The following is a 244,365-nucleotide window of genomic DNA, read 5'->3' as shown; positions in this document are numbered from 1 at the left end:
AAAAATTTTACCCCTCCAATGCGTTATTACTAAAGAGCTCCCCGCCAACCAAATAAAGAGAAAAAGAAGAAGATACGTTGGTGATAACCTGTTCATCTAACGCCTAAGGAAATGAAGAAGCTCTTCACTCCTCGAACCAATGTTTTAAAACCCGGACCGTCAATTGAACCGGTGAGGTGAAAGGGTCGAGGTTCAACCGGTCGGACCGGTTCAACTTCGATTCAATGAATTTTTTTAAAAATAATTTATATAAATATATATATGCACAAAATAAGACATGCAATGGACTAATTTAAAACTTTATATGATGAAAAGTTCACTATTTTTGAATAATTTGGATTTTCAAAAATAAATTATTTAAATTATAAGTTAAAATAAATAAATTTCATCTCAATTTCAATTATATCTATCAAAAAAATCTTAAATCCAACCCAAAAATATCACAATATTTTGAAATTATACAAATTCACGTCTATGAGAATTTGATATTGTGAACTTAAATTTTAATTTACGTCTTTGAGATTTAAAGATTGTAATTTAAAAAAGAAAGTTTGGAGTTCGAAAGAAGTTAAGAGAATTGAAAATAGAAATGCAAACTTGATAAGAAACAAAAAATGAGATAAAAGTGAGTGGTTGTGGCATTAAATAATTTGGGTTAAAGAAAAATAATTCTTTTTTAACTTTTTCCAATTTAATGGGCAAAAACAAAATTAAAAGATAGAAGAAAACATCAATAAATTAGAACTAATGAGGTTTGATTAAAAATGGAGTGACAAAAGAAAAGATGAGGGAGAAAAGAAAGAGTTGAAGATTAAAAAGAAAGAGTCATGAGAGGATGAGATTTTGTAAGAAAAATGGAAAAATGAAATATAGATGTTTGTTTTATATAAATAAGTTATCAAAAAAAGCAAATAAGATGTGATGGTGCAATGGTTACTACATTGGTCTTCTATTACAAAGGTTTTGAGTTCGAATCTTGATAGAAGCATTTTGCAAAAAGTTTTTTTTTAAAAAAAAAAAAAAAAAAAAAAAAAAAAAAAAAAAAAAAAAAAAAAAAAAAAAAAAAAAAAAAAAAAAAAAAAAAAAAAAAAAAAAAAAAAAAAAAAAAAAAAAAAAAAAAAAAAAAGGAAAACTCAAAAACCGGTTCAACACGGTTCACCGGTTTTCCCGGTTTTTACCGGGTTTGACCGGTTCTCTGGCAAAGTCAACCAGAGCATAGAACCGGACCGGTGCCATGGCCGGTTCGCGGTTCAACCGGTCGAACCGGCCGGTCCGGTCCGGTTTTCAAAACATTGCCTCGAACTATTACTTATTTCAAACATATAGAAGGCGGGCACTAAAAATAATCGTGCGGATCGAGGGATTTGACGAAAAATTTGAAATTCCCTCGAATCCCTTCACTGATTTAAATTATTTAGAAGGTATTTAAATTTATAAATCACAAATTATTATAGTGTTTAAAATGTGATTTTATAATTGGTAATTTATAAATTTAAATGCTTAATAATTAAAGGGATTTGGGTGTATTTTGAAAGCTAAACTTGAGCTTTCTTAACGTTAGACAGACAAGGCTCTTGACGGTGGTGGGCTGTGTTTAGCTCTGTACTATTTAGTGACTCACTTTGCTGCTCTCATATAGTTGTCGGCTAACTATGAACTATGTCAGGCCCAGCCCCAGACATGGCCCCTTTAGGCACATTTTGCCTAATTATAGGGGGGCAAGAATTAATTTTGTTTTTCCTTAGACTACTTTGGTATCTACACGTATTTCTAAAATAATGCTACTTAAAAAATCACATTAGTATTCAATTGCCATCAACCCAATTAAAGCGGTTCAATCTTCCATCTCAAAGTCTTTAATCATCAAAGAAATCAATTACTCAATAAATTTCAACGAACAATTAATTTCATGTCACACAAATGATAGCTATCAGACGAAATTCAACAGTCATAATGATTTGAAACTTCCATCTAATTTTGGGTAGAGTTGACATGCAAAACAATGCATCAATTCTTGTCACAAATTGTCTTTCCCTTGCATCAAACTTTCTTGAATTCTGATTGCAACATCTCCGATTATGGGTAATGGCAGGGTCCATAAGCTGCATCAAAGCATCCATTAAACGTTCTAGTCAATAAAATAGCAAATATGTGAATTTTTTTCGACAGCATTCTTGTATTATAATTTAAAGAAAAAAAAAACCATCTCGTTTCTTTTTCACAGCTTCTTTTTTTTTTATGCCTTAAAATCTTAAGAGATGAAGAGGGCAGAAGATAGATACATGGATCAGTAACTACAGGAGTGCCAATTTCTGGACTGCAAACGCCATGAATTCTATAATAGAGATCAAGGGCATAGGATGCATGATTTCTTAATGTGTTAGGCTCGTAACATATACCACCAGCACTTATCCCACTACAGTCGAATTGGCCGCATGAATAATCCAAGAAATCCTGTAGCTTATCATCCGGAGCACTAACACTTGCAAGTTGCAATACACCACAATTCGTGATATCACTGAGTAATTAAACAGCATGAAGAATTTTCAGAACAATAATTTAGTGACAAAATAAGAGAATTGGATGAATGGCATAGCATCTATATGGACATTCGATGGGAAAATCCAAAACAAAGAAGAAGAAGAAGAATGTTTTTAATTAAAGAGGATTGAAGGAAGAAAAACTTACAGTGTTAGAGCACATAGCATGGGAGAGAATCAAACCGAGGATGTAGAGTAGTTGATCGATTCTTGCCATTGTTTGTTTGTCTATTGCAATTGTAGATTGTGTTGTCCTCCTTTCGTCCACTTTGATGGTCTTATTTTTCGTTTTCATTCCTAATTTAATGTACTTCATTAACAATGATATAATCAATCTTGTTCATTAATTGTTTTGATTCATTGCCTTAAATGATGTTAACTTTCCATCAATATTATTGTTGTAAGCAATGTAAAGATATACTAATGGTTAGCTATACTACCAATATTAATGTAATGATATTTTAGAAAAATAGTAGACTAAATTTACTTTTCCAATAAAATTAACTAATCTTTTTTAAAATTGTGCAGAAAAAACAAAACTATCAAAGTGAGATGAAAGGAGTAATTTTTTTTTTCCAGGATTGATATTCTAAATAGTGAAAAAGGGAAAAAGGAAAAGTTTGAAAATCCAAATATTAAACCTTACAGTTGCATTCATGACAAATGTAGCTTGACAAAGCCATGGAGATTTAATATTGGTTGACAATGTGAAAAGATCCAAAAATCAAAACCATTATGCAAGATTGTTGGTATATTTGTATTTTTCCGTTCTTTATTAGAGATATTTTAGGTTCTAAGATTTCAATTAATCTTTATAATATAACCCTTCAGTTTTGAATCTTCATTATAATTTTTGGATGTACTTGCAGATCATTTTGAATTTTCCATCAGTAATCGTAGTTATAATACTTGTAAGTGCACCCTTTATGTCCTTTTTTGTACTGACAATGGGGTGATACACTTCTTTCATGACACAAGTTTGAGTTTTTAATAGTTCTTTATTACCCTGACATGACAACGAGGAGATTCAAGTTCTTTCTTGACTAACACTCAAGTGGAGCAACAGTTCACTGCTAATTAGCCATAATTCTTCAATTATCTAGTTTTGTTAATCCGCAAATCTGCAGCCTGCTACTGTACTAAACGCTGTGTTGCTTTGAGTTTTCAGATGGATCATCTACAGTAAAGGCTGTGTTGCTCTCTCATCTGAAACTAGATAGAGTGCGAGCTAGGATGCCATCCACCCAACGCAAAATACCTTGACCAATTAACGCATCTTTCTTTTCTTAGGCCTTAGCTACACATGAATATCCTCAAAGAATTAACCGTCCGATTGATTCAAGTCCTCATCAAAGTCTTCCTCAGAAATAGAGAAAAAAAAAATAAATGTACAAAATAAAACAAGGAACTTTTCTGGCTTCCAGAGGATGTACAAAGCTCGGCATATATATATATATATATATATATATATATATATATATATTCTAGCTAGGGAAAGGCTAAGCAGCGGAAGGGTTGGCGATGTACTGGACAATGCCTGCCTCTTAAGAGTGCTGCCATGAAATGGTTGGCCTCAGCTTTGTTATCCACAGAATCAATACTAATGTTATTTTCAGAATCCAGCGTTTCATCAATGTAAATTTCCCACCGCTTTTTGATCAGCATCTTCTTGTCTTCACAAGTGTTCTATCTCTTCCTTGGTGGATCTCCATGGCTTTAATTAAGCCTGCTGCGCAGTAATGAAGAACTTTGACATCATTAAGGTTGATTCTTTCGGGGCGTCGCCACCACATCAGCATGAAGAAATTGCACATGCGGTGGAGGAAAGGGCTGGCGAGCCTCTCTAAAGAAGACATTCAAGAAATCCTGCGAATTCATGGGATAAAAAGCTTTAGCCATGACACATCAATTCCCTCCCTAAAAGTTTAAACACAGTGCAAGTTAACCACCCAAATATGCATCTAAGCAACACTTGCTCCCAATTCATGATTTGTATGACAATTTCCATACTTAGTGAACGTTAAAGCATATATGATGAAATTGAAGTTTGGAGTAAACTGACGCCAAATTCTTCCCTAGCAAATTGTTTGTCATTCTGATCAGGTGGATACACAGGCTAAATCTCACGGATTAAGCAATTACCTCTTTGCCAATCCCACAGAACCTTTCACGTAGTCACCATCACCAGCCAAGAATGTCACATATTAGGCAAAGCTTCAAGAACCATGGATTTGTTCCACCCTCTACATACGCTTCTTCTGGCGCTGCCCTTAGTTGTGGTGGCAACTTTGACGCTAACAATATCGTGACTCATTTGCAAACGAAGATGTCATGCAATTGCTAGAACACTATCGATGGAAGAGAAATAAACACTGTGTGGCTTTTGGAGATGAAATGATAGATTTATTAAATGGTGATTTACTTCATGAATTGAAGATATACATTAGCTTCAAGTTTAAGCATTGGGATTTTCATCCTGCAAGTAGAGTTATTGTATGACATGATATCATGTTGGTATCTTGCTTGTAAAATCTTAGGCAGCTTAGTCATCTTATTGATTTACATGGTTTATGGATGAGCCATTGCACATTTAAAATGGGGTGACTTTTAGAGATGAAATGGTTAACTATATGATTCAAGCTAATGCCCCGTGAAGAGGAAAGAAAGAGAAAAGGGTGAAAGAATAAAATACAATGGATTGAGAAAATGGTGGAAGATATTGTTCAAAGATTGTTTCAAATGTGCTCCTTTTGTCTAATTAAAAACGATAAAAATTATATAAACTCTAAAATTAGCACTTATGCTTTAAGTATAACACTATGAAGAAATTTTGTTTCTTTAGTATCAAATACACTGACCGTAGAATTAACTTGAATCTTTGCTCGCAATTGTATAGCTTTTAAAATCAATATAATCGAATATCGTTTAAAAAAAAAAGAAAAAGACTAGGGTGCAACGTCACCGACTAGACACGGTTAGCAGCTTAAGTTCATCCCAAACCCAGTACCGATAGATGGAGTGGACTGGACTGGAGTATATGTTCCACGTTGCAGATGAATACCGGGAAAAATGTCAGTTCTGACGAAGCGGTGGGATTGTTTGATAGCAGATGTCGTCTGTTTGTTCGTGGATTTGTTAAATGGGATGACTCATAAGAGCGCTTAGACAAGAAAAATCTATACATATGGTGAAAGTTTTGACAGGTATCTTATCCTGGTTTTGCTCTCAACTGTCATGGGGTACTCCTTGCCGCCCCCACCGTCGTCGGTTGACAACAAAGCTAATGTTTTTCAAGTCTTTGACTCTAGGGAATCTTTGGTAGTTTTCGGTGCACAGTAGCTCCTCGGAGAGCTTTGGAGTGATTCTTTTTTTTTGGAGGGCTACAAAAGAAGGTATACTGAATGAATTCCTTGGCATATAGACTAATAAGTCTTCACCAAAAATTCATCGACTTGAACATTGTAAAACTAAAAACTTGAATTTTGATCAACTATATATACGAAAAGGTTAATGAGCTATTATGTATCCATCATCCCTGTTTGGATTGTTATTTTTAAGATTTTTTGTAAGAAAACATATTGTATCGATTTAACGTATATGAGGTAAAAATATGATTAAAAAATATATTCAGGAGATACATAAAAAATTTTTGGCAGAAAATCACAATCCAAACAAGGCTGCATTGGAAATTAAAGCTTTAATGGTGATGCTTCTCTACACATGTTACTTTTTTGTTAGTTAAATTTTCTGAGTCAGACTATATTGAATTGTTTGGTTTTATTTTGGAATTATCTTTACCACAGAAAGGAAAAGATTATTTAGATGTTGATATATACCGCTATACCAGTCACTAAAACCAGACAGAGACAACCTCTCCCAGCGATAATTAAAGAGAAGAACTTTAGCAAACTTTAACGCTGTCAAGGTCGATGCCCTCCGGCGTTCCATGGGTGCAGTCAGAAGTCAGCAATTGCTTTTTGGTTGTACTTGTGGGGTCGCTTAGGTGTAGTTTGTGAAAATTCTTGCTAAAAGACAATTGACCTGTTGGTAAGATTTAAAGACCAGAGTGAATGAGTATTATTTAGCACTTAATAGAGGTTCCCTACTCCCTTGCCCTGAGTCCCACATCGGTTAGTTAGAGTGTGCGTGAGTTCCACTTAAGTTCCATGAGTGCAGTCAGAAGTCAACAATTGTCTTTTGAATGTATTTATGGGGTTCGCTTGGATGTAGTTTGTGAAAATTCTTGCTAAAAGGTCGATGCCCTCCGGGTGCTGCCACAACATAGCCACCAAGAAGTTGTAATGAGGGGCAATAATCTTGTATACATCCTTAGAAAACATGTTCAAAAGGTCCTACAACCGAAATAGTAATTAAAAAGAAAAAAATCCATAATTGATCGCCTCAGATTGTAGTTTGTAAATGTATTTTGTAGCAATCTACTTGATAAAATGCTGTGTATACTACTTCCTATGTGTGGATATGATTGAATCCCTATGCTTAACAAGAATTTCTGGATTCTTCATTGCTCCTTAAGTTAATTGTAGTGGACACTTTCTTTAAATCAAAAAGTTAACATATATCATGTAACAAGTTAAACCAAAAAAGAATTTTTTTTTTTTTTTGTTTACTGTCCCATACCCAAGGAGGAATCTACCTGCTCAGCAAAAGCAGTGGGAGGGGTGACTTCAAGAGTTTTGAGAAGATCAGCACAGGTGGAGAAACTGGGCTCAAAAACAAGCACCCCAGCATTGAAGTAGTAATTGGGTTCAGGCCCCAGCTGTTTAGGCCACTCAACTTTGTCCGCGCATGGCTCGAGATACATCTCACAGAAGCAGTCCTTCACAGCATATACATAGCCGTCTGGCAAGTCAAATCGGTCATCTATATTGTTAAACACATGAACGTCCGCATTCAAATACACTACTATCTTGCTATGCTCCACAAACTGCAATAAGAAAAATGAAATGACAAGATTCCCAAACCAACAACGCCTTTCCAGTAGTCTCCGTCGCCAGCCAAGAACGTTACATAGGCTTGGTTGGGCAAACTCCCTGCCTTGGCTAGCCTCTTGGCTGCCTTTGTTGCTGTTTTACTAACCATGTCTGCTGCCATTTTCTCTAGTTTGTCGAAAGCGTCTGCAATTAATTTGCAGTTCATTCAAGAAGAAATGATAACGGTTTTCAAATTGTCCCGCGTTCTGAAGTTGCATCGGATGTTTATATATACAGGCTCCGTTTGGATGCCTTGTTTTTGGAGGTGTTTTTCAAATAATTTACTGTAGCAATTTTTGAAATACAGATTATGTCGTTTGGATAAGTTGTTTTTCAAAAACAGCTAGTTTTTGAAAAACAATTACGTTTGGATTGAAATGTATTTGAAAAACAAGCATTTTTCAGTATGCTACTAGAATCATTGTCTATTAAGCTATTTCCTCGGGTTTCATAAAAGCAGTGTAGAAAGCGAATAATATGGGACTAGTACTGGCCTTCTGGGGTGGAGGAGATTTGAGAAGTTTGTTATCGAGTACATGTTTTTCAAATTTGATACCATACACGATAAGTTGCTATTTTAAGTTACAACCAAAAGACATATAATCCAAAACAACTACTTATCAGTTAATTGTCCGTGGTAACTGACAATCACACACCGAATAGATATTTTTATACAATTGCTAGTTTTGTGCAGTGAAATACATGTGAGCTGCTATTGCCCGTCGATCTTCATTCCAGTTATCTATACCCTGTTGTGACATATCTATTGGTTGGGGAACCTGCACTTGATTTAGATCTCCCTGTGCATCTGCAAAGTCTCCGAGGGCAGCTTCTTCGTTGAAGTATAGATCATTGGGTGAATTATCTCGAATGAAGTTGTGGAGAGTACAGCATGCAAGCACTATATTGTTTTGAGTTGCTATTAGGTAGTTTTGCATTGGACCTCTGAGTATTGGAAAACACCTCTTTAGAACTCCAAAACTGAGTTCAATAATATTTCTAAGCGAAGCATGTCGCCTGTTGAACAAAACTTTAGCTGCTCGCTCATGATGCGTGCCCCGAGCAGCCCTAAACGGTGCCATAAAGCCAGGCATGTTTGTGTAAGCAGCATCCACCGCATAGTATTTCCCTGGCGGCCATATTATGTGGTTCCGTTAGTCATGATAGATCTTAAATGAGATAAATAAAATCGGAAACTCTAACTAGATCTATTAAACATGTGCTAATCAGTATAACTTAGACCAAAATAATTTTATCAATTATGCCCTTGGCGAGTGACATACCTAATGGGGGCATTGGAAACCCCGAATCTGGATCCAGCAAAGTGTTTTGGAGAATTCTAGCATCGTGGGCACTGCTCTCCCAATCAACTCGAACATAAACAAAACGCATATCATGATCACAAGCTGCTAGCACATTTTGAGATAAAACACCGTACCTATTTATGTACTTCTCTCTTCTCTCTGTTGTACATCAAGCGGAGACGTGGGTGCCATCTAAGGCTCCAACACAATCCTACATTCGAGGAGGTGACACAAATAAGCTACTAAAACTATTATGGCTCGAACTTAGTTCTAGACAACAGATGATTTTATTAAATTACCTTGAACCACGGCCAAAATTGTCCATTGTGCATGATTTTGGGATGTGTGTCGTCGAAGTTTCTTGGTCTAACGAGATCACGGCCAAGTCGCACCAATCCTCGCAGAACACGACGTATATGCCGATCAATTGTTTCCGTGGAATGCTGGAACTGCTCTACTAGAACCCGATGCCGCTCATCATGGCTTAGGCACATTAACGTCAAAGCAACGGACTCATGAACGCCAACCCTCTGAGATGGATATGCGTGCCAATAACCACGATCAACCAATAAATCGCACAAATGCAGGAACAGGGGAACATCCATGCGCATGTTTTCGATAATTCGATCTTGATGATCGTTTATCAACTCAAGCACATAATCCCTGCCGAAAAGTGCACTATCTCGGACTCTTCTTCTCCTCGGGACAGGATTAATGAAGGGCTCAAAGAAAACAAAGCCAAGTAGCAGAACCGCCATAAGGACATTGTCCACGTCAATATCGTCAGCTTCTTCGTCCAAAAATCCCCCCTGAATGTGCGTTTGGTGATCCATGAGAATGTCCCCACCTTCAGTTATAAAATCCGAGCGATACCCTGAACATTTATAAGTCATCCAAAAAATAGAAAATTGTGGTCACAACTGCCAATCTTGACAAAAGGAACAACCAGTTTATACATATCAAAACTGCATAAATCTATTTTTCTGAAGTTTCTTGGAAAACTATACAATAAATGGCGATTTCTTCAAGGAGTCAACACAAAGTACCAATATATTATACTCACTCCGTCCCACTTTGATAGTCTTGGTTGTTTTTTCACACAATTTAAGAAAAAGTAGTTAACTTTGTTGGAACAATCAATTTAGATAACTATTTTTCTAAAATACCCTCACATTAATTAGAGTATAACTTTATGGGAACTTGAATTGATGGTAAAAAAAGAATCAACTCTCATTAAATGGGGTAGGTTTATAGTAACAGCAACTTACATTGAATAAGGGTATTTTAGAAAAATTAAAATATAACTACATTCTTCAATTGAAAACTGGACTACAATTTGGGACAGACAAAAAAGGAAAACAGGACTATCAAAGTGGGACGGAGGGAGTACATCATAAAGTTTAATGTTTCTCTGGTTTGAAAATTATATATTACCAACCAATAGTATTCCCAACTCTCTCGTTAATTCTATTTTCTTTTCTTTATTTTTAAATATTAAGTATATTTTCAATTCTTGATTTTAAACACTTTTGCAACTCTTTAAAATTTCATACTTTATGCAAATTTTTTATAGAGAGACGGTTGATGGAAAAAAAATTGTATATGAAGAATCTTCTTACATTTTAGCCACCACTGCAGTGGATGCACATCTCTAAATTTTCATTCTCGAAAGGTTAGTATTTTATCTGTTTCTCACATATTTTTTAAGAATTTTGATGAAAATCAGAACTTATAATTCATTTCTTTCAAAAATTAACTTTTTATGCATTGACAGTATAGTGAAAATTTCTCCAGAAAAATCGGCTTTTAGGTTATTCTTAATTTACTTTTTAATGTCGTTTACAAACCTAACCATTTTTTTTCTCCATTGTGTGGTTTTTTTTTTATCATGTAAATTATAATTACAAGATTGTTGAATTACTATTAAAAAATGAAAAGGTATAACAGCATGAAAAGTGATAATCGTACTCGTATGTACACCACTTGTTAGAGACAGAGAGTGCCATCAAAAGATATTTGGCAGTCTACTACTTTTATGCAAAGTGTGTGTGGAGCCTTCCCGGGCAATTTACAATGTACGTAGCTATAGCCACCGTGGCAATTATTTGTAGAACCACGTAGACAAAGTTTTCATACGTGCAGCTTCCTTGGGGGGTAATGGGACTCCGGTGATGACTGGTTTGACAATGTTTGGTTTTTTAAGCTTTTTCTTTATATATATATATATATAATATCGTAATTTCATTAAAATTTGTATTAATGGCAGAAGTTACATTATCAAACATACACAGATATTAAAGAATAAATCTAAAAAATGGATACTGCGATCTGAAGAACAAATAAAAATTATACTCTAAACGTCCAAAAAATACTTTAAAAAATGAGATAAAATAAGAAAAATATTATCTACACTTTCATTTTTGTTAATCACACTTTCATTATTATTTTAATTATATAGTATTTATTTATTAGATAATATGATAAAACAAATGGTGGGAGCACAATTAACAAAAAATGGAGTACAAATAAAAATTGTCTAAAATAATTGTAATCTCACGAACATTTATGCATACTTTCAATCATCAAATCTGCTGATTAACTATATCAGGTTCACATATTATAGTTAGATCCGTTGAATAGACCCAAGAAATTTGAGATTTAATAATCAAAATTTGGAAAACTCAAATCTTAGAAAAGAAAAATAAAAATACAGCCTAAAACTCTTATTAGAAATCCTTAGGAGAAGAAAAAAAAAACTCTCACTAGAAAAGTCTGTGAGAAAAGAAAACTTTCACTATGCAATTTTAGGAGACAAAAAACCCTCATTAAGACTTTATTCACATAAATGAAAGAAACTAGAGAAAGGGTTCCTCCTAATTCTCCCATAAAGAGCGTTAGAGTAAGTTTTGATTAGAGAGTTTTTTTAAAGAGAACGAAGAGGGAATTAGTTATTTTAATTTAAAATTTTAAGCTTATTTTAAAAGGAAGAAAAATCAATTGATTGACGGATATTTGAACACTGTTCGAAATAGAGGATGCTTTTCGAACCAGAGCCCTTAAGATGTAGCCATCGCATGATTGTTGTTTCATTTAAATAGTAGTATTTGTTTGCAAGGAAAGGTGTGAAAAAGTGAATTAAAGTTAGTTATTTTTTTTTCCTTTATGCATGTTTGGTTGGCAGGAATGTTGAAAAACTTTCTTGCATTTTACGTCCTGCAAAATGTGCAAGATTTTGAAGAAAAATAGTTAGTTACTCACAAAAGTTTCAAACAACTGCTACTAGCTGTCATTAACTTCGTATATTCTCTCAATATTTTTCTTAGTAATCGAACTTGCATGGAAAACTTATTTTTATTTTCATTTACCTCACTTTCACTTTCTGATATAACTTTCATCTATTTAAATAGAGCCTTACTGTTTTCATTTTGTTGAAACATTCATATAACAGTATCATTATTAGGTATGCATGTAAATTACATGTAGAAAATGTGAATTTTAAGATTTGAATAGAACTAATGTAACTTATATTTGGATCTCTTAATATAAACAAATTTTTATATAGAAAATGCAGGATAGATTAATTCAAGGTGCATTGCGTTCAAATTTTAGGATGAATGGCAATTTTAAAATTTAATGAGTATTTCATCATTTTCCTCGATGACACAAAACAAGAAAGCTTAGACTATCAGATGATATGCAAATTAATGGCCAAATGACTTAATAACAAACACAAATAATTTTACATCCCAAGAGTAATAGCATCGAATTCGGGGTAACTTCCGTGCCAGGCTTAAGTCTGTCGTCATATACATTCATTTTTGTGGAAATCTCTTCCTTTTGTCTTCCTCCTTAATTCTAATGCCTTTCTCTATGTGAAATTAATGTGAAACAAGCAAAAATGTGGAGCATTTTGGTCTGAATGCATTCATTCATCCTAGAATCTTCAAGGCAGGTATCTTCAAAAAAAAAAAGAAAAAGAAAAAGAGTAGAATCTTCAAGACACGGCTCAAATTTTGTACCACGTTCTATAGAGTGTATTACCAGTTAGTTATGGCATTTGGGATAAAATTTATACTTGGCTTTCCAAAAATCATTTGCATGGAAGGAATAGAGATTATAATTGGTGACGATGCAAATCATTTTATTAGATTTAATCATACGCATACCCTGCGGGAAGGATGTACGGGTGATATTTTCCATAGCTAGGTTGAGGGTTCGAATTTCAGTTGGGGGTGGGAAGAGTGTGGGAAAGCATGGAAGGGTTAAAAAAAAAACACCAAAAATAAATGCATCGGGTGATACAAAAAATGCAAAGCAGTGTACTATTAAAAATATTCTTTGTAACCCAGATTAGGCATGAGAGTTTTGTTTAATTATTATTAGCAAAAATTAAGAACAACCTGAAAACGTATTTCTATTTTCTAACAATTTGTTTAATTTAGGAAAATTTGCTCATTTGCTCCCTCACATTTTCAAAAAAAATTTTTTAGTCCTTCGCATTCAAAAAATATTACCACAATAGTCTCTCAGATATAAAAATTTGTCTATTTGGTCCTAAAGCTTGTTTTTGCTCACTTCTCCAACCAAAAATCGCACCCTTGCCTCATGTGCACACTTCTGTAAGCATGGCTTGCGCTTGAAATTATGAGCAAGTGAGGGAGGCGTGCAATTTTTGATCAAAGAAGTGACCGAAAATGAGCTTTGGAATCAAAAAGGTAGTCTTTCTCATAGTTGAGGGATTATTTTGGCAGACTTTCAATGTGAGGGACTACAAAAGCTTTTCTTGGAAATGTAAGGAACCAAATTGGCAAATTTTCCTTTTATTTATTTAGGAAAAGGGTGCAGACCCTCTACTTTGGGCTTCTTTCTGATGAATGGGTCTGATTTGGACCACTCAATTGGCCCATCTTGTTTGCATCTGTGGTCCATTTGTACTTGTGTCTTGCAGGCCTAGTCTCCATTTGTGCATGGTCCAAAGAAAAACACGAATGATGTTGCATATGACTACCCCAGGCCACGCGTGAGTAGTAAAATTAATTTGTAAAATTTAAAAAGTAAATAAAATGTCACATTCCTGAAAAATGTTTTCAGAATTTCAAAAAATTTAAAAAAAAAGAAAATAAAAATCATGCAAAAATACATGTATGCAACTAATGCAGCATAAAAGTTTAAAATTAGATAGTCTTGCAGAAAGTGCATGTCTAAACGTTAGTGTCATAAATACTATAAGCTATTGAAATCAACTTTCATTTTCCTAATCCAAAATAATGCTAAATAAGTAAATGTTTCCGTCACCTATAGGATTGGATAGTGTAGATATTGTCGATTAACTAAAAAAAAAAATGTTTCCATATTTTTGTCAAGAACATAAAAAACCTTTAACTTTCTATTACTCAATAAAATTCAGCTAAGAGAGGAAAAGGAAAAGGTAAAACAAATGAAGAGGGAAACATATTGTAACTTAGGCGAGGACAAGGCTCTTGCCAAGGATAATGTCATCTGTTGAGAAATCAGCCTCTTTTCTATACGTTCCCCTACCAAAGTCCAGGTTGTAAGAGTCTGCAAGACCTTCCACCAGGTCAAATTCTGGTTTCCAACCCAGCACACTTTTCGCTTTTTCGATGGAAGCAAAGAAATGCTGCATTTTCACATCAGAAATACAAGATCAATCAAGGAAAACGATCATCACTGGATCAGTGTGTGATTCTTTTGCAGTTCAGAAAATGTTATCCTGGAATTTTGCTTGATTTCTCAGGAGGTTATCAACAGTCACATTCAGCTAGCAACAATTTAGACTAGCACAGAATATCTAACTCAGCAAAATTTCAAGTAAAACCGAATCAGATTATTCCATTCCACAGAATCAATCTTCACCTCCAAGGATTTTTGTGATATTTCCTCTGAAAATCTCCTAACTCCGAAACATCGATAGAGACATGTTTTTCTTAACAATAGAGATCCTGATTTTTAGATGTCTACTTGGTACAGGGACAGGTTTCCATAAATATTGATGCACCACTGCAGAGTGACCAATCAAAAGAACGTGGTTCATTCACTGATATTACCTGATCACGGAAGGGAAATGGTTTCTTTTTGCCAAAATCAAACTCCTTGGGGTTGAAATGAATAATCTCAGGCTCGGGGAATCCAGCAGCCTGGTAGAAATTTTTGGTAATCAGCTTCCTTTAGCTGTTTTTCTGACAAAGTAAGCTCTAGAGCATTTTACCTTACAGGAATATAATGCAGAACATACCTTTGCGCATGCTTTAGCTAATCCATCAAAGGTAACGTACTTTTCGCCAGATATGTTGAATACTTCCTTGCTTGCTTTTTCATTACCAAGAACCTTAACGAAAGCAGTAGCAAGATCCTGAAAAGATCCAAGTGAACAACCAAACCTTCTTGTTACAGAGAAAGACAAAAATACAATACATTTGCAAAACCTGTTTATTTCAATAGGTTGCATTTCAAATTTTGCTAACCTTTACATGACCAAGTTGGGTTACTTGCATTCCTGAGTTGGGAATTGGGATTGGACGACCTGCTTTCAGCCTGTGGAAGAACCACTCTTCAACAGGATTGTAGTTTAATGGCCCATAGATGTAGACTGGCCTCAGAGAAGTCCAATTAACACCTCGTGCTTCCAGAAAGCTCTCAGTCTCAAGTTTTCCCTTGTGCCTACTTTTTGGATCAACTGCATCAATCTGAAAAGAATGACACATTATGAATTGATACAAACAGAATGCTTCTAACAGAAGGGGGATTCAACCTAGAAACAAATAACTCTAGGTATTGCAGTGATAGTTTGTATTATGAGCAGGAGAATTGTTGCTGAAGCCTCAAAACACAAAAAATTGGGTGGAAGAAGAGCTGCAAAAGGTTTGGATTCACTGATCAGGAACCGAAGACCTAGTTGTTGCTAGGTGGAAAATGCAAGAATAAAATAGCCTTTTTGTCATTGCAAAAACAGTCCTGATAAAATTAAGTAAAAACAGAAATGACATTGGACTCACATAATCTTTGAAAGAAACAACTACAATTTTAAAGCTGACCACGCAAATGAATTCCACAACGGAAAAATATTTTTCGTGTACTGACCTCAAAATGTGGCAGATAATCAGATTTGAGGTAAACGCCAGCTGATGAGCAGTAGATGTACCTGCAATTTTGGTGAAATTAGAAAACAAGGGTACAGGCAAACTTTCCTCTTCTAATGGATTAAAACAAAAGAAAACCAGTCATTTGTTGACTTGACTGTGAAAGTCTAAATGATAGTAAAAGACACAATCAAATGAATTTTCAGTAGAAGCTATTAATCCAAGTTGAACAAACTCCCATTAGATTTTTCTGTCAAGTCATTTGCATGACTTAGTTGGCTTATCATAGGTTTTCCTTCAATTTTGGTAAATGAGAGAGGCTGAGGTCTTAGGTGAGCCTGTATAACTTCAACAATTTTGTTCTCTCTAATTTGATTCAGGAAAGATCTCTCTTTTTACATCCCAAATTCCTCAGGATTTAAACACTACGCAGTTAGTTGTATAGCATCAGAAAAGTTTGGTTGGGAGCTTACTGTTCCAGGTTAGGTAATGCGTCTAATATAGGTTCTGCTTCAGCTGCTTCACGACCTGAGAACAAAGAGAAATGATAATAAATAGGTGTCCAGTTTTCCTATTGTCCATAGGATAAGATGCATAATGGCGTTAATACGCTGAAGATCCGAGACAGTACTGAACATACCATTTATATCATATACAACATCAAAACCTTCAGCTGCAAGACTGCTCTTCACAAATTCAAAATCTTTTCGGTCTCCCTTTAAGTGCAATATCTGTACAAGATGGATACTTTATCATTCATAAATCCAACAAAATCATAAATTTGTGGCATGAAATCCAACTGATGTACTCCATCTAAACCAAGTTGGATAATTTACTACCTTGGAGGAAAAATCAGCAAAATCTGTGTCTGATTCTCCAGGCAATTGCTGAGCGATAGGTGCCTTTCCTCTGGTGAACAGAGTTACCTACACAAATGATTTGTTGCCAAGTTCACAAATGTTATAATAATATCATCAGATTTCAGACTTCAGAGTTGTCGATGATTTAATATGATAAATGGCAAATGAATCTGAAGAATATTTGCATACCTGATGCCCTTCTTTCACTAGAAATCTGGACAAAAAGATACCAATAAATCGGGTTCCTCCCATGATAAGAATTTTTTTGGCAGCTGATGCTGAGACGTGTAGTGCTCCTCTTGGATGCAATACCTTCCTTTTGTACTAAAATCAAGGGAAAAATTACATCAATACGTCTGCACCACAAAGTTTAAACAAGCTATACATGTAAATTTTTGTGCCCACACCAAACTCGGTGTAACCAGAAGGCAAGCCCTGATTGAAGTTTGCTGGGTGGTCTGGAAATGTCATAGGTTTTTAAATGCACCTTGTCTCTTTTGTGGATAGAAATGCAGAATAAGTAGGCTAACAAGTTTTTCCCATGGCACGTAATCTGGCAGCTGTAGACCATTTTCCTGATGATGAAATGAAACAGATCATCTGAAAATACAACAATCTCGAGTGTCTTACGGGTGTAAAGAATTTTGAGCACTTTCAGTTTCAGCTTTCTGAGCAGTACAAGTCCCCAGATTACAAACTTCATAACTTGGTCATTTAATTCTTTTCTTTCTTATTTTCATTGAAAGGCCTAAACCCAAGTCAACATGAAGTAATACGACCAAACTGAGGCAACCAGTTTCAGTAGCTAGGTGACTGCAATTCAACCTATGTTCCTGACTGTCTTTACTGTAAAATTTAATTGCATGGTTATCAGAGACAGTTAAATAGCTCGTAGCGATCCAACTACACTAAAACGCAAGTTTGACGACCTCTTGATAGATTACCAGAAGCAGGCCTCTAATAAAGTTGAACGGTTCATTAATCAAAAGATGATCAGTCAAATTCCAGATTGGCAGTTCAAAAACATATTAACAACATAGTTCACTACTGTCTATAGCATAAGACTAACATACGTAGGTAAGATGCAAATTGCAATAGTACCTGAACTGAGGTGGTCAATCTGATGCCATTGAAGTCTGAAAGAGATGATGGGAGAACAGAGAAAGAAGGCTGCTTAGCCTGCACCGCCACCATGCTAGCCATGAAGGACAATTGCTTCAGATATGCCAACCCCAAACAAGGCCCCAAACCTCTTAGCACTTAGCAGTAGTGGGATGGACTTAGTTATATTTAGTGGCAAAATTTGAAGGGTCGGGATGATCTTATATGATATGCTGCCCAATCTTCTCATATTCTGCTTTTGCTGTTTTTGAGCTTCTCTCATTCTTACAATTGGGATAAGACAATGACCCCACACCTCCTCCTCACTCACAAACTCTACTTCGGTTATATCCACAATTTCCATGACAACCCAATACCCTTCTCGAACGGTGGTAAACTATAACCAGACCTCCCACAAAAATAAAAGGTATAAACAAGTAAAAGATAGAAAGAATCCAAAATAACATACTCCCTATCCTTTTCCTACACATCTTTGCAAAACCAGAATGGCTCCTTAGCCAAATCCCAAGAACCCAACAACTACCCCAAACCCTCCACCCTCCACCCGTAAAAGCAAAATGGCCAGTGTCCTCGGACAGATGCGTCCCGGATTCACAACGACGGTGGACAAGATGAAGCTGCTGAGCAGTCCCGCAAGTGGGCTTGTGATACCGCTCGGGCCTTTCTCGAGGATTAAACGTAGCCATGCCTTTGCTGTTTCTTGCAGACTATCGTCTGTAAGTCCTCTGAACCAAATTATCTGGTGCCAATTGTTCAATTCTTTTTTGGTTTTTGGGTCTTTTTTTTTCTTGTTCTAACATTTTGGAAATGAATTGTGCTTTTCTTTGCTTCTCCACATTGGTCTAGTTTGATTTCAGATTACTACCCTATCAAGAAATTGATTAAATCTCTCAATGAGGTTAAATACGTATAGTTTATTCTGAGCCGGTGTTACCCGTGTATCAGTTGGTTAATGAAAGATTTGCTCTTAAATGTAGATCAATCGTGTTCAAATATTTTGATAAAGTGATATTCGTGCTGGCAAACAGCATTCTTGATCTCAATTACCAAGAAAAGTGATCACTCATAGGAATTACCATTCATTATGATTTGAACTGAAACTATACCAATTTGCAAAAATTTTAGGAGTTTGTGTTTTTGGTTAAGTTTCATTTTCCTTGTTAAGTATTATCTAAAGCAACGCTTATGAATGTTTCCGCCCTGCACAATGATGACAATATGTATTTCTGTGGTTTCTTACAAGACATTTCTAATATATAACCAGAATAAAGATTTTGCAGTTCCAAGAAGAGGTGCAATCGCCTTTATCTTCTCAAGTTTCATCCTCTCACACCCTGATTTGCGTGATGCTGCATTTGCTCAATCTGTTGGATTCAGGGAATACGTAGATACCTTTGATGGCTATTCGTTAAAGTACCCTCAGAACTGGATTCAAGTCCGCGGTGCTGGTGCAGATATATTCTTCAGGGATCCTCTCGTTCTTGATGAGAATTTGTCAGTGGAGATCTCCTCTCCTTCATCTTCCAGATACAAGAGTGTAGAAGATTTAGGCCCACCTGAAGAAGCCGGAAAGAAAGTTCTCCGGCAATACTTGACCGAGTTTATGTCTACTAGACTTGGAGTCAGACGTGAGTCGAGGATTCTTACTACTACTTCAAGAACAGCTGATGATGGAAAGTTGTACTATCAAGTCGAGGTCAGGTCTTCAAACAAGCTTCTGTTTCGATAGCATATCTTATCAAAGCTTAGATGTTCTAATGATCGTTTCATGATACAAATGTAATATAGTTTTATGCGAGATTCTTCACTGCATTACAGGGATTTTGTATCTTTTGCGCTGATTTTTTGTGTTTTGTGCTATCAGGTGAACATCAAATCATATGCGAACAACAATGAGTTGGCAGTTATGCCACAGGACAGAGTAGCCCGTCTGGAATGGGATAGGCGGTACCTCTCAGTTCTTGGAGTTGAAAACAACCGTTTATATGAACTAAGATTACAAACACCTGAAAAGGTGTTTGCAGAAGAAGAAAATGACATTCGTGAAGTCATGGATTCCTTTAGAGTAAACAAAGTGGTGGCTTAGATCTGCCTGCCTTCAAGAGTTTTGTACTGTTTGTTAGATGATTCGGGCATCAGAATACTGTTCTATGATTCATTTCACCTTTTTGGCTTCTAATTCCGACAGGATGTTGTTAGCTTCTCCTATCAGGATGTTAGTTTGGTGTTTGTTTGTCGTTTGCTGATCAGTAACTCCAGCTGAGTACTAGCAAAATTTTCCAGCAATATTCTTTCTCATCTGAAAGTTATTGGTTTGGAAGTAAATTGTAGTAATTCTGCAATGATTTTAATTTTCTATTGAAATCAATTTCATTGTATTATGTTATCTGATGCTCTTTCAGAAGAATTACATAGTATCATTTTCTCTCTCATGCTACAGATTTAACAAGAATGGCAAATATAGTAATGCAAGATGGAAAAGAACGAACTGGAATATGTAATTTTAGGGTTGGTACCAGCTACAAGTGTGCTACAAGATGGCATTCTTCTCCTTTTTGTCATCATACGGCATTCTCAATATACAGTGTCAATGGAAAAAATGACAAAAGTAAGAAATCATCCCCCAGAAACCCCAAAAACCTCAAAAAAGAAGACAAAAATCCCACGGTGCATCATTGTTTGGAAATGAATTGGAGTTCAATCTGGTAGGTTTTAGATAGCTTGAAGCAGCCAGGACACGGAGACTCGGATTATGACCTTACCTGATATTCTCCTGCCCTAGTGAGACCTCGAAAACCTTTGTAAGGGCGTGAGGGTAGATTCTTAAAGTCCAACTTATCTATTTGTAGGCCAGAGAGGGCAGTGCCCATAACCCTGAAGCCCACTTGAAAGGTTGGGAACACAGGTAGCCGCTCCAAACCAGCCGCAAGCACCAATGTCCCAGACAGTGAAGGAGCTTTATCTTTTGGCAGTCGCCCAATTGACCAAGAGCAAGTCTGCATCAGAGAAGTCAAGAATGAATTACCAATAGGTCCAATATGAATCAGAACAGAACCTAAGAAACAATCATAAAAATGGGAGAAAAGCAATTAACTAAAGGGGTGACATACATGATCAAAGAACATTAGTACCTTATTAGCAAGGATGTTCACTGTTCCATGATTTGGTGTAAGATTAGCTGACAAAACGCAAGGAGGCAGTTGAAATTCCACTGTTATGGAATCAATAGGCTTTCGTGGATCATTTTTTATCCCAACTAAAACACTGATACGACATATTCCAGAGTCTGAGCTCAACTGGGGCTTCACATATATTGGAATATTCTTCAACTTCTTAACCCTACAAAGGTTAAATGAAAAGTTTAACCAAGCATACAAAACTCACATTGCATCACTATGTTGCAGTCGAAAATTTTTAGCCTCTCTAAGCATCCAACGTTTATTGGTGTACTCTGTTTTCCTACTTTTTGGCCGTTACATACTTTTGACTCAGGGAGTAAATGACCACAGCAGCATAAACCAAAAAATGCAAAATAATTGCAAATGAGCATTACGTTTAGAATGCATATTCACACGGATGCATACTGTTTGTACTTTTATCTCAAGGGCAGTTTAACAGTGAATGCTGAACAACATAAACTGCAAGTTTCCCATCTCCAGCTAATCATGAAGGCATCACATGGTAAAACTATTCTCCTTTCAACTACCTGTAACTCATGAGCTTAAATTGCCCATCTGGTGGGACGAATGACAAAATTTGCTGAGATTCCCATGGACGAAGTCGGACACAGGGATGAAACCTCACATCATTCAAGATGGAGGCATTTGCAAATGAGAGGGTAAGATCAGGCAGACCAGAAAGATGAGAATTAACTTGAACTTCACCATAAATCTCACATTTCACCAGAGTTCCATCCCTGGGCAGCACAAATCAAGAGAAAATCAGAAAGTGATACAACTATTGCAGCACGCTTCAAAGAAAAGATAATTAGTGTTGAACTATGACTGTTCAACTCTTTTGAAACAATGCCGCATTCCCCATCATGATCAAATCACATGGAAAAATCAACACTACAGGAAGTATCATATCTAAGAGATGTCAATGAGAAAGGCAAAGCAATTTAGTTGACTGCAAGAGAAGGAAAAGTGGCATAGAAAAAAAAAAAAAACAAAGGAAAACCAACAGGGGTAAAAAGTATGTAATGTCACTATCAGCTATATCAAGGCAAGCAAACCTTATGGTTCCAAATTCAAGAGATTCAATATTTTGGCATATAAATATTCTCTCAAACTCTCAGGAAAGTAACTTGGATGGTGCAGACTAGAAGTGGCAAAATGGATATATGGTTGATAAATGGTTTTAGTTAAATGGATAGTGGATCAAATTGATCCAATCCAATTAAAACCATTTAATAAATGGATCTAAATGGATGTCATTTAAATGGATAGTGTAAACCATGATCCATCCATTTACTCTCCCAAATCCTAAATTTAAGATCCAAATATTTTTTTCCAAAAAATACAAATCCCCAAAGTTCTATCCTTAAATCACTTAAAACCTTTTGGTAATAACAAATGGTTGTACTACTACTCTATTTCAGTTCTTCATAAAATTAGTTTAGTTCCAAGAAAATTTAACTGTTGTGGTCAATTTAACCTTTCGTCATTACTTTAAGTATCATTTTGTAAAGTAATGAACAATTAAGAACTGGGTACATTTTTATAACTTTTGAATGAATTGAATACGGCTTTACAGTGAAAAGAAGTTTACGTTTTCAATTTTTTGCACTCCTGTTCAAGAGTGATGTCTTGAATAAAAGTGGAGTTCTAATAAGAAATCTTATGTTATTTGACAAGTAAAATGTTTTCATCACATGTGCATGTAGTACCTAAAAATGTATGAAACTCCTTATTATACCATTGATATACATGCTACCTTATATTACTTAGTAAATTAGATGTCTTTTTTTTTTGGATAGTTGGGTTGGGTGATAAGGGGAGAGGGATTGCAAGTATGAGGATTTGGAAAAAAAAAAAAGGTGTCATTTACATATCTTAACCAATGTTGCGGGGACACTCATTAGAAAAATTATTTTTATAAATAAAAGAATTAAGAAAATAAAAATTATTTTGACACTGCATGATGCATTCTCGCTTTTTCTTTACTTAAGAATATAAATGTTTGCAATCATTACTACATGAGAGTTTAATTAAAAAAAAAAGAGTAGAGACTAAAATATAATTTTGAAAAGGATGAAAGAAGTTTAGGAACTAGAAGCAAATGAAATGTAATTAATGTTATTGGCAACTTGGCATGTGAGGAAGTTATGAAGGAAAGAATAAGCGGTCCCACAAAATTAATTTGACATACGAGGAAGTTATGAAGAAAAGAATAGATGGTCCCACAAGATTTTATCTCACATTTTTATAAATGTGTTTTCTATTTTTTAAGTTAAATGGATGTATATGGATAAGATGGATAATCCATTTAAATCCACCAATATAATTGGATTTAAATGGTTATCCATTTAAAACCATTGAATTTATATGGATCATCCAAATCCATTTAAGGTTGGTTTATATGGATGGATTGGTGGATATGAATCCATTTTGCCACTTCTAGTGCAGACTCACACCATTTACACGGAGTCTAAAAAAGTTGCCAACTCTGTATATGGTTATTTCCATTGGCTTCAAAAGAACATAAGGTTTAAAAATATAAAACATTGACAAAAGTCAAAAAGCCAATACCATAAAAGTTAATTGTGGGATAACATTTGTACAAGTTATAGTCGTTTCAATGAGTCTACTTTGCCTAAAATGAATAGCTTAGTTTGTCATGGTTCATGCTTTCAAAGCTTTCTTAGCTTAATTCATAACTTATTCTCATTTACATATCTTGTATATTGAGTGTTAGAAAAGGGACCACAAGGCTGGGTGACATATTAAAATAATATATTTTCCATAATCAGGTATGAGAGAGAGAGAGAGAGAACAATGGGGGTAAAAGGTTGGTCATACCTGCTTATAATTGCATCCATTTCTTCAACAAGATCAACATAAACCTCATTGCTGGTATTCTTTGGGTCCATTTTCCGCCACGGAACACAAGAGGCTGTCGCAACAGGAAGCGTATTGCTTACATTTGAGCTGGTACCAGTCACAACACTCAGCACTTTGCTAACAATATTTGGAAGTGCTATCATTTCTCGCAAAATATTAGGTTCTGTTGTAAGAGGAAAGCCATTATCAATCATCTCATCTAGAAGCTGCAAGTTGCAACCACTGATCATTAGTTTGGCCAATTTAATTTCTACCAAAGCAAAACTATTAAAGGGACTGACCCAATTTAAACAAGAAATAAAACATAAAAAACTATTTGAGGAAATAAAATTTGAAAAAGACTCCAACACAAAGTCAAAAAGAGGTATGCTCCTTATGGTTCATGCAGTGTAAGTGCTCGATTTTCGGTAAGTAATTCCAGAGAAGCATCCAGAAATCTGTAAGCTCAAGGCTTTCCTAACTAGAAAAGTCTGAAAAGAGACCCGTGCTTGATATCTATAAGAACGTCTCTTAAATTTCATCAAGTCCAGCCCACCCTCAGATAACGGAGATAGCAAAAGAAAGAAAGACTAAGGTGAGAATGCAACTGTTTTCCTAATATCTGCTTCGCTGCAAATGCCACAAGGAGAAACCAAATTTCTGCAGAATGAGTTAATGTCCACGAGACCAGATTATACATTTTTCAGATAAATTTGCAAACAAAATTAAATAACACCACACTTTTTTAAGCCTAATACTATATGTGCAAGTGAGCATGCCACAGGTTTTGATTACCTATCATATGCTCCATAATACTACAGAAGCAAGAAGTGCAGTTACAACTTACAATTAACCACAAACAGCAAATTACTCCATTATACTGCAATTTAACTTCCATTCTTGATAGCATGCACAACCAGAGAAGAAAACTTAACATCAATACCAGCATTCTGTTACAAAAATAAGGAGAAGAGGACTAAATACCTCATAAACGATAACAAAATTGTCCTTTATCAAGTCTTCATTCAGACCTCCAAGATAATCTGAAAGTACATCAGCGACTCTGCAAAGGAACTAAACATTAAATAGTCAAAGGGGTAATCTGATCCCGTTTTACAATGCATACATGACAAAACTCCAGAAAATGATCCATGCAGTAGTTTTTCTATTTGAAACATCCCTGCCAGCTCAAGTTGCAAGTATGGCAACATTTCCAGGATATATCTTCTAGCAATGAATGAATTAATCAAAACAATAGATGTAAATTTTAAAAAGCATGAGGGTGCAGTCCCTCAAAGCTCACCTCAGTTGCCATCAAAGGTGGCATTTCAACTTGGGTGCATGCCAAGAATGTGATACCTTCCCGAAAAACTTGGAAAATGTAATGCGTTGGCGAAGCAATTACAGGCATAAACTACAACATTCATCAAGAAAAGAGATCAAAGTGAGGCCTTAATTGAATCAACAAGCCCCAGGTGGGGAAAGAAGTAGGAATGATGGCGAAGATGGTGAGAATTAAACCTTTCTTCTAAGGCTAGGAACAAACATCCATAATCCATTCTCACCAATTGCACACACTAAACAGAACAATACCATTAAACTTTCAACCCATATATCAAACTGGAAAAATTCAAACTGCTGAATTGGCACATGCCAAATGGTACCCATTCATGGAACTATATAGTACTATGTAGTACTTGGACAAAGTTAAATGGGTAATGTAAGGAATAAGAATGGGTAGGTTTTGGCACATGCCGAACTTGGAACTTCCGGACTCCTTAAACTGATCATTGGACAAACATAACCCTTATCTTAAACATTTAGTGCCACTAACAATCATTTAAAAATTAAAAGATTGAGCAGCAGAAGGATGGATGGATGGATACCTTAAAAGAGTCACCTTGAGCAATTGATTGCTCCCAAAACCAAGCACATATGGACCGATCAACCCGGTGCCCAGTGAGCTGTTTCTCAAGCAATACCTCACTGGATGTAGTTACATATTTCACAGTCATTCAATGTGAAAAAGAAATTAAAAAAAAAAAAACTACTCCTTCATTTAATCAAGTGCTCGATGAATTCTCGCACCTATACGGATTTAATCTTTACATACTTAAAGAAAGCTCACTTATTTCTTAAATTTTACACAAAAGGATAAGAACCCAGATAAGAAACCATATGAGTAATCGAGCAGGGAATTGTCAATTTAAAAAACATTACAGAAATTAAAACTTGAGAATTCAATTGGGTTATAAATAAAAGATATGAAACGTACCCAGAATCCGAAAGAAGAAATATGCACTGCAACATCTCCTTTTTCTTTGGCTTTTGCTTTGTCCTTAGTGATGAGGCTTTCGGATGTAATGCTACAATTCAGCTACAAATCACAACTGCCATCCAGCGGGTCTCAACTGTCAGCCCCTTCTTGATCTTGTTTCCATTTTAACAGTGGTTAATTTAGCTTTGGTGATTAATTATTTTAGTCCCTGAATTTAATATTAATGTAATTTTGTCCCAAATTTTTCAGAAATTGTACTACAACCCGAATCTTTTTGTAAATCAAACCACTCATTTTTATAACTTGCCTGTAGTTCCCTTTCAAACCGGGATTGGAGTGAATTTTCAATTTTTTTCACGGAGAACCATGGATGACCAGCATTAAAATCAATGCATAAACATATTTCTTCATTGTGTGTTGTAACTTATGATCAATCAAGTAACTATTTAGAGTGTTATTATTTCCACTCCAGCACAAATAAAATTGATGATTACAAGGCTATTTGTACCGCTTGTTATTGGCTTAATAAAAAAATTGATAATGTTTCGGAAATGAAATTTGAAAATTTAGAGCTTATTTGTTTTGGATTGCGGTGCTTTTAGCTTTAGAAAAAGGGGTAATAAAAGCACTTTTTAAGTGTTTAGGGGACATATTGTTTTGTAATTTTAGGATTAGAACTTTTAGCTTCAAAAACACTTTTAGCATAGTTTGAAAATTAGTGTTTTTAGACTCTTTTTTTTTCAAGAGATTAAAAACAAACTTTGATAATATTATCATAAACTTTGAAATGAATAAAGAAATAGCGCATTTTTTGATAATATAATCATAAATTTTGAACTGAATAAAGCAATAAGTACATTTAAAAAATTCGAAATTACACATTATCTAATACAGTAAGTATTTATGCATAAGTGTGACCAAACAAGATGATTAAGCATTTAATTAATACTTTTATCAAAAACTCTACTAAGTGAAGTGTTATTCAACAAGTCACCATAATTCCAAACGATCACTTAGTGTGCAATTTAAAACCTTGTTTTGTATTGACACCAAAAATGCTTTGAAAGACCAAATTTGCGAGTTTTGTGTTATATTTCCACTAAAATTTTTCCTTGTAAATAAATATAATATTGCACTATTATTTGCGTTCACTTGACCTAATTACTAACATCTAGTGTAAACTTTGATTAGACGCTCTTTATTTTATTAGCTTAATCAGAAAGAGGCAAAGATTTTATTCAAAAATAAAAAAAACCTTTTTGAGGTATGAATTTTTTAAAGTTTGGAGGGAGTACTTTTAAGGCAATATTTTTTGAGAATAATATTCTATATACAAACAATGTATAAACTATCGTTATTGGATACATGACAACTTATCTAAATTTAAATTTGATATTCAAATTTTACGCACATGTCATATTTCCAACTGTAATTGTGTATACTTATCAATGTATATAAAATTTAACTATATTTTTTGGAAAGAGCTTATCAAAATTGTGAAATTTGCCATCGATCAAATCAAAATGCCATACTAATGACATTCAATTAAAAAAAAAAAAATTTCAAACTCCAGTCTTACCAAATAGGTTAATATTTCTTGTTTTTTGGTAATGTTTGTTAGCTAATAGCTATGATTTGTTTGTATTCGTCCATTTATATTCACCCCATTATTATGAGTTTCAAATGTAATCTTCTACTCTTGTACTTTTATTTTTAAAAAAGAAAGTTGAAAATGTTGAGACAACCCAACAAATTTGTTCAAAAGACCAAGACACACTTTCGGGGGCTCAATTGATATAATTATATATATCTTAAAGTACTAAACTATAATGAAAACATTTCAAAACTTCTAGCATTTTTGCATATCCCAGAGGATTAAATTCGAACTAAATGATCTGCTCATCCTCACTCGTCAGATCTGAAAAAATGCCTGAAGGACACGAGTCCAAAATTCCTAATCCATCCAATTGCATGTCTATCATATCCACATATGTTCGTTATGAGGAGAGTCAGAGGAAAGAAAGCTGGAACCAGCATAATGAAAGAACGAATCAATTGGATTTCAAAATGAAACTAGATTATCAAATCCTTTGGTATTCAACATCTACAAGGCCTTTCAAAAACAAAAAGCAATAGTAAGTTCTCTCATGTGCTCTCATATCTATGTAGAAGTGTGAAAGAAACAGATATCTAATACAGTAATGCACTATGATGCAACAAGACCAACTGTTAAGGCTTCTCAGGCATTGTATTCCTCTGTCAGTGACGAGCAAGTCAAACAACACTAAATGCCGACTGTATTGTAGATGTTACTCGAGAAGCCAGGGTCTGGGTGGCAAACGCTTCAAGCTGCTTCCTGGCATCTGAAAGATACAGGAAACACATTTGATGATCCCGCGAAAAAGGTAAACGCTTATCGACATATTTTCTGTGTGTGTGTATGTGCGTATGTTGGCATGCAGGTTTTAGCAGGGAACATGTAAAGGCATGTCAGTAGCTCAGTAGAATCTTTAAAAATTGACTTGGAAAAAATGGTGCAAAACACCAGAAAATTTTCTTAAACCCCAGAGCTACATGGCTACCAGTTACATAACCTAACCAATGGGGAGAAGAACACTTGAAATGCTCCAGCCAAAGTGTCTGGTTATTAAGATTACTAAGTTACAAAATCATGGATCTTATTATAAAAGCAATAGATTCACAATCCCATAAATGTAATGCTCATGCCAAAACATTTCAGAATGAATATAGAAATGCAGGCAGCAAACTATTCATTGGTTTAGAGACACAACTTCACGTACAGTCAGTCAAACGGTGTTTAGCAAAGACTGCCTGCCATCATCATTTGCCAAATTTCAGTTTAAGAAATTGATTCATGAACACTCGTCAATCTACCAGAGAATATTATGAAATCTTTGAGAAAACACCATTGACTCTGTCACATCAATTACATATTGGACAACATAAAATCTGTTCAGCAACGACAATGTCCTAATCTCAAGTAGAATTACAGACCTGTATACGTTGATGTCAACCGGGAAAGGACAGTAGTTTCTAAAATTCTAATATGTTCTAATCCATCAATTTCTCTTTGTTAGATGAACTTAAATTATAATTATCTTCAGATAGCATCGGTCTTCGAAATACAGATAATTGAACTTCTCCATAAGTAACTGAATCATATTAATTTACTTCAGGGCAGCACGACACACCACTAATGAAACAATTTTAATCAGTTTATGTTTTCTTGCTGAGGTAGCAACATGAATATTTGTGACAATTTCTCCAAGTAAAGTTCCTTTTCATTCCTATTTCTTTTCAGCTTGAGAATTAAAGACAAGCATACAGGGAGGTGTCAGGAGCATATTTTAAACAAGTACAGAAAATGCATACAGAGTAAACAACACATCTGATTTTCAGATAGAAAATCTTTTTCAAGGTACCAAAGTTACCTTTACGGCATCTAGTGAAGCCAACAATATTGGCAATGCTGAGAGTCAAGCAGACTCCAACGACAAGGAGATAATCAGCTTGAAACCTTATGAGGGAAAATATTCCAAGGAAGATCCAAGCAACCGCCTGCAGAAAAGAGAATGATCCTTCAGGTTTTTACACAGATTCAGCTATAAACTGCTTATGGGATCCAGTTTAAAGACTCTTGACCATTGAACTAACCTATACCTCAATCTGCCTCAAAGTCCACTGACATTCCACACATCATACTGATACGGTCTAAACTTTTTACTTTTGTAGCATGTTCCATGGTTTGTCAGTTGGTCTTACCTTTCTAATATTAAGCTAATACAAGGCATCTAGGTTTATTTGGGATACTTATAGAACTTTTCACTCCTGCAGAATGATTTATCAGAGAATGTTGCTGTCAAGGAAAAATATTTGCTTACAGTGAGATATAAGGTCCACCAGAACAGCCATGAATCCTTCTGGTTGATCCGAGCCATTGACTACAAGATATGAAAAATAAGCTGGCATGTTACACAAGCTTTGACGAATCAGTAGTCAAGAAAGTGCATAACGAGTACGTAGAAAACACACCCACCTCCTGGTCAAGGCATTCAAATCTCCAAACACTCTCACCCTCATCATTGATTTCATTCCACCACCTTAAACCTACTAGGATTCTCCCACTCACATTTTTGACCACCCAAAAATCAAGGGCACCAAGAAGTACGGTAATCACGAAAATGATGACAAAACTGTTGACAAATAAGGCTGAAAGTATGTAAAATGCCAAAGCTGCAGCCTGTCAAGTGAAAGCAACATAGAAAGGTTTATAGCTTTTCTTAAATAAGGAAACAAGATGAAGCATTATCAGATAAATAAACTCACTGTACCTTGAATAGAACATGGAAGAAGCAAATCCTTGGGTGAGCATAATTCTCCCCTGCAGGCTGATCACAGAAAATAATGAATTTCAAACAACATTTAACATCTTTTCTCAGCTTTTAGCTTTTCTTTCTTATTGTCCTTTCACTTGGGAAGAAAGTTTTTTTATTTTTTTTGGTTGGGGGGGGGGGGGGGAAGGAGGGAGGGGGAGAAGGGGAGATGATAGGTTGGTTTGGGAATAATCCCAACAATTGAGAAAATCATGCTTCTCACACTGCAATCTCCAAACTGCTTTTCGAGAACATGAGACCATATTAACTGCAGCAAAATCAGTATGACAATCTAAACTAGAAGCAAATGCTAGTAATACTCAGACTTTTGATCCGTTCATACATTGTTGCTCCAACCATCACAATTTGCCAGACATTGGTGAGAAGTAGGGATGGCAACGGGGCGGGGTTGGGGCGGGGACCCCTCCCCCGTCCCCCGCCCCGTTGCCTATTAGTTCCCCCCGTCCCCCGCCCCGTCCCCCGCCTCCCGCCCCCCCCCGCCTTGCCCCGCTTCCCCCGCGGGGCACCCGCGGGTTAATAAAATTTTATTATATAATTTTATTATAATTAAATTTTAATAAATAATCAAGTACTAAAATATCAACACATCACCAAATTATTATTCATTGTAATTTTACAATTGAAACTCATAAAAACAATCAAACAGAAGTTATTTGAATACAATCCAATATGATGAAATAAATATAACTAAAATAGTCAAATTTTCACTTTTAGTACAAATGCAATCACTAATTCATCATTGTGTTTGTGTTTTTTTTTGAGAAAAAAGTGTTATTCTATTAAGTGTAATTAGAAATTTAGTATAAATGTATTAGTAAATTTAGTATAACTAATTAATAAATTCTATTAGTAGACATGTATAATTATTCATATAATTGATAATATCAATTATATTACATAAACTAATATACATTATATAATACATCTAACTAATAATATCATTATCATAAGTTTATAACTAATTAACTTACATATAATATATAGTCATTTATATATATATATATATATATATTTTTTTTGCGGGTGGCGGGGCGGGGGATGGGGCGGGGGAGTATACCCCCGCCCCGTTTCTAAGCGGGGGGAAAAAATTCCCCCCCGCCCCCGCCCCAACCCCCGCCCCGTGAGCCCCCCGCGGGCGGGCACCCGCGGGCACCGCCCCCATTGCCATCCCTAGTGAGAAGTCTTCACTATAAAGCCCCATTAGACACATAAGCACCATCCATGACATGGGCACTAAACCTCCACCTCTTGTGCATGCAGACTCCATATGCATTGAACTTGACATACATTGCCAAGGAGCGTGTACTTTTTCTCTAATTAATTTGTCCAGGCAACTAATTCCAGTAAATGTTACAAGTAAATAAGGGGTAGATTTAAAGGTTGTACTCCATCACTCCCAAATGCAAAACATGGTATGTCAAGACAATGGCCAGTGTTCTCTCATTTAAATTAACCTCAATTTCATCTTCCTTTAGGTGACTTTTCCAGTAAGTGTTCCTCCTACCTTCTACCACAAATTGTACACCAATGAAAACACTTTGCCGTCCGTTCCTCCCACTCTCCAAAACTATTTTTCCCAGCATACTATCTAAATTGCCATGTATTCTAGAGTAAATCTGCAATTACTTAACAAAATCTAGAAACCATGCATTTCCAAGACAAAGGACAACCACATGAATCTCAAAGAATAACACACACAAACATAATATCACCAGTTAATCATTCACAAGAGCATACACTCTTCGAGAGGGGGGAGGGGGGAGACTCGGTTCTCTTGTTCAAAATTGAAATTAAGCCATAGAAAAAGCAAATGAATCTTGCTTTGAGCTAAGTAACAGGACCTACAATTGGGTTATGACTACATCAGAAAACTATACTTGCTTGCTAAGTGTCTGATAACCCATGCTAAGTGTCTGATAACCCAGATAGGCTCTATGTAAGAGATCGACATTAGCCATTAGCCAAGGATACTGAAAAATATGATTAACTACAATAACCTCGCCCAAAATGCAGTACCCAAATGTGTCATGCGTATACTGAGCAACGTGGATTTTGTAAAGAAACTCTACAAAAACCTGTCTGCATTTCATCATGAATAAGAAAAAATTCTGCAACAATTACTTTGACAAAAACGGATTTTTTCTATTTCACAATTCCTAAATTCCGTCCTACCACTTCGTCCCACCAATTGAGCCTCACTTCCCTCACTTAGGTCCAGGAACCGATAAACCCAGACTTTCGAATCGAGAAAAACAACCAAAAATTCTAATATGAAGCTAAGTCAGGTGTAATATCGGTATCAATTAGCTCAAAATTTTCAGTTCAGTTGGCAGATCTATGACAAAGAAGGCCAAAATATAAGTGATTAGCAGGAAAACAGATGACTATAGTTGTTACCATCAATCAATCATTAGGATTTCAAATAATAAATTGATGATGCTGCTCCAAATATAGCCAAACCCAGATCAGAATACATACATATGTTATTGAAATTTCATGAACAATATACAAAAAAGGATGATAAATGAGAAAGAGAAGGAAAAAATAATTAAACTTACGGGGCTTAGATCCATCTGGAGAATTTGACCTGAAAAGGGCTACTTCTTTTTCTATTTTCTCCCCCTTCTTGTCAAATTGGACGAGTATAGAGGGGTTCCATTCAAGCTGATGTCGCGAGCCTTCTGCGTGTTTTGTTGGTTGCGTTTCCTGACTTCTAAAATGTCAAAAAAAGTCCATACAAATATGAGGTATTTTGAAACGACCCCGATGTTGCTTTGCCCTTAAGATTTGAGCTTAAGATTTGAAATGCCAAGACCCCTTCTTATGTCTATTTAGGCACTCAATTAAATTTCATTTGTGGATCAATTAAGCCTTTTCAGTGGTTGGCAAAATAATTTTATTGACTACATTTTATTGTTATTTTCTTGAACTTGTAAGAGTTATTAGTTATTGGATCATTTTATTATCACTTTTTTTATTTATAATATATGTCACAGTAATATAAGGAAATGCTCCTCCGAGGTAAAAAGTATTGACAAAATAAATACATTATATTAATAATTAATATTTTATGACAAGTTAATAGTCACAAGAATGTAAGAGGTAGAGTGGCTTTGCCGTCATGATTCTTTAAGATTCAACATTTTTGTCGCTCTGATTCGTAAAATAATAATAACATCAATAATAACATTAGAACTTAGACAATCACACATGCGATAAATTTCATGTGAAGTACTCAACTGTTTGGAGTTCTCATATTTTGAAAAATAAGTTTTCAATATATAATGATCTAGTAATATACTTTCAAAAACACTTTCAAAACTAACTATTCATACACATTTCAAATACAACTAACAAAAAAATAAACAACAAATAATAAAAAATAACCTACCACCCACCTCTCTCTCTCTCTCTCTCCCTCCTTCTTCTTTCTCCCCTCCCTATCAGGCTATCACGACTTTTGCCCACAACTTTTCGGTTGCTTTGAGTTTGAGGTCACAACTTCTAGCCGTGACTAGATCTGGTTGCTATCGAGAGGTCGCGGGGAAAGTCGGGGGGGGGGGGAAGGGAAAGGGAAAAAAGAGGAGGAAAAAGGAAAAGGAGGAAGAGGAAGGAGGAATAAGGGGGAGAAAGAGAGGGGGAGGAGAGTGGAAGAGGAAAAACGAGGAAGGAGTGGGAGGAGAGAGGAGGAGGAAAGAAGAGGAGAGAAAGGGTGGTGACGGTGGTTGGTGATAGCGGTGGGTGATGGTGGTGATGATTTTTTTTTCATTTTTAGAAAATATCACAACAACATTTAAAATTGAAAAAACACCCCAATAAACAACTACAATTACAATTTTTTCATATATATATATATATTGTTATAGTATAGTTTTTGAAAAACACCCCAAAAAATATTAATCCAAACGAATGTCAATCAGCTAGTGTACCATTGGGAAAAAAAAAAAAGCTAGTGTACCAAGTTGTAGGTTATGGATTTTACTGTGCTTTTCTTCATTTGCCACTATAATAAGATATGCACATTTTCTTCATTTTTTAAATTTGGGAAAATAGTTCATGCATTTTAGAGAAAAAATTAATCTATTCTAGTTGTAACTAGGGTTGTAAACAAATCGAATCCTTAACGAACAGTTCGGACTCGATTCGTTAAGGGCTCGAATCAAATTTGATTTTCAATGAACTCAATCTCGAATTCAACAAAGAATTAAGATTCGTTTATAGTATCTAATCGAGTTCAAACTTGTAGATATTCAACTTGTTGAGGCTTAATTCGATTTGAATAATTTTTAATATTTTTTATTTAAAAAATTTATTAATGTTTTATATAGAGTTATGTATTTATTATTTTATTATATAGATATTATATATGTATTAGTGATAATTTGATATTAAAATTGAAGAATTAAATAAATTTTTGAACTCTCGAATCGAGTTCGAACCCATCAAATATTAAATTGAATTGTACTCGAGTTTAGATTTTAAACTCACATGGGATTCAAGTTCGAGTCCAAAATTTCAAATTGAGCTCTAAATGTGAGAATTTCGATTCCATTCGTTTGCCGACCTACTTGTGATAGAGTGACAATTGATGGGCATAAATAATATACCTCAAAAAGCGAAAAGAAAAACTCAGGCCAATGAGTAAAATGCCACTGCTTGGGCTTTCGCCTTTGAAGGGCCGACTTCTAGCATATATTGTGAGGCCCCCTTGACTTCATAAGTAGAGAAAGAATGGAAGTCAACAGAATGCCCCATTCCTCGAAATAGTTTGCCGCAAAAAGGCTGCACCATATTTAATTTAAAGAATTGCCACACAACAAATTTAAAGTGTTTGCTCAACATTATAAGGAGAGATTTTTTTACATGAATTCTTTGAGAACAAGAATCTTTATCAGCAGTTCAAATTAAACTGATTAAAGAAACAAAGGGTTTCATAACTGGGATTAGAATATAAACTTCCTTGTTTCAGTTATCTGCCTAAGAACAATAGGTCCAATGCGAATGAAATTTTATTCTGAGAATGAGTTTGCCAGAATTCTTTAATTTGGTGGCATCCTCCAATTTTATAAAGACTTATTTTATATATATGCTCCAGGCTTGTCTCAGGTCACAACCTTTGAGTCAAGAGTGCAAGAAGAAATTGGTATCCACAACGCAAAAATATTTGGTGATATCGTACTTCTAATCCAATTGCTTGCTCTTGGATCAATCTTCTTTCATGGAAACCCCCATCTCATGTTCTACAATCTATAAACATGGGGTGGGGCTTCTGCCATTCTCTAGACTCCATTCTACCATCAAATTTCGAATAATATGTGTCATTGGGGCACAGGCTTTCTTCGGAACATGATAATCCATGGCCAAGAAAGATGAAGGATGTGTCATTTACATCTCAGCATGAAAATTTCGGTTTTGTAAGAATAAATCCCAAGCCAGTCTTGATGAGTACCCTCTTAGGATTATGCTACAATTGGTATGGTCACGGTATTCAATTCCTTCGTCCCTAATGACCAACTTAGAGAAAAGGCTGCCCAACTCGCCAATAAACTATTTTTAGTTCACATGCATTTCCTACAAGGTTCGGGGTTTGGCCAATCTAAGGTTTCTGATCATGCTACGCTAAAGATACTTCCGAAAGAAGCACACATGAGAACTGCTAGTGGCCCCCGCAGGGGTAGCTTGACCGGCCATGTAGTCTTTCTTTAAAGTATTGACCAGTGTTCGACTCCAGTAATTACCGTGCTCGGAATGGATTGAAGCGCTTTCTCCCGAGTCGCAGGAGATTAGTCGGGCCGAAAGCCCGATACCCCCTGTGTCGTCAAAAAAAAGAGAGAGAACTACTAGTGATTTATTTTTGAATAAATACTACCGTAAACATATTATTTTCTAGGATATCCCTCATTTGTAGTCTTGATCAAAGGCGAGGTGTTAGTGGCAAATGCTTGTAATTCAAGGGCTCTTTTGTGTACGAGAACTCGTTCTTCAATTAAAGATTTTAACCTAGGGAAATTTTGTTCTTTTTTCGACTAAGGAACTCGTCGGGGGCAGAAACGCTACCGAAAATGCCTGTCCAACAGGCAAGCAAGTGGCGGAAAATTTGCGAGGAGCCGATGATGGAAAAAGTTCGTATAATGTTGAAAAACACGGAGATGTGCCGACTTATCGGTGGCGGCTTGGCAAGAATTGTCGACCATGGAAGATTCATCCGGGCATTCGATTTTAGGTTCTAGCGGTACTTTTAAGGGGCTTGTGGGTTGTACCGTCCCATGCCTTTACCAAGCATACTCTGCTGATTGCATTTGTGGATGGCAAGTAACCGTAGGCGTGAAGATTTGGTGGTCATTTTTTCGCTAAAGTCAAAGTGCAATCCATATTGTTACATAGTTAGGAAAACTTTAGGAATTCGTCCCGATTGTAGCTTGTGTTTTGAAAAATAGGAAGATTACCAATTTTCTTAACCTCTCCCCCTCCCCGGAGTTTTAGCCACATATCCACATTTGAGTGCCTTCGTTATTTTTGTATATGATCACTATAAAAACTGTTAAATGTGACGAGTAAAACTGTTAAATGAATTTTAAGTGTTATAAATGTTATAAAACTTTGACAAAAAAGAGTGTCATTATATACACGTTCACTAGGGTTTCCTTCTTTAGCTTTGCTCCTTTTACCATGTCTTGTGAAATATACAGACTTGTTAATTTAATTGAGTGAAAGTATGTTGCCCATAGTAGCTTATCTACTTAAACTTGATCACATCACACTCACAGTGTATATATAGAAACACCCCATTATCTATATGGAGGCCAAAATTTAGGGTTCTTTCTGAGATAGACGATGTATAATTTCAGCCAAAAAAATCGACTTTAATAAATGGCTAAACTAACATTAAAAAAAAAATAACATGTCAATTCGTTTGGACCATGGATGTCACCCCATATGTCTTCCGACAATTTTCTCTTTTACTCGATCAATAGCTCGTGCCAATTCCATTAAAATGAGGCCAAAAATCAAAAGTACACTTGTGGCTGTGGTCTTCTTAAACCAGTAAAATGCCGTTCATTTTGGGACCTGCCACGATGGTGCTGGATAAGAATCAAAGATGTGGATGATCAATACAAACTTTTTTCTTTTTTGTTTTTTCTTGGTGCACTTTTCCTTTCCAACGTGGCTGGCTTTGCCAGACAAAAAACGTGTAGATTTTAGATGCAGTGCGAATTGTTGAATTTGAAACCACCAAAAACGGATTAAATTCCTCTTTGAGCTGTAGATTGGAAGTTCAAATCTCACATGTAGACTGCAATGAAAAAATTTTAAAAAGAGGTATTACAACGCTTTTTTGATTTAATCGACTCTATATACTTATTAGTTCTTTATACAATTTCGTTAGATTCCACTCTCCATAAAATAATATAGATTAGATTATAAGCTATAGAATATGATAGATTAGTCTCTTATATAATTTCTTTAGTCTTCCCATCCTATAATATAGGATATATTAGGTTGTATGAATCTTATCGTCACGATGAAAAAATCGTTGAATTTGATTTTGTTTGTGTTATGACAAGTGGTGACAAATATGACAGCAAGAGAGAAAAATATAATAAAAACATTGGGAAAAAGTTCTCTATCGTCCTACGTGTTACAAAAGTGCTCTATCCACTATTTTCTTTTATTTTGTGAAGGACTCTATCCACTAATTTGCCAACCAACGTGGCTAGCGAAATTGAAAGCCTCGGGTAATTATCATCACAACCTTATCTCTTACGGCATTTATGCAAGGCGAGTTGATTGCCAAGCTGTAGAAAAGCAAGTTGGGTTTGGTTACATTTATATTTGACTATTTATATATATATATATATATGTATATTTGAAGCAACATTGAAATACATATTTTTTTTATGACTTGAAATACATGTTCTTAATACATCATGTTATCATAATCCAAAAAGAAATACTATATTAATAATGAGTAAATTTTATATATATTATCAGTATATATATTATCATGATTGGATGGATGACACGTAAGCAAATTTGTATATGTGACATATATTTAATAATGATAGTGTATACACTGATAATATATATAAGATTAATCAATTATTAATATGTAATTTGTGAAAAGTTGTATTAAAGGGCTCAAAGGGTAACTAATGAACTAATTTCTTAGGTCAACCATCCGGCTTTGGGGTTTAGACCTAACCTTTTGATTAATTTACTGGAATAGAGATGTAAATTCCGTTACTTAAGGTGAGTTCTTTATACAATGATACCAAAGCAACTTTATCTCTATTTGCAATTCGTTTCTCGTTAAAGAACCAGGAAAGTCGTAACCCCCTCCTTTTTCTTTATTGATAAGAGGAAAAAATCTGGGTAGCTCTTAAACTATTGCCGTTGTCAACTTTTGACCCCTCATCTAAAATTTGTTTCCGATTGATCCTTAAATAATTAAAAATGCATACTTTGAGGACTTCCGATGACTTTAAGCACAAATCTAACCGGAATTAAAGGAGAACTGAAGATGAAAAGAAACCATCCAAAACTACAGCAGCCATCAGCAGCAGCAGCACGAGTGCAAGTCCAGGAAAGTAGCTATTCAGGTGGGGGTGGAAGTTCAACGGGAAGTGGCAGCTATTACAGCACCATGGCGAGTTGCAGCTCTGCAGGAGGAGGAAGCCAAAGCAAAGGGAAGATGTGGGTTGATGAGTCTGACTGGCAAGATGATGAGCACACTATCAAACTTATCACTACACAAACCCCATCCTTATGCACATTGCGCGTGAACAGCAAACCATCCGTCTTGAGGCGGTTATGCCGCACCAGCCACAGGGTAAAGGAGGCACGTGTTGGTCCTTTGAATCTCCAAAATGCTTTCCAACCTTTGTCCACAGCAAACCCCGCTCCTTGCAGAAGCTGAGAGTAGACTGAGTTAATGGAAAACTCCCCTTTAGACGAGTGCTTCCACAGAAGTTTGTCTTGAGTTTCGCTGTGGCCTAAGGCCAAAATGCCGCTAGGCTTCGACAGGATTGCGTCTGGCAAATATTGCCGTAGCACCCCCAGTCCCAGTCATTGGTCTGAAGCCAGTAGTCGTGAATGCTTTTCCCCAGTTCCGCTTGATCCAAAGGACGGACCACACAGGAAGCCAAAGGAGCATCTTCGAGCCATTTATCCTTCCAAAAGGAAGCTGTCTTCCATCCCTGATTCTTCTGCAATTTCCGATGAATTTAAGCACAAATCTGCAAAACATGAACAGACAAAAATGCCCTTTGATTTCGGTCAGATTTGTGCTCAAAGTCATCGGAAGTCCTCAAAGTATGCATTTTTAATTGTTTAAGGATCAATCGGAAACAAATTTTAGATGACGGGCCAAAAGTTGACAATGATAATAGTTTAAGGGCTCCCCAGATTTTTTCCTCTATTGATGATTACACGTAACCTTCCTCTGATCCACTAGACTCGTCAGTCGTCACAACGTCGTCACAATGGTAAGCACAACTGCACAATGACAAGGTGGGGACATGCAAAAGTTGGGGGGGGACTAACCTGTGTTTTTTTCCTAAAAAATAAAAATCAGATTTCATTGATAGATTTCTCGAAATCGATTTGATTACATCACTGCTATAATGACAAATTAAACATGTTTTTATAGATTTATAGATAAATTTCAAAATTGATAAATCGTTACAGTTCCTTCCATACATGTTGCAATCGTCACATTTACTAATAAACCGCTTTAACCTCGATGATTATAATGACATTTGTCGAAATAGATCCAAAATCTAACAAAATTTTAGATCTGACAATGACAATCAGATCTAAAATAAATTCAGATCTAACAACAAAATTTAAAAAAATCATAAAAATCTCCATAGGAACCTCTGGAAGAGTAGAAAATTCTCACTAGGAATCTTTTGGAGAAATACAAAACTCTAACTTAAAAAATTTAAAAGAGACTTTATTATAAAAACAAAATAAAATGAAATTTATAAAGGGAGGTCTTTGAAAAGAGGAGAAGAAGTAGGGAGGCCTTGAGAAAAGAAGAGAAGAAGTGCAGGGCAGACTAACTAATGGTAAGAGCAATTCTTGCATTATGATTTTTTCTTACTCTTAACACTTGATCTACTCACAATTAATTTGTTGCAAAATATTTCTCATTTGAGACCAATTTTTTTGCAATATTTGTCCAAAGACTTGTCAACTGTCAAACATCATCCTTGCAAAAAACGTGTATAGTAAAAAATAACAAATAAAAATATTTTCAGGACGACTTTTAGCTAAAGGAATGACTCAACATATTCCAAATGTATGACAAGGACGCTGGAATAGTGATGAAGATCACTTTTTCCCAAGTTGTATGCCATGTTTTGGCTTGATCCGTTTGGATTGCTTATTTTTAGGCGTTTTTATAGAAAAATTACTATAATGATTTGATTTATATGAGATAAAAAGATGATTAAAAAATATGTTCACGAAAAAAGTAAGTTTTTTTTTTTTTTTTTTTTTTTGCAAAAAATCACAATATAACCAACCCTGAAAATTGCTACTAATGGAGAATGCCCGAATCCTTGAAATCTACTAGCTTTTTGGGGCTGATCTTTCCCCAACCTAAAACTTCACACATAATGGTGCACTCAACATTGATATAGAAGAGCAAAAGGTGGAGGCTTCAAAAAAGAAATTCCAATGCTCAATAGCCACAAGCCCTCTACCTATGCCAACAAAAGTGCTCCCACTCAAAGAAAAATAAAAATAAAAATCCAAAATAAATGAAAGATCTCAAATAATTAGTATACTATTTTTATTTTATAAAAAAGAGAAGGTAAAAGCTATTTTCCAAAAGCCAAAAAGATGAAATCAAAATTTCCCAAAAAAAAAGGAAAGAAAATAGAATACAATTAAAAAGCTTTTTTTTTAAAAAAAAAAAAAAATTAATTTGGCGTGATTCAAAATTTTGGATGCTTGAAAATGGCAAACTTTTGTGCCAAGACAAAGACCAGAATCCGCCACGGCAGCCAAGCGTCTTTCAGCCTGAAATAAAACTATAAAAACCGCCCCTGTCAACGAACTCAATCTCCCATTCCCCAAGAACATTTTCCACATAATTCATCGTACCATACCTCAATCTTCCCAGGAAGTTTCTGTAATTCGATCTCGAATCTTTGCACAAACAACTTTTATGCTCATATTTGTTCCTGATCAACCATTCCCTTTGCAGACCAATGAAATCGATCAACTTTATGACGATGAAACCCTGTTGTAGAGTTCTAATCTCAAGAAAGATTTCACCTTTTCTGGGCATTCCTTTGCCCAATTCTCACCAATTCTTTGCCCCAAATTCATCAGCTTTTCAATTCAACCAGAGTCTCCATACAGCCCCTAAAACTCGAATCGCGAATCTTCAGAGCATTTTGAAAGAGAACCAGCAACCATTTTTTGCCCCAAGTTCCACCCGGGGTCAATCAAGGATATTCTCAAGTTCTTGCCTTTGTGGCAAATTATCGCACAGGGGGCTATATGTGATTGCCAGGGTTGCATCTGTTAGGAATTATTCAACTTCAGTTGAAACCCGCGTTAATGATAAGAATTTCGAGAGGATTTATGTTCAAGGTGGGCTAAATGTGAAGCCTTTGGTGGTGGAAAAGATTGATTTGGATGAAAATATTGTTAGCAATGAGGAGCCTAATGTCAAGGTTGGCGAGGATAGTTTAGATGATAAGAGTTCTGATGGTTTGAGTTCTGTTGAGGCGGTGAAAAATGTAGGCAGAGAGCAGTCTGAGGTGGACAAAGAGGCTTGGAGGTTGTTAGAGAATGCAGTGGTATCGTATTGTGGCAGCCCTGTTGGGACTCTGGCTGCCAATGATCCAAATGACAAGTTGCCACTCAATTATGATCAGGTGTTTATAAGGGATTTTGTTCCATCTGCCCTTGCATTTTTACTCAAGGGAGATTCGGAAATTGTCAGGAATTTTCTCCTCCATACTCTGCAATTGCAGGTGATTGTTTATTGCTTTTGACGTTGTTGGTTTGTTATAATTGTTCAATCTTAATTGAATGTGTGCTTATTTTGTTGCCTATGTAATTTGGTTCTTTTTTTATTGAGAAAAGGGATGTTCCTTGAAGTATTGCTTTGTTTGGTTTCTTTCTAGAACGCAATTCTTCTTTTGCATATGTTGGGGATTAAATATCGAATGAAATTTATGTCTTAATGTACATAAAATAGCAAACAAACCAGAATTATACCAGTGTAAGAACAAATATGTTCATTTTAGATGATCATTGATTTTAAGCTTTTTAATTGTCTTAGAGTGCATGACCATTAGCAATTAGAATGAGTTACCTGCTTTTGTATATTGTACTTGTTGTACAATTGTCTGTAAGTGCTTGAATTATTCTCGATGCTAGAGACCGAGCTGCAACATACATGTTTTGTTTTCTTTCTTTTTGTAACTTACTGTTTCAATGTGACTAGTGGTGTAAAGTACAGTGACTATGAGATAATTAGATGGGCAATGTGAAGCGAGACTAAGATAGTTGGCATTGATCAGGGACTCACAAAAATTTTGGTGGTTTTTCATAGTTTTCAAAATTTCTTTGTACTTGTTTTGCTAAACATGTGTATGGGAATCCTTTTTTCTGGATATCTTGTTGGTAGATTTTTTCTCATTACATAATGGATGTTGGTGTTGCCGCTGCACAAAATGTTATTGCTGCTTTTGATATGACAAATATAATTTATTGGCTAGAAAAACATACATGTTCTTGATGGGGCATGTATGGAGGACTATTTCTGCTAGATGTGCTATTTCTTCTTGTTCAATTTCCCTTACATTGCCTTGTTTACTCCAGAGTTGGGAGAAAACAGTCGACTGTTATAGTCCAGGGCAGGGGTTGATGCCAGCAAGTTTTAAAGTAAGAACTGTCCCTCTTGATGAGAACAAGTCTGAAGAAGTTTTAGACCCAGATTTTGGGGAGTCAGCTATTGGCCGTGTTGCTCCTGTTGACTCTGGTTAGTGTGTTTTCAGTGGTAATTGCTGCAACTAATTTACCTTGTGTCATCTCTGAATTGAAATATGGCCTTCTACACTATCTTTCTTGAGTCAGTGTATTTTTTCATCTCATTTAAAAGAATTTAGTTTTTAAGGGTTCCTCCTTTCTTGTGAGTGGAGGGGGTGGCACTTTGGCTAGAGACTTTGGAATTTCTTGGTGTTTTGAGTTATAGTATCAAATTGATACTGAAATGTTTTTGTGCTTTCGGATTTCTTGATAGGATTGTGGTGGATTATTTTACTGAGGGCTTATGGAAAGATCACTGGTGACTATGCATTACAGGAAAGAGTGGACGTTCAGACAGGCATAAAACTGATTCTGAACTTGTGTTTGTCTGATGGGTTTGATATGTTTCCATCATTGCTAGTCACTGATGGCTCCTGTATGATTGATCGAAGGATGGGTATTCATGGCCATCCATTGGAAATTCAGGTAAGTTCATGTTCCCAATGCCTCTCGTATCTATTCTACCTATACCATAAGCATCTCATTTAGAAGGGTTGAGGACACTGCAGTGCTTTTTCCATTTGGAAGAACTATTAATGAACATGAGTTCTTTGCCTCTCCTGTGTACTAGTAAATATTCCGTGTTGGGAACTGGTTAATTTATTGTATAGATGGTCAGGTTACGAGTTAAATGTTTTGATTAATTGTTGATAATAGCATTTGGATTTGTTTGGAAAAACAAGAGCCTCTGCAGAAACTTTTTGACTTCTATTTACCACTAAAGTGTCTACTATTACTGCGATCTCTCAAACAATCTGCATGCTCTTTTGCTTTCATTGAGTAGTTGATAAAGTGGAATCGTACTGCTGTTGCATCCTACGATTACCATTATAGACTCTGTCTATGCCCTTCTGTTCACCAAAAAGGGAAAAAAGTAATAATGATGTTTGTGACGTGGTATATTATCTGTTTAAGTTTTCAAATTTTTACTTCTCTGGCTGTTTGGAATAGAAATATTTACTTCAAATTATCTACAAAGTGATTTGTATGATATTTTCTGCCTGTATTTTAACACTCATTACGAGTACTTTTATTGAGTTTTTGTCATATTTAACTACTTCCAGAGCTGATGGAATTGATAACTATTTCTTATGCTTCAGGCCTTGTTTTACTCTGCTCTTCGTTGCTCTCGTGAGATGCTTCGGGTAGATGACGGATCAAAGAATCTAATAAGGGCCATTAATAATAGACTCAGTGCATTATCATTTCATATCAGAGAATATTATTGGGTTGATATGAAGAAGATAAACGAAATTTACAGATACAAGACTGAGGAATACTCTACAGAAGCCACAAATAAGTTTAATATCTATCCTGAACAAATACCTCATTGGTTAATGGATTGGATTCCTGAGAAAGGTGGTTATCTTATTGGTAATCTACAGCCAGCTCATATGGACTTCAGATTCTTTACTCTTGGAAATCTCTGGTCCATTGTTTCGTCTTTGGGTACTCCGAAACAGAATGAGGCTATTTTGAATTTGATTGAAGCGAAGTGGGATGACCTTGTGGGTCTCATGCCTCTAAAGATATGTTACCCTGCTCTGGAGTCTGAAGAGTGGCGTATAATCACTGGTAGTGACCCAAAGAATACGTGAGTTTTCTTCCATCTCTTGTACTATCAGTTTTTAGCTATACCTAGGGTTCTATATTGAGGTGATTAGATTTTGACTTTGATGATATTGATGTTTGCAGACCTTGGTCTTATCACAATGGTGGATCATGGCCTACGCTTCTGTGGCAGGTAGTTATTTTATTAAGCTGTAGTAATACAGTTTCTGTTTTGGGGCAAATTACAAATTGCATGTGATCCGTATCACTGGTAGTTGAAGATCAACTTATTGGAGGAGGATGACCTTTTTTTATTCTTTATTTTCGTTTGAGAACAGATTCAAGAAGTAAATATGTTGAAAAAAAGAAATTACATATTTTAGGGAATATGCTAAAATATTTTTCTCCGTTTTTTGTTCTTTTAGTTCACACTGGCGTGCATGAAGATGGGGAGGATGGATCTGGCCAAGAAGGCAGTTGATTTAGCAGAAACAAGGCTTCCGGCAGATCGCTGGCCTGAATACTACGATACTAGGTATGGGAAATTTGTTGGAAAGCAAGCCCGACTGTACCAGACCTGGACAATAGCTGGATACTTAACATCTAAAATGCTTTTGGAAAATCCTGAGATGGCTTCTCTGTTATTCTGGGAAGAAGACTACGACCTTCTTGAAATTTGTGTTTGCGCTCTTAGCAAATCCGGGCGTAAGAAGTGCTCCCGAGGCGCTGCCAAGTCCCAGATTCTTGTGTAATGAGATTAGCTGAAGGTGAAACAGCTTTTGCCTGTACAGTTACTAGATTGTAGGTTATAGCAAGCAATGGGCACTTTTAAGCTCAAAGATTTAACAGTTAACACAACTAGATTCGCTCTAAGATCATTGTAAAATTGTAATAATTCATTTGTAGTCCGATTAATAGTTATAGTTGATCGGCTTAGGAAGTACAAAACTACAAATAGGTGGCTTTGTTGAGAGCCACCTTTGACTGTCCATATGAATATTATGTAGCAAGAATGTCATGTTTGTAATGATATCTCTGCTGTGGGCGGAGAGATTTACTTGTAGTTTTCCCTCGTTTTTTCCCTTTCTGCCTAAACTTTTCAGTATTACAATCACTTGGGATGTAGTAGATTATGCTTGTAAATTTATTGCTGCTGCAATTTGATGTGTTGCAGATTTGCAGTTGTAATATTAGTGCTGTAACTAATGCCTTTGCTTTTCGTTTTCTGAGATTCAGCTATTGCTGTTTACGGATAAAACATAAAAGGAATTGTGATGGGAATTACCATATGGCACCAATATATTAAGAGTTCTCGTCAATGATTCTCTCGTCTAGTGTCATCTGCTAGCGTTATATAGTAGACCTCCAATTCTATTGTGCCCTATGGGCGTAAGCTCCAACTCTAGGGAGACCTGTTATTAGGACTTGGGAGACCAGCGAAAGCAAAATCTTGCTCAGTTTTGATATCCCAATGTGCCATCCGAATGAGGGCGGTGGTAGATAGGGAAAGGTGGAAATAGAATGAAATTTTTGTCCTTGGCGGCGTTTCCTTTGTTTGAACAGAATATTTATTGCGAACTGCTGCATTTCTTAGTCCTGTTCCAGAAGAAGTTGGCGAAGAAGTCCAACTTCTTCTACACCATATGATAGTGTAAAAGTAACGTACAATAATGCATTACGGATGAGTGCAAGAAAACGGGTGTCCACCATTTTCAACCATCAAATCCCTCAGACAATCAGGAACTCGCTTCATTGGCTACAAACCGAAGCAACCCATTTGAGCCCGCCATTTTTACCGAAACCCCCTTCATATCTGGCTACCAACATCATCAAATCGTACTTTGAAAATGGCCAAATACAAGAAGCACAGATATTGTTCGATGAAATGCCGAGGAAAGATGTAGTTGCATGGACGGCCATGATTTCCGGTTATAATTCCTGTAGCTTTCACAAGCGTGCATGGAGTTTGTTTTGTGCCATGATGAGGGACTGTAGAGGCGTGGTACCTAATGAGTATACGTTTTCTAGCACGCTGAAGGCTTGTAAAGGCATGAAATCGCAGTTTTGTGGCTCTTTGGTTCATGGTTTGGCCATCAAATATGCCATGCCTGGATGCATTTACGTGGATAATGTACTTCTGGACTTGTATGCAACTTGTTGTGGGAATATGGATGCGGCAAGCGTGTTGTTTGGGGAAATTGGCACAAAGAATGCTGTGTCATGGACAACATTGATTGCTGGATACACTCATCAGGATGATGGTTATGGTGCACTTCAAGTTTTTAGGCAAATGCTACTGGTATGCACTCTCTACATCCCAATTTTGTATGGTCTCTTTCTTCATAAGAAAGAATTTCAGACTAAAATGGGAAGGAGGGGGTGTACACTTGTCATCACTGAATGTAACAAAAATCTAAATAAGACGGCTAGAATCTTAGTGGGTGGTCTATAAAACGATCAGTATACATGAAGTGAGAATGTTGTCAAGGATGTGTTCCCTATATTTGACTCAATAGAGTGGACAAATAAGAAATCAGAAGATGATCAAGTTATACAAATTAAGTGGGCAAATAAGAAATCAGAAGATGATCAAACTGTGCGTATCATTTTATATCAAAGTATCGTATTTTCTCTGAATCTTTTGCTATCCACGAACAGCAACATAAACATGCTATTACAATAACGGAATGTGATAGATGATCATGAGCCTACTCTTCTAGATTATATGCCTCAAGCTCTGGAAAGAAGTTGAATTAGTTTTTTTTGTTTTATTTGTTTGTTTGCTCGGTGTTGGTGGTTGTTGTTGTTGTTATTATTATTATTTATTTTTTGGGGGATTCCGCCTAACAGATGCAGTTGAGGGATAAGTTGTAGTGTAAGTCATGATCTGCAAATGATGTTTAAATCTTTTTTTTGTCAGTTGTTACGCAGCAAGTCTAAGTTGTCACCTTCTTTTGTGTCTTTTTGGTGGACAGGCAGGAGAGGAGCTGAATCCGTATTGCATTTCAATTGCAGCTAGGGCTTGTACCTCAATCGGCTCATATATGCACAGCAAGCAAATCCATGCAATAGTGGTCAAGAATGGGTTCGAATCCAATACACCTGTAATGAATGCCATCATGGACATGTACTGTAGATGTGGTAGTTTAGGCGAGGCAGATGTCTGTTTCCATGTAATGACTCAGAAAGATTTGATAACATGGAATACTTTAATTGCTGGATATGAGAAGTCTTATCCTAACAAGTCACTCAAAATATACTCCCGAATGGAATTAGAAGGTATTAGTCCCAACTGCTTCACATTTACCAGCATTTTGGCTGCTGTAGCTAATTTGGCAGTCTTGAGCTTTGGAGAACAGGTTCATGGATTAATTGTTAAAAGAGGCCTTGAAGGAAACTTAGAACTGGATAATGCTCTGATAGATATGTATGCAAAGTGTGGCAACATCATGGATTCTCGTAAAACTTTTGATCGGATGCCTTCTAAAAATCTTGTTTCTTGGACCTCTATGATGATAGGATACGGCAGCCATGGTTATGGAAAGGAAGCTGTTGATTTGTTTGATGAGATGGTGAAGTCTGGGATTATGCCTGATCGGATTGTTTTTATGGCAGTTGTGGGTGCTTGTAGCCATGCTGGTCTAGTAGAAGAAGGTTTAAGGTACTTTACATCAATGGTTCATGACTACAATATCAAGCCAGAGCAGGAGATTTATGGTTGTGTGGTAGATTTGCTAGGACGTGCAGGGAGGGTTGAGGAGGCTTATGAGCTAATCAAAAGTATGCCTTTTCTGCCTGATGAAACTGTTTGGGCTGTATTTCTTGGAGCTTGTAAAATGCATAAACGTCCAGAATTGGGAAAATTAGCAGTAAGTAGAGTGTTGGAACTGCGGCCAGGTATTGCAGGGACTTACATCACGTTATCAAACCTCTGTGCTGCTGATGGAAACTGGAGAGAGTTTGCAGCAGCTAGGAAATTAATGAGAAGACTGGGGAACAAGAAAGAGACAGGGAGAAGCTGGGTTGAACTGCAGAATGAAATTTATTGTTTTGTTGCTGGAGATAAGGTGGGTTCTCATATGGAATGGGTTTACAGGGTTCTAGAAAAGCTGCTACAGCATATGAAGGATGCTGGATACTTTCCTGAATTAGATTATTTTCTACATGATTTAGAAGATGGGACGTGATGGTTGCAATTTGGAAAAGCCATGGAGGATCGTGATGTAACTGTGACAAAAATCCTTTGATGAGGCATGAAATAGTAAGAGCATAGCTAAGAGAAAGCCTTAATGTTCAAGGGAAATAACTTATCAGCAGGAATCAGTTGTGATCTGACGAGCATTACAGGCAAACAGCATTTTCCCTACTCCTCAAGATATTCGAATGAAAAGAAGAATGGCCAACAGATGGAACCGTCAGTTTTCTACCGTTTGACAGACGAGAGTTGCTAAAAGCTTTACAAAAGAAGCTCCATCTTCACGGGAGATTAAATATATCAGCAGGATTCTGGAAGTTCTCACAAGGATTAATTGAAAAGGGAGATGTTTCCTACCACTCCCTGCGAAATTCTAAGAAACACAACATAATCTTAGATGGATCGATCATTGTTCTACCCCAGATGCCCGTTTGTATCATCTTCACATAACAAATTGACAATAATCACTTTTAATTATTCATCTGTACACTGGTTTATATTTCGAGATAAAAGCTTGTATTGTTCTTGGATTTCTCTCTTTTGGATAACTGTTTCTAGTTTGAGAGCACAGCGGCTTGCATAAGTGCTTATCAGAAAAGAAAAAGCTCAAATTTCTGATTCAATAAATTTACTTTTAACAGGGAATGAAACTTTGTGTATGCATAGATTTAACAGGGAATGAGACTTTCTGACCATTCAACATAATATTTCCAAATTGGAAATTGAAATGGATTCCATACTTATTGTCAATATGTTATCAAATACTGATACTGAAACTCATGAATTCTCTCCTATTCTAACTTATTGCAGAATACGCGTGGGACAATTCCTTCAGGTCTCATTGAGGCATTACTATAGAGAAGCCAGCCGCTGCACAAACGCTTTGGCTAAGCTGGGTGGAAGTCTACTGGAATCTTTTATTTTGTATCATTTATGCCCTGACTTTATACCCCTACTTTTGGATGATTTGAGGGGTGTTGCTTTTTCTAGGAAGACAGTAATTAATCCTCGTTAAACTGCTTTATTTTTTTTTTCTTAATTAAAATGCTGTTGTTTACCAAAATAAGAGGAAAAACCAAACGTCCAAATTGAGCAAAACAGCCTGCGAGACTTGCAATTGCTAGTCTGGGATTTTATATTGCCCTCTGATCATTCTCGAATTTCTGTTGGTGAGTGGGAGGGGCTAAAACCATATAGGACACTTCAAACATTCATTCCTACAACATTAGCTATTAACGAAGAGATTGAGCTAGCTGATGCAATTTGAAAAAGAACAAGCATGCCAATTCTGTCACTTTTCTTGCTAGAGGATTTGCAAATGATTCAATGCCTGTGCTTCGCTGAATGCTGCATCTGCAGGAATTTTCTGGTTATGATAATGCTGTGTAGCCTGTAGGGATAGTTTCCTACGTTTGGATTTGAAACAAGTGTCAGGATGAATGCAGTCTGTTACAGAATTCAAGAGCGTTCATCTTTCAAACCAGCCTAGATAGCCATAAGCCATGATAATCAGATACAACTACAATAAGATTTGGTAAAATATGGATGTTTTTTAATATCAAAGAATCAATATTATCAACTGTTTTGGTCTATAATCTCATAATTTCAGAGACAAGTAATTCATGTAGTTAGAAGTACCACTTTAACACAGGACATTTAGTCTCCAGATGTTCATTCTGTTAGATCTATCTCTCTCGGCGTTACACAATCATAAGTAATCCAAGAAATCAGAAGACTTTTCAGTCAACCTAATTTTTGCTCACTGATGACAAAATTAGCAACTGAAATAAACAAGAAATTTTGGACTTCCATACCTACTGCAAAGAGTCTGACCAAAATGTTCTTCAACAAGCTCCATGGAAGTCATAGTGGCTCAATGGCAACCTGCACAAGCTAAATACAAAATAATGACACTGATGGGAAAGCCCTCACAGAGGGTGAAGACAAAAGAAAACGGAACTAGTGTAGGGCAGAGAAATTAAAAAATACATGCCTTTCCATCTTTGCCAAGGCCCAACGAGCCGATCTTATGAGGACAAGAAACAGAAGATCCAAGGCACGTTCAAAGCATATGCTCGGTATAATTTACAACCCACTAGTTCTAGTTTCACTTGTGATGGTAAACCCACAAATGATTATGTTAATGCTGGCATATTCTCAGAAGCAAGGAAGACCAAGCCATTCAGTAACTTATACATAACATTTCGAGCCTACTCTCTTTAACTGATTCTCTGCATCCTGGCATATGTTACTACCAATAGTCCATGCAAGAACAAGAACCATCTCTGAAGTGGTGAAAACGATGTCGATCCCTCACCGCAATTTCACGATTAAAAGCTGTAGAAATTAGCTTTGCAGCCTCATGACAATCACTACAGATTCGCAAGTTTTTCATTATCCTTATTGGTGTTGGTGATCTAATTGCAATAAGTCCAAAGGCAATAGCAAGCTTCTCACTGTGTCTAAACAAAGTAGTTTCCTTCTCCTCCTCATCAATGTCAAAGAAAACCTCATTGACACCAGGTGCATAACCTAATATTTTCAGTCTCTTAGCCATTTTATCTAACATTATCTCAATCTCTTTCATTTGAGGGTGTGATTCGTCACCCGCCAGGAATTCATGAAGAACACCATTGGCTTCAATCATACTGCAACCAGGCACTTTAACAACACCTTGCTGCATCATTGTCCCTCTGATCTCCATAACATCATTCCAATCACCTTTCGAAGCATATATGTTGGACAATAATACATGGAAGCCATCATGATCAGGCTGAAGCTCAATAAGCTTCCTCCCCACCCTTTCTCCCATTTCATTGTCTCCGTATTTTTTACAAGCTCCAAGCAAGGCACCCCAAGTTGCAACATCTGGCACCACAGGCATACTATGAATGAGCTTCTCAGCTTCTTTCAGAAGGCCCGCACGTCCAAGAAGATCAACCATGCAGCCGTAGTGTTTAATATTAGGTTCAACATTGTATATCTTGGTCATCGACTCAAAGTAACCACGCCCGAGATCTACTAGGCCCATGTGTCGACAAGCCCCAAGAACTGCCACAAATGTTATCTCATTAGGTACTACTTCACTTATTTTCATCTGTTCAAAGATCTCAAGGGATCTTTCCACCTGACCATTCATTGCTAAGCCAAGAATTAGAGCATTCCAAGTGGAAACCCCCTTATCTTTCATGCCGGTAAAGACTTCCACTGCATTTTCCACACATCCACATTTCATGTACATGTCAATAAGGGTGGTGCCGAGAATGATATTTATATCTAGTCCATTTTTTCTTATATAAGCATGTAACCATTTCCCTTGGTCAAGGGCAGCCACATGGGTGCAAGCTGAAATCACACTAACCAGAGTTGTTTCGTCAGGCCTGACATCCTTCATCAGCATCTCTTGAAACAATTCTAAAGTCTTTGAAAATTGACCAAGCTGGACATACCCAGAGATCATTGCACCCCATGAAACAGCATCCTTTTCAGGCATATACTCAAATAAAGCTCTAGCTTTTTCCACTCTGCCACATCTCAAGTAGCCAGAAAGCATGGAGTTCCAAGAAAACTGATCCAGAAATCGACCAGCATCAAACAACTTTTCCGCGGCCACTAGATCTCCACAAGAAGAGTACATGTGAATCAAAGCATTTTGGAGATTTAGATAAGATTCAAAACCAATTCTTATAACCAGACCATGTGCCAATTCCCCTGTTTTAACAACATACAGATGTGAACAAGCAGAGAGCACACTCACCATCACAACTTCATCAGGAGCAGGCCCATTAGAACACATCTCACCAAACAACTTCAGAGCCTCTTCATACAGGCCATTTTGCTCATAACACGATATCAAAGCTGTCCAGGAGACCAAATCTTTCTCATCAATTTCCCTAAACAGTTGAAGAGCCTCACTCACCCTACCACACCTACCCAACAGCACAATCATTGAATTAGACGCAATTGTATTCCTTTTAGGCATTTGATCATATATCATCTTAGCTTCCTCAACATTCCCTATCTTAACATACCCAGCCAAGATCGAATTCCACGAAACCAAGTCTGTTACAGGACTTTCATCAAACAACTTCCTTGCATCCCTCACGTTCCCACACACTGCATACATATTAACCAAAGTATTCTGCACATAAACATCACTATCAAAACCCATTTTAATCACATGATCATGAAACTCTCTTCCCTCAAATTCTACTAACCTCAATGCACAAGCTTGGACCATTAAAGGATAAGTATAATTATCTACAATCAAATTATTTTTCAACATTAATCTATACAAAAAGATTGCCTCTTTGGGCTTATTTCTTTGAATGTAGGCTCTCATCATGGTATTCCAAATGAACCCATTTGAGTTCTCAATGTGACTAAAGATTCTGTGAGAATAATCGATATGAACAAATGAAGAATCAGTAGAAAACTTGACAATTCTGCTTGCTGCATATGTATCTCTGAAAAACCCAGTTGAGATCATCTGTGAAAGAATCTGGTTGAATTGACTTAGATTGAAACATTTGCGCAAAAGGGCATCTAAGATCGATGTATTTAAGGTTATATTTGAAGAGGTTTGTCCCTGAAAAGTTGGTTTAATAGCATTTAGCTTTGTCAAATTCATATATCCTTGTGCCTGTGTATTTCCGCGCAAATCTGATAGGTTTTTGAGACTTAAACGTGAGGCTAAAAGCTTTAAGATATGAGTTTTGTCGAGCTATAAACTGAGCTGATTAGTAGAGGTATTTGAGATGTATTTTTATTTTCTAAGATATGACCGTTTGAATTGGCGCCTCTACTCTAGAATCATGTGGCGTGCTCATGGCTTGTTTCGCGTTTCAGATTGCCTCATAGGGGATTCTTTTAACCAATATAATTCAACCCATAGTTATTAAAACCAACCCGGCAAGAGGATCGGGTTGACGGGTCAGTGGTTTAACCGACAGATCATTAGTTAAACCATCATATCACACTATATAATAAAAAAGTATATAATATAATTAAATAAATATATAAATTATAATATAAGTACAAAAATTTTTAAATGTCAACAAGTCTTAACTTATTCATATTTTATAATTCATACACACAAGCCATATCCATATGTGTTCCTTATTTATGAATTCATATTGATATTATACACAAATCTAAATGTCAAACAAAGGAAAAACCCTAATTCTCAAATCCCTTTTCAATTTTTCTCATCTAATTGTCAAAAAGATAACAATGCCCATGTTGGTGTGATTGGTTAAATTAAAAAAATTGGATAAAAAGGTAATTGCAGAAAAATTTTCAAAACTTGCCGGGTTTAGCAGGTCACCAATTCGATCGCCCAAGTCATACGATTCAAAACGAATAATCTGCAACTCCGATCCAATTAATAAACCAGCTCGATTCCATGACCGATCCACCAGTTTGACCAATTCAACCGCCGGACCGGGCTGAATCGGGGTTTAATAACTATATGATTCAACTTTCCGCCCCTTTTTCTGCTCTTTCCTTGAGCCTCAAGACTCTAAGGTGGTTTCAAAAACAAAACATAAATGTATTTCAATGTCAATCATATTCATACATAGAATTCGAGTTTCATAATTAGCTATTAAAAAGGATGATTTTATTTGTTAAACACTCAATATATTACTAAAACTTATTACTGTAAAGTTGCCATACTCTCCATGGATTTTTATTAAATTTATTGCCATTCTCTAATTTATCATATCCATAGGATAGTGATTATAGAATTTAAACAAAATGGCTTCTGAGTTTATAAGATCATATATAATCTATGTTTAACACCAATTCCTTATTAAACTTTGAATTTTTCTGATGGGTGTTTATGCGCATTAACACATCTAAATTGCGTCTGACTCTATACACTAATTTTAACTACATTTTTTCGCATTCATATATTTTCTCTAATTAAATTTATTTTTCTAAAAATTTAACACCTAAATTACATACAGATACTCGCTACACAAACCCTTCAACTTTTGTTCCACGAGCGTACCATAAATTGATGGATATTGTATATGGGTTTGTTTGAAATCACAAATCAGAAACCAAGAAAACTATGTCGAGCAAGGAAGGAAAAGAAAATTTTAGGAAATAATATTGTACTATGTTGCCCTGCAATCCAATGGAAGTTTTAATAGGCAAAATTTGTTTGTTTATTTCTGAATACGGATTTTGTAAATGGTATATGTAATGATATAATTTGAACATAACAAGGTCTATATAGAAAAATGAATAATAATAGCATGGCAGCGACGATAACTTTGAAAGTTACACACATACTATAACTTGATAAAATAACGACTGACATAGAAAAGGTAGTGAATAAAGGAAAAATAATGGATAAGAGTTCTCTAACTTCAAAAATTACAGCTTTTGTGATAGTTCTATAGAAAATATGAGTTATGTGTTGGAAGGCATAATTGTAACTGACAAATGCTTTGATCCCTGATTTATACCTCAAGTCAATTAGGAGTATTTCTTTCATTCAATTAGGAATATTAATTTTCAATCAAAGACATATTCGCTTAATGCATTAACAACACTCTAAGAAAACCATGTTGAGGTTGTGAATCACTTGAATTGTGAATAAGATCCGTGAAGATTGCCACAAATTCCTCATGCTAAAGTTGTCAATAAAAGGAGGGGTGGGAAGGATATTAAATTAAAAAAAAAAAAACATGGTCAATGAGGTGGTTGTTATCAATGAAAGGGATAATTTCAGAAACCTCCTTCAAGGTTTCTGAGAATTTTAGATAAATACCCTCTAATACTGTAAATTACACTAGCATACCCTTAAATAACATGTTTGATAACAATTTTAGCCCAAAAAAAGTGGCTTTGAAAGTGGAGCAAAGTATTGACACATAAATTTCTTCCAGATTTACGTCCCTTGTATGTATGAAAAAAATATTTAACACTTTTTTGTGAGGAAGGTGCCAATTTAACGAAAAAAGAAAAAATTGCCATTTAGGACAAAAATGGCTGTTAAGCCCAGAAAAGAGCAGTTGATAGGCAACGGATTTTTCTTGCTAACATATGTGCCAAAAAAATATTCATGCTATTTTAAATGAAGGTATTCTATAGATAAAGTCATCTGTGATTATCATCAAATAGCATAAGAGCACATTCACTAGCATAGTATTTAAAGAACAAGCATGTTTTCATCAAGTTATCACAAGAACTCAGTTTATTGAGGGACATCATTGAGGATCAAAAATAAACTATGTGACCATGGCGCAAGGTAGCAATTAGAATTTCTAAAAGCGAAAGAAATCTCAAGAGAGGTTTCAAAAATTTTTCCTTATGAAGATGTAGTTCATATTAAACACTACGTGTTCACGCTATTTTTTGGTAGCTAACAAACCAAAAACTGATATAAAAAATATCTAATTTGAGTGATATGAGGTGATGTGGGTCTATGAAAGCATCAAGAGATTGATCACCATCACAAGAGAAAACAACCCCTTGAAAGAAGTGATACTATGTGACATCCAAAAAAAAATCTAGAGGAAAAAAAACGTTCTATAAGAAGAAATATAACTCATTGAAGAATGGGGGGTGGAAAAAAAGGAAATATAACCCGTTAAAAGGAAGCATGCTATCAAATCCATGCAGCGCAACCAACATGATTTTAGATCCCAAACTGAAAAGGATTTAAAGTCGGTGACATTTTTCCTCTCAGCATTCATATCGAACAAGAAGTCTTTCTTTCCGACGCTATCATCGACAAATAGTATAAATTTGACCCTCTTTATCCACGCTTGACTACAGGTTTCCAAAATTTTCATAGTTCATCTCAAGATTAAATTCTTAACACTCCCCCTTAGGGTTCAATTTCTCAAATCTCCCAAGAATCAGCAGTTTTTTTTTTTTTTTTCCTTTGGAGGATGGCTGACAACTGTAGATGCACTGTTTACATAGGAAATCTAGACGAAAGGGTGAAGGAAAGGGTACTGTATGATATCCTCATTCAAGCAGGGCCAGTGGTGAACTTGAATATTCCTCGGCATAAAGAAACTGATAAGCTGAGAGGTTTTGCCTTTGCAGAATATGTAACAGAAGAAGCAGCTGAATATGCTGTTAAACTTTTTTCTGGCCTCGTAACTCTCTTCAACAGAACATTAAAATTCTCAATTTCTGGGCAGTACCAAGACAAGCCCTCAATCAAATCACAGCCCACGTTAACTTCCTCTCCCAATCTCAAATCGCCGAGGCTTCCGACAGTTTATTACCAAGAAAAATACTTGGGTAAATCTAGTCTTGTAAATAATAAAGTCATGCAGGTAGGGGTTTCTCCAAACCCAATGATGTTACCGACATCATGCAGGTTTCAAGAGCACCAGGTAAGTTACAATAGACCCAATTTTTGTGACACCAAGAATTATAAGCTCTCGAATGGATGTAGGCCACTTTACAATAATTTTGATTGTGGTGGAAGAGTTTACAAGGCGGCATTGCCAAAAAGTATTTCTTGCTCTAGGTTAGGTCGGTATGGTGCGGAAAAATCTTCCAGGTATTATGCCCCTTATTGATTTTTTCTCAAGATGGATACATTCCAATTGCAACCCGCCTTGTGGCGAGGTAGTTCAGGAGCCAATTACAAGGCTATTCTCGTACAGTTTCTCATCTTTCGTGTTTAATTATGTTAGTTTAAAGTATCTACGTGCGTCTAGGGTTACATGGTGTCTTAGGATTTGTTTTCACTGAAAAATAGTTTGCACTCTTCAACTCACTAGCTAGGATTAATTCTGTCAAATAAAAATCATTGATTATATTGAAGCTTGATATCGTGGAGCCGTATGCTATTAAACAGACTATTATTATCAAGATAGTTTCTGTGTTGAGATCTTTGACAAAGCAGTTGTAATCATTTAAGGGATAAATTTCTTTTTCTTTTTTGACAAGCGACTTCTTTGAGAAAGAATTCTGTTTAATTTTGTAATGATAATTCAATCTGTTTTTATTATTTTTTCCCCTTCCCCTTGTGAAAGGCAATCCCAAAATTGTTGATGCATGTATGTATACGAAGAATTCAAAGAAGAAAAAATGGAATGGCTACTAAAAAAATAGAAAAAAATCATGGGATGAACTGATTTGGATGGTTTAGCCGAGTGAGTTGAGTTGTTGAGACAACCATGCTTGCCTAAACTGACCTAGGCACTTCACCAGGTCGACCTGGGTGATGTGCGTTTGACAAGCCAGTCGTGTGATTATAAAAACCCCACAAGAAGACCAATTGTGTGATCATCAAAATCTCACGAGATAGAATATTATCATCACGACTTGTCAGGATGAGATGAACACATTGATCAACCTTGGAATCTTGATCTTGTGATCATCAGGACCCTACGAGGTAGAATATTACCACCAAGACCTATTAGAATGAGATGAACACATCAACTAACCTTTTGATCAGTTCATCATTGTGACCTATATACACTAATCAATTCATAAATATGACCTGCATACAAAGGACCATAGTTCATGAATATGACCCACATACAAAGGGGTTGTTAAAGGACCGCAGTTCATGAATATAACCTGCACACAAAAAGGGTTGTCAAAGACCGGATGGACGGAGTTGTCAAAGATCGGAGGGAAGGGGTCGTCAAGGGACTGGGGTCTAGTCCTTGTGAGGAAAGGGGTTGTTAAAGGACTAGAGTCTAATCCTTAGGATCAAGTTGGTTGTCAAAGGACTGGTGTCTAATCCCCAAGATCAAGTCAGTTTCTAAGAGAGTTAAATCAGTTTTCGAGTTATTGATAATTTTTTAAAAATAGTAATTTTAAAAAGGAAGTAAAGAGTTGATTGAGTATCAGATGATCTGGTTTGTATCTGTATTTATACGAACAAATGGATCATATGAATGAATCCTTTGATGATATCCCATGAGTTCCTAATGAAGATGACTATCTGGTCACCATCCCATGAGCATGAATGGATCATAATGAACGAACCCTTTGATGATTATTTCATGAATTCCTGATAAAGATGACTATCTGGTCATTATCCCATGAGTTCTTGATAAGAATTTGGTGATTATTTCATGTTATATATGAAGTTACTAAGGATAAATTTGATAGTTCGTTCACTTGTCAATTAATAACAACTCTCCTAATTTTGAGATAAGCCTTATCTATGGCTTCGGGCACAAACTATAGTTCAGCCATAATATGTAGTTCAGTGATGTATGACCAATGTAGTTAGAGACTACCATAGTTTGGCCATAATATGTAGTTGGGCTCTGTATGACCAATGTAGTTCTACGATATATGATCAGTTCGACCATATATGACAAATTTAGTTAGACACTAATTTTTTCAGCATCTATACCTACCTTTTGGGAAGTATGATTCTCTTTCTCCTCCTTATTCTCTCCAATTAACTTCATGATCTACAAAATCACTTGCACGGGAAGATCAAGTTCGTGAGAGGACGTTGATAATCAAGGTTTTCCTTTTTATGTACGATATGTACATATTCATGGATGGGAAATCATTTTCTTCCTACTACAAACCATATGAACTATATTTTTCTCCAAGAGATTCCACACGAAATGGCATCACACATATACAGTACGAGAGCAAGAGGATGAAAAAAAAAACTTTTCAAACATGCGTTACACTCTTTCCTCTCCTTCAAATTACTCTTCCAATGAAATATACATGTCAATTTTCTTTTTTCCAGTGTGTGTAAGCTCTATCAACTATGTCTTTTTCCATCAACTTTTACAGAAAGAGGTTAGAGACATGAAGGGGCATAGACATTAAGCAAATACAGGCAATACAAACGATCAATAGAACGATTGAGCTGGTAGCTATTAGTTATGAACACAGCTAAAACAGCAACCTAGGCAAGATAAAATTGTAAAAGGAACTCTTAATTCTCTTAAAAAATTCATCTTTTCTATCCGCATAGGAGCTGCAAAGTTCAATATGGTACCATATGACTTGACAACCAAGACTACCAAACAATTGGAGTAGGGGATCAAAGCAGGTATTTTATATACCATTTTTAAAACTGATTTTTACCCCTAAATGGATAGACTAGCATCGTCAACTGCAATTTGAAGGAGCGGAACACACTTCGAATTGTCATCCATGTATAATTTGAACTATCGGTTTACTTGAAACTACAAAAGTTTTGAACACCAAATTAATTCATGTTTTTTGCAGCTTTCATTTAGACTCAACGGAAAACAAACAAGGGATTAAGCTCTTACATTTCCAGGCCTATGAGACTTGAAATAAATGGCTAGTAGTAATGGTCATTAGCAATACAGACACAATTAGAAGAAAGGGAAATTCAGCAAACTTGTTTAGAAGTTAAAACCAGTTAGCCTGAATGGTTCGACATTTTTATTTTTTTGGGAGTTTGATTGGACCGAATTTTTTAGTTGGCTTTTTTTTTTTGTGGGGGGTGGAGGGGGTTAACGTGTAAGTCAAATCTGGAAACATCTGTTTGCATCTCTATTTTTGAGTTAGTAATATATTGTTTATTTTTTTAGCAACATCTGTTTCCTTTATTTTGTATTATCCTTCTGTTTTTACCTTGTATTCTAGTACTCTGATAGAAGCCAAAAATCCTTTTTCACAACTCTTATTATTCCAAAAAAAAAAATCCTATAATCTCATATTACAACTTTTCACTGTAAACCCTCAAATTTCAGTTCTTCCCCAAACCTAGTTTCAATCGAAAACCTCAAACATCCTCTTTACTGACTCTTGATACATACATTGACACAAAAGCATATCTACCTCCCGCCAAATTCTCACCAAAACTCCATAAACCCTAACTAAATAGCTAACGAACTTCCTCCCTTCAAATCCTCTCTTGAATAATGGATTACTTCATAAAAGGTGCCGAAGTCGAAATCAGCAGCGATGAGGACGGCTTCCGCGGCTCCTGGTTCGCCGGAACCGTTATCCGGAAGTTAAAGAATGATAAAATCTTGGTGGAGTACAAAACCCTGATGCAGGACGACTTGAGAAAAATCCCGCTGAGGGAAGAAATCGAAGTTGTGCAGCTTAGGCCGCCGGCACCTCGGGAGACTCACCGGGAGTTTAAGGTGAGCGAAGAAGTGGATGTTTATTTTAACGACGGATGGTGGGAAGGCGTGATCACGGGGGTTTCCAAAACTGGAAAGTTTGCGGTGTTCTTTAGGTCTAGTAGGGAGCTGTCGAAATTTCATCCGTCCAAGCTCCGGTTACACCGTGAATGGGTGAACGGCACGTGGGTTCCTCCGTTGGAGATTGAACCAAAAGAAGATAAGGTGTGAGTTAGGGTGCAGAATGCAGGTTCATGAGTTTCTTGATGATTCTGTGGTGTTTGTGCATATTGGTGTGTGTAAAACTGTAAATGTTGATGAATTATTTCTTGATGGCTGAGATTGTTATAGTTGGGTGCATGAGAATATTATGCATAGTACATCTGTTAATTCTGTTGTACCTTGAGATTATCGAGTACTAATTAATACCATATTGATGATTTCCGGATCAGTAGAGAATAAATCCAATTTTTAATGTCATATATGTTGCAGAATGTTTTGTAAGTATTTTGTCTATCTTAGTGTTAACTTACTAATGCATGAAGGCGTTCCTTCTGTACTGATTTGTTCAAGTAGGTTATTTAAGCACATACATTAAAACAAAAAAAAAATTCTTTCAGTATATATGTGTTTTGTTAGGTATACAGTAATAAAGATAAGTGGAATTGGATGAAAAAACTGGGGGGAACCGATTCTACAGATTATCTTGTTCTTTACTTATGGTAGAGAAATTATTTATAGCTGACCTCCTCTATGCTATTATTCCGTGAATCTACTTTTGCATTCTGCCATCAAAATTGAATTGCACCAAGGAGAAAATGGAACTGTTGTATGCAAATGCACGTATTCTTGAAGCTGCCATAATTGTATAATGATAATTACTAGTCTATCAGCCTCATTCAATAAGTTTCGCTTCATCTGATCAAATGTGGAACGCTTGACCGAATTTTAGTCATGTTGAGGAAATGCTTACATGATCAATTACCTTCATCTTTATCTGTGAATTGTTGGGGACGGGATATAAAAAAGATATATATATAGCTAAAGTCTGGTGCAACTAGATTTACATAAAGATCTAGAAAATGTGGATACATGACTTTCAGTTTTCAGCTTAATAGATAGATTGTTATCTGATCAAATAGTTAAAGGAACCTTTTGAATACATAATTATGATTCTGTCCAGCTAAAATTTCTGAAGCAAATTCCAGAATCTGTAGAGGTTACTTCACATGTTTGTTCTACATATTATGGGCAAAACAATTAGATGAACGAAATTGTCTGATTGGTGGAACAGCCAAGATCCTGCTGTATCCCCTTGGATTTGTCTGCTATATGGCTATAGAAACAATTAAAAATCATGCTTTGATTGAACAAAACTTGTTATATTCCGCGCTTTTGATTTAAGGTTGTGCAATGATTGTTTTATCTCTGTGCACGTCCACGTCCTTCCTCTGCTTGACTGTTCTAGTGCCTATGAAGGCAAAACCTCAAATAAACCAATGGTTTCCCAGAATCCAACAGTTTTTCACGTGTTGCTTCCTTGATGTTCTCCTGACTGCTTCATTGCGTTTACCACTTTTTTTTTTTTTTTGGAACAACATATATGCCAACCTCTTCCCTCTTTGCCAATATTGAACTCCAATCTTCTAACTTTTACTCCTTGCCTGCCCTTCCAGATGTCTTAACTGTCGCATGGCTACTTGTCTTTCTCTGTTTGTTTATAATCAGTCCAATTTTAGCTTAAAAATTTACTGTTTTTCGGATTGCAGAAAGTGTCCATATTACCAGCCAAACGGAAGCCTGGCAAAGAAACAGTACAGGAGAAATTTAGCCGAGGGGCAACAGTTGAAGTTCGAATAGATGAAGATGGTTTTCAAGGTGCTTGGATTCCTGCAACTGTCATCAAACGATTTGATGAGGACAAATACCTGATTCAGTATCGGAGTCTGAGAAACGAAGAAGACACAGAATTCTTGAAAGAGGAGGTTGCTAGTATAAACATACGACCACATCCACCGGAAACTGCTTTGGTCGACTGTTTCAAAGTGAATGACAAAGTAGACGCTCTTTTCAATGATTGTTGGTGGGAAGGAGTAATATCCAGAGTTCTTAGGGAGAAAAAGTATATAATCTATTTTCCGGGGACTGAAGATGCAGTGAAGTTTAAGCACTCTGACTTGAGGCAGCACCAGGAGTGGATTGATGGCAAGTGGGTCATTCCTTCCTAGGTAATTGCTTCCAGGAGAAACCTCCATTTAACTTTCTGAAGTTTTTCTATTTTTTTAACTAAAAAAGACACCCAAAAAAAAAGAAAAAAAAGAAAAGGAAGAAGTTCTCTGAAGTTGAATATCTCTCCTTGCTTTCCTTATGGTTTCCTGAAAATCTGAATTTCAAGTGCTTTGCTTTATGATTTCCTCGAATAACATCATATGTTCATTAACCAGTGAACGGGATCACATCCTTTATGTATTGACTCATTGGTTCATTTGATCATTTCACCAGGCTCTGAATTTCTGACTATCTGGCGGAGCAAGACGACATCCTGCAGCCTGTGTGATTTTTCGTCTTCAAACAAATATTGTGGATATGTATTCAGTTGCATGATTCATATATTCAGATATTCTTGCTTATTTTTACTATCCTCTGAAGTCTGAATGAGGACACTAGAGATGAAGGACCTGCCTATTTGCTTTTCTCTTCTCTGATGCATTACCTTGTGTGGTTTAACTAACTAACCCTAAGCAGAAACTTCTAAGTATATGATGCAGTGGTAACTATCTTGCTTGTGGCTTTTCATTTTTTAACTGCACGTTGCATGCAAACGATTCTGGGAGGCTTGTACAATGGTAAATAAGATAAAGAGCAGGCATGGTGAATTTACATAGGAAATTCATAAAGTGACAATAAGTGTTAACCCCAATGTTAACTCCAAACCCCTTCCTTTCCTTAACCTTTATATATAGATAACATTTGGTGTAAATTTGTATAGTTTTAACGTAAATGTGAATTTCATCACTCATATAATTGAGTTGGTACAAAATCCACGATTATACTAAAATTGTATAAATTTACACAAAAAATCGCAATACATCAACCTGATGAAATTGGATAGAATTTAACTTGAAAGGTCCTTGAGTCACATCTCAGTGCCTCTGACTGTTGTCATTGTTTGCTTGTATGAGGCTGAGGCTTAAACCACAGAGACAAGAACTCGAGCAGCAAGTTCATGAAAAAGGGGAGGAAAAAAAAAGTCACTGCCTTGTTTCTTTATGTAGGCTGTGCCTAGGGTCAGTGCAACAATACTAAGCAAAATTTTTTTTTTTTACTAAATTGCTAAGCATGGTCTTAGTGTTAATTTTGTGGTGTTAGTCCATGCCTCCTTACATACATGATGGCATTGCAAACATTTGTTTTACTGCCTCTTGTATAAATCAACCACCATGATCAGCCCTTAAATACTATCTTTGCCGCCCTCTGATAGTTCAATTCGAGCTTGTGATCGAGTTACTTGTACGTTAAATGGCTTTATGATCTAAAATTAATTTCCTTAGGCAAAGCACGAAAAACTCGTTATTTCACTGTAGTGTAAACATTTTTTTTTTTTGGTGGATGAAGTTGCAAATTTTTATTTTCAAAATAGATTCTTCTAAGAACTGATCGAGACTTGAGTGATTCGTGGTTGTCTAAAGTTGGACGAAAGTTGATGCTGATTAAGCATTAGAGGCTGGAATTCTTATATACCAACAAAGTCACAAGCCAAATAAGAGAAACATTGGTCAACTTAGGCTGCATTTGATAAAACCGAAATTTAAAAATTAAAAATTGAAATCTGAATTCTGAATTCATTAAATTATTGAATTGTTAAGTTCTATATACGATACATTTGAGTGTATATCATATCAAGTGATAAATAAATAGCTTATACTTTATTTTTGGAAGTAAGTTTGTCTAGAAAATTCTATATCATTTAATTAATTCAGATGCTCTACTTTTGATTATCAAAGAACGTGTTAAGATCTAAATTCATAAATTTAAGTGTTGAATTGGATTGTCAGACACGACCTATACTTTAGTGCATGGAAGGCAGCAAAGAGTGAGTGGTAGTTTTGCTACGCAACCCAAACGATGGATTTACCATTCAATTAATGCAATTTTATCAGAAGAAACTCTATTGCTTCATTGAGAACATAGAGTAGTATAACACCGCAATCACCCAGAGTAAACAAAGAAGTCTTCAAAACCACACAGAACAAACGCAGACTCAAAAGATTAAATCTTCATGCTCTAAAGCATGAATTAGGTGTGCACTCAAATATCTTGTAGATGACTTTAATTACCTTATGAATGTTCAAGTTGCCATATATGAATCGCAAACTTAAACCCTTGATTTCACTTCATTGTCAGTTCTATCATTCTTTGTTGACTTAACCTCTTCAGCTTCCGCCACCTCAAAAGCCGACCGCGGGAAAGTTCTTGTCAGCCCTAGAGGAGACTTGAAAGTGATCTTTCCAGTTGGAGCATCTTCAACTTCAACATCACTCACAGTAACCCACAAGAAGAGCTCCTTGGCCTTCAGTCCAGTCACGGACTTTAACTTCTTTGGTTCAGCATAGGCTGTGATTTCAGCTGCATATTGGGCAAGCTTGTCAATCTTTTCAAACTTTCGCACAATCTTTTGCTTCCGTTTAAGCCAAATAAAGCCAGTTTCTTTCACGAATCCGCATTCCTCGATGTCTTCCAATGGAAGTAGGCAATCTGGCAGCCCAACTTCTTTAAGAAACACTTTTGCTTTCACTTGGCACAACTCTTTCTCATTGTAAATTTCTGATGCACTAGCCCTTATCTCTTGTGTGACTAGAGACATTTTCATTGACCTGAATTCTTGTTTATGCTAGGCAACATAGCTATTTATAAGAGCAAAATTTGGTTCAAGTAATTAATGCTCCTTTTAACTTCAAAATTTGTTTTTAACTCTGATTCTCAAAGAGATATCATGTCAACGTCCCATGAAGATCGACTATTTGACATTTGTAGTTATGTAACTCAAGCTTTAGTTGGGTACAGTACAGCCTGAATCACTAGTAAATGCGTCTATGAAAAGTCAATTTTTAATCCAAAACCACATTGCAAAAATGAATTTGGATGAGCAGAAAGATTTGTCTTGGATATCTAAATGAATATCCAACTTAACCCATTAAAATGATGGTTTCACATCGATTTACATCCATCTGCCAAAACAAGTAATAACCTACTCAAACGAAAGAAAAATGAGATTTGCACGCGCCTATCCAACCATTTGCCTTTCTAACGTACACGAAATTGCTTCATTTATATGTAACTGACTGCAGCACCTATCCAACGTTCAAAATGGGATATGTCTTCAATGACGGACTAGAAAATATACTTTGAGGACGCATCTCAGCAACTGCATTTAACCATCCAAAACGGGCACACATTTAGCTCTTCAATTTGCTAGGTACATCTATAAGGAATTTGCTCATACGCAACTTATTCTTACAAATAAATAGGTAAATTAATTCTGATGCAAGCCAAACATAATTGAATTTGAAAACGTAGTTTGTCTAAATTAATTAACATGTATCAGAAGTTTCAGTAAGAGTCATTATCTCATAAATTGCAACTTAACTATCCCACACGGATACACATTTAGCTTTAGAATTTTTTAAATGCATCCTGCAAAGCATTTGCTCATACGCAACTTATTCTTATAAATACATGAGTATGATTTTGATGTAAGCCAAACAATGTTCGGACAGTCTATTTTTTTCAAAAAAAAAAATTTGTGGTATCATAAAAATGTTTCTCAATCAATTTTTTGTTTTTAATTTTCAATTATCTTTTCACCTAACGTACGTCATATGCCAAAAAGGTAATACAGTATTATCTTGAAAATCTTGCTCTATCCTAAATATTAAGATTTAAAGTGCTCCGCTATCAAGAAAGGCCCATATGAACACAAAGCCTGACACGGTCCGCATGTGTTCGTCCCGCAGTCGGCCAAACATGCACTACTACCTATAAAAAAAAAAATCAGGACCGATAGTAGGAGTACGGTCTATTTTAATGAACGGATAGGAGGTCATGGAGGTTAGAACCAATGCATAGAGGTTTCTTGAAACATTTTGGTAGGTTGTAACAAGCCTTAGAGGTTTCGAATTGCTCTATGCCATTCAAAAGTCTTGGAGAATAGTCTAAAGATTTTAACTGAGCTAATTATCGGTGAAGTGATAGGGAATCTAAATGGATTCTTAGCAATTTACATTATGGGTTGGGTCAGTTTTTTTGTGTTTGGTTATCCAATAAACGGCCATGTAAACTTAAAAATGGAGAGAATAATTTGTCACTTTTTGCTGTTTTGAGGTTTTATGCATATAGTTTGTCAATTTGAATATGAATGTTCTCTGATTCGTGTTCCTTGCCAATTTTTCGTGCTGAAGCGCCCCTTTAACTTGCACCATTTTTATAACAATACTTACTATGTTAACTTAACTTACTACCTTTGAGCAAAACTTACAATTCAATTATGCATTTTCGTCAAGAGAAGAAACTCCATCATTTTATTGACAACACAGGGTAGTATGGTACAATTAATATATAACCACAAATAACAAACAAAAACTCAAAAGACTAAAGCCTTCAAGCTTTAAAGCATGAACGAGGCGATTTAGTGCATGCAAATTTTTTTGGCCCTTGACCTTACTACTATATCAAGTTTTTTATCAATTGCTATTAGCGAATGCTACGAATTTTAATTTTCATATTAGCGAATGCTAATATGAATAGTTCAAAAAAAGAAAATTAACTTTTATAAACTAAAATCAATACATGTATCATCGTAAACTAATACACTATGTTGAGTCTTAGGGGATTACTCAATACATGTATCCTTAGGGGATTAGTCGGGCCCCGTAAGGATTGACCCGAACATCCTGTGTAGACAAAAAAAAAAATAATAATAATACACTATGTTGAGTCTTAAACTTGGACAAAACTGTATAACCAACATGAGAAAAATCAAACATTTTATGAAAGGTCAAGTCCACAATCTTCTATTTTTAATCACAATTGTCTCCATTTAATGCTTTCAGTTAGTTGTATATACATTGGGTCTCGACTATTGGGTTTTTTAGGATATTTTTACTAAATCCTATTGAGTTATTCGATAACTATTCGTTGATATCAAACCCTAACAAATAATCCATTGATCGTCCAGTTGAATTAATCGTTGGGTCGGGTATCCAACAGACATCAAATTTTACCTTTGCCATCTCTAAACATTCTACATTTTTTGGTGTACGTCAAATTGGTCAGCTGCCCTTGGAACTCTAGATCATGACTGGATCTAGTCATAGAGTATTGGCAGAGCCACATTGAACCCAGGGGGTGCGATTAGAAACTGTAGAATAGTCTAAAAAAATTTTTAGATATTTTACTAGAAACTTTAGAATAGTCTAAATTTTTTTTAGATATTTTATTATTGTTTTGCTTTTGTCCCATTTGAAATTTGACAGTAATGGAACCTTGAACGAAAACATATTATAGGTTACTTTTTCTATTACTTTTTTTAAAAAAATATATAGTACAGGAGAATTCAAACTCGAAACCTCTTATTTACACTCCCTCACCCAAACCACCCAACTCATTCATCTCCTTTCACTGTCTAATAAATGTTATTTATGTTATACTGAACTTTATTTAAATATTCAACTATCTTTAATTATAAGTGAATCAAACACTCATTTGAAGTTCAATTGTGTATAAATTATTCATAAATCTTGTATTCATATCTATAATTTTAATTACTATACAATTTTATTCCATCAGATGACCTGGCAACTAATAAATCCAAAGCCTCAGATTATTTGTTTTTAAAAATTTTGTAATATTGATTATTGAATAAATTAATTTTTTATAACAAATATTTAATTGTTCCAAAAATTTTTGAACCAACATATTATAAGTATAAACTTATGTTATTTCATCTCTAAACAAATGTTCTGGCTCTGCTACTGTCCAACACTCATCATGGGATGGATCTTGCTATTGGACCCTTGTGCTTCAACAGTGCAGGTATGTATTATAGGCAACGTCCTCTTTATCTCTGTCACCAAATATCTATATATATTTTATATCTATAAATAATTTATTTTACCTATATCTCTACTACAGAAACAATATCAGATGCACTGTTGTGGTTTCAACTTCAATTTTGTTCTTAATAAAATGCTATTATTTCTGATTTAATTCTTTTCGGTCATGATATCCAAAAGGTGACATAAACAGTTGTCAGTGCAATCACTCTGAAATAGTTTTGTCCATTTCAATAAAGTGTAAGTTCACTTCTTCAAGATGCAAATAACTTTAAACGCAATATAGTTATAGAATAATTTTTTTGTGGATCTCACACAAGGCATTGAAAACAATTTACATTACATGACTTGAACTTCAGAAATTATTTTTTGGGGCTAATCTACACAGTCAAACTTGGGGAACGAATGCCTACTGCAATCCTAATTCACTGATTAGGGTAGGTATGTCTCTCAATTAATTGACATGTATCTGAACTATTCAATATGTCTAGCGAACTTCAACTGCTCGTTTAATTGGCAGAACCATCCTACATGTTTCACATGTTTGGCTCTGAAATTGGGTAGATGCGTGCGACCAAGGATTTGCTCGCACTTATTATTATTGTAAGTAATGAAAGTAATATATGTAGATGCAAGTCACACATTTAATTCGATCATTAAGGTTGTTTGGAATTGATCCTTTGAATTTAGTAGCCTATGGATATGGTGATCTAAGTCGTTGGGAATTCTTGGGCAAGCATTACCGTCGTAGATCCTACTCTATAGACAAAGACATATGGGATGGGAAGTCCCCAATACCTTACCTAGTTCAAGTAGGAACATAAATTAGGTGATGAAGGTTTCTTCCCCAACTTTTGGGATGATAACATTGGTTATTTCATTAAAAAAAAAAAAAAAATTCTTTGCTTTTGCTCCTCCTTTTCGTAGAATCTTCAATGAACCAAATAATAATAATAAAAAGAGTACGTGAGAATAATATAAAGGGACAGGCTAAATTCACTTCCCTTTGACCTAAATCTGCACTCCTAATACATTAATGACTTGCACCATAAACATTGATAACGTGTATCATTAGTATTGGAAGTGGTACTCCCTAAGGGGCGTGGCTTTGATTGTTCTATCATTAATGTGCCCAACCTATTGTTTGGATCATTTTCCTCCTAAACGGATATGTATACCAAGAAAGGATCGGTATTTATGTTGAGCGATGAGGTTCCACATTGTTTAGAGGTCGATTTGCCAGAGGGATGGCGTATAGAACTGAATGGATTTTAGTGAAATTCCTTCCTGTTTATCACCTGTGTTCTACAGGGATTTGGCTAAATTAAAGTAATGAGAATTGGAGTTATTGTGTGTGCACGTGTCTGTTTACACACACACATCTATACTACATATAAAGGTCGAGGGAGGGATCTGGAATTAACATTTATCGTCACCTTATAAACTTTCATATTTGTGCTTATAAAAGCTACTTTTACTTTAACTATCTATAACTACTCATGATTATTTTTACTTTTAAATATATGTTTTCAACATAACTATTCATAAACATTATAACTATCAATATAAAACTATTTTACCAACAAATATTTAAAAGATTAAAGTTTGTCTCAGTAATAAAAATTTTATTTAAAATATATTGCCATAAATATTATAGTACATTTTTTGAGGTGTGCATTGAGCACTAGTATATATAATGTTGCTTCTCTTGTACAATAACTACAACTAAATCAAGCCTTTTAAAGTTAATTTACAAATCTATGATTTGAAAGCCAAGTATAGGATTCAAACAAAACTATCAAGCCCAAGTTGACCGCATTGTTGTCTTGGATCAAGCCTCATACATTTACGTCAAACTGGCTTCCCAAACACAAGTCTTATCATCGAACTTGTCCACCGCCCATGAATACATCAATATCACCAGGTAGCCCATCATTGGCTGGACATGTGGACACCTTTACGAACTTAATGGATCGATACAACGGAGACTTACTTTCCCAGTTCCGAGCATTAAGCTGACCACCTAATCCTTTTGGGCCTTTGGAGTCGTTCGGGCCTTAATTCCCACTTATATAACGATGGATGGATAAGAAATGATAAGAACGGAATGTTATTCGCACTCCTATTTTTGTTAATCATATCCTGATTATTATTTTTATTATATATTTTTTATTTATTAAATTATATGATAAAACAAATTGTTGCAGTATAATTAACAAAAATTGGAGTGTAAATAATATTTTCTTCTAGTCAAAATATTGTGCGGAAAAAAAGTATGAATCTACGACTATTTATTAATGCAACTCTTAATTTCCTTAATCATAATTTAAGTGGACTAATAATTACCTTATAAATATCCCGCTAGATAAATCCTTTAATATTTGGACGACAACGTTTTGCACTAAAAGAGAAGTTTGGAAGGTGTATTTAGAAGGTTTGGCGTATTCTTTATGTATCAGTTTCTTTTCTATTGTCATTTCTAGAATTTGTCTATGGAATTCGAAACATACATTTATTTATGCCCATAACAAAAAAGATAAAAGCCACAAAACGAACAAACAAGAAATTTGGTTGAAATAGACTGCCCTCCCTATATTTCAATCATACACAGTGAATACTTGCACTTCCTTCCATAAATTAAAAAATGGCAGAAAGCCTGGCACGCAACTTTGCCACTCGCCATCCACCACCTTGATTTGTTCAAGGTTTGCAAGTTTTTGACTTGTTTCTCCATTACAGCTAGCTAGTTTAGGTAAACTACATTATGGTCTATAGAAAATTATGTTGATCTCTAGATTGTTTTAGCAGTCGGTGAACAAAAGTTTAATATTTTTCATGACGTCTAAACTTGTCTACATTGATAGTGTATACTTGTATAGGCTATGAATGTACGCTATAGAATCCAATTTGGATTTAAACTCCAATTTTTGTACATGTAACATGTATTCATACCTATTAGTGTATATACAGTCAGTATATATAAAATTAATTCTTTTCATAATTACATCATATCATGGTGCTAAAATTTTCCCTATTAACTTTTAACTATTTTGAAAAAAATATATATTCAAATTATCTTCTTGCATTATCATAACCCTAGAAAATAGCCTTTATTTTGAACAAATTAAGCTGGTTGATTTGCCGAACTTTGTGACCACAAAAATAAAAAAATTTCCTAATTTTACAGTTACAAGATATAGCTAACTAGTCCTTTTTTTAATGTGATAAGATGAGAGGAATAATAAGTAGAAAGTTTTGAATTCAAAACCTCCCAAAAATTTAGATAGTCATAAACCTTAAAAGCAAGGAAGGTAGGTGTAATTTTTGAAACTTGAGAAGAGCTCTCTATAATTACTGGAAACCTCAAGGGATGTTTCTGAAATTATCCCTTTTTACATATACGCATTAATTAGTCATACAAGTATTCCTGGGCCTCTGGATTTAGATTTTTTTGGAGTACAATTAAGAATTTGTGTATCTAGGTTTTCTGGCAATTATGAGGAAGATAAGTCACTTTCTTTGCTATTCATACTCAAGCATTGCGGTTTTTACGCCAAGCAAATGCAATTCATAATGCAAGGGGATAAAATGGGCATAAATCACAGGAAAATCCGAAAAAATTTAAGCAATTCATATTGAAATTTTATTGATTGTTGCTCAGAAAAAGGTATATTTAATAACAAGCTGTGTTCTGAAACCTAATATCTTAAACGATTAGCATTTCCAATCAAGTACAGAAAGCTTAAGGGCGTACAAGTATCTTGAACTTCATGCCTGCCTCCAGCAATTTAAAGATTAGAAGTTAAAAACAATACAATAGTTTGAAGGGTTCATCAAAATAGAACAAAAGGACAAAGATACTGACTTTTTTCTGTTCTGTATTTTGATCAAAGAGAGGAAATAATTAGCAGAATTCAATTTTTCCAGGAGGATAATCTGTTGCTCCTTGCTTAACATTCTTGGGGTTAAAAAAAAGGACAATCAGATTCCCATAGTAAAATATTTGTCTGAATATTGAAATGGTACCTTCAGCACAAATGTAGAACTCTCGTTCTTTTCAGATCATGTTGGGATGCATCTCAATAATTTGAATAATGATTCTCGATATATAACAACATCAAGCAATACTATATCCATTAAATTTATAGCAAATGTGAACCACAGACATAAACATAAAACATGAACCTCATCATATCATTGATCACAGGGTACATCAAAATGGTCATTCATCCACCTTAAAACATGATAATAATTAATTCATATGAAGTTGGTTATAGCTTGAGATGATATGATCAGCAGCAATATGTCTTAGACCTCCTTCACTTGTACAGCTCCATTAGTCACTTCTTTGTTCTGTTCGTCAACTTTCTTGCCTGCAGCATCAACTCCATTTTCAATGGCAGCGGAACCAGCATCAGCAGCAACCTTCACATCTTCCTTGACACCATGTTTCTGAGTTTCCTCCACCAGAAAAGCATCAATCGGAAAATTCCTTGACAGCCCTGCAGGAGTCTTGAAATGAATCTGCCCAGTTGAGGGCTCATCCACATAAATCTCGTTAATTGTTACCCACATCAGAAGCTCCTTAGCCTTCACTCCAGTGAGTTTCTTGATCCTGTTCTGCTCAACATATGCTGTGACTTCAGGCGCATACTGAACAAGCTTGCTGATCTTCTGAAACTTGTGCTCAGTTTTTTTCTTGGACCTCAGCCAAACAAAGCCTGTGTCCTTCACATGTCCACATTCTTCCATGTCTTCCATGGGTAGAAGACCATTTGGCAATCCCACTTCTTTGAGCAAGAATTTTGATTTCTCTTGGCAAATTTCATTTCCATTGTACATCTCTGATGCACTTGCTTTGATCTCATCTGTCACCAAAGGCATGATTTCTTTTCCCCTTCTTTTTCCTACTAGCCTTTTTTTTTTCTTCTAATTGTTAGCTATACTTGGATAAAAATGGAACGGGAGATTTGACAAAGCTGCAGGGCTAAATATAGTTGTGATTCTAGCAGTTTACCCTTAGAGTTGTCTAAAACTGCCAAAACACCCCCATCGAGAATCATCAAATTTCCTCTAGAATAGTTATGCAGCAGTCAAGTCACATGCAAGCTAATAAATGTACTTAATTAGTGAATTCTGATAGTATTTTATTTCTAGGTCAAGTTCTTGAGTGAAGACCATTTCTTGTGTTATTCTATGTTTCCTCAAAATCATGCAAACCCCTACTATCAATGAAATTTACCACAAAAAGTTTATTTGTATATCAAATGTACGTTATCTATTGAATGGTCCAAGTGACTTTTCCTTGCCCTAAATTATTAAGAAATGGAATTCAATTTGCAATTCATCTTGAGTATACGTATATAGAGGAAAAGGAGCTCAAGGACATTTTGTTTCTTCAGACTAATATTTTACCACTTAAAACCTAAAGCAAGTTTAACTAAACAAGTAAACTTCAAATCTACAAAGCGATAAGTCAATTATCTGTAAGCTTAGCTTTCTATCCACCATTAAGCCACCACATAATTAAACTCTTCCAACCTAATGCAGTTGGTTTCTTAAATAACAGTACAATTAATAATGCATAATCAACATCTGCATTTTCTTGATTGCATAATCTATTTATGATTTTCACATGCTCACGTAGCTTTTTGGAGACGAAATCAAGAAATTTTGAGTAGGAGGGAAGGCTGGAAATGCAATTTGCCTGTAGCAGTGGGACAGTTTATGCATCATCCTCCCATCACAATTTATTGTTCTAGGTGGAAAGTTGAGAGGAAATTAAGAGGGAAGGAGGTGGTTGGAAGGAGCAACCAGTCATAATGTTCCATGTGTGATGTAGTTGGGAGGGTTAACCCAACTTTGTAGAGTTTCATAAACAAAACAAATGCGACCGTCATTTGATCTTTTGTGGTCTTCCTTCCTTTGAATAATAGTATGTTTCTCAAAAAGCAATTCTAATTTGGAAGCATTAATTACACATTGATTATGGTATTAACAAAAAGTACAATTTGTGAAAGCTGGAAAGACACCTCACACATCTAGGAGGATTCATGTATACATACTACTGTCTCTAAAATGTGAAACTAATATTTCATGAAATGTTTTTGATGATTGTGAGATCTTGATTAAACTTCCCAATTTTCTGTTATTCCCTTATATTTTGGAAGGATTTGGAGCCTCTTCTCGAACAAATTTTACATACTTCTCTCTGTCAACGAAAATTTTCATCAATTCCAAGAATTTAGATAATTGAATTTTTTTTTTTTTTGAATAATTTAGTGATTCAGAAAGATGCTAGTTGTATTGTTCAACAACACAACCTCACAAAGTAATAGATATATTTAATAGATAATTATTTGTCAAGGCTCCATCATTCAATAATAGATATTGGACCATGCATGGTTGACAAATGCTAGTTGTAAAAATGAGGCCACCGCAATCACAAGTTACACAAAGGCCGCACGTCTTCTTGCTGTCTATGAGAAGTTGGAAGGTGGAAACCCCGTCCATTTCTCTATTTAATTTGGCTGTCGATTTCACGTTGAATGAAAATTTTACTGACATATATCAGATACAAATCAAGGTACATTACATGTATGTGGTTATAATTATGGTGAAAGACTGAAAGTGAAACCAACCAGTTCTCTCTCTGTTGTCACTTTGAACTCTTCTGCTCCTTGCACTTCAGCTACCATTGCCGACCTTTCAATGTGGAACACAGTAATTGTTGGACCAACCAACTGACCACTCTCACAATTTGACTTGGTATCAGTTGGCTTAGGTATGTATGTAGCTGGATTATTTAGCTCTTCACAGTTTTAATGCATGCATGGCCATGGTCTTCAACCTCCACAGATATGTATGTATGTATATGTTGGCCCTCAAAGTTAACATGCTAACCATTCTTAATTTATTAAGGTTGAAGACAGCTCTTTAATCCATGGCCCCTGCTGATTGTCCAGTTTGATAGATATAGGAGCATGCTACATGGGCAGGACAACCTTCTTTAATTTTTGGGATAATTTCGGAAACCCCCTCCTGAAGTTTCTAACAATTTGACTTGGTCATCTCAAATTTTAAAAAATTTCACTTACCTCCCTTACTTTAAACTTTTCTGTATCATTTACAACGTATTTTAAATTATAATATTAAAAAATTCATTTTGGGAGAGTAAATATAATCTCATTCCAAATTCGCCCTTTTGTTGACTTATTTTTTATTACAAAAACATGAGTATATTAATAATAAACAAAAAGTATCGGACAAAATATAGTAGTGTGTTTTTTAAATTCTGAGAGTTAGTATTTGAAAGCTTATATGAAGTTTTGCAAGTTACAAGGATAATATTTTCTTTACGAAGTTCTATAAATCATTTACATTTTTTTTTTTTGAATTTTCTAAATTTTTTTGTCCAAATTGATGGTTTGAAAACTAAAGAGATAAGACATGCTAAAAATTATATATAAGTTCCTTTGCATTGTTTTCAAACTAGTGCAAAAAGGTATTATCGTAGTTGTCAACTATTGCAAGTTATTTTAAGAAAATCATATAAGTAATTTAACATTCCTCGTACGGAGCAATGACACAAAAATGATTAAAGGGTTTTTTGATCTTCATATCAACTTTTAAATTTTCATCAAAGAACTATATCGATCAATTTACAAAAATTAAGAGATAAATTTGGTGTGCTATGACAATTAAGAAATAACAAGAAACGGGAAATTTTGATTAAAAAAAAAATTGTATTCTCTCTCCCAAAATGAGTTTTTTAATATTATATTTTGAAGTGGATTTCAAATGTTGGAAAAAGCTTAAAGTAGAGAAGGCAAGTGAGAGATTTTTCAAAATTTGAGAAAGTACCAAGTGAAACTATCAGAAACCTCCTCAGAGGAGGCTTCTGAAATTATCCCTTAAATTTTTTTTCCCCCTCAATTTTCAAGGAAACCTTTTGTTTTGATAGTTTTTGTTGCAAAAGGTGTTAATTACGTACATCTATTCCTTTCTCACTGCGGTGAAACTCGTTAATTCATTTCAATGAATAGTGGTCCCTCAGTTTCGCAGTTGTTTAACAAGTTGCTCAAGGGTGAATTCCGGTCCTATCCATTCAATTCTTTGCAACCCGTTGCCAATATCTGTATGTGGAATAATGGTTCCATTTCAAATTACCGAAGGTTACTAGTCACTCTTCCCAATGATTGATAGCCACCTGCGCATACATAAAAACATACATGTATATGTGAACATGTGCACTTACACAGGAGAATTGACCAGTAGTGTATAATATGGCAAAAGGGTAGGGATCAAAATCAAATTGCAAGGACCGCAGCCCGAAGATGCATCATCATGAATTTTTTGGGCCATCACTAGACTATAAACGGTGGTTTTCTTGAGCAGGTAAGGCAAGGCAAAGTGGGAAACTTGAGGGAGGGATACTAGCATTCGTCTGCTGGAGTTTATTGCGTAACATCCTTTAGTTTCTGCAACTGTGTATGCCCAACACGCTGCTAAACATATTAGACATGCAGAGACCATGTATAGTCTAGTTTATGACTTGCAACAGAACTGTCCTTTTCGTTCATGAAGCTCTTACCTAGATCTGTACCGCAAGTCTCCCTTTCATTCATTCATCTATTGGTTTCATTTGAGTGCATTTTCATCTTTGGCAGGATGATCAAAGTTTTCTTGATACATGTAGAAGAAACAAAATTTTCATTCTAAATGAGGAAATAATTTCAGGGAACACATAGTTTTTTTTCGTTTCTGGCAAAGAAGAGTGAACTAGATATTATATGATGTCCAAAAGAGCAAAGGATAAGAGCATGGAGCCCTCCTTTGGCTTTGGGTTGACTGCATAGCCTAGTGCTCTTCATAAGCAAACTACATTGGCAGCCTCCTAACTTTTACAAACTGACGATTACTTCTGAACCATACCCTGTCCATTATGTACTAAGATTATAAATACTATTCAAACAGGAAATAAATGCAATCGAAGTAAAAGTGAGAACACGAATACTAAAAATACAAAAAAAAAAAAAAAAAAAAAAAAAAAGGAAGATGAAGGCAACCAAAAAAAAATGCAAAGAAAGGCCTAACAAGGAAGGAAAAGAATGGCCTTCTATTTTCTCTTTGAATGAAACGTTTTATACAAGAGGAGCTAGGAGGAGAATTCAGACGGTATTCTGAGATGAGGGACAAAATACCCTTAATAATCGAACTATATCCCTTATACCCGATCCTTGAATGGGATTTTCCGAGTTTCAAGCAACAGAGAAACTCTGCCTTGCAGTTTCCACTTTTGCTCCTCTCTTAGTCCATCAGATGCAAACAGCCCTCACTGTGTTATAAGCCTCCCCTTCCATTCTGTTGCCGAAATTGTTCAGCAAAGACTCGATTTGCTTTACCTCTTTTGGTAGTGATCCTGTGAGTACCTACACCCAGAGACAATGTTTTAGAACCACAGCTTACTACCAGGACAAACTGTTTTTTTTTTTAAAAAAAAAACCTCCATCTAATAACGTATGCATGCAAAAACTTTGGCCTCAGACGTAATCACACGATCTCTAGACGAAGGAGATTGCGGCATTTTTGAATATGATGTACAAGGGCAGTACCAATTTCGAAAGTTAAGAATAGCTGAGCACTTACTTCATAACCAGATTCTGTGATAAGGATTTCATCTTCAATCCTTATCCCAATGCCTCTGTACCTGCATAGGGTATTCAGAGGAGATAAAAAGTCGGTTTTCTATGACAATTTCAGCAAACAAACCAAGAGTACATCAAATAAATGCTAGAACTGATCCGACCATACTATCCTTTTTATTGTTTTTTTCTGGGAAGACATGGTGGAGGCACACCATGAGCTTGTTGCCATTTATTAGTAAATATAACACCCATACTCACAAGAAAAGAAGACCAATACATAGCCATAATTTCTTGAACATAGCCAGAGAAAAAGCAACACCTGAAAAAAAAAAATTAAGATACTAGGGAGGAGGGATATGCTTTCTAGAAGCTACTTCCCATTCATCCCGTTATTGTTAAGAGATCTTACATTTTATCACCAGGACAAAAGCACTATTTCAAACAGGAAGAAGGTACTGCTCGAAGAAAACTAAGCTGGGCATCCAGCCGAGGATTACTTGGAGGTCCTACATTTTAGGCAGTTGAATTGGGCCTAGAAAGCCTCCATCTCAATGGCAGAAGATCAGATTTGAGTGACAGGATGCCAAGTAAATGCCCTTTGAAGAGTGCAAAATATAATGATTTTCCTATAACCCAAGCTCAAAGCTGAAAGCAGTAGGTAAACCTACAATAGGAAGGGAATACAGAGAGAGGGCCCAAGATCTACCTTTACACTGATCAGCTCAAACCCACAGATAACTCCCTCCCAAGTAAACTGTCAGTTTTCAATCAAAGAGGTGGGTGATTCTGCATGTGAGTGTGAAGGGATTCAAACGTTTTTTCTTCTTAACCCACATCCATTCAACTCTGATTCTAATATCCTCACAAAATATCTTAAAAAAGAAAAATCAGGTCAGAATGGAAAACACAAGGAATTAAAGCACATCTTTTCTTCCAACAGAAAAAGAACTTGCTCTTTTAATTTGAAAAACATATGACAACTTTAATGTGAAACTACATCGATAACAAGAAAATCGAACTTCCTCATTTGCATTTTGGCAAGTTAACAGACAAAACTATTAATGGCACGAAAATTGATTTTGTCAGTCTCACCTTAGAACATCATACGGAGTAGACATTTTACAGAGAAGCAGGCATTGTTACTAATAAACCATTTTTTATCTTTACTTTTACAAAAATGTTGTTAGCTAAAGATTCATTAAAATAAATGAATAAATAACTAAATAAATAAAAATAAAATAAAAAGTCAACCAAAATCAAAGGGGTAGATTTAACTCAATTTAATGTTTAAGGTACCCAATATTGTACACTAAATGTTCACCGCCAACACGAGAACTGCAGACAAACAACTTCTATACATGCTTTCAAGCTCTAATTTCAAGTTATAAGGAAGCACTGTATGTTGTCCCCCTACTTCTTCTGTAATCTTCCATGATCCTTCATGTTGGTAATCATTATTCATTTTTTCAGAAAAAGATTCTTCAGCAATCCGAAAGAAACAATTAATGTAAATAATATCCAAGATGCAACTGTTTGAAGTTTCACACAACGCAAGCCTAAGGATGATATAACACCAGAGGATAGATCTAGAAAATAAGCTCTTTGCAAGGGAAAATGATTTGGCATGAAGTCATTAGGACATTAGTTGAGCAACATATACCTCTCTGGACAATCGAAGCTAGAAGGGATATATACTCCTGGTTCAATTGTGATCACCTGCCAATCAAAGAATATAGAGTTAGTATAGATAAACAAATCTCAAATAATTTAAACATAAAAAGGCCGTTCACTTGTTCACAGTTAACAGTATTCTTCAAAGCTAGTATGTGAAACATACGAGCAGTGTGTACATTGGTCATAATTAGGTCCGCACCTTGTTCACCTGGTGGGGACTAGTTCACCAGATGCCAAACAAGATGATAGATACTAACCCAAGATGAGTAGAAGGACATTTTAAGAGCACGGAAGTCCACTCTGTGGACTCATTTTCACCCAAATTCCACTTAAACTGCTCTGTCAGTATTTTCTCAACTGCTTTCTCGAAGTGGCTATAGAAAAGAATGCAACTTTCACCACTTTCAAGGAACAACTCTTCCACAAGTGCCTGATTCTAAATTATTTATTCAAGAGAGATAATAAATGAGATGCATTTTCCCCCCCTAAAAATTTTTATTCAATTTGATCTGCAAAGCATCAAACAGATTACCAAAGGTGCTAGAACTGCAATAATTTTTTGCTTGGAGAAGGTCACAATGACCGAAAAGTGCAAGATGAACTTTGGAATTTTCTAATATTTCTGCTGCTTCTCTTAAAATCCAAATATTTGACAAGGGCAAAGCTAGTTATATACCAAAGTAGACAAAAAGAGACATCAGTTCATTCCTTAGTGTCAAAAATCATCCTTTCAATATCTTACTGAGAAATACAATTTGAAATGCTAAGACGTCCAAATATTGCGACAAATATCCAAGACTAGTATTCAATGGGGAATATGTAGTAACACGTCCAAATAGCAAATTTATTTAAAAAGAAAAATAAAGACAGTAAAGTGGTGGAAGATTCTTTGACACTCAGGCAGAATCCAACTATGAGGCCAATTCTCTCGCTTTTCATTTTCTTTTGGAATAAAATTACAACTTAGAATGGTAGAATACAGGTTAACATATGGTTAGATTACTCCTGACAAGATTACAATTTACAAGTAATCCACAAATCCTAACATGGAGTTTGACTAAACTCACAACTTTGAGACTAGTATACAAAACCTCTTACTTCCAGTGCCAAAATGTTGGTTGTTTCATCACTAGATCAAGGCTTCATGGCAATACTACAGCTACTTATAAGAATGCTACGATCAACCATCCATGAAAATGACATAGATGAGCAGGATAATGCATCTTTCAGTTCTAAAGATAGGCCATATCAGATATCATGAAGCAGAAGATATCAATAGTTCATCAGTAAGGAAAACTACTTACAACTCCCGGCATCAGAGGACGGCTGCAGCTGATTGTAGAACAATCATGAACATCCATTCCAAGATAGTGACCTGAAAATTAAGCAAGCAGACCAAAATAGGTCATCAGCGACCTAATCAGTATAAGATCTATTACTTGTACATGCAAAAGATAAGGGTGACATTCAACTTCTATGTACTTGCTTCAAATCAGAAGGCAAAAGATGCCAAGAGTCACCTATATTGGTAGGGTTCAGCAAGTTATATCTTTGGAGATTATCATTCTTCAATATCCCAAGATGCTTGAACCCTCTTCTCAATTTATCAACCTAAAGAGACAGAATCATAACAAGCTTGTCAATGAAGGGAAGAAGATAAGGAATATCTACATGTGAAAACCAAAAAAGGCAAATGTTGCCTCAAGAATTCCATGGTTATGATCCAATTCAAAACGTGCAACTGCTTCTATTTTTTTTTTTTAAAGGCTGATCACTTAAAATCTGCAAAAAAATTAAGAGCATGTCTTTTGTTTATGTGCTTTAAAAAGCTAAAAGTTGTTCAAAGAGCACCTCAAAGGTTGATTCTCTGAATCAGCTATTTTAAGAAGAAAATGTGCAGAAGCAATAACACCTCAAAACAGCTTTTAGCTTACAAAAAAAGTTTTCGCCAGTTGATGTTAAGTAGTTTTAAGAACCCCATAATGTTCCATGATCAACAATAAAAAAACATGATAGAGAGTGGAGATAATTCAAGAATGAGGATGTTGCAGAGACATTGCTCAAGCGACCCGGTAAAAGCCAATACTGCAAAACTTTAGCAGATGCAAATCACAACATGAGAAAGGGCCAAATGAAGTAACTTTTCCTAGAAGTTTTTGCAATTATGGGAGTCTAAAAGCACACAGATGTTTTGCAATCTCAAGCAAGTTTACATATCTCACTTGGTTCTCATATTCTTACCTCCTTCAAGAAATTGTCTGCATCATCAACTTCAAAAGTATACAACAAGCATGCCTAAAGAGGTTCAATGGAAGGGAAAGAGAAAACAGTTGTTTAACTACTAAGTTTTGATCCTCAATAACTGGTTGGACAGTAAGGCATACATCAACTACAGTGACAAATCAGATGCAAAAGACATATGAGAATGCAAATGTTAAATTATTTTCAAAAAAAAAGAAGCTGTGATTAAAGCATTACCGAGAAATTGTGTATTTCCTGAATGCTTGCACCAGGTTTGCAAAGCTTTACACACTCCTTGTTAGTCTCTAATATAAGGTTATAAAGTTCTTCCTGGAGCAAAGAGATCCAACAGTGAAGTAGTAGTACACAATTTAACCCCAAAAGCCAAAACGATGATGTATCAAATTACATATGTGTGTGGGTGCACATGTAAGTGTATATTAGAATCCATAAACAGCAATATACATTTGCATGGAGATTCTCAAAAATGTTGAGTCATACTAACAACTAAGAGTATAAGAGTGGCACTCAACCTTTAAAAGAGATTATTCATTTACGTGTCATCTTTCTGTACCTGGAAGTATACATTGACCTTCTAGAAAGAACTCAACATACAAAAATCCTTTTGAGTTTTCACAGATCTCCTGACCCAAATTTAGGAAACTTATTCATAATCATGACCCTAGCTAAAATTTCTTAAACTGTTTTTTGTTAAAAAAAAATGCTAGCGGAATTTGTTTCCTTGGTTTCACCTTTTTGTATTTTATAAAGGTACTAAAGCATGCAAGGGCTGTCACATTATGGGAACACCAACTCCAGTACTTATTCTGCTCCGATGGCCTCCACATTCAGACAGCGCGCCTGTCTTCCATGGTTTCACTCCGTCAGTGGCCTCCCAAGAACATTCTGCCAAAACTAAAGTTTCTTATAATTATCCAAAATCTAATCTTAATGCCCTTGTCTTCTAATTCTAATGTTAATAGCATCTCCAACCTCCACTCAGCCAGAAACTATTCCTCTTCAAATTTTGCAAGATTAATTCCACGCCAATAAAAGAACATAAATCCTTGTTCTAAGTTGAATGCATGTGTTCAAAGAAGGATTTCAGGAAATTCAGAGTCCATTATCCGCATACCAATGATTGACAAAGAAATTTCATTGTTTTATCTGTTGACTTAAAAAAATGGGCAACTCATCACAAAAGAACCAAATTGACTAATGATATTACCAAATTTCCAGGATATCAAAATGATATAGAGTAAAGCACAACCAGTGAATAATACAACAATCTTAATTAACAAACAGACAATTCACAGTACAAATTTAAGAAACTAAAATCCAACTATAGCTTATCAAGGAATAATGAAACAAATTATCCTTGAAAACAATTAGTCATCTCAATTTGACACTGAACCAGTCAATTTGGAAGCCTAAGCTTGTCAATTTGACACTTCTTGACAGTGATCGAGCAATTTTGGAAAATGTACTATCTTGCTCTCATAAGTAAAGAATTACCACGTCCACGGCTTATTTGTGCAGAAGCAAAATCTATCCAAAAAAAAAAAATTGGACAGAAGATTTATCTAAAACACGAAGATCTTGCATTTAATAACTCAATTTGTTCTTTATATTAAACCAGGAAATCACACAGCTTTTACGAACTTGACTTTGATCATTTCTTCCAGAGTGCTTCATAAACAAAACTGAACTATAAATTACAAAAACTTAATCATGTTAAGGCCGCACAAACTGAGACAATAAGATCACATGCATACATACATGAATTGGGGAGAAATTGCCGCAAGGTGGCCATGTGCGAGTAAGATCACTAACATAACCATGCAGTTCACATCCAACATCCATTAGAACAAGGTCTGTACCTTCTATCTGCAATAATAAAATGAAATAAATTAACTTAGGACATATAGTCTCTGCACTTCATAAAAAGACAAGACTAGCTTTAGAAGCTATCTAATCCCCCAGGAAAACCGTAAATTAATTATCCTGCACATGGTTCCTATCAAAGGAGTAGAAGATAACTTACTCTCTGATCATTCCTGGAGTAATGAATGACACTGCCATTAGGCCCACCACCAACCACAGGGTTAAACCTATTGAAGAAGGAAGAATAATCCTGTAATTTACTACAATAAACTGCAAATTAACATGCAATAAACAAAGAAATTTCATATAGAAACGTACAGAACTAAAAATATAATGATTTCATATAACAACCAACAATATCAAGCAAAAACAGAAGGAAAACAGACCAAACAGTAATTTATTTAACCATCTCCCTAAAGATTTTTAAGGAAAATTCTTACGCCATTCTTTCTGCACCTCTTATTTTGCATTCATATTCAACCTTAGCTGCGAGCATGCCCTCATCAGGGCATATCCTTGAATATAGCATCGTCTTTAGAAGAGCCTATTAAAAAAAAAAAAAAAAAAGGGCATATTCATTCTCATTTGGAAAACTGGACAAAGAATAATTCTTCAAATTGAACAGATTAACTAAGAGGAGTAAAAGATTAATATGCTCATAGTCTCCAGGTAAAGATAAGTCTCACTTTAGTCATTTCTTAGATGGTGTCTAGAAGAGTAATTACCAGTACAGACACAACAATAATGTTGCTCGATTCACAGACTGTACTTCTCAAAATATAACATACTGGGAAAAACATGAACTTAACTCTTCAATCACTCACGAGAATTGTGTGAAATAAAATTAAAGGATGAAGGTTGAATACAAAGAAACCCGATGCAGAAATGTTGCATTTTACTATGAGATACTTAAATTGCTAGCAACATTAAAAGTTGGAGATTCCCAGTCCTTCATCTAGCATCAGAATTGAAAGGTAAATTCTGAACAACTGCAATTGCTTAGATTTTTTGGGTAGTGTATTAATAGGTTTGTCAAAGGTACCCACCTCCCCCTCCCAAAACACAACCAAAAAAAAAATTCTTTTGATGACTTTAGACAGACATGCTGTAACCCCCCCCCCCCCTTTTCTCTTTCTTTAACTTTTTCTTTTGATAGATCATGCAGTCTGTGACCAATAGAAACTTTCTCAAATAGCTTTTCAAACATGTTTCCAACCAGAATAAACTTATTATACAGAATACAAATATGAGAACTGCAAAGACCAATCTTCCAAACAAACACCAAGACCAAAATCCCAAAGGGAAAAAGAGCGCATATCTACACACAAAAAGAAATAAAATGATGACAAGTAACAATTTGTCTTCTGCATCAGAAAATACTTTAGAAAACAAAAGTAACCGACAAAGCATTCTATAATTTCAAAATGTTCAACACACTTGTCTTAAGCGTTCACCTAGAAGATACAACTGATAACAGCACTAGATCTAGTCTGGTAAATACGTAATTACGGGAGTTGAAGCATTCTTCTCAAAAGATGGCTTTATAAGTTTTGGATATCAAACATTGTCTGTTAGACAACTTTCTAATCAATACAAACTACATTATGCCCATCATTACTCACTAATTCAGATAAAGTATTTGTACTTTACCACAAATGGTTACAAAATAAGACCAGTACCAAATGTGAAACTGCGCTCTATGACTCCATTACCAAGCTATGAAATTTTCACTCTTCTGTAATTTCCTCCAACTTCATCTCAAGTTGTAACTAAAATCGAAGGATAAATCCACATAAGGAAATAAATGTGTGTCCCTAAGATCATTTAATCAGAGTCAACTGATCACCTGGCAACCTATTGCAGCAGCTTCTCTCATTAATTTAAGCTCCTTTGGTGATTTTACCCATCGTGCTTCATGGGTAATGCAAGAGGAATCTTTCACTTTGCTGTTGTAAGCTGCTTTCTGGAAGGCATCCAAACCTGTATAAATTGATGTGGCTGTTTTCGCATTATGGAACAACTGTGAAGAGCTTTTAATGAGTCCTGGAAGAATCTGCCACCACCAGTAAAATTTTTGAAGAAAAAAGTATGTGATGAAAAAGAAGAAAAAAAGCTGTTAGTAGCCCCCACAGAAAAAAACCACCTTTTAGGTAATTGGAAAGCAAGAAAGCACATAAAAAAACTTGAGTCGCCAAGAAACAACTAGAAAGTACCAAAAAGCTGGAGTCTTTGAGTAATTATACAGAAATTGCAATTGAAATTAGTATGGAAATATGGACTCACCTTATCCACCATTCCAATAGGATATGCTTCATCAGCCATAAATGTACTTAAAGCTGCATCTACTCCAGCAATTTCACCTTGCCACAGCACATCCTAAAAGATAATGACAAACAGTTAGTCCTATTGCAGAAACTTGCTTTGTAATTTTAGATCACAAGCATAGAGAAAGCCCAAAATTATTTTAAATACCACACAAGCAGCTACAACAGTTATAATGATTAAGGATATAAAAAATGCCCCTGCCAGGGAACTCTTAAAAGATCAAAACAGAAAGCAACAAGAAGCTAAATGTAAGCTCAAGCTCTGGGTTTGGATGTTACATGTGGACTTGCTTCTGGCATGAACATGCATAAACCACGGTCATGACTTAGTACTGCTATACCGCCAGGTTGCTGGCATCCAGTAATATACAAATAATCAGCATCTTGCCGGAAAGTATAAGGTACAACATCAGTCATCATCTTTACAGGAGCAGCCGAAATTATAGCTATGCTATTGGGAGGGAGAAGCTCCAACAACCTCTTCCTCCTTGACAAATACTCAATGCTTGTTATTCCAGGTGTAATCTCACCTTCCTTTAATAACTGCAGTAATAATAAGCGGCATCTTTAGAAATCTGAAGCAGTAAGAAAATCCTTCAACACTTTTCCAGAAAAGAAAATAATCATTGATAAACTAAACACAAGTACCTGAGGATGGGTGACAGCAGTTGGTTGCCCCACGTCCCGAACCTTCATAGTTGAATATGGTCTTGTCTTGCCAGACTGTAACACATCAAACATTAAAAGTAGATTCCACAAACAATTCAAAATAATATCATCCAATGCAGCTGTTTTTTTTTTTTTACTGCCCATTGCAGCTTTATAACTTACTCTTCATCAATTACAGCATTAAGCCAGCCTCAACTAGCATAATCTTGAAAACAGCAGGTATATCTCAAAAATTGAGATATGGAGTAGACTAGGATAATCAAGAACACACAGGACAACCAACTAGGATATTACCCGGGATTCATTTAGATGCACAACCATCAAAACTACTATCCAACACCCCCCCCCCCCACCCTTCCCCCAAATTTTCACTTTTCTTCAGCCAATTTTTCTTTGGTTTGGCATGGTAGAGGTATACATCAACATAACACGTCAAATAGTAAATAAAACTAAAATCCCAATAAATTAAAAAAAAAAAACCTTTTTGGAAGCGTATCCATGAATCCCCTCATTACCATCAACAATATACCAAATGCTGAAAGTTAGCAATAAAAAAACTTCAACTATAACTGACACTACTACACACCATGAAGGTAGATAAAATTGCCTACCAAAAACCACATAAAGCCCTTTTCTATCCCCCAAGAATATAACTTAAGCATAAATGCTATAAAATTGAATTGCACATATAAGAATGAAAAATTTTATTTAAAAAAAAAATAAAAGACATGGGAGAAATAGACTGTGGGTAGGGGAAAAAGTTGAGATTTTTAAGAGAAAGAAACTAACTTTAATCAAAAAATTAGAGGAGATTCTCTGGAGCAGATTCCTTTGAAGAATTTTCATTGCCATCTTGCCGGGATCCTCCTTCAGTTTGATGGTCAGTAGTTTTCTGTGATTATTTGTCAGTTCTTGCTCCAAATGGTTTCTGTAACTCCAGGGTTTAAGGCCCCTGTGGTTTTTAAATTTACTATTAAGGCCCTTAACTTTAGATAATTTAGTTCTTTACTCAAATGTCAATTAATCCGTTCTCGGACATTTTTATCTTATTTTGCATTATTTTGAAGCCATTACTTGGCGTACAATTGTCAATTAATCTTCACTTTTCTTCTCCTCATTGCATATTAGATAACAAAAATCTTTGATGCAAAGGCCCCTTACAATAATAAGTCAACTTTTTAAATAAATAAAAATGTATCTTAAGGGACAATAGAATATCTTTAATTGGTAATCATCCAAGTAACTAGCTCTTTCCTCTCTCCTTAAAAATTGCATATCAAAAATAATTTTTTTTGGCAAAAAGGAGAAAGGAGGAGCTATTTGCCTGTTCTTTCAATTAGGGATGTAATCGAGCCAAGTCGAGTTCGAGTATTACATCCAGCCAAGTCAAGTTCGAGTATAACAATACTCGAGCTCGACTCGACCCTTATGTAACTAGGCTCGAGTTCGATCGAGCCTAAAAAATCGTAACTCGAGGCTTGACTAGAGAAAACCCCTTTAAACTCGAGATTCGACTCGATAAGGCTCGACCTTTAGTCAAGCCTTATCAAGTCGAGTCTAATCAAGCTTTTTAACTCGACTAAAAAAATGTACAATTCTGCCATTATGGAATTTTATTATAAAGACGAGTATATTGTAAATTCAATATAAATTATACCCATAACGGTAATTTTATAATTATAATATATATATAATTTAAATTATATATATTATTTAAATATATCTCGACTCGACGAGCCACAAGCCCCAAAATACTGACTCGAAACTCGACTCGAAAGTACATTCGAGTAGCTCGAGACTCGGCTCGAACTCGATCAAACCGAGTTCAAGCCAAGCCATTGACGTCGCTCGCGAGTAGTTCGGCTCGCATACATCCCTACTTTCAATCAACTAATTTGATTTCGGAGACCTAATTTCGTAAACTAATAATCTTTTTTTTTCCTGGTTACATTTTTACTTTTAACATGGCCAAAATCTTATAAATCTAGTAAATATCTAAAAAGATATTTCAGGAAATTCTTTTTTACACAATTCAACCTTTTTCTTTAACAGTGTGTACAAAAATTTCAGTCATTGCAGATATAAGAGCTCACCATTCAGTTAAAACATCGTGAATTTGCATGAAGGTTCACAAACAAGGATTGTTAAAGATGCAGCTGACATATAGCATAAAAAAATGTGAAGCATAGTACTTGGACTTTAAATCAAGACTCGTTGATTTTCAAGGATAGCTAAGGTTCCACTTAAAATTGCATTTTTTAGGAGTATTTGTCAAAAAAAATGAAAATTACAACAACAATATAATGTATGTAAGATAAAAAAACGATTGAAAACGTGTATAGGGAAATTTTCTTTGAAAAATTTCCCAGAGGTTGACAATCCAAACAGATTCTAAAATTTCCAATCGAGCACACTACACTGAACAGATTTCGATAGTAGTTCTCAGACAAAAGGGCACAAATCATAGTTTACAAGAAGGGCAGAGACCAGCCATCAAAATCCTGCAAGGACAATTTTCAATCATAGGAAACGTTGAAGAAAATTTTTTATCCTCTCAATATGTGGTGATTGTGTAGGAATTATATGACCTAAGTCATGCTCAATGATCTCTGAGCAGCCATCTTCAAATAATGAAGCAAGGTGTCTGCTTGTTTGGCTGTTGATTTGCCTGTCTCTACCTTTGCCATTGCCAAATATATGAAGGGAAGGGAGGTTGATTGATCCTTGCTGAAACCCCTCCATGTTAATGGCAAAGCCAGAGCACAAGATCACGAATCTAAAATCTACATCACCCTTGAGCTTCCCTAGTTGACCACAAAGTAAAGCTGCCATTGCAGCCCCTTGTGAAAATCCCAAGATTCCATCAAATGGACCAGCTTGAGAAAATACAGTTCTCAAATAAGCAAGCGATGCATCAAAACCTTCTGTCTGTTGTTGGTACTGTAGCAAGTCAAATGGAACGTCAGCCATAGTCCATCCAGCATCACTTTTTCCTTGATAATCAGAGCCAACCAGCCATGCAAACTTTTTACTGCAAACTTTTGGAGGACATGGATCTTGGGATGGTGATATACCATTATGATGGTCCGCCAAACAAGGTTGGTATATAAAGGGTAATTCATGAGGTGCATTAACAAAAACAAGCTCTGCTAAAGCTTTTAGCTTCTTTGCTAGCGATCCAGATCTTCCTTTGAAACCAGAAGCATTCTGTCGAAAACCATGCAAGCACAGGATTCTCAACCTTTTTGAGGTCCTAGAACCTGCAACATAATGACCTAATGTAGTCAGATGATTGACAAAGATAACAAGAATACTAAAATCGATAAAACATGAAAACAGAAATATGCAGAAACAGTTAATTTTGATCAATAAAAATGTCAGGACTTGAAGAATCAGCCACAGAATGAAAGGTTTAGAACATCCTATATATCTACGTGGCTCTGAAATTCTACTTCTCTGTTCACTGTGGTGGCATAAAATCAGTGTAATATGCCAGCTGAAAAGGGTTTTGATGTATTAAAAGTGATACTATACAACAAATAGCAAGGATACAGACCTTACCATTCACCAATGCTGGGGAAGATGGAATTTTTCTTTGATTTGAATTGCTAACAAGTTTGATTTCTGCTGGTTCAGATGCTTCTGAATTGTCATCTTCCATTTCTGAGACTGAGTCAACACATTTACCACTCCTTTTGCACAGTTCACAGATATATGATGGACTCTTTTTCTGCACAAAACAATAAAACTAGATTCACATCATGAGAAACTGCAAGAAACAGAAATCTACAATTGAACTCATTAGATGAATTCCCATCAGATTTAAACCATGAACCCAGATACCAGCTCTCCAGATCAGCTTTGTATATTCATCTTAACAGGCGGGGAAAAATAGGTAAATCCAGCTACAACACCATTTTAAGTCAAAACATATAGTATGCATCTACACACCATGGAAAAATCAATATAAGCTCTGTAAAGAGATGTGTAACAAGATAAAACACAAAGTATTCTCCCTCAGAAATCATTCCTACAACCAGACCTAACAGACCATGAATAGATTCATGCGTATGTTTTAAAGTCCTTGTTCACGTTATTGTTTGAAGATGAGATGTAAAAGTAAATATAGGTCTTCCCGCCACTTGCATAACTTGTGCAGGAAAATATAAGGGTTAGCATACAAAAGTAAACAAGACAAACAGATCAATGGCTCCACTTTTGCTCTCCAATACACTTAACACTAACTCTATTTAGAGGAAAAGAATTGAACAAGATAACAGTCGACACTTCCAGGAATCAATTCCAACTTGAATAAGAATTCTTTTGCTGAAAATGCAGGTTAATGACTTGGATTGGCTAAGAAACTTGATACCATAATATTGAGACAAAGTCCCTCAGGAAAAAGGAAGGATTAACAAGCAGATTTTGTTTCTTTGTCAAATAAAATTTGTTTTAGGAAGAATTTAGTGTCATGAATGAAAGGAAATAATCAGAAAGCGTTTAGAATCAAATTTCAAATTCATTCAATGTATAAAACTTTTAAGTACATTTCAGAAGTGCATACCTGACATCCATCACAGACTAAGACAAGCATCCTACAATATCTGCATCGGCATCGTGAAGAGTAGTCATCATATGAAGAGCCACAAAGGAGGCAGGTGCCTAAAACATCTGAATCTAAGCTTCCAACTGATACCCTGTAAGCCCAAGCAACAAACTGTTAAGCATCCACAATTATCTTAATTAACACCTATCTTCTGGTCAAGTATCCTATTAAATGGCAAAGCCAGATCCAAACCATTTGAAGAAACTTAAAACCAAGAAATAAGGAATACTCCAAATCACTTCAAAAATAGAGATTACAATTTGTTTTTCTTCTTAGCAATTGTTCATCCGAACATGAACTGGTTACCCACTAAGTTGGCTAGGAACCTCATTAGCAATAGTTCATACAGGTTCAAACTAAATGACAACTAAGTTGGCAAGGAACATTAACACCCTAATGAACTCTAAGATTGATGTCACTTTCAAGAATGCTGTATTTTAACAGTACAAAAAGGATATAATCAGCTATCAAAAATCCTAAGTTACTTAAGTTACTCGGAACAATTTTTTACAAAACATTATCAGTAACAGTGGTATTACACTGCTTACAGCTTTAGGGTTCAGTAGGAAAGAAGTTCAGAAGAAAAGAAAAGGAAAAAGAAAAATGTCCGTCACTTCAAAAACCCTTGACCTTTTATGTCTCTCCCAAAGTTTTGTGTGACCTAAAGAAGATTTTATCTGACTATCCACACTTTATCCTAGGTCTCTGCATTCTGGTCAAAATAAAGATGGTCCTTTAGTAACAAGTGCAGCGATGACAAAGAAAATAAGTCATAGCCTTATCCGTAGAGAAAGCATACCAATATCAATACAGAGAATCATGGAAAAATGGCCATACCTGTGGTCAAAAACAAAATTCTTTCCCTTGAAGAAACCACCATCTGGAAATTGTTCCAAGTAACGCTGAATGCCACCATATAACTGCAAAAAGGTTTTCAGTTTAATAAATACATTAGCAGAATTGCCAAATGGCTCCTCAACTTCTTTAAAGGGCATCATCCAAAAAAAAAAGACATTATCCTAACAGAAAGCAAAGTACATGAAAACACAAAGAACAAAGAAGTTCAATGAAAAGACACAGAAAGAGAAAGGACACTAAATCACATCATCTCACCTGAAATACATTTTCAAAACCAACACCTTTAGACTTAATATAAGCTGAAGCCATCTCACATCTTATTCCTCCAGTGCAATACCTGTTTAGTATCAAAACCCTCTTGAAACCAGATAAAGCACATATTTTGATGCAAAGTCATTGAGTAACATAAAAAGCCACTCAAACCTCTTTGCCTATAAGTAGGACAACCCCAATGCTATATCATCCATGAATGAGCATAGATAAACTTAAATTAGGGCGAACAAAAGAAAAAGCAATTATCAAGGGGGATAACTGAAGGAAGAAATATAGTAGTAGGAGCAGCAGTGTGAAATACACGTACTACGGAAAAACTCAATAAAAGCAGAAAAAGAGAGGTCTTCTCCAGTGAGGCATAATGGACAAGAAATGAACTATCACCTTAAGTTTTTTACAAATCCATTCATTTGCCACCAAAATATTAACATTAGCACGGCCATGCACTACATTACCCATTTCATAGAGTTTTCTTTCCAGTTATTTTTTTTGCCCCACAGAAACCAAACAAATCACAAAATAGAAGAGGAAATATAACAGGTATTGTCAGCTCCTAACATCTCAAGGTAGAATAATTTCAGACCAAGGGGGACAGGAGATTCAAACAAATACTTACATAAGAATACTGTTACCTCGCAGTTGCTCTGAGTTATCATCTATCCAAGATGGAAGATCACTATATTGCCGAATTTGGGGATCCAGAGTTTTCACATTTACATTCTGGAACTTCCCAATTCTAGTCTCATACAAATTCCTTGCATCTAACAGGATTAGCCTCCTATCAGAACTTGAATTAGATTTATCTTGAATTTTTCCTGACAAAAATATTCAGAATAAGGAAAGTAGCAAAATAAAACCTCATTTTATCTCATCTGCGCGAAAATTGACAGCCAAAAAAACTATAATCTTCTGAAATAGTAATGCTAGGAGATGACAATTAGAAGCATAAGACACATGTAAATACCAGCATCTTGAAGGACAGAATGAAACTCAACTGCAGAAAGATGCCTCCCGGCATTTGAAATTTCTGGTGACTTCAATAATGGATTTGAACTTAAAGTGACGAGTTCCTGAGTACAATAAGTACACATTATCAGCAGATAAAGGTTATGCGATACCAGAAAAATAAGGCACAAACTTTTGATACCAGAGTAATTTGATCAGCCCAAAAATATAGATGAATAGATAAAACAGACGAGAAATAAAGGAAAGTTGGGAAAAACAAATAACTGCTTATAAAACAAATAACTGCTTATAAAATTTGGTGCTGAGCAAAACCTTTTTCAGCAAATACAGAACACAATCACCAAAGCCACAAGCATTTCCCTTTTTAAGATAACCAAAGCCACACATATCATGATACCGCAAACAAATGGCACAAGCATAAAGTAGTCACAACACCAGTCCTGATTGAAAAAGACCTATGCACCATTTCACATCAACTATAGAACACAAGCAATAGAATATATGAGCAACCCTAAACTAACAAAGAATTCGCACAACCTTAACAATCCGGACTGAGAGTGAAGTGAACCCGCATTCTCTGGCAACCTTGTCATTCAAAGGTTGATGACAAGATGCAAGCTTGAAATCTGTCCCTTCGAACAAACTATTAGACTTCACAGCCTCAATGTGCTTCTCTAGTGCCGACATTTTCCCACCAACCTAAACAAGTAAAACAATTCAAACAATTCCAAAACAATAAGAAACCATCCACTCCCATTTCTCAGGCAAAATTAGGAGGAAAGAAAAAGAGCAAACCAATAACAAAAAAGGTGTGCATCATGAAAATGACCAAATATATTGCAAAACAACAAGAACCCATTTATTTCCACAACCTCCTCAGATTTCATTTTGCAGCCAGACCAAAAGACATAATCAGGAAAAACAAAAGGAGCACTGAAACAAGAACAAGGCAAAAGCTAAAAAAGAAAAGGCAGATATTAATATACAAAAAAGCTACATACGGTGACGTTGACGCCGGTGGGGGAGAGGCGAACGCGGCCGAGGAGGGAGAGGGAGTTGCAGTTGGAATTGTAAAAGTCGAGGAGATGCTGGAGGTCGGGAATGGGGGTGTTGAAGTATTTGTAGTATAATAATACTCCATAATCTTCCTTTTCTTGTTGTCGTTCTTCGGCTTCTTCTGGATTTTGACTGAGGATGATGGTGCTGTGATTTGCTGCCATTACTATTGAATTGCTGAGTAGCCCAGGTTTTCTTTTCTTGCTATGTTCGGATGCTGGAAACAAATCCTCGTACAAGGAGCAGGGTACCCTAAGAAATAACAGGTGGGCACTTCGAGGAATTTATGCGAATAAAAGCGTGGAATGTCGAAGTAAGAAATCGTGGAACGTCGGCCAAAACAAGGCTTCCTTTCTTTCTCTTTTTTTTTTTTGGCCTACAAATATCTACGCTACTTGTGTCGGCTTGAAAGGTGTGTTTTTTGGATGATTGTATAAAACTTTACCGTAACTTAAGTGTGTTTGATAAAATTAAAATTTAAAATCTGAATCTACCAAGTTATTGAATTATTAAATATTAAATCAAATACATTTGAGTGTATATTACATTCACTAATAAATGAATACCTTATCATTTATTTTTTGGAGCAAGTTTTGTCTAAGAAATTCAACAGCACTAAATTTGATTCAGATATTCAATTTTTTGTTATCAAATGCGTCTGATCATATTAACATCTAAATATATTAAATTTAAGTGATGAATTGGATTATCAAACAGCACCTTAGTATAGAATCAGTAGAAAATTTTTTGTGTATTTGAGAGAGAGGGAGAAAAAAAAGAAAGGGGAAAAAAGAAAAGAGTCACTGGCGCCGGTGAAGACGGCGGCCAGCAGCCGGTCGACAGTGGAGGTGGTGGTAGACTTTGGTGTGAGGAGGAAGATGAAGAAAGAAGAGAATTTTTCTTTGTGTGTGTGTGTGTGTGTGTTTGGATTCTAACTCAGGCTGATTAATGTCCCTACCTCATTTGTACATTGACATTACGTGATGATATGTAGGATGATGAAATTTAACAAGTGATTTCATTTTTTTTTTTAAAGAATTGACAGTGATTCTCCGGGTTTGTTTGGATAGGGTATTATTTGGAATAATTACTGTAGCACTTTTTGTTATGTGATGTATGTGAGATAAAAAGATAATTGGAAAGATAAAAAGCTGTATTGGAAATTGTAATGGTGATGTCAGCAAATATATTTGACCAAATAATCTATTATCCAAACAAACCCTCCAATTGACTCATAATGATTTGAACTCGTGATTTCACTTAAATAAAGCCCTTAATTGAGGTATTAAAGTCCTTAATGTCAGATTTGAGAGTTTCTTGATCTAGATCTTGAGATTTATACCATGTAATGTAAAACTTGATTAGTATAAAAATAGACATTAAACCAACTAATAGACACTAACATAACGATATTATTTTATCATAAAGATTAGCGCTCGTAAGTAGTAACGAAAACAAAATACGGACTTGCATAAACAGACAAGTATTATACTAAAGACTAACAACTTGTATGGTTAACCATATGCTAGATAGATTCAAGTATTCAACTTTAGTTTCAGTTACTCTAATTCTTAAAGAACACAGGATTTTTTTTTTTTTTTTTTTGCGCAATGATAGAATTTCTATAATTTAATCTAGGCTAATCTAGGAGAAGGGAAAGGGGACTCGATGTGAGTACAAACTCCATCGATGATGAAGGTCAATTAAGACAGCCACAAATTGTGACAAATTTTAGTGGGAGGCAAGGATTGAACCTTCCCAAGACTTAAAATGTCTTTGGGTTACCAACAGCCCAAGAGGCTGTTGACTTAAAGACCATAGGAGTTTTCCATAAAATAATGCAACCTCGTGGAATATGGATGGAGAAAATATCTTTGGTCTGCTTCAATGGGTCAACTGTAGATGGTAATCTAATAGTAAGTGCTAATAAACGCTCTAACCTGTAATGAAATTTGGAACGGTCAAACCACGTGGAAATGCATCATATCGTCATAGACTGACAAGGAACCATATCCATTTTCACATTGAGAACCAGCAAGGGTGTTGTTCGAATGCAATTTTTAATTATTTTTTATTTTATATATATTAAATTATTATAGTATAATTTTTTCACAAAAATTTCAGAAAATAGCAATCTAAACGGGCTCTTACAAAAATTTAGGACTTGTTTGGCCAATTTATTGCTTGGCCAACCAAAACATAACTACCAGTTGAAAAAATGGAGGAAATGTTAAAAACAGGAATTCATCAAAATTGAACAACCTGTTGCTACCAAACATGTAATCCAAAATAATGAGATATTTAATTCCACATTTATTTTCCAATCCATTTAAGGGCCTTTTTCTAATAGTTGATGTGTTTCTTGGATCTTCATGTTGTTCCTTTCCAAACAAAAGGGGAAAATGAGAGAGAACTGATGAAAACTTTAATCTTAAGCTATTTATATTCATGTTAGAGGAATTAAGATCATTGGATTTAAGGCATCCAAAATGAATTTGCTGGAACTTGCAGAACAATAAACTACTATGTAGTGTAGTACACAATCGTTCAAGTAATTAAATAAACAAAAAAATATAGATATCTTCACTCTGCCAGAAAAGATCAACGAAAAATTTGTAGATTAGAACAGTATAGGTGCTATCGATTGTCAAAAAAAAAAAAAAAAAAAGCATGCACCAAAAATATTGGCTAAAACAAATCCAGAGAACAAATTAAATTAGCCAAAAAAAAACTTCAATGGTAAGTGTAAAAAATGGATATCTAAGGCTGTGTTTGTTTCGAATGAAAATTTTTTCCCTGAAAACATTTTCCATAACTGGTGAAAATATATTTTGTGGTAAAATATTTTCTCCATTGCAATGTAAAACAACTTCCTTAATTAAGTTACTGAAGTTATTTTCTGGTGGCTCAGGACTCTAGAGTCCACCAACATAAGATTTTCATTCTAGATTGCTCTTAGGACACTTGTTAGAGAAACCCTATCTCAAATTCCCCTTGATTTTCATGCTTGATTAGATTTGATTGTTAAAATTGGATCTTGAAGTCTCTAAGCTCTCTATTTAGAACTATGGTTCTACTTTTAAGAGGCGAGCAGATAGACTTCATAATTCATGAAATGGGGCATGGAGAGGTGGTGGGCTCTATAGGAAGAAAGTTCCAACATTGCAGTTCGGTTTGCGCGGGAAAAATCCACTTTTCGTCTTTAAATTTTGAACTAAGGACACATTTCATTCTCAAACTTTTAGACAAATCACATTTAGTACATGAATTAATTTTTTTTACCACATTTAGTCCAAAAACGGTAAATTGATTAATTTGGATGGAGAAAGTCACGTGTTTGGCACGTGACCGTTAAGTAAAAACAACTTTTCAGTCAAAAATCAACAGCTATGTCAGCCTTCTCCTTTCAAATTGAATATTTTACCGTTTTTGGACTAAATGTGGGTCAAATACTAAATGTGGTGCGTCTAAAAGTTTGAGGACGAAATATGTCCTTAACTCAAAGTTTAATGATAAAAAATGAATTTTTCCCGCTTGCATATGGTGTTGCTGTTTGATTCATAAAACATGTTCCCCACTAGTTAATTGGGTCTATGGACATGATGAAGACCGAAAATGAAGTAGGCGGGCCTTACGATTTTGGGGAAATTCTTTCCAAGCCATTAGCAAACCAAACACATGAAAATAAATGGAAAAATGGTTATTTCTTGGGAAAAAAAATTCATGGAAGATATTTCACACAGTACCAAACACGTCCTAAGTTTTAAATCAACCAGACTTCTAGGCAAATCATTTCGTGTTTCCGAGAGGCCTTGTTTGGATTGTGATTTTCCGTCGGAAAATTACGTTGTTTTCCGTAATAACATTTCCCTATTACCTTTTTCCCTCACATACATCAAATCGCTACAGTAATTTTTCCATGAAAAATCATGAAAAATGCAATCCAAACACTAATTAGTATTCTGCAACAGATCTTCTGTCATACTTTTTTTTATTATATTGTTATTTTTCTTTCATAACTATCATATTTTAATTCTTTTTATTTTCTTAAAATCCAATAACAATTGATTGAACAATACACAAAATTTAACAAATTCAAATACTAGTTTTTGAATCCTTCATTTTTTGGATCCTTCATTTTTTCAAAAACTAGTTTTTCAAATACTATAAAAATTTTTAAAAAGTACTCTAAAAGGTACTTTAAAAAGTAGTCTAAATTTTATTTAATGTTTAAAAAATATTTCAAAATAAATTTTAAAAACTCTACTACTCCTAAATATTTCAAAATATACTCTAAAAACTCTGCTACAGTAAAATTTTTTAAAAACACCCCAAAAAACAGCTAATCCAAACGGAGCAGAGATTTTTGAAGAATTTTCTGTTGTATTTTTTATTTTTCTATTATATATTATTTTTTGATACTATTGTATTTATTTTTTACTCAATTAATAGTTATTAGATTTTTAAAAAAATAAAAAGGAACTAAAATATGATGTTTATGAAGGAAAAATAGTAATATACTATAAAATAAAATAGAGAACAATACAGAAAATGAGACAGAAGATCCGTTGCTCCAGTAGTCTCACCGAAAAAAGGCCCAACAACATTTGCATGAGTAAATTAATTTGCTCCTAATCATACGATCGTATTTATGATTTTAATTGTCATATCAGTTTATTTGGGGAGGCTGGTGGTTACCGGTTGAATTATTAATTATTTTTCTGTGCTTGAGGAATTCAAATCATGGTTGTTTTGGAGCAGCTTGATAAGAATTGACAACGAATTACATGCTTTTCTCGTGTTTGAAAGCTCATCCCTGAAGGCATTTGCCATACATGCACATCAGCTAGTGTTGAAAAAAGAGATGCTTACACTAAAAAAAAAATTTAGTATACTGCTGAAAATATGTAATTGCTTGATTGAGTAGTGAAGTACAAGCTGGTGATCTGATCTGAAATTTTGCACAAGACCTAAACTTTTGATCGTTGACTTATGAAATGTTTTGATATTAAAGATAATTATAAAATACCATTTTTAGTAGGTAAATGAAGGATCATCCATTTGCTTTAATTAGATTAGGCACCCCAATCCCATCTTATTTGAGTGCTAACTTGCTAGTATGGCATTATTTGATAATTCAATTTAATACTTAAATTTAATGAGTTCAAATTTTAATATATTTATACGCGTTTGATAACTGAAAATAGAACATTTGAATTAATTTAGTGACACTGAATTTTCTAGGCAAAACTTACTCCAAAATATAAGTAATAAGTGAATAACTTATCATTTAATGTGATATACATTCAAATGTATTAGATCTAGTACTTAACAATTCAATAATTTAATAGAATCAAACTTCATATTTCAGTTTTCTCAAACACATCCTAAATTATATGTGTTGAGAGGAGGGATATGTTGGATGATACAAGAGGAAGGAGTGTAAATGGAAAATCTCGATTCAAAACCTCCTACTTACACGAAAAAAAAAGAAGAATATATGTGTTTTAAAAATGACATAAATTAATATCTTAACAAGAACGTAACGTGAACAAATTTTGATCGAAAAACTGACTTGTTTGGATTACACTTTTTGAGATTTTTTTTTTGGCAAAAGAATAAAAGAAGAAACTATAACTTTTTTCTTTGAAATGTAATATATATTTTCTTTTTGAAGGAAATATTCTGAAAAAAAGTCCAAATTTTCTTTTTTCAGAAAAATGCAATAGAAACAAGGCAGAGCGTAACATCAAGGGCAACATAGAGAAGCTTCCTCGTTGCTTTACTTTCCTTGTTTGTATTGAGGCCACTAATTGGCAGAATTCAGCTTCTGTCTCATCATCTCAAGGACACTTGTCCCATGTAGTTGGACACTAGTTTAGCAATCAATATACACTAAGAGCTTCTCTAACACATGGCTAACTAGCAAAGGAAACAAGAAAAAAATTCGATGGTGTAAATTAATCTGCCGTGTACCAAGATGTGCCAATATTTATGAGCTAGCTAGTGGTTTTGTTCATGTCTAATTCATACTAGGAATTGCTTTTACTATCAAGGAGGAGGAGGAGAAGAAAGTGACATGACATATATTAATTAGCCATGAGTGAGCATGAACAAAGTATTATCCAGTGCAACTTAAGGGCCAAGTTTTTTGGAAGACTAGACTGCAAATAAAGAAATGGAATTGGAAGTAATGGGATTTTGGCTTGACTTTTATTGTATGTTCATATTGCAGTATTTGATTTTTTTAATCAGAGGACCATCTTACTTTTCCAAATGGAAAAGGATGGAAACACCACTTTCTTTTTTTTTTTCTTGTCTTTCACATGTTGTTGATCACTTGCTCTTGTGATTGCCCGGCAAACATTAGTTTATGAGGGGTTGGTTACCTAGATTACATGGAGAAAAGTAAAGTAGTATCTAAATGCAAATTATTAATCCAATTTTGGAGACAATGACAACCTTTTCTTTTTGCTTTTTTTTTGTTACTATTGAGTATTGAAAATTGTATATCCTTTTAACTTGAAAAAGAATCCAAAAAAAAAATATATACAACATTTTTAGCCGAATATCTTTTTTTTCCCTTTTTCTTTTCGCAGTATCAAACACAAATTGAAATTTCAACGGACTATAACATGTCTATTAGAATTTTGAAATCCACATCTCATGAGATTTTGATCGAGTTTTCACGCTTTTGTATAGGCATCATTATAAAGATCTTTTGTATTTTTCAGATATGTTCATAATTTTTCGAATTTATTGTATCTGTAAAATATTCAACAATTTGTTAATGAAATTTGCTTTTTATATAAAAATAAATAAAAATTTTTTGTTGTCTACCTTTTCCAATCGAATATGTTCCAAATTTTGAGATTAACAAAGTGGAGAATGTCTATCTGTAATTCTTGACATAACTGGTCATAAACAGACTTCAATTTGATAATTTCTACATGAAAACCCTATCATCAAACCTATGGAAAACAATCAATCATAATCAAACTTATGCATACAAGAAAAATGCATATATGTTCAACAATAGCATTTTCCTGTCAGATGATAATAATCTGGTAAATTTTCCACATTAACTCATCATCCCCCCGTTAACTATAGTGATAGAGTTTTGATTAAGGGTTTAAGCGAATTTAATCAAATTGAAAATGGAAGACTATAGTGTTCAAACTTATTTATTTATTTCAACAAACCTAAAAAAATGTTTTCAAACTCAACCCGTTTATTCTTAAACCAAATTCAAATGAGGTTTATCAAGTCAAGTTTAAATAAGATAAATTTTTTATACATAACTTTCACATTTTAAGCTAATTGAACAAAAACTCTTGCAAAATTTGGTTCATTTATCAAACCAAAATGGATTGAAGTATTACTAATAGTTTAGTTCGTTCTTGAACCCTACTTTTGAAGACTCTGAGATTATATATATATATATATATATATATATATTAAAATACAAAATGAAATTTGCTTGGAAACAAACATCACATGCTGATAATTAAATAAATCAACCCTTCAACTTCTTATGTCAGATGCCCACTGAACCCATAGGTCCCATTCATCCCAAATTACCGCATTGAGGTCCCCCCATTCATCAATCTAAAGGACTAAACCAATCGAACGGTCCACATCACTCGCCCCTAGGCCCATCCAACAACGCAACATATTCTATCCCCACCCCATATCCTCCATTTTCAAAAATCAAAATTGCCCCCTCACAAATATAAATATAAACCCCCCCCCCCCCCCTCTTTCCCAAAAAGGTATTCTCCCACATTCCACATTTCTCTGCTCCTACTACCCTGTAGAAGCTGCAGATCTTGGGGGGAGAAAGATTCTCCATTTATTAATCATGGCCTCCGTGACGTCAGCTTTCCGGTGGTTGGATGAGAGCTTATCACTACCAACGTCGTTTATGCGATGGCCGAGGCTTTTCGCATCGTACTTGACGCCTAACTGGGGCCTCCACGGCTTCAGGTTCTCGGCTTTAGCACCTAATCGGTGGTCCCCGCGCTTCTGGATGCCGGATTTCTCGATCATTGACAATGTTCTGTGGTCCTTCGTCACCGCCTTCGAGTCCGTGGCGCTCGTCTCCATGCTCTGCTTCTTCTTCCTCTTCTGCGGCTGCACTATCTAAACTCCTATTCAGTAGACTCCCGTATGCTGGTACTTTTCATTAATTTTAATATAGATGTAGCATAACCTTCTCCTTGCGAGGAAGGCGGGACTGCCGGAAAATGAGATCTCCGGCGAGCTGCTGCTGCGGCTGCTGGGTGCGGAAATTCCGGCGTTTATTTCTGTTGAGCGTGTTTTGTTGGGCACTGCGGTGGAAGAGATGATGGCGTAGCTCATCTCACGTGGTTAGCACGTGGGAACGTGCTACGGTGCAGTATGGAATAGGCTAAGACTGTAGAGTAGAGGCGAATCAGGGTTTGCGTTGGATTCGGTCGAGGACGAGGGTAGTTTTGTCAATGAAGTGAATTTTTTTGCCCCCCCTTTTTTTTTGGCGTTATTTTTGGGTTTGAACGAGTAATGTAAGAGCAGACTAATGTGCAATTTTGATGTAGGGTTTGTTGTTAATGACCAAAATCACATGGTATATTGTAGTATAAAAATTGTGCTTTTATCCTTGTTGTAAAGTGGTGTTTTGTTTGGTGTGATTGATTTCTTAGATGCTCCTTTTTAGAAAAAGATACTATGCCAGAATGCATTTCATGTGAAATAAGCATAAAATGACCAAGAAAAGGTTGTCAAAAAAAAGAAAATGAACTAGAGCAAATGAGCATAAAAGTATGGTACTTTTGGGCAAAAAGATGTAGTGGTATCAAATACTAGCATCTCCATAAACAAACTAGGGTTCAATGATTGTGGAAAACAAATTCCTATTGCAAAATTAATGCTAGAGATTTGAAATTTTAATTGACCAATTGGCTCTAAGGGTTTAAACTTGAAAGATTTAAGTGACTTGTTTGGATTATCATTTTTTTTTTCTTTTTTATAAATATATTTTTCAATCATTTTTTTACATTACGTATATAAAAGTGTTATAGTATATTTTTTTGTATAAAAACTTCAAAAAATAGCAAAGCAAATGGACACGAACTGCATACATGCCTTGCATTCTTGTATTTGTGTGATCGTGGTTGAGGAATTCTTCATTGCTTGGGCTTGGAGCCAAAGCCTGCATCCAAGGATCGTGTGTCACATGCTCCATGCATGACATACATGGTTGGCCTTGCAATTTAGGTATTCTTCTACATGACGGGCTCAAGATTTGAACTCATTTTGTCGATGGTGAAGCTTTTTATAAGCATTAGTGGTTAAGAGCACATTCAATGTGTGTGTAATTTAAAAATGATTAAGATAAATTATTTGTATATAAATTTTGTTCGTTACATAATTAAAAAATATATAAATTTTTTATCAAACAATTTTGATTTATAAGGTTCCTCGTAATATTGCACTCCTGGGATGCATTTCAAGCTGAGTTTGGCCAAACAGTCCGGTATACATGTATTTCCTTCCCTCCAAACATGTTGGATCTTACACTCCAAATTCTTATCCTTCAAGTTTCTAATCTCTTTTTTTTTTTTTTTTTTCAATTGGAAGGTGTCCGGATCTCATCCTGACTAATCCTACCAACCCCGAGGAGAGCGGGCCGCACCGATCATCAGGAAATTACCCCAGGCACCTCAAGTTTCTAATCTGCTTGACAAGATTGAAGTGAGGACTATTGCAGTTTCCATCTCTCACCAGTAAGATGCTTGTTAGAGAATCTGATTCAAGGACCACTTTTCTACAGGCTGCTTTTTCCGACCCAATTAGCATAACTCCGCAAGTCACACATTCATGGCTCTTGCCAGGTTTATACAAAATCCTGGGTGCTATGAACAATATGCTGGAAGTCTGAAGAAGACGATGATACGAATCTATTATTTGCTTATTCTTTTTTCTTCCAATTGATGTAAAACCAATTAATAAGTAAATATTTTGAGTAACCTAAATCTTAGAAAAGGAAAAACCAATAAAATGATTAAGCGAAGAAAGTAAGATACATAAACCTTAAAAAGAACAAAAAAAAGAAAACGATTTAGGGCTCAAGAATGAATTGGCAAATACTCTACTTGGGAGGAATAGTATACAAAACCAGCAGCAGTAATTGGGATTTCGCATGAGGTGGTTGGACAAATCAACAAATTAAAAAGATACCTAATGCTCAGGCACCCATTAACTGTTCAGGACGGTCCTTCTGATGACCGTTCCTGCTCGTCTCCATACTGACTACTACACATCACAAAAGTTGTCGAGCAATTAAACTACTGCTAATGATTGCACCTTGGGATTTACACTTTTTTTTTTTTTGGCTCTAAATAATAATTAATGGTTGTTCATTTATTTGCGTTTAATCAGCCGGTGAACGGGGGGGCACTCGAAGAAGAAATTCAAATTCAGGCCGAAAAGGCATTCAAAAAGACACTAAAAAACAAACCTTGTCCTTGTCAAAGGCTGGCTTTCTCCAGCCCACCACTACCCATACAAATGGCGGGAAGGCTTCTGAATCCACTTCAAATAGCTCTATTGACATGAGATATACTACCTAATTTTTTGTCCGCACCGAATTTGAACTCACCAATTTTTCAAGAAAGCTTGCACAGGAAACGCTCTGCAAAAACAAGTGCCAAACAGTACACTGATAGTACTTAAAACAATACATATATAAGTGATCAGAAATTAGGCGTGGGGATATGTTTAAACTGTAGTACGCTTCTAATTGATTTGTAGATTTTATGTCCATTTTATGGTATTAGATATATATATATATGAATTTTTTATATTTTCTTATTATTTGAAATTTACGTGTAGAATTTATTACTCTAACAAAAAATTCTACTATTTTCGTCTGATTCCTCTATTTGAGTATGCTGAGAGGAAGGTCTCGCGTTTAGTTGTTTGTAAAAGTTTAAGTTTAAATTTGGTAGGCAAAGATTTATGCAATTTAGGGGATGGATGATAATGTTTAAACTTTATAGTTGACCCGCTAGAGCATAGAATTAAAAAAAAAAAAACTTTTCCCTCCTTCCAATTCTAAAATCAAATATTTATTACATATTTCAACTTTTAGACATCATTTGGATTGAGGGAATGGGAGGAAAAGTAAGAGAGAGGAATTAGAGGGATTTATTATTATTATTATTTATAAAATTACTTGGATTGATTTTGGATGAGGGAGAGAAAAGGATAGAGAGGAAAAGGATCTAATTACTTTGTTTTCTTTCTAAAAGTAAGCGGGAAAACAAAGGAAAAGGAACCGCATTTAGGGTCCGTTTGTTTCGGGTGAAAATGTTTTCCAGGAAAATATTTTCCTAATTTCCCGTGTTTGGTTGCACAAAAGTTACTGAAAACATTTTCCTATGTAAAATATTTTCACTCATCTTATGGAAAACAACTTCCCTTCCAAACTTACTGAAGTTGTTTTCCGAAATGCATGCATCCCGCCTGTAGTATGTTCCAAACTTACTGAAAACATCTTGTAGTATGTTCTTTTTTTTTTTTTAGTGTAAATAGGAGGACTCGAACCCAAGACCTCTTCCTTACACTCCCTCCCCCGTACCACCCAACCCAACCTCCCCCTAGTATATTCAAAATAAAAAAAAACCTCATCCTGCTCATCCTATGTTAGTAATTAATTATGTATAATAGGGACATTCTTTTCTAGAGAAACTTTCAGCAGTGAGAGTGCAAGATATATGTCACAATAAGCATTGCATGTGATTGATATTTGACACTAAATGGCCAGCAATTTGTTTATTGCTTAAGGAGATATTTTTTATTCATATATACATTTCTCCAAGATTTTTTAAAGTTAAACAATGAGATAAATTTTCTTATTTTGCATGGGAAGAAGTATGTAGTTATAATGTGTAGAAAGTAAAGATAGAGATAAAAGTGAAAATATTTCAAAAGTTAAACAAACACCAGAAAAATGAAGTAAGAAAATATTTTCAATAAGCTAACCAAACACCTGAAAATGATGAAAGGGAAATGATTTTCATGGAAAATTACTTCCACAGAAAATATTTTTCCAAGGAAAACATTTTACTTCCAACCAAACAGACCCTTAATAAAAATAATTTAAACATTTTTAATAGACTGTTTTCTTTTTCTTATTTGTTTCCAGTTAACTAACACTTGATCTTTTCCTTCCTCAGTCCAAACAAGATCAAAAGTAGAACCTGTTTCTTTCTACTCTCCTTTCTTTTTTTTTTTTTTTTTTTTTACTCGTGTCTTTCCTTTTCTTCAATCCAACCCACACCTAAAAGGTTTTGCTTTACCTTGCTTTTTTGTAGAAGCTAAATAAGTATTTTAATTTACCCCCTTTTTTGACCTTTTAGCCAAGGTCAACAGGCTGTGATTAGAATGATCTCTTGAAAACGTACATATCTAGCGGAAATTTAAACGTACGGGATGTTCCCTGTCTTTGATACATGTTCATAGGCAGGCATGACTAGGAGCAGCGTCGTCCTTGCGTGGTACATTTCAATTTTTCAAAGTTTTTTTTTTGTTTAACACAGGAAGTATTCCAACTTTGTCAGACTAATCTTCCTGCGCTTGTGCACCCTGTCCCTTAAGTATACACAAGCGATAAAGAGATGATTCGAACACACGACCTCAAGACCTAACTAAACTACCCCGAAACCATCCTAGCCAATCTAAGAAGCTAATTTTTCTAGTCTTGTTAGAGAACAGAACCGAGACATCCCTCAAGAGTTTTACACATTTAAGAGCCACTAATGATTGAACTGCAAGCTGGTCCATGAACAGCAGTTGCTTACTATTTTGGAAAAATTTAACTCTTATTTGATTATCTTGTACCCTTTTTTTTCTTTTTTTGGTAAATTTGGTTCTCCAGTGCCCTTCTGGAGCATTGAGATGGGAAAATCTTACAATCCTGTATCAGAATTAAATGAATCTTATAAAGGGGCCTTAGGAAATTCAGAAAAAACAGGATTTGGTTGAATCTGATGTTTGAGATGGGGTCCTTAGAAGTGCCAACTAAACTTCCACTGGGCCGGATGTTTAAGGTCCAAGATTGTTTTAGCCCCGAATGCTAAAAAAAAAATTTTGTGGTAGAATTCATAGGAGAAGTTCATTAACTATAAAACTAGAATTTTGCCCATGTCTCTTTTCTTATTTATTGTGAATTTATACCAATATGAATAATTTAAATATGAAAATTAACAACAATCCTATATGTTCATTCATATTAACTTTAAAAATTAATGTATTTTAAATGTTCAATTATTTACTAATTTTTAAAAATTTGTTAACATACGTTCATTATAATATGATAGTATATGTCAAATAATGTATTCCATATCAAAAACTTGGTAGATATTCATTTTTTATAAACATTCTTTTAGATAATTTAAATTTTTATAATGACCATAAACCTAGAACTATATATCCATATTTAATTAAGTAAAAAAGATCCAACAATCCAGTTTTTTCATCAATAAATATTTAGTTTCCAACAATATTAGTAAATTTGTCGGTGTAACAGTTAATTTTCTTTTTTGTACTAAGTTAATTCAAAATTAAGGGAAGAGATGATGAACAATTTGAATACTAATCAATGATATGGTGGTGAAAGGAAGTAAATTATGGAATATGTAAGATTTTAATAATTGTGATTTGAAAAAGATTTTACTATAGTTCTATGTAATAATTACATAGAAAGCATTAAGATAAGATTAGTTATTTTTTAAAGTTATTTTAGATATCATTAAGAAAAGATTAATTATTTTTAAAGTTATTTTAAAATTAGGGATAATTTTTAAACATATAATATAATATTCAATATAGGTAAAACCCAAATGACCTGTAACTCGTTAATTCTCTTCAATTTGGCATGTCACATAAGAGTGAAAAATAATTCTGATTAAAATAACTATTTTCATATATATATATATATATATATATATATATATATATATAGATTCTCCGAATATAGGTTGAGAAGCCGAAGGGAACGTGGTAAAATTATCAAGCGTTTGAACTTTTGAAAAATACAAATTTAATCTTTTTTTCCCACAATTTAACTTTAGTTTCTGGTTGTCCAAAGAAAGAAATAAAAAACAATAAGACGTTGGATCAGGAGTTCATGTGAAAGCAATGGAAAACAATCATGATGTGGAGCAAGGATTGAGATACAAAATAGTCCATTCTTGTTCATCAATTTCAAAGAGAATTCATCGATGCATATCCCATTCAAGTTTTCATCCACCACGTACAGACGTACTAGCTACTATACCATAATTGTTCCTTGGTCACCAGATGGGCTCAAATTTATGTATACACGTCTTTGCATCAAAATGCGTGTAAGTTTTAAAGTTTCTTGGTAAGTTTTCAACTTATATGTACGCAAATTTATCAAAACTTGACAAAGGCATTCTTGGTACATCGTACATGCAGCTAGAAAATCTTCTCACGCGTAGTGCTTGTTCTAGTTGCATGCATGTTATTCTCGAAAGTCTTAAAACAAGAAATGGGCGTGGGCAAGGCAACTTTGACGAAATCAAAATCTGTGTGCTGTATTAGTACATTGCATTTTGCTGCGAAGTAACTCAACTGCGGATCATTTTAATGCTGCTCAAGTCCCATTGAGGCATTGACTGAGGAATGGGGATCAGAATTATATGCCCTCTTAGTTCTGCAACTTTGAACTTGGAGAGGGTGGCGGCCGTGCAAGGTATTGTTCACGGGCTTATCAATCAGAGATAGGATAGCAGTTGTGGGGTGGGGCAGTTTTGCAGCTTCCATATCTTTCCAACTTAATGTCTAGTGCTGGCTGCATGTGAACGAATTTTCATCCATGCACATGGCGCCTCCTAACGTAGAGCATATGGTATCCTTCTGCACTCATTTAATGACGACTGGGGATTCCATCTATGGCTTCAAGAGTCTCAGTAATCCTTTGGTTCTGTAGCAATCATTTCCTGTCAAGATTCCACAAGGGAAGAAGATTATTGGATACTTAGTGGATGTGTAAGAGATTAGAATTGATTCAAACTATAACCAGGTGAGACTGGAACCTAGATTGTCCGGATTTTGAGATTTCAAACCAATATATCAAGTTTTCATTGGTAGGCAAAGAATGTTTGATCACTTCGAAATATTAATCTCTATTAATATTTGTGTATGCTATCATATACATGTCCCAAGTTAAGGATAAATTCAACTTTGGACTCACAAACTTATATAACTTTTCTACTTAATTTGCCCCTTAATTTCAATTTTGGATACATTACACCCTAAACTCTCAATTTTGGACATTTTACACCTTAAACTCTCAAGTTTATCCTATTTAAATTCAATCAATAACAACTTTTATAGAATTAGCAGCGGAGAGGACCAAACAAATCAATGACAGTGTGCCAAAAATAATCAAAAGGTGCCAATGTATCATAGCAAAAATAAAATAATACATTATCATTAATTTGTACCATCTTTTATCTCATTAATTTTGCTAACAATATTAGGAATTAATACCATATGAATAAATGACAATGTGCTAAAAATGGTCAAATAAACGAAGGGATCATAGTTGGAATAAAACAGTACATTATCATTAATATTCGCTACCTTTTATCTCGTTAATTTTATGAACATGATCATTGATCTTGGCTTAAATGGGACGCATATGAGAAATATTCAAAATTTAAGAGTTTAGCATGCAAAGTATTCAAAATTGAAATTTAGGATACAAAGTAAAAAAATGATGCAAGTTCACAAGTGCAAAGTGAAGTTAATCCCCCAAGATGTTTATAGAAGTATCTATTGGCCACAAGGAGATATAAATTCCTCTCTGGGTTGCAAGTGTGTAGTTCAATCCCTCCATTGCATGGCTTTCGCCTTTCCAAACCTTGCATGTGGCATGGTTTCTCCCTCTCCATTATACATGTTTAGTAAGAAGATAACATAGGTGTTGCCATTGTCCAAAAAAAAAACAAAAATGATAGTCAAGAAAGTTCCAAGCATTTACCAGAAACGGAAGATTTACATTTATATAGCATAGCAAATCAAAGAAACATATCATATATAAGCAACTTTTTCTTGTTTTCTACCAAATTGGAGATGTTCTCCAAATAACGCGGATAAGGACGATACATTGAGTTAGGCCATGTTGAGAGCTTTCATTGCTGTGGGACAACTTCATCGACAGGCCGCAAGTAATACAGCTTACATCGATCTCGTACTCTCGTATGGCAGTATTGGCCCTATTGGGACCTTGGCAAGCTGTTGCTTGGCTTTTAGTGGCCAGTCAACATTTCTTCCCCGGAAGATTCAAGCTGCCTCCACAAATATAGGAGCCAATATATATATATAAGGGAAGTCAAAATGGTTGAAGTTGTAATTCTGAGCTTGTTGTAATTGTTTCTCCAAATATATGTAAGATATAAACTTTGCTTTATATGGCAATTTACTGCAGAAAATTTTTTATGTTTTTTCATGAACATATTTTTCAATCATCTTTTTACCTCATATACATCAAATCGCTACAGTATATATATATATATATATATATATATATTATAAAAACTCTTAAAAATAGCAATCCAAACGGGAATGTATTGCTCATTTTGATAGGCTGTTGGCAACTACTTTTATTTATTTATTTTTGTCTATATTGGTTGACCTAAGATAAATAAGTTCAATTCAGGAAATAATAGAAAATATCTCATTACGAAAGTTTATTGTTTTGAATCTTACTATAGGATTGAATTGAAATAAGTGAGACTTTTATTTTCACAAAAATGCAGTCAGCTCATAACGAATTTCAAATAAAGCTAGTTAAGTTCATTAATACCTACTTCACGTGTAACTTTATACGTGAATCAGATCAGTCAAAGGCATTTATGAAGCAATTATATGCTAGAAATGAGGTGATGAGTTATAAATCCAGCTTGATTATGTTGATGCCAGCAAGGGGTAGGCAACATAACGGATAAATTGGATTATCAACCCATAGATCCTGGATGTGATCTGGGAAATTCATATTATGATGCTAAATTGCTCTTCCACCTAGTGCAAATTAGAAAGTTTTTTTTTTTCTTGAAAATCAAATTAGAAAGATTCAATGACGAGTAAAAGGGTCCAATCAGGTACTTAAAACCATACATTTTGTTATTTAAATCAAATTTATTATCACATTCTCTATTTTCATGTCATAAACTGTAAACTTTTTGTGACTTGCAGCAATCCAACAAGTCACAAAAAGCTAAATTTCTTGAACTCCTGATTATATGAAGTGGGAGAAGGAGGCTACTACAATTTTTCACATGACTACTTTGTATTATTCTTCAGTTTTGAAGTAATGCAAATTCATTCTTCTATTATCATTCATTCAACGCTGATAATATTTGCACTGTCAATATAAAAAAGATTAATTTTATCCGAAACCCGACTATATAGATATATATAAAATAAAGGGAAACAAATATCATTTTAATTTTTCTTTACATCTTTTCAGCAAAATAATCCTTATTCCACCGTCCTTGTCCACCCGACATCCAGCCTCTCTTCCCCGTGTTTCCCCACCACCTTCCCTCCTGCACATCCCCAGGGCCGTGTTGCGGCGGGTAGAGGTTATATATAGTGGAGTAGTATTTATGCATGTCCAATTCGTATGATCTGGTGATAATTCCTCATGATCTAAGGTTGCACCAGTTTTTTTTTTTTTGGAGTAAAAAATGGTCACAAAATTGCAATACCTTCCTTATTCTGAGTATTATTGCATAATTAACAGGGGACATAGGGAGAAATGCTATTAGAACATTGTAACAAAATCATAAACGAAGGCTCTTTTTTTTTTAATCAGTAGATTTAGTTTATTTTAATATTTGCATGGCTCAGTAATTTAGGCTACAATTTTAATTAAATGAAATTAATTTTATGCATGAAGGTGTGGTTTATAGTTGAAATTTTAATATGTTCAGATGTGTTTGATAATCAAGACGTGTTTAATATTGCAATACTTACCGGTTCACTAACTTAACAGATTAAAATTTCAGATTTCAGAGTTCGATTTTATCAAAAGCATCCTTAGTAACACTGAATTATAGGATTAGGATGTTTTTTATGTACACGAATTTTGACTTCTGTATGTGAGAATTCTTTTTATTAATTTTTTTTAACGAGTTGTAGGTGTAAACCTACATTTCAAAGAACAGAAAGGTAAGAACGTTACATTTATTCATTTGGTGCATGGATATGCGTATAAGGGTAACAATCCCCTGGCCTTTTTTTCCCCCCCTGATGGTCAGAGATTTCTATACATCAATTAATTATTTCAAATGAATATAAGCCCACTTGTCCCCAGCAATTTACAAAGGTCAACTTCCCCAGTCTTGGATTTGCTGTAATCACAACAGCTGGTGTGTTGGAAGTCGGGACTGTGGGGTGGGGGATGGAGGAAGCGGGGGAAGCAATGAGGTGGGGCAACAAAAGGGAGGAAAGGAGCAGGGCGTCTGGGGTGGTGGAACAGATAAAGCCTGAGTTTAAGAAAGAGAATGAGGAGAAAGTTAAAGAAAACAGAAAAGAAAGGAAAGGAAATAAAGATTTAGATCCTAAAAAATTAAAATTGAAAATTTTATTTGATTTTTTTTTTTTTTTTTTGGATAAAAACATCATCATTCATTAAATCTACAAGCATATACAAACAGATCGGAAGAACCAAACTAGATAAGTAAAGATATTGGATTAAACATAGGATTTGAAGTGTACAAGGAAGAAAAATTCAGGACTAAAAAGTTTGAAACTCTGATATACCTCATGATTTCCTAAATTGTTTAAGAATAGCATATCATTAGCAATACCCCATCAAAAGTTACCTTCATGAAAATTTTCCTCTTTGTGGGTTTTCCTTTCTGTAGTGATCAGGTAACATCCGTTTTGCAGTGGCAAAATGGTGGGGGTTTTGTCGTGACTACAGATTGTGACAGAACCAATGATAGTCTACTTCAATCAATTTTGTGTTTCTCAAATTTGCTTCTTTATTCACTTTCTTTCTTGGGCCTGAAAGTTGATTATATTTGTTGCAAGATGCAGTCAAGATTAACATAGACTAAGATTCTGCATCAGGTCAAGAATCCTACAATACCATGGCTGTTCAGTTAGAATGGTTGGTTTTTGGACAAAAAAATAATCATATAAGGAAAAGCTTCTTAACTTAAATCCAATTACTATATGAACAAAAATTCGAAATATGTTGTTGAATTTAAAACGATTCATCCCCTTCCGGAGCATAATCCACATAATAATTTCAGCAAAAAATGATCAACACTACCCTATGTCACACTGCTGGAGTTAAGACTTGAATCTAACAACACTACTCTTTACCTCATAAAATGATCTACTGATACATCTTTCTAACATGGATAGCAGTAGCACAGAAAATAGTGAATAATGAAGTCTCCTTTTATAGAATATAAAAAGGTAGTCAGTTCTATCTCATAGTAATATTTATATAGGTTTGAAAACATTGGAGTTACAATTGAGTTTTTTTTTTCAATAAAACATCGTAATTTTATTAAAATCTACACAAATGACAAAAGTTATATCATCAAATATTCACATATATCATAAAACAGAGCTGAAAAATAGATATTATAGATTTGAATAATAGATAAAAACTACACTGTAAAGCTCCAAAAAATATTTTAAAAATGAGATAAAATAAATGTAAGTCCACGAGCATCTCCGCATACTTAAAATTGCTGCCAGATTATCAACTGCTATAAGTTTAGATATTATAGTGAGATCTGCCAAATAGACCTTGCTCATTAATTACACAATTGTAAGTTACATAGCATAATTGTCTTACATTTGTTGTATAACGGTTAAATCAGTATTAAAATAACAGTTACAATAGTTACATATGCTACAAATTTATGGAGAAGACTTGTATAACGGAAAGAAAATCATCAAATGGTTTTTTAGTATTTCGTAGTCTATTAAAATGCTCTAACAAGGAGGATTGTACAGATTTTTTGAGTAGCTATTTCATAACCTTGTGGCCCTTTAGAAAGAAAATTCTTAGCTATGCAGCTGAGTCCTTGATGGTCGCCACTGCAGTGGAATTACTCGTAAAATTTATGGCCCCTGCTCAGAGAAGTTTACTGTTACACAACGTGAATTGCCTAGCGCAGGACAACTCCTTAAAAGAGTCTACTGGTCCCGCACATTTTATCCAAGAAATCAAGTAACAAACTCGTTGGATAAGGACATTTACTTTTACGTTTCACTGGATATGTAACCTAAATATTGGGAACCGATTCTTAGACTTTGACAAGTAAAAGCAGAAGTGTGCAAGGCGTGTGTGTGTAACTCCTTCAAAGTGATTTTAGGAATGAGGAAGGTGACCATGAAGATTACAAATTTTGGTCAAATAACTCAAATGGACAACTAAGATATAGTATGCAAAAATGAGAATAGGTCAATCTTGTCAACTTTCTTTAAGCCATTTGCAGCCCTGCAATTAATACCTGGACTTCTATATATAGTAACTTCCTCCCCATTGTAGCCAGCAAGGAGATAATGGCAGTAAACATGCTTACCCCAAAAGCTCTTTTTTCCTGCATGCTAACAATTGAAGTTCTTTTCTTTTTGTTTAAATTCCTTCTTAGAAGTCTTAGCAACGTGCATTCTTCAGTACAGAAGAGGTTATGGTTCACCCATGATTTACAACCAAAACTTCACAAGTATTCCTCATTGAGCATCAAAGCAGACTATCTTCTGAATGAAACACTGGTGTTTCATATGGAGGAGGCGCTGCTAAAATCATCTTCATTGTTTCCTTATTTCATGCTGGTTGCTTTTGAAGCTGGGGGGCTTTTAAGGGCTATCCTTCTTTTTGTAGCCTACCCTCTCTATTGCTTCTTTAGCAAGGAAATGAGAACCAAGATTATGGTCTTTATCTGTTTCTTTGGGATAAAAAGGGACAGGTTTAGGGTTGGAAGATCTGTTTTGCCAAAGTTCTTCCTGGAAGATGTTGGTTATGAAGGCTTTGAAATCATTATGAGGCATAAGAGGAAGGTTGGAGTCAGTGATTTGCCCACTGTTATGGTTGAAGGCTTTTTGAAGGATTATTTGGGAGTTGATTTTGTGATGGGAAGAGAAATGAAGGTTGCTTATGGATATTTTGTAGGTTTCATGGAGGAAAGGAAAAATAGTAATTCTTTCCTAAATGAAATTACTGGAGAGGAAAAGATCAATTCGCTTGTTGGATATCATAGCCTTGGCACAACTTTCAGCCAACACTTCTTTAGTCATTGCAAGGTTGGTATTGCAGAATCTAGATATTTGTTCTAATTTTTGCACTTTTTGTCTCTCCTTTTGTTTCCATTTGCATGGCTTAATACCAAGTTGCACCACTAATAATCTGTTTCTATTTACAACAGGAGATTTACTTGGTGACTAGAGCAGAAAAAAGAAAGTGGCATATTCTTCCAAGAGACAAATATCCAAGAAGGTTGATTTTCCATGATGGAAGACTGGCCTTCAGACCAACATTTTCAGCTGCATTTCTGATGTTTCTATGGTTTCCGTTTGGGCTTTTCCTTTGCATAATCAGAGCAACTGCTGGCTTGTTTCTGCCTTATGGAATAGCCCTCCCCATTCTGGCTTTTACTGGGATAAAAGGGACTGTGAGCATGCACTATACTCCCAGTGATAAAAAGTCTAGGGGGACGCTTTTTGTGTGTAACCACAGAACACTTCTTGATCCTATTTACGTTTCAATGGCTCTCATGAAACCTGTCACAGCAGCAACATATAGTCTAAGCAGAATATCAGAGATGCTATCACCAATCAGGACTGTACGTTTGATGAGGGATCGAGAAAATGATTTGAGGATGATGGATGAGGTGCTTTGCCAGGGTGATGTTGCAGTATGCCCTGAAGGGACAACTTGCAGGGAGCCATATTTGCTAAGATTTAGTCCGTCATTTGCTGAACTTACTGATGACATAGCTCCTGTAGCATTAGACATGCAAGTAAGCATGTTTTATGGAACAACTGCAAGTGGGCTGAAATGCTTAGATCCATTGTTTTTCCTCTTGAACCCATCTCCAACCTACATGATCAAGTTTCTCGAGAGGCTGCCAGCATCTCATACTTGTGGCAGTGGTGGTAAATCGCGGTATGAAGTTGCTAATTATGTACAGTGTGAAATAGGTAAAGCCTTGGGGTATGAATGCACCAGTTTAACAAGGAAAGACAAGTATATGATCTTGGCAGGAAATGAGGGGGTTATCTAAGCCAACCCTGCACTAACACTCAGCATCTGGCTCCTATGGTCTTTAGAATTCAGTTTTACACCATTGGATACTCTTCAGCTAAATTGTATACTAGATAAGAAATTGTATATTTGGTGATGGTAAGTGGTATATTCTTCCGCTAAATAGTTAACTAGATAAGAGTTTGCTATGATGTAACGTCACGTTCTTTTTTTTGAGAGAAAGTTTTGTTGATTGGAGTCCTTGTGACTCATTTAATTGTTTGCTGTATAGATTTGGCCGTCTTCTTCTACAAAAATCACTTTAATCTGAGAGATAACTAGCCTTAAAAATGCAGAAACCAGCTCAAACAGCCAGGTGGTCTTAACAAACATTCAATTACTGAGACTTTAAAGAGCAGGTGACAAATGTTTACAGGTGGAATACGTGGAAATTAGAATGATACTATGCTAATGCAACAGAAGAGGGGGGTTGGTGAATCTATATATGATCACTAACGATCCTTGCTAGTGATTGATGTGATGTGCAATGAAGGCTGAAAGGATTTATCTCGGTTAAAAACTCACAGCAATTGACAGCCAAGAGGTCCCAAATTAAATTTTCTGACAAAATTTTTGGAAAAATCCCTTTCAGTCACTGAGGAGAGGCAGCTTTGATCATATTCTTCGATCATTTGCCAATTGGGCTTGCAGCTATTGACTTGCCTGAAAGTTGCAGAAGATATTTCATTAGGGAAGTCCAAAGAGTTAGGTGAACATTTAGCTAGTTCATTTTGATGCAACTATCATAATTTTTTGCAAGATTCCCATTCACCTTGAAGGGGCAGTCTTTTTGAGGCTCCTTTGGAACCAGAAGTCCTCGAAATTCCTTTCCTAATACCTTCTGTTTTCAGTACCGAGCTCCACGGAACAAAGCTAGTGCTGCATACCATGGTCGTGCGGCGTATCATTCACTTGCAGCATTATGAATTTATGATAATGTGATACCCGTCTCACATTGGTAAAGTTAAGTACAATGAATTAATATATAAGCAGAGTCTGAGTACTTAAATCTAACTTAAAATATCTATTTTGAATTAACGAGGATAGAATCCACATAGTTGAATTTAGCTGCTGAGACTCGAGTTACGTCTTGAACTTGTGGGCACGGATGTTGGACTCGGAGTGTAGAAACTGCCCGCAGGACTTGAGACTTGAGAGTTGAGATTCGAGTTGCGTCTTCAACCTGTGGGCATTCTCTGTCCTGTACCGAGTCAAATCTAGCTTGAAATATCCATTTTGGACTATTTTTTGACCAGTCGACGAGGGAGTCCAAATAATTAATTGGATTTAACTGCTGAGATGCATCTTGGACCCATAGGCGCAAAGGAGTCGCCTCCTTCAGCCGTGGTTTCAAACTATTATTCTCAATACAAATTATTCCCAATACATGAAATTTCATCACATGTCAATACTTTGAAGACGTGCTTTTGGTAGTTCTAAACAAGGTTTTCAAGATCGGGATCCTACCTAGGATCGTTTTTTGGTTTGCAGGATCGCATAGTAAATCAGTAGATCCTACAAAAAATGTAATAAATTGTCATAGTTCTAATTTTTAAGTTTGCAATTCATAAATCTGGTAACAAATAATGTAATTCATGTGCAATCAATATAATTATATTGTTAATTAAGGTTAAAATTGTGCTATATAAAGTATTTGGGACAATTTGAAAAATATAGAGAAATTTGGGACTACTTATAATTATAATATATTCAAAATGTATTTTGATTAAACTAAACAACTTGTTCTTTCTTGTTGTAAATCCAAATTCAAATAAAATAGTTAAACACAATACATTTAGTTAACTATGATTTAGTGATTGATTATTACATCATTTTTTATATAATAGGATAATTAAATATTACATATATAATAAAATGTTTCAAATGTATTTTAATTGATAGAACAATTGGTATACAATAAACAAATAATTAAAGAAAATTTTGAGAATAGAATTTTGTGCTAAAAAAACGTGTATTTTGGGTTCAAATTTATAACCCACCACTTATCCACTTAGAATTAATTAGCAAAAGTATTAATTCATTTCTAAAGACTCTAAACATATTAATTTTTATAATAAAGACACAAAACACTAGCTCCATGTGATAACCTATAACAAAGATCATCTATTCATTTTAGTGAATTATATGAGTCAAATTTAAAGATTCATCAAATTTTCTAGATTTGGAATTGGGGTTAATTATTTACATGGATTTAAAGCACTCTGAATATAGTTTACAACGCAACAAACGGCACTCAATTTCGAGTTTTCTACACAAAGATATGGTTAAAATACTAAAATTGTTACTTAATTTATTGAAAATAGTAAGATCGTATCAGGATCGTAGGATCATACGATCCTACGATCCGGATCATGATCCTATTGATCTTGTTAATTAATTTAAACCTAATTTTCGATCCTACTTACGATTTGGATCGTTAACCTTGATCCGGATCGTAGGATCGCGATCCTAACAACTATGGTTCTAAATACCACATCACTCTTCCAAGTATTTGGCTTGGAAGAACCCTACATTTCTTGTAATGGTGCAAGACTCCAAGGGAACATAAGGAACTGCAGATTAAGAGCCAAATAAAGGATAGAACCAATGTTTTGAAACTCGGACCGTTAATTGAATCGATGAAGTGACTGGATCAAGGTTTAACCGGTCAGACCGGTTCAACCCTGGTTCAATGATATTATATATACATATATACATACATATATACATATATATATATATATACATACACACACACACATAAACACACATACACTTGTGCACAGAATAATTGTTTCAATTGTTCTAGACTGTTATCCCATAGACTAATTTAAGACATCACTTGATAAAAAATTATATATTTTTAAACACAAATAAAATTTTAAAATTGTAAATTCAAACAAATAAATTCATCTCAATTGTACCTACTTGGTAAATATCTTAAATCCCACACAAACCACAACCACATTCTAAAATTAAATAAAATGCATTGGAACTTTTGAAATTAAACAAAATCTAATAGAACTACACAAGAAAACAACGATATTTGAGTTTGAGGGTAAGAAATATAGAGAGTTTGGTTACTCTTTTAGAAATTAGGGTTGGGAACAAAATATTCTACTAATAAGTGTTATTATGTTTAAAACTTTAGGTTCAAAATTTTTTTAAAAAATGAGAAAAATGAAAAAATCGCGGTTCACGGTTCAACCCAGGTTGAACGGTCCGACCGATTTTTTGCGATTTTGACCGATTTTTATGAAAAGTCAACACTGGGAATGAATCGAACGGAAGACTTAACAGATTCACGGTATGACTAGTCGAACCAGCCGGTCCAATCTGGTTTTCAAAACATTGGATAGAACTGAAAATCATGCATTTTATCAATGAGCATACGTCAAACTGTAGTCTGTATCCGATTCCATAGATTAAGTATGTAAATTCCGATTGTGTCAACTGTCAAGTAAAGCACCATTTAACATTTCTTCCGCTTAAGGGGAGGAAAAAAAATCAAACTGAATCATGTGTAACAGTATAATTTCAAAATGAAGATTTTGAGAAATTTCCAAGATTGGAGTAACTTTTTTAGTAGAGACAACTGAATAAAACTACAAGAAAATTCTCATGTAATGGCATTAAAAAAGGCCACTACAAGCAGGAGTTATTTTTTTGAGTAAACAAAGCTACTAATTTAGTAGGACTGCATATTTCGAAAACAAAACAATAGGTCATAAAATTACTAGATACAATAATGTTTTTCTGTAACAATTCCCCAAAATAAATCAACTATTAACAGTTAGGAAAAAAGAAAATATATCGACTACTAATTTAGGATAGGGTGCTTAGAGTCTTCTCTAGTATCAAGTTCAGCATTCGAATTCTGTATATGATAGATGGGGTTGGGAAGAGTGTGGGGAGGGGTGAGAGGTAGAATTTTTAATGAATCGAATTATTCTCCAACATGTTCGTATTCGACTCGTTTAAGTTTGAAAAAAAGTTTGATAATTCAATAAACCAATCGAGTTCAAGCACACTATTAGGGTCTTTTAATAATCGAGCCGCACAGAATCTATTTGCGAACTATTCAAATAGTTTGTGAATACATATATAATTATTAAAATAAATAATAAAATAAAAACATAAATACATTTAATATTATCATATATGTTACTAAAAAAAGTAATTACACATAAATTAGTATTATTTAATTATTTTTAAACCACAAAACACAATTAAAACTATAATTAAATCATCTCTAAACTCAAATTTGACCTCGAGTTCAAGCTAAAATTCAGTTCGTTAGTTTAACGAGCCAAATTCAAACTTGAACTCGAATATTTGTACAAATAAATGAATTGAATTCAAGCAATCCTTATAATTCATTAATATTTGACCCAAATTTGAACCTGGTGGGCGGGTTAAAAATAAAAAAAAATCGACTACTATTCCTCAAAACCGGCGGGCCAACGACGTCGTCTAGATCGAGACTAAAAAGACGGGCAATCTCCGTGACTGAAATGCAAGGGTTTATGCTGCCAAAACCCCCAACCCGAAGCAGCAATTTATTCAAGAAAACAAAAGCTGATCAGAAGCTCAAGTCAATAAGAAAATCCTGAATATGGCATTCAGGCAATTCTTGTCCTCAAACAAAGGATCAATCTCATCAGCTTCCTATTACATTTCTGGGTTGGCTCATTTTTCCTCAAAATCCTACCCTTACATAGGTAAAAGGTCACAACTTCATGCATATCTATGCATGTGAGTTAGTTTTTCTTTTCGATTTTCCCGTGGGTTTTCATTAGGTATATGAGTTTAAAGACTGATTGCGAAGATGGGATTTTGGCATTTTCTTGCAGTGAAGGTAGGAATACCAGAGTTTCTGAACGGAGTGGGGAAAGGGGTAGAAGCCCATGTTCAAAAACTTGAAGCCGAGATTGGTGATTTACAGAAACTGCTTGTCACCCGCAGATGGAAGCTGAAGAATCTTGATATCCCTGTCAAACATGTAAAGGAATAACAGCTTGCTTTTTTACTTTCTGATTCTTGCTATTCCTCTTTTCTGTTAAAAATTTCTATTTGGGTTTCGATTTAGAATGCTGATTTTTTTTTTCTGCAAACGTTTGGCTGTTTTATCAAATTGTGGATTGTAATAAGGTTTTGGGTATGGTTTTGTTGGAGAGGAAAGATGAAGTCCTCGGTATAATGCTTCATTGGTTGATTTTGGCTTCATAAATGTTAATATTTACCATAAAACCCTGGCGGATGCTGTGAAGTTGGCTTTTCCTTTTCAGAGATCTGTTTTATGTGGAAAGTGGCAAATTATGATTTTGGAGGGTGTACATTTTAGATGACGGGTTAGAGTTAGGAGGAATCAAGTAGATGCCAAGAAGGCTTGTCACTGATTCAGCTTTAGTGGGGTTTGTTGTACATTTGCTATAGTATCAAGGGCTTGTGGTACCTGATAACCATGCCAACCGCTGTTAAGAAACATTTATCCATGCTGTTGATACATCCAGAACTAATTACTTTACATTTGTCCCTTGCTTGCTCTTCTAGCATAGACATTCTTGAATTCTACTCAGTCAGACTATCATTGATGGATCAGCTTGTTCTTCTTCTCGCTAATTAATCTTGTTTTCCAGACAAACATTAGAATGGCCTTGACCCCATAACATATATATACACATTTTTCCATCCTGAGCTTGATAAGGGTATCACATGAGTCTTGAAAATCCCTCTCATTACCTGGGAAGCTTTTGAAAGTTTGTTACTGATCCCTCAGAAGAGATTGTGGTAGGCCCCTTTGCATGTTGTCATTTAATTGTGACTTTGGAAGTTCTGGCATGATCATTCTTTCATATACTCTTCTTCTTCTTCTTCTTTTTGAATCCTCTTCGTTTTGTTTGAAGAGATGGAATATAACGTTCCAAGGTCTTGAGAGCTTTGATTTGTGTGTTTTTCCTTTGATTGATGGATTGATCTAGTTCCCTAAGAGTAAATCCATGGCTTGAGTTTGTTTTGGAGACTACTGCAAACAACTACTTCCCATTTCAGGAATTCATTTTCAAAATGTCTCTTGAATGAGAAAAAGATGATGAAAATATGCCTTTTGTCCTCGTTTTTCAGAGTTGTAACACACACCCCCAAAACAAGGGGGAGAGAAGATACTAGCACTTGTTGTAACAGCCTGTTGGTCACTATGCTGTGACCTATGAAGTTAATGTTCAGAGGTATTAGATTTTGCTTGTTAAAAATGGTCATACAATTACACGTCTCAAATGATTCTTTGCTGTTAGCTGAATCTATGGTCTTAGTTAGTGTCTTGGTGATTTTCACTAGGATTAGTTTGGATTTCTGTTTAACTGTCTCCTTTAGAGCATTAGAATCCCATCAACTTGAGTCTCAAATGGGGTAACTGAAAAGTGGGAAAACCATATGCTAAAAGAACTGCAGATAAATCACTGAACCTTTCTCCTTTAGGTTCCAAGAATGGCTAGGAATGACCTGCCACATAGTGGATCCAGATGAGATGTTTGCCTTGAAGAAACATCTCTTGGCTTTCATTTTTCTGATTTGTATATTAACTGAAATGCATCTCTATTGGTCCCCTATCTGGCATACTTGATTCTCCTTTGGTGGCTTATCTTAAACCTTGAAAACTGAGTATTTACTTGAAAGCGGTTTTGCTTCTTTCCTGCCAGTTTGAGAGGGAAAAAACACTGTTGAGGCAGTTGAACTCATTTTTGCTGCTAATATGGCAGCTACATTTTGCTAAAAATGGATTGCCCTGAATAAACTCTTCTTGTTGATTGGATTTGACCTGCCGTCATAAGCTAGCCACACCCTTTCCCCTCACTCATTTCCCTCCTCAGCCAGCTTCCTTTGACATTCATGAATTTTTATTAGCAGAGGTTAATGGGAGGTTTTACAAATCCACTTAATGTTTTTGATGAACTCATTAATGCTGTTTATTTTTTCTTATTATATTTGTCCTGTTCTCTACTTGGGAGTTGGTTGTCTTATTTTATGGCTTGGAATCGTGTTTTTGGAGTTATATCTTCTATTCTGCAAGGTATTGTCCTGATTTTTCTTTTGGCCGGAAATTTGGTAGTTTTCTGAAATGTGAGTTTTAAGTTATGATGATTATAGCTGATCAGATCAAGTCATGTTTGATAATAATACTAAAAAGTCATACGGTTTAGTAGCACCATCTTTGTCTGGTCATTACATTGATAACTTGTGCAAAAAATGACTAATTACTCCCGGGATTTTTTCAAATGCAGAGGAAGCTGATATTCAACTATGCCCACAAGTATAGGCTGGGACTTTGGAGACCTAGAGCTCAGCCAGCAAAGTCTAAGTGACTTCTGGAATAGCTGTTCTTTTATGCAACTTGCTTAATTTCTTGTAGAACACATAAAAATCTGTATTTTGTGTTTTGAAATCCTGTCGAAGTCTCTAGGCAGCAGTTAGGCGTTTGTGATGCTTGATTTCTGATTGCATTCCCTATTGAATAGCTGGCTAGCTGCTAAGCAGTAACTTGTGTTCTTTATTTATAAACCTAAAGCATCACTGTACAAAATCGGCTTGCCAATAGGCTTTTTTTTGCCTTTATTGTTGCTACTACTCTCGCGTTTCTTCAGCCAATTCAAGTTCACAAGGCCACATTGACATTTTGGTTATAAAATGTAATGAAGTACTAGAATGGTCAGACCTTAGTTATGGAAACATTTAGCAGCTAGCAGCTGAAGCCTTCTGCTTAAAAAAGAAGATAAGTGTCTACGCGTTCCTTGAGTTGCTTTTAGGGGTTGCAAGATTCACAGTTTTCATGGTTCCCGTATCTGTTTGCTTTGTTAAAAGGGGCTCTTGATGACATCTGCTACTCCAGTGTTTTCTAACCCTGCTGTCCATGCAGAATGAATTGGCACGCACATTTTTTTATTCTCTTAGAAAATTGATGGACCTACTGCTACTTTCCAGGGCTTCATATCCCTCCATCACCATAGGTTGTGATTAATCTCTCTATTTGCAGCGCGTCCGATCCTTCTTTTCTTTCTGGTCATGATATAATTCCAACTCAATCGAGCTGCCAAAAACACAAGCATACAGACCGACATAGAGAGAGAGAGAGAGAGAGAGAGAGAGATATGGATAAAGAAAATGAGTAACATTAGGACTTTCATCAGAGTTGACAAATGGTAGGTTTTATCGTTGCCACTTTTCTCATTCCAGCGATTGTCAAGACTACAAATGCAAACTCTTAGGAAGTTCTTGCCAGAATGCTCCTCTTCCCGGCTGCTTCTACCTACAAGTCTGAGAACGTGTAAACCCTTTCCTGTGTCAAAACGAGGCTCCAAAATCCAGGAAGAACCCAACAACTGCATCCTGGAACTCCTTTCCTACGTTAAACGGATTGTACAACTCAAGCATACCGTCAGCAACAGTTTCTAACACAATTATCTATAGTCAGCAAAAAGTAATATTTCCTGATCCCAGTGCTGCACCTCAAAATTCAACATGTACTGAGTTCATCTACTACTATACAAAAACAGCACTTGCTCATCCCATCCTCTCTACTTCCTCATAGCTATTCCTGAACCTGGCAAAATCAGAAGACAAGAATAACTCAATAAGGGCCCTATCAAAAGGCTAAAAAAGCTCTATAAATTTTAAATCTGCATGTCCCTTGCCAATGCTTGATAATTGATATCTAATGTAACTAGATTTCAAATAAATCTCAAAGACCACGTGTTTTGAAGTTTCTACAGATATAGATACATAAATTCATGCTTTAAGTTTCCAATACTTGCTGACTTAGAGTAACTAAAAAATCAGACAGCAGGTGGCATTGTGTATTTCGTAACAGGATAAATCTGCTTCAGCAACATCACATCAAAGGCAATATGTATTCCATTCATGAATAAGAGGATTGGAAATAAGTTGTATAGAAGTATACTTGGAATATTGGCGACGCAATACATGTCAGATGCGTGATCCTAGGAGACCTGAAAGTTGATGATAAAGTTTAGTTTTCATTTTACGTACTTTGTACAGAAGCATTATGGATGAACAAAAGAAAAAACAACTAGGGGGGCTCCTGAAGAAAAGATCGTCGGTTCTTATCTTCTTATGATGCATAAGCACATAAATGGCCTCAAACTTTATTGGTCAAGCTAAGCCTAAGACTACAGAGTGACTTGTTGAAAGCCTCTGAAAAGAAGGTGCTCTCGGATAGTCCAGCAAATCATTGTCGAGCAAGCTATGCTTCAGATCAAGCTCTTATCAGAAGCTTAATATTAAGGAGACCGATGGTGATTCATAATTGACAATTAACAAAAACTATTAAACCAACATTACAAGCACCTATTGCACCCCCTTTTCCCAACAAGGAAAGACCAAAATTACGACAATATAATTGTACCAACTAAAAATACAATATAATTTCAACCTTCCGCTTGTCATGTTTTGAGCAGATTAATATACTTTCTACTTAGCTTTGATAAGGCACAATACCTTCTTGGTTGTGCCCAGCCACATATCAAGCATTCACACATACATGAGCTTCTATAATGCTTTTGATAAAATTAGACAGGATTGAAGTCAACCCAGTAATGCATGTGACGGGCATCATATGCAGGACACTATCCCTTATAAATGGGCCACTAACTGATCCTAATTGAGTTTTGAAATGTTCTATGTGGAACTTCAGAAATATTTGCAAGAAAACAGATGTTTCCTCTATATAAGCATTCTGCTTTTCATCTAATTGCATCAAAACCTAGGCTAAAGATACAAAATTCTCCTTGATCTTTTTACTTAAAAGCCTTTGTCTTCCCATGGAAGATGAATTGCGCTAATGATAAATCCACATAGATTTCCAATTGTTGTATTTGATCAATGTCCTCGTTTGATGCTGCAGAGGTCCCTTTTGCTCATGCCCAATACTTATTGCAGAAAACATTTCATTCTGAACATGGTACAGGATGGTGAAGGTAATGAAAACCAAATACTGTGAGTCTGATTTACCATGGTTTCTGAAACAGCAGTGCTACCTTAATGGTAAATTAGAGTACAGTATACTTTTATCAAATATTAAGAGTCCCACAATTAATAAAAGTCATTCTGTCAATTCTCTTCAACATATTCTCATCAAGTCAATAATTTTCTTTTAGGTCAGAGAATAATCCGTCAATAAATCATTTTTCAAGGGAGACATCAAATGGAGGGCCACAACTTTACATTGCAGCAGTAAAATCCTATGTCAGATGGTAGAAAAAAAAAGGTTTAGCATGATAATGGAAGTCATAAAGCGAACCAGCATTAAGCTATCATAAACCTAGAATCATGAGCAAACAAATATAGATATACAGTTACATTATCAAATACTATTAAGTGACTTCAATGAATATTATGAACCAAAAGAATGCAAATGTATATCCACTCAATACTAAATAAAAAAGACAGGCCAGATTAGCAGAAGGAAAAGAAAATGAAAAGTTCAAAGTCTGCTAGCTGGACATGCGTACCTTGGAAAATGATCACAAAGATAAAGAGTGCAGTGACCACCATGGCGAACAAACTACTGCTTTTTGAATATGTCTTCTCCTTTCTCATTTTCTGCAAGGCCTTCCTTCGCTCGGTCCTTTTACGTTTCAAGATTGCAAGCTCAGAAATTTCCTTGATCAACTTCATATCAGCAGAATCCAGTGAGGGACCTCCCGGAGGTCGGGGCGGTTTTGGAGGCCTTTTGGAGTTCGGCATCTTTGGCTTTTCCACAGCTCTTTTCTCTTTCGAAAAATTTGTAAATTCTTCCTCAAACTTTTCTGGCCATCTATCCGCATTCTTAACCAATATTTCATCATAACTCAACAACTTGCCAAGTGAATGTGCACTCTTTTCACCCTTTGCAGATGCATCTGCTGATTCCTGTCCCACAAGCTCACTCCACACCCTATGCAATCCTTTCTTTGAATTTCTACTACTCAAATCAAGATGTTCACCCCCATCATCATCAGTTGCATTGCCCCCACTCTCCAAATCAATTTCTGAATCACTTCCTTTTAGATCTAAATGATCCATCACATTCTCAATTCTCCTCTCATAAGCCTCCAGACCCTCTCAATTTCACAATCTAAAACTTCAAAATCCCATCAGTCAACCGACGAAATCTTTTCAGTTAAACCATCACCTTCCCAAAATTCTGCCTTTTTCTTACCTCAAATTCAACTTCCCACAGTAATGCAACTAAAACAATGCCCACATCGGCCATCCAAAATGAACAAGTAATGCAGCTGAGATTATACTCATTAAAAAAAAAAAGAAAATTTCAAGCTTTATTAGTCACTTGGCATTAAACAATGAAAAACCTCTGCAATTTCCTTTAAACAAGCAACCTTTTTACCATATTTCACCAATAACTGACGCTAAGTGGGATTCAACCAGTTAGAATACTGACCAAATTTATCCTAAACAAGAAAAAGCTGCTACTTTATGTATTAATAACCCCTTCTCTAACATCCCACTTTCTCCGAACCCCACATGACATTCACAGCACAATCATCGGCTCCCTGCTTCACAACATAAAAAGTACTGTACATGAGAAAAAAAATGTGAAAGAGCAGAATCCCACCAGGAAATCCAAAAAAACTAAAACATATATTCTCAAGAATTTCTGCTAGAATAAAGCAAACAGAACCATCAAGTGAACCTACAATGGGCCATACTGCAACTCAAAAAAAAAAAAGATATAAAATGAAAAATTAAATAAAAAGGAAAATTCGCGGAGTTCTTCAGCCAAGAATGTCATAACTGACTAATAGGGGTTTTCCATTTACATTTTTTCAGGCTCTTCAAACATCTACCTGTTGCAGATTGTTATAAAACCAACGCCACCAAATATTTCTTGAATGCATCAGAAAAAAAAAGGGAAAAGGATGGACTTACATTTTGATTTTTCTCTTGATCAGCAGGAAAATTTTGCCAGCTAAAACAAAAAAAATGGAGGAAAATTTTGAAGTATAATAACATATAAACTATGGAGAGATCTCGCCCTTTGCACGGTCTTGGGTTCTGTAACAATAATAACAACAATTGTCTCCATAAACGATGCCGTTGCAGCGGAGTACGTGGCACTGATCGGTTCTTTGACAGGAATATTTGTCAAAGTGTCGAAATTTTTGGTTAAAAAATTGCAAAAAGGTGTGGTGGTCCCCACTTAATCACGTCCCATATAATGATGTAAATATAATATAATGTTGTCGTCTGTGGTTGTGGATTTGGGCCCCACCTCCAGTCAACAACCAATTGCTATACAGTTTACACTTTACACGACTATGGCAGCTGGCGTTTCCTACGACGTTTGCTAGCGCAAAAGGTTGCAAAATTGGCAAAAAATTATCCAAAAGCTGCAAGGTATGGATGGATAGATATATTCAAAATTTATGTCCGATGAATCAAAACTATCGAAGAATGATCGAAGTCAATAAGAGTTGGTTCAATTTTGATTCGTTAATTTGATTAAATCAAACTTGAATGGGATTTATTAAATTTAAACAGCGTTTTATATTCGATAACTTTTAAATTTAATAAAAAAATTCATTCAAATTTGGTTTCATAATAAAAAAAGGGTTAATTTTGAGCAGAATTTCAAATTCGAATTAAAAATAATCAAACAAGTTTGAATGTTTTATATTGGATAATTTTTGAATCCAATAAAAAATTCGTTCAAACTCAGTTTCGCAATAAAAAAAATAGGGAAATTTGCCAAATTGGTCCCTAACATTTACCAAAAACACTTTTTTAGTCCCTAATATATAAAATCAGCCAAAATTGTCCTTCACATTTAAATTGTGATCCAATTTGGTCATAATGCTCGTTTTTGCTCCTTTCTCCGGCTAAAAATAGCACGCTCCTCTCACGTGGTCATATTTTCAAGGGCAAAATTGAAAAACACAAATCCCAGATCCACTGGGGACGATCCCTGACCTCACGATCTTTATGTTGCTTCGACTCTCTAAGCACAGGTTCACCACAATGGTGACTAAGTTTACCTGAACAGAAGCATATTTGGAGGTGATCAGAAGAGGTGCCGCGTGTCGCTGGTGGAGGCGCGAGGAGAGAGAAGAGAAAGTGAGGTGAGGTACGCGACGCGCGCCAGTGGAGTCGAGCAGCGGCGGCGGCTGCTTCTCATGGATGCGGGCTGCAGCGTCGGGGCAGGCGGAGGATGAAATAGAGCCGCGCAGTGGCGGCGCGCTGAGCAGCAGCGGCGGTTGCTTCTCGTAGATGCGGGCTGCGGCGTCGGGGCAGGCGGAGGATGAAATAGAGCCGTGCAGTGGCGGCGCGCGAGCGGTGTGCGCTGGGGTCGCGGGTGAGCTGGTGGAAGGATCACGCGGGCAGTGCGTAGGGCAGCAGAGCAGAGATCGCGCGGCAGTGGAGAGAGGCGGTGGACAAGCGAGGTTGGAGGGGCGGACGATGTGGCAGCAGTGATGAGGGCTCTCGGTCGCGATGGAGAAGAAGAAACAGGGGAAAAGAAGAAAGAAGAAGAAAGCTTTTGTTTTCCAATTTTGTCCTTGAAAATATGACCACGTGAGAGGGGCGTGCTATTTTTAGCCGGAGAAAGGAGCAAAAACGAGCATTAGGACCAAATTGGATCACAATTTAAATGTGAAGGACAATTTTGGCTGATTTTATATGTTAGGGACTAAAAAAGTGTTTTTGGTAAATGTTAGGGACCAATTTGGCAAATTTCCCAAAAAAATATGGTTAAACTTGAACAAAATTTTCAATTATGTTAAAATAATCAAACAATTTTGAACATTAGGATATTCGAATTGGTTAAACCCGTTTACATCCCTATTGTTGTAGGGTAATATTGCAATGCTGAATTTGACAATGTCAAAAATTAATCATCAAATTATCACGTGCATAATTATTATTAGAACTTGATGACTTTACTTATAGGGAGTACTTAATTTGTACTTTTTCCACACACATTTTTTGACTTTCTATACTACTTGACATTGTCGCAAAAATTTTTTTTCCCCAACACTTGAGAAAGTGCCTGCCTCGTTCTATTAACTACGTTATTATTGGTAAAAGAAAATTCCTGAAATTTGTCCTAAAAAAAAAAAAAATCCTGAAATCAAGATCTAACTCAGGTAACACAATTAGGATAAATCAATCTTATCCTAACACCTATACAAAAAGCCATAATGTGTCTTTCAATTTTGGAAGGCAGAGAGAAGTGAGTCTGTTTTAGTCCCTCCAAGGTAGCCGACCTGGTGGTGTAGTCCCTAGTTAGGGCATCCATCAGAGTTTGACCCTTGTAACAAAAATGGAGAATAACCCAATAACCCAAATAAGGGTTGGGGCCTGAAGTGGGATCAGGTCCTTTTTTTTTTGACAAAAAAAAAAGAAAAAGAGAAGTGAACTGTACCCCTTTCATTTTCGTTTTTTGGATATTGACTGCCTATCATTTTCTGGGATTTTATGAATGTACAGACTAACTAGCACCAATTTGATTGCACTTTTTTTTTTTTTTTTTTGAGATAGCAAAAAATTTGTAATTCCATTGGCCAACGAACATATGATAATTGATACTTATTATTAAAGTGACTGCAAAATGGGGGAGGCGGTCTATAAGACAGGCTATATATAACCAATTTCTACGAATATGCCAAGACAAATGGCACAAGAAATTCGACAAAGACAGGATAGCCAGCTCTACTTGGCATTCAAGGGATGGATGAGAATATAAACAAAGAATATTAGATAGGAATTAATTAATGCACAAATCCAGCACTACTTTTAGGTGATAGTTCTCTATGATTAGGTCCAAATCCCTCAATCGAACAACTAGTATTTGGCGTGCCAAATGACCTAGGGAACTTATTGACCATTAACAACCCCATTAATTTTGTGCAATTGAAAAATTAAGTAACTGATGCCAAATACAATGGAGAAATGCCAAATTCTGAAGAAAAATCATTATTAATGATCCAAGACCATACATATTGATAGATCGAATTGCTGTTTATTTGCCGAATAGACAGATTGATTGAAAAAATCATAACAATAAAACACTTTGAAAAAATCTCATACAATGAAGATTTTTTTGTTGCCGCCGGAAAAAGAAGAAGTCCGACCCCGTATTAATATAGAAATTGGAAGTGGAATGAAAGGGGTGATCCACCTGTATTGCTATGTCTGTTGCATAAAAATATTTTTAAGTCTTAATTTATTAATTGATTGAGTTGAGTGATAAGATAGAACATGTTGTGAGTGGGATGTTCTTAATTCAAAATAACACACTTATACAAAAAAAAAAAAAAAAAAAAATCAAACAAATAGATATTGATTGTATTATGGACTTACACACCTTGGCCCATAATCATCATATCAAAATATTGATTAGTTTCGTTTCTATTAAGGACAGCATTTTGGGCCATGCCTAGCCCTTATGCCCAAGCTTGAGTATTCATAAATAGCTTTCATACACCAATTTAGAATGATAATACACATAAACAATCCTAATCCAAAATGAAAGAAAGCCCATTAGGTACTAGCTAGCTAGCTAGCTCCTCTGATGAGTTTGTCTTTTGAAAGTTTTACAAAGGAGTCTCTCCCCTTAGTGATTATAAATACAATGAACTTAGGTGAATTTAAGTGTGTCAAGTGTCGTATTACATCAGTCCGAGAGAGTTTTAAGTGTATGATGGACTTAAGTGAATTTGAGTTTATCTGTTGCACTTTGTTCAATTTAAGATTCCAAGACACCCTTTAAGTTTCCTAGATGCATGACTAAGAAATGAGAAGTCAGCATGCAACAATGTAAGATGAATGCAAATTTTAATTTTTCTTTCTGATAAACTATAATTCAGTTATTTTGGTAATTGAAGTAACGTTTAGTTCCTAGCTTTACTGAATCAAATTAATTTTGACTGTTCAATGATATTCAGTATAGTTAAACTACTTTTTGGAGTATGGTCTCAATAGTTAGCAAAGAGAGATTCAAATGGTTAGTATGACTCTTGAACTTGTGGATGATCATGATCCATTATCTATGAAACAAAGATAAACGCCTAAGATATATGATAGCCATCCAAAAGGAAAGATAAAGCCACTATCATCTTTAGGCTTTTCCTATTTTCTGTCCAGAGGCACAAGATAAGCATCTATAGTTTGGCTGGTACGTAGAATTAGAAATAGGTTGGCTACAAAAGATAGATTGACGAAATGGAGAGTTACTGAAAAAAATTGGTGAATGGTGCCGCTTGTTTGCATGAGAAAATGGTTCAGTAAAGCACCTGTTTTTCCAATCGTGACTACTCTCTTATGTTTGGCGAGGAATCCAGAAATTTCACCTCTTGTATATGGGAGTTTGTGGATGTAGAATGCTTGAATTCTAATATGGACTAAAAAAGTTTTCAAGGAAAAGGGAAAAGGAAGAATGATAAGGTCTATTCTAATAACTCTAATTTCATTTATGGGAAAATTTTCTTTGAAAAAGCTCTGAAATTACCACTCTAAGATGAAGAATTTATACTCGCAAGAAATGTACGACTAGATTCACCTTTTATTTTCTGGCCTAGAGACAATTTTTTCTGAAGAATTCGCCGTAATAAAGGCATCAATGATCTAAGGGTCCCTAAGAGAAGAACCCTCATATTTATGATAGATTTGTGATTATAACTCTCATTTATCCTTATCATAATGATCCAAGATGTTTCGCCATTCAAATTTGCTCCGACATTTGCATAGAGTACAAAATGAGTGAAACTCATAACTGTAGTCATAATAGTTATGGGAAAATTAATCAGTTTAGTAGAACTAATCCGTGCGCATAATAACAAAGATTACTAGCTAATATAGGAGTTGCATGAAGAAAGAACAGTTCTTCAAATTAACTCTTGAATCAATAACTTCTCCATCAACAACATATAGATTGCCCAACAAACAACATCTACTACTTGATATCGACAATTTTTTGTAACAGTAACTGAACCATGTTCAGATGATACACAGTCGAAGAATCAACAAGTCCAAGAGTCTCTAGAGCATGCTCGGCAGCTTCTTGCCCATGTGGTAGCAATTATAAGCATCATACATGGCAAACTTCACCTCTTCTTCGGAAAAACACAGGGCATTCCATTCGGGACACTCAATCCTATCCGGGTTTGCTTCTTCTACAATATTAAATCCAATCTTACTCGCCAACTTCTCCAAGCTACCACACTTCTGAAGTGCTGGATTTTTGAGAACTGTGGCAGCCAGATCACTGATTTTGAATCCACTTCTCGTCACGCAATCTTCATAAGCAGCATTCATGTTATTCAAGCGCTTTAGAGCCTTTGCTAACGCATCATATTTGGATTGAATTTGCCAGCCCACGAAACAAATTCTTTTGTCACTTAAGAAAGTCCCGAGTGTATTCGGGAAGGAGTTCATCAGTGCCAATTGAACGATCAAGCAACGCTCGTTCGCATACATCAACAGTAATTCTGGATCCCTCGATCGCTGTTTACAGATTTTCATATCAATTCCAACCAGAGGCAAATCTCCCAGCTGAGCCTTCAATTCAGATATACCACTTTCGACGAGAGCTTCGTTATCCACGACTGTTACCTTAACGCCAACTCCATTCATTTCGAGGTCATATACAGCCATTTTTTCCCTGAATTTCAACGGAATATCCGTTGTCTTGTCCCTCTTTTTCTTAATGCTACGTGAAGGCTGGCAATTGAACTCTATACCGTATTCTGCATATATAGATGTCAGAACTTACATGTGTGCATGTATATCTGGATAACTCTAGACTACTCAACTTCAGTACATTGGACGTGGTTGATTTTGTTGTGTTGAATGTACTTGGGGACTATTCAAGTTCATATCATATATCACTTGGGATTTGTGGTACAAATCACCCTATTTGCGTATATACTCTAATAATTCATGTCATAAGCTATTATTTGTGTTTATTATAAAATGATTTAATGAAGAGAATTGATATGAAAATATCACTTGCATAAGGAAAACTTCTTTATTTTTTACGTAGAATATCTCTTCCATTAATCAGAAAAACTACTACGGAACAGTTACAGAGGAAGATCCATCACGCAGCAATATTTCTTTCATGGACCAAAATTTTTATTTAAAATCACTTGGGATGTTCAGGGAAGTCAAAATTGGGAATGCATATAGCTTCACTTATGGCTTAAAAGTGAAATTAATCCTGTGCAGGCGGTTTGGCCGAAGAAAGTCTCACTCTGAAACTGAAATCACACTGCTTACTAAGCTACTGAATGCTATTAGGCATCCGGATGGATGCTATTTAAGCCGCTTGTTGAAGCAGACGTTTGACCGAAACAAGTAAGTTGAAATCATGGTTCAAAGTCGTGATCGTGGCTCGGACCGTTCCACATCGGTCTCGGCATATTGGTTACGGTCTCGGCGAGACACAAATTTTTGAAATATGTAATATTCTAATAATTGTAAAAAAATATGATAAAAAAATAATTAAAAATAATAAAATTTCGAGTTGACTCGAGATGACTCGAGACGACTCAACCGTTTCTATTCGTTGCGGAGACGTCTCGCTCGAGTTCTCAGCTATTCATTATTTTGGAATCATCTCGTCCCGGTATCGGATCGGGAAGCCCCGTTCAAGTGACGACTCGGCCGAGTCTTCTCGGTCTCGACCGAGTCCTTGAACCATTGAAATTGGAGGAAGGAAGTTTAGGTTCTGGGGTAAGGATTAATTTTTTTGCTGTTTTTTCCCTTTTTTTTATGTGATGTAACTAACATATGTACTTCACGAAGAGCGATTCATCATTCATGTAGATTGAGCAAGGTGCCAGTTAATTAGTTTAAGAATGTGAAGAAAAAAATTGGTCAAATTCCCTGGATATATAATAGGTGACACGAAGACAAGAAAATAAAGACCTGTTACAACCATGATCCATGATCCATCTAATGCAAAAGCCAAAAGGAATAGTCATGATAAAGAAGTCAAAAAAAAAGGGGAAAAAAGACACCAAAATCACATCTCCAAGACTCTCTACTCTAGAGCTGGCTGAGCAGCTTACTTGCCACGTTGTAGCTTATGAAAACTTCACGCATGGCACACTTGACTTCTTCCTCCGACAAGCATACGGCAGCCCAGTTAGGAGTAGGACGCTTCTTCTCATCTGCTTCTTTAAAATCAAATCCACTCTTCTTTGCCAACTCTTCCAGATTATCGCACTTTTCAAGGTCTGCATTCTTGAGAACTCTGGCCGCCAATTCACCAACTTCGACTCTGTGCATCATCGGCGAACCTTTCCATACAAGGGGAATCCAAGATTTTTTCAGGACATCAGCCTTCCTATTCATGTTCGCTCCCACAAAACATATATTCGTATCACCCAGGAAAGATGCAAGTTGGGAAGGATAAGAAGACATACGTCCAAGTTGAATGATCAAGCAACGATCTTTCACGTAAATCAGCAGTAGCTGTGGTTCTGCCGATAGTTCGGTTCCCTTCACATCAATTCCAACAATTTTCAACTCGCACAGCTGATTCATTAACTGGATTATACCACTGTCAGCTAGAGAACAGTCGTCCACAACTGTCGCCGTCACAGGAAAGCCGTACAATTTTATGTTGTGGACACCCATTTTGGACTTGAATCGAAGTGGAATCATTCTTTGATTATTTGTTCCTAGTAAAAATGAACCCTCTGGTTAACGCTGTCCAAGTTTATGTATTTCTAGCGAGAGGGCATCAAACAAGGTGAAGTTGTGGATCTGTTGGTTACGTTGGTAGTTGTAGATATTAATCTCGGTATACATATCACTGCTATTGATGACTGTAATAACACTCCTTGAGGAACACGAATGATAACTGATTTCTCTTCCCAAGTAATCTGAAATTTGAAAGTCGGATTCACTGCTCAATCCCAAGACCATGAACGCTTTTCAAGAGGAAGATCCTTCATTTTGGAAAGTATCAAAGTCGTCTTCGTGGATACAGCTCGGTCTCAAGTCACAAGACTCCCAAGGCTAATGCATGCTTAATCTCCATACGAGGAGTATTAAATACTAACGATGTTTCAAATTTCCATCATATATTGCACGTCCCTTTTTTTCTTTTTTTTTCTTTCAGTCATATATTGCATTGCATGCCATAGTACGTAATTTACTTTGCAGTAGCCAATTTACACATCCTAAGAACATTTCACTAAAGATTTTAGTGATCACGACTTAACAAATTCTTATCATTACTTCATAAAAATTGGACCCCCACAGGAGATACGAGGTTCAATGGTAGAGCTAAATGAAGGCTATAAAAATTCTTTTTCTTGCCTAAGTAATACACTACTATATGCTAAATGTAGGCTATTCATGTCAATATATACATATAGTCATCTTATCCTTTAATGCTGCAGCAATCAGCCGCTAGACTTCAGAGATTATTGGCTTTTCACCCTTCAGGTCCTCGGCTCCCAAAAAAAAAAAATCAGTTAAAGTTTCTTTAAAGTCTCATATGTAACTGGCTATTGTGCATGCATGCATATGATTTGGTCCATCGAATATGATATGTGATTCGATTTTGTTGTCATTGATTGATGCATTCACCCTTGTTGCATCATACGAACGTTGAAGTCTGATGATTGATGGAAAGATTGGAAGTCTGGATCTGTCCTAGTAATTATTTCGATTTGTACTCGCTTTTTTTCATATGCTTTAAATTTTGAAGAATACAAAAAGAGTTTATGAAAGTTTCTGTACTAAGGGACAATAGGAATTAAGAAATCGAAATAAATTAAAAGATGATCATTTTCTTGATTTTAGAGACACCATATTTTTGCTTACTATTTAAAATGTCAGAATTTTAAAGTGTTTTTTTTGTAAGTGAAATCAGCGTTTATTGTCTTTAAAGAAGAGATGAGAAATAGAAATACAGAAATGCTTCAGGATGAACCTCGGGCCGCCTAAACTTGCAGCAGCAAGCCCAAGTTCATGCATTTCATCTTTGAATTTTTGCATTTAGAGTGAATCCAAAGGTAAGAGAATCACCACATTAATTGAAAATTTGTGCGATCGAGTATGATCATATGTGCTGTATCTTATTAACTCGATCAAGATGCATAACGTTGGTATATTCATGCATGTTCTTTGTTTACAAAGGGAGCGACATGCGATGCATTGCATATCTCTGAGTTATAAGTTCTGCATATTTATCATGAACTTAAAAGGTATGATTTGTTCAAAGTTCTGAGCCTTTCGCGTTTAAAATTCTGGCGATTGGAACTCTCCATTCAATCCTTTGGCGGGTAATTCTTATTCAGAGCCCTCGAGGTGGGGGAGAAAACATTGCATGCACCGGTCAAATGAACTGAAGACCAATCGAGGCCTTCAAGATTCTCAATTCAGTTTTCTTGTAGCAAGTCAAGAGCAACTAGCAACTGTACATGCATGCCCTTTTGGGTAAATAACAGATGTTAAATTGACTTTGTCAATTCAGCACATTTCGTAAATTGGTTGTTTGTGATTAATTTGGATTGAAAAGGACAAATTTTAGGAAAATTTGCACTCCTTCAACATCAAAATACTGATAGACCTCAGTCTGTTTGTACGATGGATCTTTAATGAGTTAGATATAATTCCTGCATTATCCTCAGGACCTCAACTTAGAACAAATTTTTTTTTTTTTTTTGTTAAATTATCCTCAAAGCACAATTACATTGGCTCATCTCCATTCTTTCACTTCTTAATACCACTCTCTCCCATTATCTTTTCCTTAGTTTCTTACTCAAAATCCTCACAATTTATTGACACCAAATTATTCACCAAATGTTGGGAACGCAGTAGGCAACATGGAGGGATACAAGATTTATTTGGGTCAAGAGTGATGGCGTTTTTTTCATCAAAACCAGTTAAGTCTAACACGCACAAAAGGGAGGAATCATGAACACAGGGGCATTAGTACTCTCATAGTGATAGTGGACAACTGAGACAAATTAAAACACGGACCGTACTCTGTGAAGTCTAAAAATACAAAGCTGTGAAAGTAAATAACTCAAATACATAGTCATTATCAATTGTTAATCTTTTCTTTCATAACAATACAACTAATCAACAGTATTGTGAGATTAATAATGAAACGCTGTCAAATTACTATTCATAAGGCTGCAGCTAAACCCACGAATGATAGGATTAGTGCTAATAGTTGTTACAATGTACTACCTAATAAAGCTATCCACTGTAGTAAAGGCAAACTGCAATGCCCCCATGTCTAGTTTCTGGGGAAATTTTGGACAGTTTTTCGTAGTAATATCAGCCAGCCTGTTTGGCAGAAAAATTAGGATTTGATGGTTCTCGGAGCATTGTGGTACTATAATTTTTTTTTTTTTTTCTGAAAGCTACTGTGATAGATAAAAAAAAAAAAAATCCCTGGCCAAACAATTTAAACACAATCTTTCCACACAACATTGATAAAACTTAAATATTTAGAATTTCCTCTGATGACAAGATAAGCAAATTACTTTGCTAAAAAAAAAAAGGAATTAAAAACGCCAGCATTGCTACATCATATCATAAACCACTTGCTGCATAAAGTACCCACATTACATAATATGCTTCTAGACTTCTTGCCAGCCCCAAACCAAAGGCCTAGGCCAAACAACTAGTTTTCCATGATCAGCTTATGCCCAATTTTGTAAGAAGCATAAGCATCAATGCATGCATACTCAACTTGGTTCTCATTGAGAACCCTCGCTTCCCAGTTACTCATGCAAACATGCTTTGGCTTCTTCATGTAAAGCCCCACCACATCCGATGCAAGATCCTTCAGCCCAGGCCGGCGAAATCTTCCCGGCCACCGGCGCATCGCCAGAGCCCTAATGTCAGCACTGCTGCTGCACTCCAGCCCATACTCATTCTTAAGCTTGGCTATGTCATCAGCCACCTCAATCCCCACATAGGTAAAGTTGGAGTCCGCAAGAAAATTCTTGAGGGATTGTGGGATTTCGTCCATATAAAAAAGTTGAAGAATTAGGCACTTGTCGTTGATGCAAAGCTGCAAAGTAGCTGATTTGTTGCTCATTGAGCGAATAGGATGGGGCCTCCATTCGCTGTCTAAACCAACGACAGTAGGTTTGTTAGCATACAGGGAAAGGATTTCCCTAACCCATTCATCAGCTATGGCAGCTTTATCAGTGAGAGTTGTCTCAATGGTTTTTCCGTCGCAGGTGACTGAGTATTTGGAAGTGGAGGCGTTGTAGGTTATGCTACTGGAGGGAAATCTATTATAAGCATACATGGCTTGTTTTTTCTGATTAGCAGTGCTATGAGAGATTGGTTGTGCGTAAAATGGGAAGTTTCCACAGGGTAATGACTCCTATTTATAGGATATGAACAGAACTGAGGCCAAAAGAACTGTTGTTACTATTGTTTCCCACAATTGAACACTTTGGCTGGTGAAGATTTTTCAACATTCCTGTCAAATGCTTCTCAACAGTTAAGAATCGACGTACATCTCAAGAGAATCATTGTACATTGAAGGATGAGAATTGCACAAGCAACGTATCTCAATCAGTCACAAACAATAATATCAGTTGTTATTGACTGAATCGGGACCATGAGTGATCCTAATGACCATCAACAGCAACCATTCAACAGTCTGATAGAATCGACGTACATCTCAAGAGAATCATTGTACATTGAAGGATGAGAATTGCACAAGCAACGTATCTCAATCAGTCACAAACAATAATATCAGTTGTTATTGACTGAATCGGGACCATGAGCGATCCTAATGACCATCAACAGCAACCATTCATATCCTAAACTTTTTGATTTTATCAAACCATAAAACTACTCTTTGATAGCCCCCAAAAAAAAAAAAAAAAAAAGAGCACATACAATGAATGCAATTTTAACACATATAAACTGGACAATTTTATTAATTCAAAACTCAAGAATAAGAATATTAAATCTTAATCTTTCACTCACGACAACTTATAAATTAATCTTAACTTAGAATTTTTCTTTCAGACCCACTTTTGAAAACTCAAATCAACTCAACTCAACTCTCCCTTCCAATGACAATCTACTATACTAATAATATTTATAGATTACAAAACTTCCTAAACAAAGATAATTACACACCAAAACTTACTTGAAAACTGATTTGACACTTCCTAATCTACTATGAAAAAGAAACAAACTTCAAACTCAACTAATACTTATAGAAAACTGACTAATACTCTACCATGTAATTACTTAAATCTAATAAACTAAACAAATAAATGAAATAAGCTTGGTTTAATTTCCTTCAATCTTGATAATTCCTGCACATTTCCTTTGTAGTAAGCAACCTATCAGGTTCACACACGAACAAAATTTATCCAAGGCAACTTTGGAATCTCTTTCTTTTGCTTTTTCTAAAGAAAATTGTACTACAAACTGTTTATTAGCACGACAGAGGAAGCTTATTGCTTTTGTGCATTTTTCCACCAGTCAATTGCTGTAGAATTCAATGGAGTCACTGTTATGTTAGGTTTGCTTTCACCGAAAGAACGTGCATGGCCAATGTGTGACGATTGCAACAATGACGAAAACAGCATTATGGAATGGTTGCGATCATTCCTAGGCTAGGCTTCATTTTATATGTTACTAGAATCGGATAAAGGAAGCAGAATTTTCTTCTTTTTTTTTTGTTTTAATTGGAGGCCCGAATTAAAGGTTGTGTATCTTATGTGTAAACACAAATACTAAATATAATTGGTCGAAAAAATTATCAATTTAAGTTATCAAGTTATTGTTTTGACAAAGAAAAAAAGAGTTTTACCCTTTAATTTTTCTTTCCCTTCCCCCCCAAAACCAATCTGAAATGTGGCAGGTAACAAACATCGATTCAATTCTTTGGGCCGAAGCAAAATGAATTTCTGCATAAAAGAATAGAATTGGGAGTGATATGTGAAGCTCCCCAATAAGCTTCTTTATCAAGTGGATGTAAACATCAAGACTCGGATCCTAGACATAAAGGAATGAGCTTGGGGCCTCCAATAAACCAAGATCATGATGATGAGAGTAGGCATGATTGATAAAGCAGGGACTGCTAGGCTTTTAGGCTCCTTATCTCTATTAATAGTGTTTTACTTTATCTATTAAGAAATGGTTGCCAAGAAATTCATACATACATCAATGTCATGTTCAGCTGCATGCTTTAGGACTTGAAAGATAAATCAACATGCTTAAGTGTCTCTTACCTTTCGGATTTGGGAGAGATACGATGATTTGGCATTCCATTTTCTTTTTTTCGATTTGCCATGCTTGTGAAATTTGAGTTTATACCTTTTTTTTTTTTTTACCTATAAATCAAGGCTCCATCAACATATGTAAGTTATATTTAAGTGCTTTCTTCAAGAAATTCAACGACATGATTTATATTTTCTTGGACATTCTTGAGTTCACAGTGTTTCTAGTATCAATCTCTAGATGTTGAAATTACTCATATTTCTAAAATTTCTCACTCCCTAGATTTCATATCTTCCCAAAATGGGATCATTTTAACTTTTTCCTCTGAAAAAAATTATACAAAATCTCGTCCCAGGGATAAAAGCCAAATTTAAAAATTTTAATTAAATTGCATTTTTATTTTTGTTTCTTTCTTTTTTTCATGAAAAATTAATTTCATTGACAAACTAAAAGCTTGAAAAGACCTTTTTCAACCCAACTATTATATAGTGATCCTGAAAGCCTACTAAGTTAAACATAAAGGATCAACTCACCTAAGTGACCTTAGTCTTTCTCTGTACATAGTAGAATCAATTTCCCTATATTGAATTTTGGGTCTCTATACAGTTCTTCCTTTAACTTCGTTTTGTTTTTAGTACTGGAGGCCTCAATCACTTCGGCCTGATCTACAGCAGAGAATGATGTGCTGGCCAAATTACTGAAATGGAAGCAACGATTTTCATTCCATAAGAAAGCCTCCCAAGCTTGACATTGAAATAGACAATGTGCCCAGATTCAGGCTCTAAATCTTGTCACCGACTAGCTTGAAATCCAGTCGCTAGGCCTTAAATAGCTATGGATTGGGTACTTGAATAGAAACTAAGACAGTCCATTACGACTTTGCAGAAGTTGATCTCCACATAAAACTCAGCCCACTTGTCAATTATTTCTTTTCAAGTTCCCATAGGGTTCATGACTCAAGGGAAAAGGGAAAGGCAATTGAAAGTAACGAACTATAAACCAAGAATTAAAGTTTAGACCACAGTTATTAAACCTGACCCGATAAGGAATCTGGTAGAGGGATTGGATCAATGGGTTACTGGTTCAATCGGTGGGTCACTGGTTAAATCGGTGAGTAGTAATTTAATATTTATAAATATAAATAGTAACTTTAATATAAGTAAAATATATAATAAAGTGCTTTTAAATACTAATTATTATACTTAGAAAGATATATAATAAATATATAGATATTAATAGAATATTCAATTTTATTTTATTAGACTTTTAAATAAATAAATAATATAGTCAAGTAGAAAACAAAATTTATACCGATTGTTTTATAAAATGTAGCATTATTTTTTCATTATTTTATTTTTTGGTTTAAACACAAAGTAATTTTCTAACTAATCAAATATTGTCAGTTAAAAGGATTAATTGTATAATAAAAAAAATAAACAAGTTTAATAAAAAATATTTAGTTATAAAAAAAACTAATCAAGTGGTAAAGTCTTATACATATTTAAATGAAGATCCAATATACAAATCTTATCAAAAGCATATATACATTTTGTTTAAAAAATAAAGACCCACAATTTAAAAAAAAAAAGAAAAAAGATAAAGCAGGTCAATTGAAAAACATGACAAATTCCTGATAGAACCATTGGATCAAAAGGATTCGTCTGGGTTTGACTGGGTCAATTTCTTATCCGGTCAAACTAGAGACCCGGCCCGATTTGATGCTTGGGTTACCGAATCAATCGATTCAACCATCAAGTCAGACCGGACTAGGTTTAATAACTATGGTTTAGACGGGATTTGATTTTGAAAGTCCTCAATTCCCATTTTTTTGAATCTCTTTTATAGGAAAATAGTAATAAGAGAGAGAGAGAGAGAGAAAAAAAAGATACAGCTGAATTTGGTCATTCAAAAATTTAGAAGCCGCCTAGTATCGAGTATGTGCGTGTGTGATTTTTTTTGTTGGGTTATTTGTTACAGAAATGAGTGGTCCTTGAACCAATCATAAGAGGCAATTATCTTCAACTTGCAAGTCACTACTAGCTTTAGCAGTGGTACCATGCAAAATAGCAGTAATAAATCAGGTGTCACCCTAGCCTGCATTAGGGGAGTTGCCATGCTGGAATTGAGAAGTGCTGAAGGGTAATTGAAAAAGGCACTGCGAGAAAAGGAAATGAATGCCCCATTTGGTCTATTCTCTTCTACTATCACATTCACGAGATCCCATTCCACATATGGAAATGAATGTCAATGGCTTCAAGTTGCACCCAGTAATTAGTAGGACGTTTCACGTGTAATTCACATGTCACGAGTTGGATTCATCAAGAAAGTACGTGGTGAATCACTCTTAATCCTTTTAACACAAAAAAAAGGTCGGTACAGTAACTTTTTTGTAAATATTTTTTTTTTAATAAGAGAATGATGAAATTTAAGAAATAGGGAGGTGGGCACAATTCTAATTACTAGTTTCAAATATTTTTTTTAAAAAAAGCGTTAACATGCCATTTGAACTTTCTAACATCTTGTGTTCAATATTACTTCTACGAGGATTGGAGATTTTAGGTGAGATAATTATGAAAAATCCAGTATTTGATTATAGACATGCTTCATCCAGCTTTCACAAAACTAGGATTTGTTTGGAATGGGGGATTTGATCGTAGTCAATGACAAACCCATACCATCGAATTTTCCAAAGGATATGAAACCATGGATCTACATATCGTCAAATTTATCCTACAAAGTTTGTGTGGATTATGACCCTTTTTTTTTCAAATTAAAGAAAAATGCATGAACATTGTGGAAGCTTACCACCTAAACATAAATGGACCGAACAAAAAAAAAACAAAAAAAACTCTTCGCGATTTATAATTTCAACTAATTCACAAAAGATATTTCAAATCCTCCTGTAAAGTCCAAGTTGCATACTGATTACATACTTGTGGACATGTAAGTTCAAGATTTGAAGTTAAATTGATGATCTACGAGGACCAGTTTCTGCATAGGAATTTCTTATGTTAATATCAAGCTTCCCTCTTTATGTAATTAAATAAAAGACTTGCCTAAGAATTCCAAGACAAATTATGCAGCTGGTTTCTGTTGTCTTTATGTTAAACTTTTGTATTTTATGAACGACTGTATAAATGCCGGACCACCTATCCAAAAAGTCCACCCTTGTATACATGGCCTCAGAAACTGTCTTGGAAAAATTAGTGCCTCGAAGCAATTTTTGTTTCTGCCAAAATTTCAACTAATGTATATTGCTTTCTTCTGATATCTAAGACATTATATATTTTTTCAGCAATACAAAAGCATTCCCAATTTTTTCAGAGTAACAAAGCAAGGGACATAAATGTGCGGACTTGGCCTGTAATATTTGAGGGCAATCAAAGCAGTTGCAGTCTTCTGGAATTCAAGCTGAAGATGACAGAAATATTGTTGCACGAATGACATTAGGGCACTTTGCCTATCAAAGAAAAGGGACGGCTGTCTTGATTGAAGTCACATGGATGCATGTGAGACTACTATTTTGTCTATCTGTATAAGTGGGAGAAATGAATGAAAATGACTTTATATCTTGTATTTTTTTCAGGCAAAAGGAAAAGAAGGCTATAGAAGATAATCTGGTGGTGAGAAGAACAGTTTATTTGGTCCCTCAATCTGCTTTGCCTCCGTGGCTAAATTTGTGGCCATTTGAAGATCAGAAATTGGTAGTTATCCTCTTCCTAGCTTCCTTGATATTGTACATTCATTCAATCTGATCCCTCTCTATTCCATATGGCGGTGAAGATTTTGCATATGCTCGAAGAATATATACATTTGGTAAATGAATGTGCATAAGATCCAAATGGCTAAGCTAAGACAAGGTTGATTGATTAGATTTATGTAGGGCATACTATCCAAAATTTCGAATGGCTTATGTGCAGTGCAGGGATTCTTGCTTTGATGATGAGTAGACATAAAGTTGGAGTACCATTAATTTGATGTTTAAAATCCCTTTTGGGATTTAATGAAAGGAATGAAAACCATTCTTAATTATGAGATTGGTTTTAATGAAATGAAATCATGTTAAAAAGTTTGGAAATTTGGTACATAAGTAATCAACGTTTTTAAGTACTAGCTGAAGGTGGTGAACGGACATCTAGATTAGCAAGAGTGGAAAGTTTTGATGAGCTCAAAGTTGCATGTGCTTGGTGACAAGCATAATAATTTGTGTTCCAAGATATGCTAGAGAATAGCATGATGCAAATAATAATAATGTACGTATGCCACAAAACCAACAAACTACAATTGGATGACAGGAAAACTATCGAACGAGTCTTTAGAAGAGAGTTTTAAACCTCTATTTGAGTAGATGTCGATTAAGGAATTAAATCCCTTAAAATATCACAACATAGTTATCTAGGACATCTCCCTCTGCATTGTTTTCTTCCTAGCTTCATAGGGTCAGAAAAATGTAGTTTTGACTCGAGACCAGTAGAGGGCAGCTCTGAAAATGATGAACAAACATCCAAAAGAGATCAAATTTGACTTGTTCTTCAAGGGGGCAGGGGCTCAATCCTGATCAGCAAGAAAGTTTAAAAATTTTACCTACCAAGTAATAAGTTCTTGACAAATATATATATAGGGAATGGAAATTCTCTATGAGATACATAGAATAGAAGTCGTGGCACAGTTTAGTTAGCACACGAGTCATATTGGTTTTGGTTATCAGGCACACGAATCGTTTGACCCTTGATCTGGGACAGATGTTGACTACAGAAATTAACAATATCTTTATTATTATTTTGGATTTCCTGGTGGCAATGTCAGAATATTAATGAGTTAAAATGAAATTTTGTTTTCAGCCAGGGAGGACGCCGGACCACACGTGGGATGCCGGCAGCTCGAAAGGAAAGCTACTTCACAGTCCACACACACACACACACTCATGTATCATCCCTATTTTAAAAGAAAAGAAACAAAGAACCCGTTTGGCAAACAAGCGTTTTAGGTGTTTGTCTAAAATTTTTCTGTAATTTATTATAAAAATTGTAGAAATTTTTTTAAAATGTATAAATTTTTAGATATTTTGAAGTGTATAGTTTAAATTTTTTGAGAAATTTTTTAAAATTACTGTAATTAAAGTTGTTAAAAGACTTGCGAAAGACAAACTTGACCAAAATTTTGTTTGCCAAAACAGGCCCAAAAGTTCTCAAAGAAACAAGTAAAACCCCTCCACTCCCTTGCTTGGTGGTGCTCATGTTGGAATTTTGGTGAGGAATTCACATATATAAAAGTAGGAGAAAACCTTGAATTTGGAAAATCATTTTGTGATGAATTTTAGATACAAATCATGCATATTGATCTATTTGAAATGTCATAATAACAATTGAAAAATGAGATGAACAAAAAAAAAAAAAAAATTAATTTCACTAATCTTTGTGGTTTGCCTTGCCATTAACAAGTTTTGTCTACCGACTTTGACTTTTAACTTAACTGCAGTATTTTTCCTTGTTCCATTAACTTGTCGTGTCTAAATTTTTCGCTCTTATTTTCATTTGGTTTCCTTTCTACCATACTGCCTCTTTCCTTCAACTACCGTGACCTTGACATGCAACTCCTGATAAAATGACCATAAAAGACAATGAGATCAACGGCGATTGCTGTCAAATTTCCCCTTCTGGTTCCTCAAGATGGTGACCTTTACTCAATCACTTTCACTTATAGGATGTTTAATTATGTGTTTCTTTCTTTCATACTCATTTAGGGTTATATATAACGTATCGTAATTTCAAAACATCTCAAATGAAAGATTTGGTACATGTGAAATAATACATTTGTTGTCGCAACTATTGTTGAAAACGCTGGATCTGAGGTTAATTTTGAGCGTTCAAAAACGATGGAATTTAAGAAGCAATAAAGAAGAAAGGAGATTTGAACCTAAGACGTCTAAATTCTGAAATCTCAACATTAACCATTAAATCAACAAAAATAAAAAAAAAGTGTTGACTAGCTAGGTAATGATGTTGAGATGTGGTAGCAAGAGAGCTAGATTAGATTAAATATGGTATATGCCGAATTAGGGTTCCAAGAATCTATTTTCTCCCATCAACGTGTAATTCAAACTAATTAAATAAATATATCTTGAAGAAGAAGAAGAAGAAGGATATTATCAAAACTTTAGAGTCAGCAAACTAATTTTACCAAGTTTGAGGAGGCATGTCCCATATATAATTCTTCTGCTGGCTAGTGCGATATTCCCACCGAAACATGAGATGAAAAAGCAGAAAGCTTTCCGTATGAGAGTCACATGGATGCATGTGAGCTTTAGACTCTATTATAGCAGGCAGCAGCACACATGCGAAACCAAAATAAAGCAAAACACAACAACATGTATAGCTGAAGATAAAATGTCTCATATTTTTCTTTTGTTTTACTAAAATTATCATCACTATAGCTGAAGATAGCCTCCGAAACATGCAAACCCACTCTTTTTTTTTTTTTTTAAATAATCAGTTTTTCTGATATTAATATCGTCTGGTTTTGGATTTAAATAAATTTTAGACCCTTAATAAAGAAATTACTTAAAACACTTGAGAATCTATTTAAGAAAAAACTTTCAACTGATTCCGATTTTCTTTTTCATATATAATCATCATCCACAAAATCTACAAGAAGAACATAATGGTCTTAGTATTTGGTTTGAATGTGTTGTTGGTTTCAAAGTCCTTTAATGGCTTGTACATAATTTTCAACCTTGGCTCAAGTCCTCTCCCAAAAAAGGTTAGATGGACGGAGGGAGGGAGGGAGGTGGTCCAATTTTAGACCATATGAGATGTTCATGCAAGAATGATCCTAGACCATAAAGTTCATTGATACAACTAGTCTAGTAGTACTAACAATTGAATTGAATTGAATTGAATTGAATTGAAGGGCATTGAAAAGCAAAAGCATACATATATATATATCATCATCATTATCAAAAAGTGAGAAATGTTTGAATCAATTACTATCTCACATGTGCAATATATACGCAGATATAATAAGGTGTGGTGGGGGCTCTTTCAATTGGATCACATGCACATGCCATGCGGCTGTTGCTTATTAGACTGGTTTTGGCGCATTTGCCAACTTCCGTAGCTTTTTGTGGGGGCTGGTGTGGGAGGGTTAGGTTGTCCAGGCAACATCGATGTATTTTAGTACGTTACGGGTCTACGTCTTCCGTCATTTTCCATTTCTACCCCGTTTTCTAGTTTTATCCCGTACAAATACCTACTGTTGTAGACTGGTTTTGGCGCATTTTTTTTTTTTTTTTTTTTAAATAGTAAAGTCAATTTCTGCTAGTTTTTGTTTACATTTCAATTGCATTTGTTTCATTTCAAGTTGATGATGCTTTTCTTTTAGTAGTGTAAAGTATTTTGTCTTGGGTCGTAGCGCTCGTGTTCGATTTTGAATCCTAATTAAAGTGCTGTTAATAAGCGATTTATAAGGATCACTGTCAACTGCTCGATGAGCCGGTGGCATACTTTATGTTTAGAATAGATGGGTCTTCCAAATTTTGATACCAAACTATATAGATAAAGTGGTGTAAATTTTGGAATACATAACTCGGGCTTAGTTTTTTTTTTTTTTTTTTTAAATTTTAGGGTTACATTAAAGGAGGGGAAACAAAAGTAATTTTTCGAACAAGAGGGAGAAAAGGGGGTAAAATATGCATTTAGCTCCAAGAATGTGGAACACTTCTCAACCGCTTAATGGAGATTAGTCCATCCTAATCGAGTGGATTAACTGTATATCAAATGATGTGGACAGAAATCAGGCGTGCCATGAGGAGTACCAACTCGGCCAATGATAAAAACAAAATAATTTCTTGTGTTCTTTCCTCCCATTACCTCAGCAAAAAGAACCATAAAATATTGTAACTTAATTAAAACCTTCCTCTTATGAATTAGTGAATAAAATTGGTAGCTAATTAAACATTTTGCTTGCTGAAAAATCAAAAAGCCTAAATCTACATCTATGGTTCGCCTGGAGACAGCTTGGGGCCACACAAAATTTGCTCCCTGGGAATGTGATCTCTCCATCCTATCCTTTTCTGATTTATGTGAGCAAAGGAAGCCGAGAACCTGCGGTAAGCAATTTGACTTGGGTTCCTTTGAAAGGATACTCGCCGTTACCATATTTCCCTTTATTCTTCACTCCTTTACCAGCATTTCCCTTTTTGGACCATAAAACATGTGCCAACATTTATTCATTTTAGTAAAAATTATATCACCCATCCATAGTCATTCTGAACAGCTATTATTGTCCCCTTGATGCAAAACCTTTTTTTTTTTTTCCAGTGCATTAACATCATCTCATGTGCACCCTGTCTCATAAATTATGAGTTTTAATTTTGTTCCATAAATTATGTGTGCCTCTGATAAAACTAGCATTTGAAAACTAAAATTTGAATTCGTTAAATTATTAAATTGTTAAGTACTAAATTTAACATGTTTGATTGTATATCACATTAAATATAAATCTAATAATTTATCGCTTATTTTTTGAAACAAATTTTGTCTAAAAAATTTACTGTCACTTAATTAATTCAGATATTCTGTTTTTATTATCAGAACATATTAAGATCTGAATTTATTAAATTTAACTACTCAATTAAATTATCAAACAGTAAGTTTACTGTCATTAAGGTGCCAAACTAATCCAAATAAAGAGGAAGTAAGAATATTCCTCAAACAAGATAATTAATCACCAATGATGACACTGTTAAATAAGCAAACTCACAACAACTTGCGAATTTTTGTTCCTAATTTTTTGCCAGTGGGAAGCGAATCACAGAAGATTATAGTTTAATACGCTTCTAAAGTGAGCAGTAACAAATTAGTTGGCATGTTCAACTTTATGATCAACCGATCAAACACAAAGAATAAGCAAATGAAAAAAAAAAATTATAATTAACACACACAAATTTAAAACTGGGAAAAAAACGAATAAAATCATATGGCTATGTCGAGAGAGAAAAAGAGCGCGAGAGATCAAGAGGGGTAAAATGGGACATGTATACAATAAAATACACGAAAATAGAAAACCTCTCGATTATTAACAAAAGCTTTTTCTAAAAAATCGTAAAAAATTAACGAAATTACTAAAAACACCTCAGCTAGCCATAGTAATTAATCACATACGCCGAGGCTAAGATTGACTTGAGCCGCCACTGGCACTGGCATTGGCATTGCCATTGCCCCCGCCGCCGCCGAGAAGCTCAGAGAGTACAGTCATGGCTCGGACTTGCATTTGCAAAGCTGCTATGTAATCAGTGGCCTCTTCCAGAAGGCTAGGAAAGGAAATTTTCTGGCAGCCGGGAACTAACCGGCCCAATACCTTCACTTTCCTCTGCAACGGTGGCAACCTCTTTTTGGAAACAGGTTTCTTCAACCGGTTATCGCCGGTGACCTTGGTTTTCATGTGTCTATGCCTTTTATTAATCTGGCTGAGTCGAAAACTTAGTCGACCCGTGAGAATCGCTCTACTCCAGCGACTCCTCCCTTTGGCCGCAACGGCCAAGACTCTGTCCGCCGTCTCGCGAACGGCTCTTCCACCGGAGACCGGAGACGAAGGCGCCGGACGGACTTTAGACAGCTCGTCGACTAGCTTCGTGGCGTAGATCCGTTCCTCGGACTCGGATCTCCACCGGCTGGGGTCCGCAATGCTCTCCGGCTGGCCTAATGAATCCTCGGGCCCGATTTTTCTTCGCTTTTTGCGCTTGGACTCCCGCGATCGATCATTGGAGTCGGCCTCGGGATTCGAGATGGAATACTCTGACGTCATCATGATGCCGTTGAGAGAAACGGTTTTTATTTCTTCCTTCAGAAATCTCGTTGCGGAATGAAGGAATGAATAAATGAATCCAACCAATTCTATTCTGGCAAACAGAATAAAGCAGATATCTAAATTAGATTCCGAAGATAAACCAAATATACCATATCTGGTCAAGCCTAACAATCACGCTTTCGTGCACCAAATATTTACATCCTATAAATTGACGGATGATGCATTTCTTTCCACGCTCCTCCAATAAATTGATGAAACTGTAAAGCAATTTTGTATTGCAAGAGCGGAAAAGAAACACTAGATACCCAGCTTAACAAGTTGGAACGATATTGGACAGTATTAAACAAGTAGCAGTAGTACCTAAGTGGTGGCGCGAAGATGATCGCGGCGGCGGAAACCGTGGAGGAGGAACCGCCGTGGAAGGAGGGGGGTGTTCGGAGTATAGCTTAGCAGCAGGTTGAACGAATAATATATAGCCTTTTGTGGATGTTGAAGTGAGGGATGAGTGGAAGAAGAGGTGGAGGGGAAAGAAGAAAGAAAACTTGAAGAAAAAATAAAGCGAAGGGAGATTAGAAGAGAATGGGAAGAGGGAAGGGAGAGGAGACTTTATTGTGTTGGAAATGTTTGAAGGAGGACAAAGGCTGGGCTGGCAGGGGAGCTGCTGCCCTATTTATTTAATGTTTATTTTTCTTTTTCGTTTTATCACCTGTTTTCCATACAATTTTTATTTATATTGTTCCTGAACCTATTTTTCAGTCATTATTTTTTCGAGCACTAAAACATATTTTTTTACGAAAACTTCTGAATGGACAACTTGTTTCAGTACTGTTTATATTTCCAAATTACTATTTCTTCTCTTTTCTTTTATTTTTTTTTTACCTTCCACTGCACCTCACATCTTTTGACTCCAACTGTCAAATGCAAGATTCATAAATTACTATTGCTTCTTTCTTTTTGTACATTATTTCTTTACTCTTAGTATCTTTTCGTTTTCAACATTCTTCTTAGTTTTTCATCACTTAAGTTGCGTTTCGGTTTTGTTAGTTTGTTCAACTATTCAAGAAAGGAGTAAGAAGGGGTTTTTTTTTTTGTTTGTATTAGTTTGTTAAATAAGAAGGAAGTAAGAAGAGAGTAAGCGGAATTAAAAGTCGAACCAGATATTACGGGTGATAGTTCAATTATGTTTAATTAATTGTTTTATATTTGATAGCTTAATTGTCCGAATATTACATACTTTTTTTTGGTAATTTCGTTTTCATGACTTACCTAATAACATGAAGAGTTTTTTCTTATTGTTCTCTATTTTTTTTTTGTTTTGGCATTTGATATTCACCTAACCAAAGGATGCATTAGTTCGGCGATAGTACAGAACCCTAGTTCGATTCTCAAGCCGTACCCTTTCCTTCCTTTCCTTTGTAAGGTTGGATTCTTCTGTTATATTACAAAAAAAAAGAAGAAGATATTCACGTAAAAAAATAATTTTACTTTGAAATTTGGAAGAAAAATGGTAGAATTAAAATTTACCATTTTATTTAGCTGAACATTTGGTTTGTGCTTGTTACTTGTCTAGCTATTAACTAGGCTTGTGGATTATCTTTAACAACAGTGCATGGCTTCATGGGTTTAAAATTGCATCGACCACAACCTAATAATCGGTGTAGCTTTGCTTTAGGCTATAGTCCACCCCAACATTGGACATAATCCTACAGTCTTAAAGCTGTAAATCCAGAGGCTTGCATACTTGTGGTTTTTGAAATTTCTTTATCTACTTTTGTGTTCGAAATATACTAGAAAATAGCACTATTGTTTGATTTAACTTGCTTTTGTCATGGTTTACATGGAAATCACCTCTGTCTCCAAATTAATCAATCAATAGGAATGCAAGGATATTTCACCTTTAGAAATGATTAAATCATCAAACTAACCTCCATCATGCCTTGAGTGAGACTCTCTTTGGTGTGCCCTGAGTGTAGTTTAGCTTTTCCCCTGTAAATGCCTATTGTAGAAAAAAAAAAAAAAAACCCTCCATCATGCGAGCAACATCTTCTATTATTTAGATTTTACAGCTAAATTAGTACTGAGGGATGATAATTCAAAAGCAGCTTCTAGCTCGTCAAACCCTTTTCTTCTTTTATCCTATATCATCTTATGTTTTTTACTTTCTAGTTTATCGTTTTATAACGGGCATGAGAGGGATGAAAAAAGGGCGACGAGGAAGGGCAAATATCAGGGTTTGGATCAAACCCTTGTTGCAAAATGAGGGAATAACATCCTTGTAAAGTGTTCTTCAATTCTGACCAAATTTAAAAGCTAAATTCAACAAGAATTGTTGAGAAGCCTTTAAATTGTTTCCCTTACAAGAAAATGGAATTAGACCCTTGTGACGACCTAGAAGCAAATGAAGAAGCAATATTTAAGCAATTGCAGATGACAATATCGAGTGGAATTTGCTGGAATTATTTCATTGAAAAATGAGAACCTTAGCGATTAGCCATGTTAGTTGGATCACCTTAACTTGCATACAAAGGTAAAGGAGAGCAATTAGGTCTAACCTAAACTTTATTTGGTGTAATGTAATTATTGTTGTTTATTTTCTAATAGTGCTTTAAGAATAGTTGGTGTATGTCTATATCATTATCATGTCTCGTCTTCTCATCTGAGCCTTCTTCTGCCTCAAAATTTGCAATGTGCTTAACTGGACAAAAAGTACAGAAGCCTTCACATATTCCTGATCATAATAATATCATTCACTTGATCGAAGCTAAAAACACGTAGCTGACTATGACCAATACATTTCTTTTCTTTTCTTTTCTTTCTTTTTCAATAAGATTGATGTTCATCAAACTCTGACAAAGTGACAATCCTTGGTGAATTATTGGCCAACATAAATTTTACCTTCACTAAGAAGCACGAAGCCATGATCACCAGGGAACATGCATGAATGAGGGGCTTTGACAGTTCGATCCCGGAAGCATTCTCAAGATTTCCACGTTTGGATTCCCATTTTTTTTTCCAAAAAATTTTTATATTTTTTGTGAATATATTTTTTTTTCACGTACATTAGATCGCAATTACAATACATTTTTACACAAAAACTCCAAAAAAAATAGCAATCAAAATTTGAATGACTTTTTTCAGCATTGTATGGTTACACTCGAACAAAAATTAGTTTGATATTCCGAGGTAGATTAGTCCACTTGGTCACTTTTACGATTGAGAAAATTTGATTCTAAAGATGGTGCAAGATTACTTGTATTGAAGAATTCAAAGGCCTAATAAACGGTAGCCGCTTTTATGTACGCTAAACCAAATTTCAAGAAACCAACAAACACTAATCAGTTAGTGCAAGTGTAAAATCATAAAGAGTTAAAAAAAAAAAGAGGAATAACATACGACAAGAAGTAAAATCCTAGATATATATACGATAAGATAGATTTTAATAGCGCCAAAAACTTTTTTTTTTTTTTTTTGTAAAAAGTTTCACACATTGTTACTTTTTATCCCTTGGGATTATTTCTAAAAATCAGGGATGAAAATATCTCTAATGATTTTAAAAATTCACGAAAGTATCAGAGATGAAAATACTTAAAATATATGGATAAGGAGATAGAATAACGAGATAAATTTGGAAAAACTAATACTAGCTAAGAGTAGTTTTCTTTAATGGACAGGTTTTAGTTGATCATGTTTCAACATGGTTGTCTTATATTCTCACATGGTTGTATCATGCTTAAAAACAACTGTTTAAGCTTATGACTTGCTCGTACAAATGAGCATATATAGAGCTAATTCCTCTCGCTCGTTTCCAAAATTGACTAAAGCCTTGTTTAATAATTCAATTCAGTACTTAAATTTAATAGATTTAAATCTTAATATGCTTAGATGCGTTTGATAACGAAATATTATTGAACATCTGAATTAATTCAGTGACACTAGATTTCGTAAGCAAAACTTACTTCTAAAATTAAGTGATAAACTATTCATTCATCACTTAATGTGATATACACTCAAACGTATCAGATTTACGACTTAATACTTCAATAATTTAATGGATTCAAAATTCATATTTCAATTTTATCAAACGCGCCTTAAATACCTCTTTTTTTTTTTCTGCTAAAGCGTAGAAATGAGCATAGAGCTAATTCCTTTTGCTTTACAAAAGATGACCAAAGGACTACTAACTAATTGCTAGAAAAAAAGCACATAATTAATGAAAAAGATCAAATTAGTAGTATCCTTTGAACAGATTGGCAGCATCTGGGTGACTTTAAAGTACAGAACACACTCGATCGAGGGTGACAACGTAGGGAAGAAAACAATAAAAATTGGTCACTCACATGTGTTGCCCTATCGTGTCTTCCAAGGTCAAGTCTGTGTTTTACAAAGAATAACCATTCATTCTAGCAAAAATTCCAAAAGTTGATGATGTGGAAATGCCTTATTGGATAACAAAGTGATAGTGGCTTTCACTCATTGGCTCTCATATGGGGTCACTCCTATTTGTTTTTATTCTTAGCAATGATTAGTGGGTGATGCACAGATAGGAGAAAAGGGGAGCTAGAAAAGGGAAGCATGTGGTTGTTTTCATGGCACTTTCTATCAAGACTGGCCTTTGTTTTGGTTCATTATGATGCTTGCTTGGACTCACACAGTGGCATTACTTTGATGGGGTGTGGAGAGATTTGATACACATTGCCTTACGTAAAATATATATTCTCACTTTCTTGGCCAGTTCTTTTCTTTTTCTTTTTTTTTTTTGGTGGAAAATCATCAAAAAGTATTTTTACCCTAAGGTAGTTCCTTTACATAGGCCTTTTGTATACCTTAACTTTCTTTTATATCTTTCACTAGATTAGAAATAGCATTCTTTTGTAATACACTACATCACCAGCTATCAATTTGGAATCCTTTGACTAATGCTCTGAGCTTCAGTATTATCCTCGTTGCAAGGAAGTCTCTATATCCCTCCATTCGTGTACAGTAATACAACACAAGGTGACTCAATCAGTAAGAATAAATCACTTTCTCACAAGAAATCAAGTGTACAAATTTCACTGTCAATATATGAATTGTGTTGACGAACGATTTATACGAACTCGTGTAAATGATCCATGATTCTGGGAGCGTACTAATTGTAAGTGATTTCTACCGCACTTTATTATCTTGTGCAAAATTCGACTTTCATGACAGCAATTATACTTTATAATTTTTCGTACAGTTTTGAGCTACCGGTGGTTGAGTAGCTCAAGCTTGCCATAGAAAATGTTAATTGTCCCTCAAATTTTGAGCAAAGAGGATTTGTGGATAAACTTAGAGAGAAACATGTGAACCTTAATACTGATTAGCATGCTTGCCAGAGTGTCTTGCCTCTTCCAATCAGACATCCATCTTAAGCCTCTCATGATTAAGTTGTTGGGGGTGAAGTTTATTTTGACAAAAAAAAGCTCCACGTACAAGTAACCTACAACTAGCAAGCACATGCTTAGAAGTAATTAAGTGTTAAACTCAATCAATAATTTCAGCTTTTAAAGTTTTTAATCCTTCTGCCATTGACTTCTTTAGAGTGAAGTTTCATTCTGCCATAGCAGAAGCACATGCACTTTTGCATACGATAAAAATCAATCTCCAGTTTCTTCACTGCTACACAGGTCAACGGCTTGTGAAGAAAGTAAAAAACTTGCCTCATTATTATATTAACAATTTAGAATCCGTATGGTAAATTATAGAGGACAAAACAAGGAGCCGGAGAGATAATGTAGATCACTTTGGTCTTATCTAAATGCAATATTTTAGGTTTAATCATGTAATGGATTATGATGACTAATCTCAACCTCGTTAACATAAAACCAATTATCAATGTGCAAATTGTGGCCACTCTTATTGACCCATTGGATGATGGTGACTGCTTCAGGATTGGATCATCTAATCTTGCAGTTTAGTAGTGTTATTTTATGTTTTACACATTCAAATTGACAATTTTTCTTTGAATTTTTTCAATACATGAAACCCACATTTTAATCAAGTTATAATATTATGTCAAAGGCTGATAATTACTTTTTTTTTTCGGTCCAAGGGGAGGGAAGACTCCGAACTTTACAAAAGAAAAGAGGGAAAAGGAAGAGTTTGACAGTCGAACCAAGAGTCTGACAATCACCTGACTAATGCTCTTACCGATTAAGTTGATTTTCAAGACAAAGATCGAGACTAATAATAATTGATTATTTTTTTTAGCTTTTTTTTTTTTTGATTGCATTAGATATACATGATGAGAAGAAGCAACAGCAGATATCTAACTTGCAGTGATATCCATCCATAAGGAACTGTTAAAAAGTTTGCTCAACTTGTTTCTGCAAAAATATTTTTAGCAATCAATGATTTGAGATTTTTTTTTTCTACTTCTTAATATGGATGGACGTAATTAACTCATCAATCTTCTAAACAGTTGCGATTAAACTAAACCATCTGAAGGTGACTGAGAGAATATTAAAGAAGTCGGTCGTGAATCTCCATGAAAGACAAGTAAATGGATAAGAAATATACTAATTGTTAAATCCCTTGATTTAGACAATACCAAAGAAGTTTTTATATTTTGCTTGAATTTGACGGGGCAAATCATCCATTTGTCTTATGTTTCGTATACACTTGACTTTCGGCCATCAGGTTAACATATCATGGAAAACTTTGCTTTGAATTTTTAGTTTTCCAAAATAACTTTACTCTTTTCACTGTTCTGGGAATTTTCTTGTTCCTAATTTTACAGAAACAGATAGCTTTAGGAATCTTGGCATTTAGGAAGGGTTTTGTAGCTAATCAAGTGCTACTTGCAGATATTATTTTTCAATTGGGAAAAAAAACAAGTATATATTTTTTTGCCTTCTGGTGTTAAACCTTGCCCATAAACCATCCCCTAACCAATCATACTTTAGTGTTTAATATGTCTCAATCACCTGTGCTCTGCTGCTAAACTTTTCTTGTAGTTTTAGGATAGCTTCAAAGTAAGGTTATATTATTATAATTGGAAATCAATCGCACTTAATTAAACTCCTTACTCTGTTAACAAGATTCATCTTCTTCCCACACCCCACCAAAAAGAAGAAGCAGAAGAAGAAGAAGATTATTCATTCAATGGAACAGGCAGAAAAAAAAATTTTGTAACATATTATTCCCAATGCAAGAAAAACAAAAGAGCAGAACGTGAAGGAATTTTACCTTGTTGATTCGCAAAATAACAAATTACTATCTCATAACAAGAAAGATGCTGAAAAGAAGAAGAAAAAAAAAAAAGGGTTCTCTTTGGGGGAGGGACCCTGAAAAATGCATGTATTAGTCCGCCCATGTTTGTTGGGGTGTGTCAATTCGGCGTTTGCTTCCTAAAACAAAAAAAGCATAATGATTGATCACATGAGAGCGCAGTCTTTACTTTATCCCTTGCTTATCACAAACATAATGATGGGGATTTAGATTAACTAATACTCCAGCAAATAATGAGGCCACAAGGAATGGGAACACAAGACATCCATCCCTATAATTATGACAGCAGAACACAGGCCTACTTATGGTTGAAGCAGGCATGTGAATATGCTTTTCTTCTTCTTCAACACATGACCACTTTTGACAACCAAATTTCAGCATATTTTTGCACTTTGATCGTTGGCAATACAAATCTGAAAACTAAACAGTTATATTCCACCCTCCAGAGAACAAATGTACAAGTACATATTTTATCCTTTCATGTATAGGAGAGGAGAATTCTCCCTCAACTGGTTATATGTAAAAGGGTCCAAAGTTGCAATGATTCTTTGCAGCCACCCTCGAGACCATTTTGTACTACCCCCAGACACCTCCTTATCATTTACATGTGAATTTTACATTACAGGATATGCATGTCAAGAGGATTACAAAACACAAAAGGGTGAGAGATGAGATGGTGGGATCCAACCCCTTTTTTTCTCTACAAATTGAGCCTCATGGTTTCAAGGGGGAAAAGAATGTGATGTAGGGACAATTGGTAACGTTAGGCTAATTAAATTTCTAAATGGTACAAGAACATGTATACACCTTAATCTATATGTAATAAAACAGTTCTCTGTCCAGGCTGACGGGAGTTCATAGAATCTGCAGTGAACATCCGCGAGTTGTAATGTCCATACAATACTCAACGGGCAACTGGTACATCTAAGCTACTTCTAGTTGTTTTTGGCTTGACAGTATAAGGAAGGGTGATGTCTGCTGGGACAGAGTTTGGATTCAGATCTTGGAATGGTACTTCAAAGGTCAAAGATTGATACAAGCATACTTCATCTTCCTTGCAGTAGTACACCTATAAATCACGCCAAAACATCCAATTTGATTAGTAACTTGACACAAAATCTAGATTGTTCTCATGATTATATGCCTTGAAAATGAACTCCCACTAAGTTTAGTGTAATTTTGGCATGTAAGCTGTTAGCATTGGTGCAGTACATTAACAAAGCGAGAAACTAGTAAAAGGTGCAGTCATAACAGAACTTTGTACTTAATGAAGGAGAGGAAAAATATCAAGAAGCTATCATGATTGGGCAGGTGAAATTCTGAATCAGGACTCTCACCTAAAATCCGAAGCATCAAGGTTTTCCAATTTGGATCAATTTGTGTTCTAGGCATGAAGAACAAACTGCTGTAGTATTTAAAAAGAGCATGGATAACTAAGGCTAATTGGACTGTCCAATTTACATCTTGTACTGGAGCTTTTGCCAGAGAACAACTCCAGGGCCAAGGCCATGCCACAGGGCCTCAAATACAGCAAATCTCACGATTATGTACAATTAGAAGATAATTACTTCAACTCATTTTTCATAATAATAGACAGAGAGGTGTAAACTAGTGCCTTAGTATGTACATAGAGCTTTCCAGAAGCATACCTTGCAATTAATTCTCCCGATGGCAGATGAAGGAGAGGCTCTTTTAAAGTGTAGCACCGCAGATCCTTCTGAGCTAAGATTCCCTTCCAGAGGGTCAATAAAAGCACCATTCTCTGGTTCAACATCGATGCTATATTTACTGCGTGCTTCCTGAATAAGGGATAATACTGTTGCTTAAAGAGATAACAAGGATTTTCCACTTCATGAAAAGAAAAATGAGTTTTGGAAAAATGGAGAAACTAAATGACAGGAGAGAGGGAGAAACCTTCGAGAAATGGTATCCTTCAGGCACTGATATTTTGAGTATTAGATTACCCTCACTGGATGAACCACCATTTATGACAATGGTCTCTTTATCAGCTCCAGATCGCCTTCTAAGGCGCTTCAAGGATCTTGACTTTGGCGTAGGAGGTTGAACTCCCTTTAACTCTAATGTAAGAAGCTCAGGCTTTTTCGTCTTGAGGTCCAAGTACCTAATTAAACTATTATTGGTATCTGCTATGAATAGTCTTCCTACAAAACATTATGGGGATTTGTCACACACACTATGCATAAATTTCTTGTAGAATCTAAAAGCAATGCAGGAAATAGGTACGAGATGAATTTTTATACATTTATACGGTAGAACTTCATCAAGAATAATCTTTCAAATTCACAATCAATAACAATTATTTAAAATGATCAAGCATCGATAGAGGAAAATGCTTGGACTCACAACAGGAAAGTTGTGATTTCAAATATAGAAGTAAATTTGTACAACCAATAACAAGGGTTATGTTTTTTCTTCCCTCCTACACCCCATTTGTCAATTCCAGCACGAACCTACAATAACACACACAAAATAAAAATATGGAGAAACGTGGACATTTCATAACTACAGTGTCAGATTAGTAATTTGCTACTTCACATTAAACTTCAGTGAAACAATAATCTACATCTTGGATGCAAAAATACACGTGGGCTTTGTTCTCATTGATAGTGGATTAAAATATGAATGTGTATTTAAGTGTTGAAAGTAGTATTGCAAGTCAGACTTGTTGCATCATGCATTTTTTTCTGAGAGTGTCTTCTCCAGACATATTCTGACTTGGAGATTTCTCGACTCTTGAAGTTCGGTCTCAAAAGCATTTCGTTGAGAGATAACAAGAATTACTACTGGATCATTACACTTTGAACAACAGAAAGTCATCAGGAATTGTTGACAGCAGCAATTAATTTCCCTTCCACCAAATTCCCCTCTACTTGCTCTTTTATATCGTTCTTGGCTGTTGTGGATGAGGAAAAATGAAGTATGCAATAACACTGAAATGACATGGCAATCCAATGATTCGATGAAAATTAGCAGTTCATGGTATAATATGTTAGTTACAACTAAGAAATTTTTGTTTTTGTTTTTTCCCCGGTTACATAATAAGGTTATAAGCATTTCTTAAGACCATAAAGAACCATGCAAATCATGTAAACCAGAAGATAACAAGAATTTATGATAACTATAATATAGAATGCTTCAACATATGATGGAAGAGAAAATTACCATCTTCTGCTTCAACAAGTCCAGAAGGCTCTGAAAGCTGGAAAAAAAAAAGGATATCTTGTATTACAGAATATCATGAAAGGAAAAAAAAAAAGGGAAAGCAAGATATACCTCAACCATTTTACTTTTGAGTAACAATGTAAGACCATCTTTGTCATGTGCTTACCAAGTGCTAGAGTCATATTAAAACTATTTCGTTCACATGGGGGGCAGGGTTGGGTTGGGTGGTAAGGTGGGAAGGATTGTAAGCAGGAGGTCCTGGGTTCAAGGCCTCCACTTACAAAACAAACAAACTATTTCGCTCACATCAATAAATTTTCCTTAATTACTAACCTCTATTTTCATTTACTGCTTATGCTATTTCAGTTCAGAAACTTCTTGTTGTGAGGACCAGATATATCATACAGATTTCCAGACTCGATATTTGTATCTAAATCCCATCAACATTATACATAACTATGCAATGATATCATAGCTGACAACACCTATGAGAGAATTTATTTTGAGCTTGGAAAAGCTTCAGGTGTCATGCAGCACAGAAGAAAATTTTGGGTCTCAGTGGAAATTGGAAGTGGTATATATTACAGCAGACAATTTAAACAATAAAATATCCACACAACGACCTTTATATCCCATTTTCCACATATAACGCCATAGAAGCAGTTAATTGAAGAGCTTTACAATTATTTGGACAATACGCCACTAAAGTTTGATACATCAGAAGAAAAATCACAAGTCACATGATCTTCTGATTTGGAGCCAAGTACCTTTTAACACCATTTCTCCCAGACATATCAGTGAGTTGTAGATGAAAATTTATTTGCATGATCACATGCTTTTAAAAGGAATCATGTTGCATCCTCGTGTACTCGGAAATAGATAAGCACCAACCAAAGCAGTATCATGAAATTCTAGCAACACAATTAATCATACATCTGTTGAAACATAGAAGAAAGATCTTCCAACCTGAGCTGCCAGTGCCCCTCCATCCCTAAAACCAGCCTCCCCTGTACCTGCTAACGTACTCACTCTTCTGCTTGCAGGATCCAGCTTCTTGATCTGACATATAAAGCACACTTCAGCATATATAGGTACTAAAAATAGAAGTATAAACAAATTCCAGGATAATTGTTACAAATTTTAGATTAAAAGAAGCCCTATGCTGCAACAGTGAAGTTGATTGAGTTGATTAAGCTCACAGTCATTTCGTATTTTAATACATTATTAAATGGTAATTGCACTAGGGATATAAACAAAATTGGTTCTTATATACCAATTCTGCATATGCCATACCCCTGGACAGGATAATTATAATCTCATAATGAATTTTTATGGGTTTCATTTTCATTAATGGAATATAGATTAGTCCAAATATTGTCAAATGAAAATCAGAAAATCTAAATCTCTATTGTTTTCCAAGTAATGTTAGTGTTGTAGATGAACAAAAAGATAAGATGGATCAAGAGTAAATTTAGCTAGATAAAAGGAATACTTAGTTCTGGAAAGTATCAGCTTATGTGCTTAACCTACATGGCGCATATCTTTTTTCTTTGACATGATCATGGATCAACTGACATGGCAAATTTGAATTGCATATTTGAACAATGACGGGGTTCATATGATTCAAAGAATCTCCAGTTTCCAGAATAGTGTGTAGAAAAGATACTGGAATTCAATTCCAAAAGGACTCTTGAAGGTATAAATTATATCAAAAAGTACTGCTCAGTATTCAGTATCATATTGCTGCTCGTAACTTATTTCTGGTATGACTTTAAAGCAAGATCAGAACAGACCTTGTGATTATATGAGTCTGCCAGATAAATCTGACCATCTTTTCCACAGTAGACACCTAACGGATGTTGAAGAAGTACTTCAGAGCCTACTCCATCATGGTCCCCAAACTGCAGCATACCAGAAAGTTATGCTATCAAGGACCTTTGTGCTTCAGGATGTGAACAGAGAAATGGGTTAAGAATTCACCAGAAAAAGTTAAAAGAGAAAGTACCCTGAACAAATTCTCTGAAAAAACTGGATCACCACCAGCCAGTAATTTTGATCCTCCTGTTTTTAGGTCAAGTGCTCGAATTGAGCTACTTTCACTATCAGCAATATATGCTTCCTTCAAATCTAATAATCCAATTAAAAGATGTAAGACTGGCAAAAAGTAACAAAACATATTTATTTGAAGAAATTGAGGACAATTTAAATGTTGAAGTTGCTCCAACATATTACCAGGAGATAATGAAATTCCAGAAGGTTGTGCAAATGATGTATTTATCGAGCTGCATGAATAAACAAACAAAGGAAGAGTAAAACTCAAGAGCTAATGAATTCCAGAAGGTTGTGCAAATGATGTATTCATTAAGCTGTACGAATAAACGAATAAATGAACAAAGGAAGAGTAAAACTCAAGAGGATGAAAACAATTTAGAGAAAAGGAAATCGGGACAGAGTCTTGCATCAATATGCACTAATAGATTGGTGGATAAATGAATCATTATCTGACATATGACTCACATTATCATCTTCTGCAGCAGAAAGCTAAAGAATGAAGGCAATAGCTTTCTTTTAGCGATAAGATTACATTGAGCTTCACATGTAGATAGAGTCCATGACACATGCTCTTTCTTCAAAAGCCACTAGACCTGTAAACCTCTTCAACATCTTTTAATGTGATTTATTGCAACATCCAGATCATGACTAAGTTGTCTCATGTTGTAAACGTATATTTGTAATAAATGTGGCTCGACACTTTTCTGTTCCCTTAGAAGATTTATCATTACCTCACTAAAAGAAATGGTTGTTAAAGATATTATTCTATTTATCTCTGCAGTCTAACAACATGAATACTTAGTCATTTGACCCTTTGCCTTTCCACAATTTCGATACAGGGCATTTATTCACAGCCAAAGCTCACCTAATCAGATTCCATGGTATCTAACAGATATAAATCATTCTCCACTTTACTGAGTTCACTCAGAGTTCATTGGCTTTCAGATGTAGCAATTGGGGTATCTATGGTGACCTGGGAATTGATATGGGATCATGAATATGCACCAGGACCACAATATTCTATAGTAAGTTTTGCCAATAATTACACAGAGCAACACCAACACTTCGTGAAACGTAAAATGGCAATTAAGCACTGTACACAAGTACAAGGTTATCCAGCTCATATATGTTTCACATGTTACATGCTATGTGGGTTTAGATATCTTATATATTTCAGATATATGGAACAGATATCTGATATTCTTTCTTTTTGGTATTTACATTGGAGTGCATACAAACATAAATCACGTGTTATTTAACATGATTAGCTTCATGATTGAGGTAATTATTCAACAAAATTTACTAGGACGGAGATCATCATCATCCATTATTATGAGTTTTGCGCCATTAAAAACTCAGAATTGATATAGTTGTCCCTTGCCAGGAGATCTGATGCATCATGTCTAAATCATTCACTAGATAGCTGAAAACAGTAAAAATGTAGCATATGTTTGTCCATAATGGAGCTGCCACAAGCCGCTCTTTGCTTATCTCCTTCTCATTCCTGTCACTCTCAAGAATGATTGTATTGGGAGATTGAGTGATTGTGCTTCTAATCTGAAAACAGAGGTATGATCTAGGATGCTGAAATTGTGTAGTAGCATGAGTTGACTGGAGCATAAAGCAACAAGATGCCATACAGTAACCACTCAGGACTGGGAATATAACCAAATGAAAAAGAAAAAGAATGGCACAGCAAGTATCAAGCCAAAATATTTCAAAGTAAAATATTGGCAAGTTCCTTTCAGTTAGCTTAGACATGCTAGCCAGAAGAAAAGTAATAATTTTGGACATACAGATAAAGACAACTGGCAGGCTATTTGTTGACACAGCATCCACATCTTGCTAGAATCAATTGCACAGAGGTTAAGACCAACAAGGGAAACAAGAAGCGTAATATGCCTGTTCTGTTAATATTCGAGAAAAATAAACTCCGCATGAGAAAAAGCAATCTTTAAATAATTCAGAGAGAAATTGAGGTTAGCTTAAAGCATCATCTCATTTTTATGATGTAAATAAGCATAATTACATGTATTACCTAGAACCATTCAAATTTCTCTCATATCCGTTACCACTAAATGCTCTTGTAACACCATTGGTGGTGTTGTGTTCCCAGATTTGATGCTGACCGGCCATCGCAATGTAAACAATCTCATGCAGGGGCTCAAAGCAGACATCCCAGGGAGAATTAAGAAGCTGCAAAACATTGAAAAAGAGTGTATATTTTTAGAAGGATAGCTGCCTACATCGTGCATAATATTTTTGTCATAATTATGTGAGTTTACCAAGATAAATGCATGCTCATGTCAATATTCTATGTCCAGGACCAGAACCTATGAACTCTATATATGCATGTAATAAAGAACTGTTCTTCGCATCTTGCCTGAGCATCTCCTGTTTTTCCCCCGTCATAGTCTGACCCTTTGGTTCCATTTCCGGCAAGAGTTCGAACAGTGTCGTTGACAAAATCAATCACTCTGAAGAAATAGGCTTTAACATATTAAAATTATCCAAACAATTTGATGTATTCTATCAATTAAGCAACCCAGTAACTGCAAGCCCAAAGTGAACTGTCTACTGTAAAATATCCCTTAGCAGACAATTCATGATGATGATCATGTAGAAGGTATAAAAAGGGAAACTTTTAATAGGACTACTATTCAATCTTCTCCACATTATTACTAGTGGACCACAAAATTAGCAGAAAATAATATAATATCCAACATTCCCCATGTGTAGATTGAAAATTTTGTTATCTCCCAAAGAACAAAAAGTATCCTGCAGCAAATTGTTTCATAATTATTGTTTTCCATGCCAATATAAGAACTTGGTGAATATGGCTATTGTAACACCTTTATCATTATTACAACTTCAGCCTGGCTCTCAGTTTTCTTCCAGAAAATAAGGGTTCTTTGGTAAGAAAGCAAACGATATTTGTTTTGGTAAAGAATAAAAAATAATATGTAAGGGGAATGCAACATCCACTCCATGCCCAATGGAATAAGCTGCTGTTTAGTTGACATTTTAAGTCACAGAATCAGGACATGAACCCTGTGATTCTAACCACATCTGGTATTCATCAAATTGGATAATACAAGCTGAAAAGTTTTTTAACGGTAAAGCCATTTAATAGCTTTTCTCCATCAGGATGAGGTACATAGGAAAGATATAACATATATGGACAACAAATACAACCATTAGTAAATAAAAAGCTCACAACAGAGCAGCTACCTTAATGCATGATTTTCAGTATCTGCTACATACAGGAGGTTCTTCTTTGCATTGTAAGCCAGTCCCTAGGACAACAAAACCTTGAAGCTATCAGAAGCAACTTAAAGAAAAACCCATATTTTAAGAGAATAATACTAAAAAAAGTTTGAAATTGCAATTTTTCAACCGAGATAAAATCAGGAAGAGATACTTGCCTGTGGGCGATTGAAGGTGGCATTATCAAAGTTGCCATCACGTAAACCCTCTTCTCCTGAGCTCCCAACTTGAACTATGAAGTTCCCATCAAGGTCAGTGACCACCTGTACTCACCAAGTGACAAGACAGCAAAACTAGGCTAATTAGCCTCATTAAAAAAAAAAAAAAAAAGTGCAGCAGCATACAGATTATGGTGAAGTCAGAGATGACTCAAAGATAACCAACATGCTACCTAGGACAAGAATTTGTGATGGAAAGCCATAAGCATTCTGACGAAAAGATGGTACAAGGCACTTTGCAACGTGGAAGGATAAAAATTTGTGCTATAAGTCAATGAAGCTTTTTTATTTCCCGTACCTTTAGGTTCATTTAGACATGCAGAACAAATATTTGTTTATAAAGCCCTTAACAACAGGTTCAACAAAATAGTAATTCTGGCACAAAGAAAGCTTGTATTCTCCAATGAGTATACCAGCTGAACCAGAAAGTAATACTTGATAGCAGAAGCCTCAGGAAGCAAAAATTTTTTCTTAACTTTCACTAAATCTGAGACAGCATTTAGCAGTTTCTGTGTCATATTTTACAATCTAACATAGGTTGATTTAGCAGTTTCTGTGTCATATTTTACAATCTAACATAGGTTGATGAATTCACAGAACTCTATAATCTTCATGATTTTAGTAAGAATTATAAACAATATACGGTCATCTATGACTGATAGAATAAGGGTGTGAGTAAAGCGCTGTGCAAGAAATCAAACTCCAGGATGATTAATTATATGGAAAACTGGAAAGGGAAAGCTAGGAGAAGCAAATAATCAAGAGGATGTACAATTCAGCTAATTACTATAAAGGGCAATTGTACTGATTTTTGTACAAATGTACAGCTTTTTGCATACATTGATCAATGCATGTACAGAATTTTGTACAAATGACCTTTATAATAAATAATTTGAAACTATGCCCTCTTCATCATTTCATCATGGTAGCTCCCTGTAACTTAATCTTCCCTAATTATAACCCTATAGAATAATTTTAAAACAAGTACATCTTGGAACATGAAATAGGATCTACCCTCCAGTTCTAGGTGTTAAAAGGGTTATGTAAGAATGCTAATCACTTAGCTAAAGAAGCATGATGTCAATTTATCAAAGTTGCCAACAAAATATTTAAAGCATGATAATTTTCATTATCCACAGGTGGCATGCAATGAACTCATACCTCAAACAGGATTTGAAAATAAAATAGAAGTTCCGAAAGATTGAAGCAAGAACTAGCTTCTGCTACACTAATATTCTATGCCAACTATGCCAAACAAACAAGATCAGAGTCCGAGTTTGAGATGTTTCATACAAGTTAATTCTTAAATGCCATATCCCATACATGGAAAATGCCATGTCTCATCAAGTGAATTCTTTTTTAACAATGGCATTCAAAAAGGGATATCTTAAATGAGTCGAACTACATGAATTTTCTTCTATTATTAAGTTTTTGGTGACAACAAAGGGGGATGTCTTTAGCGCTGCATGTATGCACAACGAATAGGTAAAAGAGAATAAGAACCCACTATTCGGTTGTGATTGCTATCTGAAATGAATAGCCGGTTGTTGAGAACATCAACTTCCAGCTTGCCCGGAAACTTCAATGGTGATGTAGATAAACGAGGATCATTATCTTTCTCCAGCCTCAAAGGAATAGGTGAGCTATCCAACATCTTCTTTTGACCATAAAATAGCAGAGCTGCCTCAATCAGATTGTCAAGATCCTTGGGAAGAAAGAAAAGTCAAACCTTTTAGTTCCTTTTTAACACTTTCATCACATTGGCAAAACATCTACTGATCGCACAAGTTAACATTCACAATCAACCACAAAACAATTTCTAGAACAAGCACTGGAGAGGATCCAACTAAAAGGGAGCATATCTGCTAGAATACAATTCTAAAGAACTAAACTAGATTTCAGTAACCAGTTATTGGAGATATCCATTAATATCTGCCTGGTTTTAGCATTAGTTTAGATATATTAATTTCATCAAACTCGAAAGCAAAAATCTGCAAAAGAAAGACAGGAAAGAAAACAAGAATGGAAGAACATCAGAAGAAAAAGAGTAAATTTAACCAAACAACTATCCTGAATTAGTGCAAATAACAAAGAAAGACTACGCTATAGTAAATATCAATACCATCAATAAACAACGCTTGAGCTGATTTGGGGTCAATGTAATTCATAACTTAGGCATTTATACTGTAGTACCATGTGTGATTGAAAACAAAATTGAAACAGCGAAATTGGTTGTAAAGATTGAGAAAGACTATAGTACCCTTCGGCGACCTTCACCAGCTAACTGCGCAAGAAGCTTTCCATTTGGACCAATGAGTGCAAAGGTAGGCCATGAATTAACACCTAATTCTCTCCATAAACTCATATCTCCATCATTGACCACCTATTATCAAAAATGGGTCATTGACTTGAATTTTCAAATATGAAAGTTATGCTATTTATGCCGTCAACAGGAACACAGCAGATGGGCATGGAAAATTCAACTGACAAAATTTAAATGATCAAGGAGTACATTCATCAAATACGAAGGGAAGATCCCATTATATGTTTTCAATGTTTTGGTAATCTGAAAACTAGATGCCCACTTAAATAGCATGAAGTTTCAAAAAAGAAAAGAGAAAAGACATCTAAAGGAGCACTTTCAATTCCTAGAAGACTTGCAGTCGATGATACAAATGTCTTGCCTACAGTTGGTTGACCACTTAAATACCCTAAAAAAGAGATACTGATAGCTTTTCAGTCAGACTAAAACTTATGGCAATCTCCTCTATGTCCAGACAAAAGGTTTCTACTGCATATAACCAGCATTTCTTTGGAAAATCACTGTAGCTTCAATTCAGGAAAACCTTAACTGTTGTTCAATACTGTTGATGGACCATATTCCCATTACCCAGAGGGAAATGGACGAACAAGAACTATACTTTGATAGGGTAAAGTAATACAGAAACCAAATTTCTAGATATCAAAATCCGATCATGCTGAAGTACAATAAAAGCACTTACTGGATGAGTTATATTGTACCGCAGAACTGCATTTCGAATTGCCTCTAAATCTTTCTCATTATCGAACTTTGCTGAATGAACCCCCACAACAACAAACTGCATGAAGACAGTCATAAATGTACCAGCTGTGGTTCACAATATATAGGTTTTAAAGCAGTGCATTGAACAAGATTTAGATGAACTATGCAAGCCCTGCAAATTCATTTGGGTGTTAACAAAAATTCTGTCAGTCGGAGTATCATGTTCCCTTGCTAATCTAAATGCAATCTCCTTTTATTTTCAAAACCATAGAGACAGCTCCTGGTGTCGACCAACTTCCAGGTGTCGGGGAAGGTGATCGCGAAGGGGCCTAAAGTGGGCAGACTATTTCCTTTGCAATTTTCAGTTCCAAGTAGTTTGTCTTTGGCTTCTATGGTTGTTGACAATAAAGTTGAAGTATGGCATCAACGATTGGGTCATCCAAATAATGTCATTTTATCTCATTTAATAAAGCATGATTTTCTGGGGAGCAAGGATCAGTGTTTTAATCATAAATTGTCTTTTGATTGTTCTACTTGTAGACTAGGGAAAAGTAAAATATTACCTTTTCCTAGTCATGGTGGTCATGCTAATACAAGTTTTGAGATCATTCATAGTGATGTTTGGGGTATTACTCCTGTTGTTTCACATGCACAATATAAATATTTTGTGACATTCATTGATGACTATAGTCGTTTCACATGGGTATATTTTTTGCGTACTAAAGCTGAAGTATTTGCTGTTTTTAAGAAATTTGTAGCTTATGTAGAAACACAATTTTCTACTTGCATTAAAGTTTTACGCTCTGACAATGGCGGGGAATATATGTCACATGCCTTTCAAGCATTTTTGCAACAGAGAGGTATTTTATCTCAACGATCATGTCCTCGCAACAAGTCACCAAGACATACGTCTAAAGAAGGAACTGGGTTTCTATTTAACAATCCAGCTCTAATCGCCTCAAATTCAGGCCTCAGTTTCATTAGAAACTGGTCACGCTTACTATCTTCGTGAACCGCTTGAATACCGGCTAAGGCTTCGCTTGGTACCTTAGAATAGATTATACCAGAGTATTCACTCCATAAATTAAGAAATCCAGAATAATACTGCTCAATAGAGAGATTACCTTGGCTACATGTACTAATTTCCAATTCAAGCTGAAATCTTCTTGCTGTATTATCTTGATGATATACACGCTTCAAATGATCCCACATCTCCTTTGCTGTATTAAAGGAGCGTAAATTGTTCACCATATGAGCTTCAATAGATGCTAGAATCCAAGAAATAATTCTAGCATCCTTTGCCTCCCATAATCAGTTTTCTAGGCATCTATTGAAACCCAAGCTCACCTACTCCCCTTCATGCCGATAATACTAGCGCTATTCACATTGCTGCTAATCCTGTATTCCATGAGCGTACAAAACATATTGAAGTTGATTGTCACTCTATCCGTGAAGCATATGATGATCATGTTATTTCTCTTCCTCATATTACCACTGATCTCCAAACTGCTGATATATTTACTAAAGCTCTCTCCCGTCATAGACACAATTTTCTGGTTGACAAATTGATGCTTTTTGATCCACCAGCATCAATTTGAGGGGGAATATCAAGGGCAGTAGTTGATTATGGGATCTGGTCTACTAAATGCAAAAGTCAAGAACAGCTGCTTATGGAAGTCAAGGACAGCCTGCTAGCAAAAGTAAAAGTCAAGAACAGCTGCTTATGGAAGTCATGGGCAGCAACTGATTATGAGATCTGATCTGCTAGAGACAAGAACAGCTGCTTATGGGATCTAGTCTACTAATTGCACTAATCAAGGAGAGCTGATTATGGTCTACTATATTAGATGTATATTAGCATATATGTAATTAATACATTAGGGAGGTAGATATTCTGACGGAGGAGAGAAGGTACAGAGTTTTTCTATTTAAATGGAAAAGATGCACAAAAGAGGCATTCGGTCTTTGATCTAGAAAACTTGTCAATTTACACCAATATTGCTGTTTTAATTACAAATTAAAGAAATGTATAGATATTTTTAACTGGCTTCCTTAAATATAAAAGTCTACTTCTCAAAAATCAACTTTGAAGTCGACTTTGAAGAAATCAATTTCAAAGTTGATCTCTTAGAAATTGACTTCTCCATTTTCCCCCCTCCCGATTTACGTTTCTTCTCTTTCTTCCTTTGAAATCCTCACAAAACTCCCACAACACAACCAAACATACATATAAGATCAAACATAATCAGTATCCATGTGGCACAGCTCAAAACCACTGTAACCGATCCCAGTCAATGAGTAATTATACCAACTATATATTAGGAACTTTCCAACACAAAAAGTTCAGAAAGCTTAGGACCTTTCATTGGACATCGATGTTGCGAGAAATACAAGGTTAGGATAGTAAGCTGAAGTCAACATTGCCATACACCGGCTAATCCAAACCCATGAATTATGATTAGAGAAGGTTTGTAGATGGAAAATGTTTTGGGTTTGAATCCCAAAAGTGTATTGTGGTTCAATTTCCATTGCATATATTGTTTGAAAGGTTAAACCACTTATGGAGATGCATCCTTGAATCCTCATGCTTTGGGAAGATTATGCACGATGATATGTTCTGATTATGTCTGGTGTGCATGAGAATATTGGCATGAATTGCAAAAGAAGAACAAGAAAGTAACATGAAATAAGGAGATGGAGTAGTCGATGTTTTTAAAAGTCGACTTTCAACTTCTATACCTATGGGCCCCTAATAAAAGCATCAACATTCCTTTTATTTTGAACAAATATATACTTTGTAGATAACCCAAACTTTGCATAGTATTGTGAAGAAAAAGAGCCATGCCCTCAAGATGTGATTTACTTCAGGAGCCACATTATGGCATCTGCTCAGATGAAAATCATGTAAATTTATATTATACAGGTCTAAACACACAACAACAACAACAAATACTGAAAAAGTGCAAGTGTACTTGAATCTTCCTAAGAAAGCACATATTATCATAATATTTCTTTCAGCTCAAGCTGAAATAACTCAAACTACTTAATAAAGTATCAACCAGATTTCCCTCAGTGGGTTTCAAGCTTTGCACCGTACTTTAATTTTTAGTAGGTATTCCTTACAATTCTTGTCTGCAGAGATCTATTTAGCTTTTTGGTAGTTTGCATGTATATTACCGAGTCCAACTAAGCCAAGAAAAGTATGAACTCTAATCCTGCATTTGGATAAAAGGAAACAACTTCAAACTATGTAGGAGTAGATATGGTTGTTCTCAAATAAATGTTCCTCTGTGATGGAACAAATGATTCAACAAGTTTAGTGGGGATGATTGATCAACTTTACCTTGGTCTATCACCAAAGAGGCGTGTTGTTTTTCACATTTATTATCATCCAACTCCTCTCGTAAATGCTTTTCAAGTAACTTTGTTATCCTCTAGTACCTACTTATAAGTTAAAACTGGACACTATTTACAAAATCATGTTGATTCCTATATTTCATTCTTCATTGATGACCCTATGTTCCTAGACTACACATTCATAAGGAGAAATGTTTTGAAAGAAAAAACAATATACCATTTTTACTAGGTCTGTAGTAATAAAAGTGTGTCATCTAGGCACTGTGTGGATGAGTCTTGAACATTTAGCACTATGGTAAGATGTTTGTAATAATAGTTTGTGAACTAGGAAAACACAAAAATAATCTTCAATAGTCATAACAGCCAGACAATTCTACATCAAGATTCTGCTCATCACACATTGATGTAATGCTTCACTTGAATAAACAGGTAATGGCCATTATTTTTGATCCAGGTCAAAGTCAAAGCAAAGGTTTGGAATAATATCGAAACTGTAGAAGAATAGAAGATGCACTATATACACAGAATTAAAATGAAGTCCTGGTTCATAAGGAAAGAGCAGAAGCAAATAGAGGAGAATCACAAATTGAAAGGGTAATATCTTACAGGCATATCTTTGTATTTCTTCTCCAAATAGTCCAGATCTGGTAGCACGTGCATACAATTTATACAACAATATGTCCAGAAATCCAAGAGAACCACCTTTCCTCTTAGATCCTATAAAGAATTGGCCCCCGAAGGCAGCATAAGCATAAAAATCACCAGTCATGCCATAGGCAACTGCATAAAACACACATTTCCTCGCACAATATAATTAAGAAATGGTTACCCGTAAAACAGATTCCTTGGTAGTCTATGGCTAAATGTTTAGCAATACCACATGTTCAGAAGAGGATAAAAGAAAAGAGATCTTCTTTCACCACTACTAAAATAGAACATTTTCCTTCACACAGATGAAAACTGTTTCCAAGCACAGCATACATTATATGAAAATGTCCTCAACAATTCAATGAAACCTAAATTTCAAAGAAGGAAGTTTCCCCAATCCATCAGATTGTATTACAATCAGAACACAAAATGAAGAGATCATTCATAAGCACATATTGACATGCAAAAGTATCTAGCTAGATGACAAAGAAAAATAAATAGAAGAAAAGAAGAAAATGTCAGCAGCAAGAATCAACAAATACCACAAAGCATAGATGCAAAAAAGATAAAAATGCTCAAGCTAAGTAGTAATATGTATACCCTGCCTAGCTGAAGAGGAGCTGAGTTCAACCAGTCGAGCTTAAGTGGAAATTCAGGCACCTCTGGTGCTCTTCCACTTAGACATGTAAGATAACAGGAAGCCATTTAGGAAAGATGTTAAGAAAAATTATGAATTCAAAACATCAAGCAGATCAAAGATACACAACGTGCAGTCCTTTTTACACCAAATTCGTAGGTTGCTCAGAAATTAGAGTGAAAATGTTAAAATGCAAAGATATGATAATCTTGAAGAGCAAGGAATATTTGTCTACCTGTTCTCAAGATCTGCTATATAGTCCACAAATTGTTGGATTCTTACTGAACCAGATTCATCTGTGACCAAATAAAATATTAATAACTCATTGTAGTATTGTGTTCAATTGTTCATACAGCCCACCCCAAAATCAGAAGATAAAATGCTATAAAGTGGCTAAAAGCAAAATGTCTGATCAACCAAATACAAATGACATGCATATTTTCTGTCACGAACTCCTGACTAGAATTAAAAAATGCAACATAAGAAATTTTAAAAGAGAAAAAATGGAAGAATAGATTTAAAGAATTGGCAGCAAGAATACATTAAAGATTATGTTATCACAGTTGCAAGACCTTTGCTGACTTGCCATTGAGGGCTGCTAACTCCGAACAATAGATTCAAGATAGCTTTAGGAGATGCGTACTGCATTGCCTGCAGAATTCAGCAGCTTCCAAGACACAATGACATCTAAGTTACAAGAAGCAAAAATAGTTAAGTTTGAATTCTAACTTGACTTTTTATCAAACAAAGTATTACCTTCCAGTTGTTGATGGTGAAAAGAAGACAACCAACAGCAACAGCCAGACTGCCATATCTCAGAAGATCTCGCCTAGAACCCCGAAACCTGTTGATAAATTACTGCCGTAACTTCATAAAAGAGTTTGACAAATGTCCAGCATATGTTTTGCTTGGTTGCGGTTAAATTTATTATACAGCTGAAAAGTACCCAATAGATTTTCAAAGAAATGAGAAGTCCAAGCAAGATTAGAAGAATGAAATTTACTTAGTTATCAAGTGGGCGAGCCAAATCATCATGAATACTTTGTCCCATCTGTAGGCCTATCATAAGATAAGGAAAAAGGAAAAATTCATTTTCCTTGTCATGTGGTACATCACTATGAGCTTTCATTGGTGCTTTGAAAGTTCATCAGGGGATTATGAGGGAAATTTATGACTAGGATCTATAGGCTTTAGAGACTAGTTCTGTCTGTCGTCAATAAGTTCAGGTTTCTTATTGGCTTCATCCTTCAAAAAATCAAATCTACTTCCAGTTCTAGATTTCTTCTTCATCAATATTCATTTTAGAATGACATTCCAACAATAGAAAATTCAAATTTTCTTAAATAGCAAAATTAATCAATCCCTGGTAAACATTATAGAACTTGGATATTAAATGGAAAGATGCTATGATGTATCACTCTTACCCTTCAACTGAGGAAACAGCATCTTTACTTGAATATTTATCTAGTATTGACCTAATCTCTGCTCCACTGGACACAGGTGAGGTTTCAATAGAATGGTCAATGAATTGAATAGACGCCTGCACCTTCATATCTGCAACGGTTTGTCATCATGAGATCTCGTCTTACAACTAGCTACTGCATATCAACCACCACCAGATGAAAGATTTCCATAAATGAATATAACAAAATCTTTTTTTTATGCTTTCTTAAGGAATTCATGGTAAAAAAATTAACAGGTAAGAATTCATACTGCTCACAGGAAATTCAGTTTCCATAAATCGAATAAGAACATTATAGCATTCATTTACATGTAATACTCATTACAAGTGTCTCAGTTGAAGTTCTTCCCACAACTCAGACGAAGCTAGTGCCACCAATTTGCATTAAGAAATGCTACAAAAAGTACCATATTATGTTCTAGAAACTACATACTATGACAACCAGAGCCACCACTGAGTACATCATCAAGTGAAATGCTGCCTATATCCTTTCTGATAAGAGACGGACCAGCTCCTTTCAGTGAATCTTCTGATAATGTTGTTGTCACGGCTATACACCTGCAAGCATATTAACTACAATTAATTGAAATAAGTCCAGTAAGGAGACTATTTAGGGAGAACCAAGACAGCACATACACACCAAAATGACAGGTTCATGAGAAAAAAGCATCCACAATATTCACATATAAACAAGAAGAATTTAGTAGAGATTCCAATACAAGGAAAAACATCTATAAACTACCTCATTTGTGCTGCTTTTGCAGCTTGCACACCAGCTAGGGCATCTTCAATGACAATGCACTGCATAAAGATGTAGGTTATCAAGATAGTTCTGAATTCAAACAATGCAGCCAAAGAAAAAGACAGCTTGAATTGTCTAGACTTCAGAAAGCCAGTTACTCAATGGTGCAGCTGATGGCTGCATAAGAGTTCAATGAAACCATACAAGTAAAATGAGAAGTTGTCTTTGGTTAAAGAACTAGTCAAACGTCCATGGAATCTACCATGCTAATGTAATCCACACTCCATGTAGGTTGAAGGAAAACAATGTAAAAATATAGATTGCATGAAAAAGTCACATGCACTATAAGGTCTAAGAAGAGTTAGCTCTTCAAAGCTTTAATTTTCATCACATTCATAGATCCCATGGCCTCCAGAGTTGTATAGAGCAAAACTTACTTTTTCCACAGTCACACTTTTAGACACTTCCTCGTGTATGTCTACATGAATTCTAGAAATATAATATTATGCACATCTGAAGCATGTCATATTGGCCTTCAAAGGCATGTAAAACTTTGAAAGGAAAAGAAATACTGAAAGATAAAAGAAAAAAAGGAAAAAAAGAAAAGACAACCTACTATACCCAAAAAAACCTTGATAATCTGCAACCATACCTCACTGGTTGGTACACTCAAAATCTTTGATGCAGCTAAAAATATATCAGGAGCAGGTTTCAAATTCTCAAATGCATCAGCAGACACTATAGCATCAAACCTGTTAAAAGTAGGAATCCTTTTAAGATCAAGACAAACCTACATAAAGTATGACCAGATCAAGCAAGTTAAAAGTGTACATGTGGTAAATTTGTGGTCTCAAACTGAGCATTAAGGACTAAATGCAATTTGCATAACATTTATATAATACAACATTCTTTCACTTCTAAAACCAAGTCACAGGATACAAATTTTGTTCAACAATCATATGAAAGCCATTGTAAAAGGTAACCCAAATGCAGAGAAATCTGCTCAGAGCTAGTCAGTTGAAGCATTGTATTTTGAGTTACAGCTCATATATATGGGTACGGATATGATAATCATGAGTAATTTAGCCATCAAATATTCATTAAGTCTCAATTAAGTACTTCAAGGTCCAGTACTCTCATTTAACAAGTGAAACATTAGAAAAAGTTTCAGCTTAAGTCCCTAAAAAAATTGTTAAGAACCCTAATCACAAATTATTATTCTTGCAAATTAGGAGAAGAGTCAATACAATTTTTTATTGTAAATAGTTTCAATTTATCCATTCAAAAAATTTTCTCTCACTAGATTCAAGCCAGAAATAAAGAATCTAAGCTTTTCAACCATTCAATGCAACAGTAGACAAATCATAGAACAAGAAAACAAGCACATAATTACTGTTAACCATTTGAAATGGCTAACACGGACAAACTCAGATATCTTGTCTCTGAAAGTATACATCTGGGGTCCTTTTAACACATGCTCTATCTCTCTCTGAATCTTGTGAACGAATAACTAACAAATATTTGATTAGTTATGGATAAATACATACTGTGTTTCTCAGTGGAATTTAGCATACTTCCAATCTTTTATTGAAATACGGAAGATCTGTTAGAGTTAAGCAATATGCCAATTATACCTACAACAATTCATAAAATATGCACAACTGCTGCTTGGTTGGATTAGTGGAAAACATCTATTTGCGTGATAAACACTTATTTAGCAGAAAATGTTAAACACTAACAATATGCCTGATATGGTTTGAATTTTACTTCTGTGCTACTGCATTTTTCTTTAAGAAGCATTATTAATGTTTTCCACAGGAAATTCTTTTACTACATAAATAGCTGTAATTTTCTAGAGAAAAGTAGATAACTGCAGTCCATAGAGAAAAGTAGATACATATCATCCATAAATTTCTGCAAATACACATAATTGTTAACATTAGGAATTCTAAAGTTTCTCAGGGTGCCCAACCCTTTAAATGGCAAACCACAAATAGTTTCTCTAACATTACTCAATTGAGGCAGTGGACTTCGTTGGGTAAAGGTTTTATTTACTCTATAACCTAATGAATTGAAATTTAATACTGTGAATCAATAGTTACTATCCGCCAACATTTAGTTAAAAAATTTTAAATTTCAAAATATCAAGAATTTTAACCTAAAATCTCATAGATCCAGAGTTTCTTACTCCGAACATATTAAGAGATGGGTGCCAAAAACCTTTTGTTAAAATTTTCACAGCCAAATTTAGATATCATCTATTTTTTTTTTTATGTTTTGCCTTATTTGAACCAAGGATAAAGATGATGTGGTGAAGAGATAAAGAGCAGGCAAAAAGGAACTTTTTCATGATTGTTAAGATTCTAAAAGACTTCAAGAAATATTTATGAGATAGAACTCCTAAGGAATTCAGCTGCATAAGTGCAGCTACGACAGGGAGAATTCTTAACTTTGTCCTATTTTATGAACAGAATGGATGTAGAGCATGAAGTGGCAGTATTGTAATTCACAATTTTTTGGCATGCAAGAATTATTGCATGTAAAACGTCAGCTTACATCGACACTGGTAAACCAGCAGCTGCTAGATTTGCGTCAACCTTGATGCGGTCAGCACTAGATGCCACAGCAACTTTAAGGCCATTGCTTTTACACTATTGTTGTGCAGTATCAAATGAGATAACAGGTCACAATAGCAGAAATAAAAGAATATCAAGTTCTCTATTGCTACCAACTCACCAGTTGAATGAGGTCATAGGCACCAGGGAAACCTATCCCAGAGTTTGGTTTCGCATACTACAAGACAGTAGGTATTGTGGATGTCATGGTCTAATACCAGTTACTAGCAATTGGAAAAAGATTTGCTATGACTACAAAATAAATGAAAGTGATAAATCGAATTAGACAGTTTCATCAACCTTATCTAAATATATCTCAAAAAATCTCTTCTTTGCTGCCTCAGGATTGAATCCATTAACACCCTTAACAGAAGCAACTCCTCCTAAAAAGTTTGCTTCACCTAATACATATATAAGGAAATCAAATAGAGAACAAGTAAGAAATATGTTCTATATCAAAAGATAGTGTCAGTGGGAAGAGGTGGAGTGCGGTGGACATCAAGGATATTCATAGGATAGGTGGTATAACTATGGGTATGATCTCATGATACAGACAAATAAGTTGAGTCGAAGGCCTCATGAAGGACTTTCAAAAGCATTTAGTATCCAGAACTTCCATCTTCTAAAAATACAGAGTAATTTGAAATGAAAAAGCTATTTCAGCAATCGAAGAGGAACCAAAAAAAAATAACAAATTCTGGCCAAACACATGAACTAGAAACTGAAAACACCTATACGTAATCAAGTTAGTAGATTAGTATCTAAATTCAAAATATTTATATTGGCAAATTGACATTTTTAATATGCAGATGAAAGGGACAAAATTTTGTTAATGGACTCAGAAGAGATTTCTTCCTTCACAAGATAAGAGGAAGTGCTTAATTGATACAGCCTGTTTAAGGTTCCTAATAAATTGAGTAGTTACCAGCAGAGTAAAATCATGATGGGTGAGAATCAGCTTCTGGAAAGAAATGGGGCTTCAGGCAATCTACAGCTCAACCTAGTTTAAACAGCTTGACTAGAGTTGGTATGCAGGCTCAGAAGTATACAAGTTCACAGACAAAAATCCTTTTTCCTTTCTACCCAATAAACACAGGGACCCAAATTTCCATGATCAGGATTCAAATAGTAACAGGAATTGTATGAAGTTGTTATGTTTTCCAATCTGAAGTAGCATGGGATGGTTTTTCTACCTTAATAGAAAACAAAAAGGGTACCTTTACGTTATACTTAATAAGAAAGGGAACAAAGGAAATTTATCAAGTCATTGTGAAATAGTGACCATAGGCACACCCAAAAAATTCATTGTGGGGTTCAATTGCAGTTGTAAAGTAGTACTTTACAAGCAACGGCATAAATGAAAACGTTTCTGAAGAATTTAAATGCTAATAAATATGAGTTCAACAAAGGAATGCATGTAATCTCACCTATTCAAAGTACTTTAGGCACTGGAATCCAGTTTTAATGGGTAGAGAAGGGGACACAAAATGGGAGTGCTCATTTAAAAGATGGATTTCCAAAAAGTGCAATACCCCTAATCTTTATTCTCTTAGGTGCTTCTACTATTTCTTCTATTGCAGTTTAAAAAAAATCACATATTATGTTATATATTCATCACATAATGCTGCAAAGTAAACTTGATCCTAAGTCCTAACATTTCCATTCTTAATTGGCCATACAATGATTATAGACGCCATAATTTGCACTCTAAGATGTATGTACAAAAGAATGCGATATTCACTGCATGAAAGGCCTTTTTACAGATTCAGAGTCGTCTCATAAAATGGTTACTCGGGATATCAAATTTCAGCAATTCAAAACAGCAGGGGGGGGGGGGGGTAATAAAGGAGTTGGAGGACAATCATTTGCTTCTAAACCCCATTCAAATAAGCAAACAACTAACGATTGAAACATGCAACAAAGGATAGTAAATAGTAAAACCCCTCAAAATTCGACTTAGAAGTATATGAAAGATGAGATGTTTACCTGTTCCCATGAAGGGCACAAAATCCTCAGTGGTGACTTGGACTCCCATTTCAGCAAAAACATCAACAGCAGCCCTTCTTGATAGCTCTTCACTATTGCATAGCACTCCATCCATATCAAACAACACTGCTGATACCTTTCCCCACTCAACTTGAGTGCTAATTTTATCACCTTTTTCCTCCAGCTTCACACAGGCTTTCAAGGATAAGCCCATCTTTCTTGGCCCTGAAAACAAAAGGGATTTTGGATATTGGCGCCACTGATTGAAATACTTTCTTGATCGTGAGTTCAAGAACAAGAAATCTGCCAAATGGGATTGTGGATAAGAAGTAGAAAAGGGTGGTGAGATTGTTCTCAAGGCCATTGTTCTAGCGAGTGCCAGAGTAGTGTGTGTTTCGGTTTACGCTACTCTCAGTCTTGAATCTTGGCTCTGCTTATGAGTGGCGGGGAATCGGTTTCAGCTGCAATTGGATCTTACAGGGCAGTAGTACCCATGGGGTTGTGAGGATAATTGCATCGTTGTCATGTAGAAGTCCAAGAAATTGTTGGGTAGTTTGGGGAAAATGAAAAAAGTTTGTGTGATTGCAGATTGGTTTAGCTTATCAGTGCGTTCGTTGGAGTTATACAAATTTTCTTTTCTCTCTTTTCTTATTTTTGGGTTTTCCATTTATTTCCTGCCTTTTTAAAAAAAAAAAATTCCTAGGTGAAGAAAATTCAAATATCTATGTTGCATTCTACTAGTGCTGTATTTCCCATCCAAGCAACTGCAATTCATCCTTTCGAAAAATTTTATGTCGATCTAGAGCAACTACTAGGCATGTCTAATAATTATTTTCGAACCAATGGAAGAGTCCCATGAGAGGTAACCTTAGCAGTTAGCACTTTAACATATCTCCCTTATTCGTCAAGGTAAAATTAAAAGAGAAATCAAAACCCTTAAGAAGGAGCAAGAGATATAGTTAGTATTAAAACCGACAAATTTTGCAAGAGCAAAGAATAAATCTAATAAGGATGAGAAAGTGGAAAATGTTACATAATGATGATTACAAATTCACAATAGCATAATTTTGCTTTTGAGTAGTTCAGATGTAGAATTCTAATTCGAAGCATTATGATAGAAACTAAGAATTAAATTCAAGAGGCACCATGACAATATTTTTCATATTCTAAGGTGTGGGGGAAAATCTCAGACAAATAAAAAAAAAGGGGGAATAATATAACTTAATATTATTGAAACACTTGAAAATTATTTTAAAAAAAAAAGAAAAAGAATAAATGAGCCAAAAATGAATGGAATCACAAGCCTAAATTTTCTATTGGGTACTACTTTGACATGGCATGTTAGACAAACTCAGAGCAGAAGCAAGAAGAACTTACCAAATATTTACTCAATCTTTAATATAAAGATATTATAAAAACCAATTAACTTGAATAAAACCTTCGGAAAAAAAAAACAAATTGAAGAGCTTTGTCTTGCAAAATAAACTCGGTTCCATTTACTTGTCCAATCTATGAACTGGATTTCAAAAGGAATGATAAAGAAATTATAAGGTGGTGGTGTAATTGATATATGGCAGTAATGACAAGAATTTCCGGTGCTGGTTTCATAGTATAGATGTAGACTCATGTGTTGGTTTCATTATGCTGCCAGCAATGACAAGAAGTTCTGGGCGTTGGTTTCATAGTAAAAATGTATAGATTTCTTGAACCTTAGGAACTCATCCCTCATTGGAGCTCATCAAATTCATTACAACCTCTGATTCCACCCGTTGTTGTGCAATATGGCGCAATTGCAACCAGGAGTATGTGATGAAATTCATATTCTTTGGTCTTTTTTGACCTGTTTCTGTCATAATTTGAGCTTGAGAAGGAAAATGAGCTTGCTTGTCTGAACATAAATTGATAGTTACTACAAGGATTCTTGCTTGATTGCTTGAGATTGTCATATTCTTATTGGACAGGGAGCAAATTTTGCAAACCAAACACGCTATTCACCTCTACTGCTTCTGACATATGCCTGGTTTCCTTTGATTTTGCAGAGAAAAAGAGGAGGGTATCCAAAAATGGATCCTCACGATCATCTGATGATTTTCTCTGAGCAGTTATCGGCTTCGATCCCTCTTTACAGCTTAGCTCTTCGAGTGATAGAATCTTTTCTGGCACTGTGACATAGGTGTGGCACTTTGATCTAGTACATTTAGGAATATTGTGAACTCACATTCACTAAGAAATCCTATGCTTTGGCATCAACAAACAACCTGAGCTACCAGAAGTCCTTGCAAGAACAATGCCCATCACTGAAATGATGATATCGCACACGATCTCTCAAAATTATTTGCCTGCTGTATATTTTGGAAATAAGCTTGACAACAGAGTGGCAATCCTCACATACTCTAAGATTGTTTGTGACATGAATAGTTGATCCTGGTGCAGTTTTAAGTAGTCCAAAAGCTATTGCAAGTCTTTCAGTGTGGTATCTGAGGGCAGTTTGTTTCTCTTCTTCACCAATATCAAACAAGACCTGTGATGTATTTGGTACATGGCCTGCCAATTGAAGTCTTCTCATGATCTGTCCCAACATCAAGTAGACATCCTTCGATTGTGGATGTGTTTGCTCTCCTATTCTGAATTCATGGACCACCCCATCCAGGTCAATCATGCTTCTTCCAGGAATTGTTCTTACCCCCCTTTCTTTCATTAGCATTCTGATTTTCGTAGCATCATCCCATCTTCCTGCCTTTGCATAGATGTTTGATAGCAATGCATAGCGCCCGCTATTTTCTGGCTCCATCTCAAGCAAGATTCTCCCCACTTTCTCAGCCAACTCGATGTTTTTGTGAATCCTGCAAGCACCTAGAAGTGTTCCCCAAACAGCTGCATTTGGCTTCATGGGCATAGAGTTTATCAGTTCAAGTGCTTCACCAAGAAGCCCAGCCCTGCCCAAAATATCAACAGCACAGCCATAGTGCTCCACAGTGGGTTCAACTCCATACACTTCTTTCATGTCGTTTAAGTACTTCATACCTTCATCTACCAATCCAGCATGAGCACATGCATTGAGAATAGTCACAAAAGTGATGTCATTTGGCTTGAACCTCTCCCTCTGCATCTGGAAGAAGAGGTCAAATGCATCCTCTGCTCTACCATGCATGGCAAGTGCCCCAATCATTGCATTCCAAGAAAAGACCTTTTTCTGTTTCATGCTCTCAAAAATATCCCATGCCAAGTCAATACGTCCGCATTTAGCATACATGTCTAACAAAGAAGTTCCTAATACTGCATCCAATGGGATTGAATTTCTCCTTATGTAAGTATGAATCCATTTCCCTTGGTCAAGAGCCCCCAAATTTGTACATGTAGCGAGAGCGCTCGAGAGAATGAATTTCCTTAGCTTGACATTTTCCCTTTGCATTTCTGTGAAAACTTCCAAAGCCTCCTTGAATTGTCCTCCTCTATTATAGCCATCCAACATGACACTCCAAGAAATCTCATCTTTCTCTGGCATTTCATTGAAATAATCTTTTGCCTTGTCAATCATTCCATTTATCATGAAACCATTAATCATCGCGTTCCAAGAGCCAATGTTCTTATTCACCATTTCCTCAAAGAACCCTCTTGCAGCATCAACATCCCCACATTTCATATAGCCATCAATCATAGCATTGCAACAGACTACATCTGTTTCCCCACCAGCATCAAGCAGTTTTCGAGCATCATCAACCCGTCCAAAAGATGCATACATCTGAATCCCAGAACATCTAACATGGCCATCTTCAACAAAAGAGTTCTTTACCACATGAGCATGAATTTGCAGACCTTCTTCAACAGCTTGTTCCATGCTGCAAGCCTTAAACAGAGGCGGGTATGTATAATTATTAGTCCTACAACTCAGAACTACCATCCTGTAGTAAAATGATAGTGCCTTACGGTGCTCTTCATTATCTAGACACCCTTTAATCATTGAGTTCCAAACGAAAACATTTGGATTGGGAACCTGTTGCACAACTTTGATCGAACAGTCTAAGCTACCAAATTGAGGATTTGCATAGCACTTGACCAGAGTTCCAGCAACAAAATGGTCCTGAAGATGGCCAGTTTTTACTACCAAGGCGTGAACCTGCTTCAGGTGTTCATAAGAATTACTGCATCTTGTGTTCAAAAGATCTAAAATAGTTTTCTGGGATAGATTGAAAGTAGGCAAGTGCTTTTGGCCTAAATGGCTTTCTGGTGCAAGGTGATAAGGTAACTCTGCTGTCGTGGCTGTGCCCATTTCTTGTTTGCTATCCTGCATTGGCTGTGGCAGCATGATAAGGATAACGTAACCTAATAGTATTTTGTCAAACTTTTTTAGGGCCCCCAATATGTGATTTGCTTTTGAGTGTTTTGATGATTTGATCCCCTCATTCCAGTACCGTTTGAGCTATAAATTCGTTTAATGACTATAAATTGAATTGCATATGCACTTCTCATAATGTAATGAAATAAGAAGACAAAAAGTTGTTCATTGTTGAAATTCCCTGTTTTGAGTTTGATGATATATTATTAGATAACCCAAATTCAACAATAACAAAGCAAGCATTTCTCAATCCATTTTTGTCTAGTAAAGCACTTTTTTTAAAATCAATAATGTACATCAATTATTAAGAAAACACATGTTGAGCAAAAAGATAAAAAATCATGTATGCACATCAATTATTATTGTCATACATAGGTTTATTTGTAAGTGCAATTAAATATTTAAATTAGCTTGGTAAATAAACTTAAAGGGTGATAAGAAAAAGTCACATTCGGCAAAAACTTTTATATTTAACTTCATTTGGTTTCTTTATACTCATATTTAGTATAAAATCTCATATTCAACTAAATTTGATTGCTTATATTAATTACAAATTCTTAGTTTTAACTGGATGTGATTTCCTAAATGTCACATTATGTACAAATTCTTACATTTTTAATTGAATTTGATATTTTGAAAGTCACGTTCACAACAAACTTTCATGTTTAACTTAATTTGATTTTTTTTTTAATTTATGTTCAGTAATAAATTTTAATTTTAATTTTAATTGAACATGATTTTTGAAACTCAAATTCAGTAAAAACTATTAATTTTAATAGAATTTAATACTTTGAAAGTCATTAGCAACACAAACTTTTATTTTAACTTTTTTTATTTTTTAAGACACATGTGTAGTACAAAATCTCATGTTCAAGTGAATTTAATTAGTTGAAAGCTCTTAATTTTAATTGACATTAATTTCCTAAATGTCATATTCAGTACAAATTCTTGATTCAATCTTAGTTTGATAGTTTGACGGTCACATTCGCTACAAACTTTTACAGTTCATTTAAGGGTTATTATCACTTTACCCCCTTAAACTATATCACTACTTTCAGTTTACCCCCTAACGTTATCTTTTAATCACTTTATCCCCATAAGTAATTCAACTCAACATGTTAAGAAATTTTAGACAAAAATACCCTTTTATTTTATAGCATTACTACATTGTTATTATAGTGATACAATCACTTTATTCGTTTAGATTATAGTGATACAATCACTTTAGTTCTTTACATTATTTTCTAGGCATTTTACTTCATTGTTAATCTAACTAGTATGGTCAAAAAATTTTCAATATATTTACCCTTTTTTATATATAATTAAAAATATAAAAGTTGGAATGGTTATTCTTCCCTTTTTTTCACTTTAAGAGATTGAAAAGCATAAAAATAAAAGGGTTTTCTCAAATTTCTTTTTTCACACTTATTAATACTAGGAAAAGAAAAAGAGAGAGAAAAGAAAAAGAAAGAAAATTAGATTTTGCAAAGAAAGAAAATAAAGAAAAGTCTAACATTATCATATTACATTAAGATTGTCGAGATTATGATTAGAATTTGGTAGTAAACAGAAAAGTGAAATAATTTTAAAATAATAAAGTATTTAATTCTTTCTTATTTGTAATTTTTTAAAAATGAATTGGGGTCTCTCCCTCTCCCCCTACCCCTCCCCCTCTCCATCTTTCTATTCTTTTTTGATATTAATAAGATTACCAAGACAAAAGAAATTAATATTTTGACTTTTTTTCTTAATACTAAAAAGAAGAAGAGGCACTCTAAATATTTTTATTATGCAAAGAGGAGGGTATTTTCTTCTAAAGTTTTTTAACTTGCTAAGTTGGTTTAATGGTAGGATAAATTGTCTAAAAAATAACTTTAGGGGGTAAATTGATAATGAGACTATAGTTTATGGGGGTAAAGTAATAATAATTTTAAGGATTAAACATGTCTTTTCACTTTAATTAACAAACTCCGTTAAATTTGACCGTTAATCTTAGGGGTAAAGTGACTAAAAGATAACGTTAAGGGGGAAATTGATAGTGGCACTAAACGTTAAGAAGGTAAAGTAATAATAACCCTTCATTTAAATAAAACTCTCAATGTGACATTCGCTACAAACTTTTACGGTTCATTTAAATAAAACTCTCAACATTTGCTACAAACTCTCAATTTTTATTGAATTTGATTATTGAATGTCACATTGAGCACAAATTTTTACATTTAACCTCATTTGTTTTTTCTTTTTTAAACTTGCATTAGTACAATATCTCATATTCAACTAAATTTAAAAGTCATATTAAGTACAAACTCTTACTTTTAACTAAATGTGATTTCCTAAAGGTCACAATTATTACGAATTTTTAATTTTAACTAAATTTGACATTTTGAAGTCCTACTCAGTATAAATTGTTTAGTTTAATTTGATGGGGGAGGGTTGAGTTTAGTGGTAAGAGGGAAGGAAAAACAAATTGAAAAAAAGTTCATTTTAATTTGGTTTTTTAAAGTTACATTTAGTACAAATTTCAATTTTAAATCAATTTGATATCCTGAAAGTCAAGTTCCTCAAAAATGCTTAATTTTAATTGAATTTGATATTCTGAAGTGACATTCAATTCAAACTTTTATGTTTAACTTTATTTGACTTTTGAAACTCATATTTAGTAGAAAGGGAAAAATGCATTTTTCATCCTCAAAATTTGGGTTGTTGACCAGTTTCACCCAAAACATATTTCATCCTCAAAGTTCCGTAATTTTGGCCAATTAAGGACAATTGACGGGAAATGAAGGACAATTATTTAATTGGGACGGAACTTTGCATGTGAGAAACACGCTCCGTCAAATCCAACTTTATACCCAATAAAATCGGGTCAAACCGAACGGAGCCACTTTTTCTAACGGACGAAAATTTGAAAAATAGCAAAAGGGAAAAGTTCCAGTCTTCTCCTTCTTTCTTCTCCATTCTTCAGCCCTAAAAGTTTTTTTGGCCAATCTCACCGTAACAATTTCGAGCACCTGCTGGCAAGAAGGAGGGCATAGACGGCATCCGTGGAGCATTTTAGATGAAGAAAAAAATGGCATTGCGGAAGAAAGAGCTCCACATTTGTCCACCCCCAAATTACGGTATTTATACCCAAAATCAACAATTACATTGCATAAAGTTATGTGTTTTTTTAGAGAAGGATACCTTATATGTGGTCCCTTGTGTTTGTACTTTTTTGGAAATGGTTCTTCACTATAATTTATGGCTATTCTTTTTCCAGATCTGGCCATTTGTATGAGGTATAAATAAATTAAAAAATTTGTCTTGGTTTGATTATTACAGTGTGAATGTGGTCCTTTATGTTTGTGTAATAGTTTCTGCTTGACTACAATTTTGTGGTGAGAGTGACTAATAAACAATAATGCAAATTTTGGTTGTATTCGGCCATGTGTATGGAAAAAGTGTTAAAGTGGTCCTTGTTAGAAAGTTGTTGTGTGGGTCAACAGTTTATTGTATGAAATGATGAAAATTAACAATCACTTTTTTTCTGATATATATTGTTTTCTTTAACCAGAAACGGGCAGCACATTTATTACATTAAGATGTCACCATGGAGGCCTCATATCATATACTCTTGATCCCCATTACGAAGGTGGAGATTTGTGTGTTTTTGACTATATTGAGTGTATAGGTCTAAGTGTTTTCGAAGTGGATAGATTAACTGAGTGATGATGTATATGGTCGTAAGGTGTTCTATGATTGGGAAAATAAACACCTTTAGGAGGATAGATAGCAGTAGGGCGTTGAATGGTTATGTTAAGGGGGAGGTTGGACCAACTAAGGAAGTTAACTTATACCTTGAAGTATCCTTTCATGAAATTCTAGTGCAGCAACTTGGTTATGAATTTGATTGAATTTGGGCCCCGTTTGGCAAGTGAGTTTTTTAGGTGTTTGTCTAAAATTTTACTGTAACTTACTGTAGAAGTTTTTAAAAATTTTTTTGAAGTGTGTAAATTTTTGAATATTTTGAAGTGTATAGTTTAAAAACTTTGAGAAATTTTTTGAGGTTACTGTAGTCTGTAGCTAAAGTTTCTAAAAAACTTGTAGCAGACAAACTTGGCAAAAAACTCAATCTAATCTTCGTTACATTAATGGAAAATATCATATTTAATTTAATTTGATTACTTGAAAGACACATTAATTACAAACTTGGCAGAGATGGAGCAGCAGCCAAGAAAAGTCACATTAATGGAAAATATCATATTTAATTGAATTTGATTACTTGAAAGTCACATTAATTACAAACTTTCAATTTTAATGAAATGTGATTTTCTGAACGTCAGTGGGAATTCTTAATTTTAATTGAATTTGATAATTTGACGGTCACATTCAGTATAAACTTTTACATTTAACTAATTTAAGTTTTTTTAAAGTCACATTTATTATAAAATTTATATTTGACTGAATTTTATTTTTGAAAAATCACATTTGCTACCAACTCCAAATTATATCTAAATATGAATTTTTAAAATTCACATTCAATAGAAATTCTTAATTTAATTTGTTAATTTGAAATTCAAATTCAACACAATATTTTATGTCTAACTAGATTTAATTTTTTAAACTCACATTTAGTACAAAATATCAACTTTAATCTAATTTGATTTTTTGATAGTCCCATTTAGTAGAAACTCCTAATTTTAACTATATGTAATTTTTTGAAAGTATCATCCAGTATAAACTTATTTAAATGACTAAATTTGAGTGTTTTAGGTCATATAATACAAAGTTTCAAATTTAACTAAATTTGATTTCTTTAACGTCAAATTTAGTACAAAACATTAACTTAAACTGAATTTGATTTCCTGATAGTCACACTCAATACAACTCTTAATTTTAACTGAAATTGATATTTTGAAAGTCACAATTGATACACACTTACACTATTAAGATTTTTGTCAGTCTCAATCTAAGTACAAAATTGCAGTAAATACTAAAGCATATGGAAAGCAAAAGCCTGGTAGTCAATAATTTTTTTTTAAAAAATGCAACGTATAAATTTTTTTTGTACAATAATTTATTTTGTTTGATGGCTAATTCCTTATGTCACGGGCTGCTTGTTTTCTTACAAGACAACACTCCGTGCGACATTAGCTATCATTCAAAACTTGAGCTATGAACAGTTGGCTAATTCAGACTAAACACCAAGTGCACAAAAGTTGTGCGGAAGCGTAAAAGTAATAGCAAAAAGAGAAAGTATTGGAGGCAAAGGAAAGCTTCTTTATTGCACTTGAGAACTCTTGTATAAAGGTTACCACAAATGAAAAGGACTTGACCTATTTATAGGCAAGTCAAGAAACTCTACACAACTCTAGAGAATTCTACACAAAATGTACTTTACACTTGGACTCTAGAAGGATCTATACAAGTCCACTCTTATCTACAAGATTCTAGACCATTCCACAAGACTCTTGAATAACCTAGAACATTCCTAGAGAATTCTACATAAAATGTACTTTACACATAGACTCTAGAAGTATCTACACAAGTCCACTCTTATTTACAAGACTCTAAGCCATTCTACAAGATTTTTGAATAGCCTAGAACGCTCCAGAAGTTTCTAGCATATACTACATCTAGCAATACATTCTGTAGCCTCCAGACCTTAATCAAGCCACCAAGGCTTGGCACATAGATAGGGGAATGGGGTGTGGATCTATTACCGGTGTCAGTTTTTTTATCAAGATACTATGTACAGTATGCATGATTTGACCTGCCGAACACGGGTACAAACGGTGTGCGATCCTTGTCACTTAAAAGCCAATAGGAGTATACTAGGTGGGTATGGCCGCGCTAAGCGCGGTGGATCAATGCAATTATGCCCTGTCTTGTATTGGTCATTGAGGGTTGGTGTGATGTTAGAATAAAAAGAAACATGTAAACTGTATAGGTTGTTCAGTTTAGATTAATGAAATAGGCTGAAATCATATAACGAAAAGTAAAAGCAAGAAAGGAGTAAATGTAGGAGAGTGGTGTATGTGATAGCTGAAAATGTTAGAATGGAATTATATGAAACTGTATATGGAATTATATCTAAAGTTTTATTTATAAAGTAGAAGGTGATGATTTGATAAATTGGATATGAAATGGTAGATAATTGTAAAATATATTGTGGAAAATTTTTTGCTTTTGAAATGTATGGTATCATATTACAATGTAAAATTTTTTGGTAAAATAAATGACAGTTATATATGAAGTAGGTGAACTATTACTAAGATGGATAAGAAGGTAAATGTTTATTAAAAGGAAATTGTTATTGGATGTAAAGTTTAATTTGTAATTGATTTTTATCTTTTTATAGTATTTTTAGCTATGAAATCATGTTTATTGATCAATCACAGAGTATTAATAAATAAGGATAATATAGTTCATGAATAATGTTACAAATACAAAAAGTTAATGACTAATTATAATAATAAATTGGCTAATTATAATAATGGATATGAAATACAGGGTACCAAGGGAAAATTTTTTCATCCCCATTGCTGTTAAATATTAAAACAGTAAAGACGGTCTTCAATTCTGGAATGAAAATAAGGACGTCATTGTGCTGGAGTTGATGTTGAACAATGAAAGCTTTCCAATTTTTTTTGAGCCGCTTGCCTTTGATTCCAATTTTTGTTATGTTATCTCCAGTTTTGAGAGCTATAAGCGGAGTTTTTTGTTCATTGAGAAAGTAGTCAACAAATCGTGTGATTTTCTGATACAAAAAGTAAAAGTTAGTGAGCTAAGTTGAAGGAAATGAGTTAGGTAGGGAATAATTTAAGGAAAATATAATAAGGATTATTTACCAATGTATATGGGTTGGCTAAGTGAAAGTTCTGATAGAAGCATACTGAAGTGGATAAATCTTGCGAAAAATGAGGTTGAAGTGAAGATGTCACTATTTCTTCATGAATTTGCAGATTAACATGAACTACACATAAGAAATATTTTTGTTGGAATAAATAATGTAAGATTGGAACATTACTATGAAATAGAAAGGATAAAGATGTATTATGAATGTATACAATTTTGCTGAAGATGAAGGTTGGTTAGAGGGACTGTCCATCTGAGATTAACTTGTTGTTGCAATTCACAAAAATTAATAACATCAAAAAATAAATTCCCAATATGTCGAAGCAATAGTATGTGATGTTCATTAGTAATATTTTCTTCACAATATTTATCCCATCCTGCTCCAAACGAGTCAGCATTTACTGTAATATTCCATTGTTTTGTTCCGTGCATGAAGGTAATTGTGTGACGGCCATGTTGAGATAGTAATGATTTGAATAGAGGAGGTAAAACCTGCATATGATATTAAGATAACAATATTTTAGATGAAATGTAAATTAGAGAAAAATTTGGAAACGTATGCTGTTGTACAAAAAGGAATGTACCTGGCCTCTATTTTTGCATCGGATGAGAAAGCAACATCTTTGTGAAATAGTATTTGCCATTTTGAAGAAAAGTCAGGTATGGATTTGTTGTAGTTGGTAGTAAGGTTTAAAATTCAAGTGAAAGATGAAAGTTTAGAAATGATAAAAGATTTTCAATCTGAAGGAGTTATGAATGTATGGTAGGAGTAGAGTTAGGAAGTCTAGGATAGAAAAGATAGGTATATATAGAGAATGAAGAAATTTAGAAAAAAAAAATTTAACAAAATGAATGTATAAGAACAGGAATAATTAATGAAGATGGTTGAAATAAGAACAGGAATAATTAATGAAGGTGGTTGAATATGTAGTTGGTGCATGTTGTCAGAATAATAAAAATGACATAACGTTGCTGTAAATGAGAATGATTCAGGAATGAGCACGTGGTTTGGTATGTGAATCTGTATTTTTATACGTGTAAGAAAGGTAAATTGAAGAAGAAAGGTAAATGGAAACAATTTTGATAAGATAAAACATTTAACTTGACAAATAAAGGATTTTGCGTGGAGAAGAAAAGATTGTTATGTAATCTTGAAACAAGGAAGAGTATAGTTAAACAGTGGTTATTCTATTAATTCTGGCAATGATAAGTTACTGAAGAAAAGACAGCAGCAATACTATGATTTCTTGAAATCATAAATGGCTCAAAAAAAGCTTCAAACAGCTTCATCATGGCCATGGAACTATTACAGACATTGCTTGTCGACTGTTATTTAGCTAGTTACCCTTCAAAGAGTTTATTCTACTGCTGAATCAAACACTATCCAGTAAGTCAGAGTTTGTAATAGGTAACCTTAACTTCTAGAAGAGATACTAAGGCAGAATACACTAAGGAGCACAATAAAACAGTAAGGCCAGAGAAAGAGCAAGAAGTCGTGGCAACACAAGTCCCTGGTGATTTAATTAGAGACAACATAAAAAGTTGCAACCAAGGAAATTGCTATCAGAAAAGTTGGTCTATCGGGTTAATACTGCCCTATGTTCTAAATAGGCATTGGCATTGGCATAAGAACTTATCGAAATAGGAGAAGGTATACACCTGGTCAATGCGCTGCAAAACACCACTATTTGAAGCCAAAATACTCCATAACAAGAACAAAAAAGCAAACAAAACTACAAAAGTAACACCGAGCCATTATGATAGATCATGGATACCAAGAACCAACTTGTGAACAAATTCCGTTTGATACTTCCTGTCATTTCCCTATTGCACATTGTGATTCCAAAACTAAAGCAAGATATACATGTTAGGGAAACTGGGAAGCCTATCAGCAAATGACACACATAAAACTGCTTTCTGGTGATAAAAATGTCTAGCAGGATTGCATCAGGACCATCATTTGGGTTCTATATATAGTTTAGCAAGAGATATAGGTTGATATATTGTAATACCCTCCCCGCCTCAAGTTCTTATCTTATGCTATTCCATCTTTTTTCCTGTGATTTTTTTACACAAGTTAACTCCAGTAAAAGAATCACACAATTGCATATAACAGATGGGAAAAACAAAGCTCCAAAATAAGTAGTATGTCTACATTTAAAGAAATGTAATTCTGAAACAAGGAACAACATAGTTAAGTAGCAGTCATTTTCTGATTTCTGGGAATCATAAGTTGCTAAACAAAACACAACAGCAATACCATGATTTCTTAAAATCATAAATTGCTGAACAAAAAGCATAGAGCAGCAATTTAGTTTCAAAGTAGCAATCCTAAGTTTCAAAAGAAACTATAGAACATGAGAACTTAGTTCAGTTTTGGCTACTTGCTGCAGCTAGTTCCTTCAAGCTGAGAAGCATTTTTTTCTGGTTCTTCAGCCTGATTAAACTTTTGATTTAGTGAAAGACGAATCTTTGAAGTTGGATTGTTTTCTTCAGTAGTTAAAGTGCCTGGAGAAGAATGAGATTAATTTGGAGTAAGAAAAAAGGATTATTTATCTGTGATAAGTATATTTATATACCTGAAGTTGTGGTCTGTGAAGGGCCATCTTGATTATGAACTGATAGAAAGGGAATGATTGATTCATTGACAGAAGAAATTGGGGTAGCAGCATCGGCAATCTCAGAATAATAAATGATTGTATATCGCTGCTTTGTATCTGCAACTTGAGTTTGTACTGGCTTAATGTGTACCAAGAACCACTTTGAGTCAAGTTCTTTGTGGACGATTTCAAGTGGAAGTTCAATGTTCTGTGAATTAGAAAGCATTTAAGAAAAAGTTTTCAGAAAGCAGAGAATATGGTTTCAATTTGTGATTTAGGATAAGTGAATAATAAGTTGAACATGAACCTACTTAAAGTGTTCCATTATTTCAAGAACATTGAACGTCAGCAGTTGTTCAGCTTGTTCTCCAAAGATAGAAGCTGTGATAACTCCAGTATGATCCCGTAAATCCACATCAAAGCGACACCTGCAAAAATGTTTGTAAATAAAAGTTTAGCATGTGTAAAAAGTGATGATGATAGTAAACTTTAAAGCTTTATCGAAAAAAAAGATTGGTTTTAGTAATGAACCTTGGTTCAGCAGGATGTTTTTCTTTACAAGTATTACAGCTAAAAATGACTTCATGTGCTGCTGTAGTACCTCAATAACATTTGTTGCAGCTCATATACCAGTATTTTTGAAATATGTGCTGGAAACTGAACTGTGCTTTGACCCCTGTACTCTAAATTCAAAAGTAAAAAGTATGAATATGTTGTTTGATAAATAAATGTACCGTAAAATAAACTATCAGTGAAGATGTTTATACCTTGTGGGTAGGATTAACATTGCAAATTAAGGTGGCCTTTTGATCTGGTTTCAATGAAAGTTCTGGATTGTATCTAGTATAAGTTTTCTGTTCCAGAATAACTGTCAACTCCTTGCTATTTCTTATTGCCCTATAATAAAATAAGGTTAAAGAAGTAAAGAATAAATTATATTTCATGAATCATGAACTGCTAAGAATGATAATGAAAGGGAAGAGATAAATCAAAACCAATTCTTTAGTTCCCTTGCTCCTTGAACAGGAGGATCAACGAGGATTGCAGAATCAAACCATGTGGACAAAGAAACACCTATAGAGAATATTTATTGACTCAGCATCATTTGTTAGAGAGACTTATATATGGATATAAATGTATCAGATAATGGTTAGGCATTAAATTGTAAGTTACCATTGTAGTTGTTGACTTTTATCCTTCGGGCAATAATAACAGGATAGTTGTTCATGGCAGAAATTATCTGTTCTCCTTCATTTTTGATGAAATCATCCCACATAGAAAGTACAACAGTTTGCAATCTACTATGAAATAAATAATTAGTATTTAATAAGATATATGTAATAGGAGAAATTATAACTACTGATCGTTATATATAAGATGAGAATTGGACATCTTACTTTTCATTCACAAGCACAAACTTTTGAACAATAGACTCTCTGTAGTGTGTAGTAATTGCCTTTTTCTCCAATGCTTCAATAACTATTCCAAGGACATCTGGAAAAAGGAAAAATTTGTTGAATATTTCATGCAGAGATATGCATACTATTTATATAGATAAAGTAATGAGATATACCAACTGATTTAGTCTTATCGTCCATATACTGTGCCAAATCTGTAAACTTTGTATAGTTGAACTTGACAGGCATTATATCTTCATCATCAAGAACCTCTTCAATAACAGTTTTGCTCGTGATTGTCCACTGATGAGTTATTTCAGCAGTCTGATATTTTGGTAAGATTGGCTTCACTTCAGGATATGTTGTATTTCTTATAAACTTGAAGGATTGAGCTCATTCTAAGGATGCCATTGTTGAAAATAATGCCTTCAACTTTTGATCCCTGTTGTATTATAACATAAGTTACCACAAACTAACCTTCCAAATAGCATCAATAAGACAGACAACTGGAATGCAGAAAACAATAGTATCCTTATATAACCTTTTGATAATGGAACAGAGGAATTTAATTACATACCACAGTCCATGGTTTATACTTTTGCAAGAACCATGGCACAATAGGCAATAATATTTTCTGCGAAACAATTTGTGTACCTCAGCATCAATAAATATGAACTTTTGCTTTTTTGTTGGGGTGGACATTGATTGAGTAACTTGCTGTTTTTCTTGAACTGTGATTTTGCATGTCCAACTTTGCATTTCAGGCATAATTTCTTTTATTGTGAGCAACTTTTCCATTCTACATTTTCATGTATACAAAGGAAGAAAGATATCAGAAGGATTCATATATACAGCAACAATCATTCTTGAAAAAGAAGAAAGTTATTATGGCCATAAAGTACCATATTAGTCAAAGAATAATGAATGGATAAATCTGTATGATATACCTAAACCGTAATAACATCAGTGCTGAGTTAGCTGAAATATTTCTTGGAATACAACATTTCTAGTCTTGCAATCAACTTTAATGTCTCCAAAAGTTCCAGGCACAATGAGAATTTTAACTGCAGCTGATGTTTTAGCTCTAGATAAGGCTACGTACAACTGTCCATGAGAGAAAACCGGCTCACGAAGGTAAATCCCCACATAATCAAGAGTTTGTCCTTGAGATTTGTTAATTGTTAAGGCAAAGCAAAGCCGAACAGGAAATTGTGTTCTTATAAATGGGAGGCCGTTCTTTTCACTATCAGATGTTTGAAGAGGAATTTTAGGCAAAAAGATTCTTTTCCCTTGGTGCTGGCCAAAAGCTATTTCAGCACAGATTGTATGCTATCTGAGCTCTCTACTGATGAGACGTGTACCGTTACATAATCCTTCTACAGGGTTCAGATTTCTCAAAAGAATGAGGGGACAATTTTCTTTAAGTAACAACTTGTGAGGAGGAAGACCTTTTGGATTTTGTGAATTGAGAAAATCTTCATAATCTCCTTGATGACGCTGATCAACAGTTTTATTAGAGCTAATATAAACATGAAGATTTCCGGGAAAATCATGATATCATTTAGCTCATCAACTGAACTGTTTTTTGGAGTAAGAATGCACCTATTGATCATAGTATAAGGATCATTTGAATAAGCCAATAAATCTGGAAATACAGATTTTATCAACCTGGATATAAGAAAAGTAAATCAAGATACATATAAAGGGCAAATTTAGAAAGACAAGAAGTAGTAAAAAAAAGCATAGCTGAATAACAATTTTATAACCTGTTTAGAGATTCTTCCTTTTCATAATATGGAATGACCATGTCATTCGGTAAGGTTATTTGGCCCTGTGCATCAACAGGCTCTCTTCCTTCACCCACCCTTAAAAGAAACTCTGAGAATACTGGGTCCAAAATGGCCCGCATATTTTCTGTTAGTTTCAACATATGAAATTTATTCCATAGAGGTGAATTAGGAAGGCTAGCTTCTATGAGAGTTTGTTTTGAAGCTCGCTCAATCACAGGTAAAGTTTGTCGAAAACTCCTCCAAAAACTATCACCTTTCCTCCAAATGGTAGCTCAGATTCTATTATGTCTTTAAGCAATGATCAAAGGCTTCAATAGTTTCTTTTTTGGCCATTGATGCTTCATCCCACAATATCAGTTTTGATTCAAAAAGTAGTCTTGCAACACTACCTTGCTTACTGAGCTAGCAAGTTTTATTTGTTGACAAATCCAGCGGTATTTTAAATCTAGAATGGGCTGTTCTTCCACCTGGAAGAACAGATGCTGCAACACCGGATGTTGCGACTGCAATAGCAACATGTCCTTGAGATCTTAAAGTAGCTAAAAGTGACCTATAGAGAAAGGTTTTACCAGTTCCACCCGGACCATCGATAAAGAAACTTTGGCCAACAGAAGAAGAAATTGCATGCAGAATTAAATCGTAAGCATGCCGTTGCTGAGCATTCAATTTAAAAGGCAAAAACAGATCTTCTGGTAATACTTCAATATTCCTTTCACTGTCAATTTCCTTTGTTAACTGTTCATGATATGCACTTCTAAAACTATCTGGAACTAAATGGTAATCATCAATATTTTTACCCATCTATTCAAGCAATCTGCTAATATCTTTCAAAACTTTACTTCTGATTTCAGCAGAAAAATAGTGATAAAGTTCTTGTGATCTTTGATAATCACTACATAGCTGTTGTTCAAATTCATCCCAGAGTAATTTTGGATCAGTGGGTGAACAATGAACAAGAACAGTAGCAAATAATAGTCTCAATGATAATGGCATTTGAAAAATTGCTGCTTCCTCAAGCGTATCTTCTATATATGTATCAGACTGTAATAGACCAAGGTTCAAAGCAGCTTCCCTAAAGCAATTCATTTTTTGACCATTAACAGTTAAAAGGTCATCAAATGACGTAGGTGCTCGCACATGATTTAGCAACAGTCTAAGATAATACCTTTCTCCTTTCTTAGGACTAATTGTTACCAGTCTTCCAATAACCTTTTTACATTTTCTCTCAGTCCAAATTTTAAATTTAGTGGACCAAACAAAATGCTCAGGAAAGTCTCTATGAAAGCATTTCAAATTTTCAGCTTTTGAGTTTGCTTTGTTCATTTCAAAGAACTCGATTAGCATGGTCTTTGAAAAATCAATCTTTCTCATCAATTCCAAAAGATTTGAATTTTTGTTGAAACTGATAAGCTGCTGACCAGGAAGATGAACTTGAAGAGAATAAACTGCTGGGGTCATCTCATTTAATCAGAATTCAAAGATTCGCCAAAATGCTTCAGGGGGTGAAATCCATCTTCCCTGCTGGAACTCTTTTATTTCATCGACATCATCAGAGCTTCCTCCAGTAACAATCTTAAAACTAACAAGATCATGTCCTTTGAAGATATATTTGTATAAATATTTCACCAGCTTCAAAGTAGAACAAACTTCTACATTCATGTGGCAATCAAAAAGGGCCAATAGATAAGGACAATATGGAATAACCCATCTATTGTCAAGCTGATATCTACGCACCTTTATCTTTTTACCATCATTTCTTCTCCTATAACATGGATAACTGTCTTCAGCATGGACCGTTTGTTCGCAAAAATTTTTTGGATAATGATTCTTGCATGAACCATTCCTCATACATGGGCTAGTTTGATCCATAACTCCGCATGGACCATGAATCATGTGTTTAAGAACAAGAGAGTATAGATGAGGATATTGATGAGGATTAGGGAGCTCGGCAGATACTATCCTATCATAAGATTGAGGATTCAACAACTTGAACAGTGGTTTCAAAATTAATAATAAATGAGCATGAGGAAATCCTTTTTTTTGGAATTCAATAACATAAATACATGCAGCTACCTCTCCAAAGATTTTCTTATCTAAAAGTTCATATTTAAGCATTTCAAATTTTGCTTTGAAAACTCTAGATAAAAGATCTGGTCTATCTTGAGGTTTTTCTGTAAATTACAGGTTGTCTTGAATTTCTTTCCACATCGGATTGCATGTCATTGTAAGAAAAATATCAGGTTTTCCATACTTTTGAACCAAGGCCATGGCATTAAGATATCGACGCCTCATATCTCGTGGTCCGCCTATGAATGAAGCTGGTAATATCACTTTACGACCAACCTTTGAACCTTCAGTCTGGCCTACCGAAAGACTATCCATCACTCCCTCAAGAATTTCAGTCCGAATATCATTCTGTCTTTTTCGTTGAAAATCCAACCTAGAAGTTTCAATCTTTACATACCCATCAACAGAAAATTGCTGTAATAATCTAAGTGTATGCAGCAACATGGATTCATCATTATCTCTAATTTGAAATCTATAACAATAATATTCTCTAGTCGAGACAGTATATTCCTCTTTCTTGCCACGGTCAACAGCTATAAAAAGGAAAGAAACAATATATGAATGAAGAAATGTATTTATTTTAAATAATATTCAGAAATTTGAGAAGACAGCATGTGCACTTGCCTCTTCTTTCCAGATCAATCAAATCAGATGAGTGTTCAACAGAAAATGGATCAATATTAATTTCATCCTCACATAAAGCATCACCTCTTTTTCTCTTATAGACTCGTTTAATTCCATGGTGCCATCCAGATTCACCCCGAGGAAATAATAAAGGATATTGTAAAGGGTCATAACAACCGTAGTAGTGCTGAATCCTATGACTTGTATTTGAGTGACTATAGACCAGAATATGTGCTTGTTTACCAAGAGACTCGTCATCACTTTCAGTCCATATTGCAGCAACTTGAGAAGTAGAAGGAAGATTATATACACGCTGGTCTAGAGTTGGGTAGCAACTAAGAGCAATGTTGAAGTTGTTAATATTTGGCACATCTCTGAGATCTTTGAAAAATCTAGCATAAGGATTGTCAGAAAGAATATCCATCAACAACCTTAAAGTGCTCTCACGCAACTTGTTACAGCTAGCTACTCTTCTTTTGAGCTCCTCATCAGTATCAAAAAAATATAGCTGAATTCCAGAAGACCTATCACCTGATTGTGATAAGCTATTGAGAAAATGATAAACTTGGCCTTGAACACGAAAAGTATAAACACCCTTCGTATTCTTTGTTAATTCGGAATCATATTTTGCAGCAAAAGCTGTGAAAGCCAAGTTGTTATTATAGGTACGAGCTAATTTTCTAAAATGCTTACTCTCTTCATCATTTCCTGTGAAAAGACGTTTGAGAGCATAAGGCATGCGAGGAGCGACAATAGAGATTTCTCCTTTGGAACAACAAAATGTAGGAAGTTCTAAATAAAACCTCTTAGCCCCACAATATTGACAGTTAGGAGCATCAGGAAGGAGTAAAGGTGCATCAGGAATATGATCAATTCTTGAAAGATATGTCCTAGCACCACTACCATTTGCCCCTGTAGATGGATCAATATAGTTGATAGAATAACAAAGTCCAGTTTTGCAAGAGGGAGAAAATAGTATAAAAATGACTTAGACAGTATTAGGGTCACTAATAAATGAAATGCAACCTGGTACGCGGGCTTTGTTACGAACAGGATGGCTACGTTTTGGCTTGGGAGGAGTAATAGTAGCGGTAAGATTACAACGATTTCTATGTCTTTTTCTTCTGTTGGCAACATCAGCCTTTGCTTGATGTTGCAGAGCTGAATTTTCATTGCAAGGCTGGATAACTACAATAGTAAATCTTAATAAGATCTCCATTGCAGAATATCTTGGTATAGATATATTACAGATATGGTGGATAGTGCATTTTCTTTTTTTTCTTCTGTGATCAGAAGAAACCAAAGAAATAGCAAAAGATATTGGCAAAGATAACAATTTAAAGAACCAATATTATACCTTTAGAGACACATCTAGGTTCAGAATCAACTTGAGTAGAAGAAGATGCATGGTCTGTTGAAAAGTGATCCAAAGATTTGTAGTTGATAACATTATTGATTTCTGAATTTGGCTCATTAATATGATGAAAAGCATTATCTGAATTCTGATTCTGAATATTAAACCTCTGGTTAATCTCATTAGGCAGAACTGTACTGTTTTGAGGACCCCGAGTCAATGTTTTTGACGAGGTGTTCTTGCGTTGCTGCCTAGAAGATTAAACAGTAGACCAAAGATTAGAAATTGGAAAGCATGCTTCTTTTTGCTTGTCAGTAATATTTCTTAGCTGAGGATCCAATGTAATAGAAGAAGGAATAGAGTTTACTGATGAATGACTTAAAGATTCAAAGCTGATACATGTTTGAAGATCAAATTTTGGCTTATTCTTAGCAGAAAAGATAACAGTGTTTTTTTTTAGATAAGAGATGTTTTTGTCAATACGGTATTCATGTACCTTTTCCTAGAAGACTGTGCTGCATGATAATCATGAGAAGATCCACATTGTTCTTCTCTTTGCATAATCGTACCAGTTTTTTTCCTACCTCTTCCACTCCCTAGCTCACCGATAAGTGAAGTTTCTGTAATGTATATAAATTAAAGGCTGGATTTGTAGCAGGATAGGATGCCTAATTAAAATTAAGGCAAGATACTGGTATAACAATAGAGTGACAAAGACATGGCTGATCTGTAGGGAAAAATCAGGCTTGATATACCTTCAGGAATAATAAAAAGTGGATTTGATTCAATGGGAACAACAGAAGGAGGAGTAGGACTAGAAACATTAGTGACAGCAGCTCCACTACTGGTCATGTAGTCCAATCTCTCTTTAATCAGAACATCCTGATCATTAGCAAAACCAATCGACCTATGTTATAACATTTCATTCAGTGTAACATCATTGTTCCGACTATCCTGGATGTTACTGTCTCCACGTGAAGAAGAATTAGGGAAGAATACACCTGTTTCAACATAACCGAGTGGAACACTACGAACAAAAGAACGCGATGATTCTTTTCTTTTCTTTGCAGCCCTAGCTTCACTTCGGCGACGTAAAAGCGCAGCCTTCTCGTTTTGGGGCATTTCTGCGTATCGTTTTCGGCGTATTGCATTTCTATCCATCTAACTTAATTAACCAAGGAACAAGGAACATAAAATAATTTACAAAAGCACAGGCAAAAGAAAAATGAGACAAAAGAGAGAAAAGTAGTATCTAAAACCAACACAACAACGAACAATAAAATTCAACTAACAGAACCAAGAAAGAAATAGATATACAGTAGAAACAGATGTAAAGATTAATATCTATTGAATACAACAGGAAAATAAAGGAGTATATGAAAACTAATCAATAAATGACATCAAAATACGAAAGATCTGTCAAACAATTATTGGATAGACTCATATCCTTTTGAAAGACTTTAAGAAGAAACAAAAACTGCCAGAACAAAAACTAAACAGGGGGGAAAAAGAACAAACATGTAACCTACAGCAAAATTTAAAAAACAGGTTGCAGAGTATTTAATATAAAATATCGAAGAAATAAAAAACTGGTAGAACAAAAATCTATAAAAAAAAGAGAGAAAGATCAGCTAACCTAAAACAATTCAAGCTGTAGATATATAACAGAAGATGAAGAAGAAAGAAAATTCTTTACAGCAACCACGGACGAAGAAAACTGCACGCAAAATGTAAAGAGGAAATAGGAGAAAAATGCAAAACACAAATAAGAATAAATAATGGACAATTGAAAGGTAGAACAAAGAATCAAAGAACACAAGAAATTTCTTGTAAGTGACAATTAGCATCAAACAGCTTCATCATGGCCATGGAACTATTACAGACATTACTTGTTGACTGTTATTTATCTAGTTATCCTTCAAAGAGTTTATTCTACTGATGAATCAAACACTATCCAGTAAGTCAGAGCTTGCAATAGGTAACCTTAGCTTGTAGAAGAGATACTCAGGTAGAATACACTAAGGAAGACAATAAAACAGTAAGGCTAGAGAAAGAGCAAGGAGTCGTGGCAACACAAGTCCCTGGTGATTTAATTAGAGACAACATAAAAAGTTGTAACCAAGGGAATTGCTATCAGAAAACTTGGCCTATCGAGTTAATACTACCCCATGTTCTAATATTTACCAAACGGCCAAAAAAATCAAACTGGAAAAGGTGAAAGACAAATAAAAGGCATTGGCATAACAACTTATCCAAATAGGAGAAGACATACACCTGGTGAATGTCGTGCAAAACACCACTATTTGAAGCCAGAATACTCCATATCAAGAACAAAAAAGCAAACTAAAACTACAAAAGTAACTTCTAGCCATTATGATAGATCACAGGATATCAAGAACCAACTTGTGAACAAATTTCGTTTGATACTTCCTGTCATTTCCCTACTGCACATTGTGATTCCAAAACAAAAGCAAGATATACATGTTAGGGAAACTGGGAAGCCCATCAGCAAACGACACACATAAAACTGCTTTCTAGTGATAAAAATACCTCCGAGGACTGCGTCAGGACCATAGTTATTAAAACCAACCTAGACATCAACCCAACAAGAGGATCGGGTTGACGGATCAGTGGTTCAACTGGTGGGTCACGGGTTGAACCGTCGAGTCACAATATATAATAAAAAATATATATAATATAATTAAATAAACATGTAAATTATAATATAAGTACAGAAATTCTTAAATCTTAACAAGTTATAACCTGTTCGTAGTTCATACTTCATAGTTCATTTCACACACATAATCCATAACCATATGTGATCCACAATTCATGAATTCAAACTAAAATCAGTAAATTACACACAAATATAAGTGATAAATCTAAGTATCAAACCATGAAACATAAGTCATAAACGACCAATTCAATACAACCAAACATAAAGTCATAAACATAAACAACACCACAATTACCACTTGAGTAGTTCATTCCATCTATTATTCATGCCCATGGTTCCCAACTTCTGCCAAATTCAGTACCACCAAGTTCGTTTACATCACAGCCTGCATTAAGATCATTTCTTTCAACATTCTCTTCATTATTGGTCTCATCTTCATCTCCAGTGTCCAAATCATCCAAATTTAGAGTTTCATCTACATAAGTACAAAAATCAATGAATCATTCACTAAATTTAGATAATATTTAGCCAAAAACCAAAAACAAAGAATAAGCAAGCATATGGCTCAAATAGAATAACTCACCACTTTGTCGGCTGATAGCAAATGTAGCTATTTCATTCCTAAAACTTTCTAATTCAGCTGAAGTCAACTGTGAAGGTTCATCATCCAAAATCCAAGTTTCATTGGCGCTAAAGTCCTCAAAATCAATAGGATCATAATTTCTACCCCTTGCATTTCTAATAATACAAAACATTAAAACTAGTTAAATAACAAATGTCATCATATTAAAACAAAAATCAGATTGCAAAATGTAGTTTACCTTTGTTGTAATCTTAAATTGTAGTGTACATAAACCAAATCATTTAGTCTTTGATGCTCCAATCTATTTCTCTTCTTTGAGTGGATATGCTCAAATAAACTCCAATTCCTTTCACTGCCAGAAGCACTACAAGTTTGGCTTAGAACATGTATAGCTAGTTTTTGCAAATTAGTTGTAGTGCTACCATAACATGTCAACCATTCATCTATTGCAATAAATAAAGAAAAAAAGTCAGATTATAGTATTTTACAATTAAAATCAAATCATCAATAAAAATGAAGTTAATTTTTGGGTACCTGGAAGCATGACATCACAATCTCGTATAGCAGAAACTCTACCAAAATCACCTTCAGCTTTACGAAATAATCTCATCTCTCCGGTCAAATTACTCATCAAATTAGGATTTGCATAAGAATATCTCTCAATCATATCCAAAAGTCCTGATGTTGCGTGCCTGTGCTTTTCCAAATCAAGAGAATTATATTGATAAGCAGGATTGAGCCAATAACCGGCAGCATGAAGATTTTTGTGAAACTGACTATCCCATCTTGAATCAATTATTCTTAAGAAAGGATCAATTGTTTTTTTTTTCTTGAGAATCTTCTCAAAAGCTCTTCTCTGGCTCTATGCATGGTAGCATACAAGTATCCCATAGCTGGCCTTTCATCACTATCAACAATTCTTAGAACTCGAACAAGAGGCTCAGTTAATTGAACTATTGCAGCACATTCTTTCTAAAACATAGAATCTAGCACAAGATCCACAAATTTTTTTGCTTTACTCTCCTTAGCATATGCTGAAAGAGTCCATTCTTTTGAAGTCACCATAGCTCTTAAAGCATCTTTTTGCACTAAAATACTTTGCAATGCAATGAAATTAGTAGCAAAACGTGTAGGAGCAGGCCGAATAATTTCTTTTCCACCAGTGTGTTTTCTCATCAAATGCAATGGATAACAATGATTATAAATGTATTTTGTTATTTTTGAAGCATGTCCAACCACTTTACTAACCTCATCTAACTTGCCCATATCATGTAGCATCAAATTTAGACAATGAGCAGCACATGGAGACCAATAAAGTGTTGGAAATTCCCTTTCTAATAATCTTCCTGCAGCAACATAATTGGCAGCATTGTCAGTGACGAAGTGTACCACATTTTCCACCCCAACAAATAAAACCACTTCTCTAAACAACTTATACAACATCTCTGCAGTCTTAGAAGCATCCGAGGCATCAACTGATTTCAGAAAAATAGTTCCTCTAGGACAATAAGCTAGAAAGTTGATGAGAGTTCTCCTTTGTTGGTCAGTCCATCCATCAGCCATAATAGTACATCCAGTTTCTTTCCAACTTGTACGAAAGCTATTAACAAAATTCTTAACTTGCTCAACATTTTTTGTCAATAAATAGCCACGCAAGTCATAGAAATTAGGCGCTTTGTAACCAGCCCCAAAAGAACAAGCAGCATCAAACATTGTTTGATAATATGCAGAGTTTGCTGCATTGAAGGGAATGGAAGCATCAATCATCCACTTCGCAACTGCCAAGTCAACCTTCTCTTTAGTTTCTTTGCTTTGCATCACACTTTTGATGGATGGTTGACCTCCTGGAGTAGCTCTTGGCATAAAAAAAGTCCCTATTGTTTTTCCTTTTTTGTGTTGTTGAAGAACTTTTTTTCCTTTTGAAACTTCACTAGTGGGAGGTGGTTGAATCTCTTGAATATCTTCTACATCTTGCATGTATACCTCCTCTTCATGTTGTCTTAGATCTTGACCATATAAATCACTTCCCCTTGAGCGTTCTTTCAAGCTTCTTTTCTTGCTTTCCACAGCTTTCAAGTTTTCTAGCATTTCAAATCTAATCTGTTCATCAACCTTCAGACAAGGTGTTGTCTCCCCTTTTAAGCCTGCAAGGTGCTGTTTGAATCGATTGATACCACCTCCTCGAATTCTTTTTCCACAATGAATACATACCAAGCACTTAACTTTTTTGTTGGACACAGAATCTTCTCTACAATGAGACCATGCAGGGTCTGTCTTTCCCCTTGTTAGAGGTTGATTTTGAGAATTTGATGTACTAGGTGTTGGTTCTGTACTTGGTGTTTGAGACGGTGTTTCTCCAATAGAGTCCATTACAAGCTATCTGAAAAGTAATAAAACATATCTTTTATTTAAAAAAATAACATTTATAGCTAGGAAAATGACATTTATATAATGCCTTACTGTGAAAAAGTGAAACTTAAATGCAAACATAATGGAAAGCTAAATGCCTTACTGTCATTATCCCTTGAAAGTTCGATTGAGATGGATCCATATCACTATTCATGATTTTGATGTTTGGGGAATGAAATGAAATATGGTATCAAGATTCAAGCTATGGGAGGAATCACAAGAAGAATTAAACAACCTTTGTTTATTGTATCTTGTATATTGATTTCTCCATATCACTTTTTTTTTTTGGAAAGAAAAACTACTAAATTATATATGGCATTCCCTTACTACATATAGAAGAAGATGAAAAAGGAAAAGAGAAAAGAAGGTACTATGAGTTATTACTACAAATATTATAAGAAGTGAATGTCCTTTGTATATGCAATCAAAAAATATTTGCCCCGAGCTGCATATTAGCCATTAATATCATAAAATTTTTTGGTAATTCAAGGTGTCTCGACTAATTTAATTGTGCAAGACTAATAATTAAAAAAAACTTATATAGATTTTATTTTGTAACACAAGTTACACAACCTTTCCCAATGCCTTTCTTTTTAAATTTTTTGTTGGATAATATTAAACATAATCTATCGAATAGCTAATGTTCACGTATCCTAATTATTTTTGGCAAGACCAATTCACATGCAATTGATCTAAATCAACGTTGAAACAAAACTCAATTCAGATTATTTGGCATGGTTTAATTTAGAGCAGAAATTCGATGTATGTACTCAAATAAAATATAGTCACATGCTAATGCAAGAATCTATGTCGCATCAGTTATCTGTCATTTTTTTTTTGGTGGTACATTTTGCAATTCAGCTGAGCCAATATTGAGGAATAGCTGAGATTTAATTTTTTTTTTTTATGGATTAGGGATATTCTTGAATACTTAGCTTCAAATACTCTCGAATTAGCTGTTAAACTTGGGCTTGAGGTATTTGCAAGGTGAAATATGGCTCAACCTCTTTTTTTTAACAGAATGGGTTCGTGGCCTTCGGCAACAGACGTAATTAAAATGTCAAAGGTTAAATTTCCACTTTCTTGAAGCATGTCATCAGTTAAATTTCCGTTTTACTTACCTTCAAGGCTTCACTGGTGCTGTGGTCTGTCCGTCTGTGTCCAGCTGCAACCGGCAACAAAGCTTCAGCCTTCAATGGCAGCTTCGGTGGCAGCGGCAGCTTCCTAGAAGAATTCTGACAGGCGGCAGCGGCTGCGGCAACTTCGAACTTCCAAGGTGCCGTGGTGTGTGTCCAGCTGCAACCGGCAACAAAGCTTCACCCTTCAATGGCAGCTTCGGTCGCAGCGGCGCTTCCTGGAAGAATTCTGGCAGGCGGCAGCGGCTGCGGCAACTTCGAACTTCCAAGGTGCCGTGGTGTGTGTCCAGTTGCAACCGGCAACAAAGCTTCACCCTTCAATGGCAGCTTCGGTGGCAGCGGCGCTTCCTAGAAGAATTCTAGCAGCGGCTGCGGCAAGTTCGAACTTCACTCTCAGAGGCTAGAGCAATTAGCAAAGCAAAGGAAAGAAAAATTGAAAGCCGAAAAATTGGAACATTGCTTGCCGAATCCTTAAATGCTCAAGAAGTTCTCAAATCTCAATTCGTTCTCACTTCTCAAGAGAAACAAAGAAGAAAAGAATCCCTAAATGCCTAAATCCCCAATGACGGCCGAATGCCCAAATGCCCGAATCCCTCTTCAATTTTTCTGATTTTCTCTTCTAATTGGCTAAAAATGTAGCGAAAAGATGATAATGCCCATGTACTGTGAATGGTCAAAATAAAAGAATTGGGTAAAATGGTAACTTCAAAAAAATTGCCAAAACCCACCGGATTTATCAATAACCGCCGGTTCTAGCGGTTCCATGGTTCAACCGTCCGAGTCGAACGAGTCTAGACGGGTTCTTTGCAATTCCGATCTAACTAGTAACCCGGCCCGGTTTCATGACAGGGTCACCGGTTCGAACGGTTCGACCGCCGGGCCGGGCCGGGTTTAATAACTATGGTCAGGACCATCATTTGGGTTCTCTATATGGTCTAGCAAAAGATATAGCTTGCGATATTGCAATACCCTCCCCCTCCTCAAGTTCTTTTCTTACGCTATTCCATCTTTTTTCCTGGTTCTATTAGCTCCAAAGTTGTACTTTGTAATGAAAAATTCAGGTAAAAGAAGGGATTTCCAAATCAGTTTCTAAAACCGAATAATCCAAAGACCATATGTTTAAATCCATATACTCCATCTTTGAACTATCAATCATCATTATTTGAATAAACCGAGGGAAAAAAAGAACCTAGGTGGCTCAGGTTCCTATCAAATCTGCAAAATTGCACAAGAAAGAAATACCAAGGGCAAAAAAATGTTCACCTTGTTCTGTCTATTCTGATGGATAAAATGCCGGTTGGCAGCTAGCTCATCTGACCAATCTTTATGAAAGAGAACAAAACGAAGAAGCAGCTTCAAAGGAACAGAGCAATAAAAAAGAAAATGAGAATCAAACAAAGCAACTGCCAAAGACAATCATGTAAAAGAGAAGATAGGATGTTGTGCTATAAACAATGATACAAAAAAGAAATGCAAAAATTAAAGACATCACTAACCATTAGCACAAGAAGAAAATGCCGGCAACAATGCATAGCTCTACCTGCAGCGGTGGGTTGGACAGAGCAAAGAAACAGCGGTAGGTTGGACAGAATAAAGAAATTGCTACAATCCTCCTTCCAATAGCCGTCAACAGTGATTAGAGTTATGGTTTTTTACAAATACAACCCAAAGGTAAATAGGAATTGACCTCCTGACATGAACATGAAGAAGAAGAAGGAAACGGTAAGAACAAAATGAACTTGTTATGGCCGGTAAGAAAATTATAATGGAAGGGCAAAATTGTAATATAACTATCCTTATAGTCAACTAAGCTTAGTTATTACAATGATGACAATCAAGTCCCAACACATTGGAAAAAGCCGAAACAGAAATGCTGCTAAAGGGTCCAATCAGGTGCAAGGAAAGTGAAGGCATGCAGCATTCATTTGAAAAATAGAGTAATAACATTTCCATTCGGAATTTTTGTTTGCACAAACAGGGGCAATCCTTACGTACAAGGACGACCATAAATCGTCCAATAATATTTTGCCACATCACAAAAAAAGCAGCTCTCTTGGCACACCTCTACGCATTTAGTACATATGTAAGCTCAGTTATTACAATGATGACAATCAAGTCCCAACACATTGGGAAAAGCCGAAACAGAAATGCTGCTAAAGGGTCCAATCGGGTGCAAGGAAAGTGAAGGCATGCAGCATTCATTTGAAAAATAGAGTAATAACATTTCCATTCGGAATTTTTGTTTGCACAAACAGGGGCAATCCTCACGTACAAGGACGACCATAAATCGTCCAATAATATTTTGCCACATCACAAAAAAAGCAGCTCTCTTGGCACACCTCTACGCATTTAGTACATATGTGTTAATAATTCATTTTGTTTGATGGCTACTACTTCTTGAGTGCCGAAAGGGGTATTTATGTATTTATCTAGCAGACTGGCACAAAATAGCATCCAAAGCCAAAAGCCAAAGAGAATAGTTGGACAAGTACCTAAAAGTGTAAAACCGGAACTCCCAAAGGATAAAATTGGTAATCCCTAGTGGTAAGCAGACACGCGGTGAATGGTGAGTAATCTAAACCTACTCCTACTCTATACTAAGTAGAATCCAAAGGAGTCAAAGGAGAACTTAAGGGGATTGAACCACCGGTCCAAACGAGTGCCTATGCACCCGCTGGCAAAATTTTTCTAGAAAATTCAAGTAGAACCTTAAAACTCTCTTAATGACCAACTACTACGACTCGAGGAGTAATTGATTTCTACATTGCCATATTCAACTAGTATAGTTTGATATCAACTATCAAGATTTTCAAGCTCAACAGAGATGATCCAGTTTGAGGAATGCAAGCAGATTTTTCACAAAAATGGCTGCAAGATAAATTTAGAAAAGATTGTGCTTACTATACATCAAGTGGAAGGCCACAGCTAGCAGTATATGTACAAACTACAGAACACTACAGCACCGAAATGGCACTCAGTCACTCCCCAGTTATACATGTACGGTGCTGTACAGTCTATGCATATAGACAGATACCATACTTTGCAGACAAAAATGGGGAGTCAAGGCACCAATACTAGGTTACAAACAAGTTGAGGATAACATAAACCACTGATATGTCATATTAAGAACACGGACCCAAGCGCATAGACCACTCTCTTATATCCACAATGAGAGTTGAAGACACCTATAACGAAACCTAACCCATGCACCTTCCGTGCCAAAATTACCAAGCAACTGCCCTTTATGGGTTCCTGTGAGCCTTTCAACTGGGTGTATCTGGAGGGCTACGGAACCCGTCCCAAGTCATCTGAAACATGGGGTCACTGGGTCGTCGAGTCTTCAACATTTGAATGGTTGATTCAACCAATGACTCATCGGGAAGACAAAAGTTTTCAGCATCAGCCTCCAAAGTCACATAATAATCATCATTTATTAGTGAAGACTGGCCAAAGTTGATTAGGGCTGAAGCTGAATCCTTGAGCGTATTCTCGGATTTCAGAACCTTTTTGTCAATATATTGCATGTAAACTGCCATCTCCCTGTAAAATCTTTCTCTGTCCTTCCTACTTGCTTCAATATATGGCTGCAAAATGAAAGAGCACAAATCATCAGAAGTAAGCATCATTCAATTTGTAAGAGGTCCAAATATTCTGATATTAATTGTATAACTTGTCATTGCAGAGGTGCAATGAATACTTCAGCAATCAAAAAACGGCAGCTACAGAAGCAAAAATAGGCCTAGGAAAATTGCAGGAAATATCAAACACACATGAACAACGTTAAAGCTAATGATAGGGCACATTTAGTATTGGTGTTAAGGTTCTAGCCTCAAACGGTACTGTTTTCCCTAATAACAGCTAAATTAAAGAAGTTGTGGTTTCAGCATGCAGCAGAAGACATATCATATCAACATATTTCAATCTGTACAGCTTACTGCTACGACAAAAAATGATGAAAAGATCGAAGGAACTATACCAGCCGATCATCTTCGGAAAGGTGCTTCCATGCGTCAATTGCCCTATCTCTTATGCTACGGCTACCAGAGGCTTCCCCGTGTATCTTCCTTAATCTCTGACATTCCATCTTAAGAAACAGCTGATATGAATTTCTTGCTTTTTGTGGAGCACAAATATGTCTCATCACTGTTTCCTCATCCAAAGATGTCTGGAAGGTGGTTTTCTGCTCTGGTGTTCCAGGCCCTGCTCGAACTTCAAGATTGATTACCACAAAAAGGATAGGTACATTCAAGTCACTAACAAAATCTTCCAGTTTTAGTGCACCATGTAATAGATCAAAGTTTTCATGCTGATTTCTCAGAGCTGAGAATAACAGCATCTTAAAATAATCAGCACGAATTGAAGAAATCCAAAATCCAAGTTATAAGACCAAAGCATTAATTCAAAGTTCAAATGCTTGTGGCACAATCCAACAAGGATCCAAGGGCTTGTTGTACTGTGCATTTAATTCAAAATCCAAGTCATTGTGGCACAACTCAAGGATCGAATGCACTGACACACTAATGAGTTACTGATAAGTACTCGTAGCAACATGAATGTATGAAATCTGAGTAGCCCTTAAGTGACTCATCAATCAAAATAGATTAAACCTCTATGAAGAAATGTTAAAAAAAAAAAAATTCCAACCCCTGCTAGCTCAGACTGTATAGCACTACATTGACTTGATACTTTTACCCTTCTGGCACCTCCAGAACATTTCCAAAAGGTTTCATGTATATTTAATCTATGCATGATTTCAACTTTTAAGGAAAGATAAAGTTATGAACCTGATGATCCTTGATAAATATCAAGAATGCATTTCCTTTTTCCTGCTTCATAATCTTGAGAGCAGCATTCACAGGATTTTCGCTTCCCGAGCAAGGAATCATAACTATCACCACCTGCAAATTATGCCTATGCTGCTCAGAAAAATAAGGAGACAGTATTCTTTTATCTCCAAAGCTAAATAAATAGGAAAAACATACAGCTGCATGGTTGAAACCATATATACAAATTTCTCAATCAAACTCATAATGACGGAAGGGCTCTAAACTAAACGAATAAAGCAATTTTAGTAGCTTGTTTACCTGTCAGTTTTGACACTTTTGCAGGAGTCCTGTAGTAGTGTATTTGCTCATATTGGCAAAGGAGATTTTCATAAACCTTTTGAATTTGACTTGGTAAGATGGGGGCATGATTTTTGACACTCAATGCGGATGCAACTTCATTCCATTTCCCATCTTTTGAAACCTGAAATTTATTTGAAAGCTTATATAATTCCAGAGATGGAACAATTGCCTAATCAACAAAATATAGGGATGGAATTTCAGTTTATATACAGCAAGGGGCTTTCTGACATATTTATCTTGTAGGAGGAATTACTTGTTCTTGTCAAATTATATTTTTCGTAGTCTCCATCTTTTTCTAAGGCTCATTATTCGAATCACATTGTTTATTTAATTAATAAAGGTAACCCTAGATAAACAAAATCATGGCCAAACACTACCATGGTACACAGACAGCCTGGTAATATAAACATCAGGGACTAAAATGATTCTGACACGTGTTCAACTTTAAAATCCTTTTAATAAGTTTGATCCCCTTCACAAAAGTAAAGCTAACTATATATTGAACTGTCAGCAAAAACCCAAAAATATCAGGGAGATGTTATGGAGAAACAACTCAGCCCTAAGCCATAAATGCACAATTAGCATCCATTGCTTTATACAAACAGAAAACCTAGTTGAAAAATCGCCTGTGAATAAGAATGTCTGAAGTCCTCTAGTTGAAAAATTAACCAAAGTTTCTTTTGTCTCTCGAGTTTCTTTCAGAAAAGGAATCGACTTTTATTTTCAAATTCAGCTATAAAAGTATACCGATTGACTCCCACATGTACTACAAACTACGAGTGTGCGCAAAACTGTTTGTTAAAGTGAAAAATGATTGAATTGGAGAAAGAGTGAAGGATAGATGTGCCCATCGAGAATTAAAAAGATAGTGATGACTTTGATAGCGCTATGGAAAGAATAAGTCATAAGTTACTTCAAATTGAAAAGCCATGATATACCTGATAAGATCCCCCTCTCTCGGTCACTTCCTTGAAAACAAGATGCAAGTCCATTTTTGCTTCCCGGAAGTTAAAGCTGCCATTTTTATTCAATCAAATTACTTTCGGTAAGAAAAATGAGTCAAACCAACGTAACCCTAACCAAGTATGCACATCGAAGTAGCTCGAGAAAGGATCATTCTAACAACCAATGAAATTTAAATAATCTAGTTAGGACTCATTTTGTCATTTATCACAACATGAGCTCTCTCTCTTCCAGTGTAGAGCATTGCTTTACAATGACTTGAATCACAGCAAACTTCCCGAACTAACTAAACATAACAGGCAGAGCCCTCATTACTAAACATAGTCATTGATGTTTTGCAAATGAAAATCTGTAACAAAGTCGACGGTTTCCATTCTGGAATTTATAAATCTCATTCTTCTCTTTCAACTAGATTGTCTCTGGTAAGACTCAAAAGCTAAAGATCAAAATCGCTTTTCCTCTCCTTGACGAAAAAAGGTACAAAGTACAATAAGAAAGTTATAATTATTTTTCAACACATATTGTTAGAGTTAGACCTTCTAATTCTAAGAAAACAGAGCTCAAACATAAGTATATTTCGATAAAAATAAGAGATCATTACTCATTACATGAATTAACATACATTGTAGTGGGTGAGATCATTTTATTCTGGAGAACAGAGAACATCTAGTTATGTGTTTTTTCAGCATTTTAATAATCCAAAGGAAAACTTAGAACAAAAAACATCTTTAAGTTTAAAACCACAATTCAGGAACTTAGCAAGTTGCTCTATAGTCTTTATACATGCTGAGGCGTGCATGCATGGACACACTCATTTCTACAGAGTGTTAAACTAAAAGATTGGAACATAAGAGACTTACACTAAACTGAGCCCTGAGGACTCATTCAACTTGATAAGCTTTTCATAGAAATTATCAATAGCAGACTTTTCTTCCAAACTCTGCTGATCAGTGATGGCCTTCTCCGAAACCCCTTCCTCACAAGCATTTTTATCATCAGAACGTTGAGCTGAGTGATCCTGATTCTGATTATGCTCATCACATTCCTTGATTTTCTTCATCCTTGCATAAGCATTCCTCTTATTTCTACCCATTTTCTCGCAACCCCCTAATCAATTGTGGGCTGAAAGCGCATTTCCTGTTCGGTTGGGTGGATGGCTGCTTCAACCTTGGGAAATTAAAACCACCATCGTACTGAAAGTGGGCACCAGAATACCACAAACTGTTCATAATTTAATTCTTTGTCAGCAAATGCTCGAACAGGTGGCGTGCATGCATCAGACATTGGTCCCCAGTAGACAAGATATCCACCGTTGGTAGTGGAATGGAGGCCAATTCTTTGTGGGATTTTGGTTTCCAAGGTTTACAACACATTACTGTGGAATCTCAGCGTATTGTTTCTTTCGATGAATTTGTCTAGGAATTGCGTGATAGAAAACTAATGTATAAGCACATTCTTGGAGAAAGTGGACACCACTTAATGGTTCATGCATGAAAAACATGCCAGGTAGAATGTGGAAAAATTCTTTTCCTACGTCGGAGTTCTTGGCCATTTCTTTGTTTTTGGATTATACAGTTGGAAAAGTATTTTCTTTATTCAGCTTCGAAGGGGTATAATTTATCACTGGCTAATGCATCGCCATTAAAGCATAACTTACCAATAGACTTCTACTGTTTGCAATAACTTCCATGTTAAATAGGAGAATTTTGTTGCAAAATTAATGAAAATAGGTTCCAATTTGATCATAACCAGACCCGTGACCCCTCCATCTGCTATGTTATGGGTGCAACATTCTGCATTTACAATAGGATCATTGATTTTTTTTTTCTTTTCTTGTAATGAGTTCATTTTTATATCTTTATATTCCTTGCATAGCGTGTGATCCTTGTTCATGTTCCTTTGGTAGGGGGTTGATATGACTGGGGATATAGGATGATTTTATGCAGTTTCTTTGAAATGGTTGTAGTCATGGCTGTTAAAGTGCTAGCCGTGATTCTTGTCGCTGCTTCTGGTCTTAGTAGTGAGAAGGGCGCTACATTCCTTTTCTACCTTTTTTTTTTTAAGAAAAATATTTATGTGATTTCGATTCAAATTACTGTCACAAGTGAAAGCAGCATTAGTGAGATCCGAACACAACATTTTAGGAAAAAGAGGTTCTCACCAACTAACGACAGTGATTCATTCTATATAACATGAAGAGTGTCATAATCCACGAAATCAGAGCATCGATCGTGAGATCTAAACACAACCTTTTATGAGGTTCTTACCAACTAAGGCCACTGCCAGGGGCGGAGGGAAGGGGGGTTGCCCCCCTCCAATTGTTAAAAAAAAATTTCTAAGTAAAATTTTTATTATTATTATGTTTTGTCCCCCCAAAAATTGATCAAAAAAATCACTTTGCCCCCCAAGGGCCCAAACAATAATGTTTGAAAGTTATTTGGACTTGGTCCAAATAACAGAGAATTACCACTATTTTCTTAATGGAGAATAACAGACTTGGTCCAAATAACTTACCTATTATTTTCTGAACTTCACAATTGCCGTTTTTCACCAATTCACCTCTTATTTTTTTCTTACAGAAAAGCCTCAACTCTCAACTCCCAACTTCAATCCCCTCTTCGATCTGCAGTTTTTTTTTTTTTTTCATTTCAAAATACAAGCTAATACTCTATGGTAGAGAATTGTAACTCCTCAGTTCTCACACGAATTTTTCTGCAAAAGTTGAAACGCGCGGCTTTGAAACTGGATATACCAAAAGCTCTGAAATTTCAATCTATTACCATTTACTAGGTTAGTTTGACATTGCATTTATTTAGTGAAATGTGGGTGTAAAAAGTTCGTCCGCCAGTTGTTTGATGAATTGCTCGAGAGGGACTTGTATTGTTTTTCGTACTTGGCCTTCTGAATTCGGGTGATAAGCATTTATTTTAGTTGATTCTGAGACTGGTTTTCTTTTCTAATTTTCATACTAATTTTATTTTGAGGATCCTATTGGCTTCCTTGGGTGATGGCCGGGCTTTTCAGTCAAGCTGAATGGCCGAAATTTGTAAGGGAATTAGGGAAACCAGTCTTTTGCATTGGTCAAATTCCCATCTCTATAGGCTATAACCAGTATTTCTCAATCAATTTTATTTCGATTACAGGTTATTGTTTTGTTGCAAATATAGTGGTAATGGCTAACAGGACAATTGATTCTTTTTTCAAGAAAATACGTCTAGAACCAAGTGGAAGCGGTGAAACTTCTTGCCCTCTTCGTGATTCTTCTCCTAAGCATCAAACAAAGAAATTTTGTAGAGCTGAATCATTAGAGTTTGATATTTCATCCATAGAACGTGATCCTGCAAAGTGAAAATCCATTTGGGAATATCTAGAGCATCAAAGGGATGAGGTACGAAGAGCATATATTAAGTTTGGGCCATACCAACCTGAGCTTCCGATTGAATCAATGGTTGTTGACAAGAAGGGCCGACGTTTCCTTTTCTCTTGGTATAAATTGTTTCCAGATTGGTTGGAATTTTTTCCAACAAAGAATGCTGTCTTTTGTCTTCCTTGCTCACTTTTTTCCAAGCCAACAAACCGTTTTGGATCAATGGCCTTCACAACTAGTGGATTTAGATCATGGAAGAAGGTAAATGATGAAAAAATTGTGCTTTTTTAAATCACATTGGAAAAGATCATAACTCATCACACAAAGTGGCAATGCAATGCTATCATGATTTGGGAAACTCATTGCAACATCTTGATAAAATTATTGAGAAGCAAAATTCTGAGCAGGTTGCAAAAAATCGGTTGCAACTTCAAGTTTCCATAGATGCTGCAAAATGGTGTACATTTCAAGCGGTGGCTTTTAGGGGTCATGATGAAAGTTTAGATTCTAACAATCGAGATAATTTTATTAAGTTGATCAAGCATGTGTCTTCTTATAATGAAAAAGTGGCTACTATGGTCCTTGATAATGCTCCTCGAAATGGATCTTGTACTTCTCCTACGATCCAAAAAGAGATGTTGTCCATTTGGTCGAGCAAGATACAAAAGTATATTCGAGAGGAGATTAGTGATTCAAAATTTTCTATACTTGTTGATGAGGCTCAAGATAGATCAAAAAGAGAGCAAATGGCTATTGTTCTTAGATTTGTGGACAAGCAAGGCTATATTCGAGAGAGATTTTTTGACATTGTTCATGTGCACGAAACCAATTCCTTGACTTTGAAGAAGGAGATATGTGATGTCCTTTCTCGCCATAATCTTAGTGTGCAAACATTCGTGGCCAAGGATATGATGGAGCTAGTAACATGCGTGGAGAATGGAATGGACTGCAAGCATTATTTATTCAGGAATGCCACTATGCATATTATATTCACTGTTTTGCTCATCAACTGCAATTAACATTGGTAGCAACATCTCAAGAGGTAATTCCTGTGGAACAATTCTTTACATACTTATCTCTTCTTATAAATTTAATTTCATCTTCTTGCAAACGTGAGGACCAACTGAGAGCTGCTATAATTGCTGAATTGATTGCTATTGATGAACTTGAGACTGGTAGGGGTCAGAATCAGATTGGTACCTTAAAACGGCCAGGGACTACAAGATGGGGGTCTCATTTTAGTTCTATCTGTAACTTATTCACAGAATATGAAGACATTTGCTCTGTCCTAATTGATGTTATCAATTATGGAAATACATCAACTCAAAGAAGTGAAACTAACAGAGTTTACGACTTCATGACATCCTTTGATTTTGTTCTTGTTATGCATATGACGAGGGACATTTTAGGATTTGCACAAGTACTTTCTCAAGCTTTACAATGCAAATCTCAAGATATTTTGAATGTCTTTAAATTGGTTTCAGTAACAAAGGATCGACTTCAAAGTTATAGAGATAATGGATGGAATGAATTGTTCACCAATGTAAAGACATTTTGTGATGCACGAAATATAGAGATGCTTGATATGAATGTCATTTATAAAACAGGTCGAGGAAGAATTCAAAAACAAAATGATCCAATTACCATGGAGCATCACTACAGGATTGATGTATTTTGGCAACGGTTGATTCTCAAATACTTGAAATGAAGAATAGGTTTAAGAAAGATGTAATAGAGTTGCTTATTCTTAGTTCAGCATTGCACCCCAAAGATAATTTTCAGGCTTTCAATATTGAACAAATTTGTCAACTTGCAAATAAGTTTTATTCAGGTGACTTCACAGATCAAGAGAAGTTACACTTAAGAACTCAATTAGAACTTTTCCAAATTGAGTTTTCCTATAATTCTCAGCTTCAAAATTTGTCATCACTTTAGGAGTTGTGCCAAGTGTTAGCAAAGACAAGAAAGTCAATGTGCTATACTCTTATTGATAGATTGATTCGTCTTATTTTGACTCTTCCTGTTTCAACAACTACAACAGAGCGTGCATTTTCTGCTATGAAAATCATCAAGACTTGTTTGCGTTCTAGGATGGAGGAAGACTTTCTTGCTAACTCTATGATAATGTATATTGAGAAAGAAATTGCTAGAACTTTTGATATAAATTCAATCATTGATGACTTTGATAAAATTAAAAGTCGTCGTGCACAATTTCATATGTCTCACACAGTCAAATAGATTTGTAAATATGATGATATTTTTATATATGTGAAGCGTATAAGTAATTTTCATTCTATATAAGGTTGTTTCTAATCTTGTGGTATATATGTTCACATTATTTTTTTTGTAAATATATTTTACTTTCATTGCTATAGACTCCCCCCCCCCAAAGTTAATTCATAGCTCCGCCACTGGCCACTGCATTCTACGTAACGTGAGGGGCACCACATTCTACTTAGTAGGTAGAATCGAATGACTTTTTATTTGTGCAAATTTCACATACATTTTCAGTGGTTAGGCACTTTTTAAAAAATACCCTTTTGTGGATTAAAAAATCTCCTATTATTATACTTATTGTGTTCTAGGTTTAAATGGAAAGAAAAAGGTACTCCATTAATGGAAAATTTCACCGTATATATATATATATATATATATCAATAGTATGATTATTTACTTGATTATGATGATATGATTTTTTTCTTAAAAATGCTCCCAATCGAACATTAGCAATCTATACTTTTTCTTATTTGTTTTGAGCTTTTTTTTAATATAGATTTCAAATGTTCATTTAGGTCTTCCAAAGAAAAATATGAGAGTGCGAAATGTCACTAAACTATTGCGAGGTGCCGGTTTTGGTCACTAAAATTTTTTCATAGCCGAAAATGTACTGAACTAGTAAAATCTGTACCGTTTTGATCACTCCGTGATCTTATGCCATTAGGAGAGGCGGAAAGTAACTTTTTGAGGGACAATTTCGTCTACACAGCTTTTGTAGGAAAACTTTCGTCTGGTAAATGAAGGGTTGAAGCTTTTGAGGGTAATGTCTTCACGGAGTAGGATCATTTCGACAAGTTGAAGGGGGAATTAGAAGTAGTGAAAAAAAATTTCTGGCTGCAAGGAAATTGGAGAATTCTTTTAAAGGACTTGTAGATTTTGTTCATGGAAATAAGGGGAGGCTTTACTCTTCTTCTGAATTAGATCAGGCAATGTCCAGCTTCGACTCAATTGCAGCAGCCTCCATTTTTGGAGATTTTTTGAAGAATTTTAGGCAACAGACCCGATGTCTTGACGATTCTGTTCATCAAGGTTGACAGGGTTTTTATTCTCTTCTTCTTAAGGATGGATTGCCTTCCACTGTAGCAGATCGAGAAAGGCTAGAGAATTTTAGGCAACCAATCATAGATTTTTACAAAGGGATGTGGGATTCCATGGTGCAACTCTTTTCGGAATCCAGAATGAGATATTTGCAGTAGCGCTGGGAGCATCACTTGACGGGTGAATGGGAAGAGATGTCTTATGAGAGAAGTGAATTCATTGGTCTTCTCATATCATTCCAACAATGTTGAGAACATTCTCTGCCTTGGTATAGTCTGTGATTCATTGGTCTTTTCAATCTTGGAACTTGTTCGAATGAACCCAACATTACTGGAAGAGTTCCATCGCCCTGGCCGGGAGTAGAAGCCTCAAATTTATCAAACATTTTCTAGTTGTGGCTCTATTTGCAGCACATCTTTGTTCTTGATTTTAAGAGATGGAACTGTTGTCCCTTCATTTAGCAGACGTAATTTTTCCCACAAAAACTGTGCAGACAAAATTGCCCCTCAAAAAGTTACTTTCCATCTCTCCTAACGGCATAAGATCACGGAGTGATCAAAATGATACAAATTTACTAGTTCAGTGACATTTTTTGCTAATTAAAAAAGTTTAATGACCAAAACTGGCACCTCGCAATAGTTTAGTGACATTTCGCGCAATTTGCTCAAAATATTACTAAGGTCTTACATCAATAGAATCAAGTAACTAGTAGCACTATAGAGTACGACGATAGTGCAATTACGTTAGTAAAATGTGTTTCTATCTATTTTTCACTCTGTTTTGATTGCTATTTTTTAGAGTCTTTATAAAAAAAAGTACATTATAACAATTCGATATATGTAAGATAAAAAAAAGATTGAAAAATGTGTTTACTAAAAATATAAAAAAAATTTTGATAGGAGTTCAAAATTGACTACAAAATAGCAAACAGTTTTGGAAATCAAGTTTTGTGCCTGATCAAAGCATCGAACAAAAATGAAGGAAATAGAAGTAAGTACAACTGAAAATTAAAAAGGAAAATAGCTTGGCCGGACAGAAATCTGGAGACCGATATGTACACACGTCAACAGTAAATTAACGGCCTTTAGACAATCCAGTTGTTGGACTTTAGAATTGTCCGTCCATTACCTTCGTGTCTTCCTATCAAAAATTTTCCCCTTTTGCAGGATAAGGAGGAATCAGAAATGCCAGCCCTCAAAATTTTTTACCCCTCCAGATTCTTGAAATCTTAGAACTCTCAAAAACCCTAAACACAGAACATTCCCCTAAACAATAAAAAATAAAAAAAGGCGAACAACATTGTAATCCTCGAGAAAAGATTATTGTTTGCAGCCTTGATAATACTAAAACATTCAGCTGCTGAGAAGGCTGCATGAGTAGTCATCAAGAGCAAAAGCAGAGGTGCTTCAAGGCAGTGTTCTTGGAGACTCAGACTATCTTCAGGAATCAAGAAAGAGTGGAACAATCATGGGTGTGGTTGTCATTGCCAATCCTCAGCCTCATTTTTCATGTTCGACTTTCAGCTTCAGTATTCGCCAAGCTCCTCATCCGAAGTCGTCTTGTCTTAGAATACGCCCTGGCTTCTCTTCTCGTCGATGGTTGAACTGCCCCAGATTAATCCCGTCTAGGTGTGTATTTTTCTGGGTTTATCTTAGATTTTGTAATACTATTCTCTTTTTGTGTTTATAATTGGTTAATTCTGGAAACATTTTGGTGCAAATGGTAGACGAAATATGTGAAAGGTTCTTTTTTTTTTTCTGTTTTAAGCGAAAAGGTACCAAATTTCAGATGCTAATAAATCAGTGCATAGTCAAGAGTTGGTAGGAGGGGAAAGAATGACTTTTGCACAAGTTATGAGTAGATGATTGGGACTTGGGAGTGTAATGAGTCCCAAAAGAATTGCTTTTCTATGTAAAGGAAAGCTTCAAAATTATGCCATGGCTGATGCTACGTTTAAGGCTTAATCTCTAACAAAAAAAATGGTTAATGGCAGTTTGTATAATAACCTTGAGATTTGAGTCCAAAGAGTTCAAATATAAGGGATTCAAACAGGATTTTACTTCATTGCCCAGACACCTTTTAAACGAACTTGGGGTTTTGGGTTTTAGGACTTTATTGGGGGAAGCCTTGTGCATTGCATTTTGTACTAAGCTTTTGGTTCACAATATAGTGAGGCATGTCTCAGGCATGCTGGACGATAGCATAAGGGACTAGGCAGCAGTAGTTCTAGTTCACCTTCAAGTCAGAACCTCCTCTGGTTTTTCGTACACTTGTTCTGTCTTTCAGCATTTTCAGAAGTAAGATTATGATAGGTCTTCCAATGGATTTCATGGACGAGGAAGATTTCTTCTCAAATTTTTTTGTCTGAAATAGGTTGCAGATAATAAATTAGTGACTGGTCCATTCTTAAGGTAAATCAGTACATTTGTGAAATGAATAACTTGATTCTTCACCTTGGGGTGAATGTTTGCAAAGCACTGATTGCACAGGAGATTGCCACAAAATGGCCTCAGTTACTTGAATGCTCATATTTAACCTGGGAATTGTAATTTCAAGCTAATTGAATTCATAACCCGGGATGAATCATTGTTGACCATGTGCTATATATTGATTTACTGCAGGCTTGAGCATTTTCATCCAAAGTGTTCAGCAACAGAAACTGATGTTTTTAATCAGCTTGCCGCTGAGGAAGAAATTTCAGAAGATCTCACAGCTTCTGAGTCAAACTGTTCTGTTCAAATTGTCCATCTCAAATCTGATGTCTTGGAGACTGAAGCACTCAATTTATTGGCTGAGGGCACTTTTGTAGACACGCTTTTGACAGCATTGCCTGTATGTGTTCCATTTAAAGATTTCTTTATATTGTGATCTCGTCAAGCATCCTCTTACCATGCAAATTGTTGCTTCAAGCTCTTTTTCTTTTTGGTGTTTTGTGTGCTTAACTTGCCTCCTCTTTTTCACTTCATAGGTTTTGTCAGAGGAAGAGCAGAATATCATAGCTGCAACTCCAGCTCATCCCGCAGGATTGTATGGTTAGTTCGTTATAAGTTATGATTGAGAATTCTAGGCTGGGTTCGTGCTAATGACTGATGGCACTATAAGCTTAAAATAAGCAAGTCAACTTTCTGGGAATGCAGAAACTTTGCTCTACTTTTAAGTGAAGAAAATCAAAATCAGAGAACGGACTATGCTTTTGCTGGAAAAATCTCATTTTATTTCAGGATGCTCTCTGATGGAAAACTAATTAGATTTTAAATTTTTTATGCTCATTTATGTGCATTGTCTAGGTGGTAAGATGGAAAGATATGTTCAATTAAAATGCTTACTTTCATTAAATTACCTATATTGGTACATCAGTTGAGCTTGTGACTGACTGTGAAATCATACCAGCTCTGTATGCTAATTGCTTGGCTGGGAATGTGGTGGAACAGCTCTGGAGTTTTGCCTGGCCTGCTTCCATTGCTTTGCTCCATCCAAGTCTTCTTCCTGTTGCTGTGATTGGTTTTTTCAGTAAGGTATTTATAATCTGTGTTTACAGTAAGAAAACAATGAGAGAAAAGAGCAAAACTATATAAAAGAAAAGGGTACATCATTTTTTACATGTTCCATGTTCAACAGCTTGCAGTGATTGTTGGAGGTCCGTTAGTTGGAAAGCTCATGGATCATTTTCCCAGAATACCTGCATATAACTATTTGACAATTGCTCAGGTACTTTTTGTTTACTTTCCGTAATAAGTTGGGATGAAAAACCTTTTCTGATCTTCCCTTTCCTAATACTTCGTTTCTGTCAGGCAGCTGCTCAGTTGTTGTCTATAGGAATGATTATTTTTGCTCACACTATTTGTCCCACATCAACATCATCTATTCTTCTCCGGCCTTGGTTTGTTATACTTGTCACGGCTGGGGCAGCAGAGAGATTATCTGGATTGGCCTTGGGAGTTGCAATGGAGCGTGACTGGGTTGTTCTGGTACTGCTAATTCAACTCCCTCTTGGTGTCTTCTTGCATGGTGAATGCACCTGTTCAACTCCAGTAAAGTGTTTGAGTGGTGTATTGATTAGCATTTTTATTTTTTTAGTTAGCAGGAACTAATCGGCCAATTGCTCTTGCGCAAGCTAATGCTATCATTAGCCGAATTGATCTCCTTTGCGAGGTGATTGTTGTAATACATTCTCAGTTCGTTCTGGAAAGCCTTCTTTTACCCTTTCCTTTGATCTAGTCATTACTCTTCTTTGCTGCTTCTTTTTTGGGGTTCTGGTAATATTCTTTGCATATAACTCTCAATTTAGCATTAATTTCTGCTACATCTAAGAAAAGATATACTAGTCCTCGAGTTGAATGAGTGCCCCCTAAATCATATTATTTGGATCAGCAGTTGATTTAGTTAGTGATGATTTGAATGTTTAAGAGAACAGGTGTCTGATAAACTATTCGGTCTTACATTTTTGCAGATTGCAGGAGCTTCAGTATTTGGTATTCTTCTGTCTAAATATCCTCTGGTTGCCTGCTTAAAGCTTGCTGCTGGTTTGATTATATCTGCTCTGCCGATTACGGTAGCAATTTACTTGGCTCTATTATGTATGCTCTCTGCTGTGCCTTGTGCCATTCTATTGATATTTTTCCTGTCCAATTTAGGTGTTCCTCACATGGTTAACCAACAAGCTATCTGCTGGTGTTCTTGAACGCCCTAAACCTCCAAGTTGTGGCCGAAATTCTAGTATTGAATCTTTGACAGATGATGAGAATATAGGTGAACAATATTGTTATCCACTGTTTGGAGAGTAGGGACCTGTTATTTGTGTACCAAGTCTTGCTAAGGTGCGCTGAATCTAATCTTTCCTGTTATCAGTGTACAAGAGTTTGCAAGCTATCAAGCATGGATTGGTTGAATACTTGAAGCAACCTGTTCTTCCAGCTAGCCTAGCATATGTGCTACTCTGCTTCAATGGTGTTCTTGCTCCCAGTGAATTAATGACAGCATTCTTAACTCAGCAAGGTATTTTTTGGACTTCAATCTTGGAGTTGTCATGGCTTGTGGGGCGCAGCTAGAGGATAGCTTAAAAAATCACATATGAGTAGCTTTTTGTGTCTCTATCACAATGCTGTGTCCTTTTCTTGTTCAACCTCTAGGCTGGTTTTGTGCAAATTAAGATCTGGGTGTTCTTGAAATTGTCTCAGGTTTAAATCCATCTATTATTGGAGGCTTCAGTGGGTTATGTGCTTTTATGGGGGTAGCAGCAACTTTTGTTTCAGCAAGCCTGGTCAAGCGATTGGGCATTTTGAAGGTTTCTTTTTTAAGAGATGCAATGCTTTTATTCATTCTAAATATATTCTTCAAATTCTAGGCCTAAGTCTCATGACCTTTAACCAGGCTGGAGCTGCTGGACTGATTTTTCAAGCTTGTCTTCTTACCATAGCAATTGCTGCTTATTGGACTGGATCTATTTCTCAGCAGACACCACTTCTTTTCTTCTTATTTATGATTGTAAGTTGATTTATTTTATTATGTCACATGTTTCTAATTGCAAGTTCTTCATGAGAAAATGTCCTTAATTGTCCTTTTATATCTTTTGTGATCTAGAAGTCTTTGTTCTTCAAAATGTTGTGGAACCATTGAAAACTTTATTATAGACATATTCTTGTCATCACTCAATGTTTCTTCAACATTTTGGTTAACTCTCATTCAGCATTGGGAAGGCTTTGTAACACATTTCTTTGGGATAATTCTATTGAGGCTAAGAGGGTTCACAAGGCATCATGGGAGAAAGCTTGCTTTCCAGTAGAAGAAAGAGGGTTGGGTGTCTGCTCATTTGACACAATGGCAAAGGCATTTTCCTGCAAACTTTGGTGGAAGTTGAGGGAAAATGAGTCTGTTTGGGCGAAGTTTATGCACAGTAAGTATGTAAAAGGAGCTCATCCCTTTCTAGTTATGATTGATCGGCTGCCAACTTTATGGTGTCGCTTGTTGGAGATTAGGGAAGTCGCCGAAGGGAGCATTCATTGGTGCTTGGGCGAGGGGCTTGTGAACCTTTGGAATGATAAGTGGTGTACTGATGTCCCCCTTGCTAGGCTGGTGCCAGGTGCGAATAAACCTCATCTTTTGTAGGAGAGTTATATAAGTCTAATGGATGGGATGAATAGCGGCTTAAACGATTGCTACCAGAGTGTATAGTGTCCAAGATATTGCAGCTGCATATTTTCCCAGCAAATAGGGACCAGTTGATACAGGCTGCATCATCTACAGGGGTTTTCTCAATATCCTCAGCTTGGGAGCAGATTCATTTGAAAAAGAATTTGTCGACTGTTGATTCGTTGGTATGGTGTCCGGTGATCCCTTTAAAATTTCCTTTTTTGGGTGGAGATTGTTGCCAAAATGGTTTTCGTTGGATGATCTCCTTCAGTGAAAGGGGTTGGTGTTAGCTTCTAGGTATAGTTGTTGTGGAAGTGCTGCAAAAACGGGAAGCCATTTATTTGTAGTAGGACCCGTAGCATCGAATATGTGACAAAACTTTGCTAATCTCTTTGGGATTGCACTTCAGGGCAGGGGGGGTTAATGTGAGATTTGTCAATTGGTTTTTCTCTCATTGCTTTGTGTCACGGAACCATATTCGGGTTCTTATTCCACTTCTGGTTGTGTGGTTTAGTTGGAGGTCACGGAATAAAGCTTGCTTTGAGCGATTGACTATGTTGTCCGAGCATATGATTTTCCAAGTCTGTAACGCTATTGTTCAGTTGGGTGCAGCAGGAGTGCTGAAGAAAGAATATTTTAAAGGAGACACAGACTGTGTTTGGGCATAGTTTGGTAAGATTAAGAGGAGAACAGTCCAACCTCAAGTTGTTACTTGGGTGAAGCCTCCAGTGCACTCTATCAAGTTGAATACAGATGCAAGTGTTTCTATGAGGGGCACTTTTGGTGGTGGTTTAGTTTGTTCGACAGAAGGCAATTTGGTCTTTGTATTTTACAAAGAGTTTGAGGACTACGATGTTATTACAGCAAAAGCTATGGCATTGTTGGCTGGTTTAAGGATTTGTCAAGGCAGGAATATCGCAGGCTTTACGACTTAGGTGGACTCTAACACTATGGTTAGTATGGTTGCTTCCAAAGGTTCTTCACGTTGGCCCTTATGTAGCATTGTTCGGCATATTCGATTGCCAGTGGCGGAGTTAGGGGTCTCTTTGGTCCATACCTTCAGGAAGGCAAATGGGGTTGTGGATGCTCTAGCATCGTTGAAGCTGCGATTAGATGTCATTTTTTCGTCAGAGAAGGCCCTTCCGCCCAAGGTTCGGTCTGCACTGTAGTTGGACAGACTTTCAACTCCTTTTGTATGGTTTTGTACTATCCAATGATAGTTCCATGAATGTTAGCATAGTGTTGTGATACTGCTCCACTTCTCTGTAATCTTTACCATCGTTAGCTAATAAAATTAAGGGATGGCATCCCTTCCCTATGCACGGGGATTTTTTTGAAAAAAAGAAAAGAAAAGTTAAAAGTCAACAATATTTTTCAATTGAAAGGTGAATTATAATTTGAAATGAATTAAAAAGAAACACAAGACAATCAAAATTGGATGGAAAGGAGTACATATTAATACCCCCTCTAACAGGTTGGGCACTGGGTGCGTAGCACAACCTACCCACTCTAGTTTGTATAGTTATTAAACTCGACTCGAAACTTGACCCAGAGAGGCGACCTAGTCATCGGATCATTGGTTCAACCGTGGGTTGTGTCGTGACCCCACCTCCCCCTAAGGTATAGCCAAGGGTTTGGCTGACCGCTTGCCCAACTCTAACCAAGACTCACTACAATAAATTCTCAAAATAACCTTTCAAGTCTCCAAATTTAACATCAGAGTTCTCAATTCAACCAAAATTCAAGCTTAGTTACAAACCAAAAGTAAAACGTAAGATACACCACCAAATATCAAAATACAATCTATCTATCAAAAGTATATGTGCAAGAAGATCATTACACTCTAATTCAAACTTATCCGCTCTGGACCTCAACTTTTGTAAGGAAAACAAACTAATGGGACAATCTTACGCCAAGTGAGGTTCACAAACAAGCATCCAAGCAAAATATGAAACACCACAGTTTGGCACAAGCAGTAGCACCTTGGATAAAATAATAAACAGGCTCAATGCAACAGTTAACCATTCAAATCACGGAAATATTACATTTAACAATTTCACATACTTTGCAAAGCAATAAACAGTCTCAAGGCATTAGTTCATCATTCAAGAAGCAAGCATTCAATCATTTAAAGGATACAAGCTCACTTGGAGCCATTCATTCATTCAGTCTCCGCCCACCTCTTCCTTATAACGTCCGACATTTGACAACAAAAACCCCTAGATTGATCATTTCATTTCAGTCATTGCATTCATTCATTTCATTCATTGCATTTCATTCACTGGCCAGCACTCCACATGACTTTATGGTAATACTCAAGTATACCGAAACAATGGCCCAAGATTACCAATCTACCCGACCGAATCCTCTTCGGGCAAGGGTCCAATTTAGCCAATGCGATAAATTACACATGGCTTACATTCATGCACAAATAATATTCAATCATTTGACCATTGAAAAATTCACATTCATTTGGATCGAGTGCGGTAAAGTATACACTCACCTATCAATAGTAAAGTGATCATTGAAATACATTCAATAGTCAAACAAGCCAATACAACACAATAAAGGCATTTAATTCACAAAATAAAAGGAATACTCGCCAATGGATCACAATCGTTTCACTTCAAACCCTGGTTCGTCCTCTTGGACATGCTCAAATCTTGTGGTCATATAATATATCAAGAATCTAACCACTTGAGGCCAATATAAATGCAAAACTATGAGTTTCGAAACTTCACTTAGCCAATAAAGCAATTTGCAAGTTTAACCCCCATAGAGGTGTCAAAAGTGCAAAGTTTTCTTGTTCAAATCTAGGAAAAAAATCTCATGCATGATAGATCAATGTCTCAAGCAACATATAGAGCACAAGGACATCACTTATAGTCAAATTTTTAACGAAAATGGGACAAGACCTTTCAGGTGCAACGGTGGCAAATTCAAGTAAGAAACATTTTGGAGAAAACTCATTTTCCTCCTCTTGTCCCTCTTTGTTTTAGTTCAAACCAACGTACATGTGAAGTTTAAAGTCTTGGCAAGTATCTTGAGCAAAAGTAGGTCCTAATCATTATATAAATTCCAGCAAAAAGTCCAACATGACCTTGCCAATTTCCTCTAACATCCTCACTTTTCTTACTTAGATTCATGGCAAAAGTCTAGTACAACGGATTAACTATACAAGGGAACGTGTAACATGTAATTTGAGACAAGAATCCTACCAAGAAGCAACATATAAAACTCATGCCGTTAACAAGTGTACTGGACAAAAGTAACAAGAATCACAAGCTTAAAGTTAGTTACTTCTAACTCAAAAACATGTTTAGGCAACCATTACCTTCCTCCTTTTAAATCGCTTGGCTTTGGCTAAAATCCAACCTATATGTGAAAATCAAGGTGGTCACAAATAACTTGAGCAAAGTAAGTCCAACTCACCCATACCTCAACTCTCACTCTTGCTCACTTGACCAACAAGAGGAAAAATTCCAGCAACATGTCCCCCAATTTCTTCAAGTTAACCCTCTAATTTCCAACTCTATGCTCATGGCAAAATCACGTTCAATCAAGCCGCCATATCGTAGGGTGAACGGTACATGTCCTACATAAGGAAATCTAGCAAAATTATATATATATATATATAAGGCTCTAAACAAAGCTATATCAAAACTGAAAATTTGCACCTCAAAGTTGGAATTTGCATACCAAATCTGAAAATCCCATATCAAAGCTAGAACATCTCCTATTAAAGCTGGAAATTCAACTCAAAGCTAGAAAACCTCATATCAAAGCTAGAAAACCTCATATCAAAGCTAGAAAAATCTCATCAAAGCTGGAAAATTCAAACTACCATAACAAAACAATGAAATCTTCGATAATCACTTCATATATTGGTTAAATGGCAAGATAAGAGAGAAAGGAGAAGTTCCCTAGTAATATACCTCAAAACCCTTAGATGGATTGCAAATCAAGAGCTTTCTTCGTCCAACAACTTCACCAAAAGCTCACTTCCAAACTTGATGCAAGATTTGTCGGAGTAAATTCGAGTTTTCTCTTGTTTTCCCTTACTATTGGACAAGAATCAAAGCTTGAACTTGAGTTATTTTGTTGTTTCTCGCTTTTCTCCCCAATATTTCGTCCAAGAGGGGGAAATGGAAAGAAAAATGATGAAAAACAACTTAACTAGGATAAAAATGAATTTGGTCTTGATCAAATTTTCATGGATGATCGACAAGTGGCGCAACAAGGCCAATATCTATCTCTTTGTCTCTCTAATGGTCTCTCTAATCACCAAGGTAATCTAGAACTCCTCCAATTAACTCTTAACACTTCTTGTCTTATAATCGCCTTTGCACAAAACTTCCTCTTATCCTCCAAATTTATTGCACACACCTCACTAGTTAATTATACTAATATAATACACTATGAAACTTAGCATGCTCCAAATTAAACATGTACCAAGTTAAATAATACGATAGGAGGAAAGTCATGATTCAACTATTAAAACAACCAAAAATTTAAGGCAAGTAAGCTCAAATAAAAGATATAAAGACAACTAAAATTTCGAGATCCACAGGTTGAGTAGTTCAACCACGGGTTACACAATAGTTATATTATACAATATAATAATATATTTTAGATTATAAAAATAATAAAAAATTTAAGTTAGTGGTTCAATAGGCAGTTCAATCGGATATTTGTTTTCCTATTTACCTGTTGAACCACCAAGTCATTAACTGGTCAACAAATTTCTTGCCTGATCGTTCTAATTAGCAATTCAACCTAATTCTATGGCCTATTAACCGGATTGACCGATTCGACCGCCGAACCAAATCGAATTTTATTACTATACTAGTTTGTATCATAACCTTTTCATGCTAGAAAAATATCCATAGCATAGCTCTCTCGATTCTGCATCTATTGGGCCACGCTATCGAGTCCAGACCCAGCCAAATAAAATAAAAAAGTATGTGTTGGCCCAGAACCCAAGAAAAAGAGGTATAATCAGGGATAAGTAGATTATTCGAAATAAATAGGGGTATAAACAAACAAGTTATTTTAGCTAATGAAAAACAACCAAGTCACCAAATATCAGGTGAATATGGACAGTGCAGAGGCTACTAAGAAAGTTTTAAATCTCTACTTGGGTGTAAGTTAAGAGGTCAAATCCCCTTGCTCATATTCTAAAATCCAGACTTTCCTGGAAATGTTGTCAGCATATGCGTAGGCACCCGTCTGATTCGATGGTGATTCAGTCTCCTTCGAATCTTGTTTGGGTCGATGATGGTTCAGTCTCCTTCAAATTCTACTTGGGTTTCTTCAGATCTTCCCTGCCCCGAATATAGAATAGGTGTAGGTCTATCGCGTCCGGAACAACAAAAAAAATATGGACAGTGCAAAACGTGAACATCTGTCAAATCATCTGCACAACTTGATTGGATGTAACCGGCTAACCGGATGGAGAGAATGCAACTGGTGAAGAAGATTTAATAAATAATTCATGTGGGACGCGTACAAGGAAGTGTCACACGACATGGATTAAAAGGCTGACGTGTCATTAGATGAGGTGTATACGATTGTCCAACAATACTTTTTTTCTTTTTTATTAATGATTGTACATTGTTATTTAGGCTATACTTTTGTCTGTTTTCAGCCATTTTGCTACTCCTTTGTTTTCAACCATTTTTCCCTTTTTCCCTTCTTTTTCGGAATGATCCCTTAACGAAAAATGCTTGATTTCTCAGTAGTTCTTTCATGTTTTTACTGTAGTTATGAGCTTTTTTTTTCTTGATTCAGGCTATAGTTATTAGTTTTTTTCTTGAAGTTAGTGTTCAGGGTACTTTGATTGGCTATGATTTTTCTTACTTTCTTGAGTGATTTTTATCTGGGAAATATGATTTATAGCTGCGGAAAAATAAGTGGAACCGAGAAAAGAAATAGGGGGAAGAAGTGTAAACTTTAACATCCAAAAGATACAAAAGCTGAGAATCAGATTGAAGATGGAAGTTGGGAATTGGGTTTGGTTTAGCTATTTTAAATGGAAAAATGGGTCTACATGAAATGGTGTAAATTTTTCATTTTTTTTCTGAAGTAGTTTGTCAATAATGGTTTGGTACTATGGAAGATTTAAGAGCCATAAAGTGGTGTAAATTTTGACTTTTTCAATTTCACTATATTCAGTGATACCACCAACACAATTTAGCTTAATTAATAAAAATGAACCACTTCCTCACCAAAAGTCTTCAAAAGTTTTGTGTTTAAATCCTGTTGTCAATGTGAGGAATCTAAACGATCTATGATTTCGAAAGCATGTCATGACCCTTAATAGTAATCGGAGCGAAACCCACCTAAACTACTCATTGCCAAAAGCAAAAGATATAGATCATCCTTTTATTGTTATTTTTGGTACCATAATTCTTCTCATTTCAAAGTGATAATCACATTTTCGAGTTTAATTATGCCTAACATAATTTGGATATGATACTGCAGAATCTAATGTAGGTGGCTTTTTTTAATATATATATATATAAATAAAATCACCTTGAGAGCTGGCATCTAGATCACGTTAGATTGTTTCAGTCTCAATTGGTGATTTGGTATACCATGTCTATCGTTGGGTTGAAGAGAATAAGTTGGACAACAACTATGCCTGCCGTCTACATCACCTAAGGAGTGGAAGAGAAAGAAATATGTCTATTACCAACCATCAAAGCCTGCAAATTGATCTTAGAGGCTATTATTAAGAGGGATGCGGGTTGTTCCTTTTTTTTTTTCCCGAAACGATATATGGTTGTATTCCTTTTCAAAAGATGTACAAGTACGAGCAAATGCTCGATGAAACTTTACAAGCGGTCATTTAACCACTAAGGAAACAAAATTTCCTCATCAAAAGTAATGCCTAAAGCATAAGAACTAAGCTTGGAGCTTAGATGATAGTTATCATTTTGAACTAGACAAAAGGGATACGGGTTGTTCATCGTTGTGTATTTTGTTGGATCTGCTTTATTGATATTTAACATTTGTATATGTTACAGGATCTTTTTATAACAATTTTTTGGTAAGTAAAAAAAAAAAAAGAACTTGGTATAGCAGAGCATTTTGGCCCGAATACTTATTACCAAAATTGGGTTTACAACTATGTTTATTTGTTGTTTCCTTCACTTTGTTTTATGTTTTTAATTATCTTTTGGGTTTCTCATATGCATTAGTGATCCTTTGGCAGCCGAACAATCACTGGGCACTGATTACACATAATCACTCATCAAATTATTACAATTATGTAGTTTTTGCATAAAAATAGATAACATAAATATAATATAAGTATAGAACATAAAATATTTTACTTTATGACTTCTCTTTTAGATATATCAACATGTGAACCCGGGCATCTGAATATGCGATTACAAATAACCGCTCATCAAATTATTATCACAATTATCTGGTTTTCGCGTATAAATAGAGAATATAAAATATTTTACTTTATTACTTCTCTTTTAGATATTTAAATATGTGAACCCCGGCATCTAATTAAGAAATTTTGGAAATTCACTAATTTAATACATTTGAATATCACTAATATCAACAGTAAATTACAAATTACAATAATGTCGTATAAAATTATATTAGAAAAGGTTTAAAATCTAAAGAATTTTAAAAAATTGAGCAAATAAAGCTTACAACTCGCATTTAGTCACCCAAAATGGGATGGCTGGCGGTCGGCGTTAAAGTTATCTCGGATGCATTTCCACTGCTTTGCCGTCGGCTGAGACATTGCCACTCGACATGAGTGGTGTGGCATCAAACAAATACACAAAAAAATCTTTCTTTCAAGGAAGGGATGAATTAAATGATACTGGAGGAATGAGTGTAAATGAGAGTTTTTAAGGCCTCTCACCGACATTATGGGAAAAAAAACTCCCATTTAGGGTTTGTTTGTTTGGACTGAAAATGCTTTCCGGAAAAAGTTTTCCAGAATTTCTGGTGTTTGGCAGCAAAAGAGGTTGGAAAATTATTTACCCTGGAAAATCTTTTCACGCCATTGGGTGGAAAATGACTTCCACCACAACTTTACTGAAGTTAATTTCGAACAGTTTCACGACTCATCAATCTCATCAACTTTACCCTGGTAACACAGCCTGACTTGCTCCAAGTTGAAAAGTAGCCTTAGATACAAGCATTAAGAGCCCCACACAGTCCATCAAACAACCAGTCCACCTCTGTGATTCGGGGGTAAAATTCATCAACTAGTCTTCGTTTGAGGTCTGGACCCAGGAGTTACCGTACTAGGCTAGCTATCCGCAAAAGAAAGAAAGAAACAGGAGCTATAGTGAAATAGATTTCACTGTGCTCCCAGGACCTACTGACTTTAAAAGCTGGCAAATTTAAGCAGTTAGAGCTAGGAGTTGTTATCAAGTTCTTGAGAATTTACTGTAATAAATCTGACGCTGTACCTATCCTAAGCAGTATTCATGGCTGTTGCTTAGGTATGATACATCTCAATTATAACTAGGGATAATTTCAGAAACCTCCCCTGAGGTTTCTGACACTTTCACTGACATCCCCTGAGGTTCTCAAAATTTCACTTACCTCCCTTGCTTTTGATTTTGTGGTAACAATCCAGTCCAAATCAGATTAAAATATTATTTTCATGTGTGAGAAGGTATTTTTATTCCATAGCTACCCTTTGCAGAAGTTGTATTAGTAGAAGATTCAAAGAAGAATAAATGATTTGGACTAATTAGTAAAGTTGAGGGGGGGTAAGTGCAATACAAAAAATTGCATGCACCAGATGTGCCATGCAACAGTTATTTGGCAGATTTTGCAACGGCTAGCTGCAAATTGCAACGGCCAGAAGGTTTGCTGTTTCAGTAGCAATAGCATATAAAGCAAAGCAACTTAACTACCTCTTAGGTTTCAAGCTATTAACATTCTTTGCTACTAATTTGGAGTGATAACAAGTGCATTTGCTGTGCTACAATTAGAGCTCTGAGTAAAAAGTTTTAGCTGCAACCATGGCCTCTTCAAGCCATAGGGGAGAATCATGGAATTCACCTACATCTTTCTCCATTAAAAACAGGTTTTGCCGCTGTAATCGCAAAGCAACCGTAATGATATCAGAGAGTGAAAGGAATCCAGACAAGTTGTATTTCTATTGAGAAATTTCCAACTTTGTGATGAATTTTAAAAAAATTCTACAAAAGGGGTGATTTTGGGTTTAATTTCCGTCAAGGGGGTCTTCGCATTTGTGAATTTCACAAATGCGAGCTTACAAGAGCTCGCATTCGTGGAATGCGAGCTCTGGTTATCTTCTCAATTTTTTTTTTCCTTTTTTAAGAGCTAGGGAATTATTTCTAGGAAGCAAATGCGAGCTCTTATCTTTTTTATTTTGGTATTTTTTGAGAGGTAGGGAATTATTTGCAGAAAGCTTCTAATTTTTGTTTTAAAAAATGTTGCAAATATTTAAAATTTTGCAAATAGCTCGCATTTGTTAAATTTGACCTGCAAAAATTGTATTTAACTTTTTTGTTAGATTTCGCATTTATAAGTATGACTTGTAGAAAATTAGATTCAAATTTAGATGTATTAGGGTTTTAAAAATATTATATAAGTGATAAAAATTTTATAAATTGTAAAAATAAAATCAAATTTAAATAATTAAATGTTATATTTGCATAAGAAATAATACAATAATCATAATAATGATAATACAATAATATTGGTGTAATAAAACTGCCATTAATTTAAATATTTACTTATAATGCCCAAAGAGCCTAATTACCAATTTTTTCTTCTCGCGCTCAAATATAACATTAACCCGCATGCGAGCTAACCTTGAAATAGAAAAAACACAGAGTCCCGCTTGCGGGTTTCAGGAGTATTCGGATATTCTCATATGCACCTATGCAAATCGAACCAACCGGATATCTTATCCGTATCCCATTTTTTTAAATAAAAATCTTATAAATTTGAAAAATAAAATCAAATTTAGATGTATTAGGGTTTTAAAAATATTATATAAGTGATAAAAATTTTATAAATTGTAAAAATAAAATCAAATTTAAATAATTAAATGTTATATTTGCATAAGAAATAATACAATAATCATAATAATGATAATACAATAATATTGGTGTAATAAAACTGCCATTAATTTAAATATTTACTTATAATGCCCAAAGAGCCTAATTACCAATTTTTTCTTCTCGCGCTCAAATATAACATTAACCCGCATGCGAGCTAACCTTGAAATAGAAAAAACACATAATCCCGCTTGCGGGTTTCAACGTTATTCTGCGCTTCGTGTGTTTGCTTTTGTTTTGCTTTTGTCTTTTTTTTTTCGAAATGGAGGGTTGGCGGTGGAGCTTAGTACGAGAGCTCACTGAACTCTAATAGGTTTCTAATTAGGTTTCTAATAAAGACTTCGTTCGATATGTGATATTTCAGCCGAACTTCGAATCCATGGCACTTATTACGCGCTTAAGCCACCTGTCCACATTAGCAATCAAATGGCTTGATATCAAGAATTCCACAAAGGTAAATTACCTAATAACCTTGCAAAATAGGCTATCCATCTTCCTTGAGTTCATATAAAAACATTATCCTAAATACCAAAAAGGACAAGCTTGAATTCCCAATCCCACCTGTGTACATAAATTGTTCTTATTTGATTGAACTTCTTGTCTTGTAACAAATGACTCCACAGACATTTTCTTGCAAAGTACGTAATTTGAAGTCAGGCGTGTAATCTTGCATGACAAGAATAGGTACGTAAAGAATAAGAAAATTCATTATGTAACTTAAACATAAACGGTAGTAATTAACCCCAACTACTTGGGATATATCTGTAATTTTGGCCCTGATGACGTCAGAAAAGGGGCCCAATTTTTTATCAAGGGAGGTAAGTGAAATTTTGAGAACCTCAGGGGATGTCAGTGAAAGTGTCAGAAACCTCAGGGGAGGTTTCTGAAATTATCCCTTATAACTATCCACCCCATACTAAAGAAACATAGAGATTAAAACAATAGATCATCGTTGTCGCAAACTACATATAAAAACATCTATGAAAATACAGAAAGATATACAATGAATCTTGCCATTTTAGAAGTTTTTTCAGAGGAGGAAATTTGGACAAATGAAGGAGATGAGGTTCGGGAAGATTTTTTAGCAGAAGACTTTATAAGCATCAATATCGAAGCACTAATTTTTCATGTGATGGTTCAATTAATGACTAAATCATTGCTGAAACAAGTTTTATGAGATTGCATCCTCTATGCGATTGGTTGAAAAGATAAGATGAGTTCTTGATACTGCAAGTTCAATTCAAATTTTGGGAATTGGAAGAATTTAACTTGCAGATTGATAATGGTAAATCAGATGCAAAGATGGGCTGAGTGAAACATAGGTCGAAGAGTTTGAATAAATATTTTATAAAAATCATAATATGATTATAATGGATAGAAACTAAAATTAACTTGTAATGAGATGAATGTTTTGAGAATAGAAAAACATTTGCAACATATCAACAAACATTTAAAAAAAAAGTCAGAAAATATTTTCATTGATAAACCAAACACCGGAAAATTATGAAAGAAGGAATTTGGAAAATATTTTCACTAAATAACCAAACAATGGAAAATGATGGAGAAGGAAGTGATTTTCCAGGAAAATGACTTCGATGAAAAATATTTTCCATCCAACCAAACGGACCCTTAGAGTATTTATTTTCCTCGGCCATGTTACACGTTTCTCGCTGATCTGCTTGCTTACGTCACGCTAGCTTAATTGTTTAGTTTATGTGGGGTTAACCTTTATGACCGGTTTCAAGGGTTAATAACAAAAAAGTCTCATGTGGTATATCTAATATACAAAAAAATCATCCATAATTTCAAAACATATAAAATGACACATCATATTTTGAATTAAATTGTAAACTAACAGAATTCGTTAAACTTAACGGAATCCGGTAAATTTAACAAAAAATTTAACGGTAAACTTAATGGAATCCGGTAAATTTAACAGCCGAAACCGTCATTTTCGTTAAGTTTAACGAATTCTGTTAGTTAACAATTTTATTCAAAACATGAGATATCATTTTGTATATTTTGAAATCACGGGACGCTTTTCTGTGTATTAGATATACTACAGGGGTTTTTTTGTTTTTAACCCCGTCTCAATTTCAAGTATCAAAAACTTTGGCAGCATTATACTTGTGGCCCTCAGTGGGTCCGACAAGCCTTTCCAACTGTCCAATACCTTTATGCGTCTAAATGGGTTGATGAGGGAGTTATTTTCACAAAAAATATTCTTAAAATGATTCAATTTCATACTTTATTTCCATAATAGCTTTTTCTACTATCCATCCGATCAGATTCAAACATAAACGAGAAAAAGGGTAAACCCCTTCATTAGTCATTAATACAATTCAAAAGAATTCATCTTCCCCTTGTCGACTATAACACTCTACTCTGAATCCATCTTTCCCTTCCTAATTATATTACTCTATTTTATCTGTATTTGTCATTCTACTATAACTCTACTCACCTAAACAGTTTTGGATACTTAACATAAATCTAACAATATTTTCAAACATGAGAGCAAAATCTAAAATTCGAGTATTCATATCTGGTCTAATTGCGGTAATTTTCTCTTTGTGATGCCCTCCTTCTTATTTAAAAAAAAAAGAAGAAAAACTCACTACAAATGTAGGTAAATTGGAATTATCACCAAACACAAGAACAAAATCTAAAACTTTGATTATTCATCTCCGCTCCAATTACAATGATTTTCTCTTTCTAATACTCTCTTTCCTATTAAAAATAAAAAGAAAAAAAAAGGAAAAAGTCACTACAAATCCAGTGAAAGTGGAATTATCAGCATGATTGCATAGAACTCTCCTTCACTTGTTCATTCTATTAACTTTTTAGAGCTTTAGTTTTGATTTTGTTATGTTGCATTGGGCAGGAACTCATTATGCATGTGACTATATGAGAGGAATGGTAAGGTTGAGTAAAAAGAGCCTTACGCTTTTTATTTTGGATGGAAAAGAGGCTTCAACTTTTATTTTGGGTGGATACTCGTGAATTTGGGACCTCCTGTGTTAGTAGTGGTGGTGACGATTGAATTTGATTGAAAAACATGGAGGAGGTTGCTCCTTGTTAGGGGATAGGTCAAAAGACCACATTAGTAATAAATTTTAGGTTAAAATGCAGTTTTGCTACCCAAATTTTGACACATAAGCAGTTTTAATCCCTAAACTTTGGACAAAAATAAATTTGGTACCAAAACTTTCAATATTTGAGCACATTTAATACCCTTAGCATTTTTTTCCCAAATTGCTACTTGAAAGAGTTGCGTGATAGTCATATGTTTGGAAAATATTGTATAAAAAATGTCAAAAAAATGTAAAATATCTTTCTGATGCTAAGGTGAAGATGAAATACAACAAAATAAGGAGAAAAGAAATAAGATGAGTAGAGTTAGGCAAGTGATTAAAGTTTTTAAAATATCTTTCTTAGTATTTAGTGTCAGAAGGATATTTTACATTTTTTTGATATTTTTTATACAATAGTTGTCGGACATGCAGCTATCATGTGACTCTTTCCGATAATATTTTGGAAAAAAATTGTCAAGGTACTAAATGTGCTCAAATATTGAAAGTTTGGATACCAAAATTGTTTTTATCCAAAGTTTGGAGATTAAAACTACTCACTTGTCATAATTTGGGTATCAAAACTACATTTTTTTTCTAAAATTTGGAGTTATATCATTGTAAGAATATTTTTTGAAAAAAGATTATTTTGGCAAAAGATTCTTAGATGAGGTGTGTATATTTTGTGGGGCCGACAATATCCACAAACGCCGCATTTCGCTGGCGACCACTTAAAAGATGGCGTGTTATCGGATTGGATAGGGCTTCGTACCTATTCATAACCACCAATGGGCCCACTTTTTTTGAAACATTGGCCTGTTTCGATTTCCAAACACGACTCTCCAACACTAGTAGGCGTGTTTAG

The 244,365-nt window shown here is 35.2% G+C and overlaps 23 protein-coding genes, 1 long non-coding RNA gene and 1 pseudogene across 29 annotated transcripts; 8 read left to right on the top strand and 17 right to left on the bottom strand.

The window, feature by feature from the left end:
• Nucleotides 1-4,039: 4,039 nt before the first annotated feature.
• Nucleotides 4,040-7,652, bottom strand: LOC113763895 (annotated as a pseudogene).
• A 559-nt stretch (nucleotides 7,653-8,211) lies between these two features.
• On the bottom strand, nucleotides 8,212-8,923 carry LOC113760274 (putative nuclease HARBI1). The gene is made up of 2 exons (XM_027302829.1): nucleotides 8,815-8,923; nucleotides 8,212-8,660 (listed from the first exon to the last, which is right to left on the bottom strand). The coding sequence occupies exons 1-2, from the start codon at nucleotides 8,921-8,923 to the stop codon at nucleotides 8,212-8,214; spliced, it is 558 nt and encodes a 185-aa protein (XP_027158630.1).
• Nucleotides 8,924-14,100: 5,177 nt separating this feature from the next.
• LOC113761422 (chloroplast stem-loop binding protein of 41 kDa b, chloroplastic) lies at nucleotides 14,101-18,121 on the bottom strand. Its single transcript, XM_027304400.1, has 10 exons — nucleotides 17,894-18,121; nucleotides 16,982-17,116; nucleotides 16,772-16,858; nucleotides 16,573-16,663; nucleotides 16,406-16,460; nucleotides 15,934-15,994; nucleotides 15,318-15,539; nucleotides 15,089-15,205; nucleotides 14,901-14,990; nucleotides 14,101-14,473 (listed from the first exon to the last, which is right to left on the bottom strand). Exons 1-10 carry the CDS (start codon nucleotides 17,993-17,995, stop codon nucleotides 14,297-14,299), a joined length of 1,137 nt encoding a protein of 378 aa, XP_027160201.1. The 5' UTR covers nucleotides 17,996-18,121; the 3' UTR covers nucleotides 14,101-14,296.
• Nucleotides 18,122-18,303: 182 nt separating this feature from the next.
• On the top strand, nucleotides 18,304-20,301 carry LOC113761423 (psbP domain-containing protein 1, chloroplastic-like). The gene is made up of 3 exons (XM_027304401.1): nucleotides 18,304-18,630; nucleotides 19,179-19,610; nucleotides 19,779-20,301. The coding sequence occupies exons 1-3, from the start codon at nucleotides 18,472-18,474 to the stop codon at nucleotides 19,998-20,000; spliced, it is 813 nt and encodes a 270-aa protein (XP_027160202.1). The 5' UTR covers nucleotides 18,304-18,471; the 3' UTR covers nucleotides 20,001-20,301.
• Nucleotides 20,302-20,390: 89 nt separating this feature from the next.
• LOC113761421 (AP-3 complex subunit mu-like) lies at nucleotides 20,391-26,351 on the bottom strand. 2 transcript variants are annotated; one of them, XM_027304398.1, is made up of 8 exons: nucleotides 26,231-26,351; nucleotides 25,842-25,941; nucleotides 25,259-25,369; nucleotides 24,940-25,029; nucleotides 23,935-24,182; nucleotides 21,621-21,830; nucleotides 21,046-21,253; nucleotides 20,391-20,910 (listed from the first exon to the last, which is right to left on the bottom strand). In XM_027304398.1, exons 1-8 carry the CDS (start codon nucleotides 26,263-26,265, stop codon nucleotides 20,665-20,667), a joined length of 1,248 nt encoding a protein of 415 aa, XP_027160199.1. In that variant the 5' UTR covers nucleotides 26,266-26,351; the 3' UTR covers nucleotides 20,391-20,664. The 2 variants fall into 2 exon arrangements, with proteins under 2 accessions (XP_027160199.1, XP_027160200.1); XM_027304399.1 differs by lacking the exon at nucleotides 25,259-25,369.
• Nucleotides 26,352-28,269: 1,918 nt separating this feature from the next.
• Nucleotides 28,270-33,322, bottom strand: LOC113761418 (Golgi apparatus membrane protein-like protein ECHIDNA). Its single transcript, XM_027304394.1, has 6 exons — nucleotides 33,207-33,322; nucleotides 30,586-30,642; nucleotides 30,291-30,494; nucleotides 30,136-30,195; nucleotides 29,686-29,812; nucleotides 28,270-28,596 (listed from the first exon to the last, which is right to left on the bottom strand). The coding sequence occupies exons 1-6, from the start codon at nucleotides 33,219-33,221 to the stop codon at nucleotides 28,508-28,510; spliced, it is 552 nt and encodes a 183-aa protein (XP_027160195.1). The 5' UTR covers nucleotides 33,222-33,322; the 3' UTR covers nucleotides 28,270-28,507.
• Nucleotides 33,323-41,687: 8,365 nt separating this feature from the next.
• Nucleotides 41,688-46,315, top strand: LOC113761853 (alkaline/neutral invertase A, mitochondrial-like). Its single transcript, XM_027305009.1, has 6 exons — nucleotides 41,688-42,641; nucleotides 43,495-43,654; nucleotides 43,916-44,127; nucleotides 44,802-45,295; nucleotides 45,397-45,445; nucleotides 45,678-46,315. The coding sequence occupies exons 1-6, from the start codon at nucleotides 41,868-41,870 to the stop codon at nucleotides 46,002-46,004; spliced, it is 2,016 nt and encodes a 671-aa protein (XP_027160810.1). The 5' UTR covers nucleotides 41,688-41,867; the 3' UTR covers nucleotides 46,005-46,315.
• Nucleotides 46,316-46,933: 618 nt separating this feature from the next.
• On the top strand, nucleotides 46,934-49,977 carry LOC113763323 (putative pentatricopeptide repeat-containing protein At1g56570). The gene is made up of 2 exons (XM_027307093.1): nucleotides 46,934-47,551; nucleotides 48,228-49,977. Exons 1-2 carry the CDS (start codon nucleotides 46,934-46,936, stop codon nucleotides 49,437-49,439), a joined length of 1,830 nt encoding a protein of 609 aa, XP_027162894.1. The 3' UTR covers nucleotides 49,440-49,977.
• Nucleotides 49,978-51,448: 1,471 nt separating this feature from the next.
• LOC113763940 (pentatricopeptide repeat-containing protein At1g08070, chloroplastic-like) lies at nucleotides 51,449-53,792 on the bottom strand. Its single transcript, XM_027307937.1, has 2 exons — nucleotides 53,479-53,792; nucleotides 51,449-53,376 (listed from the first exon to the last, which is right to left on the bottom strand). Exons 1-2 carry the CDS (start codon nucleotides 53,790-53,792, stop codon nucleotides 51,699-51,701), a joined length of 1,992 nt encoding a protein of 663 aa, XP_027163738.1. The 3' UTR covers nucleotides 51,449-51,698.
• A 3,562-nt stretch (nucleotides 53,793-57,354) lies between these two features.
• LOC113760273 (RNA-binding protein 7-like) lies at nucleotides 57,355-57,999 on the top strand. The gene has a single exon (XM_027302828.1). The coding sequence runs from the start codon at nucleotides 57,355-57,357 to the stop codon at nucleotides 57,997-57,999; it is 645 nt and encodes a 214-aa protein (XP_027158629.1).
• A 3,306-nt stretch (nucleotides 58,000-61,305) lies between these two features.
• On the top strand, nucleotides 61,306-63,740 carry LOC113760272 (DUF724 domain-containing protein 3). Its single transcript, XM_027302827.1, has 2 exons — nucleotides 61,306-61,737; nucleotides 63,282-63,740. Exons 1-2 carry the CDS (start codon nucleotides 61,306-61,308, stop codon nucleotides 63,738-63,740), a joined length of 891 nt encoding a protein of 296 aa, XP_027158628.1.
• Nucleotides 63,741-65,887: 2,147 nt separating this feature from the next.
• LOC113760270 lies at nucleotides 65,888-66,376 on the bottom strand. The gene has a single exon (XM_027302826.1). It carries the CDS (start codon nucleotides 66,374-66,376, stop codon nucleotides 65,888-65,890), a length of 489 nt encoding a protein of 162 aa, XP_027158627.1.
• Nucleotides 66,377-73,730: 7,354 nt separating this feature from the next.
• On the bottom strand, nucleotides 73,731-74,591 carry LOC113760717. Its single transcript, XM_027303399.1, has one exon. The coding sequence runs from the start codon at nucleotides 74,505-74,507 to the stop codon at nucleotides 73,932-73,934; it is 576 nt and encodes a 191-aa protein (XP_027159200.1). The 5' UTR covers nucleotides 74,508-74,591; the 3' UTR covers nucleotides 73,731-73,931.
• A 4,108-nt stretch (nucleotides 74,592-78,699) lies between these two features.
• LOC113762526 (intermediate cleaving peptidase 55, mitochondrial) lies at nucleotides 78,700-88,951 on the bottom strand. The gene is made up of 14 exons (XM_027306014.1): nucleotides 88,852-88,951; nucleotides 88,042-88,116; nucleotides 87,673-87,936; nucleotides 87,353-87,445; nucleotides 86,916-87,122; nucleotides 85,510-85,613; nucleotides 85,230-85,296; nucleotides 84,965-85,072; nucleotides 83,423-83,515; nucleotides 82,465-82,555; nucleotides 82,249-82,319; nucleotides 80,931-80,986; nucleotides 79,272-79,332; nucleotides 78,700-79,054 (listed from the first exon to the last, which is right to left on the bottom strand). The coding sequence occupies exons 1-14, from the start codon at nucleotides 88,912-88,914 to the stop codon at nucleotides 78,941-78,943; spliced, it is 1,467 nt and encodes a 488-aa protein (XP_027161815.1). The 5' UTR covers nucleotides 88,915-88,951; the 3' UTR covers nucleotides 78,700-78,940.
• A 1,398-nt stretch (nucleotides 88,952-90,349) lies between these two features.
• Nucleotides 90,350-96,030, bottom strand: LOC113762244 (rhodanese-like domain-containing protein 6). The gene is made up of 9 exons (XM_027305608.1): nucleotides 95,767-96,030; nucleotides 95,303-95,464; nucleotides 94,764-94,869; nucleotides 94,416-94,614; nucleotides 93,782-93,863; nucleotides 93,506-93,588; nucleotides 92,627-92,759; nucleotides 91,624-91,792; nucleotides 90,350-91,322 (listed from the first exon to the last, which is right to left on the bottom strand). The coding sequence occupies exons 1-9, from the start codon at nucleotides 95,983-95,985 to the stop codon at nucleotides 90,583-90,585; spliced, it is 1,893 nt and encodes a 630-aa protein (XP_027161409.1). The 5' UTR covers nucleotides 95,986-96,030; the 3' UTR covers nucleotides 90,350-90,582.
• Nucleotides 96,031-116,445: 20,415 nt separating this feature from the next.
• LOC113762895 (probable glycerol-3-phosphate acyltransferase 3) lies at nucleotides 116,446-118,387 on the top strand. The gene is made up of 2 exons (XM_027306526.1): nucleotides 116,446-117,166; nucleotides 117,289-118,387. The coding sequence occupies exons 1-2, from the start codon at nucleotides 116,468-116,470 to the stop codon at nucleotides 118,144-118,146; spliced, it is 1,557 nt and encodes a 518-aa protein (XP_027162327.1). The 5' UTR covers nucleotides 116,446-116,467; the 3' UTR covers nucleotides 118,147-118,387.
• Nucleotides 118,388-122,676: 4,289 nt separating this feature from the next.
• Nucleotides 122,677-125,777, top strand: LOC113762353. The gene is made up of 3 exons (XM_027305763.1): nucleotides 122,677-122,887; nucleotides 123,020-123,168; nucleotides 125,447-125,777. The coding sequence occupies exons 1-3, from the start codon at nucleotides 122,782-122,784 to the stop codon at nucleotides 125,525-125,527; spliced, it is 336 nt and encodes a 111-aa protein (XP_027161564.1). The 5' UTR covers nucleotides 122,677-122,781; the 3' UTR covers nucleotides 125,528-125,777.
• A 535-nt stretch (nucleotides 125,778-126,312) lies between these two features.
• Nucleotides 126,313-130,144, bottom strand: LOC113762707. Of its 3 annotated transcripts, XM_027306266.1 has the most exons (4): nucleotides 130,107-130,144; nucleotides 128,690-129,730; nucleotides 127,120-127,168; nucleotides 126,313-126,762 (listed from the first exon to the last, which is right to left on the bottom strand). In XM_027306266.1, exons 2-3 carry the CDS (start codon nucleotides 129,240-129,242, stop codon nucleotides 127,146-127,148), a joined length of 576 nt encoding a protein of 191 aa, XP_027162067.1. In that variant the 5' UTR covers nucleotides 129,243-129,730; nucleotides 130,107-130,144; the 3' UTR covers nucleotides 126,313-126,762; nucleotides 127,120-127,145. The 3 variants fall into 3 exon arrangements, with proteins under 3 accessions (XP_027162067.1, XP_027162065.1, XP_027162066.1); XM_027306264.1 differs by lacking the exon at nucleotides 127,120-127,168; XM_027306265.1 differs by lacking the exons at nucleotides 127,120-127,168; nucleotides 130,107-130,144 and having other exon boundaries at nucleotides 128,690-129,744.
• A 10,488-nt stretch (nucleotides 130,145-140,632) lies between these two features.
• LOC113761990 (Werner Syndrome-like exonuclease) lies at nucleotides 140,633-141,505 on the bottom strand. Its single transcript, XM_027305215.1, has one exon. The coding sequence runs from the start codon at nucleotides 141,460-141,462 to the stop codon at nucleotides 140,827-140,829; it is 636 nt and encodes a 211-aa protein (XP_027161016.1). The 5' UTR covers nucleotides 141,463-141,505; the 3' UTR covers nucleotides 140,633-140,826.
• Nucleotides 141,506-152,417: 10,912 nt separating this feature from the next.
• Nucleotides 152,418-153,841, bottom strand: LOC113762054 (transcription factor bHLH149). Of its 2 annotated transcripts, none has more exons than XM_027305299.1 (2): nucleotides 153,570-153,841; nucleotides 152,418-153,300 (listed from the first exon to the last, which is right to left on the bottom strand). In XM_027305299.1, exon 2 carries the CDS (start codon nucleotides 153,207-153,209, stop codon nucleotides 152,571-152,573), a length of 639 nt encoding a protein of 212 aa, XP_027161100.1. In that variant the 5' UTR covers nucleotides 153,210-153,300; nucleotides 153,570-153,841; the 3' UTR covers nucleotides 152,418-152,570. The 2 variants fall into 2 exon arrangements, with proteins under 2 accessions (XP_027161100.1, XP_027161101.1); XM_027305300.1 differs by having other exon boundaries at nucleotides 152,418-153,295.
• A 7,033-nt stretch (nucleotides 153,842-160,874) lies between these two features.
• On the bottom strand, nucleotides 160,875-184,164 carry LOC113764066 (protein SUPPRESSOR OF QUENCHING 1, chloroplastic). Of its 2 annotated transcripts, XM_027308109.1 has the most exons (28): nucleotides 183,650-184,164; nucleotides 181,964-182,064; nucleotides 181,785-181,841; nucleotides 181,605-181,699; nucleotides 179,701-179,800; nucleotides 179,049-179,107; nucleotides 178,740-178,864; nucleotides 178,269-178,398; nucleotides 177,601-177,688; nucleotides 177,417-177,495; nucleotides 177,080-177,140; nucleotides 176,808-176,883; nucleotides 176,166-176,276; nucleotides 172,183-172,278; nucleotides 171,441-171,563; nucleotides 170,688-170,885; nucleotides 169,121-169,225; nucleotides 168,927-168,991; nucleotides 168,079-168,172; nucleotides 167,734-167,891; nucleotides 165,876-165,925; nucleotides 165,649-165,770; nucleotides 165,437-165,544; nucleotides 164,610-164,702; nucleotides 163,644-163,680; nucleotides 162,375-162,622; nucleotides 162,110-162,259; nucleotides 160,875-161,529 (listed from the first exon to the last, which is right to left on the bottom strand). In XM_027308109.1, exons 1-28 carry the CDS (start codon nucleotides 184,011-184,013, stop codon nucleotides 161,365-161,367), a joined length of 3,258 nt encoding a protein of 1,085 aa, XP_027163910.1. In that variant the 5' UTR covers nucleotides 184,014-184,164; the 3' UTR covers nucleotides 160,875-161,364. The 2 variants fall into 2 exon arrangements, with proteins under 2 accessions (XP_027163910.1, XP_027163911.1); XM_027308110.1 differs by lacking the exons at nucleotides 160,875-161,529; nucleotides 162,110-162,259; nucleotides 162,375-162,622 and adding an exon at nucleotides 162,900-162,931.
• A 1,316-nt stretch (nucleotides 184,165-185,480) lies between these two features.
• LOC113762692 (pentatricopeptide repeat-containing protein At5g66520-like) lies at nucleotides 185,481-187,919 on the bottom strand. Its single transcript, XM_027306250.1, has one exon. The coding sequence runs from the start codon at nucleotides 187,917-187,919 to the stop codon at nucleotides 185,913-185,915; it is 2,007 nt and encodes a 668-aa protein (XP_027162051.1). The 3' UTR covers nucleotides 185,481-185,912.
• A 9,094-nt stretch (nucleotides 187,920-197,013) lies between these two features.
• LOC113760496 lies at nucleotides 197,014-197,493 on the bottom strand. The gene is made up of 2 exons (XR_003467055.1): nucleotides 197,402-197,493; nucleotides 197,014-197,330 (listed from the first exon to the last, which is right to left on the bottom strand). It is a non-coding gene; the product is annotated as an uncharacterized LOC113760496 (long non-coding RNA).
• A 16,867-nt stretch (nucleotides 197,494-214,360) lies between these two features.
• Nucleotides 214,361-218,641, bottom strand: LOC113760268 (putative high mobility group B protein 11). The gene is made up of 6 exons (XM_027302824.1): nucleotides 218,409-218,641; nucleotides 217,524-217,599; nucleotides 216,544-216,706; nucleotides 216,244-216,357; nucleotides 215,436-215,659; nucleotides 214,361-215,043 (listed from the first exon to the last, which is right to left on the bottom strand). The coding sequence occupies exons 1-6, from the start codon at nucleotides 218,639-218,641 to the stop codon at nucleotides 214,723-214,725; spliced, it is 1,131 nt and encodes a 376-aa protein (XP_027158625.1). The 3' UTR covers nucleotides 214,361-214,722.
• Nucleotides 218,642-225,337: 6,696 nt separating this feature from the next.
• LOC113760267 (solute carrier family 40 member 3, chloroplastic-like) lies at nucleotides 225,338-231,528 on the top strand. Its single transcript, XM_027302823.1, has 16 exons — nucleotides 225,338-225,858; nucleotides 226,852-227,062; nucleotides 227,199-227,262; nucleotides 227,621-227,745; nucleotides 227,849-227,938; nucleotides 228,022-228,198; nucleotides 228,308-228,382; nucleotides 228,681-228,782; nucleotides 228,865-228,979; nucleotides 229,079-229,225; nucleotides 229,408-229,514; nucleotides 229,601-229,718; nucleotides 229,917-230,309; nucleotides 230,435-230,544; nucleotides 231,028-231,247; nucleotides 231,335-231,528. The coding sequence occupies exons 1-16, from the start codon at nucleotides 225,698-225,700 to the stop codon at nucleotides 231,526-231,528; spliced, it is 2,409 nt and encodes an 802-aa protein (XP_027158624.1). The 5' UTR covers nucleotides 225,338-225,697.
• Nucleotides 231,529-244,365: the final 12,837 nt, after the last annotated feature.

Source organism: Coffea eugenioides, chromosome 2 (assembly GCF_003713205.1).
Source record: "Coffea eugenioides isolate CCC68of chromosome 2, Ceug_1.0, whole genome shotgun sequence".
Taxonomy (NCBI): Eukaryota; Viridiplantae; Streptophyta; class Magnoliopsida; order Gentianales; family Rubiaceae; genus Coffea; species Coffea eugenioides.
This window is presented reverse-complemented; position numbering and strand designations above follow the sequence as displayed.

Bases quoted from the DNA above. Each gene is read 5' to 3' on its own strand.
- LOC113760274 (XM_027302829.1), bottom strand. From the start codon at position 8,923: ATGCGTTTTGTTTATGTTCGAGTTGATTGGGAGAGCAGTGCCCACGAT. The intron at 8,661-8,814 runs GTATGTCACTCG...TATGGCCGCCAG, and splicing joins GTTTCCAATGCCCCCATTAG to GGAAATACTATGCGGTGGAT.
- LOC113761422 (XM_027304400.1), bottom strand. From the start codon at position 17,995: ATGGCTAGCATGGTGGCGGTGCAGGCTAAGCAGCCTTCTTTCTCTGTT. The intron at 16,664-16,771 runs GTAGTAAATTAT...CATCTTGTACAG, and splicing joins TTGCTGATTTTTCCTCCAAG to ATATTGCACTTAAAGGGAGA. The intron at 16,461-16,572 runs GTATGTTCAGTA...CTTTGTTCTCAG, and splicing joins TGTTGTATATGATATAAATG to GTCGTGAAGCAGCTGAAGCA.
- LOC113761423 (XM_027304401.1), top strand. From the start codon at position 18,472: ATGGCCAGTGTCCTCGGACAGATGCGTCCCGGATTCACAACGACGGTG. The intron at 18,631-19,178 runs GTAAGTCCTCTG...ATATATAACCAG, and splicing joins TTTCTTGCAGACTATCGTCT to AATAAAGATTTTGCAGTTCC. The intron at 19,611-19,778 runs GTCAGGTCTTCA...TTGTGCTATCAG, and splicing joins AGTTGTACTATCAAGTCGAG to GTGAACATCAAATCATATGC.
- LOC113761421 (XM_027304398.1), bottom strand. From the start codon at position 26,265: ATGTTGCAGTGCATATTTCTTCTTTCGGATTCTGG. The intron at 25,030-25,258 runs GTGAGCTTTGAG...TTTAATGTTTAG, and splicing joins CACCTTTGATGGCAACTGAG to TTCCTTTGCAGAGTCGCTGA. The intron at 21,254-21,620 runs GTAGTTGAAAGG...TAACCTTTGTAG, and splicing joins TTTAAGCTCATGAGTTACAG to GGTTAAGAAGTTGAAGAATA.
- LOC113761418 (XM_027304394.1), bottom strand. The intron at 30,196-30,290 runs GTGGGTGTGTTT...CATATCTTGTAG, and splicing joins TTGAATGCCTTGACCAGGAG to TCAATGGCTCGGATCAACCA. The intron at 29,813-30,135 runs GTAAGCAAATAT...TCTTTTCTGCAG, and splicing joins GGTGGACCTTATATCTCACT to GCGGTTGCTTGGATCTTCCT.
- LOC113761853 (XM_027305009.1), top strand. From the start codon at position 41,868: ATGAAATCGATCAACTTTATGACGATGAAACCCTGTTGTAGAGTTCTA. The intron at 42,642-43,494 runs GTGATTGTTTAT...TGTTTACTCCAG, and splicing joins TCCATACTCTGCAATTGCAG to AGTTGGGAGAAAACAGTCGA. The intron at 44,128-44,801 runs GTAAGTTCATGT...CTTATGCTTCAG, and splicing joins GCCATCCATTGGAAATTCAG to GCCTTGTTTTACTCTGCTCT.
- LOC113763323 (XM_027307093.1), top strand. From the start codon at position 46,934: ATGAGTGCAAGAAAACGGGTGTCCACCATTTTCAACCATCAAATCCCT. The intron at 47,552-48,227 runs GTATGCACTCTC...TTTGGTGGACAG, and splicing joins TTTTTAGGCAAATGCTACTG to GCAGGAGAGGAGCTGAATCC.
- LOC113763940 (XM_027307937.1), bottom strand. From the start codon at position 53,792: ATGATGAGAGCCTACATTCAAAGAAATAAGCCCAAAGAGGCAATCTTT. The intron at 53,377-53,478 runs GTATGTTAAGAT...GCTGTTGGGTAG, and splicing joins TGGAATTCGATCTTGGCTGG to GTGTGGTAGGGTGAGTGAGG.
- LOC113760273 (XM_027302828.1), top strand. From the start codon at position 57,355: ATGGCTGACAACTGTAGATGCACTGTTTACATAGGAAATCTAGACGAA.
- LOC113760272 (XM_027302827.1), top strand. From the start codon at position 61,306: ATGGATTACTTCATAAAAGGTGCCGAAGTCGAAATCAGCAGCGATGAG. The intron at 61,738-63,281 runs GTGTGAGTTAGG...TTCGGATTGCAG, and splicing joins TTGAACCAAAAGAAGATAAG to AAAGTGTCCATATTACCAGC.
- LOC113760270 (XM_027302826.1), bottom strand. From the start codon at position 66,376: ATGTCTCTAGTCACACAAGAGATAAGGGCTAGTGCATCAGAAATTTAC.
- LOC113760717 (XM_027303399.1), bottom strand. From the start codon at position 74,507: ATGCCTTTGGTGACAGATGAGATCAAAGCAAGTGCATCAGAGATGTAC.
- LOC113762526 (XM_027306014.1), bottom strand. From the start codon at position 88,914: ATGGCAATGAAAATTCTTCAAAGGAATCTGCTCCAGAGAATCTCCTCT. The intron at 79,333-80,930 runs GTATATGTTGCT...TACCCTATGCAG, and splicing joins AGCTTCGATTGTCCAGAGAG to GTACAGAGGCATTGGGATAA. The intron at 79,055-79,271 runs GTAAGTGCTCAG...CTCTGGGTGTAG, and splicing joins TCACAGAATCTGGTTATGAA to GTACTCACAGGATCACTACC.
- LOC113762244 (XM_027305608.1), bottom strand. From the start codon at position 95,985: ATGGCAGCAAATCACAGCACCATCATCCTCAGTCAAAATCCAGAAGAA. The intron at 95,465-95,766 runs GTATGTAGCTTT...TTACTTGTTTAG, and splicing joins CCACCGGCGTCAACGTCACC to GTTGGTGGGAAAATGTCGGC. The intron at 93,589-93,781 runs GTGAGATGATGT...ACCTTTTTGCAG, and splicing joins GTTTTGAAAATGTATTTCAG to TTATATGGTGGCATTCAGCG.
- LOC113762895 (XM_027306526.1), top strand. From the start codon at position 116,468: ATGCTAACAATTGAAGTTCTTTTCTTTTTGTTTAAATTCCTTCTTAGA. The intron at 117,167-117,288 runs GTTGGTATTGCA...TATTTACAACAG, and splicing joins ACTTCTTTAGTCATTGCAAG to GAGATTTACTTGGTGACTAG.
- LOC113762353 (XM_027305763.1), top strand. From the start codon at position 122,782: ATGGCATTCAGGCAATTCTTGTCCTCAAACAAAGGATCAATCTCATCA. The intron at 122,888-123,019 runs GTAAAAGGTCAC...ATTTTCTTGCAG, and splicing joins AAAATCCTACCCTTACATAG to TGAAGGTAGGAATACCAGAG. The intron at 123,169-125,446 runs GTAAAGGAATAA...TTTCAAATGCAG, and splicing joins TTGATATCCCTGTCAAACAT to AGGAAGCTGATATTCAACTA.
- LOC113762707 (XM_027306264.1), bottom strand. From the start codon at position 129,242: ATGGATCATTTAGATCTAAAAGGAAGTGATTCAGAAATTGATTTGGAG. The intron at 126,763-128,689 runs GTACGCATGTCC...TGATTTTGCCAG, and splicing joins CTTTGTGATCATTTTCCAAG to GTTCAGGAATAGCTATGAGG.
- LOC113761990 (XM_027305215.1), bottom strand. From the start codon at position 141,462: ATGTATGCTTATAATAGATTTCCCTCCAGTAGCATAACCTACAACGCC.
- LOC113762054 (XM_027305299.1), bottom strand. From the start codon at position 153,209: ATGATGACGTCAGAGTATTCCATCTCGAATCCCGAGGCCGACTCCAAT.
- LOC113764066 (XM_027308109.1), bottom strand. From the start codon at position 184,013: ATGGCCTTGAGAACAATCTCACCACCCTTTTCTACTTCTTATCCACAA. The intron at 176,277-176,807 runs GTATACATATTA...AATTCTTTATAG, and splicing joins CTCCTCTTCAGCTAGGCAGG to GATCTAAGAGGAAAGGTGGT. The intron at 171,564-172,182 runs GTAAGTGCTTTT...TTTTGATAATAG, and splicing joins GGTACAATATAACTCATCCA to GTGGTCAATGATGGAGATAT.
- LOC113762692 (XM_027306250.1), bottom strand. From the start codon at position 187,919: ATGGGCACAGCCACGACAGCAGAGTTACCTTATCACCTTGCACCAGAA.
- LOC113760268 (XM_027302824.1), bottom strand. From the start codon at position 218,641: ATGGGTAGAAATAAGAGGAATGCTTATGCAAGGATGAAGAAAATCAAG. The intron at 215,660-216,243 runs GTTCATAACTTT...AAGTTCGAGCAG, and splicing joins TATTTATCAAGGATCATCAG to GGCCTGGAACACCAGAGCAG. The intron at 215,044-215,435 runs GTATAGTTCCTT...TTCATTTTGCAG, and splicing joins TTTCCGAAGATGATCGGCTG to CCATATATTGAAGCAAGTAG.
- LOC113760267 (XM_027302823.1), top strand. From the start codon at position 225,698: ATGGGTGTGGTTGTCATTGCCAATCCTCAGCCTCATTTTTCATGTTCG. The intron at 227,939-228,021 runs GTACTTTTTGTT...CGTTTCTGTCAG, and splicing joins ACTATTTGACAATTGCTCAG to GCAGCTGCTCAGTTGTTGTC. The intron at 230,310-230,434 runs GTGCGAATAAAC...ATATTTTCCCAG, and splicing joins CCTTGCTAGGCTGGTGCCAG to CAAATAGGGACCAGTTGATA.